At 43.5% G+C, this 275,723-nt stretch overlaps 6 protein-coding genes and 1 long non-coding RNA gene across 27 annotated transcripts; 4 read left to right on the forward strand and 3 right to left on the reverse strand.

Moving 5' to 3' along the window:
• Nucleotides 1-14,752: 14,752 nt before the first annotated feature.
• Nucleotides 14,753-24,728, reverse strand: dck (deoxycytidine kinase). 2 transcript variants are annotated; one of them, XM_021601269.2, is made up of 7 exons: nt 24,498-24,728; nt 23,994-24,109; nt 20,631-20,824; nt 17,510-17,657; nt 17,173-17,288; nt 15,814-15,913; nt 14,753-15,314 (listed from the first exon to the last, which is right to left on the reverse strand). In XM_021601269.2, the coding sequence occupies exons 1-7, from the start codon at nt 24,586-24,588 to the stop codon at nt 15,216-15,218; spliced, it is 864 nt and encodes a 287-aa protein (XP_021456944.2). In that variant the 5' UTR covers nt 24,589-24,728; the 3' UTR covers nt 14,753-15,215.
• Nucleotides 24,729-25,481: 753 nt separating this feature from the next.
• LOC110523355 (MOB kinase activator 1B) lies at nt 25,482-33,436 on the reverse strand. The gene is made up of 6 exons (XM_021601981.2): nt 33,138-33,436; nt 29,660-29,826; nt 28,804-28,897; nt 28,585-28,718; nt 28,289-28,452; nt 25,482-27,890 (listed from the first exon to the last, which is right to left on the reverse strand). The coding sequence occupies exons 1-6, from the start codon at nt 33,149-33,151 to the stop codon at nt 27,813-27,815; spliced, it is 651 nt and encodes a 216-aa protein (XP_021457656.1). The 5' UTR covers nt 33,152-33,436; the 3' UTR covers nt 25,482-27,812.
• A 4,917-nt stretch (nt 33,437-38,353) lies between these two features.
• Nucleotides 38,354-89,543, forward strand: tnpo1 (transportin 1). Of its 2 annotated transcripts, XM_036976968.1 has the most exons (25): nt 38,669-38,686; nt 38,818-38,931; nt 40,228-40,303; nt 42,986-43,135; nt 45,112-45,218; nt 59,890-60,023; nt 60,536-60,617; nt 68,887-69,009; nt 70,461-70,579; nt 71,777-71,837; nt 72,184-72,370; nt 72,537-72,689; nt 74,227-74,452; nt 75,063-75,234; nt 75,347-75,433; nt 79,421-79,528; nt 80,166-80,324; nt 80,536-80,623; nt 80,800-80,898; nt 81,001-81,096; nt 84,847-84,922; nt 86,071-86,170; nt 86,366-86,440; nt 86,573-86,712; nt 86,889-89,543. In XM_036976968.1, the coding sequence occupies exons 2-24, from the start codon at nt 38,827-38,829 to the stop codon at nt 86,678-86,680; spliced, it is 2,691 nt and encodes an 896-aa protein (XP_036832863.1). In that variant the 5' UTR covers nt 38,669-38,686; nt 38,818-38,826; the 3' UTR covers nt 86,681-86,712; nt 86,889-89,543. The 2 variants fall into 2 exon arrangements, 1 of the variants encoding a protein (XP_036832863.1); XR_005051669.1 differs by lacking the exons at nt 84,847-84,922; nt 86,573-86,712; nt 86,889-89,543 and having other exon boundaries at nt 38,354-38,686.
• A 13,149-nt stretch (nt 89,544-102,692) lies between these two features.
• Nucleotides 102,693-182,425, forward strand: LOC110523357 (F-BAR domain only protein 2). Of its 12 annotated transcripts, none has more exons than XM_036976969.1 (30): nt 102,693-102,899; nt 131,408-131,499; nt 137,358-137,432; nt 137,589-137,730; nt 138,526-138,678; nt 139,418-139,522; nt 141,185-141,283; nt 147,898-147,994; nt 153,142-153,186; nt 154,435-154,501; nt 154,782-154,806; nt 156,081-156,137; nt 156,215-156,275; nt 156,467-156,642; nt 160,123-160,147; nt 160,821-160,868; nt 161,408-161,450; nt 161,621-161,718; nt 163,885-163,965; nt 164,694-165,308; nt 165,752-165,864; nt 167,696-167,828; nt 168,168-168,254; nt 169,815-169,874; nt 170,482-170,593; nt 174,891-175,046; nt 176,124-176,256; nt 177,997-178,196; nt 178,417-178,646; nt 178,970-182,425. In XM_036976969.1, exons 1-30 carry the CDS (start codon nt 102,867-102,869, stop codon nt 178,990-178,992), a joined length of 3,384 nt encoding a protein of 1,127 aa, XP_036832864.1. In that variant the 5' UTR covers nt 102,693-102,866; the 3' UTR covers nt 178,993-182,425. The 12 variants fall into 12 exon arrangements, with proteins under 12 accessions (XP_036832864.1, XP_036832865.1, XP_036832869.1 ...); XM_036976970.1 differs by having other exon boundaries at nt 161,624-161,718; XM_036976974.1 differs by lacking the exon at nt 168,168-168,254.
• LOC110523358 lies at nt 168,334-170,430 on the reverse strand. Of its 8 annotated transcripts, none has more exons than XR_005051672.1 (5): nt 169,702-170,430; nt 169,390-169,616; nt 168,893-169,332; nt 168,732-168,854; nt 168,334-168,698 (listed from the first exon to the last, which is right to left on the reverse strand). It is a non-coding gene; the product is annotated as an uncharacterized LOC110523358 (long non-coding RNA). The 8 variants fall into 8 exon arrangements; XR_005051671.1 differs by having other exon boundaries at nt 169,390-169,635; nt 169,669-170,430; XR_005051677.1 differs by having other exon boundaries at nt 168,893-168,925; nt 168,964-169,332; nt 169,390-170,430.
• A 6,024-nt stretch (nt 182,426-188,449) lies between the features above and the next one.
• On the forward strand, nt 188,450-190,058 carry LOC110523359 (apolipoprotein A-IV). Its single transcript, XM_021601985.2, has 4 exons — nt 188,450-188,550; nt 188,634-188,689; nt 188,859-189,009; nt 189,134-190,058. Exons 2-4 carry the CDS (start codon nt 188,650-188,652, stop codon nt 189,708-189,710), a joined length of 768 nt encoding a protein of 255 aa, XP_021457660.1. The 5' UTR covers nt 188,450-188,550; nt 188,634-188,649; the 3' UTR covers nt 189,711-190,058.
• A 21,267-nt stretch (nt 190,059-211,325) lies between these two features.
• Nucleotides 211,326-240,997, forward strand: tmem174 (transmembrane protein 174). Its single transcript, XM_036976541.1, has 3 exons — nt 211,326-211,342; nt 211,618-211,988; nt 240,888-240,997. Exons 1-3 carry the CDS (start codon nt 211,326-211,328, stop codon nt 240,995-240,997), a joined length of 498 nt encoding a protein of 165 aa, XP_036832436.1.
• The last annotated feature ends 34,726 nt before the right edge of the window (nt 240,998-275,723 follow it).

The raw sequence follows: 275,723 nt of genomic DNA on the forward strand, positions 1-275,723 counted from the left end.
TGATTATCAACTAATTTCTAAGTAAATTGGTAATAACAGATTGGTTTGCAATTTAACACTGCCAGCGCCACCTTGCTCAGCCTATAAAGCTCAAAGACCCTCCAGAACAGGAAGTTAGTATAGCTCCATCTTCTAGGCATATGCTATGCACTTCAGGTAGGCTTTGCAGGGACCAACTGGGTGTGTTTCCTCAAGGATCCCACAAAACGTCCCTATGGTCCTTCATAATGGTAGCCTATTTTTTTTTGCCGTTCATAAAACATCCCAAATGACTACCAATGAAGAAATACATGTTTTTTCCCCCCTTTCTCATTCATATTGAAAAACACAAGGCATGAAAGTGAAACCAAGCTATACAAACTCATTATAGTACCCATGCAGGTCAATATATTTAAAAGGCTTTAAAAAATAATATATACAAATGATCAGGGGCGCAACTTTGGTTTTAGAAGTGGGGGGGGGGGGACATAATTATTATAATTTATTTTTTATCCAGTCAGATAAACACTTCCAACAGCCTACCGGACTGCTCGGAGGCGTCCGCATGGTCCTAAAGCACACCCGTGCCTCGTTTTGTATCACATTCCAATGATAAGACTGGGGGGGACAAAAATGCAATTTCAGAATGTGGGGGGGGACATTCCCCTGTTCCCGTCCACAGTGAACTTGCGCCCCTGAAAATCATTGACATCATTAATTACAAAACATCATCAAATACAGTGTCACTTTGTTTGACAGGTTCCACATCTCACTGGCTCCCCTCCAGGGCAAACTGTGACGGTGATCTGCTAATGTTTACAAAGTACTGAGAAACTCTTTGACCTTGATGAAAAGCACACAACAAGCTGTTAGCACATCATGAATAATGATATTAATGTGAGTGTAATTAGTGCTTCAGGTCAGTGCAAGTGTTTGATGTGGATACAATGTGGAGCAATGCTTGGATGTGTGAAAGGATGACAGTACTGCAACTGGACAGGAAGTAAAAGATTAATTCACATCAATAACCACATTTCCATCAAGTTTTTATTTGAGTAAAGTCATACCTTATTAAAAAAAAAATGTGTTCCATGGTGGAATCTTTTTGTGTCTGAAAAAATTAATTATGTGCGAAATGGCTGTGAAAACGCAGATGATATAATAACCATCATATGGAAGTAAACTTAGTGTCACGTGATGATATGGTGTGTGGTCCTCCTACTACAACTCCGGAAACCATGCAGTTTATTAGGATACAGATTAAATTATGATGAACTTCACAGGGTGGTGAAAGTGCACGGTTATGAACTTTACCATAAATATAGAGGGTCTTATTCTGGTGACATGATGATCGATGCTTGACTGCCTTTGACCAATACAAATATTCTCGCTCTTTATCCATAATAATCTAATCATGTAGACTAGCCTACTGTACCAGCATAGCCTACCTGCACTGTGTCTGTGAGCTGTTGGCTAGAGCGCACGTGTCAAAACCAGAATAGGCACATTTTCTATTTAACTAAGCAGTTTTTGTGACAAAACTATCCGTTGAATTGAACTTTAGATTTTTATTCGATACATGAAAACTTACATTTAACTTACATGTAACTTACATTACATTTTGTGCACTGTCATCACTTACCCATTTTTATCTGCAGCAAGTCCATTTGTCTCTTGGGCTCAAACTAGACATATAAATGCTCCTGTTGACTGGGCCTCCTTCAGAGCACTATGAAACAAATTTGCAGGATTGACCAGGAAATCCAAATCCGATTTATATCTAAATGCAGTCACAGAGAACCTAAACAACCATACCAAGTTCTGGAAGCTAATCAAATCAGTGTCAGGTTCTAATGTATCCTCTGACGTTCCTGACCATTTATTAATGGTGGATTCTAGTGAGTGAAGTGAAGGATAAAGCTGATATTGTATGGGGTTTTTAACAAGCACTTCTGCTGGCTCAATTTTTGATAATGGTGGGTCCCAGGCCTCTAATGTAAGCTCTGTTACAATAAACTAAGATATAGGCCCTCATGTGAACCATTTTAACTTTGAGCCTGTTTCTTATACTGAGGTCTATAAAGCACTAAAGGCAATACACACTAAAATGTATGCAGGTCCAGACAACCTGGATCCCTACCTCTTAAAGGTAACAGCTGGTATTAGTACTGAACCTGTGGCTCACATTTTCAACTTGAGCCTCTTGACCAATTCCCTACCCAGCATTTGGAAATCAGCTTATGTCCTCCCACTGCTAAAGGTTGGAGATCCCTCAGATCCTAATAACAATTGTCCTATCTCCAAACTCCCTAACCTGGCCAAAGTCTATGAATCCCTAGTGAACTCAGTTAAAAAAACTTCTTAATTGAAAAGAACATACTGAGCGGGGTTCAGTCTGGCTTTAGATCGGGGCACAGTACCACAACTGCAGCTATGGCAGTGACAAATTACATCACTAATGCACTTCATAAAAAGCAGCATTGTGCTGCTCTGTTTGTTGATTTATCAAAGGCATTTGATTCAGTTGACCATGAATTGTTGCTAGCTAGACTCAGTAACATTGGTCTCAGTGAAGGTGCAGTAAATTGGTTTAAGAACAATCTTTCTGACAGAACACAATGTGTATATGCTGACAATCACAAGTCTAGCTTTCTAGAGATTAATAGAGGTGTGCTCCAGGGTTCCATTTTATCTCCTGTGTTGTTTTCAATTTGTATTAATGATTTGGGAAATGAGATGCAACCAGCAAAGTTGCATCTATATGCATATGATACAGTCATATATTAATGTGCTCCTTCTCTGGTTATGTAATGAATACAATGGGAGACAGAGAGCTGGTTTCAAGCACAGGGCGCAGCAGGTGTTTAATTGTAAAGGACAACAGAACGAGGCAGGTAGCTGGGTCCAGGGGCAGGCAGAAGGTCATACACAGGTGGTCCAAAAAGGCAACAGTAGAGGCAGGGAAAAGGCTAGTAACATCGTCCGGGAGATCAGGCAATAGATTGATTACAGGAAATCTGATAGGCTAAAGTACAGTACAAACAGATCTACGTGTCTGAGAGTGCGAGTTGGAAGCAGGCGTTACAGGTGAAGGCTGTTGAAGAGCTCCAGTAATGCTTTTCAGTCACTGCAAGCCTTCCTTTATTGTCTACAACTGGTCTTGAATGTACAAAACATGTATGACCTTTACCAGAGCTCGTACTCAGACAGAGAAGGTTAGCATTTTCACATCTGGTGCCTTATCCATTAAAAAAGTGTCATCCTACAAATACCTTTTATATGGTTGGATGACAAGTTGTCCTTTAAAGTTCATATTGATAATCTTGTGAGGAAGCTTAAATTGAAATTGGGTTTTTACTTTCGTAATAAGGCTTGCTTCCCACTTATGGCTAGAAAGAAGCTTGTTCAGGCCACTTTTCGCGCTGTAATTGATTATGGTGACTTGTTGTATATGCATGCAGCCTCCTCTGTCTTACAGAGATTGGACTCTGCTAATCATGCATCCTTGAGCTTTATTACAAATGCCAAGTCACTCACCCACCATTGCACCTTGTACCAAATGTTTGGTTCGACCTCACTTTATATGCACATAAAGGCACATTTGTATGTGTTCATCTACAAAGCCCTTTTGGGTAAACTCCCTCTTTACCTATGTAGTCTGGTCTCCTTCACCACCAGCAGTTACCATACCCGGTCTGCTAGGTGGTTGCTACTTAATAAGGCCCCCAGGACATTTACAGTATTAGGCAAGACTGCCTTCTCATCTTGTGCAACAGAGCCAAGGAATAGTCTACAATCCATGCTGCATCTAGATATGTTAGTGCCTCTGAATGAATTTACATTTTTGATGGGAGACTGTTACAGAGGAGTGTACATGCTTATTGAGGCTGGATCATGTTGTTGAATTGTATTGTATTGTTGTATGTTTTAGTTCTGTAATGTATTGATTGTTGCTGCCTTCTTGAAAAATACTCTTGGTCTCAATGGGTTAAATAAAGGTTAAATAAATCAAACAAAATTTGTTATAATTCTACACCAAAATGTAAAATATTTCTGATTGAATGTAATAATCTAGTTAAGACATCCATAGTTAATAACAAAAAGAATGACATGTTCTTCAGTTATTATTCAGTCATTATAATGCATTTTTTTTTCTGAGTGAATACAATTGCCCTTTTTTTTCTTATTTTTAGTACATATGTATTTAAAGTCTCTTCTTGTTTTTACCTGTGTGGTTTGTTTTGCGTTAGACATGTTTGATGTAGTGATGTAAATTGTTGATTGCTGGTAATTTGTATTAAAAAAAAGCAAGTCCACTTTGAGGAAAAAAAACACTAGTTGAAGAATTCACATGTTGTTTTCTTTATGCGGATTCTAGAATGTTTGCATGAAAATCTGTCTCCAATTGAATGGAAACCAAGTTAGTGTGTGTGTCTAACTAATGGCCTTTTGTGATATCAGCCATAGCATTGGTGTTTACTCTCAACATGAAACATTAACATTAGCAGCTCTTCGGGACTAATTTCCAATGGTGAAACATGTATGTAGCCGTCTTTTGCTGTGTTCACGTACTAGTCGGTACTAGGCAATTCAGAAATGTACGACTTGCTAACTGGTTGTGGTTGTAAACGTGCCACGTTCAACCAGTTAGCAAGTCGGAAATTTCAGTTTCCTAGTACCGACTAGCACATGAACGCGGCATTTATCAACATCCCTGTACTAATAAGGAAGAGTAACGTTGAAACGTGTCACCTGTTCAGTGGCAACCCGTCATTCAGGGCAGGTTGGGCAGAGCCCCACCTGTTTTGAGCCCCACCTGTTTTGCACGTTATTTTTGCATTAATAAGTGTCACATTTCAGTTTGCAAACAATGTAAAAACAATCATTGAGTTAATAAAGCCGCATAAAAACAATTATTATTTTTTTGTTTTCTTTTGTAAGGCAGTTCTAAAATGCAGGTGTTTCAGCCTTGCTCAGTGTTCTGTCACTCATGGGGACAACATGTGACAGCAAAATCTATGGGTAGAGCTAAAAACATTAAATCCCCTTGGGTGCTGCCATATATTCATTGTTTTTCTTGGAAAACCCTTCTCATCCCTCTACCAATAACTTGACTGTAGTCAGTGATAACAGGATGTTTTTCACTACTGCCCTCCAAACAGCTTTCTTAACAAAAATACCAGCTAAATATAGTCACATCTATGTCCTTAGATGCGGGCTCCGCTAGATATGTAGTTACTACACATCCAACCAATAGTTCATTTGTCAGCAGCACGGAGTAAAAACACAAAAAAAACTCATGGTGAAACTGATGTGAGGCCTCTGATTACTTTCTAAACAAATTAATTATAGGTCAACATTCCAAGGCCTATAATAACTTATTATAAAATATTTAATAAATGTCCAATAAATCGCCCTACCACACAATTATTGTATTTTTTAGATGACTGACTGACAAATGTGATTAATAAAATATGTAATCCACTACTTTGAGTTAGAAACATAACTTTGCTATGCAGCACCTTATAAAGGGCTGGAGTGACCACACACTTTTGGCAAACCAAGAACTCCACCAAATGTAACTGCACTGAACTGCACTCAAAGCTCATCTACAGGTAACAGACAAAAGGAAATACTTGAGTAAATGAGGGATACAACGTATATTGAAAGCAGGGCTTCCACACAGGTGTGGTTCCTGAGTTAATTAAGCAATTAATACATCCCATCATGCTTATGGTCAATCAGGGTAGCCTAGTGGATAGAGCGTTGGACTAGTAACTGGAAGGTTGCAAGTTCAAATCCCCGAGCTGACAAGGTACAAATCTGTCATTCTGCCCCTGAACAGGCAGTTAACCCCCTAGGCCGTCATTGAAAATAAGAATTTGTTCTTAACTGACTTGCCTAGTTAAATAAAGGTAAAATAAATAAAAAACACATGCCCAGTTGACCATTATTTTGGCTACCATGGCTAGAAAAAGAGATCTCAGTGACTTTGAAAGAGGAGTCTCAAAAGGAGCTTAGGGGGTTTAAAGGGTTGTGTCTCTCAGTCACCATATCTCAACCCAATTGAACACTTATGGGAGATTATGGAGCAGCACCTGAGACAGCATTTTCCACCACCACCAACAAAACACCAAATTATAGAATTTCTTGTGGTAGAATGGTACTGCATCCGTCCAATACAGTTCCAGACACTTGTAGAATCTATGCCAAGACAGATTGTGATGGCCCAACACCCTATTAAGACACTATATGTTGGTGTTTCCTTGGCAGTTTGGCAGTTACCTGTAGTCGTGGACAAAGGTTTTGAGAATGAAAATTAATATTTGTGTCAAAGTCTGCTGCCTCAGTTTGTATGATGGCAATTTGCATATACTCCAAAATGTTATGAAGAGTGATCAGATGAATTTCAATTAATTGCAAAGTCCCGCTTTGCCATACAAATGAACTGAATCCCCCAAAAACATTTACACTGCATTTCAGCCCTGCCACAAAAGGACCAGCTGACATCATGTCAGTGATTCTCTCATTAACACAAGTGTGAGTGTTGACAAGGCTGGAGATCTCTCTGTCATACTGATTGAGTTTGAATAACAGACTGGAAGATTCAAAAGGAGGGTGGTGCTTGGAATCATTGTTCTTCCTCTGTCAACCATGGTGACGTGCAAGGAAACACGTGCCGTCATCATTGCTTTGCACAAAAAGGGCTTCACAGGCAAGGATATTGCTGCCAGTAAGATTGCACCTAACTCAACCATTTATCAGATCATCAAGAACTTCAAGGAGAGCGGTTTTCAATTGTTGTGAAGAAGGCTTCAGGGCGCCCAAGAAAGTCCAGCAAGCGCCAGGACCGTCTCCTAAAGTTGATTCAGCTGCAGGATCGGGGCACCACCAGTACAGAGCTTGCTCAGGAATGGCAGCAGGCAGGTGTGAGTGCATCTGCACGCACAGTGAGACGAAGACTTTTGGAGGATGGCCTGGTGTCAAGAAGGGCAGCAAAGAAGCCACTTCTCTTCAGGAAAAATATCAGGGACAGACTGATATTCTGCAAAAGGTACAGGGATTGGACTGCTGAAGACTGGGGTAAAGTCATTTTCTCTGATGAATACCCTTTCCGATTGTTTGGGGCATCCGGAAAAAACTTGTCCGGAGACTTGTCCATCAGTCCTGTGTCATGCCAACAGTAAAGCATCCTGAGACCATTCATGTGTGGGGTTGCTTCTCAGCCAAGGGAGTGGGCTCACTCACAATTTTGCCTAAGAACACAGCCATGAATAAAGAATGGTACCAACACATCCTCCGAGAGCAATTTCTCCCAATCATCCAGGAACAGTTTGGTGACAAACAATGCCTTTTCCAGCATGATGGAGATAACTAAGTGGCTCAGGAACAAAACATAGATATTTTGGGTGCATGGCCAGGAAACTCCCCAGACCTTAATCCCATTGAGAACTTGTGGTCAACCCTCAAGAGGCGGGTGGACAAACAAAAATCCACAAATTCTGACAAACTCCAAGCATTGATTACGCAAGAATGGGCTGCCATCAGCCAGGGTGTGGCCCAGAAGTTAATTGACAGCATTCCAGGGCGGATTGCAGAGGTCTTGAAAAACAAGGGTCAACACTGCAAATATTGACTCTTTGCATCAACTTCATGTACTTGTCAATAAAAGCCTTTGACTCTTATGAAATGCTTGTAATTATACTTCAGTATTCCATAGTAACATCTGACAAAAATATCTAAAGACACTGAAGCAGCAAACTTTGTGAAAATTAATGTGTGTCATTCTCCAAACTTTTGGCCACGACTGAATATTTCATGCACATGAAAGGTTTCTTACCGGTACACATTTTTCACCTGTGACGACCTATTTTATTGTGCAGATAACAGGCAGTTTGCTGCGAGGGCCCGCTTGATCAAGGCTCTTCACCGACTGTCTGATTATGAACTAATTTCCAAGTAAGTGGGTAATAACAGATTGGTTTGCAACTTAACACTGCCTGGCACCTTGCTCAGCCTATAGAGCTCACACTGACCCTCCAGACCAGGTAGTGAGTGTAGCTCTATCTTCTGGGCATGCAGTATGCTATGCACAACACTTCAGGTAGGCTTTGTAGGGACACAGGGAAGTTTTGTTTCTACTAGAATCACACAAAGCGTCCTTAGGTTCCCTCATTCTGATAGGCCTCAATTATTTTAGGCGTTCATAAAACAGCCCAAATGATTACCAATGAAGAAATACATATTTGTTCTTTTTTACACTTCTCAATCATATTCACAGCAAATTTGTAATTGTTAAAATCTCAGTGTTAAGGTAAAAAGTGTGGTTTGTCAAGTCCTTCGCCATAGCAGTCATTCTGAATGCAGGTTGTGGGTGATAAAATTCAAATGATTGAATTTCCTCTCTCTGGCTGGATTCCAATAGGAATTACTATTCGCTTCACATACCATCATATCGTGATTTTGTCACACCCTGATCTGTTTCACCTGTCTTTGTGCTTGTCTCCATCCACTCCAGGTGTCTCCCATCTTCTCCATTATCCCCAGTGTATTTATACCTGTGTTCTCCGTTTGTCTCTTGCCAGTTCATTTTGTTTCATCAAGCCTACCAGCGTTTTTCTGTGCTCCTGTCTTTCTCTAATGACTGTTTTCCTGGTTTTGACCATTCTGCCTGCCCTGAGCCTGCCTGCCATTCTGTACCTTGTCACACCAACCTGGATTACTGACCTCTGCCTGCCCTGAGCCTGCCTGCCGTTCTGTACCTTTTGGACTCTGCTCTGTATTACTGACCTCTGCATGCCCTTGACCTGCCGTTTGCCTGCCCCCTGCTTTTGTAATAAACTTTTGTTACTTCAAAACTGTCTGCATCTGGGTCTTCTACTGAGCCTTGACATATTTGCAGGTCAGATGTGGCCCATGAGCCAAGATTTTCAGACCTCAATGTTGAGGATAACTAGGCAATAATAACTAATGGCCTTATCAAATATATAATACATGTAGGAGAACTCTTGGCCATGGGTAGTGTGTGAACGCATCCAATCCCAGTGGCGGTCCATCCTGTGCCCAAAGAGAGAACCAGAGGCCGCAATGTGCATTCTCCTGTGTAGCAAAAAGATACACCTCGGCTCTCCCGAAAGTTCCCATAGCTGGTGGACAATGTCGGGTTGTAGGCGCTACTCGTCGTCTCGAGGGTCAAGGGCCTCCTCTTGACATGAGGTCCACCCCCACATTGAGGTGGCCCGGAATGTGGCGTACCATCAATGAAAGAAGACACTTGGTGAGTTCACAGCCACAGTTCCTCCACCAAGGTGTGAAGAGCAGGAGATCTCACCCCACCTTGGCGGTTCACATAAGTCACTGTGGTCTGGTTGTCTGAGCAAACCAACACATGGTGTCCTCGATGCATGGGTGCGATGTGCCGTAGCTCCAACAAAAACTTTTCTAGTTCTAGGAGGTTGATGTGGCGTTCTATTGGAGGCCACACACCTACGATTACCCGAGCTTGTCATGTTCCGCTCCATTCTGAGGACACCCAGACGCGTGAGATGAGTCACCAGTCGGGTCATGTGTACGATCGCCAGCTCTACTGATGGGGTGAGAACCAGCAGAAGGTCCATGTATGCCAGAACCCTGACTTCCTGGCGATGCAGCGGTTCTATTGCCGCCTCCACGCATTTGGAAAAGACGCGAGGTGCAAGGACGTATCTTGTGTACTCGTATGCCACTCCTTGGAAAGCAAAGCTCAGAAATTTCCTGTGATGCCGAGGCAACGGCACATGGAAGTACATGTGTCTCCAGTTGATGCTCGTGCAGAAGTCGCCCTGCTGGATATGCTCCAGAATGCGCTTTGTCGTGATCATGCAGAAAAGTCAGACTTGTTTAAGGCCCACAGATCCAGAATTGGCCTCACACCACCCTGCCTTCTTTGGCATGAGAAAATAGGGTGAGTAGTGCCCGTTGTTTCTCTGCTCTTGGGGAACTACTGTTACCGCCTCCTTCACCAGAAGCTCTGCAATTTCCTTGTTCAGACCTGTAACCTTCTCTGGTTACGTCATCACCGTTTCTACAATAAAAGGTGGAACAAAATTGAATGGCATAACCTTGCCTCAGCGTCCGATCTAACCAGGTGGGCAGAGGACAGATTTAACGCCACTCCCAATAATTATCTGAAAGCAGGAGAGCGCAAAGTCGAGGAGCGTTCAGTAGAAACAGTCTGTAGTCCTCTATGGCCCTGTCGGTCGCGGCCCATTGGACGTTGACACAGCCCATGGGGACCCCCTTGAAAGGGAAAGGATACCCTGTTACCTTTTGTGTGAACTGGAGGCGTCGGAGTGATGGTTACATCCGTAACCCAAGCGTTTGAGCCTGTCGAGAACACAGTGTGTGTGGGCCCAATGCCCATCCTTGGCATGATTGGAAGTGGAACCTGTAGTGCAGGGGCCGTATGTGGTAACAAAGACGCTGTTTTACTATACCTGGAAGGGTAATCACCATTGACCGCACTCCTGAGGGGGTCGTGGTGAGTGAGGGACAAACCCGCTCTACCCCTGCATCTGTGTGCATGAGAGGACCAGCTACAGCACTAGACGTGGAGTGAGGTAAGGATACCGGTGGTGGCAAGCCTTCTGAGCCGTAACCAAGAGAGAGGAAGGAACGTCATCATCTCTGGAAGAGCCCTCAGAACCTGAGAGTGAGTATAAAACGCTTGAGGGGACGTGCACACTGAAAAAAAAGTGTTTCCGCCGCACCTTGGAGGACAGCAGGGCGCAGCTGTGGGCCCAAGCAAACAAATCACATGTGAGTCCATGAGTTCATCTGACTCTGGGGAAGTAGATAAAGGGCCTCATTGCCAAAATTCTGAAGTATCCTTTTAAAAGAGCTTTTGGTGGTGGCTTCTTGCTCATGATATATGACGCCGTGACTGGATCAATTTGGCAGGATCGTCTTGAGACATATCTTGTCATGCAATTCCTCAGACAAATCTTCAGTCACGCTGAAGAAAGTGGGAGGCTGAGTGTAGAGACACGCTCCTATATATATAGGGGGAGCTGTACTCCCATTGGCTGGAGCGTGTGCATAATTATTTTGTCAGGCTATTGGCTGCCTAGGCAGTGGGCTAGACCACGAGCAGCAAAGCCCCACGATATAGAACAAGCTGTTAGCACATAATGAACATGGATATTAGCGTCAGTGTAATTCGTGTGCCAGGTCAGTGCAAGAGTTTGATGTGGACATGCGAGAGGATGACAGCACTGCAACTGGACAGGAAGTGCAGGACAAATTTCCATCAGTGTCTTACTAATGGCTTTTTCTGATATCAGGCATAGCATTGGTGTTTATCCTTAACATGAAACAGCTACAGTACATTAGCAGGCTTCATTTACATAAGTGAAACGTTTGTGTGTATGTGTGCGTGTCTATCTACTAATTAGGAAGACTTCCCGCTTGACAACAAACTTTAGTCACCTGTTCTCATTCTGTACAATGGATTAAAGTGAGCTAAAATAAATCAATCTCTGCCTTTTTTGTTGAGTGCTTCAACTTCTTTCTGCCTCGAATGAGTCCTTTTGGAAGTTTTTCTTGGTAAGCCCATCTCATCCCTCTACCAATAACTCGACTGTAGTCAGTGATAACAGGATGTTTTCCACTACTGCCCTCCAAACAACACAATACCAGATAAATATAGTCACATCTATGTACTTAAGACATACGGGCTCTGCTGGATTTCTAGTTATCACACATCCTTCCAATAATCCATTTGTCAGCAGTACGGGGGAAAACATGTATAAAAATCTCAGGGTGAAACTGATGTGTAAGCCTATCTGTTTACTTTCTAAACAAAGGAATTAAAGGACAACATTCCAAGGCCTATTGATAGCCTAATAATAGCTTATTATAAAATATTTAATAAATGTCCAATACATAGGCCCTACAACACATGTTTTAGATAACGATTCTTAAATGTGATTTATTAAATTGAATAAAAGTTAATACAGCACTTTTTAAAATGTTTATTATATATACATTTTATATCTCCCCCCACTCCAGATACAAACTTATACATACAAACAACAATTTACAGAGGACCACAAACAATGACTAAATCTCATCTGCCCAGACCCGCATGCTCACACCCCTATCCCTAGTGCCTGCATTATTGTTTGCCACTTGGCCTTAAATTGTACAAATTCATTTTCTCGGTTGCCCATGCTATTTCAATATTTCAATAATAAATCATTAGATTTTTTAATGATACGTTAATGATGGCAGATTGATTGATTTTCACGTTTTTAGTATGTTATTTCAAGATGAGTGATGAAAAGATAATCATCCAGCCCAAAGAGCCCCACAGTGGTGGTGTCAAGATACCAATGAAACCTAGCGGTCAAACAGGGAAATGGTTCCAATCGTTTTTCCAACATTACATTTTCCCATAAGAGGTTTCAGAAAACACGAAAAATATGGGCTGTTTCGTGTAGGCTTACCCTGGCATGACTTTTTGAAAACTATATAAATCTCTCTCAGACAAGGTGCCATATCAATATATTCGGCTCTATTTACTCTGTTTCGAAAATGCTAATTAGTATCAAAGTAGACATCACGCAAGACTACAAATACCTGCAAACTCCTGCACATCATCTCTAGCTGACATCTTTGCTAACAGGTATTGTGTCAATTTAAAACTTGCACAAGACAGTTCACAGAATTGTTAATTTAAAGAAACGTAGTTTATTTATTCATTACTACATTTAGCTAACATTAGATCGTTATAATCCAGAGATTCTTACCTTTGCCTCGATTTCCGCAGACTCGTCCAAATCATCATGGCATTTGTAGTTTTTTTATGATAGTCACATTAGCAGCTAATTAGCATTTCATTTTGGGGGGGTAAATACAGGCAAAAATATTGATAAAAGCCACCTTGTCCTAGAGATTTATAAAAACGGCACACCAGGGTAAGCCTACACAGATCACAGACCTTATTTTAAGTGTTTCAAAAAACAAAAAAAATTAAGCTAAAACAAATTCTGTCAAATGTTTGGAACCATTTTCCTGTTTGACCGCTAGGTTTTATGGGTATTATGACTCATAATGTGGTACTCTATTGAGTATCTCACTACACCCCCATATGCATGTCTTAAAATATGCACACAAGACAAATTAAAAGTACATTTACATTGTAATACTTCTGACAGCCAACTGTCTAGCTCCGCCCATAATATTTGAACTTCATAGCGTTCCCAGAAAGCATGGATTACTGAGTCATTATTAGTTTTACACTTAAGACATGACTTTGCTGTTTGCTGGAGAAGGTGTGAATTGTCTATTGTATAATACATTCTATACATTTGTTTATACTGGCTTAAGCGTTAATTTTTGTTAACTGTAATTTTGTTAGTTATGCTCGAGTTTTTGCTCGCCTGAGTAATACCTCATAAACTGCAGACCATACGATTGACCAAGAGAGTATTCGTTTATATTTTTCGTAGCTGTCTATTTACCAACACAAACCGATGCTGGCATTAAGACCACACTCAATGAGCTATATAGGGCCATCCCTGTCTCTCTGTGCCAGTTTGTCTTGCATGTTTCCAAGCCAACAAGCAAGGACTTTAAACAGGTTAACCTTCACAAGGCTGCGAGGCCAGGCCAGGATGTGTACTCAGAGGATGCGCTTACGAGCTGGCAAGTGTCTTCACTGACATTTTAAACCTTTCCCTGACCCAGTCTGTAACACCTACATGTTTCAAGCATACTACCATAGTCCCTGTGCCCAAGAATGCCAAAAACCTGTCTAAATGACTATTGCCCTGTAGCACTCACATTTGTAGAGTTCAACACCATAGTGTCCTCCAAGCTCATCACTAAGCTCAGGACCTTGGGATTAAACACCTGGACTTCCTGACAGGCCGCCCGCAGGTGGTGAGGGCAACAACACATCTGCCACGCTGACCCTCAACACGGGGGTCCCTCAAGAGTGAGTGCTTAGTTCCCTCCTGTACTCCCTGTTCACCCTCGATTGCCTGTCCTCGCACGACATTAATACCATCGTTACCTTTGCTGACGACACAACAGTACTAGACCTGTTCACCGAAGACGATGAGACAGCCTATAGGGAGTAAGTTAAGTGTTCTGGCAGTGTGGTGCCAGGACAACAACCTCTCCCTCAACGTCAGCCTGACAAAGGAGCTGATTGTGGAATATAGGAAACTGATGCCGAGTACACCCCATCCACATCGCCCTTAGATCCTCAAAAAGTTATACAGTTGCACCATTGAGAGCATCTTGACTGGCTGCATCACCGCTTGGTGCATTTAAACATTTCCTCTCTGCATTGTTGTGAAGTAAATCAATAAGCTTTTTACTGTTGTTTACGAAGCATGTGACAAATAAAATTTGATTTTAGAAAAGATCTGTGATGTTGAAAGAGGTCTCAAAGGAGCATAGGTGGTTTAAAGGTTTATGTGTGTGTGCACATCTCAGTCACCATATCTCAACCCAATTGAACATTTATGGGAGACTCTGCGATAGCGTTGTCCACCACCATCAACAAAACACCAAATTATGGAATTTCTTGTTGCAGAATTGTGTCACATCCCTCCAATACAGTTCCAGACACTTGTAGAATCTATGCCAAGGCTCATTGAAGCAGCTCTGGCGGCTTGTGGTCCAACACCCTATTAAGACGCTTTCTGTTGGTTTTTCTTTTCTTTTGCCAGTTACCTGTATATTTCATGCACACGAAAGGTTTATCTTACAAGTACACCTTTTCACCTGTGACAAACAATTTTATTTTGTAGATTATAGGATGTTTACTGAGCTTACACTGACCCTCCATATATTAGTTGAGTATAGCTCCATCTTCTGGGCATATGCTATGCACAGCACTTCAGGTAGGGTTTACAGGGACTTAGGGCCACAGGGAATTTTTTGTTTCCACAAGAATCACACAAATGCCCTTAGGTTCCCTCATACTGGCAGGCCTATTTTATTTTAGGTTTTCAATAAACCGTCCAAATGATTACCAATGATGAAATACATATCAATGTTTTCTCCCCATCTCATTCATATTGCTTAAATAACAACACCACACGCCATGAAAGTGAAACCAAGCTATACAAAATCATTATAGTACCCATGCAGTGCGATACATTTAAAATTCTTTAAAAATAATATATATACAAATAATCAAAATCATTCATTACAAAAAAGCATGTCAGGTTCCACATGTCTCCTCACATCTGCTCTCCTTCAGTGCAGGATGTGATGGTCATCAGCTGATGTTTACAAGGTACTGAGAAATTCTTTGACCTGGATGACAAGCACATAACAAGCTGTTAGCACACAATGAATATGGATTAGCGTCAATGTAATTGGTGTGTCAGGTCAGTCTAAACATTTGATGTGGACACAATATGGAGCAAAGCTTAGACGTGCGAGAGGATGACAGTACTACCACTGGACAGGAAGTGCAGGAACAATTTACCTCAATGTGTGTGTGTGTGTGTTTTACTAATGGCTTTTTTTGATATCAGTTGTAGCATCTGTGTTTACCCTCAACATTCAATGGCTACATTAGCAGCTCTTCAGGCCTCATTTCCATAAATTAAACGTTGAGTGTGTGTGTGTCTGGGTGCGTATCTTTATCAACATCCCTCTACTAATAATTTGACTGTAGTCAGTGATAACAGGATGTTTTTCACTACTACCCTCCAAACAGCATGTTTCAAAAATACCAGCTAAATATAGTCACATCTAGATACTTCTGAAAGACACTGCTGCATTAAAAATAAGTACCAATTCCCATGAAAAACAAATGGGCTGTATTCTTACCTTTTCTACCATGTCCGCACCCTTGACCTGGTCAACTTTGAAATCTTCGTTAACATCTAGCGTCAGAATGGGCACGTTATTCAAATACTTATACTCCATGCTGTGGGTCAGGGCCAAGAGGGAATGGGACATACGGTTAGTGACAACAACGCAAGACACACACACACACACACACACACTGCTTATGCAATAAACTACATCTTTTTTTACTCAGGTCAGGCTTCTTAATGGTTGTTTCCTTGTTATTTAAAGGTTATTTCCTTTAAAGCCTGGATCTGCAGTTGCTTTTCACAACAGAAGCTGCTTGTGTTGAGAGAGAGAAAATAGAGTTTGATGGAAAAACAGCGGTTTGGCCCAGCCCTACTTTATTTCTTCACTCTCACAACAAAAGCATTGGGGCAGCTTCTGTTGTGAAAAACAACTGCGGATCTGAGCCCTGATCTGCAGTTTCCCCACACACTGCTTGTGTTGTGAGAGATACATTTTTTTGTTTGAGAGAAAACATGTGGGTTTTGTCCAGCCATAGCCGCTGGACTGGGCTTGGGGAAAGGTGCGTTTTTGCACTAAATCCCACCCACTCTAATGACCTTCATTGTCCCTCATATCCCCAAGCCAGCCCAGCGGCTATGGCTGGGCCAAAACCAATGCTTTTGTTCAAACTCTCACAACACAAGCAGTGGGGAGGCTTCTGTTGTAAAAAGCAACTGAGGGTTTAAGCAGAAATGGCTTTGTAAGGGAAGACATCCATCTTTGTAAGGAAATTCATAGCTCACAATAGACCTCAGAAACAAGCCTGTTTCCTGTCTCGTCCACCTTAATCTTGTTCCCACACTTCCACCCAAATGCATGAAGTCTGGTGGACCAACACATCAAACTTGGCCTTCGCTAGCCAATAGAGATTAATTGGTTTAATCTACCAGCCAATCATGTCCCAAAGCACCTTCCCCCTAACCCTCCCCCGTACACTAGCACACCTCAAGCACAGAGCCACGACTCAGTCGTGTGATTCCCTCAAATTAAATGAGTGTGTGTGGCTCTGTGCTTTACTCACTAGATCACTCCCATAGAATTTTATGGTCACTTCGACTAAGGCCAACTTTGAGTGGTTGATATCCCAGTCTTGCATGTGATGTGCGCAATAGCCTGGATACGAGGTTACATCCATCTATAAAATGTAAAGGTTTAAGCTTTTTATTTAATGCTCCTACACACACATGCGCAGACACACATCCCTGCCTCAACCCACTCCCTTCCTCCCTCACAATACCAACACTCCCTTCCTCCCTCACAATACCATCAACACTCCCTCCCTCACAATACCACCAACAGTCCCTCCCTTCCTCCCTCCCTCCCTCTCACCACATGGTTTTGTGCTGCAGCCAGCTCTCGTGTTTGAAGTGAAGTTTCTCCAGGTACTCCAGTGGAATGCCCTGCTCCTCCTCTCTGCCTCTCCGATGCAGCCTCTCCATGCATCTCTACACACACACACACACAAGGACCAGTGTAATTACATTTTTACCACACAGGTATAAGTGTACCTTAATTTAATGTTGTTTTTTTTCTTTTTAGCATGAGGTGTATTCCAGTAGGTTAAAAAAACAATAGGCTACACTATATAATCGACTACAATGTCATTTAAATGTTTTGTACGGTAAGTTCCTGATGAACATGTAGTGAGGTCAAATTAGTTGCTGACCTCTGGTGCGGCTCGGAGGTAGATGATGCCATCCAGCTCGATGTGTTTTCCAAACTGTTTATGGAGCCAGCCATGCCAGTCCTGGTAGATGGACCACTCTGTCTCGTTCAGACACTCACTCTCATACAGGTTTGCCGCAAAGATGTACCTGGAAACAGACCCAACAACAACAAAAATGTACCTGATTTCCCGTAGAGCATGGCGCTTGCAATGTCAGGGTTGTGGGTTCGATTCCCACGGGGGACCAGTATGAAAAAGGTAAGAAAATGTATGCACTCACTACAGTAAGTTTCTCTTGATATGAGCATCTGCTAAATGACTGAAATGAAACGGACACAACAACAACAAAGCTGTTTCTGGACACAGACACAACAAAGCTGTTCCTGGACACAGACACAACAAATCTGTTTCTGGACACAGACACAACAAATCTGTTTCTGGACACAGACACAACAAAGCTGTTCCTGGACACAACAAAGCTGTTCCTGGACACAGACACAACAAATCTGTTTCTGGACACAGACACAACAAAGCTGTTCCTGGACACAGACACAACAAATCTGTTTCTGGACACAGACACAACAAAGCTGTTCCTGGACACAGACACAACAAAGCTGTTCCTGGACACAGACACAACAAAGCTGTTCCTGGACACAGACACAACAACAACAAAGCTGTTCCTGGACACAGACACAACAACAACAAAGCTGTTCCTGGACACAGACACAACAACAACAAAGCTGTTCCTGGACACAGACACAACAACAACAAAGCTGTTCCTGGACACAGACACAACAACAACAAAGCTGTTCCTGGACACAGACACAACAACAACAAATCTGTTTCTGGACACAGACACAACAAAGCTGTTCCTGGACACAGACACAACAACAACAAAGCTGTTCCTGGACACAGACACAACAACAACAAAGCTGTTCCTGGACACAGACACAACAACAACAAATCTGTTTCTGGACACAGACACAACAAAGCTGTTCCTGGACACAGACACAACAACAACAAAGCTGTTCCTGGACACAGACACAACAACAACAAAGCTGTTCCTGGACACAGACACAACAACAACAAAGCTGTTCCTGGACACAGAAACAACAACAACAAAGATGTTCCTGGACACAGACACAACAACAACAAAGCAGTTCCTGGACACAGACAACAACAACAACAAAGCTGTTCCTGGACACAGACACAACAACAACAACAAAGCTGTTCCTGGACACAGACATAACAACAACAAAGATGTTCCCTGGACACAGACACAACAACAACAAAGCTGTTCCTGGACACAGACACAACAACAACAAAGCTGTTCCTGGACACAGACACAACAACAACAACAAAGCTTTTCCTGGACACAGACATAACAACAACAAAGATGTTCCCTGGACACAGACACAACAACAACAAAGCTGTTCCTGGACACAGACACAACAACAACAAAGCTGTTCCTGGACACAGACACAACAACAACAAAGCTGTTCCTGGACACAGACACAACAACAACAAAGCTGTTCCTGGACACAGACACAACAAAGCTGTTCCTGGACACAGACACAACAACAACAAAGCTGTTCCTGGACACAGACACAACAACAACAAAGCTGTTCCTGGACACAGACACAACAACAACAAAGCTGTTCCTGGACACAGACACACCAACAAAGCTGTTCCTGGACACAGACACAACAACAACAAAGATGTCCCTGGACACAGACACGACAACAACAAAGAGGTTCCTGGACACAGACACGCCAACAACAAAGATGTTCCTGGAAACAGACAACAACAACAAAGCTGTTCCTGGACACAGACAACAACAACAAAGCTGTTCCTGGACACAGACACAACAACAACAAAGCTGTTCCTGGACACAGACACAACAACAACAAAGCTGTTCCTGGACACAGACACAACAACAACAAAGCAGTTCCTGGACACAGACAACAACAACAACAAAGCTGTTCCTGGACACAGACACAACAACAACAAAGCTGTTCCTGGACACAGACACAACAACAACAAAGCTGTTCCTGGACACAGACACAACAACAACAACAACAAAGCTGTTCCTGGACACAGACACAACAACAACAACAACAAAGCTGTTCCTGGACACAGACACAACAACAACAAAGCTGTTCCTGGACACAGACACAACAACAACAAAGCTGTTCCTGGACACAGACACAACAACAACAAAGCTGTTCCTGGACACAGACACAACAACAACAAAGCTGTTCCTGGACACAGACACAACAACAACAAAGCTGTTCCTGGACACAGACACAACAACAACAAAGCTGTTCCTGGACACAGACACAACAACAACAAAGCTGTTCCTGGACACAGACACAACAACAACAAAGCTGTTCCTGGACACAGACACAACAACAACAAAGCTGTTCCTGGACACAGACACAACAACAACAAAGCTGTTCCTGGACACAGACACAACAACAACAAAGTTGTTCCTGGACACAGACACAACAACAACAAAGCTGTTCCTGGACACAGATACAACAACAACAAATCTGTTTCTGGACACAGACACAACAAAGCTGTTCCTGGACACAGACACAACAACAACAAAGCTGTTCCTGGACACAGACACACCAACAAAGCTGTTCCTTGACACAGACACAACAAAGATGTTCCTGGACACAGACACGCCAACAACAATGAGGTTCCTGGAAAATGACAATAACAACAAAGATGTTCCTGGACACAGACACACCAACAAAGCTGTTCCTTGACACAGACACAACAACAACAAAGCTGTTCCTGGACACAGACACACCAACAAAGCTGTTCCTGGACACAGACACAACAACAACAAAGATGTCCCTGGACACAGACACGACAACAACAAAGAGGTTCCTGGACACAGACACGCCAACAACAAAGATGTTCCTGGAAACAGACAACAACAACAAAGGACAGATGAGAGTGGTGTGCTTAGAAGCAATGTTAGAGAACTATTTCCTTGGAAAACCCTATCCTTGGTATCATATCTTAGACCCTATCCTTGGCATCCAATCGAAGATGACATGTAACGTTACCAAGGTTGACTCTCCTGGTGAGATGTCCTGTTCATCCATACCTGTCACTGTAGACGGAGCGCTCGAAGAACTGCACAGGGTTCTCTGCCTCTCTGAGCTTCCCATTGGTGGATTTCATCTGGGCGCGGACCCTGCTCATGCAAGCGTAGGTCTGGAAGGTGTAGGCCCATCTCTCTGGCTTCTCATACATCATCTGCAGCACGTTACTACCACTCTTCTGGGACATGGTCAGCTCCTGGGACAAAGAGGGGAAGGTGGGTTTAATACTGTGGCTAAGAGAGATACAGTACCATTAAATGTACTGTATACCCTTGCACATCAAATAATACCAAACACAGAAATACCACAGCAGTACAGTTATAATCAAAGAGTTATCACAGATATATTGTATTGTGTGTGTGTGTATATTCTGTAGCATCGCGCTGTAGGCTAACCACTACTGAGTGAACAGAGAGTGGTGCAAGGCTCTCTGTGTGTGTGTGTGTGTGTGTGTGTTTATCACAGGTGGTTGGTGGCACTTTTATTCGGGAGAAAGGGCTTGTGGTAATGGCTGAAGCGGAATAAGTGGAAGGGTATCAAATACATTGAACAAATGGTTTCCATGTGTTGAATCCATTCCATTTGCACCGTTCCAGCAATTATTATGAGCCGTCCTACCCTCAGCAGCCTCCAGTGGTGTGTATGTGTGTGTGTGGTTGGTTAGGTGGTCCAATCTGACCACAGGATACGGAATGTGTTTCCAGTTTGGTCACTGCACACATAACTCATCATTCAAAACCTCTCTTCAATTTCGGCATGGGTGTGGTCAGTGTAGAAATTAAGTAGCAATTTCCAGTGGTGGATAAAGTACCCAATTGTCATACTTCAGTAAAAGTAAAGATACCTTAATAGATAATGACTCAAGTAAAAGAGAAAGTCACCCAGTAAAATACTACTTGAGAAAAAATCTAAAAGTATTTGGTTTTAAACATAGAATTTTGATACTTAACTATGTAATTGCTAAAATATTATACTTAAAACTATAAGTAAAAGTATAAATAATTTCAAATTCCTTATATAGCCAGATGGCACCATTTTCTAGTTTTTTATTTATTTACGAATAGGCAGTGGCACACTCCAACATAATTTACAAACGAAGCATGTGTGTTTAGCGAGTCAGCCAGATCAGAGGCAGTATGGATGACCAGGGTTGTTCTCTTGATAAGTGCATGAATTTGACAATTTTTCTGTCCTGCTAAGCATTCAAAATGCAACGAGTACTTTTAGGTGTCAGGGAAAATGTATGTAGTAAAAAGTACATAATTTTAATTAGGAATGTTGTAAAGTAAAAGTTGTCAAAAATATAAATAGTAAAGTAAAGATACCCCAAAAAACAACTTCAGAAGTACTTTAAAATATATTTTACTTAAGTACTTTACACCACTGGCATTTCTCAATGAAAACATCCAAAGGTAGCGTGTCTGATTCTAATGGTGGTGGGAGTGTTGGGGATGGGCATAGTACTTATTCACCATGTGGTGTAACAATAATGTCAGAATACCTCTTGATATTACAGTGGACAAACCCAGCTGACTATGTAGAGTGAGGAACTGAAATAGTAGGACAGACATATTTGACATGATTGAACTGAAGATTGCGGTGGGGTGATGTATGTTGGGTGGGGCAGCCAGGGTGTAGTGGTGATCAGTAGTGGTGCCCTGCCCCGTCGCCATACTCAGCTGTTCAGGGTGGGGGCCATCTTTCCCCTGGGTGTCTATTCGAACAGACAGTGCAGAGTGGAACAGATGGCAGCTGCTGTATTATTCTAAACACAGCACATACTGTACACACACACTAGCCTAGGACAGTATGTACCGTATACAGGGGGATTTAGAATACCGTAATTTTTTTTTTAAAAATACAAATTTACAATAATTGGCTGTGGGGTTGCGTGCTATGCCAACGCTTAGAACTAACTATAAGTTAAAGTTGCACCACCAATTCCTTGTTGCTAAAACTCAAATAGTTAGCCGAATTTCAGTTTATGTGACAAAATAAGATAGTATAGTGTAGAGGAATCATTGTACCATCCAAACCGCTGTGAAATATACTTTCAATAACCAATAATATTGTTGTTTCAGCTGTTTGAAGCTGGTGTACAAACCAGAGAGTAAAAGATACAAAAACTAAACTTAAGAATGGGGAGTATAGAAATAGCGCACATAGAACAGATCTACAGCTTCTTAGACTTGCTTTCAAGTAGAATAATAGGTCTATAACTCATATTTCTATGTGAATTTGATCAAGTCACCCAAAAAGTTACATATTGCCACCTTAACTATCTACGATGTGCCAAATAAATTATCTCCAGCTCAGGAATCCAGCTATGCACTTGGTTTGCTAACTTGCTAGATATGTGGCTAGCTTGCAAGATCACACTTCTAGGTTACAGCAGAGAATCTGCCCACGGTAAATAAATACATTTGGAAAGAAATAGCGCCCCTTGTATGCACTGCCGGTAATACTGTATACTCCGGTATGATACAGGAACGGTATGAAGGTATTAACATCTCGATACCCCCAACCCAAACACACACACTCACTCTCAATGCACACTGTCATACTAAGGGCAGGCATGACACAGAGCTGTCTATCATGCCACGGAGCTATCACACACACAGAAAAATATGTATCGACACAACATTTACATTTTAAATGTCCGTACACCAGGGGTAGGCAACCCTGGTTCTGGAGTGACACAGGCACTTCATTTTTTTATTTAACTGACAAAGGAAGACCACAACTGTTACATTTACTGTTGAACTGTTGAATCATTAAACTGATCAATGAGCTCAGTTGGTCAGGTGTGGTGCCTAGTTAGAACAATACCCTGCATTACCTGTGGCACTCCGGGAAGAGGTTTGCTTACCCCTGCCATACACCCTGACTAGATCCTTACTAGCAGCTGTCCCATTATGACAACATTCAGGGTTCCTCTCTGACTGGTTTCATCAGTTAATTCCTCCAGGGATTAATGTTATCTAGGTTACATTCAAAATGGCACCCTATTCCCTAAATAGTACACTACTTACAGCACTATGGGCCCTGGTCAAAAGTAGAGCACCACATAGGGAATAGGGTGCCATTTGGGACGCATAACTAATCTAATTTCTGATGAATTCCTGGTGTTTGTAACTGGATAGAACTTTAAACCACTAGGGAGAGAGCGGATAAATAACACTCTCTTCCACTTATCTATAGGTCAGAAATATTCAGCCCTGATCCAGACATGTATGCATGAGACATGCAAGTAGTGGCCAATCTTACCATCTGAAGTTGAACTATTTGCATGGGTTAGTATGTATACCGTCTGTGTGTGTTCATTAATCACAGGTCAAAAGTTCGGTCAGATAAGCATACAGTACCTCAAACTCGCTGTGTTGTGTTTGTACATTGCACCACCTGGCGATGGGTTCGGGCACTACTTCCCAGTCTTTGCTCTGCTCTTCCAGAAGGCGCACGAATGTAGATTTGCCCGCCGCTGCGGAAATGATACTGAAGTCAGTTTCCATTTCTCCGACTGCTATACAATTTCAAGTTCAACCATATCAATATCTATTTACAATCTTTAAGGACATTTCAGGTGAAAATAACTACAATATTGTGACTACATCTCTCACTAGAATAACACGGAAGCCTTGGTGCGTGACATTAAACACATTGTCATAGTCATTTTATTTTAACCTTTACTTATCCTGCGCATCAGCTAGCTAACGTTACATTATTTTATTTAATCAACGCTTAGCGACAAGGCACGCTCTACGGTTAAACGTTTTAGTTACGAGCTAGCTAGGGACAGTATAGCAATTGTATTACTTTTAGCAATCCTACATCCAAGTTAGTGACCAGTTTAAACTAGCGTTACTTACCAATGTTGCCTTCTATTGAAATTCGTTTAGTCTTGTCCATAGTGTCGTTTAAGAGACTAGGACCTGCTCTCTTCGGCGGCGTGGGGGACATATTTTTATTTGATTTTTTAGATATGTGGTCTATTTGTCTTGAACTCGAAGGTTTCGTTTCAGCTGTCTGGACTGTAGTATCTTCAATTCAGATGCAATTGGTTCAGATGGCGCGTTGTGGCTGAAACTGGCGGCAACAGCTTAGTCACACTGTAAGCAGCCTATCATGGGAGGAGGGAGTCTGTGGTAGGAGGGAGATCGCCCCACCTACTATTTTACTGTTTGTTGCACCACTGGTTATAACGACCCTATTCAACAGATATTTGATTTAACCTTTATTTAACCAGGTAGGCTAGTTGCAACTGCGACCTGGCCAAGATAAAGCATAGCAGTGTGAACAGACAACACAGAGTTACACATGGAGTAAACAAGTCAATAACACAGTAGAAAAAAAATAGTCTATATACATTGTGTGCAAAAGGCATGAGGTAGGCAAATAATTACAATTTTGCAGATTAACACTGGAGTGATAAATGATCAAATGGTCAAGTACAGGTAGAGAGATACTGGTGTGCAAAAGAGCAGAAAAATAAATATAAACAGTATGGAGATGAGGTAGGTCAATTGGGTGGGCTATTTACCGATGGGTTAGCTGCTCAGATAGCAGATGTTTGAAGTTGGTGAGGGAGATAAAAGTCTCCAACTTCAGTGATTTTTGCAATTCGTTCCAGTCACAGGCAGCAGAGAACTGGAACGAAATGAGGTGTTGGCTTTAGGGATGACCAGTGAGATACACCTGCTGGAGCAGGTTGATCAATATGATTTGATCAACACGAGCCATAAACTACATGATACTATATAGGTCTACATTCTTCTCCAGAGAAGTGAGACTCAAGACAATCAATCTCAATCTGTTTAGGCTATTTTATCTCCCACAAAATGTAGACAAAGATAATCTGGTCAAAGAACACATTTATTTCCATCATAAACAGCATTCAGTATTGTACAGTTCAGTAACTTTCATCACCCTTAGCCAATTCATATTTACAACTCAGTCATCAGAATATACTCTTACAGCAAGGGGAATATACAGACAGGGGACCAAATTTAGCATGTGATGAACAAGCATTTTCTTGTTCTCAGAGAAGCATGGCAGATGGCTTTGTTACTTTACCACCTTCTGATCAACACAATCATGTTCATTTTCTAAAGCTGTGTCAAAATAACACATTGATATAAGTAAGAAGGAAATATGACATGGTGTAAAAGGGGGAAAAGAAACAACCTCTAAAAAGAGACCTAATAACATTCTTTAATATAGACTTTCCAGCTACCAAAATATGATATCAAAGCAAAATCCTGTCATTGTTGTATTTACAGTATGGATTTCATAGCAGAAGTTAGTTGTATCTCCATATCAAATCTTCCTGAAAAGATAGTATAAAATGGCATTTAAATATATTCCATTGTACTCATGTCTTACTGCATACTATAGTAGTAGGTCTATAGTTAAGTCCTATAACAGCAACGTGTCTCTGTACCAATATCTATCACTTTAAAACACCACTACCTCTGAATAACACACACAGAAAGAAAAGCATTTGCTCCCATCTGTATGAATGGAAAATAGTAAATTGTTTATACTTTGAAGAGTGGCATGACCATTATTGCATAGTAAACATTTTCATTTTGGATTCCATCCCTTTGCAGCACAGCAATACATTACTCAACAGAACTTACAAAAAGGCATAGGAAATCACACTATTGAAAGAAGCATACGCTGATAGCACTGAATGTGCTGTTATAGTTTACTACGTGGCTCATCACTTTAGTAACATTATATGGGAAAATAATGCAACAGAGCCTAAATGACGTAGTTCAGTAGTTTCTAAAAGAGACAGCATATTTGCCGTAAAGGAAAAACATTCAGGCAAAGAGGTCAGGAAACTGTTCAAAGTGCTTCATGGCTGGTAAGAAAGGGCAAGGGAACACCCCATCTTTGTTTATAAAAGTACAGTAACTATGGTAGCCTGAGTACCAGTCTGTTTGTGCTATCATGCCAACTCTCGGTCACTGATTGTCATGCCGAACCTGTTTGACTTGACAATGACAGCAATGGAGAAGGCAAGAGCACAAACAGATCTGGGACAAGGCAATAACTATGGTGCTCTTGGCCCCAAAGACAATATTTTACTTGTATACTGTATGTGGCCCATCAAATACAGCTTTTGCCATTACTGGTATTGTAACAGTTTAAACTACTGTAGTCGTATCTAGACCTGACTTGAAAACAGACTAAAAAAAAATGACCATATGTTGAGGCAACTTAAAACATGGACCCAAACCTCAGATCTAAATTTCTCCATTCATATTAAAGATTCTCTTTTATAGCTACATAAAAGTAACACTACAATGGGAATCTCAGAAAGCCAGTGAGGGCAAATATTCCCTTTGTAGCCACGAGAATGTTGTGCACTTCTTTTGTTGTTCTGTGGGAGAGTGAGTGTGAACTAGCCTCGTACTACCATCCTGAACTCGCAAGCTTACATAAATATGTTTGCCTTCACTGACATATTTATGTAGGATCACAAGATGAGGATGGTAGTACGAGGCTAAGCATGAACCATAAATCAGGCACTTCGAAATATCAACACTGTTTGATGGATTATACCAACTCTGTTTACAGTTTATCAATGGATGTTTGATGGGTTATATATCAACTCTTGTTTGGCGAGTTATGTGAACTCTATTGGGGTTTTGGTTAGCCCACAAGCCATTTAATCCTGTCATCTTATTATACCAAGACTAGGCAATGGGGTCATTTCTTCAACCTAATGTAAGGAGTTTTGTTGCAGTTATCACCAATGTGACCAATATGCTAAAATATTTGTACAATAATTATGTGGTCCTTTATTTCTTACATAGCCTCTATGTATGAAGGTGCCAACTATAGTGGTAGGTTTTGTAGAAGCATCTGATAAATATACACCAAATAGAGGAAGCTAATAAATACCAGTGATTTCAGTTTTGGGGATCGGTCCAAATTAATGCAACCATAATGAGCACATACCAGCTCAGACAGTAGTATAGTATTCCCTCATAGTCTAACCCCATTGCCTATGACAGTGTAAGACTCTTCCTTACTTACCTGGCTTTCTTGAGAACATTTCCCCAAAGTTAGCGTATGCTGTATACACATAGCCAGTGCAGGGCAGGGTAGAAGGGACATCTGTGCAAAAATAATAGTAGACTACCATAGAGTTAAAAGGATAAGTCAGTCTGGGTTTATCGGTCCTTGGTGGTCAGTTTATCAATCAGCTCCTGGAGAGGCACCAACTCCTTCCTGTCAATCAAGTTAAACTCCTGAAAGAGACAGAGGAAGACCTGGATTAAAGCAGGCGATTGCTACAGATTGGCAATGGATACATTGTAGATTGTAAAGCACTTTGAACATCTGGAAAAGCGCTACATAAACCCAATCAAGTGTTACCATCTTTATGTCTCAGTCCTGCCGTAAAAAGGGTCATTGCCTCTAGTTCTTGGTCGCATACACTGAGGATAGCCTGGCTGCCACTGTTTGAGTCAACATCAAATGAGCTAGCTGAAGCAGATATAAAAAGACTGGGAACCAGGTATTTCCATCTTTAACTTTGAAATGTAGCCTTGCCAGAACTACACCATAACCAATAAGGGGTAGGCCTACTGCTGAAATAATAGCCTTGGGAACCAGACTACATTGATAGTGGGCTCCGGTCCAGTACCTGAACAAAGAAGATGAAGTGTTTGAAGGAGGTGTTGAGGTGGGCCTCCTCCTGCAGCTGCATCACAGAGTCAAAGTGTTGGTGGTAGATGTGGGCGTAGACCCTGAACAGGCGTTTCAGGATGGTCTTGGCCACAGACATAAAGTTCCGTCTGAACGGGACACCTTGAGTGCAAAGGTACAAAGTATATAGATTTATCAGGGTATAAAACAACTAAAGATAAATGATGGTGTCGCTTCACTGGAAATGCAATAAAGACATGGTTATGGCGAAACATGATGGACATGAACTCATACCTATCTTAGATGGAAAGAGTGTCTCATCATCGAGCTGGTCCTGCACCCAGGTCATTAGGTAATCAATGTACTTGGGAGCTGAGCATTTGATCGGTTTCTTGATGTTGGTTCCATCTGCCCAATGATACTCATATCTACACACAAAAAAAGTTACATGAATAGCAATGTATTATTATGACATAGGCAGAAATGCAAGCAAGTCCACACACCCACACTTACTTAGGCCCAGCAGACATGACAGGACAGCTCTCTTCAGTGCAGAAGTCTGTTATGGTGCCATAAAGCATGTTGATCTGGTTGAAGAAATCTACAGCTGTGGACGTAAAGAAATAACAAGGACATGTGGCATTATGAGGAGCATGTGAGCTGAGCTCCAGAGCATTTATTACCTCCAGACAACATTCATATAGAAGAAAATAAAAGTTAGTGTGGTATCTCAGATCTAGTGTATTGGCAGACATAGGGAACACAATAGCCCGCTCACACAATTATTCAGCCCTCCAGAGTCGCCTCTCCCGATTAGCAGACTACTAGAAATTAAATCTTGCTCAGTGCCCCTGATTAGCTTGAGACGCCCATGCATCCCTCTCTCAAACACACATGACCTACGATGCACATTGAAGTCAGTAGAAGAGAAAAGCTCTGAAAGTTCCACCTGTCAAACCATCATCGCCTACTATACTGAGACATGAGAAATAGCAAATTGGACGTCCTTTTGCTAATCTCACAGCAGAAACTCAGACAGCTTGTCCGCTGAATGACTGGGTTAGGTCATCAGTGTGTGCCAGAGGAAGTGAGACATCCGCTGGATGAGTCATCCGTCTTGGTGGAAAACCAGAGACAGCAAAGAAAGCACCAACAGGGGTGGACAATCATCTCTGTTTAACATTCAATGTAGTTTCTGGTCTGGAGTTTGTTAAAATTCTTCCCAGATACTAGGCCCAATTCTTCACTGGAAATTAACTCCTCAGCCTTGCAGACTGCTATTGAAAATGAGTAGAAACTTATCAGGGGATCAAGACTTGACACTATGTTAGTGGTGTTAAGGGGATAGAGAAGTGGATGTGTTCCTTACTGTTAACTGCCACCCACTCGTTTAAGTCTTCCCCATCGGGTAGCATGACAGCCATGCGCAAGTTCCCACTGCCCAGAGTCGCCTCGGCATGTTTCAGCAGCTCATACTGATGAGATCCCTCCGGGATGTTCTTCTTTGGCTTGAAGGTCTTGGACGACCGATTGCCACTGTGGGAGAAATTAGAATGGAAAGACAATGAACTGGACTAAGTGTGTGTTTGAAGTTATAAATGTCACATGCACACAAGCACGGTGAAACGCCTTTCTTGCTAGCTCCAACCCCAACAATACAGTAGTCAATAACAATGTAATACTAAAACTAACGTAAGCTAGAACAAAAATATATAACACAATATATAAAAAATAAGAACAAGATATAGTAAGCAAGCATTCTATATACAGGGTCAGTTCGAATACCATATTTACAATGTCTAGGGATACTGAATCAATAGAGGTAGAGATAGATAGATAGAGAGAGATCTATATATATATATAGATCTCTCTCTCTATATATATAGATCTCTCTCTCTCTATATATAGATCTCTCTCTCTCTCTTTCTATATAGATCTCACTCTCTATATATAGATCTCTCTCTCTATATATATATAGATCTCTCTCTCTCTCTATATATATATATAGATCTCTCTCTCTCTCTATATATATATATATAGATCTCTCTCTCTATATATATATATATATATAGATCTCTCTCTCTATATATATAGATCTCTCTCTCTATATATATAGATCTCTCTCTCTATATATATATATATAGATCTCTCTCTCTCTATATATATATATATATATAGATCTCTCTCTCTCTATATATATATATAGATCGCTCTCTCTCTCTCTATATATATAGATCTCTCTCTCTCTCTATATATATATAGATCTCTCTCTCTCTCTATATATATATAGATCTCTCTCTATATATATATATAGATCTCTCTCTATATATATATATAGATCTCTCTCTCTCTATATATATATATAGATATCTCTCTCTCTCTATATAGATCTCTCTCTCTCTATACAGATCTCTCTCTCTCTCTATATAGATCTCTCTCTCTATATATATAGATCTCTCTCTCTATATATATAGATCTCTCTCTCTATATATATAGATCTCTCTCTCTATCTATAGATCTCTCTCTCTATATATATAGATCTCTCTCTCTCTATATAGATCTCTCTCTCTCTATATAGATCTCTCTCTCTCTATATAGATCTCTCTCTCTCTATATAGATCTCTCTCTCTATATATATAGATCTCTCTCTCTATATATAGATCTCTCTCTCTCTATATATAGATCTCTCTCTCTCTCTATATAGATCTCTCTCTCTCTCTCTATATAGATCTCTCTCTCTCTCTCTCTCTCTATATAGATCTCTCTCTCTCTCTATATATATAGATCTCTCTCTCTCTCTATATATAGATCTCTCTCTCTCTCTCTATATATAGATCTCTCTCTCTCTCTCTATACAGATCTCTCTCTCTCTCTCTATACAGATCTCTCTCTCTCTCTCTATACAGATCTCTCTCTCTCTCTATATAGATCTCTCTCTCTATATATATAGATCTCTCTCTCTATATATATAGATCTCTCTCTATATATATAGATCTCTCTCTCTATCTATAGATCTCTCTCTCTATCTATAGATCTCTCTCTCTATCTATAGATCTCTCTCTCTCTCTCTATATATAGATCTCTCTCTCTCTCTCTATACAGATCTCTCTCTCTCTCTCTATACAGATCTCTCTCTCCCTCTCTATATAGATCTCTCTCTCTATATATATAGATCTCTCTCTCTATATATATAGATCTCTCTCTCTATATATATAGATCTCTCTCTCTATCTATAGATCTCTCTCTCTCTATATAGATCTCTCTCTCTCTCGCTCTCTCTATAGATCTCTCTCTCTCTCTATATATATAGATCTCTCTCTCTCTCTCTCTATATAGATCTCTCTCTCTATATAGATCTCTCTCTCTCTATATAGATCTCTCTCTCTCTATATAGATCTCTCTCTCTCTATATAGATCTCTCTCTCTCTATATAGATCTCTCTCTCTATATAGATCTCTCTCTCTCTATATATAGATCTCTCTCTCTCTCTATATATAGATCTCTCTCTCTCTCTATATATAGATCTCTCTCTCTCTCTCTATATAGATCTCTCTCTCTCTCTATATATAGATCTCTCTCTATATAGATCTCTCTCTCTCTCTATATATATAGATCTCTCTCTCTCTCTATATATAGATCTCTCTCTCTCTCTATATATATAGATCTCTCTCTCTCTATATATATATCTCTCTCATATATATATATATATATATATATATATATATATATATATATATATATATATATATATATATATATATATATATATATATATATATATATATATATATATATATATGAGAGATATATAGAGAGATATATATATATATATATATGGATAAGGTGACTAGGCATCAGGATATGATGTTTGTATGTGAGTGGGTGTGCATGTGTGTAAAGTCAGTATAAATATATGTGCATATTATGTATGTATGAGCAAATGGTTGAGTTGGTGTTTGTATGTGTGTTGGTGTGTCAGTGTGCAGCCTTGTGAGTGTTCATAGAGACTGCAAAATAAGAATAAAATACAAGGGTCAACTCAGATAGTCCGTGTAGCCATTTTGTTAGCTAACGTTACTTGTGTGTCAGGCAGGGAGATAAGGGAAGTGAAATAGGGAGTGATACAGTAGGCTACTAATTTCTTTAAAATAAAGAAATTGTTACACAATAGAAGAGCATATAATATGTTGTTCAACAAAAGCTGACCTCACACACCCTCTGAAAAAAATGCAACGGCCAAAGTAATTTTTGATAGTCAGCTAGTAACGTTAATTTGGTTAAGAATTGAACTTACTCCAGTGTTTGACAATGTTATGTCAAAGAAAAAGCACTGATTGCAAAACGTATATTTTCAGTCATAGCAAACTAGATAAGCTACGTAGCTAGCTAACAACTAAGGCCCATTTGCTTGCATGTACTGTATGTAACGTTAGTTCGCTGGTTACCGTGATGATGCCACACATTTGCTAATTATTTAGAGAGACAGTCATAGCAAATTTAGCCAACTTTATAGCAATATATAATAATAGCTAGCTATTTGTTATAACGTTAACTAGCTAGCTGAACTACTTAGATATCGTGGCATTTAACAGTACAATTCAGCGTTCGGCTACAGACCTAGCTAAGTAGATAGTTAACTACCTAGCTAGCTATCTATCTATCTATCCAACTAACTAACGTTACTGTACACTCCACATACACTCAGCTAGCTAGCATTTCCATGTTGTAGTTAGCCTAGCTATATGTGTTAGCCAGCCGTGAAAATGTTATAGGCTGTTAATGTTAACACGTTAGCTTGAAAAGGCAGGCACATTGAACAAAATAATACGTGGGAGACGAATACTCACAATAGAAAGCTCATGTTTCTCTTCTTTATAACGTTAAAGTAAAGCCTTCGTAAGACCGCGGTGTAGAGAGAGTGAAGTCAAAACAAATGCTTCCAGTGCAGTGTCAGGCTTGTCAAACTGGTCCAAATTACGGACTGTTTAAGCGGACCCTGAACTAAAACTTCGTCCTACGACTAAAATGTAGCTTTGTATCAGCGAGCTCTGCAACATCTAGCTACCTAGCCAAACTATAAAGACGACCGCCCAAAACGTTTGCTTAGCTGGATGACTGACTAGCATTACTATGAGATCTGCTAAACTGCACAGCACATTTGATTACAGCAAACTTCAACGAGCCCTACTTGGAAATTAATTCTCGCGATAGAATCCCATTCACGTTTCATAGTACTCTACTGTCACCAGCAGAGAGCAGTGAACAGACACAGTTGTTCTGTTTCTTGCCAGTATTTCATTTTTTGTACTTTTTACCCTCAATAGGTAGTTACAGTCAAATCCCATCACTGCAACTCCTGTACGGACTCAGGAGAAGCAAAGGTCGAGAGCCATGAATCCTCCGAAACACAACCCTGCCAAGCCACACTGCTACTAGATACAGTGCTCACTTAACCCGGAAGCCAGCAGCACCAATGTATCGGAGGAAACATGACTGAAGTCATCATGCATGCGCCCAACTCGCCACAAGGAGTCACTAGCGCGATGGGACAAGGATATCCCGGCTGGCCAAACCCTCCCCTAACCCAAATGACGCTTGGCCAATTGTGCACCGATTGTGCTGGTCGCAAACTCAGGTCTGTAGTGACGCCTCAAGCACTGCGATGCATTGCCTTAGACCGCTGCGCCACTCAGGAGGAGTTACAATTTTATCTTGTTCTAGACTTTTTTCTGTCATCGACATGAGGACCTTTTGAATGTTGCGTGCACACACCACTCGGATCAACCAATCTGCGCTTCGCAGCTGTTCTGAAACCAAGAAATCCCAGACTCCCTCATCTTGTTAAGAGAAGCCGGATATATTGTCCCTGTCCATTCAGCCAGCAGGGTATTCCGTCCATCGCACAGGAAGAAAGAACTCCCCGGGAGTTAAGCTAGTGGCTGTAGGTAGCCTAGTGGTTAAGAGCATTAGGCCAGTAACTGAAAGGTCGCTGGTTTGAGTCCCCAAGCTGACTAGATGAAAATCTGTTGATGTTCCCTTGAGCAAGGCACTCTGGATAAGAGTGTCTCTGCTAAATGTCAAAAGAAAGGGAGAAGGGTTTGTTTCATGATTAACAAAACATGGTGTGATAACATACATGAACTCATTTTGTTCTGGAATTCCTCACCATCAAATGCCCGACCGCATTACCTCCAGAGAGAATTTTCTTCAGTCATCATCACTGCCGTGTATATCTCCCCAAAGCCGACACCACGACAGCGCTCAAGGTACTACACTGGACTATGTGCAAACTGGAAACCGCATATTCTGAGGCCACATTTATTGTAGCTGTGGACTTTAATAAAGGAAATCGGAGGAAAACTCTACCAAAATTCTATCAACACATTTCCTGTGCTACATGCACATCAATAACTCTGGATCATTGCTACTCTCCCTTCCGGAACGGCTACAATGCCTTCCCCCGCCCTCCATTTGGCAAGTCAGATCACACTTCAATTCTGCTCCTCCCCACCTATAGGCAGAAAATTAAGAAGGAAGCTCTTGTGGTAAGGACTGTTCAATGTTAGTCTGACCAATCAGAATATATGCTTCAAGATTGTTTTGATCACACGGACTCTGAAATGTTCCGTGCCGCCTCTGAGAAAAGTGTTGACGTTTATACTGACTCAGTGACTGGGTTCATCGGGAAGTACATAGAGGATGTTGTTCCTACTGTGATGGTAAGAACTTATCCAAACCCAAAAACGTGGATAGATCGCAGCATTCGCAACCACCGCATTTAACCATGGCAAGGCGACTGGGAACATGGACATGTACAAACTGACCAGCTATGACCTCCGTAAGGCAAACGACAGTACAAGGTGGAGTCACAATTCAACGGCTCAGACACGAGACGCACACTGAATAAAAATATAAAAGCAACATGCAACAATTTTAGTTCATGTAAAGACATCAGTCAATTGAAAACAATGCATTAGGCCCTAATCTATGGATTTCACACCCACTTGGGAGCCAGATCCACCCATTGGGGAGCCAGGCCCAGCCAATCAGAATTAGTTCTTCCCCCACAAAACGTGTTTATTACAGACAGAAATACTCCTCAGCAACCCCATCCCCCTCCTCAGACGATCCCATAGGTGAAGGAGCCGGATGTGGAGGTACTGGGCTATTTAGTATGATATGTTTAGTTTTGTATGGTACGTTTTAATTTCTGTATGACCATCACCAATTTCGTATGATATGTTTCGAATTACAATTTGTTTTATATGTTATGAAATTTCAAAATGTCCAATATGTTATGAATTTGCAAATGTACAATTTGTTACGAATTTGCGGGACATATGATACATTGCTATTTTGCAAAACGTATGATATGTTACGAATTCTAACTAGGTGGCTAACTCTAGCTAGGCTAGGGGTTAGGGGTTAGGGTTAAGATTAGGAGTTAGGTTAAAGGGTTAAGGTTAGGGGAAGGGTAAGCTAACATGTTAAGTAGTTGTAAAGTAGCTAAAAAATAGTTGAAAAGTTACTAAAATGCTATAGTTGTCCATGATGAGATTCGAACTCGCTTACCCATCCACCCCGACCAACCACCCTACTTTAATTTTTACCTTAAGTAACAATCTATCTTATGTAACCATTTGAAATGTAACATATCATACTAAATGGAGTAACTCAGATTCACGTACAGAATAATACGAAATGCTCTGAGGCCAGGTTGAATTTGCATTTCGCCCCAACTGATCCACGGACGATGCAATCGCCATTGCACTGCACGCTGCCCTATCCTACCTGAACAAGGAATACCTATGTAAGAATGCTGTTTATCGAGTACAGCTCAGCCTTCAACACCATAATGCACTCCAAGCTCATCACTAAGCTCAGGGCACTGGGTCTGTATCCGTCCCTGCGCAACTGGGTACTTGAGTTCCTGACGGGCTGACCCCAAGGGGTGAAGGTAGGCAACAACACATCCACCACGCTGATCCTCAACATGGGAGACCCACAGGGGTGCGTGCACAGCCCCCTGCAGTACTCCTTGTTCTCCCATGACTTTGTGGCCAAGCAGGTCTTCAACTCAATCATCCAATTTGCTGATGACACAACAGTGGTATGCCTGATTACCAACAACGACGAGGCAGCCTACAGGGAGGAGGTGAGAGCCCTGGTAGAGTGGTGCCAGGAATAAACCTCTCCCTCAAGGTCAACTAAACGAAGGAGCTGATCGTAGACAACAGGAGACAGCAGAGATGGGGCTACAGTGGAGAGAGTCAAAAAGTGATGACGTGCAGGAGCTTGCAGGGATTTTTAGTCTTGCATGATGTCTACTTTGATGCCAATTAGCATTTTTAAATCTGTGAGTAAATAGAGCCGAACATATTTATAAAAGTCACTTTGTCCGAGAGAGATTTACATGGTTATCAAAATATCATGCCGATGTAAGTCTACACAAAACACTGCCCTTATTTGAAGTGTTTCTAAAATTCTCTATGGGGAAAATGAATGGTGGAAAAACCATTGGAACCATTTCCCTGTTTGATCGGTAGGTTTTATGGGTATTATGACACCTCCAATGTGGGGCTCTATAAGGGATCATAGCTATCACCTGGATTCACATGGGCTGCATTCCAAACACTTAAAATACACCCTATCCCCTTTTTAAATGGACCCTTGCCCGGAAATTCGTCACTCGTTCATCCCGCGATGATTGTGTTTTCTATGGGCTACAGTCAATTATGATTGCATGTCTAATTATACTAACTATATGATTATTAATAGACGCCTACTGTATGATAGCTAGCAAATTAATTAGCTAACTAACGTTAGCCTGCCTAGCTACTTCTGAAGAAGGAAAATGTTTTCTTTCTACAATTTCCAAAAGCTAATTACATAATTACTTTAAGGAGACATGTTTGTGCATTAATAACACAATTTTTTACTTTTTACATTTTTTTTTTAACTTACGTATGTTGACTCCATATTGAGGTTTTTAGTTTTGGCGGACTTTTCTTAGCGGATGTACAATCATTGCGTATTGAGTTATGGGGCGTTTCAGGCCCCAAAGTGAACATAATTGTACACTCGCAAACTCCATTAAAAACGAGGGCTGAGGGGCTTACGTTGCAAACTTCCCTTGCTTGGCTAATCATTTGAACCGACGACAAATATGGCCGCGGGGATTCCCCCAAGGGTATAGGGCTGAGGGTTTAGGGCCGAGGGCTGTCTACTTTGAGTTTGAAACGCAGCCCTGGTCAGTCTATGTCATGGAAAGAGCAGGTGTTTATAAAGTTCTATATACTCAGTATAGATGTTATCGCAGTGCAGCGAAACACTTGTATTTCTAGCTCTAAGAGTGCAGTGCAGTAATGCAGTAATACCTAACAATATAAAATAATACACACATAATCCAAAAAGTTAAAAGACATTAAGAAATAACAAAACAAGCACTGTCAGAGTATAGAATATAAATATATAAATATATATATATATATATATATATATATATATATATATATATATATATATATATATATATATATACAGTACCAGTAAAACATTTGGACACACCTACTCATTCAAAGGTTTTTATTTGTTTTTAATATTTTCTACATTGTAGAATAGTAGTGAAGACATCAAAACTATGAAATAACACATATGGAATCATGTAGTAACCAAAAATGTGTTAAACAAATCTAAATATATTTTATATTTGAGATTCTTCAAAGTAGCCACCCTTTGCCTTGATGACAGCTTTGCACACTCAAGCATTTCGGGGCACCTGCGATAACATCTGCAAATCCATGTCCGCGACCAATAAACTCTGATTTGAGAAAATTTTCAGTGACACTTCTTTAACATGTCCATCATCCTAATCATAACCATGATGACATCACAGATAGAACAAAGAGCCAGATGCTTCAAATACGGTGAGGCTTGTGTGCGGCTGCTTGGCCATTGAAACCCATTTCATGAAGCTCCTGACGAACAGTTATTTTGCTGACGTTGCTTCCCGAGTCAGTTTGTAACTCGGTAGTGAGTGTTGCAACTAAGGACAGACCATTTTTACAATTGTTTTGGGGTTTTGTGATGTAGTTTTCCACCTTTTCTGCAATTAATTTTTTTGTTGTGGTTGTAGTACAATAGGTGGCGACATGCACATTAAATGTATGCGAACACAGGAGAAGAAGAGGAAGGAACTGAGTGGGATAGAGTGGAATAGAGTGGATGACGAGCACTAGGACCTTGCAGACGTCACAGCACAGTTGGGTCTTGTAAATGCGCCATGAATCTGTATGAGTAGCTGTAAAAACGGAATGTCTCTGTGCTGACAGGCCCAAGTCTAACGTTATAAATTCAACACAGTAGCATTTGAGGAAGAAAGACTACGATATATCGGGTAGGTGACACAATAATATATGCAATTTACACTGCTTAGAAAATCTAATGGCGACTCTTCAACTGGAAAGAGGAAAACGTTCATTTACAGTGTGTGTTGACAATTGCATTATCCGTTTCATCTCATTGCAGCAAACCAAGATGGAGTGCGAGTGGAAACCAGATGAGCAAGGACTTCAGCAAATTCTACAGCTTTTGAAAGAGTCCCAGTCTCCCGATACGTCCACTCAAAGATCCGTCCAGCAAGTATCCTTTGCTCTCGGCTAAATGTAAAAGTGGTAGATTTGAGGTGTTTCTGTGGTAGCTTTTCGGTTAGCTTGGCTAACATTACACGCGGGCAGGGCTCGCACCACAATATAGTTAGCCAGCTAGCTACTTACTGTACAATGTCACAAATATGACCACAGTACATTTTCTATTGAATCAGTCACAGTATGATGGAAATGTCATAAGTGACAGCTGTTGCAATGACACCACAATCTTTACCTAATCCATAAATAATTTCAACAAATGTATTCCCTATGACAGTTTCGTATAATCTAGAATCCTTTGATTTCCTAGTAGTGTTGTTGAAATAATGTAATGTTAGCGGGTACAGTGTAACTAGCTTGCTGAGGATGTTGCTGACCCTTGGGGGCTTAAATGCCACAAAGAAACTGCAAGCCCTGTGTTTAGAGAGTCACCCAAGCCCTGTGTTTAGAGACTGGAGCCTTTCGGCCAGTCTCATCTCTCCCGTTATACAATGTGATGTTAAAAATAATGCTCAAGACAACGTTGTCATTTTGTTGTCTTGACATCTTGTTGAACCTGAGTGTAGGAAGGTGACTTTGTAGCCAGCCACAAGCGCTTGTAATGGGATAATAAATCCGATCCTCATTGTCACATTGTCATCAACACAGGTGTTACAGTATCAAGTGCATTGAAGACCTTGTTCGTTGTTGATGTTGTGTTATAACGTCTTTATAGTCGACCTACCATGTGTAGTGTTTGAGTGATGCAATATTGTCCATGTATGTCATACAGATTATAGTTCCGTCTGTCTGGTCAAGGCTTAGCGCTACTAGTCAATGTTGTTGAAATGCCAAGTGCTTCTATTTGGATATGTGCGCAAACTGCACAGCATCAGCCTGTTGGGCACCCTATGATAACTGTGACTGATTTCTGATAATCACTTATTCATGGTGTCCATTGATGGTCTCTAAAAAAACAACAACATTTTAATAAAAAGCATGAGCGGGCGCACACCCCCAAAAAGTTGGGAGAGGTGTTGACTAACGGCGAGTAAACTGTATGCAATAAGAATAGAGTCGCACACTCTGTGTACAAGCTCCCAGTAATTCATTGGGTAAACCAGCAACGTTTCGGCATCACTGTGCCGTCTTCATGTGGCAAGTGTTTGCAGGCCGTTTAACACTTATGGCTGGTCAACATCGACCTTTACAAACAAATTGTTCTTGTGAATACAGCACACACACACAGCATATCTACTTCTATGGTTTTGCACCCAATGTAGAATTGCACCTTAACCAATGTCCTCTTCAGAGATTGGAACAGCTCAACCAATACCCAGACTTCAACAACTACTTGATATTCGTGCTGACGAAGTTGAAATCAGAAGGTAGGACATTTACCCCTCCTCTCATTCTCCATGTCATATATACACCAATGCCCTGAAGCTATGTTTAATTTCAATGCATATTAGTACACAACACTACTGCAGGTTACAGTATGGCCTCTGGCAGTCAGACCGGCTAATCACGTCCACTAGCCAGCTCTCTCTGGGGGTGAGATTACACACAGGCTGACTTTCTGATCATCTAGTGACAGGGGCAACGTGACTGTCTGTTCTAGGAGTGGAGAACCCTGGCGACGAACCCCACGGCTGGTGTCTTCTGTCTTGTCACTGATGATATGGCACCACACCGCACCACTAGAATATGGGTCACTCTAATTTTAAAGTCTTATGCCTGGCGGGGCGCCACTCAAATCCTGACCTGCCTGACAGCCTGTTACTGTACTCTAGAAGTAGATGACCCAATGGTTTGGGCTGATGAGCCATTGCCTTTTAGGATGGCATTTGTTACACTGCTCTGGGTCAAGAGAGGAGCAGCGGAAATCAAATTTGAGTGTAATTTCAATCAGAACAGAGGGAGATATTGGATCAGACAGCCATGCCCATGAAGGAGAATTATCGGACAGTAAGATATCACTGGGGTGATGGGTAATGCCCATAGTTTTCTTCAGGCTCACTACCCTACACAACAATTTGCTGATTTGACCTTTGACCAAACGGAAACACTGAGTATGTTTAAATGTACAGTAATTATTATACTGATTATGACACTAGGCAGATTATGAAATAGTCATGTAAACACCTTCTTCTGCTTATCATAATCGGCGTAAGGTCAAAATCAAAGTAAGCATACGCTGATTAAAACACCAGATTTTCTGCACTATCTTTCACAGTTCCAGCTGTGTATTTGATCTGTGCATGTGCTAGAAGCAGCCAAACGAGCCTCCCTCCTTTAGCGCAGTGAAGTGAGTTTGGAACAGCTGAATGAATGCGTACTTATCACATATAAACGTTATATGTCCGTGCTCAAAATCAAATATGCTTCCCAAAAGTAACGTTGTTGCTGTTGTAGAAAATTCATTTTGATTGGTGACTTTCTGCATTTATCAGAGTGCCCATCAGGTAGCCTGATTTCAGATGGGTCCATGTAAACAGGATTATTAGGGAAATCATTCTTCTTGCAAAGCATGCAAAATGTTTTATTCAGATTATTATATTAATCTGTCTGTCCACAATAATTATGTTTATTGTGTGCATGTAACCGTACTCAATGACTCTGAGGCTATGACTTTGATTGTAGGCCTGGCATTACACAGCTGATTTCAAATCATCAAAGCTTGATGATGAGTTGGTTATTTGAATCAGCAGTGTAGTGCTAAGGAAAAAAACTAAACGTGCGCCCAGGGGGGGGCCCAGGACCGAGTTTGGGAAACTCTGAAATAGAGCAATGTTTTGTAAGGGGAATGTTTACATTTTCTTCAGCTTTGGTTCAGAGAAGTCAGTGAAAGCAATAATTTGCCATTGTCTGATTTGCTGTTGCTATCCAGATGTGCTAATGCCTTCTCAGCCTTCTGCTATGAGGTCACACTCCTACTTTTTCCTTAGCATCAACAGGAAATTAGCTACATGCTTCTCTTATTTTGGTTTAGCTGGCTGAGTGCCTCGTACTGGGTAGAGAGTATGGGAGTTTGTATGTTTTGGTTTTCTAGTAGTGTTGCAATATAACACATGGCTATACAGCAACCCCTTTCACACTTTAGTAGTATAACCTGTTTGTCTCTAATGTACTTAATAGTGTATTCAAGTAGAGGTCTGCGCAGGACTGATTTTCTTCATCCCGCTCCCGCCTGCAACTGCAGCTTTTCATACTGCACCTTGCCTGCACTTTCTGTCCAATTCCAACCCACTCTACCGCAGTCTCGCAATGTTTATTTTAGGCGTATGTGATCCAGCTCACTTGCCAGCCATGGTCCCAGAAATGTTGCACCCTATAGGCAATATGAAATGCGCAAAAATAACTTAAGAAATAGGTTAAATGATCAGAGATTCTCACGTGCCCATTTCATATTAGGCTATATCAGCCAATATGTTAGATGTAGTTTGAAGAGAGCAGAGTTGGAGAGACTTTCTCTTGAGCTATTTTTAGAGCCTATCTTATAGGAGTGGGAAGATTTTCAGACGGAGAAATATAGGTGATCAATATTTATTTCTAGGCAATGTAAACTATAACCTAATCATATTTTGGAAGTACATTTTCTTGGATAGGTAACTGCCCCGTGCTTCTCTGCCCATGCATAGTCTATAGCCTACTCTATTAAATTGAGACCACACGCCCACCTGATCTCGCAGGTATGACTGAACTTAAAGCAGCAAGAATCATAATAAAGAATCATAATGACCTGCGTCGGAATGATCTGTGTCATGATCATAATGATCTGTGTCATAATGATCTCTATTTAAGCTCCCCTCTATTTATATGCTATTCAAAAACATGTAGAAGGTAGGCCAAGTTGTGATAGATCATTCTATTAAAACTCAATTTTGGAGACATTGGAATTCGGTGTGAATTGGGAAAACTCTTCATTGGATGTTTAGGCCTAATTCAGTTATGCATTTCAGCTTAGAGCAATCATTTGCTTAATTGAAATGGAAATGATCCCTATAATCTATCACCCATTTCTCATTTTACCCCCCCCCCCCCCCCCCCCAATCTCACGCTCTCTGCAGATGAGGCGACCCGCTCTCTTAGTGGTCTGATCCTAAAGAACAATGTGAAGGCCCACTACCAGAACTTCCCCAATGGAGTGTCTGACTTCATTAAGAGCGAGTGTCTACAGAACATTGGAGACTCCTCGCCCCTCATCCGGGCCACCGCGGGTAAGTGAAGTAGCCTGCATTTGTAACAGAGTATGTTGTCTTCATTGAATTACAGCGCACTCCTCTACTAGTGATCACATCCGCGCTGGATAATTTGATCATGATAACCACATTCAGTAAGCAGAGTGTACTGTATATCTTGTTGAACAAGCCATACGGGGTCAGGTGTAGCATGGTTCCAGATCTGTTTGTGCTGTATCCTACTAGTGTATATGTTTGGCATGACAATAGGAGTGGGCAACACAGCAGATACAGATCTGTTTGTGCTGTATCCTACTAGTGTATATGTTTGGCATGACAATAGGAGTGGGCAACACAGCAGAAACAGATCTGTTTGTGCTGTATCCTACTAGTGTATATGTTTGGCATGACAATAGGAGTGGGCAACACAGCAGAAATAGATCTGTTTGTGCTGTATCCTACTAGTGTATATGTTTGGCATGACAATAGGAGTGGGCAACATAGCAGAAACAGATCTGTTTGTGCTGTATCCTACTAGTGTATATGTTTGGCATGACAATAGGAGTGGGCAACACAGCAGAAATAGATCTGTTTGTGCTGTATCCTACTAGTATATATGTTTGGCATGACAATAGGAGTGGGCAACACAGCAGAAATAGATCTGTTTGTGCTGTATCCTACTAGTGTATATGTTTGGCATGACAATAGGAGTGGGCAACACAGCAGAAACAGATCTGTTTGTGCTGTATCCTACTAGTGTATATGTTTGGCATGACAATAGGAGTGGGCAACACAGCAGATACAGATCTGTTTGTGCTGTATCCTACTAGTGTATATGTTTGGCATGACAATAGGAGTGGGCAACACAGCAGAAACAGATCTGTTTGTGCTGTATCCTACTAGTGTATATGTTTGGCATGACAATAGGAGTGGGCAACATAGCAGAAACAGATCTGTTTGTGCTGTATCCTACTAGTGTATATGTTTGGCATGACAATAGGAGTGGGCAACACAGCAGAAATAGATCTGTTTGTGCTGTATCCTACTAGTATATATGTTTGGCATGACAATAGGAGTGGGCAACACAGCAGAAATAGATCTGTTTGTGCTGTATCCTACTAGTGTATATGTTTGGCATGACAATAGGAGTGGGCAACACAGCAGAAACAGATCTGTTTGTGCTGTATCCTACTAGTGTATATGTTTGGCATGACAATAGGAGTGGGCAACACAGCAGAAATAGATCTGTGATGAGGCTAGGTCAAGAGGCAGACCAGACTAGATCAGACCAGATCAAGACAGTCTTGGTTGTTTAAATTCTACACGGTTTGCTCCTTCAATGATGCATAACAAAATCCCTTTTTCACAAGCACTTAATAATGTGATGATATCATGTTTGTATGGCTTGCCCACCTTTGATCAGGTTAGTTGAACAGGAAATTAATTGCATTGCATTTGAATTGCATTCATTACGTGTCAGTCATCTGTACCACAAGGAAAGCTGCTTTTTAGTTTTTTTTTTAGTTGAATTGCTGTCCATCAGGCTTTAGCGTGGGGTTCATTTTAAAACGTACCCTAGCATGACATATTCTGGTTATTTTTCTCCACCTTCGTAATTGACCTGAAGCCTTGTTATTCGTTCTCGCTAGTGTCTGGCTGCATGTTTTTTTCTGAAGCTTTTGATTGGCCAGCTGGCCTGTTGAGAGAGCCAATGGGGTTTGCATGGTGTCCTCCTTATCAGAGCCAGCAGGCAGCAGACGATGCCAGGGCTCTGTTGCCACAGTTACCAAACATCTGACAGGAACAAACGGGAATGTGTGAATCACATTTTATAAACTGACTCAGTGCAGGATATTGGCTCTGTCAATTCTGATGATGACACAGTGGACTTCATTGGAAAGCCTCAAACAGAGTGATGGTTTCCAAGCCAAGCTTGGAGTTTTGTTATAAGGAAGGATTGATTGGTTGTAGAATTGCTTCAAGGAGACCCGTCTCATCTCTCGCTCCTGTCCTAGGTATCCTCATCACCACCATTGCCTCCAAAGGGGAGCTGCAGAACTGGCCCGAGCTGTTGCCCAAACTCTGCCTCCTGCTGGACTCTGAGGACTACAACACCTGTGAGGTGAGGAATTAGACAAGACTAGGACAGGAGCTGCTGCGTCTGAGCTCAGCTATACATCTATACTCTGTACAGCTATACTTTATACATCTATAGTCTCTATCCCTCAAACACAACTCTGGACCTCGAAGCCTGTTCCACTGCATTTTTAAATTGTTCCCTTATAATCAGGGACTGATTTAGACATCGGACACCAGGTGTGTGCAATTAATTATCAGGTAGAACAGAAGCAGCAGGCTCCAGACCTTGTAGGATAAGCGTTGAGTATCCCTACTCTATATACAGCTATACTCTATATACAGCTATACTCTATATAGCTACAGTGCATTCGGAAAGTATTCAGACCCCTTGACTTTTTCCACATTTTGTTACGTTACAGCCTTATTCTAAAATTGAGAATTGTTTTTTCCCCTCAATCTACACACAATACCCAATAATGACAAAGCAAAAACAGGTTTTTAGAAATATCACATTGACATGACCTTTCAGACTCAGTACTTTGTTGAAGCACCTTTGGCATCGATTACAGCCTCGAGTCTTCTTGGGTATGACGCTACAAGCTTGGCACACCTGTGTTTGGGGAGTTTCTCCCATTCTTCTCTGCAGATCCTCTCAAACTCTGTCAGGTTGGATGGGAAGAGTCGCTGCGCAGCTATTTTCAGATCTCCAGAGATGTTCTATCGGGTTCTGGCTGGGCCACTCAAGGACATTGAGACTTGTCTTGAAGCTATTCCTGCATTGTCTTGGCTGTGTAATTGGGGTCCTTGTCCTGTTGGAAGGTGAACCTTTGCCCCAGTCTGAGGTTCTGAGCGCTCTTGGAGCAGGTTTTCATCAAGGATCTCTCTGTACTTTGCTCCGTTCATCTTCCCCTTGCTGAAAAACATCTCCACAGCATGATGCTGCCACCACCATGCTTCACCATAGGGATATTGCCTGGTTTCCTCTAGACGTGACGTTTGGCATTCGGACCAAGGAGTTCTATCTTGGTTTCATCACACCAGAGAATCTTGTTTCTGAGAGTCCTTAAGGTGCAAACTCCAAGCGGGCTGTCGTGTGCCTTTTACTGAGGAGTGGCTTCTGTCTGGCAACTCTACCATAAAGGCCTGATTTGGTGGTGTGCTGCAGAGATGGTTGTCCTTCTGGAAGGTTCTCCCATCTCCACAGAGGAATTCTGGAGCTATGTCAGAGTAGCCATCGGGTTCTTGGTCACCTACCTGACCAAGGCCCTTCTCACCCGATTGCTCAGTTTGGCCGGGCGGCCTCCTCTAGGAAGTCTTGGTGGTTCCAAACTTCTTCCATTTAAGAATGATGGAGGCCACTGTGTTCTTGGGGACCTTCAATGCTGTAGACAATTTTTGGTACCCTTCCCCCAGATCTGTGCTTCGACACAATCCTGTCTCAGAGCTCTACGGACAATTCCTTCAACCTCCTGGCATGGTTATTGCTCTGACATGCACTGTCAACTGTGGGACCTTTATATAGACAGGTGTGTGCCTTTCCAAATCATGTCCAATCAATAGAATTTACCACAGATGTACTCCAAGTTGTTGAAACATCTCAAGAATGATCAACAGAAACAGAATGCACCAGTTTAATTTCGAGTCTCATAGCAAAGGGTCTGAATGCTTATGTAAAAAAAAAAGTAATTTCTGTTTTTTATTTTGAATACATTTACAAAAATGTCAAAAAAGCTATTTTCGCTTTGACATTATGGGGTATTGTGTATAGATTGAGTATTCTTTTGAAAATATATATTTTAGAATAAGGATTTCCGTTTTCCGGTAAATGCCTGCTTTTGTCCCTCCCCCAAAAAATGAAAAGGTGATTTTAAACAAAATTGTTCACAGGCAAATTGTCTGGAAGGAAGAAAAAATCCATTGCAAAATAAAGCTTTTTAATCATTGATGGAAATTGCAATCGATGTGCTCCAACTTCAAAGGCAAATATAGGCTATTTCATAGGTTAATAAATCCTCAAGCTGCTTGGAAATTAGTGTTGTGTGTGTGTGTTTCTCTTTTTACTCATGCAAAGGACGTGAGTTCTTCATTAGGAACCTTAGCTAAGTGTATCCCGACTGGGCAAACTTGGCGAGGATTGTGTTGATTATTCCAGTTTCCAGCGTACCTGCCGAGAGGGGATTCTTTCTCCAAAACGTAAAGACTGCCTTAAGTTCGTCCTTGAGGAAAAAGTAAGGAGGCTGATTCGCATCGCAAGCTGCTTCAACGATTTGGACAGTTTTAACTTCCCAACAGCAGCGGCTCAGTTTGAGCAGGTCAAGGTTCAAGTAAATTAGAGGCAAATTATTGTGTTCGTCAGGCCCAATCCCAGCAGTTCTGCTGCCGCCCAAGGCAAGATCAACAGACATCTGTACATATAGTGTATGTCGACACCCTTTCAATTTATGTACTATATTTCTGCCCTGCTAGAGTTGCCCCGGTCAACTGTAAGTGCTGTTATTGTGAAGTTGAAACGTCTAGGAGCAACAACGGCTCAGTCACGAAGCGATAGGCCACACAAGCTCACAGAACGGGGCCACCGAGTGCTGAAGTACGTAGTGCTTAAAAATCGTCTGTCCACGGTTGCAACACTCACTACCGAGTTCCAAACATGCCACTGGAAGCAACGTCAGCACAAGAACTGTTCGTCGGGAGTTTCGTGAAATGGGTTTCCATGGCCGAGCAGCCGCACACAAGCCTACGATCACCATGCGCAATGCCAAGCATCGGCTGGAGTGGCGTAAAGCTCGCCACCATTGGACTCTGGAGCAGTGGAAAAGCATTCTCTGGAGTGATGAATCACCCTTCACCATCTGGCAGTCCGACGAACTAATCTGCGTTTGGCTGATGCCAGGTGAACCCTACCTGCCCCAATGCATAGTGCCAACTGTAAAGTTTGGTGGATGAGGAATAATGTTCTTGGACTGTTTTTCATGGTTTGGGCTAGGCCCCTTAGTTCCAGTAAAGGGAAATCTTAACCCTACAGCATACAAGGACATTGTAGACATGTCTGTGGTTTGTCGAGATCGATGTGGAAGAACTTGACTGGCCTGCACAGATCCCTGACCTTAACCCCATCGAACACCTTTGGGATGAATTGGAACGCCGACTGCGAGCCAGGCCTAATCGCCAAACATCAGTGGCCGACCTCACTTGTGGCTGAATGGAAGCAAGTCCCCACAGCAATGTTCCAACATCTAGTGGAAAGCCTTCCCAGAAGAGTGGAGACTGTTGTAGCAGCAAAGGGGGGACCAACTTAATTTTAATGCCCATGATTTTGAAATTAGATGTTTGATGAGCAGGTGTCAAATATACTTTTGGTCATGTAGTGTATGATTAAAGATTTGGAATGGATTGGTACAGTAATGATGTGTATTGTGCGTTTCAGTTGAGCTTATTCAGTAGCACTTGGAAACAAAACATCATTGGCAACTATTCACTTCGGAGAGTTGCCATCACCAGGCAGCCAACTGCCTATAGTAGGAAACAGAGTTATCAATAAGCCACATATATCACACATGACACAACCCCATGATAGTTCAAATTACAATAAACATAAAATATATTAACATCACCCAGTAGAACTGTGCTTTCAGAAATGCATGGTGCAGGCCTAATTTCACAGGATCATTGTAAAATACGCTTTTTAGCAAGGAACCAGCCTTAACTCATTTATTTTATTTACATGTTAGTTATATAATTTCTTAATGTTTTGGCTGCCTAGAGTGTCCTCGTTCCTCTGCTGTGGTGCTGAATCGCAGATGGAATGTGGAGTGTGGCGGGCCTGCACGGTCATGGCTAGAAGGGATCCAGCTTTTGTTAAATTAACTGATGTAGCACTCCATCACTCTCCTTGATAAAATAGCCCTTACACAGCCTGGAGGTGTCTTGGGTCATTGTCCTGTTGAAAAACAAATGACAGTCCCACTAAGCCAAAACCAGCTGTGGTAGCCATGCTGGTTAAGTGTGCCTTGAATTCTAAAGAAATCAGTGTCACCAGGAAAACACCCCCACACCATAGCACCACCACCTCCATGCTATACGGTGAGAAATACACATGCGGAGATCATCCGTTCAGCCACACCGCGTCTCACAAAGACACGGCGGTTAGAACCAAAAATTTGGACTCCAGACCAAAGGACACATGTCCACCGGTGTAATGTCCATTGCTCGTGTTTAGTGGCCCAAGCAAGTCTCTTCTTATCTCTTCTTCGTGTCCTTTAGTAGTGGGTTCTTTGCAGCAATTCGACCATGAAGGCCTTATTCATGCGGTCTCCGCTGAACAGTTGATGTTGATGTGTCTGTTACTTGAACTCTGGAGCATTTGTTTGGCCTGTAATTTCTGAGGGTGGTAACTCTAATGAACTAATACTCTGCAGCAGAGGTAACTCTGGGTCTTCCATGCCTGTGGCAGTCCTCATGAGAGCCAGTTTCAACATATCGCTTGATGGTTTTTGCGACTGTACTTGAAGAAATATTTAAAGTTGTTGAAATTTTCTGTATTTACTGACCTTCATGTCTTGAAGAAATGATTGACAGTCGTTTCTCTTTGCTTATTTGAGCTTGCCATAATATGCACTTGGTCTTTTACCAAATAGGGCTATGTTCTGTATACCACTGTATACCTTGTCACAACCCAAGTGATTTACTCAAATCCATTAAGAAGGAAAGAAATTCTACAAATTCACTTTTAAGAAGACACACCTGTTAATTTAAATGCATTCCAGGTGACTACCTCATTACGCTGGTTGAGAGAATGCCAACAGTGTGCAAAGGGTGGCTATTTTGAAGAATCTCAAATATAAAATGTATTTTGATTTGTTTAACACTTTTGGTTACCACATAATTCCATGTGTTATTCTATAATGTGGAAACAAGTTAAAATAAAGAAAAACTCTTGCATGAGTATGTGTTATAAAACTTTTGACCCGGTAATGTATTCCTCGTAAGAAGTAATGTGGTATATTGTTTGCTATAGGATTCATAGTTCTTTAACTTTTTGCAATTAATTTACCAGCTGTGAAACAAAACGGCAGAAATCTTTAAACGGCTACTGCAGCATTTATCTGACTATAAATGTGATCGTACTTGCGAGGGAAATGCTCACACTTTGGAGACCTGACCATCTTACAACGTGGCTGGTGAAATAGACATTTTACCCACCAATGCCAGAATCTACCTGCATTTGGCAGGTTGGGTGTTCCTTTTAGGCCCTGATCCCTTTTAGCCGGCCCTGGTGTTCTTAGACAGCCATGTTTTGTTATTTATTATTATTGTTATTTATTTATTTATTTATTTATTTATTTATTTATTATTGTTATTTGCCAGGTCGCAGTTGTAAATGAGAACTTGTTCTCAACTTGCCTACCTGGTTAAATAAAGGTGAAATAAATAAAACAAATTGCTAGGCCTAATTAAAAGTTAAATTAGAGAGGCCTAGATTGTATTTGAAACAGCTGTGTTTAGATATTTTATTATACTGAACAAAAATATAAATGTTACATGTAAAGTGTTGGTTTCATGAGCTGAAAAAAAGTTTTGATGGAGCGTGCAATTGGCATGGTGACTGCTGAAATGTCAACCAGAGCTGTTGCCAGAGAATTGAATGTTAATTTCTCTACCATAAGCTGCATCGTCTACCACATCGTTTTAGAGAATTTGGCAGTATGTTCACAACCACAGACCACTTGTAACCACTCCAACCCAGCACCTCCACATCTGGCTTCTTCACCTGCGGGATCGTTTTGAAACCAGCGCCTCGGACTGCTGATGAAATCGCTCATAGATCAACTGTCTCAGAGAAGCTCATCTGCGTGCTCGTTGTCCTCACCATGGTCTTGACTTGACTGCAGTTCGGCTTCGTAATTGTCTTCAGTCTGCAGATTCTCACCTTCGATGACCGCTAGCGCACTGGAGAAGTGTGCTCTTCGCGGAGGAATTTATTTAAATTGACTGATTTCCTTATGAACTGTGACTCAGTAAGACCTTAAGTTGTTGTGTTTTTGATTTTTGTTCATACAAATACTTTTTACACATTTTGTTACCTTGCAGCCTTACTCTAAAATGTATTTATGACATTTTTCCCCTCATCAATCTACACACAATACCCCATAACGACAAAGCGAAAACAAGTTGAGGCATTTTTTTTTTTTTTTAAACGGATACCTTCTTTACATAAGTATTCAGACCTTTTGCTATGCTACTAGAAATTGAGCACAGGTGGATCCTGTTTCCAGTGATCATCCTTGAGATGTTTCTACAAATTGATTGGAGTCCACCTGTAGGAAATTTGATTGGACATGATTTGGAAAAGCACAAACCAAGCCAGGAGGTCAAAGGGTTTCTTTCACAAACCAAGCCAGGAGGTCAAAGGGTTCCCATTCTTAAATGGGAGAAGTTTGGAACCACCAAGACGCTTCCTAAAGCTGGCCAAACTGAGCAATCAGGGGAGAAGGGCCTTGGTCAGAGAGGTGACCAAGAAGCTGATAGCCATTCTGACATAGCTCCAGAGTTCCTCTGTGGCGATGGGAGAACCTTCCAGAAGGAGAACCATCTGCAGCACTCCACCAATCAGGCCTTTATGGTGGAGTTACCAGACGGACGCCACTTCTCAGTAAAGGGCACATGACAGCCTGCTTGAAGCTTGCCAAAAGGCACCTAAAGACTCTCAGACCACGAGAAACGAGATTCTCTGAACTCTTTGGCCTGAATGCCAAGCGTCTGGAAGAAACCTAACACCATCCCTAAGTTGAAGCATGATAGTGGCAGCATCATGCTGTGGGGATGTTTTTCAGCGACGAAATGGGAGACTAGTCAGGCTCGAGGGAAAGATAAACGGAGCAAAGTACAGAGAGATCCTTGATGAAAACCTGCTCCAGAATGCTCAGGACCTCAGACTGGGGCGAAGGTTCAACTTCCAACAGGACAACACTAAGCACACAGTCAAGACAACGCAGGAGTGGATGTGGGACAAGTCTCGGAATGTCCTTGATTGGCCCAGCCAGAGCCTGGACTTGAACACCGATCGAACATCTCTTGAGAGGCCTGAAACTAGCTGTGCAACAACGCTCCCCATCCAACCCGACAGAGCTTGAGAGGATCTGCAGAAAGGAATGGGAGACCCTCCCTAAATACAGGAGTGCCAAGCTTGTAGTGTTATACCGAAGAAGACACGAGGCTGTAATCGCTGCCAAAGGTGCTTCAACAAAGTACTGTGTAAAGGGTCTGAACTTATGTAAATGTGATATTTCAGTTTATTTTTTAAATAAATTTGTGATAATATCCAAGAGTCTATTTTTGCTTTGTCATTATGGGGTATTGTGTGTAGATTGAGGGGGAAAAAACGATTTATTCAATTTTAGAAGGGCTAACAAAATGTGGAAAAAGTCAAGGTGTCTGAATACTTTCCGTGTGTGTGTGTGTGTGTGTGTGTGTACATAAACCAGTGAACATCACCTTGTTTCCTGACTGGCTCACACCATTTCCCAGGATACTGGCTTTCGTAACGAGCAAGACAACACATCATCAGAGTGGTGTTCTTAAGCTTTTTTAGGGGAATATTCTTAGCACTTAGTCATAACTCAGTGTTGGGTGGTTGCCCTGCTATTAGCAGTACTAATATAACACAGCTTCCTCTCAATCATTTTTAGGAGATGTCTTCTCCTAGTTGACACAGCACATCTGTGCTTAATCAATTCAACAGTCAGTCAGATTTGTGATCTTAATCAATTCGGTTGATGTGTCATGATGCCATGTTGGATGGACATTTTTAAGACCAAGTCTTACTCTTTTTGCTCTTGGTCGGTCAGCCAGCCCTCTCACAGCCCTGTCTCTACACCACGGCGGCCCAATTCTGGTCCTGGCGGGCCGAAACACTTCTGTTTTTTGTTTCCATCTGTTAGTTAATTACACTCACCTGGAGTCCAAGGTTTGAGTTAGTCCCTTATTACAAGGAGAGAATGAAAACCAGAAGTGTGTCTGCCCTCCAGGACCAGAATTGGGCAGCCCTGCTCTACACTGACAAGCCTGGAGTTATGGGTGTGTCCTAACCGAGTTGTGAGCCCAGAGAGAGGGCTATCAGGGACATCCATCATGTGGCCCTGCTGAACATGTGTGTTACATTCATAGATATTCAAGTCCGGTGAAGGGTGGGCATGTGGCTGGTGTGGAGGGGGTAAGAAATCTCCATGAAGGAATAAATGGATTGTGTTTGCATGGAGGATTGCCTATTTAAATCATATTTTTGATGGGAGTGTCATACTTTGCATGAAGCCTGGTGCTGCTCATGCAGAGTTGCATTGTGGGTAAACGCTCCCTTGTAACAGCTCCTAAAATAGCCATCCTAGAATTCTTTGGGGTGGCCCCTGACGGCTTGCCAGCAGCACTAAATATGAAGCCGCACCACAAATGAGCTGATTGATGGTGACACACACGCATACAATTATTTTGCACATACACACGGGACAGCAGTAGAGCTGGGATGATAAACTGAAAATTACCTACACCGACATTCATTTTCTGTGATTTGTTCTAAAACCATTATTTGGTCAACAGTAATAGCCTATGCGTTATGTTGATTCCTGCTATAAAAGTATCAGCCTGTCTTCGTTTTGCTGTCGGCTGCTGTGTGAGCGAGCCACTCTCACTCCCTCTCCCCACTGTGCGCATCGAGGAGGGGGAGATGCATTCTGAGAAGCACAAGCTTATGACCGTTCCCTGAAATGCAATTGTGGGAAAAATACACTTTTACAAAGCAATTACTGTTAGACTTGGGCAGTATCCAGATTTTCATATTGTCGTACTGTCCTCTCATACCAGGATTTCGCTAGTAGGAAGAGCAGAGAAAAAATGGCATCTGTACAGAACTCATCCAGAGATCTCTGACTTTTGGCAGAAAGCCATTATTAGATATCTGATGGCAAACATTTTAGTAGTGAATTGCATACAAGTGTAACTTCATCTCCTCGTGCGCCGCACACCAGAGACTCGCCGATAGATATAGAACGCTATGGACTCACCAGCTCGCTTTCTTCCGTTGTGCTATTTACAAACAGACACGTGACTGGCTCAACTGTTCTGGGGAAAAACGGGAAGCTTCGTCATTTAAAATGTGACGGGTAAATTGCAGAACGCAGGTTGACTGCAGAAGTTGCACAAGGTGACTGAAGGTAACTTAAAGTAGCTACAAATATTACAATTTATTGAAGAACTTCTAATAAATCATTTTGACGGTATTGTAAAAACCATCCTGTGGCTTTTTCCAAATAACCTGGTATACGATATTTACGGTATACCACCCAAGCCTAATTACAGTTTTTCTAGTTACAGAGGCGAGCCACAGCTTTCTGTGAGAATATCATTCATTTTTCACCTATTTAATATTGAGTTTATGGCACCGCTTTACAACCAGAGTAGGCTGTAGTATGGCTTTGATGCACGAGTGGCGCAGAGTGCGCCATTTGCAGTGAATAAGCCTGTGCATCAAGTAGCCCAGGCTAGTGTTGTCACGATACCAGAATTTTGACTTCGATACCATGTTTAATAATAATACATGGAACTTATATATGGCTTTCAAGGACCCAAGGTCACATTACAATTGAGGGGGGGGTGCTTCAGGGTAAGGACTTTTCAAAGAGGTGGGGCTTTAGGAGGGACTGAAAGATGGTGATGGACTCTGAGTCACGGATGCCTGGAGGGAGGGTGTTCCAGAGCCTACGAGCAATGTTGAAGGCCCTGTGGCCAACACTCTGGAGCTTGGACCTGGGGATGACAAGGTGGCCTGGTGTGGTGTGGTGGGTTGGTAGAGGAGAAGATCTGGCAGTTAAGATGTTGAAGGGCTCTGTAGATCAGGGGGAGGATCTTGTAATCCATGCATTGGGAGACAGGGAGCCAGCCAGTGGAGTTCAGAGGGCAGGGATGATATGTTGCAAGGACTTTGTGTGGGTGATAAGTAGTGCTGCAGAGTTTTGAACCATTTGAAGCTTATGGGGGAGCTTGAGTTGATACCGGAGAGTAGTGAGTTGCAGTAGTCAAGACTGGAGGAGATGAATGCTTGTATGAGGATTTCAGCGGCAGGATGGGAGAGGAAGGACCGAACTTTTGCAATGTTGCGGTGGTGGAAAAATGAGGATTTGACAGTCTTATGTTGTGGTCAAATGAGAGGGTGGTGTCCAGGATGACATCAAGGTTGTGTGTTTGGGGGGAGGGAGAGACAGTGGTGTCTTAGTAAGGGTAGATTTGGTGCCTATGAGGAGGAGTTCAGTTTTTATCACTGTTGAGCTTGAGGATGTTTTGTTGCATCCACGTTTTTATTGCAGAGGCAGGATTCAATGTGGGTCAGAGGTGGTTGAGGAGGGATTTGGTGCTGAGGTAGATCTGGGTGTCATCGGCATAGCAGTGGACGTCAAGGTTAAAGTGACGGAGGATGCGACCAAGTGGGAGGATGTATATGATGAAGAGTAAGGGATCCAGCACAGAGCCCTAGGGGACACCCTGTGTAACTGCAGCTGAGTCTGAGGTGTGTCCACTGAGGGAAATGTAGTGGGTCCGGTTTGTGAGGTATGATTGTAGCCAAGAGAGTGCGGTACCCTCAAGCCTGGTGAAGAGGATCTGGTGGCTCACTGTGTCAAAGACAGCCATGTATGCATTAATGAATCAATTATGCAAATATTATAATCAATTTGACTTTATTACCAAACGAACTACTTAACAACAATTGTAATAATTTTATTTGAATGGTAAATCTCTATAAACTGGGTAAATCAACATGTAGCCTAGGCCTATTCACAGTACAGGTGAAAGCATATTCATTAAGTGTGTGGATGCATTAAGAGACTGCACTCGTTTTGGCTGATTTCATGACAATCTGTTTACCTTCCATTTGTGACTTGTACTGATCAACAACATTTGCATAGAAGCACAATTTTAATAAAATATGCTGCGTCTTTAACCAGTATGAAGTCATTGACGAGGCAAGAGGGGTGCTGCCCGTCCGCCCTATTCACAACACAGTGACTCACACACTGAATATTCGCTGAGGCAATAGATCATATTTGGCTGATGGCGAGACGTGACGAAGAGAATGAATAACGTTTTTGGTTTGAAATGGCATATTATCACAAACAATGTTCTTGAGTAGAAACGTAATGTTATCTTCAGCTGTAAGATGACAAGGAATGTTAACCTACAAAGCTGGACGCTACTGGTATCTCCTTGCATTGTAACGTGTTGTAGCTTGTATGGACATTGTTCTGTGAACCGTAATGAACAGTTGCAACATTTCTACATGCCGTGCCGCATTATTCAAGTGTGTTAACTTGTGTGCACCGTGAATGGGGAGCTTTCGTGATACTGCGCAGACTCCCAGTGCATGCTAGCAACAAGAAAAACCAAACCTTTTTTCCACGTTCTAGTATCGGAAAAGTACTGATGTTTCGGTATACCATGCAACACGAGCCTAGGTCTAGCATTGGAAAGTTTTTGTTGGTCATTTAGTCTACATTTAATGATAGATTAATCAATTCGCCTACATGGCTATAGCAACTATCATATTTAGAGTTAGCAATCTAGCAAAGTGTTTTGAGTTTCCACTTCTTCAGGTGGTCAGTAATGGACTATAGCGCAGGCCAATATGCACAAAGATGTTGGCAAATTCTCTGAAGAGCCCAAAATAAATCTGATCATTCTGGATCCTATTTTGACAGGTTGCACATGCAAATATCATTCATGCATTCCCTGGATATGTTAGATGAAATAGGTAACTTTTTTAAATCATAGGCTACCGTCTCTGTTGTCTAGAGCACTGCCTGCTAATGAAAAGTTATTGTCCATTCAAATATTTTGTTTATGGGTCTATTGTTATCGAGCAAAATATTTGACCCAATGTCCGGATCGCCCAGTTCTTTTTATTCATTTCTTTGCTCGTTCATTGTTATAGCAGTAAATGGGCCAATTAATGGGCAAAATGGATTTTGGTCTTTATCGCCCAGCTCTAGACACTAGCCTCCATACAGATGTGTGGCTTAGAATCACTGTGTTCTGAAGGAAACGCACAGGGGAGCTCACACACCTACATGCATTCACATACAGTAAAGCCTAGACATACGTTATCCTTTAATTTCCTTGTTACTTTAATATCCCTCATTTACTGAAGTGTTTCCATTTATTATGGCAGTTGCATGTGTTTTTCTGTACTGTTCTCTCTCTCCTCTGTCACCCCTTTTTCTCCCCATTTCTCCTCTCCCTCTCCCCCCCTCTCTCTCTTCGGTCACCCCTTTGTAGTCTCTCTTTTCCCTCTTTTCCCCTCCCTCTATAAAAAGACAGAGTCAGGTGTGTGTGTGTGTGTGAAATTGCCTAACGCTTATAGGAAGTTGGTCGATGGCTTTATGTAGCTTTTTGCTGGAGAGCAGTTTTAACAATGGTGACTGGGCAGTTGGAAGGTGCTTGTGCGTGTACCGACCGGCTCCAGTTCTGGCTGGTGCGTGCTCATTCTGACACTGCTGTAAACTCTACAGTGTCGTGTCTGAACATGGCGTTCAAACAGAGTAAGGATGGAAGAGGAAAATTAAAAGGAATTGTTTATTTAACCCCTTTTTCTCTCAGCAGACTTGCATTCTTTTGCATAATTGTCATCCTTGCACCTCCCATTTTGACAGCAAGGCTCCTACAAGGACTGTCCAGCTTCATTGGTATGCAGTGCCTTCACTACTCTCTCTCACGCACACACTCCTGTCCCAGTCACCAGTCTATATATTTAAAGTTGTCCTCCAGCGATTAAAAATACAAAATAAATGTACTGTTAAAAAGCAATATCCCAGGGCCTCCCGAGTGGTGCAGTGGTCTAAGACACTGCAACGCAGTGCTAGCTGTGCCACTAGAGATTCTAGGTTAGAGTCCAGTCTCTGTCGCAGCCGACCACGACCGGGAGACCCAATGGGCTGTGCACAATTGGCCCAACGTCATCCGGATTAGGGGAGTGTGTGGCCTGCTCGGATGTCCTTGTCCCATTGCGCACTTACGACTCCTGTGGGGGGCCAGGCGCAGTGCACGCTGAGTCGCCAGGTGTACGGGGTTTCCTCCGACACATTAGTGTGGCTGGCTTCCGGGTTAAGTGGGTACTGTGTCAAGAAGCAGTGCGGCTTGGTTGGGTTGTGTTTCAGAGGACGCATGGCTCTCGACGTTCGCCTCTCCCGAATTCGTAAGGGAGTTGCAGCGTTGAGACAAGACTGTAACTACCAATTGGATATCACGAAATTGGGGAGAAAAAGGGCCTTTTTTTTTTATACAAAAAAAACACACACAAAAATATCCCAAGTATAAATACTGTAAAGTACACACTAAAGGGTAAAAAAAGATAGGTTTTGAGCAAAATTGTGTTTTTTAGACACAAACTTCATGCCGTGGTCTGATGGGGATTGTGATGTCATCGGCCTCGCCCCTTGCTTGGGGAATAATAGAGGTCAAAAGAGGAAAGCCCCCCCCTTTGCTTGTGGAGGATCCCTGGACCACCTATTGAGATGGGCATGTTAATGAAATCAGGTGATAAATAAAAAGGAGACTGGAGAAAGACTTTAACCTTTGTCCTACAGTCTCCATAACCTTTGCCCTACACAGTCTCCATCCCAATTGGATGTGTCCACTTCCTTGTAAACTATTGCTGACCTTGGTTTAACCTTGGTTGGAATGCTCCTCAATTGGCTCTCTCATAATGACAGAAACCTTGTATTTTCTTTAACCACACAGTCTCGTTCTCCAAGCATTCTGGCTGGAAGGAAACAGCTCCCGCCCTGGAAACGGTTTCCATGGAAACGGCCTTCAGACAGCACCACTGTCGCCGCGCTCTTTGTTGCATCTGATCAGATTCCTCTGTGTGTGTGTGATGTACGTGTGGCGGCATATTAAATGTGTGTCAGCCATCAACTCAATCTATATTTCCCTGGGAAGAGACATTCCAAGGCTGCTGCATCATTTGCCCATATAGACATATTAAGTACACATCATCAATGTCCTCTTCAGGTTTAGATAATAGCTTTTCAAGGGGCTTGTGTGTTTTTATGTATATAATTCATAGCTGTGATGTTTGCTGGTTGTGGGCGTAAGGTCATTGTGAAGTGGTAATACCTACCTTACAAGTGGAAGATTAGACACTCCTGTGGAGTAGATTTCAGTTGTCTTGCTGAGACACATGATCATATGTGACACACAGATACTTCTATCCTCTCTACTTTGGGTGTTTTGTGTGTGTTGGGTGACTGTGTGCGTGTCACACGGTGTATTACGGAACCCCTAGTGACTTTTACAGAGGAAGCTTTCTTTAATGTAGTCGTTCTAGAATTCCATCACACACACTGACAGCCTCACATGAATAAGCCTGTACTCTAGCTGTTTATGTTTTCACTGTCAAATTCACAATTTTGTCCTGCTGTTCATTTCCTAGGTGGCCAGCCTGGCCAGGTTGTGTTTCTCCTTGTGGTGTGTTAGGTACAGTATGTGGTGTGTTAGGTACAGTATGTGGTGATGAAGGCTTTCCATACCTGTTGTTTTTATAGGTTGACTCAGGGTTGATGGAGTATGACATATGGCTGATAAATGGGGGGGGGGGGGGCTTTCTGGCCCTGAAACATATTGGTTAACCCCCCTCCCCCACATCTCCCTCTCTCTCTCCCCCCTCTTTCTCTCAGGGGGCGTTTGGCGCTCTTCAGAAGATCTGTGAGGACTCAGCAGAGATCTTGGACAGTGACGTGTTGGACCGTCCGCTCAACGTTATGATCCCAAAGTTCCTGCAGTTCTTCAAACACAGCAGCCCCAAGATAAGGTACTCAATCCAAATGTATTTATAAAGCCTTTTTTTTTTTACATCAGCAGTTGTCAGAAAGTGCCTTACAGTAACCCGGCCCAGACCCCAAAAGGCAAGCAGAAACACCGTGTTAAGCAAAAGTCCCTAGAGTATGAGTGTACTGGGCCTCCCTCCCTCTCCCTGCTCACAGCTTTGCCTCTTTCGCTCACTCCCGGTGGAGCCAACACCTTGCCTCGCCTCTAATTTGTTCCAAAACAACCATAGCCAGGGGTTGTTTTCAGATCTAGCTATATTTACAGGCACTTTGATCCAAAATGTTCTCTCAGATCCCTCTTCTTATAGATGACTGTCTCTCTCTCTCTGTGTCTGTTTTTAGGCGTTATCAGTGTCTGAGATGCCAGATTGGAGACTGGGGGGTGGAAAGGGGATAGAAAGGGGAGGAACACAGACAGAGGCAGCATTGATAAGGGGGAACACATGAGATTGGGTGGTGTGAGATTGAGCTCTGTTGTCTTGTTGTGGTGTTGCAGATCTCATGCCATCGCCTGCGTCAACCAGTTCATCATCAGTAGGACTCAGGCCCTAATGCTGCACATCGACGACTTCATCGAGGCAAGTCTGACCCTGCCGTGACCTCTGCAGTCTGACCTCCCATAATCCCCAGACAGCCCTGTGACTATATAATATGCTCACAAAGTCAGACATGCCATGAACCTTCTGCAATCAAGTCATACACACACACAGCCCACCCAACTAGCCTCCGCTCTCAGTGCAGCCAGCCAGGCAGGCAGGTATATGGCCTCAGCTCTCCGTACAGTGTGTCAGTAGGTTAGGTCTGAGCCTCTACGCAGCACTACACTGCACTACCAAGAGCCAGCCCTAGCTGCAGTTCAGTACACCAACCCCAATTCCACCGATTGGATCAGGGCTGATAATCCGTTAGGACTAGATCACATTAACCACTGATGAGCTTAACTTCCAGCCAGCTGGGCCCTGGATGAGGACGGATGCATCCAGCAACCGTACAGTGACAATGACAATACAGCAAGCGGATAGGAGATAAAGAGCTATTGTTTAAAGTCCCTCTGTCACGTCTTCAGCTGTGGGGGTGAGAGAGAGGGCACTCTGCGCAGAAGGGGCACAGGTCACATGAAATCCAATTTGCATACTCTGTGTCCGTTTATTTCTGTAGGGCTTTTTAGAGCTATTTTCAATGGTGAGTTGTTTGTGATAATGGGCAGAAGGCCAGAGTTGATAGCAGGCTCTGAGATGGTCAGTAGATGACCAGAGGCTTATAGTATTCTAATTGGTACAGAAAGTCATCTGAAAGGCTAAACTGATCCGAGATCAGCAATCCTACTCTTGAGATGCAGTGTAGGACCTAGGGCTTCAGAGGTACCAAAATTCTTGCAATACATTGCATCAAACTCAAAAATCAAGACAATAACAGAAAACAGCATCACTTAATGTGCCTGACATATCTTCTGTAGTCAGACTGTTTTAGTGAAGGAGGAGCAATGCTTTTTGATTACATTATGAATAAATCTAACAGTCCTGGACACGCTTTGGGCTGCCGCACACACAGAGACCAAACTGGCACGGACACCACATGACACAGAGCATAAAATAATGAGACCAGTAAAACAGAAAACACAATTTACACAAGCCATGGTAGCCTGACACCACTATTACACTCTGACCAATAGCGACAAGTGTCACATCAAAGGTAACAGGCTTGTGGTGCTGAAAGGACAGCGACCGTAATACCTGTGCACTCCATGGTGCTGAAGGACAGACCGTTTTGGTCAAACACACAGACGTGGCTGATACACATTAGCAGTCACACACAGCGTATGTTATTTAATAATGTTAAGGAATCAGCAGCCCATTCACTCCAGTAGGCCCCATGAAATCAGAACAATACATAAGCACAACCATTTCATATCCAAAAAGAAATGAACAAACCAGCTATTACTTCCCTTTACAAATATATTTTATCACATTCATCACACTAATGGGTGATTGTAAGGTTTTTAAATGCAACAATGTTTCACAGTCATTATTTTCAAGAGATCGCTAACCGCAAGCGAGCTGCAACAAAATCTTGAAAAGGGTGATGCTAATAAATTAGCAACAACATCCACCTTGAAGTTGATAACTGCTGCTCCAGCTGTCGTCGTCGCCGTTGTCAGACTATAGACTACTACAACACAAGCTAGCTAACGTTACTAGCTTTACGCCCCGATCACACCGACAGCATCGTTGTATTTTGTTACACCAGAGGTACATTCTTTTCCAATGGAACGCTGTGCAGCATTGCGTTGCAGAGGCAGTTGGGGTGCGTTTTGTTTTCTGTGTGGCGCATACGTTGGATTTATCTAACAAATGCATAAACTTGACAGAAATAATAGCAAAAGGTGAATGTTGAAGTTTTGTTGCACATATCCAGTAACACTGTTGGATTACATAATGGAAAAAGTTTGACTGCAGAATTTATTATGCATCATTAATGCAATGATGCTGTCGGTCTGATCGAGGCGTTAGCGTGGGAAAATAACTACTGCTTACACCACTGATTATTTGCTTTTGTGCTGGTGAAGAAGCTGGATGTGGAGGTCCTGGGCTGGAGTGGTTACACGTGGTCTGTGGTTGTGAGGCCGGTTGGACACACTACCAGATTTACTACAACGACGTTGCAGGTGGCTTATGGTAGAGAAATTAACATTCAATTCTCTGGCAACAGCTCTGGTGGGCATTCCTGCAGTCGGCATGCCAATTGCACGCTGCCTCAACTTGACACATCTGTGGCATTGTGTTGTGTGACAAAACTGCACATTTTAGAGGCCTTCTATTGTTAAATCAAATTTTATTTGTCACTTGCGCCGAATACAACCTTACCATGAAATGCTTACATACAAACCCTTAACCAACAACCAACCAACAGTTGAAGAATAGAGTTAAGAAAATATTGACTAAATAAAATAAAGTATAAAATAAAAAGTAACACAATAAAGAGGCTATATACGGGGTGTTACGGTACCGAGTCAATGTGGTGGCTATATACGGGGTGTTACGGTACCGAGTCAATGTGGAGGCTATATACGGGGTGTTACGGTACCGAGTCAATGTGGTGGCTATATACGGGGTACCGGTACCGAGTCAATGTGGTGGCTATATACGGGGTACCGGTACCGAGTCAATGTGGTGGCTATATACGGGGTACCGGTACCGAGTCAATGTGGTGGCTATATACGGGGTACCGGTACCGAGTCAATGTGGTGGCTATATACGGGGTACCGGTACCGAGTCAATGTGGTGGCTATATACGGGGTGTTACGGTACCGAGTCAATGTGGTGGCTATATACGGGGTGTTACGGTACCGAGTCAATGTGGAGGCTATATACGGGGTGTTACGGTACAGAGTCAATGTGGTGGCTATATACGGGGTGTTACGGTACCGAGTCAATGTGGAGGCTATATACGGGGTACCGGTACCGAGTCAATGTGGTGGCTATATACGGGGTGTTACGGTACCGAGTCAATGTGGAGGCTATATACGGGGTGTTACGGTACCGAGTCAATGTGGTGGCTATATACGGGGTGTTACGGTACCGAGTCAATGTGGAGGCTATATACGGGGTACCGGTACCGAGTCAATGTGGTGGCTATATACGGGGTGTTACGGTACCGAGTCAATGTGGAGGCTATATACGGGGTGTTACGGTACCGAGTCAATGTGGTGGCTATATACGGGGTGTTACGGTACCGAGTCAATGTGGTGGCTATATACGGGGTGTTACGGTACCGAGTCAATGTGGAGGCTATATACGGGGTACCGGTACCGAGTCAATGTGGTGGCTATATACGGGGTGTTACGGTACCGAGTCAATGTGGAGGCTATATACGGGGTGTTACGGTACCGAGTCAATGTGGTGGCTATATACGGGGTGTTACGGTACCGAGTCAATTTGGTGGCTATATACGGGGTGTTACGGTACCGAGTCAATGTGGAGGCTATATACGGGGTGTTACGGTACCGAGTCAATGTGGTGGCTATATACGGGGTGTTACGGTACCGAGTCAATGTGGTGGCTATATACGGGGTGTTACGGTACCGAGTCAATGTGGAGGCTATATACGGGGTGTTACGGTACCGAGTCAATGTGGTGGCTATATACGGGGTGTTACGGTACCGAGTCAATGTGGTGGCTATATACGGGGTACCGGTACCGAGTCAATGTGGTGGCTATATACGGGGTGTTACGGTACCGAGTCAATGTGGTGGCTATATACGGGGTGTTACGGTACCAAGTCAATGTGGAGGCTATATACGGGGTGTTACGGTACCGAGTCAATGTGGTGGCTATATACGGGGTGTTACGGTACAGAGTCAATGTGGTGGCTATATACGGGGTACCGGTACCGAGTCAATGTGGAGGCTATATACGGGGTGTTACGGTACAGAGTCAATGTGGTGGCTATATACGGGGTACCGGTACCGAGTCAATGTGGTGGCTATATACGGGGTGTTACGGTACCGAGTCAATGTGGTGGCTATATACGGGGTACCGGTACCGAGTCAATGTGGTGGCTATATACGGGGTGTTACGGTACCGAGTCAATGTGGTGGCTATATACGGGGTGTTACGGTACCGAGTCAATGTGGTGGCTATATACGGGGTGTTACGGTACCGAGTCAATGTGGTGGCTATATACGGGGTGTTACGGTACCGAGTCAATGTGGTGGCTATATACGGGGTGTTACGGTACCGAGTCAATGTGGTGGCTATATACGGGGTACCGGTACCAAGTCAATGTGGTGGCTATATACGGGGTGTTACGGTACCGAGTCAATGTGGTGGCTATATACGGGGTGTTATGGTACAGAGTCAATGTGGTGGCTATATACGGGGTACCGGTACCGAGTCAATGTGGTGGCTATATACGGGGTACCGGTACCGAGTCAATGTGGTGGCTATATACGGGGTGTTACGGTACCGAGTCAATGTGGTGGCTATATACGGGGTACCGGTACCGAGTCAATGTGGTGGCTATATACGGGGTACCTGTACCGAGTCAATGTGGTGGCTATATACGGGGTGTTACGGTACAGAGTCAATGTGGTGGCTATATACGGGGTACCGGTACCGAGTCAATGTGGTGGCTATATACGGGGTGTTACGGTACCGAGTCAATGTGGTGGCTATATACGGGGTACTGGTACCGAGTCAATGTGGTGGCTATATACGGGGTGTTACGGTACCGAGTCAATGTGGTGGCTATATACGGGGTGTTACGGTACCGAGTCAATGTGGTGGCTATATACGGGGTACCGGTACCGAGTCAATGTGGAGGCTATATACGGGGTGTTACGGTACAGAGTCAATGTGGTGGCTATATACGGGGTACCGGTACCGAGTCAATGTGGAGGCTATATACGGGGTGTTACGGTACAGAGTCAATGTGGTGGCTATATACGGGGTACCGGTACCGAGTCAATGTGGTGGCTATATACGGGGTGTTACGGTACCGAGTCAATGTGGTGGCTATATACGGGGTACCGGTACCGAGTCAATGTGGTGGCTATATACGGGGTGTTACGGTACCGAGTCAATGTGGTGGCTATATACGGGGTGTTACGGTACCGAGTCAATGTGGTGGCTATATACGGGGTGTTACGGTACCGAGTCAATGTGGTGGCTATATACGGGGTGTTACGGTACCGAGTCAATGTGGTGGCTATATACGGGGTGTTACGGTACCGAGTCAATGTGGTGGCTATATACGGGGTGTTACGGTACCGAGTCAATGTGGTGGCTATATACGGGGTGTTACGGTACCGAGTCAATGTGGTGGCTATATACGGGGTGTTACGGTACCGAGTCAATGTGGTGGCTATATACGGGGTGTTACGGTACCGAGTCAATGTGGTGGCTATATACGGGGTACCGGTACCGAGTCAATGTGGAGGCTATATACGGGGTGTTACGGTACCGAGTCAATGTGGTGGCTATATACGGGGTGTTACGGTACCGAGTCAATGTGGTGGCTATATACGGGGTGTTACGGTACAGAGTCAATGTGGTGGCTATATACGAGGTACCGGTACCGAGTCAATGTGGAGGCTATATACGGGGTGTTACGGTACCGAGTCAATGTGGTGGCTATATACGGGGTGTTACGGTACCGAGTCAATGTGGTGGCTATATACGGGGTGTTACGGTACCGAGTCAATGTGGTGGCTATATACGGGGTGTTACGGTACAGAGTCAATGTGGTGGCTATATACGGGGTACCGGTACCGAGTCAATGTGGTGGCTATATACGGGGTGTTACGGTACCGAGTCAATGTGGTGGCTATATACGGGGTGTTACGGTACCGAGTCAATGTGGTGGCTATATACGGGGTGTTACGGTACCGAGTCAATGTGGTGGCTATATACGGGGTGTTACGGTACCGAGTCAATGTGGTGGCTATATACGGGGTGTTACGGTACCGAGTCAATGTGGTGGCTATATACGGGGTGTTACGGTACCGAGTCAATGTGGTGGCTATATACGGGGTACCGGTACCGAGTCAATGTGGAGGCTATATACGGGGTGTTACGGTACCGAGTCAATGTGGTGGCTATATACGGGGTGTTACGGTACAGAGTCAATGTGGTGGCTATATACGAGGTACCGGTACCGAGTCAATGTGGAGGCTATATACGGGGTGTTACGGTACAGAGTCAATGTGGTGGCTGTATACGGGGTACCGGTACCGAGTCAATGTGGTGGCTATATACGGGGTACCGGTACCGAGTCAATGTGGTGGCTATATACGGGGTGTTACGGTACCGAGTCAATGTGGTGGCTATAAACGGGGTGTTACGGTACCGAGTCAATGTGGTGGCTATATACGGGGTGTTACGGTACCGAGTCAATGTGGTGGCTATATACGGGGTGTTACAGTACCGAGTCAATGTGGTGGCTATATACGGGGTACCGGTACCGAGTCAATGTGGTGGCTATATACGGGGTGTTACAGTACCGAGTCAATGTGGTGGCTATATACGGGGTACCGGTACCGAGTCAATGTGGTGGCTATATACGGGGTGTTACGGTACCGAGTCAATGTGGTGGCTATATACGGGGTACCGGTACCGAGTCAATGTGGTGGCTATATACGGGGTGTTACGGTACCGAGTCAATGTGGTGGCTATATACGGGATGTTACGGTACCGAGTCAATGTGGTGGCTATATACGGGGTGTTACGGTACCGAGTCAATGTGGTGGCTATATACGGGGTGTTACGGTACCGAGTCAATGTGGTGGCTATATACGGGGTACCGGTACCGAGTCAATGTGGAGGCTATATACGGGGTGTTACGGTACCGAGTCAATGTGGTGGCTATATACGGGGTGTTACGGTACCGAGTCAATGTGGTGGCTATATACGGGGTGTTACGGTACAGAGTCAATGTGGTGGCTATATACGAGGTACCGGTACCGAGTCAATGTGGAGGCTATATACGGGGTGTTACGGTACAGAGTCAATGTGGTGGCTGTATACGGGGTACCGGTACCGAGTCAATGTGGTGGCTATATACGGGGTACCGGTACCGAGTCAATTTGGTGGCTATATACGGGGTGTTACGGTACCGAGTCAATGTGGTGGCTATATACGGGGTGTTATGGTACCGAGTCAATGTGGTGGCTATATACGGGGTGTTACGGTACCGAGTCAATGTGGTGGCTATATACGGGGTGTTACAGTACCGAGTCAATGTGGTGGCTATATACGGGGTACCGGTACCGAGTCAATGTGGTGGCTATATACGGGGTGTTACAGTACCGAGTCAATGTGGTGGCTATATACGGGGTACCGGTACCGAGTCAATGTGGTGGCTATATACGGGGTGTTACGGTACCGAGTCAATGTGGTGGCTATATACAGGGTACCGGTACCGAGTCAATGTGTGGGGGTACAGGTTAGTCGAGGTAATTTGTACATGTAGGTAGGGGGTAAAGTGACTATGCATAGATTAACAGCGTTCCCAGCACAAGTTGCGCCTGTGTAATGATCATGCTGTTTAATCAGCTCCTTGATATTCCACACCAGACAGATGGATCAACTATCTTGGCAAAGGAGAACAAATGTATGCACAAAATTTAAGAGAAATAAGCTTTTTGTGCATATGGAACATTTCTGGGATCTTTTATTTCAGCTCATGAAACATGGGACCAACATTTTACATGTTGCATTTCTATTTTTGTTCAGTATATATCATTTAATAATAAATAAAAACATGTTTTTATTTATTAGCCTAGTGGTTATAAGTATGTAGGCATATGATGTGAAATAGGCCTCATGAAATCATTGTCAAAGGCACAAGAGATACTGTTGCATGTAGATCTAGATTATTTACAGATGGATTATATAGAAATATCATAAAATTATTTTAAGAAGTCCAAAGCAATTGCATGTGGTGCAGGAACCACTGACACTAACTCTTAACTGGTTAGGACATCTCATGAGGTGTCTTAAATATCTGTCCACTAGGTGGGACTCTTATGACCAAAGAGGCTTCATGCAAAGCTTTTATTTTTACCCTTAAGAGTAGGAGTAAAATGTCTATATTCTCACCACTTATGAACAATTGTATATTCCGAGACCCTCTATGGTTACAGGTCCTGGTCAGAACTCATGACATATGAAGACATTCTGGTCTCCTTTCCTTGGCTCTGTGTCAACTACTTACAATAAAAAGCCAATGTCTGCTATCCTTCATTAGTAATGCAATGTCAAAAAACACAGGATGCATCTTCAAGTAATGAAAGTTGGGACTAGTATGTGTGCTTGTGTTTTGATGTTTGACCCTCCTCCCTCCCTGTAGAACCTGTTTGCCCTGGCGACTGATGAGGAGCCAGAGGTGAGGAAGAACGTTTGCAGAGCTCTGGTCATGCTGCTGGAAGTCCGCATGGACCGTCTCCTACCGCACATGCACAACATCATAGAGGTGAGAATGGGACTGGGGAACTGGGGCGGAGGACTTGGGCTTGTATTCTGTAATGCCTAGTGTACACTACAGGACTTTCAAAATCCTAACATCACTGAGCCTCTCACATTGAACAACTGTCTTTCCTGTATTTGTTTTGTGTTGCCAACATAGTGTTGCACAAGCTAACCATCTGGCACAGACGTGTCACACATAATACGATTCTTCACTTGGTCGTGAGGGTTCTCTATACCAAACAATGATGTGATACGATTTTACGTAGCTACGAGCTGTGGCTCAAAGCAGCCTCATAAAGGTTCAGTTAGACATTCACGCTTGCCATACAGAGTTGAAAGATCTAGCCAATGTTTTGAATTGAATAACATTGCTTGTGAACTTCAGAGCTGTAACGATTTGACACTTTGGTTAAAGGCAAGTACAATACACATACTAGTAGTAGTCATAGCTCCTGCTCCAGAGTCTACACATTCTGGGTGATGTGATACGTCAGCATCTCACTGGCTTCTTCTCTGGCCAGCTCTCATTGGCTATTGCTGATCACGTTCTGAAAACTTGTCGTTGCACATCTCACACGAGCATTGCCGATTTTGTGCTGATAAAATCAAACATGCTTGAAAATATCGTGACATCTGGGACTGCTCAAAGATCGAGCGGTAGCCCGTAGATTGCATCTCTGACCCGCTCACATTAAAAAAGTGTCGGTAACCGCAACGACATGGGTATTTTGTTTACGATCTCAAAAACTTGTCTGGGACAGCTAAACCACGGCCAAAATGGTGTAGTGTACACACAGTTTAAGCTGCAGGGCGGGAGGTGTAGGGGGAGCGAATTAAGTTGCAAGGGAGGCAGAGAGGGAGTGAGGGACAGATATAGAGAGGAAAGGAGGGAGGAAAACAAACTAATGTAATGGATTCCTCTTGGTCTCATCAAATCAGCTCAAGATGCCACCTTGGCCAAAAGCTTTAATTCTCCAGACAGGTTCATCTGAAAGCTTTAGTTCTCCAGACAGGTTCATCTGAAAGCTTTAATTCTCCAGACAGGTTCATCTGAAAGCTTTAGTTCTCCAGACAGGTTAATCTGAAAGCTTTAATTCTCCAGACAGGTTCATCTGAAAGCTTTAGTTCTCCAGACAGGTTCATCTGAAAGCTTTAGTTCTCCAGACAGGTTCATCTGAAAGCTTTAGTTCTCCAGACAGGTTCATCTGAAAGCTTTAATTCTCCAGACAGGTTCATCTGAAAGCTTTAATTCTCCAGACAGGTTCATCTGAGAGCTTTAGTTCTCCAGACAGGTTCATCTGAGAGCTTTAATTCTCCAGACAGGTTCATCCATAATCTGTCATGTGATTGTGGTGCCCAGCTCCTGGCCTTGAAATGAATCCTGAATATTGATTGAGGTAGTGAATTACAAATATAATGCTAATAGTACTACATTTCCCATGGTCCTCTCCTCAGTACATGCTGCAGAGGACTCAGGACCAGGATGAGAACGTGGCTCTGGAGGCCTGTGAGTTCTGGCTGACACTGGCTGAACAGCCTGTCTGTAAGGATGTGCTGTGTAACCACCTCTCCAAGTGAGTAACACACATACAAAAGCTGTCATTCTAGGCCTCCCCCCGGTGTACTGTCCTCATCCTGTTACCCTGGCTGTTGATCAGAGCCATAGCTGTTAGAGCTCATCTGTGACACAATGGTGACACTGCTGACATTAATGTTGCCTGTCCCGTCTCCTCTCCTGTCCCCTGCTTCCTCTCTACCAACCCCCTCCATGCTCCCTCTCTACCAACCCCCTCCATGCTCCCTCTCTACCAACCCCCGCCATGCCCCCTCTCCCCCATCCCCTCCATGCTCCCTCTCTACCAACCCCCTCCATGCTCCCTCTCTACCAACCCCCTCCATGCTCCCTCTCTACCAACCCCCGCCATGCCCCCTCTCCCCCATCCCCTCCATGCTCCCTCTCTACCAACCCCCTCCATGCACCCTCTCCCCATGCTCCCTCTCCCCCATCCCCTCCATGCTCCCTCTCTACCAACCCCCTCCATGCTCCCTCTCCCCCACCCCTCCATGCTCCCTCTCACCCACCCCCTCCATGCTCCCTCTCCTCCATCCCCTCCATGCTCCCTCTCCTTCATCCCCTCCATGCTCCCTCTCCTCCATCCACTCCATGCTCCCTCTCCTCCATCCACTCCATGCTCCCTCTCCTCCATCCACTCAATGCTCCCTCTCCCCATGCTCCCTCTCCTCCATCCCCTCCATGCTCCCTCTCTACCAACCCCCTCCATGCTCCCTCTCCCCATGCTCCTCTCCCCCATCCCCTCCATGCTCCCTCTCCCCTATCCCCTCCATGCTCCCTCTCCCCCATCCCCTCCATGCTCCCTCTCCCCCATCCCCTCCATGCTCCCTCTCCCCCATCCCCTCCATGCTCCCTCTCCCCCATCCCCTCCATGCTCCCTCTCCCCCATCCCCTCCATGCTCCCTCTCCCCCATCCCCTCCATGCTCCCTCTCCCCCATCCCCTCCATGCTCCCTCTCCCCCATCCCCTCCATGCTCCCTCTCCCCCATCCCCTCCATGCTCCCTCTCCCCCATCCCCTCCATGCTCCCTCTCCCCCATCCCCTCCATGCTCCCTCTCTACCCATCCCCTCCATGCTCCCTCTCTACCCATCCCCTCCATGCTCCCTCTCTACCCATCCCCTCCATGCTCCCTCTCTACCCATCCCCTCCATGCTCCCTCTCCCCCATCCCCCACCTGTCGATCCCTGTCTGTTCCAGGCTGATTCCAGTGCTCGTCAACGGGATGAAGTACTCCGAGATCGACATCATTCTGCTCAAGGTCAGTCTGCTCTGAGTGTGAGCCAGGAAATTGATCTATGGCTTGCTGCTGGACTGCACCTTGTGGTAATGTACTGGACACATCACACCTTAGCCCTGGGTCTCAACCCTGGCTGTGTGTAGGTCCTGTCATGGGCCTGTCACTATGGTTACAATTAAATTCATATTTCTACATACATAAATATGTATGTGTCTCTGTCTGCTGTTAAGATAGTCTGATAGGTGAACTGACGGCTACCTAGCTACAGGCCTGAAGGCAGCTCACTGTCTTAAAGTAGTATCAATAGTTAGAATTGCATACCTTTGTGTGTGTACCCTTACAAGTGTGGAACTGTGTGTGTGGTCAGGGTGATGTGGACGAGGATGATGATGAGGCCATCCCTGACAACGAGCAGGATATCAGGCCCAGGTTCCACCGCTCCCGTACCGTTGCCCAGCAGCACGAGGGCGACCGCGATGGCATCGAGGACGATGACGACGATGATGATGATGATGACCTGGACGATGATGACACCATCTCTGACTGGAATCTCCGTGAGTGGACTTCTGATTATCTGGTTTTCTTGCTTTGTCTCGCTTACTCTTTTTTTCTCTGTCTCCCTCCCTCTCGCGCTCGCTCCCTCTCGTGCCATCGGTTTTGTTGAACTTTTTGTGTCTGTGTACCTCTGTTTATTAACGCGTTCCCTCTCACTGTCTCCAGGGAAGTGTTCAGCAGCAGCGTTGGACGTGTTGGCTAACGTGTTCAGAGATGACCTGCTCCTCCCCATCCTGCCTCTCCTCAAAGAGCTCCTCTTCCACCCAGAGTGGGTCATCAAGGAGTCTGGTATACTGGTCCTGGGGGCCATCGCTGAGGGTAAGGACTAGCAGAGACTGGTATACTGGTCCTGGGGACCATCACTGAGGGTAAGGACTAGCAGAGACTGGTATACTGGTCCTGGGGGCTATCGCTGAGGGTAAGGACTAGCAGAGACTGGTATACTGGTCCTGGGTGCCATCGCTGAGGGTAAGGACTAGCAGAGACTGGTATACTGGTCCTGGGGGCCATCGGTGAGGGTAAGGACTAGCAGAGACTGGTATACTGGTCCTGGGGGCCATCGCTGAGGGTAAGGACTAGCAGAGACTGGTATACTGGTCCTGGGGGCTATCGCTGAGGGTAAGGACTAGCAGAGACTGGTATACTGGTCCTGGGGGCCATCGCTGAGGGTAAGGACTAGCAGAGACTGGTATACTGGTCCTGGGGGCCATCACTGAGGGTAAGGACTAGCAGATACTGGTATACTGGTCCTGGGGGCTATCGCTGAGGGTAAGGACTAGCAGAGACTGGTAAACTGGTCCTGGGGGCCATCGCTGAGAGTAAGGACTAGCAGAAACTGGTATACTGGTCCTGGGGGCCATCAGTGAGGGTAAGGACTAGCAGAGACTGGTATACTGGTCCTGGGGGCCATCACTGAGGGTAAGGACTAGCAGATACTGGTATACTGGTCCTGGGGGCTATCGCTGAGGGTAAGGACTAGCAGAGACTGGTATACTGGTCCTGGGTGCCATCGCTGAGGGTAAGGACTAGCAGAGACTGGTATACTGGTCCTGGGGGCCATCGGTGAGGGTAAGGACTAGCAGAGACTGGTATACTGGTCCTGGGGGCCATCGCTGAGGGTAAGGACTAGCAGAGACTGGTATACTGGTCCTGGGGGCTATCGCTGAGGGTAAGGACTAGCAGAGACTGGTATACTGGTCCTGGGGGCCATCGCTGAGGGTAAGGACTAGCAGAGACTGGTATACTGGTCCTGGGGGCCATCACTGAGGGTAAGGACTAGCAGATACTGGTATACTGGTCCTGGGGGCTATCGCTGAGGGTAAGGACTAGCAGAGACTGGTATACTGGTCCTGGGGGCCATCGCTGAGGGTAAGGACTAGCAGAAACTGGTATACTGGTCCTGGGGGCCATCAGTGAGGGTAACGACTAGCAGAGACTGGTATACTGGTCCTGGGGGCCATCGCTGAGGGTAAGGACTAGCAGAGACTGGTATACTGGTCCCGGGGGCCATCGCTGAGGGTAAGGACTAGCAGAGACTGGTATACTGGTCCTGGGGGCCATCGCTGAGGGTAAGGACTAGCAGAGACTGGTATACTGGTCCTGGGGGCCATCGCTGAGGGTAAGGACTAGCAGAGACTGGGAGGGGGAGGAAGTGATAGACTATACAGTGGTGAAAGAGAATGTACAGTGTGTTTATCCACTTGTGTGGGTCAGGAAGTTGCATAATTCTAGCTATCAGGGGTATTCTACCATGCAACCTGAACGAAGGACTAAACAAGACTATCTCTCCACCATTTTCACCGCTGATCTTAAAGCCAGTGGAACCCAGTAGTCTAACCCCATGTCATTTTCCCAGGTTGTATGCAGGGTATGATCCCCTACCTGCCAGAGCTCATCCCCCACCTGGTGCAGTGTCTGAGTGATGAGAAGGCCCTGGTGCGCTCCATCACCTGCTGGACCCTGAGTCGATATGCCCACTGGGTGGTCAGCCAGCCTCCTGACACTTATCTGAAGCCACTGATGACTGAGCTCCTCAAACGCATCCTGGACTCCAACAAGAGGGTGCAGGAGGCTGCCTGCAGGTGAGTCAGCATGTGGTCAGCTGTTGGTAGCTGTGGTTCTGTTTGACCAGATGTCTGATTTATTTGTAAATATTCAGTAATTTTAAAGCTGGGGACGACAGTCCTGGGAGTTGAAGTAAAGATGATGATCATTGTGACGATCAGTTGATACAATCAAAAGTTTTTGAACCACAGTTCAAAAAGAACAGCTTGACTGAAAAGTGGTGTTCTAAACAACCTTTTATTTCTCTCACCCCTCTCAAAGTGGTGTTCTAAACAACCTTTTATTTCTCTCACCCCTCTCTCTCTCTCCCCTCTCTTTCTCTCTCCCCTCTCTTTCTCTCTCCCCTCTACCTCTCTCACCCCTCTCTCCCCTCTCTTTCTCTCTCCCCTCTACCTCTCTCACCCCTCTCTCTCCCCTCTCTTTCTCTCTCCCCTCTACCTCCCTCACCCCTCTCTCTCCTGCCTTATCCCCCTCCTCTCTCCCCCTCTCTTTCTCTCTCCCCTCTACCTCCCTCACCCCTCTCTCTCCTGCCTTATCCCCCTCCTCTCTCCCCCTCTCTTTCTCTCTCCCCTCTACCTCCCTCACCCCTCTCTCTCCTTTCTCTGTTTCCACTATCTCTCCCCCCAGTGCCTTTGCCACTCTGGAAGAGGAGGCGTGTACAGAGTTGGTTCCCTACCTGGCCTACATCCTGGACACTCTGGTGTTTGCCTTCAACAAGTACCAACACAAGAACCTGCTTATACTGTACGATGCTATAGGGACGCTCGCTGACTCCGTTGGACACCACCTCAACAAGCCGGTACACACACACACACCTTTCAGCTGTGTGTTTAGTTGTTGTCGTCTAATGTGGGCTTTACTGTAAGTGTTTAGTTGTGATGTCTAATGTGGGCTTTACTGTATGTGTTTAGGAGTACATTCAGATGCTGATGCCTCCACTGATAGCAAAGTGGAACCAGCTGAAGGACGAAGACAAGGATCTGTTCCCTTTACTAGAGGTGAGCCTCACTGTCCTCTAATAATGTTCCCTTTACTAGAGGTGAGCCTCACTGTCCTCTGATAATGTTCCCTTTACTAGAGGTGAGCCTCACTGTCCTCTAATAACGTTCCCTTTACTAGAGGTGAGCCTCATTGTCCTCTAATAAGGTTCCCTTTACTAGAGATGGGCCTCACTGTCCTCTAATAAGGTTCCCTTTACTAGAGGTGAGCCTCACTGTCTAATAATGTTCCCTTTACTAGAGGTGAGCCTCACTGTCCTCTAATAATGTTCCCTTTACTAGAGGTGAGCCTCACTGTCTAATAATGTTCCCTTTACTAGAGGTGAGCCTCACTGTCTAATAATGTTCCCTTTACTAGAGGTGAGCCTCACTGTCTAATAATGTTCCCTTTACTAGAGGTGAGCCTCACTGTCCTCTAATAATGTTCCCTTTACTAGAGGTGAGCCTCATTGTCCTCTAATAATGTTCCCTTTACTAGATGTGGGCCTCACTGTCCTCTAATAATGTTCCCTTTACTAGAGGTGAGCCTCACTGTCTAATAATGTTCCCTTTACTAGAGGTGAGCCTCACTGTCTAATAATGTTCCCTTTACTTGAGGTGATCCTCACTGTCCTCTAATAATGTTCCCTTTACTAGAGGTGAGCCTCACTGTCTAATAATGTTCCCTTTACTAGAGGTGAGCCTCACTGTCTAATAATGTTCCCTTTACTAGAGGTGAACCTCACTGTCTAATAATGTTACCTTTACTAGAGGTGAGCCTCATTGTCTAATAATGTTCCCTTTACTAGAGGTGAGCCTCACTGTCCTCTAATAAGGTTCCCTTTACTAGATGTGGGCCTCACTGTCCTCTAATAATGTTCCCTTTACTAGAGGTGAGCCTCACTGTCTAATAATGTTCCCTTTACTAGAGGTGAGCCTCACTGTCTAATAATGTTCCCTTTACTTGAGGTGGGCCTCACTGTCTAATAATGTTCCCTTTACTAGAGGTGAGCCTCACTGTCTAATAATGTTCCCTTTACTAGAGGTGGGCCTCATTGTCTAATAATGTTCCCTTTACTTGAGGTGGGCCTCATTGTCTAATAATGTTCCCTTTACTAGAGGTGAGCCTCACTGTCCTCTAATAATGTTCCCTTTACTAGAGGTGAGCCTCATTGTCCTCTAATAATGTTCCCTTTACTAGAGGTGAGCCTCACTGTCCTCTAATAATGTTCCCTTTACTAGAGGTGAGCCTCACTGTCCTCTAATAATGTTCCCTTTACTAGAGGTGAGCCTCATTGTCCTCTAATAATGTTCCCTTTACTAGAGGTGAGCCTCACTGTCCTCTAATAATGTTCCCTTTACTAGAGGTGAGCCTCATTGTCTAATAATGTTCCCTTTACTAGAGGTGAGCCTCACTGTCCTCTAATAATGTTCCCTTTACTAGAGGTGAGCCTCACTGTCCTCTCACACCAAGACACAATTGTCCAGGGTAGTTTTCTACACTTCAGCTAAAACATGCTCACTCTGTTAAACTTCTTGACGCTACCCATCCCATTAGCGGGATCATTTTCGTCAGCAACCGCTGAATAGCATAGCGCCACAGTCAAATAATATTACTAAAAAATATTCATATTCATGAAATCACAAGTGCAATATTGCAAAACACAGTTTAGCCTTTTGTTAATCCACCTGTTGGCTCAGATTTAGAAATGATGCTTTACAGCGAAAGTAATCCAAGCGTTTGTAAATTTATCGATAGCATAACATTATGTACACTAAGCATTAACTAGGTCACGAAAATAAGAAAAGCAATCAAATTAATCGTTTACCTTTGATCTTCGGATGTTTTCACTCACGAGACTCCCAGTTACACAACAAATGTTCCTTTTGTTCCATAAAGATCATTTTTATACCCAAAATACCTCCGTTTGTTTGTCGTGTTATGTTCAGAAATCCACAGGAAAGAGCAGTCACGACAACGCAGACAAAAATTCCAAATAGTATCCATAATGTCCACAGAAACATGTCAAACATTTTTTATAATCAATCCTCAGGTTGTTTTTAAAATATATATTTGCTAATATATCAACCCGGGTGTATAGGTTTTTCAGATAAACTTTTTTGGAGAAACTCTAGTGCAAAACTCACTCTGAGAGCCCCCACCTATCCACTTACACAATGTGATCTTTCACGCTTATTTTTCTAAATAAAAGCCTGAAACTATGTGTAACGACTGTTGACACCTCAGGGAAGCCATAGAAAAAGGAATCTGGTTGATATCCCTTTAAATGGAGGATATGAATAGGAACAGAGAGGTTTCAAAATAAGAGGCACTTCCTGATTGGATTTTCCTCGGGTTTTCGCCTGCAATATCAGTTCTGTTATACTCAGATGGGTATGTTTTTTAGCCAAAAACGAAAATACTGCCCCCTACACGTAAAAGGTTAAACAATTTACTAAAATGTAAAAGTTACTACCTTTAACCTCTCCTGGCCAACATCCAGTGAGATTGCAGAGCGCCAAATTCAAATACAGAAATACTCATTATAAAAATTCAGAAAAGATACAACTAATTTACATAGGTTTAAAGATTAATTTCTTGTGAATCCAACCACGGTATCAGATTTCAAAACTGCTTTACGGCGAAAGCATACCTTACGATTATTTGAGGACATAGCCCAGCAGACAAATAATTTACAAACAGTAACCAGCCAAGTAGAAGAGTTACACAAGTCAGAAATAGAGAGAAAATTAATCACTTACCTTTGATGATCTTCATATGTTTGCACTCAGAAGACATTCATTTATTCAATAAATGTTCCTTTTGTTCAATAAAGTCTCTATTTATATCTGAAAACCTCTGTTTTGTTTGCGCAATTTCTTCAGTAATCCACAGGCTCAAACGCAGTCACAACAGGCAGACAAAAAATCCAAATTGAATCCGTAAAGTTCATAGAAACATGTCAAATAATGTTTATATTCAATCGTCAGGTTGTTTTTAGCCGAAATAATCAATAATATTTCAACCGGACAATAACGTCGTCAATATAAAAGGTAAACAAGAAAGGCACTCTCGGCCTCGTAGTGGTCTAGAGCACTGCATCGCAGCACTAGCTGCGCCACCAGAGACTCTGGGTTCGCGCCCAGGCTCTGTCGCATCCGGCCGCGTCCGTTAGGTCCGTGGGGCAACGCACAATTGGCCTACCGTCGTCCGGGTTAGGGAGGGTTTGGCCGGTAGGGATATCCTTGTCTCATCGCGCACCAGCGCCTCCTGTGGCGGGCCAGGCGCTGTACGCGCTAGCCAAGGTGTCCAGGTACACGGTGTTTCCGCCGACACATTGGTGCGGCTGGCTTCCGGGTTGGAGGCGCTCTGTGTTAAGAAGCAGTGCGGCTTGGTTGGGTTGTGTATCGGAGGACGCATGGCTTTCAACCTTTGTCTCTCCCGAGCCCGTACGGGAGTTGTAGCGATGAGACAAGATAGTAATTACTAACAATTGGATACCACGAAATTGGGGAGAAAAGTGGGTAAAAAAAAAGAAGATGAAAGGCACTCTCTCGGTCGCTCGCATGAAAAAGCTCTGTGACCCGGCAGGGTCCACTCATTCAGACTGCTCTTACTCCCTCATTTTTCAGAATACAAGCCTGAAACTATTTCTAAAGACGGTGACATCTAGTGGAAGGCATTGGAACTGCAATTTGAGTCCTAAGTCAATGGATACTGTAATGGCATTGAATAGAAAACTTCTTCCTGAATGGAAGGTTTTCGCCTGCCAAATCAGTTCTGTTATACTCAGATATTATTTTAACAGTTTTGGAAACTTTAGAGTATTCTATCCAAATCTACTAATTATATGCATATCCTATCTTCTGGGCCTGAGTAGAAGGCAGGTTAATTTGGGCATGCTTTTCATGCCCAAATTATTTCTTCCTCTTTTATCCTCTCTCTTGTCACATCACCTTCTCTCTTCTCTGAATCCCCCCATCTCTTGCTCTCCCTCCATCTCTCAGTGCCTGTCGTCAGTAGCCACATCTCTCCAGAGTGGTTTCCTGCCCTACTGTGAGCCTGTGTACCAGCGCTGTGTCAACCTGGTGCAGAAGACCCTCGCTCAGGCCATGGTGAGACACACACGTCCGTTGTTGTGTGAGGGACACAGGGGTGTGTGAGACACTGTTGCGTGAGGGACACAGGGATCTGTGAGACACTGTTGTGTGAGGGACATGGGTGTGTGTGAGTGACACGGGGGGGGGGGGGTGTGAGAGACTGTTGCGTTAGGGACACAGGGGTGTGAGACACTTGCGTGAGGGACACGGGGGTGTGAGACACTGTTGTGTGAGGGACACGGGGGTGTGAGACACTGTTGTGTGAGAGACACGGGGGTGTGAGACAGTGTTGCGTGAGGGAGCATTTGTTTAGTGCTTGCTTTCTTGCCTGTAAACATCATCTTGTTTGTGCCAGCTGGCTGTGTGAGTTGGCACTGAACACACCATAGAGAAGGGTTTTGGCACAGATAGTGTGTGTATGAGAACATTTGGGGATTATCTGCTCGCGGTTGGATTTCGTGCTTGCGGAATGTGGAATCTAATTATTTCAAATAACTATGTTCCCAAATCTAATCCACACTCTCTCCTCTTTCCATCACCCTCTGTCACACTACCTCCCCTCTCTCTCTTCCTCTACCATATATTCTATCATCTGTCTCCCTTGCTTACTGCCCCCTTTTCCTGTCTCCCTCCCCTCTGTCTCTCCATCCAGCTCCACCAGTCCCAGCCAGACCAGTACGAGGCTCCTGATAAGGACTTTATGATTGTGGCTCTGGACCTGCTCAGTGGACTGGCCGAGGGGTTGGGCGGCAACATCGAGCAGTTGGTTGCCCGTAGCAACATCCTCACGCTCATGTACCAGTGCATGCAGGTAACCAACCAGTGACCTCAGTGTTACAGATCAACCAACCAACCCGTGATCTTGCAGTGTTACAGATCAATCAACCAACCAGTGATCTCAGTGTTACAGTTCAACCAGTGACCTCAGTGTTACAGATCAACTAACCCTGACATACTTAATCTCTCAGGTCCGTGAGTCATGACTAATATCTCGCTCTCTCTGTCCTCTCTATCTCCCTTAGGACAAAATGCCTGAGGTGCGGCAGAGCTCCTTTGCTCTGCTGGGTGACCTGACTAAAGCTTGTTTCCAGCATGTAAAGCCATGCATCGGTACGTACTCTATTCTCTTACACCAGACTGGCAGTAACACACAGCCTGATACTCTATTCTCTTACACCAGACTGGCAGTAACAAACCGGCTGATATACAAGATGTGTGTAGTGGTCTGAATGTCAGGTTATCAGTTACCAATGATTTAAGCTTCTATCTCTTTCTCTTCTGTGCAGCTGATTTCATGCCTATACTAGGCACTAATCTGAACCCAGAGTTGATATCAGTGTGCAACAATGCAACGTGGGCAATCGGAGAGATATCTATACAAATGGGTGAGTGTCTGGAAATTGTCAGAAAGAGGTCACACATACCAGCTTGGATACATTCTCATGAATGTGTGTGTTACACCTCCCTTCTCCTTCCCCTCTCCCCAGGGGCTGAGATGCAGCCCTATGTGACCATGGTGCTGCACCAGCTGGTTGAGATCATCAACAGGCCCAACACCCCAAAGACCCTGCTGGAGAACACAGGTACCACCACAAGGTGGCGCTGCAGGCTGTGCTGAACCTGCCATCCACACAGGGAGACGTTACACAGCACAGTCAGTCAGGGCCACTCTGGGTGCGCCCCAATGAAATCTCCTTTCTCCCGAAGTGTGCACTCGTTCAATTCCCTTCATGGATTTGAAGGGAAATTACTGGTATATGAAAACTCCTCGTTGCCCATGCCAACACCAATCCAATGCTTTTAAATATCTGGGGAGTAGTGAACGAGTGCAGACTTCAGGAAGAAGGAGAAGTTATTGGGACACCCTCTGACTGGAGCGGAGGCCATTAATCTCCATCTGAAAGCCTCCCCATGCTCTGGGCCTTACAGGTTTTGCCGGTTTCAACCAAACATCCCAACTATTTGGACCCAATGATCTATGGCTTAGAGGCTGTGTTTATGGGCTGTTGGATCCCTGCTGAAAGAAATTAAATGTGGCTGAGGTGGAAAGAGGGAAAGAAAGGAGGGGAGAAAGAGTGACAGATTAAGTATTTGTTCCTCATGGAGTAAGAATCTGGGGAAATGCCAAAACCGAGCAAACCCTGTAAGTGTACAGTCTTGGCATTATTAACTGAAATGGATTGATTCTGTTGCACCGTTGGTTGTCAGATTTTTCTAGCTTTATTTCCCTTGAAGTGAAGTTGAAGTGTTGAGCAGCATCAATAGGTGACCATAAGGTCTTAACTGAGACAGTGGAGTGTATAGCTAAATGCTTCAAGAGTTTTCATACGGTTAATTTGACAAACTGAATGTTTACTGAACACTCTGATGATGATGATCATCAATAATAATAATAATAACTAGTCGTCTTTGCTGACTGAGGAAAGAGCTAATCCCATCCTAAACATTTTTTGGGGTGTTGAGAGAAATGTTATAGCGCCTATACTTATCAAACAAACCTTCGGTTACACTCTGCTTTTATTTAGATGCTCTAGTCGAATTGGAAACCGTATTTGGGTGATCCAAAATGGCCGCCGACTTGAAACTAGAACCCAAACTGAGCCAAAATGAGGGTGAAGTGTAACCTGCTTAACTAACCCCCCTACACCCCCCCAGTAAAACTAGGGAATTTGTAGATGTTGTTCCTGTTTGTTTGTCAGTTTATTTATTTGTTGTTTTTAGTTAGTTTCTTTTAAATGTGAATGCATATCTGCCAATATATGTTGAATGTTTAGTTAAAGGATGGCAAACGTTTAATGCAGGATAGGTGATGGATTGATGGAGCCATAGGGCTATGCTGTTCAGCTCAGTCCACTACCATTCTATTTTAGTATGATAAATCAAAACATAATCAACTTGGTTTCCTTTGGGTTGTTTCATACAAGAACTCTCCTAATCTTCATTTTCAGCTAACCTCAAAACATTCAGAAAATGTATTCATTTTGATTCTCTTATAACTCACCAATTTGATCCTTCAAAGCACTTTAAAACACACATACAGTATAAAGTCACATCAACACTATTGAGGTGGATGGGGTTTGAGGCCATATACAGTGCCTTCAGAAAGTATTCACACCCCTTGAGTTTTCCACATTTTGTTGTGTTACAGCCTGCATTTAAAATATATTTTTTTGGTCACTGGTGTACATGCAATTACCCCTTAGTTATGTTTTTCGAAATGTTTACAAATGAATTACAAATGTTAAGCTGAAATGTCTTGATTCAATAACTAATAAACCCCTTTGTCATGGCAAGCCTAAGTTCAGGAGTAAAAATGTGCACAAGTCACATAATAAGTTGCAATAATAGTGTTTAACATGGTTTTTGAATGACTACCTCATCTCTGTACCACACACATACAATTATCAGTAAGGTCCCTCAGTTGAGCAGTGATTTTCAAACACAGATTCAACCATAAAGATCAGGGAGGTTTTCCAATGGCTCGCAAAGAAGGACACCCATTAGTTGATGGGTAAAAAAAAAAAGCTTATATTGAATATCCTTTTGAGCATGGTCAAGTTATTATTACACTTTGGATGGTCAATAAACCAAGTCACTACAAAGATGCAGGCGTCCTTCCCAACTCAGTTGCCGGAGAGGAAGGACACCGCTCATGGATTTCACCATGAGGCCAATGGTGACTTTAAAACATTTACAGAGTTTAATGGCTGTGATAGGACAAAACAGATGATGCCTCAACAACATTGTAGTTATTACACAATACTAACCTAATTGACAGTGAAAATAATACAAATATTCCAAAACATGCATCCTGTTTGCAACAAGGCACTACATTACAGTACAACGTGCAAATCCAATACAACACATTACTCAATACCACTCTCCATATTTTCAAGCATAGTTGCTGCATCGTGTTATGGGTATGCTTGTAATTGTTAGGGACTGGGGAGTTTTTCAGGATAAAAAAATTAGTGGAATGAAGCTAAGCACAGGTGGAAATCCTGGAGTAAATCTGGTTCAGTCTGCTTTCCACCAGACACTGGGAGATGAATTCACCTTTCAGCAGGACAAGAACCTAAAACACAATTCCAAATCTACACTGGAGTTGCTTATCAAGAAGACACTGAATGTTCCTGAGTGGCCGAGTTAGTTTTGACTTTGAAAAATCTATGGCAAGACCTGCAAATGTTTGTCTAGCAATGATCAACAACCAACTTGATAAAGTTTGACACATTTTTTAAAGGATAATGGGCAAATGTTGCACAATCCAGGTGTGGAAAGCTCTTACCCAGACTTACCCAGAAAGACTCACAGCTGTAATCGCTGCCAAAGGTGCTTCTAGTATTGACTCAGGAGTGTGAATTCTTATGTAAATTCAATATTTCTGTATTTAATTTTCAATACATTTGTAAACATAAAAATAAATAACTTTTTAATTTTGTCGTTATGAGGTATTGTGTGTAGATGGGTGAGGAAAAACAAACAATTGAATACATTTTTGAATACAGGCTGTAACACAACAAATGTGAAAGTCAAAGGGTATGAGTACTTTCTGAAGGCACTGTATAGCTATAACCCCTCCCCTCCATCCTCATTTGCAGCTAATCAGCCTATCCTGCACTGAACTTTATTTCTAATGAGCCTATCATCTGCTTTCTGCATGTCTCATTGGACTGTTCATAAATGCCTGTTTCTTAATGAGAATGTTGCATAGTTTTGTGTCTCTTAAACGTAGGTCCTCCTCTCTGTCTCCTCATAAGAACCTGCTGTACTGGATACTAGTCTCCTCCCATGTAGTTGGTCATTTCTTTACAACCAAAAAAAGAAGAAACGTTTTTCTGTTTCTTATGGAAAGATGAACCTTTTTGTGAGTTTAAGGGAGAAACCTCTGAAAGCTCAATTCCCAGCTGCCAACTTTGAGAAGAATAAGAACCCTGTAAACATTCCATACTGGCATTTGGCTAACTAATGACTTTACACTTTAAAGTTAGACGAAGAACATTTCCTTTAACATTTTGGAAAGAGGAGTTTGTCGTAAGAGAACAGAGGCCATTTCAACATTGATATTTCTGACGTCCGAGCAGGCATGTTGCTGCTTGATTGATATTGTGTTGTCAAAGTGTTCTCCCTTAAACGAGGTGTTTGTTTTTAGTGCCATACTAGCCTACACGGGGCAGTAATAATCAACACTAGTGAATTCTTCTGTTTATTATCATACATGGATTCTGTTGATTTATGTTTCTGAGTTGTTTGTTTTTTCTTTATTTTTTCTCCTCATTGCTCATGTCTTGGTTGGCGTTTGGTGGTGTATAACCGTGATTGCGTTACCTTAGCAATAACAATTGGTCGTCTTGGTTACGTTTGTCCTCAAGAGGTGGCACCCATGCTACAGCAGTTTATAAGACCCTGGTGTGTATTATTCAATCTTTTATTTAATTCATATTCCTATCCTCTTTCCTCTTTCTCCATGTCTGTCTCTTCCTGTCTCTCTCTTCTTCCCTGTCTCTGTCTTTCTCTCTTCCTCCCTCTCTTTCTTTCTGAAATAAGTATTTTCTGTTTCTCCTGAATCAGTCCGTAATCATTGCCAACCATGTGACTAATCCAGTCCTCTTTTAGGTCCTCTGTCTGTGATGTATTTTGCTTCAGTAGCACCTTCATGTATTTTATACATTACTGGTTTATTTATTTTACAGTTTGTCATTGTTAATTGTCGCTAACTACTAATTAGTGCATGGGATTCGACTGTCACATGCCTGCTGGTTCAGAAAGGGAAAACAAAAGGCTTCCCTAAAATTCCCAAAGCATTCCACAAAAACTTTCCCAAAGCATTCTCAGAGCACCCCCCCCCCCGTCCACTAGTCATCCAGCTGCATGTTCCTATCCCAGAATTCCTCAACTTCCTTTAAGAAAAAAGTTAATATAAAAAGATTTAGCATTTATAATGTGCTATAGTAAAGGTTAACCTAAATGCCATATGGGCCAAAGTTAAGTTATTTTAAAAGTAATAAAACCGTTTTTAGTGACTTACTCGTAAGTGTATAGTTAATTGCTTTAACACAATGTTTCAGAAGGACCGGTTTGTTTGATGTGCATGCACCAGTCTGATACTGTTTTAAATTATCTGAGAGAAATCATTTTCTCCCCACGAGAATATTTTGTACCTTCCGAAGTAGTCTTTGGTGAAAGTAGTTCTGATAATATCAAATCTTCTAAAGGTCTAAAATAAATGATTTTAGATTGAATTCACAAGTATGAAATAAAAATGGCAAGTTGTATTTTTTTAATATACTATAGGCTATTTTTCTTTTTTTAGTTGCCATACATACCTTGAGGCAATAGATGTAGTATTGTTATATTTTGGAAGGTATTCTATTTATCCATAGTGGAATTTATTGTGTTAACAGGTAATATGATATACCTATGCAAGTTCAATTACATTATTGAATACAGTCAATGGTCATTTCAGAGTGCTGTAAGGGTATTGAATTGTAATGCTATGCAGTGCTTTAAGGCAGCCCCTCTGGCCTGGTGTAAAACGTGGCTGTTCCTGTTGACAGGTGCACCTCTCTAAGGAACATAAGAGACAATGAGGAAAAAGACTCAGCGTTCCGAGGCATCTGCACTATGATCAGTGTCAACCCTGGAGGAGTGGTACAGGTGAGGCCCCCAGGCATTGCTGCCCTCTAGAGTATAACATAGGAACTGCACTTCTCTTCTTCTCATGGCCCCATCAGTTGAGGACTATGAAAAATACAGGAACTGCATTACTGGTTATATGGCCCCATTAGTGAGTGATGTTTGCAGAGAAACTCTTGTTGTCTCAAGGCAGACCTTTACTCTCATTTTCTCCAGGACTTTATATTTTTCTGTGATGCAGTGGCCTCGTGGGTAAATCCAAAGGATGATCTGCGAGACATGTTCGGCAAGGTAAAAACTGATAACTCTGCCACGTAGTCTTGTAGACTCGAGGCCCGATCTGTGTAAGGGGAAGGAGTGAATATCCTGATCCACAATGTGTGCATGCGTGGCTTTGTGCTAATTGTTGTCTGATATTTTCAGATCCTCCATGGGTTCAAGAATCAGGTGGGCGAGGATAACTGGAGGCGTTTCTCAGACCAGTTCCCACTGCCTCTGAAGGAACGGCTGGCGGCCTTCTACGGGGTGTAATGCTTTCCATAGGAACATACCTGTTCAAGGGGGTACTTTGCACATTCATGGTCAAATCTAATTATAGAGCCGAGAGATCCTATCCAAGGCACTTTAGTGTCTGTTTGTTAGCCACCTTATTTGAGCAAAATGATAAGCAAGCGAAATTAGGAAGGTTTATTCCTAATTTTGCTTACTTAATAATATTGGTCTCACTCTGTGTTTCCAGGTCATTCACTATGGGAGACGACTGACGGGGAACCTCTTATACCCAGGGAACATGTTACCCTTTACTGGGGGTAGGGTCTGCCAGCTGGGGAGGGAGGGGGGTGCGGACCGGGACCCTCCTCAACCTTCTTGACGGGCGGGGTGGGAGGGAGGTGTTAGCCAGCAGAGGCAGTCAACGCCCCCCAAGCAACAGGCGAGGGGGACACGGGGGAACCAGCAGGCTAACTTAATCAAGGGAGGAAACATTTATTTAATCATTTCAACATCTCATTCAGAAATGAAAAGACATTGTCAGCGTAGCCATTTTTGTTTTCTCTTTTTATTTTATTTTTCATTCGAGCTCTCCAGCGACTCTACTACTGAGTGGACATTTGAATCAAAATGCAGGAAAAAAACCAATGCAAAACTTTGTAAATGCTTCTGTCGTTTAGTTGTGGTAAAATCATGGCTTTATACTTACCGGGGGGGGGGGGGGGGGGGTAGTGCTGATTGAGGGTCCTATTTCAGTTAAGAGCTTTTAAATCTATTCGTATCGACCGGAAAGTGCCACTCAGAGATAAGTGTAGGGGGAGGGAGTGTAGAACTAGAGAGAATGATACCGACCATAGAATTGATATGGGGGTGGTTATAAAATAGCGTAGTGGGCATAGAAATGACATTAAAAGTCTCAAAGAAAACAACATAGCAGCTGTCCTCAACTGCCAGGACAGCTGCTAGCCAAGCAACCACAACAGAGGTAATAGACTAAAGAAAATGCTGATATTATCGTATTTATCTAACCAGCTATTTTTTTTGGGGGGGGGGGGGGGGGGGGACGACACTGCCTTTGCATATCTTCGAATAACAATAGCCTGTCTTTTATTGTAGTCATCAATCAAAACAATTGCGTTGAGTTAATGAAAGAAAAATTGGTAGTGGCATATTTAAAGTAATAGAGTAATAAACAGTATTTTTATGGCAGGTCAGAAGCTGTGTTGAATAAACCATTATGTCAAACACGTCAGACAGAAAGAGTGCATATGATTCTATATTTGTTGTGGTTGAAAGTGACTTGTCTTAAAAACAGGAAAATAACTAAGTAGCATGCTTACATCAAAGTGGGAAGTGGGTAAGGGGGGTGTACATCAGTAGAGTGATCTGTGTGTTGCATCATCAGATAGTTGTGGTATTTCTTGCATAGCCTTGTGATAAGGTTTCTTAAACAAACATGTACTTTGTCCTTTTTCAGTTTTCTGTCCGCCCACCACCCCCTATGTTTACCAGAGCTTTTCCAGTCAGTGTCTAGCATGAACTGGGTTTACATACATACAATATAGAAACAAACAAGTCTGATATTGATATTCTCATCTAGTTGAATCCATATACTGTAGCAGGGTTTTGGTTGTGATTCTAAAAAGAGACCTTGAACACTGCTACATACATGTTAAAACTCTGAGGTAAACTCTCAGGCTGCCTCTGTCCTGTGGTGTGGAAGTGACGCGTTCTGTGTGCATGGATGTTTTACTAGCTGCCATAATATCAGCTTTCCTGACCCCATATTGTTTTAAATATCAAATTCTGTCTTTCTCACATTTGTGAAAACAGTACTTGGGCTCGATTGTGGCAACGTAAGACTATATTGTTTAACAGTGTCAAAGGGACGGGGGTATGGAAACAGCATACAGGGCTTTAGCTGAAAATGTTCACCCTTTTGTTATTAGGACTGTAACACAAGTCCTCCTGTCTTGATAGTGTGTCTGTCTGTGACCTTTGTTGGTTGTCAATCCAAAACTCAACAGTAAGCAATTGTAAAAAAAAAGAAAAGAAAAAAAAAAGAAAAAAAAGTTTTATGTACTGTGGTTTTTTTATTATTGTTGTTGGTTTGCTTTTTTTTGTGAAAAGCATGATCTTTGAGGATGATTGTAATGACTGTTTTGAATGCAAGGTATTCGAATGCTTGATTCCTTGCATGTTGGTGGTCCTTTTACATCCCAAACTAGACAGGGGGAGGTGCATTTCAATTGAACTAAAAAGTTAAGGAAATTCTTATTTCTTCACTACCCCATTTCGCTGACATACAATATCAGACTTTTATTTTGAAAGTTCAACTTTTATCTCATACATACCTGCAGGACGATTTTCCCCTTAACATATAACCCACGTGCACATGTATTGTTTGTTTTCTTGTTAAATACTGTGAAGTTAGAACTTAAAGAAAAAAATATGTTTTTTGTTCCTTTTTGTTTTGGTGTGTTATTCTTTTGGCTCCGTAAAGTGCAAAAGTCTTGAGGTTGTTGATTGCCTGAATGTATCCCATGGTGGGTGGGAATACAGTTTTATGCCCAGCCAACCAATCAGATTCACTCTGCAGGTCAGAGTAATTGTTGCAGTATTTTGTCTGCCTCGCAGGGCATATTAAAAGCACTTGTTCAGACAGAAATGTATTCTGCATACTGTAGTAGACTCACACAATCACGTACTGATATAGTATTTGTTTACTGGAGACTTATACCACTAAACACCTCATGTATTACTTCACTGAGTATTCAATATTGTGTAGTCCTTTTCTTTCTGTGTGTGTGTGTGTATATATATATATCACACACACACACGTGTGTGTATATACATATATATACACACGTATATATGTATATATATATATATATGTATATACATGTGTGTATGTATATATATGTACAGTGCCTTGCGAAAGTATTCGGCCCCCTTGAACTTTGCGACCTTTTGCCACATTTCAGGCTTCAAACATAAAGATATAAAACTGTATTTATTTGTGAATAATCAACAACAAGTGGGACACAATCATGAAGTGGAACGACATTTATTGGATATTTCAAACTTTTTTAACAAATCAAAAACTGAAAAATTGGGCGTGCAAAATTATTCAGCCCCCTTAAGTTAATACTTTGTAGCGCCACCTTTTGCTGCGATTACAGCTGTACGTCGCTTGGGGTATGTCTCTATCAGTTTTGCACATCGAGAGACTGAATTTTTTTCCCATTCCTCCTTGCAAAACAGCTCGAGCTCAGTGAGGTTGGATGGAGAGCATTTGTGAACAGCAGTTTTCAGTTCTTTCCACAGATTCTCGATTGGATTCAGGTCTGGACTTTGACTTGGCCATTCTAACACCTGGATATGTTTATTTTTGAACCATTCCATTGTAGATTTTGCTTTATGTTTTGGATCATTGTCTTGTTGGAAGACAAATCTCCGTCCCAGTCTCAGGTCTTTTGCAGACTCCATCAGGTTTTCTTCCAGAATGGTCCTGTATTTGGCTCCATCCATCTTCCCATCAATTTTAACCATCTTCCCTGTCCCTGCTGAAGAAAAGCAGGCCCAAACCATGATGCTGCCACCACCATGTTTGACAGTGGGGATGGTGTGTTCAGGATGATGAGCTGTGTTGCTTTTACGCCAAACATAACGTTTTGCATTGTTGCCAAAAAGTTTAATTTTGGTTTCATCTGACCAGAGCACCTTCTTCCACATGTTTGGTGTGTCTCCCAGGTGGCTTGTGGCAAACTTTAAACTACACTTTTTATGGATATCTTTAAGAAATGGCTTTCTTCTTGCCACTCTTCCATAAAGGCCAGATTTGTGCAATATACGACTGATTGTTGTCCTATGGACAGAGTCTCCCACCTCTGGGAGCTGTAGATCTCTGCAGTTCATCCAGAGTGATCATGTGCCTCTTGGCTGCATCTCTGATCAATCTTCTCCTTGTATGAGCTGAAAGTTTAGAGGGATGGCCAGGTCTTGGTAGATTTGCAGTGGTCTGATACTCCTTCCATTTCAATATTATCGCTTGCACAGTGCTCCTTGGGATGTTTAAAGCTTGGGAAATCTTTTTGTATCCAAATCCGGCTTTAAACTTCTTCACAACAGTATCTCGGACCTGCCTGGTGTGTTCCTTGTTCTTCATGATGCTCTCTGCGCTTTTAACGGACCTCTGAGACTATCACAGTGCAGGTGCATTTATACGAAGACTTGATTACACACAGGTGGATTGTATTTATCATCATTAGTCATTTAGGTCAACATTGGATCATTCAGAGATCCTCACTGAACTTCTGGAGAGAGTTTGCTGCACTGAAAGTAAAGGGGATGAATAATTTTGCACGCCCAATTTTTCAGTTTTTGATTTGTTAAAAAAGTTTGAAATATCCAATAAATGTCGTTCCACTTCATGATTGTGTCCCACTTGTTGTTGATTCTTCACAAAAAAATACAGTTTTATATCTTTATGTTTGAAGCCTGAAATGTGGCAAAAGGTCGCAAAGTTCAAGGGGGCCGAATACTTTCGCAAGGCACTGTATATACATATGTGTATATATATGTGTATGTACACATGCATGTACACACACATATATATATATATATATATATATATATATATATATATATATATATATATATATATATATATATATATATATATATATATATATATATATATATATATATATATATATATATATGTATGTATGTATGTATGTATGTGTACATACACCAACACAGTTGAAGTCGGAAGTTTACATACACCTTAGCCAACTACATTTAAATTCAGTTTTTCACAATTCCTGACATTTAATCCGAGTAAAAAATCCCTGTCTTAAGTTAGTTAGGATCACCATTTTATTTTAATAAAGTGAAATGTCAGAATAATAATAGAGTGATTTATTTCAGCTTTTATTTCTTTCATCACATTCCCATTGGGTCAGAAGTTTACATACACTCAATTAGTATTTGGTAGAATTGCCTTTGAATTGTTTAACTTGGGTTAAACTTTTAGGGTAGCCTTCCACAAGCTTCCCACAATAAGTTGGGGGAATTGTGTCCCATTCCTCCTGACAGAGCTGGTGTAACTAAGTCAGGTTTGTTGGCCTCCATGCTTGCACATGCTTTTTCAGTTCTGCCCATAAATATTATTTTGGATTGAGGTCAGGGCTTTGTGATGGCCACTCCAATACCTTGACTTTGTTGTCCTTAAGCCAGTACGCTTGTGGTCGTTGTCCATTTGGAAGACCCATTTGCGACCAAGCTTTAACTTCCTGACTGATGTCTTGAGATGTTGCTTCAATATATCCACCTAATTTTCCTCCTCATGATGCCATCTATTTTGTGAAGTGCACCAGTCCCTCCTGCAGCAAAGCACCCCACAACATGATGCTGCCACCCACGTGCTTCACCGTTGGGATGATGTTCTTTGGCTTGCAAGCCTCCCCCTTTTTCCTCCAAACATAATGATGGTCATTATGGCCAAAAAGTTATATTTTTGTTTGATCAAACCAGAGGACATTTCTCCAAAAAGTATGATCTTTGTCCCCATGTTCAGTTCAAACTCTAGTCTGGCTTTTTTATGGCAGTTTTGCAGCATTGGCTTCTTCCTTGCTGAGCGGCCTTCAGGTTATGTTGATTATAGGACTAGTTTTTACTGTGGATATACATTTACATTTTGCACCCGTTTCCTCCAGCATCTTCACAAGGTCCTTTGCTGCTGTCTGGGATTGATTTGCACTTATCGCACCAAAGTACCTTCATCTCTAGGAGACAGAACGTGTCTCCTTCCTGAGCGGTATGATGCAGCCATCATATGCAGGTGTTTATACTTGCGTACTATTGTTCGTACAGATGAACGTGGTACCTTCAGGCGTTTGGAAATTGCACCCAAGGATGAACCAGACTTGTGGAGGTCTACAATTTTTTTTTCTGAGGTCTTGGCTGATTTCTTTTGATTTTCCCATGATGTCAAGCAAAGAGGCACTGAGTTTGAAGGTAGGCCTTGAAATACATCCACAGGTACACCTCCAATTGAATCAAATTATGTCAATTAGCCTATCAGATGCTTCTGAAGCCATGACATTTTCTGGAATTTTCCAAGCTGTTTAAAGGCAGAGTCAACTTAGTGTATGTAAACTTCTGACCCACTGGAATTGTGATACAATGGAATTATAAGTGAAATAATCTGTCTGTAAACAATTGTTGGAAAAATGACTTGTCATGCACAAAGTAGGTGTCCTAACCGACTTGCCAAAGCTATAGTTTGTGAACAAGAAATTTGTGGAGTGGTTGAAAAACAAGTTTTAATGACTCCAACCTAAGTGTATGGAAACTTCCAACTTCAAGTGTGTGTTTGACCTGTTTTTAAAGATAAGATTCCCAATATCTTAAATTCTCTAAAAGATAATTGGTGTGAACTAAGCCTGGAGATGAAATACTGCAGATGCTCATGTATTGCCACAAAACCTTTCCAAAGCCAACAATCTTTAACTTAGATGAATAGGTAATTAAAATAAAATATATTTAAGTCTCCTTGAATCTTTATTGTACGGTATATTTATTTTAAAAAATTAATTGGATGGTTGTGTTGAACATAATTAGACATTTTCACACTTGTAACAACAAAAACATGGGGTATTTCAAGTTAGCCTGGATCCAAACTGAATGGCTCTTTTTTTTTCACCGGGCTAATATCAAGTAGCACAAAAAGACGGAATGGGATATATGGAGGCGCCTGTTTCTGTAGTTCTTGTTTTTGTGCCACACCTTTGTCATGGAGTGGACATTACTTTGTCTTTGTCACATTCCAGCTGTTTGGCATGTCAAAAATTGGAGGTCGCATGGCTTGATTGGTTCTGTCCTACTGCGATTTATCACACTGAATTAAAAACAACAAAAACATATAGGGCCTGTTTCCCAGACACATTTTAAACCTAGTGCTAAGCTTAATTTGTGTCCAGGAAACCGTCCCAAGAAAATATGAAAAGAAAAATACATAGAACAATCACTGTTTGTGTGCCGTCTTAATGACATAGCCGCTGCTATAATGTGTAGCTTCTGTACTTGAATATTTGTTTGTAGTAACCTCAGAAGGTCTGTGTTTACCGTTATTGTTTTCCAAATGTATGCCTTTTTCCATCTCCCTTTACCGATAAGAGGTTATTAAGCCTGCGCTAACCCTAAACTACAGAGGATGTTCCTGTCAATGGGTGTTCAGTTCACTAATGTTTGATATGTGTGCTAACTCACAATAAGGCACTGAGATGTACACACACCCAGGGTCAGTGTGAAATAATAATTGTAACTAGGTAAGCTCATGCATTCAAATTTAGCTACAATTTGGAGGAATACGAATATACAATTGGGAAGAGGTAACTTGCACATAATGAATGCAACTGTGGCAAAGTGATTGTAAGACATGTCTAGATAGTTAATGTAATATGTACATGATGCCTTGATGATAACTGAATGATTTAGCTGGGGATTCGTAATGGCTGGTAATTTTCAATAATGAAAAAAGACCTTGCACATTAGGCCAAACGTAAATATGCTCATGGCGTCTTACAGCTATGTTTGCGTTTTTGAAGTCTTTAATTTTGAAGAACAGGGGGGGGAAATCTTTAAAAAATCATAGTCTATTAGAATGTCTCTAAAGAGCGACTGCCCCTAAAAGCAACTTCTCGTTTTGAAAACAGCTATTTTGGCATCTATGAGTCAAACATTTATTCTAATCAAAATTTACTACAAGGTGTAATTAGGATAATTTTGGTCATAAAGTCAGTCTCATCCATAACAGATTTGCGAGATGATGGTGAAAAAAGTGTCATGGATTGAAGGGTCCCATAAATTCATTAGGTTTGGGTTTTTTCAATCCTGCAGCAGACAGCACCCAAGTAATCATAATTTCGCAGCACAGCTGCACTGACCCTATCGTAATGCCCATGGTCCATTTGGTTTGACCTTTGACATCCCTATGAGGCTAGTTAGGATACATCAGTAAATTACACAATGTAAATCAGAAAATATTTTAAAAGGTCAATAGCTTCACATCTCAATTACTTAACCTCAAATGACTATAAATGGTAGAAATTCATATACAAATATAAAAAACATTTAATGAGACAACTAAAAATGTGGAACAATAAAATATTTTCCCATTTACATTGTAATTTATTGGTGGTCACTAAATAGCCCCAGAGATGGGCTATCCATTGTCAAACCAACTTTGCCAGGGTCACACACTAGCCTGCTGAAGCTAATTGGAGAAAGAAGTTGGCTAGTGCTAGCTAGCCTAGGTGACTTCAAGACACACGACCTGGTTAGGCTGTTTCAAGTTATCTAACAGAGTGAATGTACAAATGCTTGCCACATGCGAACACCCACGAGACATCCACATTAAACCACCCCCTCCAAGACTACTCTTTTGGCTTCAGTCATGGCCGCTGCATTTCTTAATGACCAAAACAAAAAATTAGGCCAAATCAGGAATTTCAGCCCCCCTTTAAAGAACACCTGTAACAATAGCCTGTGACTTTCATTTAGCCATAAGAAAAAAACTTTACAAGGATTTCTCCAAGTCTGCCTTCACCCGTTTTTGCTGAATAATGTGAGAGAAACTTCTTCTTTTTGAAATAGTGAATATGGTTTAAATTGTTTTTATAAACTGCTGAATTTTAAGGTTAAATAATAAGAATAATTTAGGGGGCCACCAAATATTTTGGATCATGTGAAGAATCTTTATTGTATTGTAGTGATTTTGTAATGATATTTGTATAAAGATGTGATGGATGTGAATGGTAATCACTGCTTGGATCTGTACATTGTTGAGAATAAATTGTTTACAAAAATCTGGGACTGCTGTTTTCTGTTACTGTGTGTTACATTTTTAAATGCACTTTAAATAAAGTTTGATGTGATCTGTCTAATGGTTTTTAGCCTGATAATATCAGGTCGGATAGACCAGAGTTAATGACCCCCATTGGCCACATACTTTCATCCACCACTCACAACATATTTAGTAGTGACAAAGATGGCCAAGGTGGCTGTGTAGATGACTGAGTCATGATTTTAGTGTAATGTCCCTGTGGAAGATCATTTTGCAACCTTGAAGTGTTCATGAGATCAACATTGTCAGGGAAATATCTCGGCCTCATACTCTTATCAAAGTTTATTGGACACATACACAGATTTGCAGATATCACAGGTTCAGCGAAATTCTTGTTTCAACAGTGCAGTAATACCTAGCAGAACAAGACAATACACACATAAAACAAAAAAATGTATTAAATATCTTGATCATAAGGAAGTGGCAGCCAGGATGGATGCCCTCTGTTATCAAATTTGATCTGGCACATGTTTTGTGAGCAACCAGTGTGAATTGGGGCGGCAGGGTAACCTAGTGGTTAGAGTGTTGGACTAGTAACCGAAAGGTTGCAAGTTCAAATCCCCGAGCTGACAAGGTAAAAATCTGTTGTTCTACCCCTGAACAGGCAGTTAACCCACTGGTCCTAGGCCGTCATTGAAAATAATAATTTGTTCTTAACTGACTTGCCTAGTAAAATATAAAAAATTAACAGTGAAATGCTTATTTACAGGCTGTTCCCAACAATACAGAGAAAAGAAAATGGTGAAATCATACAAAAGTAAAACCTGTAATAATAAAAAAGTAATAGATACACAATGAGTAGCGATATACAAGGGTCACCATGCGCAACATAGCTTCAGCGTGTAAATCAGCTAGAAAGATGTGTCGGCATCGAGTAATTGTCTCTGGCCCCCTCCCAGTTAGGGGGAGTGATGAGCTCTACAGCAGTCTCACAACTCAATCGCTGGTTGAAAACTGGTTTCTGCCCCTCCCAAAAGATAGAATTTGTAGATAATTGGCCTTCTTTCTGGGACTCACCCACAAACAGGACCAAGCCTGGCCTCCTGAGGAGTGACGGACTCCATCCTAGCTGGAGGGGTGCTCTCTCCTCTAGCTCCACAATGAAATAGGGTGCAGGCCAGGCATCAGGCTGTTAGCCAGCCTGACAGCTTAGTGGGATCTGCCACTAGCTCAGTTATCCCCATTGAGACCGTGTCTGTGCCTCGACCTAGGTTGGGCAAAACTAAACATGGCGGTGTTCGCCTTAGCAATCTCCCTAGGATAAAGACCTCCATTCCTGCCATTATTGAAAGAGATCGTGATACCTCTCATCTCAAAATAGGGCTACTTAATGTTACATCCCTCACTTCAAAGGCAGTTATAGTCAATGAACAATCTTGATGTGATTGGCCTGACTGAAACATGGCTTAAGCCTGATGAATTTACTGTGTTAAATGAGGCCTCACATCCTGGTTACACTAGTGACCATATCCATATTCCCCAAAGGCGGAGGTGTTGCTAACATTTACGATAGCAAATTTCAATTTACAAAAAAAAAATGACGTTTTCGTCTTTTGAGCTTCTAGTCATGAAATCTATGCAGCCTACTCAATCGCTTTTTATAGCTACTGTTTACAGGCCTCCTGGGCCATATACAGCGTTCCTCACTGAGTTCCCTGAATTCCTATCGGACCTTGTAGTCATGGCAGATAATATTATAATTTTTGGTGATTTTAATATTCACATGTAAAAGTCCACAGACCCACTCCAAAAGGCTTTCGGAGACATCATCGACTCAGTGGGTTTTGTCCAACATGTCTCTGGACCTACTCACTGTCACAGTCATACTGTGGACCTAGTTTTGTCCCATGGATTGTGGATCTTAATGTTTTCCCTCATAATCCTGGACTATCGGACCACCATTTTATTACGTTTGCAATCGCAACAAATAATCTGCTCAGACCCCAACCAAGGAGCATCAAAAGTCGTGCTATAAATTCTCAGACAACACAAAGATTCCTTGATGCCCTTCCAGACTCCCTCTGCCTACCCAAGGACGGGTAGGCAGACCATTCCATAAAAATTGAGCTCTATAGGAGAGAGCCCTGCCTCCAGCTGTTTGCTTAGAAATTCTAGGGACAATTAGGAGGCCTGCGTCTTGGGACCGTAGCGTACGTGTAGGTATGTACGGCAGGACCAAATCAGAGAGATAGGTAGGAGCAAGCCCATGTAATGCTTTGTAGGTTAGCAGTAAAACCTTGAAATCAGCCCTTAGGGAGGCTAGCACTGGAGTAATATGATCCAATTTTTTGGTTCTAGTCAGGATTGTAGCAGCCGTATTTAGCACTAACTGAAGTTTATTTAGTGCTTTATCCGGGTAGCCGGAAAGTAGAGCATTGCAGTAGTCTAACCTAGAAGTGACAAAAGCATGGATTAATTTTTCTGCGTCATTTTTGGACAGAGAGATTCAGATTTTTGCAAAAGATGGAAAAAAGCTGTCCTTGAAACAGTCTTGATATGTTCTTCAAAAGAGAGATCAGGGTCCAGAGTAACGCCGAGGTCCTTCACAGTTTTATTTGAGACGACTGTACAACCATTAAGATTAATTGTCAGATTCAACAGAAGATCTCTTTGTTTCTTAGGACCTAGAACAAGCATCTCTGTTTTGTCCGAGTTTAAAAGTAGAACGTTTGCAGCCATCCACTTCCTTATGTCTGAAACACATGCTTCTAGCGAGGGCAATTTTGGGGCTTCACCATGTTTCATTGAAATGTACAGCTGTGTGTCATCCGCATAGCAGTGAAAGTTAACATTATGTTTTCGAATGACATCCCCAAGAGGTAAAATATATAGTGAAAACAATAGTGGTCCTAAAACGGAACCTTGAGGAACACCGAAATTTACAGTTGATTTGTCAGAGGACAAACCATTCACAGAGACAAACTGATATCTTTCCGACAGATAAGATCTAAACCAGGCCAGAACTTGTCCGTGTAGACCAATTTGGGTTTCCAATTTCTCCAAAAGAATGTGGTGATCGATGGTATCAAAAGCAGCACTAAGGTCTAGGAGCACGAGGACAGATGCAGAGCCTCGGTCTGATGCCATTAAAAGGTAATTTACCACCTTCACAAGTGCAGTCTCAGTGCTATGATGGGGTCTAAAACCAGACAGAAGCATTTCGTATACATTGTTTGTCTTCAGACGCAGACTCTGTCTCAACCTTTAAGTCTTTACTGAAGACTCATCTCTTCAGTGGGTCATATGATTGAGTGTAGTCTGGCCCAGGAGTGTGAAGGTGAACGGAAAGGCTCTGGAGCAACGAACCACCTTTGCTGTCTCGGGCATGGCCGGTTCCCCTCTCTCCACTGGGATTCTATGCCTCTAACCTTATTACAGAGTCACTGGCTTACTGGTGCTCTTTCATGCCGTCCCTAGGAGGGGTGCGTCACTTGAGTGGGTTGAGTCACTGACGTGATCTTCCTGTCTGGGTTGGCGCCCGCCCTTGGGTTGTGCCGTGGCGGAGATCTTTGTGGGTTATACTCGGCCTTGTCTCAGGATGTTAAGTTGGTGGTTGAAGATATCCCTCTAGTGGTGTGGGGGCTGTGCTTTGGCAAAGTGGGTGGGGTTATATTCTTCCTGTTTGGCCCTGTCCGGGGGTATCATCGGATGGGGCCACAGTGTCTCCTGACCCCTCCTGTCTCAGCCTCCAGTATTTATGCTGCAGTAGTTGATGTGTCGGGGGGCTAGAGTTAGTTTGCTATATCTGGTGTACTTCTACTGTCTTATCTGGTGTCCTGTGTGAATTTAAGTATGCTCTCTCTAATTATCTCTTTCTTTCTCTCTCTCGGAGGATCTGAGCCCTAGGACCATGCCTCAGGACTACCTGGCATGATGACTCCTTGCTGTCCCCAGTCCACCTGGCTGTGCTGCTGCTCCAGTTTCAACTGTTCTGCCTGCAGCTATGGAACCCTGACCTGTTCACTGGACGTGCTACCTGTCCCAGACCTGCTGTTTTCAACTCCCTAGAGACAGCAGGAGCGGTAGAGATACTATTAATGATCGGCTATGAAAAGCCAACTGACATTTACTCCTGAGGTGCTGACTTGCTGCACCCTTGACAACTACTGTGATTATTATTATTTGACCATGCTGGTCATTTATGAACATTTGAACATATTGGCCATGTTCTGTTATATTCTCCACCCGGCACAGCCAGAAGAGGACTGGCCACCCCTCATAGCCTGGTTCCTCTCTAGGTTTCTTCTTAGGTTTTGGCCTTTCTAGGGAGTTTTTCCTAGCCACCGTGCTTCTACACCTGCATTGCTTGCTGTTTGGGGTTTTAGGCTGGGTTTCTGTACAAAACTTTGAGATATCAGCTGATGTAAGAGGGGCTATATAAATACATTTGATTTGATTTACCCATAGTCAATGTGCAGGGGTTTGAGGTAATTGAGGTAGATACAGAATATACCATTTGTATTAGCCCCATGTGCCGAATACAACAGTGAAATGCTTACTTATGAGCTGCTAACCAACAATGCAATTGAACAAAAATACAGATAAGAAATAAAAGTAACAAGTAATTAAAGAGCAGCAGTAAAATAACAATAGCGAGACTATATACAGGGGGGTACCGGTTAGTTGAAGTAATATGTACATGTAGGTAGAGTTTTTAAAGTGACTATGCATGGATAACAACAAAGAGTAGCAGCAGTGTAAAATAGAGGGGGGGGGGGGGGCAATTGATTAGATGTTCAGGAGTCTTATGGCTTGGGGTAGAAGCTGTTTAGAAGCCTCTTGGACCTAGACGTGGCGCTCCGGTACGCTTGCCGTGCAGCAAGCAGAGAGAACAGTCTATGACTAGGGTGGCTGGAGTCTGACCATTTTTATGGCCTTCCTCTGACACCGCCTGGTATAGAGGTCCTGGATGGCAGGAAGCTTGGCCTCAGTGATGTACTGGGCCGTTCACACTACCCTCTGTAATGCCTTGCGGTCGGAGGCAGAGCAGTTGCCATACCAGGCAGTGATGGAACCAGTCTCGATGGTGCAGCTATAGAACCTTTTGAGGATCTGACGACCCATACCAAATCTTTTCAGTCTCCTGAGGGGGAATAGGTTTTGTCGTACCCTCTTCAAGACTGTCTTGGTGTGCTTGGACCATGTTAGTTTGTTGGTGATGTGGACACCAAGGATCTTGAAGCTCTCAACCTGCTCCTCTACAGCCCCATCGATGAGAATGGGGGCGTGCTCGGTCCTCTTTTTCCTGTAGTCCACAATCATCTCAGTATGTACATATAACTACGAATAAAGTGACAGATGGTAAATTGTAGCAGCAGTGTATGGGATGAGTCAAAGTTTGTGCAAAAAGGGTCAATGCAGATTGTCCGGGAAGCTATTTAATAAACTATTTAGCATTCTTATGGTTTGGGTGTAGAAGCTGTTTGGCCCCAGTGACGTACTTGGCCATACGCACTATCCTCTGCAGCTACTTGCGGTCAGATGCCAGGCAGTTGCCATTCCAAGCAGTCAACATCAACGTCATTTGGCAGACACACTTATCCAGAGCGACTTAGAGGAGCAATTAGGGTTAATTGCCTTGCTCAAGGGCACATTGACAGATTTGTCACCTTTCCTTTACTGGCCCAATGCTCTTAACCGCTAGTCTACCTGCCTCCCAGAAGATGCTCTCAATGGTGCGGCAGTAGATATTTTTGAGGGTCTGATGGCCCATGCCAAATCTTTTCAGCCTCCAGAGATGGAAGAGGTGTGCTCGACCCTCCGTTTCTTTTTCCATGATCCTTTGTCTTGTTGACGTTGACAACAACCTCGCCCTCAATGTCAACAAGACAAATCAAATTTTATTTGTCACATTCACCTTACCGTGAAATGCTTACTTACAACCCCTTAACCAACAATGCAGTTCAAGAAAGAGTTTAAAAAAATATTTACTAAATAAACTAAAGTTAAAATAGTAAAATACAAATTAAAAAGTAACACAAAAATAACGAGGCTATATACAGGGGGTACCGGTACCGAGTCAATGTGCAAGGGTACAGGTTAGTTGAGTTATTTTGTACATGTACTGTAGGTAGGGGAAATAAATAACTGTAGAAGCAACATTATGTACAAAATAAGTTACAAACAATGTGAAAAAACAAACAAAATAGCACAGTTGGTTAGGAATCCATAAAACGGCAGCCATCACCTCCAGCACCATTATACAAAGGAGCTGATCATGGAGAAAGAAACAGAGGGTCGAGCCTGCCTCTTCCATCTCTGGAGGTTGAAAAGATTTGGCATGGGCTCTCAGTTCCTCAAACAGTTCTACTGCTATAGGCTGTCTCATTGTTGTTGGTGATCAGGCCTACCACTGTCCTGTCGTCAGCAAACTTAATGATGGTGCTGGAGTCGTGCACGGCCACGCAGTCGTGGGTGAACAGGGAGTACAGACGGGGACACCCCTGAGGGGCCACCGTGTTACGGGTCAGTGTGGCAGATGTGTTGTTGCCTGCCCTCACCAGCTGGGGGAGTCCCGTCAGGAAGTCCAGGAACCAGTTGCATTGGGAGGTGTCCAGTCCCAGGGTCCTTACCTTAGTGATGGACTTGGAGGGCACTATAGTGTTGAACGCTGAGCTGTAGTCAATGAACAGCATTCTCACGTAGGTGTTCCTTTTGTCCAAGTGGGTAAGTGCAATAGAGATTGCGTCATCTGTGGATCTGTTGGGGCGGTGTGCAAATTTGAGTAGGTCCAGGGATATCTGTGATGATGATGTTTATATGAGCCATGACTAGCCGTTCAAAGCATTTCATGGCTACAGATGTGAGTGCTACGGAGTGATAGTCATTTAGACGGTTACCATGGCTATTTTGCGCACAGGGACTATGGTGGTCTGCTTGAAACATAGGTATTACAGAGAGAGGTTGAAAATGCGAAGACACTTAGAATAAAAATACTTTTATTTTATATGTTAGTATAGCCAGGAAACCTTTCCTACCTTGGCTGACATTAATCACGGTGATTTAGAACGTTTAAATAATTATAGAACCAGTCTAGAATATCACTGCAGACCAGTCATTTCCCCAGTTCCTTTTTTGTTCCCGCTATGGGTGGCGCTGTTTCCTTGTCTCTGGATTTTGGAGAAGACGAAAGGCAACTGAATTGAATCTATCTGAAGGAGGTGGAGTCTGAGGTGGGGAGGGAGAAGAAAGAGTGAGGGAAAAGGAGAAAAAAAGGAGAAAAAGCACACAACAGAAAAGGGGAGGACATCGGTGCAATTGCGTGAATATTGGTTGAATTACATTGAAGAAAATAGTTGCAGAGAGGAAGAAACCAAGATGATAACGCCCTACTTCCTACAGAATTTCTGGGTAGGTTCTGCTTTTGTTTATTTTCTTTAGCCGGGTTAGTAGGCTAAATTGTTTAGCTCAAATCCCCTATCAGTCCCGCAAGTGGATGTGACAACCGGACATTGAGACCTATTCCACAATTCGCTTAAACCCGATTCATGTGGGATATTGCTGGTGAAATAGAAGTATCTGGGTCAACACAATGTGTTAACCCATTGCCCAGCTACTTTTCTCGGCGAATATTATTTTGCCCCCTGGATTGGGCCTCTGTGAATGCCATTTTACACGAGTGCTGAATTGAATCCACCCCTCGTCCGGTCAATTGGTTGAATGGCTGTCACGGAGTGTCTTGAAATGTTTATGTATTTTTTTCCGTGGAACCCATTGGGGGTTTGTAGTTGTCATTCATAATCTCTACGTGTCAATTTCTTCCGTAATGAAGTTTTAGTGAGAGTCCAGACGTTTTAGCAAGTGTGAGGGGGGGGTTTATGCTAGTTGATTGTAACAGTGTTGCAACATTTGCCAGAATAAGAATGGCTACTTGTATTCAGCAACCCAACAGCAGACTAAAAACTATGGGTGACAGGGTTTTCAGTTGTGTGGCTCCTTCCAGTTACTGTCGGGGCTGCTGTCTCTGGCCTCGTTGGAAGCACAGCCTGTGGCACAGCTAAAGACTGAGCTGTTCAGAAAACTTTTAAGGCCATATGCTAATTATGTTCTCTGTCAGATCTTGTTGTGTGCTCTTGTTTTTTGGGGGATTATTTTTAGTATTATTATAATATTTGTTTTTTTTTGGGCGTGAGAAGCGATTTTCAAATTAAATGTAGTATTGTTATTATGTAGACATTTTACTGTAACAATGTTGCAGTTTGCGTTACTGTGGAATGTCAGAACAATCAGAATGCATTCTCTCTTAGTGATCAGTTCTTTGTGGCTAAATTGTGAATGAACCTAGTTCCACTTAATTGATTATGTCATATGAAGATCTTTCCCATAATGTTATTTTGCATGTCAAGTGACATGGTTTAATTAGTCACTTGTTAAAATGTAACCGCATTCTAAATGTTACTGAATTACTAATTTACTCCCACTTTCGAGGCTTACTAGATAAGTAGTTGAAAGGATAGGCCTATTTTCCTTTACTACAACGCTATCTGTGTTCAAGATATTATGATATACAACTGTGTAAATTCAGTCTCTGGGTATTCTATTTTACACCATGGGTCAACCATTTGCCAGATAACTTAAAATCTTGAATCCATATGTTAACTACTATTTGGTATTATAATGACTGCTTAGGCCCTAGGTGTGTACTAGGTGTGCTGCAGCCACCTGCTGCTTTATTGACAGCCTAGTCTTTATTACAATGGACTTTGACAGGTTCTGATTCATGACAAATTTACATCACATACATATACAGTAGGCCTACCATAACATGACGTTTCCCTGACTGAAGGACACAGACAGAAAAGCAGACAGATGGATGGACGGACAGACAGTGCATGTCGGCAGGTAGCCTAGTAGTTGAGTGTTGGACTAGTAACCGAAAGGTTGCAAGATCAAATCCCCGAGCTGACAAGGTAAAAATCTGTCGTTCTGCCCCTGAACTGGCAGTTAACCCACTGTTCCTAGGCCGTCATTGAAAATAATAATTTGTTCTTAACTGACTTGCCTAGATAAATAAAGGTTAAATAGAAAGAAATGTCATGGTGTGTAATCACAGGTGGTTGTTCTTGCATTCCACAGATGTTATCTTGAGATCATACGGAAGTGGCAGCCATGTCATGCCAGTGTTAATGCCCTCTGTTATGTTTCATAACAATCATAACAGTCAGTCAGCTGGACTAACCAGACCCAGAAATGAGGTCCAGCTGAGGTGGAACTGTACAGTGGAGAGGAAGGAGGCCCAAAGTATGGGACACAGCACTGTGATTAGTCTGTGGTACAGTAAGCTATGACTGTAGTTGATCACTATCAATAAGGCTTAATTCATGACAATAGAACTAGGCCTAATCTCGATGAAGATAATGTAGACACAAACCACTGACTTCATGAAGACCTTTTTAAATATATTTATTTATGTATTAGAGGAACCGGTATATGATACAAGAAAATTATTTTCAGAGAGAAGAGGAGAGCACAAGGTGTATTTTTACTCCTTACCAAGTTACAGTACATGGAAAGGAAGGAGGAAGAGTTCTAACTGTTATTAGCCTAATGTGTAATAGCCTACTACACTGACTGTAGGCTACACAACTGATTGATCACTATCAAGTTTCTTAAGACAGTTGCCCTTATCTTGATGTAGATAAAACAAATATATATATATATATATTTAGGCTAAATAAATGCCACTGACTTGTTGAAGACCTCTTCTGAAATATATTTGTACTGGACTAGGGAAACCGGTATATGATAGGAGGAAATTAAGTGAAGACAGAAAGCCACAAGGTGTGTTTTTACTCTGACACATCACAAGCACTCTGATGTTCTCAAGTTTATGTTCTCAGGGAGAAAGGATTTGATCATGTCTGGTCACACAATCAAAATAAAAGTCCAGCCTTGATCTCTTCAGAAAACATTAGGCCTAAGCTTGAATGTCTGTGTGTTCTGGTTAGTTGTATTTGTTTACTCTTGAAAGGCTAAAGGTCACAGATGTCTACTATATAATTTAGCCACAGCTAGCCAGTAAAATATAGGGCCTCTTTACCTAGTTTACTGAAATAAGCTCTGTGTCCAGAGAAACGCCTCTGTTAGTTCATTTTTTTTAATGAAGACTGACTGCACATTAATATAGTGCCTACCTCTTGTATAGTTCATCTAATTTAATAAGAGTGGTATCGTTGCAAAGCTTAAGCCATCTAAGTAAAAAGGGAGAGAAGATGTGATGTAGTGCATGTACTGTATCTTGAAGGCTGAGAGAGACTAAGAGCCCTGCTATCCTCTCATCTCTCAACCTACCCTCTGTGCTTAGATACAAGCCCCAAGATCACAGTGGAAGCAGAGATCAGCTGTGTGGTTAAGATGCAGGACGCACACACCCTCTCATATACACATTTTACTGAATTTCAAATGTGGACACGGCAGCATCTCTTCCCTCAGCTAAATAGTAACGTAGAGCTGTCATGGTACAACAGGATGCGTGAGATAATTAGTTCTAGAATTTTGTAAAGCCCATATACTCTTCGTTCCAGTAACATGGATGGACCCAGAACTTAATTGAGCATCTGACCAATTACACAATACTTTAGTTTTGGGTTAACCTATATTACCCTCAGCTGAACAAACAATTGTTTTAGGAATGAAGGAACACGGTCTCTGTGTGTTGCATCACTTGCTGTGTCACTGCTATGCTTCCCCTTCAATGGATGTGTTACCCACACACAGCAAGGACCTGTGTTTTAATCTGTTACCTCTTTCTATTCTGATTTGTAATCTTTTCTCTATATTCCCAGAAGGTTGGGTTGAGAGAGCACTACAGTGTTGTGTGTAGGCAGGGCCTGTGTGTGTGGTGAACTGTCTGTCCCCCTCAGTGTTTCATGGGAAAATAAGATGGCAGTGTGATAAGCAAATAGAGCGAAGAAGTCCAGCATCCCGGAGTCGCCTCTTCACTGTTGACATTGAGACTGGTGTTTTGCGGGTACTATTTAATGAAGCTAGCTGCCAGTTGATGACTTGTGAGGCGTCTGTTTCTCAAACTAGACGCTCTAATGTACTTGTCCTCTTGCTCAGTTGTGCACCGGGGCCTCCCACTCCTCTTTCTATTCTGGTTAGAGCCAGTATTCTTTGTTCTGTGAAGGGAGTAGTACACAGCTTTGAACGAGATCTTCAGTTTCTTGGCAATTTCTCGCATGGAATAGCCTTCATTTCTCAGAACAAGCATAGACTGATGATTTTCAGAAGAAAGTTATTTGTTTCTTGCCATTTTGAGCCTGTAATTGAACCCACAAATGCTGATGCTCCAGATACTCAACTAGTCTAAAGAAGACCATTTTTATTGCTTCTTTAATCAAATAAGAAAAACCTCCTTCACTCATGCTGCCAAACACCCTCGTAAAACTGACTATCCTACTGATCCTTGACTTCGGCGATGTCATTTACAAAATAGCCTCCAACACTCTACTCAGAAAATTGGATGCAGTCTATCACAGTGCCATCCGTTTTGTCACCAAACCCCATATAATACCCACCACTGCGACCTATATGCTCTCGTTGGCTGGTCCTTGCTACATATTCGTCGCCATACCCACTGGCTCCAGGTCATCTATAAGTCTTTGCTAGGTAAAGCGCCACCGTATCTCAGCTCACTGGTCACCATAGCAACACCCACCCGTAGCACGCGCTCCAGCAGGTATATTTCACTGGTCATCCCCAAAGCCAACACCTCCTTTGTCCGCCTTTCCTTCCAGTTCTCTGCTGCCAATGACTGGAACGAATCGCAAAAATCACTGAAGTTGGAGATTTATATCTCCCTCTCTAACTTTAAACAACAGCTGTCAGAGCAGCTTACCGATCGCCGCAGCTGTACACAGCCCTTTTGTTTTGTTTGTTTTTCTGCTCTTTTGCACACCAGTATTTCTACTTGCACATCCTCATCTGCACGTACAGTTGAAATCGAGAGTTTACATACACTTAGGTTAGAGTCATTCAAAAAAAATTCAACCACTCCACAAATTTCTTGTTCACAAACTATAGTTTTGGCAATCGGTTAGGACATCTACTTTGTGCATGACACAAGTAATGTTTCCAACAATTGTTTACAGACAGATTATTTCACTTCCAGTGAATTGTATCACAATTCCAGTGGGTCAGAAGTTTATATACACTAAGTTGACTCTGCCTTTAAACAGCTTGGACAATTCCAGAAAATGATGTCATGGCTTTAGAAGCTTCTGATAGGCTAATTGACATAATTTGATTCAATTGGAGGTGTACCTGTGGATGTACAGTGCCTTGCGAAAGTATTCGGCCCCCTTGAACTTTGCGACCTTTTTCCACATTTCAGGCTTCAAACATAAAGATATAAAACTGTATTTTTTTTGTGAAGAATCAACAACAAGTGGGACACAATCATGAAGTGGAACGACATTTATTGGATATTTCAAACTTTTTTTAACAAATCAAAAACTGACAAAATTGGGCGTGCAAAATTATTCAGCCCCTTTACTTTCAGTGCAGCAAACTCTCTCCAGAAGTTCAGTGAGGATCTCTGAATGATCCAATGTTGACCTAAATGACTAATGATGATAAATACAATCCACCTGTGTGTAATCAAGTCTCCGTATAAATGCACCTGCACTGTGATAGTCTCAGAGGTCCGTTAAAAGCGCAGAGAGCATCATGAAGAACAAGGAACACACCAGGCAGGTCCGAGATACTGTTGTGAAGAAGTTTAAAGCCGGATTTGGATACAAAAATATTTCCCAAGCTTTAAACATCCCAAGGAGCACTGTGCAAGCGATAATATTGAAATGGAAGGAGTATCAGACCACTGCAAATCTACCAAGACCTGGCCATCCCTCTAAACTTTCAGCTCATACAAGGAGAAGACTGATCAGAGATGCAGCCAAGAGGCCCATGATCACTCTGGATGAACTGCAGAGATCTACAGCTGAGGTGGGAGACTCTGTCCATAGGACAACAATCAGTCGTATACTGCACAAATCTGGCCTTTATGGAAAAGTGGCAAGAAGAAAGCCATTTCTTAAAGATATCCATAAAAAGTGTAGTTTAAAGTTTGCCACAAGCCACCTGGGAGACACACCAAACATGTGAAAGAAGGTGCTCTGGTTAGATGAAACCAAAATTGAACTTTTTGGCAACAATGCAAGACGTTATGTTTGGCGTAAAAGCAACACAGCTCATCATCCTGAAAACACCATCCCCACTGTCAAACATGGTGGTGGCAGCATCATCAGGTTTGGGCCTGCTTTTCTTCAGCAGGGACAGGGAAGATGGTTAAAATTGATGGGAAGATGGATGGAGCCAAATACAGGACCATTCTGGAAGAAAACCTGATGGAGTCTGCAAAAGACCTGAGACTGGGACGGAGATTTGTCTTCCAACAAGACAATGATCCAAAACATAAAGCAAAATCTACAATGGAATGGTTCAAAAATAAACATATCCAGGTGTTAGAATGGCCAAGTCAAAGTCCAGACCTTTATCCAATCGAGAATCTGTGGAAAGAACTGAGAACTGCTGTTCACAAATGCTCTCCATTCAACCTCACTGAGCTCGAGCTGTTTTGCAAGGAGGAATGGGAAAAAAATTCAGTCTCTCGATGTGCAAAACTGATAGAGACATACCCCAAGCGACGTACAGCTGTAATCGCAGCAAAAGGTGGCGCTACAAAGTATTAACTTAAGGGGGCTGAATAATTTTGCACGCCCAATTTTTCCGTTTTTGATTTGTTAAAAAAGTTTGAAATATCCAATAAATGTTGTTCCACTTCATGATTGTGTCCCACTTGTTGATTATTCACAAAAAAAATACAGTTTTATATCTTTATGTTTGAAGCCTGAAATGTGGCAAAAGGTCGCAAAGTTCAAGGGGGCCGAATACTTTCGCAAGGCACTGTATTTCAAGGCCTACCTTCAAACTCAGTGCCTCTGCTTGATATCATGGGAAAATCAAAAGAAATCAGCCAAGACCTCAGAAAAAAATAGTAGACCTCCAGAAGTCTGATTCATCATTTTGGGGCAATTTCCAAACGCCTGAAGGTACCATGTTCATCTGTACAAACAATAGTACGCAAGTATAAACACCATGGGACCACGCAGCTGTCATACCATTCAGGAAGGAGACGCATTCTGTCTCCTAGAGATGAACGTACTTTGGTGCGAAAAGTGCAAATCAATCCCAGAACAACAGCAAAGGACCATGTGAAAATGCTGTAAGAAACAGGTACAAAGTATCCATATCCACAGTAAAATGAGTCCTATATTGACATAACCTGAAAGGCCGCTCGGCAAGGAAGAGGTCACTGCTCCAAAACTGCCATTAAAAAGCCAGACTACGGTCTGAACTGCAAAAGGGGACAAAGATTGTACTTTTTGGAGAAATGTCCTCTGGTCTGATGAAACAAAAGTAGAACTGTTTGGCCACCATGGCCATCGTTATGTTTGGAGGAAAAAGGGGTAGGCTTGCAAGCTGAGGGGGGGTGGCTGCGTCATGTTGTGGGGGTGCAATGCTGCAGGAGGGACTGGTGCACTTCACAAAATAGATGGCATCAAGAGAAAAGAAAATTATGTGGATATATTGAAGCAACATCTCAAGACATCAGTCAGAAATTTTAAAGCTTGGTCGCAAATGCGTCTTCCAAATAGACAATGACACCAAGCGTACTTCCAAAGTTGTGGCAAAATGTCTCAAGGACAACAAAATCAAGGTATTGGAGTGGCCATCACAAAGACCTGACCTGAATCCAAAATAAAATTTGTGGGCAGAACTGAAAAAGCATGTGTGAGCAAGGAGGCCTACAAACCTGACTCAGTTACACCAGGTCTGTCAGGAGGAATGGGCCAAAATTCACCCAACTTATTGTGGGAAGCTTGTGGAAGGATACCCTAAAAGTTTGACCCAAGTTAAACAATGTAAAGGCAACACACTCAATTATTATTTGGTAGCATGTAAACTTCTGACCCACTGGGAATGTGATGGAAGAAATAAAAGCTGAAATAAATCATTCTCTCTATACTGACATTTCACATTTTTTAAATAAAGTGGTGATCCTAACTGACTTAGAACAGAAATTTTACTAGGATTAAATGTCAGGAAAAGCTGCATTTAAATGTATTTGGCTAAGGTGTATGTACATTTCCTACATCAACTGTATATCACTCCAGTGTAAATTGCTAAATTATAATTACTTCGCCACTATTGGCGTATTTATTGCCTTACCTCCTTCACTTGCACACACTGTATATAGATTGTTCTATTGTGTTATTGACTACGTTTGTTTATTCCATGTGTAACTCTGTTGTTTTTTCCGTACTGGTTTGCTTTATCTTGGCCAGGTCGCAGTTGTAAATGTGAACTTGTTCTCAACTGGCCTACCTGGTGAAATAAAAAAATAAATACAAATATTGGTCACATACACATGGTTAGCAGATGTTAATGCGCGTGTAGCGAAATGCTTGTGCTTCTAGTTCCGACAGTGCAGTAATATCTAACAAGTAATCTAACAATTTCACAACAACTACCTTACACACACACACACAAATGTAAAGGGATGAATAAGAATATGTACATATAAATATATGAATGAGTGATGGCCGAACGGCATAGGCAAGATGCAGTAGATGGTATAGAATACAGTATATACATATGAGATGAGTAAATGTAGGTTATGTAATCATTATATAAGGTGGCATTGTTTAAAGTGACTAGTGATACATTTATTACATCCAATTATTAAACTGGCTTGAGATTTGAGTCAGTATGTTGGCAGCAGCCACTCAATGTTAGCGATGGCTGTTTAACAGTCCTGGAGGGCAGGTAGTTTGCCCCCGGTGATGCTTTGTGCAGACCTCACTACTAGAGGTCGGCCGATTATGATTTTTCAACACCGATACCGATTTATTGGAGGACCAAAAAAAGTTGATACCGATTAATCTGACAATTATGTATTTTTTAAATTTTTTTAAATGTATTTATTTGTAATAATGACAATTACAACAATACTGAATGAACACTTATTTTAATGTAATACATCAATAAAATCAATTTAGCCTCAAATAAATAATGAAACATGTTGAATTAGCTATAAATAATGCAAAAACAAAGTGTTGGAGAAGTAAAAGTGCAATATGTGCCATGTAAAAAAGCTAACGTTTGAGTTCTTTGCTCAGAACATGAGAACATATGAAAGTTGGTGGTTCCTTTTAACATGAGATATTCCAAGATAAGAGGTTTTAGGTTGTAGTTAACTTAAAGTATAGAGGGCAGCATTTCCACTTGGATAAATAGCGTGCCCAATTTCAACTTCCTGCTACTCATGCCAAGAATATAAGATATGCATATTACTCATAGATTTCGATTGAAAACACTCTGAAGTTTCTAAAACTGTTTGAATCATGTCTGTGAGTATAACAGAACTCATGTAACAGGCAAAACCCCGAGGACTAACCGTTCAGAATTGTTGTTGTTGTTGAGGTGTCTGTCTGTTCAGTGAGTTCTCATTGGGAAACGATATTTCTTATGAACTTGTTTTCAGTTCCTACCGCTTCCACTGGATGTCACCAGTCTTTGGAATTTGGTTGAGGTTATTCCTTTGTGCAAGGAAGAAGTAGGGCCAACTAGGAACTGCGTAACACTGAGAGTTGCACAAGACTTGAAAAGTAGCTTGGTTTCTTGTCTTCCTGTATTGAACACAGATAGACCCGTCTTCAATTTGATCGATTTATTAACGTTTAAAAATACCTAAAGTAGTTTTAAATGTTTTGGCAATGTTTTAAATATTTTGTAGTGACGTTGCGCAGTTTTTTTTTCTGGATCAAACGCGCCAAATAAATTGACATTTTGGATATATATGGATGGAATTAATCGAACAAAAAGACCAATTGTGATGTTTATGGGACATATTGGAGTGCCAACAAAAGAAGCTCATCAAAGGTAAGCCATGTTTTATATTTTATTTCTGCGTTGTGTAGCGCCTGCAAGGTTGAAAAATGCTACCCTCTTTGTTTACTGTTGTGCTATCATCAGATAATAGCTTCTTATGCTTTCGCCGAAAAGCCTTTTTAAAATCTGACACGTTGGCTGGATTCACAACGAGTGTAGCTTTAATTTAGTATCTTACATGTGTGATTTAATGAAAGCTCTGCATTTTCCCTGGCTTTTGGCCAAGTGGGACGCAAGCATCCCCTAACCTATAAACAACAGCCACACTCGAAGCAGCGTTACCCATCGCTCCACAAAAGCCGCGGCCCTTGCAGAGCAAGGGGAATAACTACTCCAAGTCTCAAAGCGAGTGACGTTTGAAACGCTATTAGCGCACACCCAGCTAACTAGCTAGCCATTTCACGTCGGTTACACCAGCCATTAGGCTGATAGGCCTGAAGTCATAAACAGCGCTGTGCTTGCGAAGAGCTGCTTGCAAAACGCATGAAAGTGCTGTTTGAATGAATGCTTCCGAGCCTGCTGCTGCCTACCATCGCTCAGTCAGACTGCTCTATCAAATCATAGACTTAATTATAACATAATAACACACAGAAATATGAGCCTTTGGTCATTAATATGGTCAAATCCGGAAACTATCGTCTCAAACAAAACATGTATTTTTTCAGTGAAATACGGAACCGTTCTGTATTTTATCTAACGGGTGGCATCCCTAAGTCTAAATATTCTTGTGACATTGCACAACATTCTTAACAACTTAACATATGTCATAATTATGTAAAATTCGGGCAAATTAGTTCGCAATGAGCAAAGGCAGCCCAAACTGTTGCATATACCCTGACTCTGCGTGCAATGAACGCAGGAGAAATTACACAATTTCACCTGGTTAATATTTCCTGCTAACCTGGATTTCTTTTAGCTAAATATGCAGGTTTAAAAATATATACTTCTGTGTATTGATTTTAAGAAAGGCATTGGTGTTTATGTTTAGGTACATTCGTCCAACGATTGTGCTTTTTTCGCAAATGCATTTTTGTTAAATCATCCCCCAGCATTGCATCGATTTATATGCAATGCAGGACACGCTAGATAAACTTGTAATATCATCATCCATGTGTAGGTATAACTAGTGATTTATGATTGATAGATTTTTTTTTTTTATATAAGAAGTTTAATGCTAGCTAGCAACTTACCTTGGCTTCTACTGCATTTGTGTAACAGGCAGGCTCCTCGTGGAGTACAATGAGAGGCAGGTGGTTAGAGCGTTGGACTAGTTAACTGTAAGGTTGCAAGATTGTATCTTCCGAGCTGACAAGGTGAAAATCTGTCATTCTGCCTCTGATCAAGGCAGTTAACCCACCGTTCCTAGGCATTCATTGAAAATAAGAATGTGCTCATAACTGACACTCTAGTTAAATAAAGGTATACAATTGCTGCACAAAAATACCGATTTCCGATTGTTATGAATAATTGGGGCCGATTTCAAGTTATTGGCCATTCCGATTAATTGGTCGACCTCTACTCACTACCCTCTAAGAGATTCCTGCGGTTGTGGGCGGAGCAGTTGCCGTACCAGGTGGTGATACAGCCTGACAGGATGCTCTCAATTGTGCATCTGTAAAAGTTTGAGTGTTTTCTGTGACAAGCCAAATTTCTTCAGTATCTTGAGGTTCAAGAGGCGCTATTGCGCCATCTTCACCACGCTGTCTGTGTGGGTGGACCATTTCAGTTTATCAGTGATGTATATGCCGAGGAACTTTACACCGTCTCCACTACTGTCCCGTCGATGTGGATAGTCCACGATCATCTCCTTTGTTTTGTTGACATTGAGTGAGGTTATTTTCCTGACACCACACTCCGAGGGCCCTCACCTCCTCCCTGTAGGCTGTCTTGTCGTTGTTGGTGATCAAGCCTACCACTGTAGTGTCGTCTGCAATCTTGATGATTGAGTTGGAGGCGTGCATGGCCACGCAGTCATGGGTGATCAGGGAGTACAGGAGAGGGCTGAGAACGCACCCTTGTGGGGCCCCAGAGTTGATGATCAGCGGGGTGGAGATGTTGTTTCCTACCCTCACCACCTGGGGGCGGCCCGTCAGGAAGTCCAGGACCCAGTTGCACAGGGCGTGGTCGAGACTCAGGGTCCTATGGTGTTAAATGCTGAGCTGTAGTCAATGAACAGCATTCTTACATAGGTATTCCTCTTGTCCAGATGGGTTAGGGCAGTGTGATTGCATCGTCTGTGGACCTATTGGGGCAGTAAGCAAATTGGAGTGGGTCTAGGGTGTCAGGTAGGGTGGAGGTGATCTGGTCCTTGACTAGTCTCTCAAAGCACTTCATGATGACAGAAGTGAGTGCTACGGGGTGATAGTTGTTTAGCTCAGTTACCTTAGCTTTCTTGAGGACAGGAACAATGGTGGCCCTCTTGAAGCATGTGGGCACACCAGACTGGGACAGGGATTGATTGAATGTCTGTAAACACACCAGCCAGCTGGTCTGCACATGCTCTGAGGACGCAGCTTGGGATGCCGCCTGGGCCAGCAGCCTTGCGAGGGTTAACACGTTTTAAGTGTTTTACTCACGTTGTCCACGGTGAAGTAGAGCCCACAGGTTTTCGTAGCGGGCCGTGTCAGTGGCACTATATTGTCCTGAAAGTGAGCAAAGAAGTTGTTTTAATTTGTCTGGGAGCTCCCGGGTGGCGCAGTGGTTAAGGGCGCTGTACTGCAGCGCCAGCTGTGCCATCAGAGTCCCTGGGTTCGCGCCCAGGCTCTGTCGTAACCGGCCGCGACCGCACAATTGGCCTAGCGTCGTCCGGGTTAGGGAGGGATTGGTCGGTAGGGATCTCCTTGTCTCATCGCGCACCAGCGACTCTGTTGTTATGATTGCACCACGAGTCGTTAATCATAAGGCATACAGAGAGATGATTGTTTCTGGCAGCGCGATGCGGGATGAAACTGGGTGGCTTTATGGATTCTGATAACATATCCCGAGTGAGCCATGTTTCTGTGAAACAAAGAATGTAACGATCTCTCTGGAAGATAACCCTTGCTCGAATTTCGTCTACCTTGTTGTCAAGAGACTGGACATTGGCGAGTAGTATTCTCGGGAGCGGTGAGCGGTGAGACGGAGCCTGACGAGAAGACCACTCCGTCTGCCCCTTCTGTGGCGCCGTTGTTTTGGGTTGCCTACTGGGATCAGATCTATTGTCCTGGGTGGTGGTCCGAACAGAGGATCCGCTTAGGGAAAGTCGAATTCCTGCTCATAATTTTGGTAAGTTGACGTTGCTCTTATATCCAATAGTTCTTCCTGGCTGTATGTAATAATACTTAAGATTTCCTGGGGTAACAATGTAAGAAATAATACATTAAAAAAAACTAAATACTGCATAGTTTCCTGAAGCGAGGCGACCATCTCTGTCGACGCCAACAGTTTTCAGCTGTGCTAACATAATTGCAAAAGGGCTTTCTAATGATCAATTATCCTTTTAAAATGATAAAATTGGATTAGCTAACACGACGTGCCATTGGAACACCAGAGTGATGGTTTCTGATAATGGGCCTCTGTACGCCTATGTAGATATTCCATTTTAACAAATCAGCTGTTTCCAGCTAAAATAGTCATTTACAACATTAACAATGTCTACAATGTACTTCTGATCAATTTAATGTTATTTTAATAGACAAAAAAATATGCTTTTCTTTCAAAAACAATGATATTTCTAAGTGACCCCAATGTTTTGAATGGTAATGTAAATGCAACATGCGTTAACAGAGTTACAGTTCATATAAGGAAATCTGTCAATTGAAATTAATTCATTAGACCTTAATCTATGGATTTGACATTACTGGGAATACAGATATGCATCTGTTGGTCACAAATACCTTTAAAAAAAAAAGTAGGAACGTGGATCAGAAAACCAGTCAGTATCTGGTGTGACCACCATTTGCCTCATGCAGCTCAACACATCCCCTTCGCATAGAGTTGATCAGACTGTTGATTGTGGCCTGTGGAATGTTGTCCCATTCCTTCAATGGCTGTGCGAAGTTGCTGGATATTGGTGTGAACTGGAACACATGTCGAACACGTCAACCCAGAGCATCCCAAACATGCTCAATGTGTGACATGTCTGGTAAGTATGTAGGCCATGGAAGAACTGGGACATTTTCAGCTTCCAGGAATTGTGTACAGATCCTTGCGACATGGGGCCGTCCATTATCATGCTGAAACATGAGGTGATGGCGGCGGATTAATGGGTCTCAGGACCTCTTCACGGTATGTCTGTGCATTCAAATTGCCATTGATAAAATGCAATTGTGTTTGTTGTCAGTAGCTTATGCCTGCGCATACCCTGACCCCACTACCACCATGTGGCACTCTGTTCACGACATTGAAGTTTCCTAAAATGAGGCTGGAGGCGGCTTATGGTAGAGAAATGAACATTCAATTCTCTCGCAACCGGTGGACATTCCTGCAGTCAGCATGCCAATTGCATGCTCCCTCAACTTGAGACCATCTGTGGCATTGTGTTGAGACAAAACTGCACATTTTAGAGTAACCTTTTTATAGTCCCCAGCATAAGCTGCACCTGTGTAAGGATCATGCTGTTTAATCAGCTTTTTGATAATCCGTCCACCTGACAGGTGTGGCATTTCTTGGCAAAGAAGAAATGCTCACAAACAGGGATGTATACACATTTGTGGCTAAAACTTGAGAGAAATAAGCTCTTTGTGTGTTGGGGAAATTTCTGGGATCTTTTATTTCAGCTCATGAAACATGGGACAAATACTTTAAATGTTGTGTTATTATATTTTTGTTCAGTGTATTAGAGACACACACACACACACACACACACACAAACAAGGCATAGCTACAGTACCATAGCCTCTGCCCTCTTCCTCCCTGTAAAGAGCCACTGTCCAAATAATAAGGGCTGCCTTTGTTTGTCTTGCCTTTTATTTGTTCTCCTCCACTGAGCATGGACTATGTGGTCATCACAAAATATCATGGCAGACATCGGATAGGATAGCTCCTCTCTCTCCATGCTACTGTATTCGACACATGACAAATAAAATGTGATTTAATCTCTAACTCTGTAGAAAGGAATAGCATGTTTTTGTTTTGGGTTGTAGCCATGAGGTTGAGTTGTGAGGTCAACCGACATGGGGCCTAGCCATGTGAGAGGAGAGCTGGAGGAATCTCTTCACTCTCCCCTGGCATCTGTGGTTGGGAGGTTTAGGTCAACATTGAGTTGGGTAACTTGGGTTACATGGGAAAGGCTACTTTCGGAGTTGAGTCAATTGATATTTTACCTCGTAAGGTCAATAACTAGCCAGAGTTTCTACTGGTCAGGTCACGTTGTTAAGGAAGCTCCTGGCCCAAGACAATTGTATCTGGGAGCACCTTGGAAAATCAGCTATTCATCTAATGACAGAATGGTTGATTTATGGGGGTGTTGTTGAGACGGTGTTAAAATATATAAGCCTAGAATGGAAGGAGCTACATGATCATGTTGTGAATAGAGTACAACGAGGAGGAGGCCTCGCCCATAGACCAGCCTTCTGTTTCAGACAGGGGGGTTAGCTCAGTTTGTTCACAATGCCTGTAGGAGAAGTAGAGATGTCCTGTTTTTGTAGTGTGGCTAGATGGTAGTTGTACTTGCCATGATTATTGTATATGCGTAATAATGTTAATATGCCTCGCAGACATTCTGTCATCACACGACCATCGGCAGGCAGACATTCTGTCATCACACGACCATCGGCAGGCAGACATTCTGTCATCACACGACCATCGGCAGGCAGACATTCTGTCATCACACGACCATCGGCAGGCAGACATTCTGACAGTGTTATAAAGGCGTCTTGGTTTACACATGTTGTGAAAAGAGCCGAAGTTGTTAAACAATTTGTATGTTGATGTAGTGCCCATCACTTACTAATGTTTAAACCTCTGTGTTGAGAAGTTGTGTTTTTACTGCTGTCCCAGACACGTTTTTGTCTACTCAACGCTTGTTTCTGACCAGGTTAAAGACTCAATCTGAGGGCTTCTAATCTCATTTTTGAGCAGTCCCAGTTGTTTTCAAACAGGTTTGATTTTATTGACACAATCTGCAATGCTCTTGTGTGAGATGTGCAATGACAAGTTTTCAGAACGTGATCAGCAATAGCCAATGAGAGCTGGCCAGAGAAGAAGCCAGTGAGATGCTGACGTATCACATCACCCAGAATGTGTAGACTCTGGAGAAGGAGCTATGACTACTACTAGTATTGTATTGTACTTGCCTTTAACCAAAGTGTCAAATCGTTACAGCTCTGAAGTTCACAAGCAATGTTATCCAATTCAAAACATTGGCTAGATCTTTCAACTCTGTATGGCAAGCGTGAATGTCTAACTGAACCTTTATGAGGCTGCTTTGAGCCACAGCTCGTAGCTACGTTAAATCGTATCACATCATTGTTTGGTATAGAGAACCCTCACGACCAAGTGAAGAATCGTATTATGTGTGACACGTCTGTGGCAGATGGTTAGCTTGCGCAACACTATGTTGGCAACACAAAACAACTACAGGAAAGACAGTTGTTCAATGTGAGAGGCTCAGTGATGTTAGGATTTTGAAAGTCCTGCAGTGTATACTGGGCTTTTCTGCCACCACAGAAACTGACCCTGGGCTTGTTCTAACATGAGCACCTGCGAATCTAAGGCCATGCTTGTGCTGCTGTTGTGGGAGTGGTAGCGAAGCAGCCTTTAATTTGCATGAAATTAACATATATTAATATGAGCAATTCCATGTTAACAGAATTACGCTTTGACTCAGCTTTTTCACTTTAAAATGTATACCAAACAAAAGCCATTGATTTCATATAGGGCTGTCCCCTACGTAAAAAATAATTGGTCAACTAAAAGTCGTCTGTTCTTTCTTCGACTAACTTCCTAACAACCAAACAATCGATCAGTTGACTAATTGCAGTCAGCCCTAATTTCAAAGTTTAATTATATGCTCAAGGACTACCTTTAACAATTTCCACAGAAAAATGTACTATAACTCATTTAGTGGAAGAACTGTGCAGATGCAAACTTTGGAAACGGAATTACGTCAATCTCTCACGTTTTTAGGTGACCACATTTTCCAAAAACTCAGCTCTGAATTAAGATTCAAAGATGTCTTTAAAAGAACGGGGTGTCTGCTATGACATGGCACCTTGTGTTTTGAAAAAAAATCTGTTTTGGTTATTAAACTAGGCCTGCAGGAAGTGAAGTGGATTTAAACCTGGTAACAGAATTACATCATGGGTCTGTGATCTGTACAACACAGAAATGCATAATTATGGATATGAATGTCATTTCTCTTAATGTTTTAATACGTTTGGACATCACATTGCAGCACAGTAGAGTGTGGTACAATACAGAACAATATACTGTACTATACTATATTTGCCTATACTGTACTGTACTCTAATGTGCTCGGCATACTGTACTGTGCTATCCAAACTTGTGAAACGTGTTTATGATGGGTTCAGATTTGGTCCAGTCCGGTCCATCTGTAGACATTAACATCAAGGGTGGACTGACCAAATTTCAATGACTTTTCAATGTCCATGGATGTTAATAAATGGAAGGAGAAGGCTCATGGGTAGGTGTCAGTAAGAACTGGGAGAGGCTGTCCAGACTGTTTTAAGACAGGAAGAGGGGAAGAACATGTTATGAGCTGAACACTATGCCAGTGGAAGGGAAGACAGTAGCAAGTCACCCAACTGGTTTGTGACTTCCCATAGTAGCCAATTCAGTTGCAGTAATTCCGTAACTGATTTGGTAACATAATTACGAGTTTTAATTACGTAATTCGTAAACAGTAATATCACTATAACTAATTGGTAGGTCTACCATTACTTGTTACTTCTGTGAACTTTCAATATCCTCACTTCTCACGAGGGAGAGACATTCAAAAATAACTTCAAGATATGTGGGGTTTAGGTAAAGAGAAACAATTTCTCCAAAACGAATATGTGTTGATATTAGTTGACATGGGTCTTTACGTCAACATTATTTTGTTGTGATGTATTTCAGATACCGTAAGACTTTAATGTAGATGTTTTCTAATTTCCTAAAAATAAAGACTAATGACTTTCATTTTAAACCCAATTTGATGTGCTCCTATGAACCTCACGTGTTGGTGCTCATGGGTCCTTTTTAAAAAGTTTATTTTTTTTCCATTTCTCCCCAATTTCATTATATCCAATTCTCTTGGCGGAATCGGGAGAGGCGAAGGTTGAGAGCCATGCATCCTCCAAAACATGACCTGCCAAGCTTCACTGCTTCTTGACACACTGCTTGCTTAGCCAGCCGCACCAGTGTGTCGGAGGAAACACTGTCCAACTGACAACCAAGTCAGCTTGCAGGCGCCCGGCACGCCACAAGGAGTCACTACGATGAGACAAGGAAATCCCGGCCGGCCAAACCCTCCCCTAACCCGGACGTTGCTGGGTCAATTGCGATACAGGTGGCATTCTGTCCCTGCTCTTCCAAAGAGAAAGTTTTGCATTTTTTTTTGTTCACTGCAGCAATAGAGCGGTGTTTGAACAAGGGCTTTGTACATTTTGTACAGACAAGGATGTTTTCCCATATCCTTCACTTGGTCAGTGTGGGACTGTCCACCTGGGTTTCAAGTACCGTTTGTCAACTGCTCTAAGGCTTCTTTTGGGTTCGTCACTGAATCACTTTCCACTACTGAAGAATCTCTGATCTGATGTTATCTGATCTAAATGTACACAAAAACAAGAATGCTCCTGGCCAAGCTCTAGCCTAGCGAGAGCGAAGAGAACCGGAGATTGCATTCTTGGCCTCTTATGGGGCAATATTTATTTACACAGTGATGGGCATTGATGATTCAGGGAGTTTCCAAGGACTGTAGCGCTATTTATTTTCATGTGAAAAATAAACCATGTTTTGTTTTTCCACATCTTACAAATCAAATCATGAAATTTGGATGAAGATTTATCTTCTGTTCTGCTGGCTAATGTGCTCATTAGTCTGGTTGCTATTGCTAATTTTCTCTTATATTTTAGTTTGTCTGAGTTTCAAAGCTACCCTTTTCTGGTCCGGGGCTATAGTTCTGCTCTATGCACAGCAATTTCCTGTTTTCCTTTGTTTTCCTTTGTTTTCACTTGTTTTCACTTGCCAAATCCATTTTATTCGCCATTGTGTACATTTCATGCTTGGCTCAAATGGTTGCTGCTATTGATGCTATTTGATGCTATTTCCCATAAATCAAATTTTGCATCATTTTTCGACCTAAAGCAAACGGAACAATTAACACAATGTTAGTGTTGCTCAGACAGATAATTGCTATTACCAGAGAGAAAAGCCACAGGCCACCTCTTGTTAACTAAAGCATGTTTTGTGACTGGAATTAGTGTAATCATCAGAGTTCAGTTCTGTACTGTCTCTCTCACAAGGCATTGCCAAACCACTGTACCACCAGGTTTGGTACATACATAGGCGTGCACACACACAGTAGGTAGAGAAAAGGTATACTGTAGCGTTATTGCAGTAGGAGGGGAAAGTGGAATAGACCAGTTCTAATCCCATCCATTTACATAAGCAGCAATTCATCCATAAAGTAATAACTTCCACAGGATATGGAAAGTTGTAGTCTTATTGCTGACTACATGTGGTTATATTGGCATAGAATGGATGCCTCTTATTGGCATAGAACCCTGGCATAGAATGGCCTCTTTTCACAGGACATGGAGCAGCGTGGTGGTTGTTCCTCCCAGCCTTCAGTTAGATTTAGGATTCTGTCATATACCTTAGTGTTGTGGACAGAGTGGTAGGACATTTTGATACACTACCGTTCAAAAGTTTAGGGTCACTTAGAAATGTCCTTGTTTTCCATGACAACATACATGAAATGAGTTACAAAATGAATAGTAAATATAGTCAAGATGTTGACAAGGTTATAAATAATGAGTTTTAATTGAAATATTAATTGTGTCCTTCAAACTTTCCTTTTGTCAAAGAATCCTCCATTTGCAGCAATTACAGCCTTGCAGACGTTTTGGCATTCTAGTTGTCAATTTGTTGAGGTAATCTGAAGAAATTTCACCCCATGCTTCCTGAAGCACCTCCCACAAGTTGGACTTGCTTGATGGGTACTTCTTACCTACCATACGGTCAAGCTGCTCCCACAAAAGGGTTGAGATCCGGTGACTGTGCTGGCCACTCCATTATAGACTGAATACCAGCTGACTGCATCTTCCCTAAATAGCTCTTGCACAGTTTGGAGCTGTGCTTTGGTTCGTTGTCCTGTTGTAGGAAGAAATTGGCTCCAATTAAGCGCCGTCCACAGGGTATGGCATTGCAAAATGGAGTGATAGCCTTCCTTCTTCAAGATCCCTTTTACCTTGTACAAACCTCCCACTTTACCACCACCAAAGAAACCCCCAGGCCATCACATTGCCTCCACCATGCTTGACAGATGGAGTCAGGCGCACCTCCAGCATCTTTTAATTTTTTCTGCGTCTCACGAATTATCTTCTTTGTGATCCTAACACCTCCAACTTAGATTTGTCTGTCCAAAACACTTTTTTCCAATCTTCCTCTGTCCAGTGTCTTTGTTCTTTTGGTCATCTTAATAATTTTATTTTTATTGCCCAAATAGAGCGAATAAGCAAATAGAGCGAAGAAGGCCAGCATCCCGGAGTCGCCTCTTCACTGTTGATGTTGAGACTGGCGTTTTGCGCATACTATTTAATGAAGCTGCCAGTTGAGGACTTGTGAGGCATCGGTTTCTCAAACTAGACACTGTAATGTACTTGTCCTCTTGCTCAGTCCCACTCTGCTTTCTATTCTGGTTAGAGCCAGTTTGTGCTGTTCTGGGAAGGGAGTAGTACACAGCATTGTACCAGATCTTCAGATTCTTGGCAATTTATGGCATGGAATCGGTGTGTTGGGTCATTGTCCTGTTGAAAAACAAATGATATGCTGGTTAAGTGTGCCTTGAATTTGAAATAAATCACAGACCATGTCACCAGCAAAGCACCCCAAGACCATCGCAACTCCTCCTCCATGCTTCACTGTGGGAACCACATGTGGAGATCATCCGTTCACCTTCTCTGCGTCTGAAGCATTTATTTGGGCTGCAATTTCTGAGGCTGGTAACTTTAATGAACTTATCCTCTGCAGTAGAGGTAACTCTGGGTCTTCCTTTCCTGTAGCGGTCCTCATGAGAGCCAGTTTCATCATAGCCCTTGAGGGTTTTTGCGACTGCACTGGAAGAAACTTTCAAAGTTCTTGAAATTTTCCAATTGACTGACCTTCATGTCTTAAAGTAATGATCGACAATATGGACTTGTTTTTTTTACCAAATAGGGCTATCATCTGTATACCATCCCTACCTTGTCACAACACAACTGATTGGCTCAAACGCATTAAGGAAAGAAATTCCACAAATTAACGTTTAACAAGGCACACCTGTTAATTGAAATGCATTCCAGGTGACTCAGGTAGCTGAAGAACTTCAGCATATGTGATAGCTTTTTTAGTTATCCCTAGCTACTGTTTAATTGTTTGAATCCGCATTCATGAAGTTAGTTGAGAATGCCAAGAGTGTGCAATGCTGTCATCAAGGCAAAGGGTTTCTACTTTGAAGAATCTAAAATATATTTTGCTTTATTTAACACTACCATATGTGTAATTTCATTTATGTTTTCACTATTATTCTACAATGTATAAAATATTAAAAATAAAGAGAAACCTTTGAATAGGTGTGTGCAAACTCTTGACTGGTACTGTGTATTTCCACATTGTGGTTGGAATAATATTGTGAAAATGATGATAATGCCCTTTTAGTGTAAGAGTTGTTTTAAAAGACCACCTGAAATGTCAGTTTATTTTGTTGGGATGGAGTTTTGGCCTGCATGGTGACATCAACATATATTGGTTAATTGTCCAATAAGAGTTCCTAACCTCTCTGTCAATATCAGTTTTCTCCTCCCCACTAAGACCACTCCCAGACAGCCCTAGCTAAATTCTTTGCTAAGAAGCTATTTTTGACCATTTTAATTGAAAACAATCACAGTAAGATACTCAATTGTTACATATAAGTAGCATAAAAATAGCATGATGTTGTATTGTGGTATAAAAATAGCATGATGTTGTATTGTCAGTAGTGAGCGATTAACATTTTGACTCCAAGTGATCTTGACTCAAAGGTTGGTGACCACTGCTCTAGAGATATTAAATCCAGAACTATGTGGGACACTGGGTTGAAGGAACTTGTAGTTTTCATTAAGCAAATATTCAACAGTTCAGCGCAGACATGTGGTTATCAACTGTAATGATCATCGATTGCACGTGTTCTTTCCGGCTCCGACCACTAAGGTACAGCATAAGGCTCAGACAGAGACAGATACCTAACATTGTGGGCATAAAAGTGTAAGGTACACTCAGACCGCATGAGAGAGCAATGTACACAACGATGAGAGGGATAGAGACAGTCTGAAAGTATGCCTTATCTACTTTAAAGAAGTAGTAAAATGATTTCGTCAGACAGCTCTGCAGAATACTTAGGCAGGCTGGCTAAATAGGATGAATAAAGACCACACAGTATGGGGAGCACAAAGATAACATTAGATTGGCTGGCTGGCTGCTACTGCCTGCTCAGTGATGAGGCGATGGCTTTAAGAAATGAAACATATTTTTTATTTGATAACTTTAAGTAATGTACACAACTGAAATGTTTGGTAATTTCCTATTTTTCTCTTGATGTCTACCCAATGTGGACCTGACAGAGACAATGGAATATTTCCACTGTTTTTGGCTTTGTAATTTCGTTAAAAAAGCTAAAATAATTTTAATATCACTTCATAATGCATTTAATGTAAAACATTTTTTACCGAAATCGGAAACTTTATTATTTTGTACTAAGGGCCGACTTCAAAAAGCTCACCACTATGTACTGTGGTATACAACTGGCATGCTGTTGTACTGTGGTTGTATTGTGGTATAAAAGTAGCATGTTGTTGTATTGTGGTATAAAAGTAGCATGTTGTTGTATTGTGGTATAAAAGTAGCATGTTGTTGTATTGTGGTATAAAAGTAGCATGTTGTTGTGGTATAAAAGTAGCATGTTGTTGTACTGTGGCAGTTGCTAATCATCAACACAACTTAAATAGGCCAATTGATTCTATTTGGGTAAATGAGCACAGTCATTCAGATTCCCATGTAAAATAGCCTTTTAAGTGACTAAAATATCACCCAAAATATTTTGAGGATAGAAATCCTACATTTAAAAAAAATAACTAACAGAAAGTTTGAAAAGTCTGGCTGAGTGGGCGGGGAGCTTATATTCATGAGCACGCCTTGACTGACCGCTCTTTAAAAAGGTCTATGTTAAGAAACTTGGATGCAGTAAAGTCATCTCAAGCTAATTTGGTGATACACAAAGCAACTCAAACAGCAAGGAAATGGCATCAATGATGTCATTTCTTTTTTATACATACTCTTGTGATGCGGTTCACAGCAGCACTGAGGGATGTGTTGAAATGACAACTGCGTCAGAGTTTTGAACGACACTTTCCCTCCCTTTTGTTCCATGCTGGCTGAAGTCCTAGCTAGCCAATAACTAGCTAACACCAGACACAGATGAAGTCCTAGCTAGCCAATAACTAGCTAACACCAGACACAGATGAAGTCCTAGCTAGCCAATAACTAGCTAACACCAGACACAGATGAAGACCTAGCTAGCCAATAACTAGCTAACACCAGACACAGATGAAGACCTAGCTAGCCAATAACTAGCTAACACCAGACACAGATGAAGACCTAGCTAGCCAATAACTAGCTAACACCAGACACAGATGAAGACCTAGCTAGCCAGTAACTAGCTAACACCAGACACAGATGAAAGGGGAAACATATGTGTGTTTGCCAGAGATAAATAGTGTAAACTTTTAATTATATTTGCTGACACCCTACAGTCAAATTTCGGCACCCGTCAAGTAGCTATCTAGCTATATAAATCACGCCCCTCTGCAAACAAGCCTTCTCAGATGTTGGTTACAAGGCGGTACTTATTTAAATTGGGTCAGATAATATCATGTTACCAATAATTTCTTAATCTGAGTTAGGGTGACATCACCCTATTTCTTTAGTAATCCCGCCTCCTGAATCCAAGTGTTTGACATGGGAGAAGGGACCAATAACTTCTGTGATTAAACTTGATCAATGCAGAAACAGGTCATTTAAATCCTTATACAAACTTCTTGCCACTAACATAATGTTTTATGCCCCATTTCACACACACTCTCTCACTCTCACACTCACTCTCTCACTCACTCTCTCACTCACTCACTCACTCACTCACTCACTCACTCACTCACTCACTCACTCACTCACTCACTCACTCACCCACTCTTTCTCACACACACACAGAGCTCGGTCACAGGTTCAGGAATGGTTAAATCACAACATTCACTTAAAATGAACCTTACAAATAGCAGTGTTGTGTGATCTGGAAAGCCATAGTCAGTCAATAAATTATATAATAATACTCGTAGGAAAGGTTTTCATCTTTAGCTCACAATCTGTGGATACAAATGTATGTAAAACAGCACAGTTGAAATATGGCACCAAACGAGATAGGTCTCTGGTGATGGGCTGAGGGTGGTCTCTGGTGATGGGCTGAGGGTGGGATTAAAGAGTTTATATTCAGTCATGTATTATTATGTGATTTCATTATATAAAATCATCATAAAAGTATGAAAGTATGTATGGAATATGTAAAATGTATACACAACCATTCCAAAGTTTGGAGTCACTTAGAAATTCCCTTGTTTTTGAAAGAAAATCACTTTTTTTTTTGTTCAATAAAATAACATCAAATTGATCAGAACTACATTGTAGACATTGTTAATGTTGTATGTGACTACTGTAACTGGAAACGGCTGATTTTTAAAAATAAAATAAAAAAATGGAATATCTAAATAGGTGTACAGAGGCCCATTATCAGCAACCATCACTCCCGTGTTCCAATGGCACCTTGTGTTAGCTAATCCAAGTTTATCATTTTAAAAGGCTAATTGATCATAGAAAACCCTTTTGCAATTATGTTAGCACAGCTGAAAACTGTTGTGCTGGTTTTAAAGAAGCAATACAACTGGCCTTCTGTAGACTAGTTGAGTATCTGGAGCATCAGCATTTGTGGGTTCGATTACAGGCTCAAAATGGCTAGAAACAATTTAAGCCTGTAATCGAACCCACTTTGGTTATCATACTTTGATCTGGTTTCAACCAAATTTCATCAAAAACATAATTTTGACTGTTCATGACCTTTAAGTTACCGCTCCCTCTCTCTCTCCGGCTATCTCTCTCTCCGGCTCCCTCTCTCTCGACTTCCGCTCTCGTTTTCTCTCTCTCTCAGCTCTCTCGGTTCTTGGGAAGCTTTGAGCTCTTTCAATTGGACATTGTGAGCATCTCTCGTCTCACTCCACAGAGGAGTGGATTGATATGCTCGCCCAACCCCTCCACATGTTATCTCTCACTGGGGTGGAGGGCACTGCATTCTTAAACAGGCCACTCACTGCCAGGCCAAGAGTAATGACTGACTGGTCTTGAATTTCACAATGTGTGGTTAGAATATTAATCACTTGGTCAATGAATCTCCAAAGGGTGCATTTCAAGTCAAGAGCCATGTGGCACTTCTAGTACCACTCACTTCTTTATACTGTTCCCTTTTCAACTCTGAGTAGTGATATAACACAGCATGGTTGGTTTTCAGACTCAAAACCACGAAAGCTGTTGTCTTGTATAGAATGTGTCTTTATCTGTTCTTCACAAGTTGCTATGGGGCATTGTACTGGTGGGGTGGAAAAAGCCACAACGCCCAGACCTGTTTCCTGCCTTTTTTATTTTTTTATTTAGCTTTTGTATTGAATTTATTTTATATTGCTGCATTCCAAAAGCACAGAATATTAGCCCTTCCTGTTTGGAGTTGTATTTTGTCTCAGACTCTCTGTCTCTATTCCTCTGTCTGTTTCTCTCACTCCGTCTCTCACTCTCTGCAGCTTCCCTGGTATCTAGTTATTGCAGTCAGTGACTGAGGTCTGTGACAGCCATGGTCTGTACAGTAGTTAGCAGACGGGACAGAATTTGCAGCTGTTAGCCTAGGATAGCCTATGTGATGCATGCTGTGTGAGTCATGTGCTAAAGCTTATGTCACACTATTGATTATAGCCACAGAGTTGAGGCATGGGCTGTGTCTGAAATAGAACCCTATTCCCTATAGTGCAATAGTTTTTGGCAGAGCACTGTGCGGCCCTGGTCAAAAGTAGTGCACTATATAGGGAATAGAGTGCCATTTGGTATTTTTAATTTCGACACAGTCTGGACTGTTTTCTAAATAACCACACTCTGTAATAGGAAGTCTATTCTATACCATTACTGTTCTGTCTGGCTGCAGGAAATGACTTTTCTGCTTTTCCTCTTTCTCTAATTATTTTTTCTTTGCCCTGCAAATATCTATCGTAATTTGCACCAGGCTGTAGGTTCGTTTGGCGTGACCCTCCCCTGACCCCTGACCTCTTGGATGAACCCATGTGTTAAATGAGCACAGCGGGGTGTGATGATGTTGTATGGTACCGATACAAATTGCTGACTGTGGAAGCGACCAGGAAGTGGCTGTGTGGCAGTCACGGGTTGGTTCAGTTGACATGGTGAACCACAGCGTCCTGCCAGGGTTTTGTCCCTTTATTCATCCCGTTGCTATTGTGTATCAAAGCTAGTTTTGTAGGATGTAGCAGTCAGTCATTTGTACTGAAGTTATCATAGTACAGTAATACATTGATTGTTTAATAATACAGTAATAACTATTGATTGTGTTTCATAGTACAGTAATAACTATGGATTGTGTTTCATAGTACAGTAATAACTATGGATTGTGTTTCATAGTACAGTAATAACTATGGATTGTGTAATTTATTCATGTAAGAGGAACATTTGGTATTTGTTGGCTTGTGATCTCTGTTTCCAGGGCCACATGCTAAAGAGGAAGTCAAAGGTTGAGTAGTTGTGGAATTAGTTTCCTGAGTTTCCCTTGAGTAGGCCTGATAAACCAGGTTGGAACCAGGTCAGTTACTATGCGCTTGCTCATTTCTTCCCCCTGTTGGACATACCTAGGCTCTGCCACAGGGCAGCCCTTTGCTGCTGGAGGAAGTAGCCTCTAGGTATCAGCATGCTTCAGTTGGGCTGGAACTTGGCTAGGCCAACCAAACGAGTGTGCTCGTATACACCCTTAAAATACCTTTGCTTGAAAAACGAGAATAGTACTGTTTGTCCATTTTGGGATGCTGTAGCCAGTATACATTTACTCAAAATAATCAGAATTAATCAAATATAACAAGAAATCTCTCATTAATTTTGGCGTTTTTACAGATGAGTTCTTAGGCGTGCAATTTTACATCTAAGATTTGGTGCAGTATTTCTCAATGAAAAAACTGTGCATGAAAACAAATCGGGCTTGTGTGCCCGGACAGCAGAAGTCCAAAACGAACAAAAACGTCACAAAATGTCGTCATAATATATGCAAAAATTCTTCTGAACTGTTTCTGGTGGGAAGCATGCGGACACCTAAACTGATCTTAGGTCAGTTTTGTGTTTGACCTCAATGTGTAGGAGTCAGATCAGGGCACTGTAAGGTATTCCTCAAACAACCTTTGAACTTCCCTAACGCATAGCCTACGATTCAAACAGAGAGCCTGAGGTCAGGAAAACGAGTCTGAGTACCAGTCTGTTTAGCTATCATTCCACTCCTGGCCATTCCTGTCATATTAAACAACTTTGGCATGACAAGGAGAACAAGGAGTGGAATGTGTGCTAAAGAGACTGGTACAGAAAAGCTGCTGTTTGTATTGTGGTTTGGTAAAGTTTGTGTATTTTGGCTCTGAAGTTTGTTGTGTATGTTGTCTCAGTGAAGTTAATATTTCTAAGGAAGGAGGTGAAGAGTAACAATCTAGTCTCAGTTCCAGTTTCTGTAGAACTAGGACAAGGAGGGATGTGGAACTCAACTCGAGATGAGCTCAACAGTTGAAGAGAAGCAACCTCTGGGAAGGGGCCAGAGGACTTAGGCAGGCTTGACAATACCAGTAATAGGAACAGACTGAGTTCCTGCCTAGCAACAGAGAACGAATGTTTATCTTGGACATGCAAGGAGGTGACTGCCTAGTCAGAAGGTATAAATATGTGCTTGTATGTTGTGCTTGCAGCTGAGGCACCCAGTGGGTTGAATAAACTTGGTTTGGGTTTTTACTTAGGTTCTGAACAAACAAACACTAGCCAAACTTCAGACAGTTTTACACATGTCCATGGCATATGAATTATTGAGTGGTGGGTGGTGTATGCATTTTGTTTAACCCACTGTTGCAACTGGACACCAATCCAGAGTAGTGATGGTTACTGCCACACAAACACACAGAATAGTGGTCTATAGTCAGTACTGTCACAATCTACACAGTCTCTGACTGTTGAAGACCCATCTTCAACCTGCTCCATTAATGTTATTCAGGACATTCTGAGTTGTATAGGGATTGTAGAACTGTTCCAGGGAGCATAGAACCATATAGAGACCGTTGAAACCGTTTTAGGTAGCATAAAACCACATAGGGACCACAGAGAGCATAGAACCGTACATGGATTGTTAGAACCATTGTAGGGACCATAGAAACGTATAGGGAGCATTGTAGAACCTAAACACTATGGCCAGGATGACTATGGTGGACCAGTCGAGGCTGTTGGCGATGCAGACCTTGAGGAGGCTCATAGTGGAGAAGGCCAGGGCAGTAAAGCATGAAGGAAACACTTTCATCCTCGACCGGTTTTTCAGTTGACTAGGCTAATCATCTCTTCTTTTTTCCCCTCAGGGTGAAAAAAACAATGGATTTGATGTTCTCTACCACAACATGAAGCATGGTCAAATCTCCTCCAAGGAACTTACGGAGTTCATCAGAGAAAGGTAAGTTGTTGGTAGCCTGGATCTGTTTGTGCTGTGTCATGTGCTAACAATTATGTTTGTAACCAGGCAATGCCATTTGGTGTTTCCTTAGTTAAACCTCCACTCACCCTTGTTTTGAGGGTTCCGTTTAACCCAACGCTGTTCTCATCATAGAGGTGAATTCGAGACTTACTTTAAAAGTTACTCAACACCAATTTTTCTGGTTAACCTAAAAGTTGACCTTCCATTAAAGGTCATGCACAGTCAAATTGGGTCAGGTGTGGAGGATGCCAGCTGATGGTACAATCGATAAAGTGACACATGCTGGCTCATTGGTAAAGCCCAATGTGAAAATGCCTTGCTTCCCCTTCTGTCAAACCACCACACTTCACAGTAGGGATGGTATTGGCCAGGTAAAGACCAGTGCCTGGTTTCCACCAGTCGTGACCCTTGACATTCAGGCCAAAGAGTTCAATCTTGGTTTCATCAGACCAGAGAATCTTGTTTCTCATGGTCTGAGAGTACTTTAGGTGCCTTTTGGCAAACTCCAAGCGGGCTGTCATGTGCCTTTTACTGTGGAGTGGCTTCCGTCTGGCCACTCTACCATAAAGGTCTGATTGGTAGAGTGCTGCAGAGATGGTTGTCTTCTGGAAGATTCTCCCATCTACACAGAGGAACTCTGGACCTCTGTCCGAGTGACTGTCGGGTTGTTGGTCACCTCCCTGATCAAGGCCCTTCTCACCCGATTGCTCAGTGTGGCCCGAGTGGCCAGTGCTAGGAAGAGTCTTGGTGGTTCCAGACTTCCATTTAGGAATGATGGAGGTCACTTTGTCCTTGGGGACTTCAATGCTGCATAAGTGTTTTGGTAACCTTTTGACACAATCCTGTCTATGGAGCTCTATGGAGAATTCCTTTGATCTCATGGCTTGGTTTTTGCCGTGACATGCATTGTCAACTGTGGGACCTTATATAGACAGGTGTGTTGCTTTCCAAATCATGTCCAATCAATTGAATTTTACCACAGGTAGACTCCAATGAAGTTGTAGAAACATCTCAAGGATGATCAATGGAAACAGGATGCACCTGAGCTCAATGTCTAGTCTCATAGCAAAGGGTGTGAATACTTATGTTAGTAAGGTATTTCTGTTTATTTTCTACACTTTTTGTTGCTTTGTCTTTATGGGGTTTTGAATGTAGATTGAGGCATTTTTTAAAATGTTATTTCACAATTTTAGAGTAAGGTTGTAATGTAGCTAATGTGAAGGTCTGAATACTTTCCAAATTCACTCCACAGTATAAAGGGAATCCTTATTTGCCTACCAATCAATGGTCTCCCACGGCATAGGGGTTGGCTCACTGTCTTCCATGCCGATAAGTGTTGCCAATTTAGTCACCTTGTCGCTATATTAAGAACGTTTTCAGACCGCTCCAGTTACTTTTATTGTTTAGTGACAAATTCTACTTTTCAGGCTGCCTTTGGGGAGTTTTGCCACCTAAAGTTTCTGTGATTTTAATAGCATTTAGCAACTTTTCCCACTCAATTCTGCTGCAAATGAGAGTGGGAGTGGGAGAAGTCACAGCAACGGCGCACACACAGGCAGAGAAGCACAAGTCGAGGGGTGTAAGGCGGATGAGGGGGCGAAAATGCTATATATCTCTCTGTGTTTTGAGGATACAGTATCTGGTCTGTAACTGATTGATTGATCTGTTTTGCTCTTCTCAGCTGTATAACTTAGCAAGCTAGTTACAGTAGCACTCACAGCTAGAATTGAAGATAGCTAAGCTAACTAGCACTCCCAGCACACCCAGATTTGAAGACAGGAAGGCTACATCCAGACATAGTATGTGCTTATCAAATCACCAGTTGGCAACCCATCCCTTATGGGATTAATTAACACATAACAAACATTACAATAATTCACTATGGTAATTGAGTGTTAAAATTCTGAATCATGATGTTAAATTTGATACATTTGTCGATCTCTTTTTTTTTTTTTTATGATTTCTTTTTTAACCTTTATTTAACTAGGCAAGTCAGTTAAGAACAAATTCGTATTTACAATGACGGCCTACCAAAAGGCAAAAGACCTCCTGCGGGGACGGGGGCTCTCCAGCCATAGACCGGGAATCAGGTTCATGCTGAACGGCCTACAAGTAAACACAGGAGTATGTGACGGGGCAATTATGAGCGTGTCAATCAGAGATCATTATAATATTGCACATTTAACATGCTGATAGAAATTAGGTAAAACTGATGAGTTTCCCTGCATTAAAGTCCCCGGCCACTAGGAGCGCCCCCTCTGGATGAGCGTTTTCCTGTTTGCTTATGGCGGAATAAAGCTCATTGAGTGCGGTCTGCGGTGGTAGAAAAAATATAGATGTAAACTCTCTTGGTCAATAGTGCGGTCTACAGCTTATTATGAGAGACACTACCTCAGGTGAGGTAAAACCTTGAGATTTCCTAAGATTTCGTGCACCTGCTGTTTACAAATATGCATATGCCACCGCCCCTTGTCTTACCAGAGGCCACTGTTCTATCCTGCCGAAAAATCTTAAAACCAGCCAGCTGTATGTTAATCATGTCGTTGTTCAGCCACGACTCATAGAAACATAAGATACAGTTTTTTAATGTCCCGTTGGTAGGATATACATGCTCGTAGTTCATCTATTTTATTATCGAGTGATTGTACGTTGTCTAATAGGACCGATGGTAAGAGTAGATTACCCACTCGGCGATGGATCCTTACAAGGCACCTGGACCCTCGTCCACGATATCGCTGTCTTTTCCTCCTGCAAATGATGGGGTTGAGGGCCTTGTCAGGTGTCTGGAGCAAATCTTTCCCGTCAGACTCGTTGAAGAAGAATTCCTCCAGTACGGGGTGAGTTATCGCTGCCCTGATATCAAGAAGCAATGTTTGGTCATAAGACCAGAGAGAGACATTATATACAAAATAAGTTACAAATAACACAAAAAAACATGCACAATTGATTATGGGATCGTAAAACGGCAGCCATCTCCTTCGCCGCAATTATTATACCAGGAGCCAACAGTTTGATTAATCCAACCTAAGGAAATCCTGTCCTCTTTCAGCCCTTCTTAACAGAGAGAATTAACTGTGGAACGAGCATGTGGTGTAGCCTACTCTCCCAGGCTTAGGCCTGATTAGCACACCTGAACACTCCATAGACTGTAAAACTCCTTGGCAGTAGACTGCATACCTGTAGCCTCTCAGCCATAATAAGGAGCTTAATCATACCTCCTTTAGAATTCCTCTCACGCCTTGATGTCTTTCATTGTGTTTGAGGTCTATTTTTGTAACCTCGTCTGCTCAAGGTCTCCTGTTGGAATTCAGGATGGGCTGGCCCACACAAAAATGTGCTCATCACTCAAACAGACACTGCATTTACCACACTATGCTTTGCCACAGACTGTAAATATTAGGCTACCACACAAACAGTAACGTTTCCACAGCTTGCAGTTTGCTTTGACACTGTGGGTAAGGAAGCTCCTGTTAGTGGAGGCGTAGACTTGTCCTATAGCGTATTTTTTTCCAGTCTGTGGTGTAGATGGGTCACAGGTAGCTTACTAGCTTACATCTCAGGGTTAGGCCTATATCGTTACTGTTCGCTGTAACTGACACTCAACTTGCACACCTACCTACCCATCAGAGGCGCAGCGGTCTAACGCACTGCATCTCAGTGCTAGAGGCGTCACTACAGACCTGGTTCGATTCCAGGCTGTATCACAACAGGCCGTGATTGGGAGTCCCATAGGGCAGTGCACCATTGGCCTAGCGGTTGCCGGGGTTGGCCATCATTGTAATTAATAATTTGTTCTTAACTAACTTGCCAAGTTAAATAAATGTTCAATAAAATGTAAAAAATCTGAATCTCTGTTCCCATGGTTTTCTGTGTCCCTTTTGAGGAAGTCTCTCATACCGCAGAAACGTTGCATTGTGGCTCCCTCTGGTGGCCAGAAACGGACCATGCACCTACAGTACTGTACCATGTGTTTTATATAGGCCTAATGTAACACACAGCCAATATTCGTCCTGCAGGCAGTTGTTCACTAGCATCTATATAAGTCAAATAGAAATAGATTTGAGCTGCGTTTCGTCTGTAACGTTGAATCTGTGAGTGTTTTGAGTGTGAAGCGGAGCAGGCAGGTCTGTGTTAGTTAGGAGAGGAGAGCTGTCTCGGCCCAGAGTGTATTTACACACTTGGAGAGCTTTTACTCTCTGGAGTTATGGCTGTGTGTGTGTGTGTGTGTGTGTGTGTGTGTGTTCAGGGGGAGAAGCCTATTGGCCGAATGAACCACGTCACCTGTTCATAAATGTGCATATACCAATGCGAATCCTTATTTGCCTTTAGTTGTGGTTTTGGGAACTGGACGATGTAATTTTCCTGTGATGAGGGTGTTACAAATGATGATGACAAACCATGGTAACTTGCCATGGTAACCTGTCAAGAAGAACTTATACAAACCTTTGGTAGAGTTCCGCTGCATCTACACTGATATCAGTTAGTAAAGTGAGCTAGAACCCATGTGTACATGTAAGTTACACTGATAGAACCCATGTGTACATGTAAGTTACACTGATAGAACCCATGTGTACATGTAAGTTACACTGATAGAACCCATGTGTACATGTAAGTTACACTGATAGAACCCATGTGTACATGTAAGTTACACTGATATCAGTTAGTAAAGTGAGATAGAACCCATGTGTACATGTAAGTTACACTGATATCAGTTAGTAAAGTGAGATAGAACCCATGTGTACATGTAAGTTACACTGATAGAACCCATGTGTACATGTAAGTTACACTGATAGAACCCATGTGTACATGTAAGTTACACTGATAGAACCCATGTGTACATGTAAGTTACACTGATAGAACCCATGTGTACATGTAAGTTACACTGATAGAACCCATGTGTACATGTAAGTTACACTGATAGAACCCATGTGTACATGTAAGTTACACTGATATCAGTTAGTAAAGTGAGATTGTGCGTTCATTCTGTATTTGATTGTGCTTGTGCCTCCCTGTGAATGCGTGAGTGTGTGTGCTTGCCCCTGGTTGTCCCTGCCTGACCCTCCTGTGGTGACCTGACTGACTGCAGTGGGAGGTTAAGTAAATCATATGCATTATTCAGGCCTCCACTAAAACAGTGTTTTAAGATTTTACTTCTGTCACTTCCATGCAGGAGAATGTGGGGATGACGAGGGATGGGATGGCGAGGGATGACGAGTGATGGGATGGCGAGGGATGACGAGTGATGGGATGGCGAGGGATGACGAGTGATGGGATGACGAGGGATGACGAGTGATGGGATGACGAGTGATGGGATGACGAGTGATGGGATGACGGGGGATGGGATGACGAGGGATGGGATGACGAGGGATGGGATGACGAGGGATGGGATGACGAGGGATGGGATGACAAGGGATGGGAAGGAATCTCTTCTCTGTGCTTCGACATTACACTAAATGGGAGACCTTGATGAACAGAGCTCTCCACTTGGTTGGGCTTTGCTTTGACTAATACTCAAACGTTTATGTTCCAAGTGTTTGTGAGTGTTCAGTGGGTGTGGAGTTGTCTTGGGCCTTGACTTACATGTATAGTACTTGTTGTAAACACTCAATGGAACCCCTTCCAACCGGTAGATGATTTGAGGGTTTTAGTGCTGTGTTGATGGATTTATTATGGTTGACCTGATTCACTAGAGGAAAGTTGAATCACAAATGTCCCTCGTCAAAAGTAGTGTGCTATATAGAGAATAGGGTGTCATTTGGAATGCATAATGAATGAGGTTACTGATTCAATAGGTAAAAATTATTAAGGTAATGACGTTCTGTGCTTTGACCCTCTAGGGCTACCATAGAAGAGGTCTATGCCAGGTCAATGACCAAACTTGCCAAGTCAGCTGGCAACTTCTCTCAGCTCGGGTAAGACACACACACACACACACACACACACACGCTCGTGCGTCAGGTGAAAAGAGAAGTTTGTGTCCCATATCAACCCTCCCTATTTAATGATAAGACCAGTCTTCACAGAATGAATGATCTACTGATCTCCAGTTAATAAAGTCTGTGCTGCAGGACGTTTGCCCCGGTGTGGGATGTGTTTAAGACGTCCACAGAGAAGCTGGCCAGCTGCCACCTGGAGCTGGTGAGGAAGCTACAGGAGCTTATCAAAGACGTGCAGAAGTACGTGGATGACCAGGCCAAGGCCCACAAAAAGGTGCGGGACGGAGAACCAGACACCACACATCACATTGTTTCCTTATAACAAGCCCCACAAACAGCCCGGCAGGCAGAATCACACAACACAACACGCCACTTTGTTCCTGTAGGCATTACATTTGACATTTGAGTTATTTAGCAGATCCTCTTATCCAGAGCGACTTACAAGAGCCATTAGGGTTAAGTACCTCGCTCAATGGCACATCGACAGATTTTTCACCGTCAGCTCGGGGATTCCAACCAGCGTCATTTTGGTTACTGGCCAAACACTCTTAACCACTAGGTTACCTGCTGCATCAACTAGTCTGTCCTTGCTGGTGTCTGTGCTCTGCCTGTGTAGGCTGCTGCTAGTGATAACCTATATATATACCCTCTGGAGCTCAATAAAGTAGACTTCTTTCAGTCACTGCTATGGGGAAGAGTTTCTGTAGAGTGATTCTACTGATGGATTCTGGCGAGAATGTGTGTGTTCTCTATCCTGCCTGCAGTAACCAGCGGAGCCTCACCTCCTATGGCATGTATGTGTCAGCAGGTCTAACTAACCAAACACTACCTGGGAATTAGAGTTGGGTTTGAGCTTTCAGCATAACAAAAAACGCTTCCACACAACACTGTCTCACTCACTCACACTTACACACACACACACACACACCTACACACAGCTAAGCTACTTTCTACCATTATAATGATCTTTGCTTCCATTTAGTGGTTTTAAATCATGGGCTTTTCATACAAGGACAGTAAAATGAATGTGTTTGTTTCAATGGTTGCTGTCTTCCTCTGTCCTACTCAGACCAAGGAGGAGGTGGCGTCCACACTGGAATCAGTCCAGACCATACAGACCACCGGAGTAGCCTTACAGAAGTCCAAGGAGAATTACAACGCCAAAACTGTGGAGCAGGAGAGACTCCGCAAGGAGGGAGCAACACAGAGAGATGTGGACAAGGTACTGTACACTAGACTAAACTACACTAGGAGAGAGCAACACAGAGAGATGTGGACAAGGTACTGTACACTAGACTAAACTACACTAGGAGAGAGCAACACAGAGAGATGTGGACAAGGTACTGTACACTAGACTAAACTACACTAGGAGAGAGCAACACAGAGAGATGTGGACAAGGTACTGTACACTAGACTAAACTACACTAGGAGAGAGCAACACAGAGAGATGTGGACAAGGTACTGTACACTAAACTACACTAGGAGAGAGCAACACAGAGATGTGGACAAGGTACTGTACACTAGACTAAACTACACTAGGAGAGAGCAACACAGAGATGTGGACAAGGTACTGTACACTAGACTAAACTACACTAGGAGAGAGCAACACAGAGAGATGTGGACAAGGTACTGTACACTAGACTAAACTACACTAGGAGAGAGCAACACAGAGAGATGTGAGGTGGGAGATCACAGGTACAGCTGTAGATGACCTATCACTATCCCGTTCTCTATCTCCATATCTTACCACCCATATCACCTGTCTGTCATTACGTAGATGAGTAGTAGTACTTCATGCCAGAATAAATGTATATTTTTTCCTCAATCTGTTTCTGAATCACATGGGTGTCTGCTCGGGTGAGATCTGGTGCTCCATAGAGGACTGTGTGACTGAGGCTGATGGTGACACGTGAAAACAGATGGCCATTTTCCTGTTGTCTGTCTGTCTCTGATCTCTGCAGGCTGGAGTGAAGGCCAAGAAAGCCACGGAAACCTACAAGGGCTTTGTGGAAAAATATGCCACAGCCAAGTCCGAGTTTGAACAGAAGATGGCTGAAACTGCACAGGTGTGGGTTTGTGTGTTGGTATTCCATCCACTTTCTAGTACCACAGGACAATGTGTTTCTGTGTTGGTATTCCATCCACTTTCTAGTACCACAGGACAATGTGTTTCTGTGTTGGTATTCCATCCACTTTCTAGTACCACAGGACAATGTGTTTCTGTGTTGGTATTCCATCCACTTTCTAGTACCACAGGACAATGTGTTTCTGTGTTGGTATTCCATCCACTTTCTAGTACCACAGGACAATGTGTTTCTGTGTTGGTATTCCATCCACTTTCTAGTACCACAGGACAATGTGTTTCTGTGTTGGTATTCCATCCACTTTCTAGTACCACAGGACAATGTGTTTCTAGCTTTGTGTGCATGTTTTAAGGCTCTTGTGTGTGCGTGTTTACTGCTCAGTATTCCATGCTGTGTGTGTTCTGTGCTCGGCATCGTCTCAGCTTGTGTTATTTCCTCACCAACGGAATCATTGTGGAAAACTCTGATTGGAACCATCTGAACGACTGATTAGATAAACTCTAAATGCAAATCAGACAACAGAATTTGACCGTTCGTATCCTGCACTGTAGCGAGCCACACGGACAAACTGGTTTGAGTTAGGATTTTCTGTTTTCCCCCAGAGACAACAGCAGTCTATGGCTCCTCTCAAATTCAGCATATGTGAACATGAGTTTTAAACATGGCACGGGTGCACGTGTCTTCTGTGAAATCACTTGTGTGTGTTTCAAGTTTGTGTATTGGCCTGGCGGTTGGCCTGGCGGTTGGCCTGGCGGTTGGCCGGGCGGTTGGCCTGGCGGTTGGCCTGGCGGTTGGCTGATGTGAATGTTGGGGTTTACGCAAGTGTGCTCGCCTGTGAATGTACTCTGTGTGTCTCGTGTTTGAGTGTGTACACTAGCTGTGGTAGTGTTTGTTGGAGCAATCATGGATGTTTGTGTGTAAGAGATTGCCTATATCCGTGTGTGTGTGTGTGTTTATGCAGTCAGTCACACTCCTCTTCCTCTCTATCCACGCTGTGATTTTCCAGCTTGTGATTATTTATAGTCCTTCTCCTTGGTTTACCCAAAACTCTCCCCAGCCAAGGCCAGCCTTGGATGGGAGTAAACATCATCGTTTAGAGCCCAGACACACACACACAGACCGCTCCAGAGCCCAGAGATGAGCCCTGTTCTGTGTATCTCATGGCTGGCCCACCCTGGATAATTAGCACCTTGTGCTGCAGTGGGATCTGTGTGCTGGTGTGCCTTCGTTTCTAGACCACCCAAATAGAGACGACACACAGGAAGGAAGTGGTTAGGGCACAAAGGAGAAGTTTTTCTCTTTTAGGGAAATGTATACATGTGTTTTTATCAATCCAAGACGGATCTTTCCGCCCAGTGTTTCTCCTACATCGGACACGGTGCACATGTTCTGTTGTACACATTGGACTCTCTGAAATCCTTCCCCATGATAGAGCCCAGAGGTTTCCTGGCCTGACCAGAAACTCTTTGTCCTGGTTCAATAGATGACAGCTTATGTCCAGAGTTGTTCCTGATCAGCTCAGGGAAAACTCCAGGTCCTAAGTCTACTACTGGCATATTTGTTTTGCTCTGGTTAATGTCTCCTCAGGGGAAATGGATTATGTGCTGCATATGTACTCCTGTATGTTTTCTCTCTGTGTTCCAGAAGTTTCAGGACATCGAGGAGAGCCACATCGTCCACATGAAGGATATAATTCAGTCATACACACAGTCTGTTGACGAGACGCACGTTCAGATCGGAGAGGTGAGTCGGCACACACACACTGCACGAATGCACACGCAGACGCTCACACACGCGCACACACACACTGCACGAATGCACACGCAGACGCTCACACACGCACACACACACTGCACGAATGCACACGCAGACGCGCACACACACACACACACACACACACACACACACACACACACACACACACACACACACACACTGCACGAATGCACACACAGACGCTCACACACTGCACGAATGCACACGCAGACGCTCACACGCGCACGCACACACACACACACATGGGGTGGGGCGTGTGTCCTGTCCCAGTGCTCAGTGGGTTCACTGTGTGTCAGATGAATTAGTGTAGTCTTTGATCACTCTAATAGTTTCACTGAGAACCAGGAAGCCTTCCATTCAGCCGTTTATAGCAACCAATTAAAAACTGATCAAAACTCCCTCTCGACCAATCGAAAACACCTTCAACATACAATCAGAGGCACAGCATGCCAACTGACTAGGCATCTCGCTCTGTGTGGATATGTTACTGGACTTTACTATGTTCTGCTGTACATAACTCACTGATCATTACAATGTTCATCTTCCCACTTCCATCATTATATTATCACTTTTTTTTTTTTTTTTTACATCTTCAGTATATATAGATATTGTTCTCTCATAGATATTGTTCTGTTACAAATATTCTAGATGTTCTAGATGTTTTACTACATGACAGAATAGACAATGAAAAAGAAACTCTGCTCCACTGTGTGTAGTTGCTGCTGCAGTCCCAGCAGTGTCCACAGGGGGAGCCACAGCCCCACTCTCTGCTCTAAAGCTCCAGTGTTACCATGCATCTGAACAGGAGAAAGACCTCACTGCCTGTCTCTGTCTCAAATGGTACCCTATTTCCTACAATATGCCCTGGTTTTGACCAGGACCCATAGGGCTCTCTATAGGGAATAGGGTTCCATTTGGGACGCATCCTATGGTTTAGTGTTAGCCTGGCTGGGCTTTAGTAAAATAGAGCCTAAAGGTGGGTGAGTGCTCTCCCAAACAGCTGGCAAAGTGTGCGCAGGAAGCCCACGTAGTGATGAATACCCTTTTAAACCAGGCTGTGTGAGCAAGCGAGCACCATGCCAAGTAGTAGGGAGGGAGGGGTTACACTGCTTCATCAGTTAGACCACAGACACGCAAACTCGGCCCATGCACACACACCGTACACCTAATGTACCAGCACTATAGACTAACAAATATACACACTGTCAATGTACTGTACACACTCCGACATTGCACTGTACACACACTGTCACTTAAAATAATCCATATTGTCCAAGCACATCAACACACTTACATCTGTCTATCCATATCAAATCAAATTTGATTTGTCACATGTACTGAATACAACAGGTAGACCTTACAATACAAATAGTCTGGGTAGCCATATGATTAGCTGTTCAGGAGTCTTATAAGTTGGGGGTAGAAGCTGTTTAGAAGCCTCTTGGATCTAGACTTGGCACTCTGGTACCGCTTACCGTGCGTTAGCAGAGAGAACAATCTATGGCTAGGATGGTTGGAGTCTTTGACAATTTTTAGGGCCTTCATCTGACACCTCCTGGTATAGAGGTCCTGAATGGCAGGAAGCTTGGACCCAGTGATGTACTGGGCCGTACGCACTACCCTCTGTAGTTCCTTGCGGTCAGAGGCCGAGCAGTTCCCATACCAGGCAGTGATGCAACCCGTCAGGATGCTCTCGATGGTGCAGCTGTAAAACCTTTTGAGGATCTGAGGACCCATGCCAAATCTTTTCAGTCTCCTGAGGGAGAATAGGTTTTGTCATGCCCTCTTCACGACTGTCTTGGTGTGCTTGGACCATGTTAGTTTGTTGGTGATGTGGACGCCAAGGAACTTAAAGCTCTCAACCTGCTCCACTACAGCCTCGTCGATGAGAATGGATGCGTGCTCGGTCCTCCTTTTCCTGTAGTCCGCAATCATCTCCTTTGTCTTGATCACGTTGAGGGAGAGGTTGTTCTTGCACCATACTGTCATGTCTCTGACCTCCAACTTATAGGCTGTTTCATCGCTGTCGGTGATCAGGCCTACCACTGTTGGGTCATCAGCAAACTTAATGATGGCGTTGGAGTTGTGCCTGGCCGTGCAGTCATGAGTCAACAGGAAGTACAGGGGGTACAGAGGGGACTGAGCACTCACCTCTGAGGGGCCCCAGTGTTGAGGATCAGCGTGAAGGATGTGTTGTTAGCTACCCTTACCACCTGAGGTGTTGTCCCAGGGTCCTTAGCTTAATGATGAGCTTGGAGGGTACTGTGGTGTTGAACGCTGAGCTGTAGTCAATGAATAGCATTCTCACATAGGTGTTCCTTTTGTTCAGGTGGGAAAGGGCAGTGTTGAGTGCAATAGAGATTGCATCATCTGTAATTTAGCTCGTCTGGTAGGCTCGTGTCACTGGGCATCTCTCGGCTGTGCTTCCCTTTGTAGTCTGTAATAGTTTGCACACCCTGCCACATCCGACGAGCGTCGAAGCCGTGTAGTACGATTCGATCTTAGTCCTGTATTGACACTGCCTGTTTGTTTCATCGGGGGACATACCAGGATTTCTTATAAGCTTCTGGGTTAGTCCTGCTCCTTGAAAGCGGCAGTTCTACCCTTTAGCTCAGTGCGAATGTTGCCTGTAATCCATGGCTTCTGGTTTGGGTATGTACGTACAGTCACTGTGGGGAAGACGTCATCGATGCACTTATTGATGAAGCCAGTGACTGATGTGGCGTACTCGTCAATGCCATCGGAAGAATCCCGGACCATGTTCCAGTCTGTGATAGAAAAACAGTCCTGTAGTTTAGCATCTGCTTCGTCTGACCACTTTTTTATAGCCCGAGTCACTGATACTTCCTGCTTTAATTGTTGCTTGTAAGCAGGAATCAGGAGGAGAGAATTATGGTCAGATTTGCCAAATGGAGGGCGAGGAAGAGCTTTGTACATGTCTCTGTGTGCAGTAAAGGTGGTCTAGAATTGTTTTCCCTCTGGTTGCACATTAACATGCTGATAGAAATTAGGTAAAACTGATTTAAGTTTCCCTGCATTAAAGTCCTCAGCCACTAGGAGCGACACCTCTGGATGAGCGTTTTCCTGTTTTTTTTAATTATTTTTTTATTTCACCTTTATTTAACCAGGTAGGCAAGTTGAGAACAAGTTCTCATTTACAATTGCGACCTGGCCAAGATAAAGCAAAGCAGTTCGACACATACAACGACACAGAGTTACACATGGAGTAAAACAAACATACAGTCAATAATACAGTATAAACAAGTCTATATACAATGATACTATATATAGTATATACAATGTTTGCTTATGGCGGAATACAGCTCATTGAGTGTGGTCTTAGTGCCAGCATCTGACTGTGGTGGTATGTAGACAGCTACGAAAAATACAGATGAAAACTCTCTAGGTAGATAGTGTGGTCTACAGCTTATCATGAGATACTCTACCTCCTGCGAGCAAAACCGTCAAACTGTCTATTCAAACACACACACACACACACATAGATACATTATCCGGCCAGGCAAACACACTGTTTGGCTATTGGGCATTGAAGTGTAGTTTTATGTTAAGCTGGGACTGAGGATGGGCCTGGGGCTGGGTTTAGGTCTGGGTCTAAACAGTGGCTTGGCAGTCTGCATGGCTCTGCCGTTATCTAGTTAGCCTAGCTCTCTTCTCTCTTGTGTTCTTTCTGCTCTAGTCTGGACATGAATGGAAACCACTAAAGACCACAGCATGAGGGAGGAGAGGACATTTAGGGAGAGAGACCTGCGTGGGAGTGAGGGAAGAGAACAGGAGGTATAGAGAGACTGCGTTGGGAGACGGGAGGAAGGCGGGAAAAGAGAGCGAAGGGAGAAAGATGAGGGAAGACTGGGGGGGAGAGAGGGGAGGAAGAGGAGAGGGGGGTGACGGGAGGAAGAGGAGAGGGGGGTGACGGGAGGAAGAGGAGAGGGGGGTGACGGGAGGAAGAGGAGAGGGGGATGACGGGAGGGGGATGACGGGAGGAAGAGGAGAGGGGGATGACGGGAGGAAGAGGGGAGGGGGATGACGGGAGGAAGAGGGGAGGGGGATGACGGGAGGAAGAGGGGAGGGGGATGACGGGAGGAAGAGGGGAGGGGGATGACGGGAGGAAGAGGGGAGGGGGATGACGGGAGGCAGAGGGGAGGGGGATGACGGGAGGCAGAGGGGAGGGGGATGACGGGAGGCAGAGGGGAGGGGGATGACGTGAGGCAGAGGGGGATGACGGGAGGGGGATGACGGGAGGCAGAGGGGAGGGGGAAGACGGGAGCAGGGGGTGGAGAGGGGGGAAAGAGGAGGAACAGGAGGGAGGAGGTATGAAAGGGGTGGCGAGAGGTATGAGAGGGGTGGGGAGAGGTATGAGAGGTGGTGGAGAGGGGGATGAGCGAGGGATGAGCGAGGTAGGGAAAGAGGTGGGGGGGTAGAGGTGGGGGAGGAACAGGAGAGGGGGGAAAGAGGTGGGGGAGGGGGAGGAACAGGAGAGGGGGGGAAGAGGTGGGGGAGGAACAGGAGAGGGAGGAAGAACAGGAGAGGGGGGAAAGAGGTGGGGGAGGAGGAGGAACAGGAGAGGGGGGAAAGAGGTGGGGGAGGAGGAGGAACAGGAGAGGGGGGAAAGAGGTGGGGGAGGAGGAGGAACAGGAGAGGGGGGAAAGAGGTGGGGGAGGAGGAGGAACAGGAGAGGGGGGAAAGAGGTGGGGGGGAAGAGGAGCAGGTGGTGGAGAGAGGGAAAGTAAAGAGACTGCATGTAGCCAAGAGAGGTTATCTAAATGCATTCTCCTCTGAGAGGAGTATGTGGTTGTCTTTAGCTCAGCTGGTGAGGCATGGTACTTGCAACGCCAGGATAGTGGGTTTGATTCCTGGGACCACCCTTAGTGCAGAATGTGGATCAAAACATCTTCTAAATGACATATATTATTATATTATATTAATTTATATTAGAATGTATATAATTTATTAACTGAAAGTAATATTATTATTATTATTATTCTGGTTTAAAATCTTTACGACAATATGCCTGCATGCTGTGCAGAGTCACTGCAGGTTGTGTGTGTGTGTGTGTTTGTGCATCTGTAAAAAATCACTGCGGGTTGGAGCAGTTGTGTGTGTCTGGGTGTGCGTGAGACACGCAGGCAGGTGTGTCTGTCTGGGTGTGTGTGAGACACGCAGGCAGGTGTGTCTGTCTGGGTGTGTGTGAGACATGCAGGCAGGTGATGACATCACAGCACGTTCCCTCATGGCAGCAGGATGCAGCAAGCGGCTGGCTGGCTGCAGCCACTGACAGATTGCGTGTGCTGGAGTGAGCATTCTACCTTGCCACGGCAGCCCACGCCCAACCCCCCACCCCCATCCCCCCGCGAGGCGTAGGGGGCTAATGCACCTTGCCTTGCTGGAGGGGTCGGGGGAGCTGCCACAGTGTGTTTTTATGATAGTGAGTGGACATACTGTAAACACAACAGCGTATCACGCACATCTGAATCGTTTGGCGAGATGGCACAGCCAGTCGGTCCCTGTTTGTCATCTATCTGGACCCTCTCCCCCGACAGACACACACTCACACTCTGACACACACGCCACTAACATCCAAAGTAAACAAACACCATCCTTCCCATGATAGCACCCAGAGGGCATCAGGAGACCGCTCTGTCCACAACAATAAAACCATACCATTATGTAAGCCAGTCTCCACAGGCCTTAGAGACACATTGTACAGAGAATAGTTTTAAACGAGAGATAATTAACTGTTGGGTAGTCCAGTCCTTTAGAGGGAGAATTGTAGTAAAGTAGTCTAGTCCTTTAGGGGCTCCTGAGTGGCGCAGTGGTCTAAGGCACTGCATCTCAGTGCTAGAGGCATCACTACAGACCCTGGTTTGATTCCAGGCAGTATCACAACCGGCTGTGATTGGGAGTCCCATAGGGTGGCGCACAATTGGCCCAGCGTCGTCCGGGTTTGGCCGGGGTAGGCCGTCATTGTAAATAAGAATTTGTTCTTAAGTGAAAAGCACAAAGCCATATTGCATTTGTCAGTCCTCCTGAGTATTCTAAAAACGAGGCACCCAGAGAGCAGTCCCCAAGGACATGAGCTGTCACTCTCACAAGCTATCACACACACAGCAGACACACACACACCCACACACACACACTGCGCCATGTTTTAATCACAGAAGTACCTCCCAGTGGTCCTACCACATTGTGATTCCTCAATGGACTCAATGACTGTCCAGCAGCTCAGCTCAGCCCAGCAGCTCAGCCCAGCCCAGTGACTGTCAGACCAGCCCACAGCACCAGAGAGAAGGGAGAGGGCCCTAGGCGCACCAGTTAAAGTGTGTCTGAATCCAAGTGTCTGCCACTCTGCCATCAGTTCTTCTTTCTTTAATGTAGGCTAATCCATTCTGATGCCTCACTGTACTGATGCCAGACCTGGGTCAAATACGTCAGAATGCTTGAGCTGCACTTGATTTACAGCAGTTTGCCCTGTACAATGGAACCAATGGAATCGTCCCAAAAGTGCAACCCCAAGTTAAACGAAGCGCACCTCATGACCCTGTGAGTTTGTTGTCCCTCTGCAGGTCCGTATAGAGTTTGAGAGGAACATGGAGAACACCTCTGTTGAGGGCTTGATACAGAAACTGTCTGACAGTAAAGGAACGGGCAAAGAGAGACCAGGTAAGATTCCCCATACGCAGACACACCTGCCATGATAGGCAAATCACGTCTACAGATCAATGTATTACACATATGCTAGTGTGTATGACTGGTGAAGCACTTCAGTGGTTAGTGGCAACTTATGTAATTGTAAATCACATTGTAGGATTTTTTATGAATTTTTTTGCAATAAGTATTTGGTCAATAACAAAAGTTTATCTCAATACTTTGTTATATACCCTTTGTTGGCAATGACAGAGGTCAAACGTTTTCAGTCTTCACAAGGTTTTCACACACTGTTGCTGGTATTTTGGCCCATTCCTCCATGCAGATCTCCTCTAGAGCAGTGATGTTTTGGAGCAGTTGCTGGGCAACACGGACTTTCAACTCCCTCCAAAGATTTTCTATGGGGTTGAGATCTGGAGACTAGCTAGGCCACTCCAGGACCTTGAAATGCTTCTTACAAAGCCACTCCTTTGTTGCCTGGGCGGTGTGTTTGGGATCATTGTCATGCCGAAAGACCCAGCCACGTTTCATCTTCAATGCCCTTGCTGATGGAAGGAGGTTTTCAAAATCTCACGATACATGGCCCCATTCATTCTTTCCTTTACACGGATCAGTCGTCCTGGTCCCTTTGCAGAAAAACAGCCCCAAAGCATGATGTTTCCACCGCCATGCTTCACAGTAGGTATGGTGTTCTTTGGATGCAACTCAGCATTCTTTGTCCTCCAAACATGACGAGTTGCGTTTTTACCAAAAAGTTATATTTTGGTTTCATCTGACCATATGACATTCTCCCAATCTTCTTCTGGATGATCCAGATGCTCTCTAGCAAACTTCAGACGGGCCTGGACATGTACTGGCTTAAGCAGGGGGACACGTCTGGCACTGCAGGATTTGAGTCCCTGGCGGCGTAGTGTGTTACTGATGGTAGGCTTTGTTACTTTGGTCCCAGCTCTCTGCAGGTCATTCACTAGGTCCCCCTGTGTGGTTCTGGGATTTTTGCTCACCGTTCTTGTGATCATTTTGCGTGGAGCCCCAGATCGAGGGAGATTATCAGTGGTCTTATATGTCTTTCATTTCCTAATAATTGCTCCCACAGTTGATTTCTTCAAACCAAGCTGCTTACCTATTGCAGATTCAGTCTTCCCAGCCTGGTGCAGGTCTACAATTTTGTTTCTGGTGTGCTTTGACAGCTCTTTGGTCTTGGCCATAGTGGAGTTTGGAGTGTGACTGAGGTTGTGGACAGGTAAGTTACAGGTCTGTGAGAGCCAGAAGTCTTGCTTGTTTGTAGGTGACCAAATACTTATTTTCCACCATAATTTGCAAATAAATGTATAAAAAATACTACAATGTGATTTTCTAGATTTTTTGGTAATTTTGTCTGTCATAGTTGAAGTGTACCAATGATGAAAAGTACAGGCCTCTCTCATCTTGTTAAGTGGGAGAACTTGCACAATTGGTGGCTGACTAAATACTTTTTTGCCCCACTGTACCTACTCCCTCAATATGCCTGAATCTGACCCTGTATCAGTGGTTACTTAGGGTAACTTTCTTTAAAGTGACTTCTTGTCTTTAAGATGGGGACAGGCCTATAAGAGAGATTTAGCCAATGAGAGAGCAGTAACAAAAGGTGGTAGAAGGCCATCAGACTCAGTAGCTGTAATCTGCTGTAAAGGTAGGCAGGTCAGGCCGGACATTCCAGTTAGCATGTGACACCATGCAGGCCAGTACAGGGTCAGGGTGGCTTTGCTATACGCACGCACATGCATACACACACACGCGCATGCATACACACACACGCATACACACTCCCGCGCATGCATACACACACACACGCGCATGCATACACACGCATACACACTCACGTGCATACACACACACGCATACACACACAAACACACTCTTTGCTGTGTTTAGGCTACAGACTGAACTAAGCAGCCAGAAGCGAGCTCTTTTGGGGATGAAGAGCTCAACAGTGACTGTGTAAACTATGACATGCTACGGTAAGCAAGGGAAATCTTACAATATATATAGTGTTTTCCATTGTGGCTTTCCCTGGGGCTCGCACCCCATCACATCAGGTAGGCGACACAAAGGGGTGTGTTTGTGTGTATACAAACGGTGACCCCTGACCCCTGTGTCCAGATGGGGCGTCTGAACAGCGCCGGCCTTCATTTGTTTTGACAGCAGAATTAATTGAGGGCTGAAAGCAGTTGTAGAATTCCTCCCCGTATCAAGCTGTTCATTAGAGATCTCACCGCGGCCTAGGCCATGTCATAACAATAACCTGCCTGTCCCTTGATGAAATAGCTGAACGGATGGCCGATCCTGTGCCTTTAGAGAGAGAGAGGTTGAATAAACTTTCTACCACAGAAACAGTCTCAAAGTGACACGCTGCTAGGCAGGGGGGTTCGTAGTGTTCACTGATATCCAGCTGAGCTGTCAACTGGCAGCGAGCCAGACACGCAAACCCCTTCGTTCCTCTTCCTCCCTCTTTCCCGCTCTGAGCTCCATGTGAAGCATATGCAATTTAAAAAGCCATCCTCCGCTCATGCGTGACTGCATGCTTCCCTCACAGAGAGAAGAATGAGATAAAATAACCTCTACATAAACAGTCATCTGTCTGTTTATGAAATGTTTAAACAGATCCTAATGCCAACTGTGCAGGTTTAGGTAAGATTGGCATGTCTGGTGTAGGTTTTCTGCTGTAGTCAGTGTGTGTAAATATTGTCAGATGTAGGATGCTGTCAGCGAAAGGTTCCTGCCCTGTGCTTACATTTTTGTTGCCCGTTTTGGTCAGTCTTCATGTGGAGGAGCCTAAGTATGGTCTTCAGACATTATTACTCAAATATGTTTATTATTATTGTTTTAGAATTGGTGATTATGGGGATTTAGCAACACCAGCAACTGCTGACTACTGTAGGAGGTTATGGTTCCCTCTTCACTTAGTTAACTATACCTGCTTGTTGTCAATGCTGTGTGGATTAGGGATGGCGCAGTGGGCAGGTCTCTCTCTCGCTCGATCTCTTTCTCTCTCGTGAACTAGTTATTTGATGAGCGTGGAATTCTTTTTTAATTGGAACGGAACACGCACACACAAACAGCAGTCACATCAGTGTGTGTTCGCCGGCGGTGAAAAGCTAACCAGAGAGGGCCTGATATTGCACAGTAGAGTAGATTGGTGTACTTTATCGACGTCACTTTGTGTACTTTTTCGACGTCACTTGGCGTGATGCGTGCCTCTCGTGACTTATCGCTTCCCTGAGCTTCTCCAAGCGCTGCGCATGTCAAACGATGCATTTTGCCCACAACTGACATTCTCTGGGGAAGACTGCATCGAACTGCTGTTGCCATATACACTGCACTAATATATCATTAGCTTTGTTTTTTCAGGTCAAGACATTTTAGTGCCAAGGAAATAAAATCTTGCCCGAGGCTGGCCTACACTCTCTTCTCTCCCTCCATGGTCTGCCATGGAGGGAGACGTCGTGCCCTGGTCGTGTCCTGGTCGTGCCCTGGTCGTGTCCTGGTCGTGTCGTGTCCTGGTCGTGTCCTGGTCGTGTCGTGCCCTGGTCGTGCCCTGGTCATGTCCTGGTCGTGCATTAGCTTTTAAGAAGATAAACGCTCAAAAGGGAACTTGGAACAGATCTGTGTTGTGATGAAGAGGCTGTGTATTCACAGAACCCCTAGCTTTCTATATCAACAGACAGAATAAATAACGTAGTTAACAAAATAATATTAATTCCATGTATTATAGACGATACCACTCTAACCGTGTATTCAGAGGAATGTATTTATTACTCATTGATTATTCATCTATTTTTATGTTTTCACTTAAAACAAAGTAAAAGTCCTAATTTCCCACTCATCGTCTTACTATCTCTTTTCTAACCGTTGACTCTAAAATCATATGGGGTCCATTGATTGACACGTATATTTTCCGGTGCTTTTTCAGTAGCGTGTTTGTATATGTGTGTGTGTGTGTTTGCGTGTGTGTGTGTGTGTTTGCGTGTGTGTGATAATGCATATCCGACCTTGTGAAAACCCCTCGTTAATGTGTTCTCCAGACGCTCTCGAAGCGAGGCATTCCAAGTGCAAGAGCTCGGAGGTAAATATGTAGAATTGATGAACATTAAATTAAGCATGATCTTTGTTGTTTTTCTTTAGGTTCTTTCTCAATTTCTATATAAATAATTGCTGTTGTTCTTGTGAAAATCAGCGTCTGGTTCGGCTCCAGATTAGACCAAGGGCATTCCTCCCAGCAGATTTGGCAATTTCTTGTTTTTAAAACATAGCCTAGTGTATGGGTTTAGTGTAGCCTAGTGTGTGTGTGTTTTTACTCAGTGTGTGTTTACTCAGTGTAGTGTAGCCTAGTGTGTGTGTGGCCTTATGAGCCATTCTGTGTGTACTGAAGGGCAGGTCAGGTCAGTGGGTTCTGTCTGTCCACCTTAGTTGATTGGTTGTTTTAGAGCGGTTTGGTCTCTGTTGTGCAGGTTTACAGTAGGCCTATGTAGAACTTAAATTCTGTCTCTGAGATCTGTGTCCGTCCATGAGAAAGTGTATGTGAGAGAGAGGAATAGTTTGTGTGTGGAACATGCTGTAGTGTGTGTGTGTGTGAGTGAGAGAGAGAGGAAGTGACTGAGGAATAGTTTGTGTGTGGAACATGCTGTAGTGTGTGTGTGTGTGAGGAAGTGACTGAGGAATAGTTTGTGTGTGGAACATGCTGTAGTGTCTGTGTGTGAGAAAGGAAGTGACTGAGGAATAGTTTGTGTGTGGAACATGCTGTAGTGTGTGTGTGTGAGAGAGAGAGAGAGGAAGTGAATGAGGAATAGTTTGTGTGAGGAACATGCTGTAGTGTGTGTGTGGAACATGCTGTTGTGTGTGTGTGCTACACTACACTACAGTGTATCTTGTGTGCTGTAGTATTTTCCCCTGGTTCAGGATAGAGTCACATCTTGCTGATGGCTACCAGACACTGTGTTGACTCTGCCATTGACCATGTCTGCCCTCTGGGTTCAGCAGAGACCACTTAGTTTAACATGTGTGTGTGCCAAGCTGGACCCTCTGTTCCTGCCAAGTCGTGTGTGTGTGATAGGTTGTGTGTGTGCGATGCGTTTAGGGCACTGCCAGCAAATGAACCTAAATTAGGTTTTCTGTATTATCAGGTCCTATTGAGTTTGAAGAATGCAACACTGCCATCGCCACTGAAGGTAAGTCACACACACACACACACACACCGCGCTTGTGCACTTATTTTCTATAGTTTATTCTCTCCTCAATGGAAAAAAACAGACCAACAGAAAACAGTGTGAAATTTCATAAAAGTCGGACTTGATATTTTTCACACCTAAATGTGTGGGAACATTTTAAGTCTAAACGTTTTAAGTTGTCTGGCCACTTCTCCAGCTCTGCTGCAGAACATCTAAAGAAGTCTAAATGTTTTAAGTTGTCTGGCCACTTCTCCAGCTCTGCTGCAGAACATCTAAAGAAGTCTAAACGTTTTAAGTTGTCTGGCCACTTCTCCAGCTCTGCTGCAGAACATCTAAAGAAGTCTAAACGTTTTAAGTTGTCTGGCCACTTCTCCAGCTCTGCTGCAGAACATCTAAAGAAGTCTAAACGTTTTAAGTTGTCTGGCCACTTCTCCAGCTCTGCTGCAGAACATCTAAAGAAGTCTAAATGTTTTAAGTTGTCTGTCCACTTCTCCAGCTCTGCTGCAGAACATCTAAAGAAGTCTAAATGTTTTAAGTTGTCTGGCCACTTCTCCAGCTCTGCTGCAGAACATCTAAAGAAGTCTAAATGTTTTAAGTTGTCTGGCCACTTCTCCATCTCTGCTGCAGAACATCTAAAGAAGTCTAAATGTTTTAAGTTGTCTGTCCACTTCTCCAGCTCTGCTGCAGAACATCTAAAGAAGTCTAAATGTTTTAAGTTGTCTGGCCACTTCTCCAGCTCTGCTGCAGAAGATCTAAAGAAGTCTAAATGTTTTAAGTTGTCTGGCCACTTCTCCAGCTCTGCTGCAGAAGATCTAAAGAAGTCTAAACGTTTTAAGTTGTCTGGCCACTTCTCCAGCTCTGCTGCAGAACATCTAAAGAAGTCTAAATGTTTTAAGTTGTCTGGCCACTTCTCCAGCTCTGCTGCAGAACATCTAAAGAAGTCTAAATGTTTTAAGTTGTCTGGCCACTTCTCCAGCTCTGCTGCAGAAGATCTAAAGAAGTCTAAACGTTTTAAGTTGTCTGGCCACTTCTCCAGCTCTGCTGCAGAACATCTAAAGAAGTCTAAATGTTTTAAGTTGTCTGGCCACTTCTCCAGCTCTGCTGCAGAACATCTAAAGAAGTAAAAGTGTTTCATAAAGGGATTTGATTTATCCGATTTTCTTTTTGGTTTGGAGTTGTCATATTTGTCTAATAAAATTGAAGAAATCTATCAGACATTTCTCACATACTTCTCTGGTGTGTTACTAGGAGCCAAACCCAGAAAGAGGAAAACATTTGCCATCCGCCGGAAAGACAACAAGGACACAGACTCGACGTTAGTAGCTTCTACTTTTAAACTTGATTTATAAAGGACGTATAAGTAGTTTATAAACTGTCCATTTTAATGATTTACTTTCCACTGCCTGGAACTCATTTAAGATGGCTTAATGAACAGTCTCTAAATTCTGTTTCAAATCATCTAAGATTAGTATAAATCATGTTTAGTTTTATTAGGGTTGTCTTGATGATAAATATTAATTCTGCATCATTGGCCTGAATTCAGAGAATATTAAATTAGTCTGAAATGAAACGTTGTTTCTTTTGGTGGGTCTCAGGGAGTCGACAGAAGTTGAACCTGCTGTGAGTATATTTCCAGTTACATTTATTTGAATCATATTAATTTAATACTATAATGTGAATCCCAATTTTATTGGGAATTACTTTGTAATATTATGCAATAGTATTGCAATTATTATTCTCAAGTACAAGTAAAACAGTATGATAGCTAAACTGCCATGTTTCCTTTCTCTCTCTCTCTCTCTCTGTTTTTCTCTCTCTCTGTCTCTGTTTCTCTGTCTGTTTCTCTGTCTCTGTTTCTCTGTCTGTTTCTCTGTCTGTTTCTCTGTCTGTTTCTCTGTCTGTTTCTCTGTCTGTTTCTCTGTCTGTTTCTCTGTCTGTTTCTCTGTCTGTTTCTCTGTCTGTTTCTCTGTCTGTTTCTCTCTCTCTCTGTTTCTCTGTCTGTTTCTCTCTCTCTATCTCTCTCTCTCTCTGTTTCTCTCTCTGTCTGTTTCTCCGTCTGTTTCTCTGTCTGTTTCTCTGTCTGTTTCTCTGTCTGTTTCTCTGTCTGTTTCTCTGTCTGTTTCTCTGTCTGTTTCTCTGTCTGTTTCTCTGTCTGTTTCTCTGTCTGTTTCTCTGTCTGTTTCTCTGTCTGTTTCTCTGTCTGTTTCTCTGTCTGTTTCTCTGTCTGTTTCTCTGTCTGTTTCTCTGTCTGTTTCTCTGTCTGTCTGTCTGTCTCGGTCTCTGTCTGTCTGTCTCGGTCTCTGTCTGTCTGTCTCGGTCTCTGTCTGTCTGTCTCGGTCTCTGTCTGTCTCGGTGTGTCTCGGTCTCTCTGTGTCTTTCTGTCTGTCTCGGTCTCTCTGTGTCTTTCTGTCTGTCTCGGTCTCTCTGTGTCTTTCTGTCTGTCTCGGTCTCTCTGTGTCTTTCTGTCTGTCTCGGTCTCTCTGTGTGTCTGTCTCGGTCTCTGTGTGTCTGTCTCGGTCTCTGTGTGTCTGTCTCGGTCTCTCTGTGTGTCTGTCTCGGTCTCTCTGTGTGTCTGTCTCGGTCTCTCTGTGTGTCTGTCTCGGTCTCTTTGTGTGTCTGTCTCGGTCTCTTTGTGTGTCTGTCTCGGTCTCTCTGTGTGTCTGTCTCTGTCTCTCTGTGTGTCTGTCTGTCTCTCTGTGTGTCTGTCTGTCTCTCTGTGTGTCTGTCTGTCTCTCTGTGTGTCTGTCTGTCTCTCTGTGTGTCTGTCTGTCTCTCTGTGTGTCTGTCTGTCTCTCTGTGTCTCTACTCTCTCTCTGTGTGTGTCTCTCTGTGTGTCTCTACTCTCTCTCTGTGTCTCTCTCTCTGTGTCTCTCTGTGTCTCCTCTGGGCTGTAGAACAATACCAATGGAGTTCCTCCTGGATACTATGGCACCATAGACTTCCAAAACGCTGTGAGTCTCACACACACAGCAGGAAATGCTTAAGTGCATTACTAAGTGATGCATTACTGTTGTTGTGTTTGTTCTAGAATGTCCCCACGGTTGATGAAGATGGCTTCTGCATCAGACCGGAAGACCGCAACCAAAATGATATCCTTCCTCAATACTCACACTTTAACACTGTTAACCTTCCAACACTGTCTTCAAACTCTTCTTATCATTCCTTCATCTGCTGGGGTTGTGATGTCCTCTGTTGGCCTTGTTACCATATTGCCATACTGTATAGCCACTAATCTGGCATGGTGTTATAATCAGTTCTGCTTCCTTAATCCGTGATCCACATGCCAAAGAGAACTCGTTCTATTCGTCGAGTGACTCGGAGGACGAGGATGAACCCAGGAAGTTCCGTGTGGAAATCAAGCCGGTGGCGCCCAACAACAGGACGCAACAAAGCCGAGCCACCATCGACCAACTCAAGGCCTCCATTGGAAACATCAGCCTATCGCCACCAACCTCGGTACTTCAACTCCGTACGACTTAATTTGATAGAAACCTGTTGCTCCACAATTCTGTCAGATTGCCAGAGATTCCAAGCACACATTGGAGAGTAGACCAGACACACAAACTATCTGATCAATATAACAATCAATACTTCCTCACCTCCCACCTTGGTGGAGGAGTCCTTCACACTTGTATATTGGATACACACTTGGATAAGGTTCAAATCCTGTATCCTACAACATTAATATAGAAAGTTGCATAAACATCACTACCACAGAAATACATCTGTAAGCATGTAGAAAGAGATCAACGTTCTGATGTATTCTGTCTCTAAAGATGTTTCCTCCGTACACTTCAGCTACACCCATTCACTAACCTTAGTCTACTCTCTCTCTCTCTGTTTGTCTGAGCGGCAGTTCCCCGTCAGTCTGTCTGTCCCTTCTCCTCTCTAACACTAGAGGGCAATAGTACATTGAATTTCCACTGTAAGGTCTGGGAATGGGTACTTGGTCATAAAGCCCTCTACCAGAATCATTAGACGGTATCATACATATTTGAACGTCATTTTTGCCTTATTCTGTTCTTTTGCCTGTTTGAACCATTGTCTCAACTGTCTAAGATGAGTCACTGTGGACAGTAGGAGTGAGTGAGCTCATTCAGAAGGTTCAGTTGGGAGTTTTTCTTTAAAGATTGAAATCTCCATGCATGAGTCATAATTCAAACATCATTTTGTATTTGTTTTTCTGTGTTTGACCGGTAGGGTAAAAATGTATCACAAATAGTCTTCGGTTTTGGTCACTTGTTTTCTCTCTTGCTGTACTTGAACACAACGGTTGGCGCAGGTGGAATGGCCTTGTCTCTAGGTTCTGAACCGTCTGCTGTACAACTAGTTGCATGGTGTTACAGTAGAGTCAGTAGTCACACCCCAGTTCACCCTGCTGTCACGTAATGGGATGAGATGGCATGCAGAGCCTGTCAGAGCTCCAGCACGCAGAGCCTGGCCTGACCTTTAGGCCTGGAGTTGACCTCTCCATTCAACTTTGACTGACTGACTGGCCGTATCATCTCTAAAATCTCTGAGCCGCGCTCTCTGTCTGCCTGCTCAGGGTGGAAATAGCGCCTGCCGTTAAACTTTAAAACAGTAGTGTGTGTGAACAGTCCGTGTGCTGCTTCAGGAGGTGGTTGTGTGAGCTCCCCCATTTCAGCTAGAGGAGTCCTACCACTCTAAAGGACTGTCACGGAATCTCTTTCTTTATCTTTTTCTCATTGACCTGCTCTCCCCCTCGGTCTACCATGCTCTCTCTATCTCTCTATTGGTATTTACTCTTGTTTTATTAGGGCATTTTGCTGCTGGGTTTGGACATTACTTGTATGTGATTCTTTATGGGGTTAGTCGACCATTACATTATGGAGAATTTCTTTGTTATTTTTGAAGGATTAAGAAGTTTCTTGAGGAAAAACATTCTCTGGCTTTTCCAAGGCCTGAAATTCGGATTTGGTTCATTACAAATGAGTTTTTTCTCGACAGCAGGACTTAACATTTCAAATATTTTCTCAGTCCAACGACAAACAGCAGCAACCTCTACTGTTTCTTCTGTTTGGACTTTCACCTAAGTACCGGAATATTCCCTCCGTTTTAGTTTATTGCTCCCTCCTTCAAATCTTAAGTATTTTATTTCCACCTTAATATTGACAGAAATGTTCTGCGCTAAATGTTCTCTAGTTAAAAAATCTAGGCGATAATGAACGTTGCATCAATTTCTTGCCATTTTGTCTTTCTCCTTATCAGTTCCCTCCTGTGCTGTTTGTTCCTTTATTGAAACAGCAGTGGAAGCCGGAATGGTTTATGTGTGACTGTGTGTGGCGATCTGTAGTGTGTGTGTGTGTGTGTGTGTGTGGAGATCTGTAGTGTGTGTGTGTGTGTGTGTGTGGCAATCTGTAGTGTGTGTGTGTGGAGATCTGTAGTGTGACTGTGTGTGTGGCGGGTTACAGCCGTAATTGAACCCATTTGTTGCTTAGTGCCTGTGGGACTAAACCCAGGCCTCACAGCACCACGGCGCTTTGACGCTTCAGCTGCCTCCCTCTAAACCCCTTCTGTTCCTCTCCTCCTTCTTTCTCCCTCTCCTTTTTCAGTGTGTCAATAAAGGCTTTATTGGAATTGATGGTCTTAGTTTCCATTGGGTCACACAGAAGTACATCAGATCTTCTGTTGGTTGCCTCTGTTAGTGTTTGAATATCTCTCTCCCTCTCCTCTCTCCTCTCTCGCTCATACCTGATTGATGGCAGTGCGGGGTTAGATACTGTGTCCTGTCTGTTCTGTGCAGCTGCATTTTTCACCCTAGGTTTAATGTCTGGTATGTGTCTGAGAAGCTTAATCCTGTGATTTACTGTCTCTTTAAAATTGATGTGGAAAAAGCCTCTCCTCAGGGAATAGTTAATAATACGCTTTTCAACATTTCCATGTATCAATTCTATTTTAGTTCGGGACAGTTTTTTGGAATCGTGAGTTCCGTACCCCACCTGATAAATGTAGCCTGTATTGTGAGTACCGTACCCCACCTGATAAATGTAGCCTGTATTGTGAGTACCGTACCCCACCTGATAAATGTAGCCTGTATTGTGAGTACCGTACCCCACCTGATAAATGTAGCCTGTATTGTGAGTACCGTACCCCACCTGATAAATATAGCCTGTATTGTGAGTACCGTACCCCACCTGATAAATATAGCCTGTATTGTGAGTACCGTACCCCACCTGATAAATATAGCCTGTATTGTGAGTTCCGTACCCCACCTGATAAATATCGCCTGTATTGTGAGTACCGTACCCCACCTGATAAATATCGCCTGTATTGTGAGTACCGTACCCCACCTGATAAATATCGCCTATATTGAGAGTACCGTACCCCACCTGATAAATATCGCCTGTATTGTGAGTACCGTACCCCACCTGATAAATATCGTCTGTATTGTGAGTACCGTACCCCACCTGATAAATATTGCCTGTATTGTGAGTACCGTACCCCACCTGATAAATATTGCCTGTATTGTGAGTACCGTACCTCACCTGATAAATATCGCCTGTATTGTGCATATCTCTGTTTTTAGAAAGTGTTATTCAGGAAGTAAGTTATTACACAAGTGTTGATTCTGAAAGAGTAACACATTGAGGAATGTTGAGCTGTCATCTTAAATAGGTGTAGTTCGAGATACTGTGTACAGGCAGAAGTGAATTGACCCTACACTACTGAAGATTGGTTCCATCTAGGACCTATGCCAAATCACCTACTGTCTGTTATAATAAAGGCATCCAAGTACTGACAAGAACATTCCAGATACAACCATGTTTTACATACATTTACTTCAAATGTACTTTTCTCTGATATTCATTTTGTCTTTGTACAGTAAAGTATGTTTTGGGATTGTGGAGGATGAGGGCTGAAGTTCTGTGTGTCTTATCCTATTTGTAGTTAATTAATGTGTGTTTATATTCTCAGGGTCAGATGCGAAGGAACCAATCCAGTGAGTATTTTATTTGACACCCCCTCCCCCACCTCTCCTCCTCCTCTGTTTGATGGCTGCGACCATTTCTGACTTTTTAACTTAATTTTTCTTGCCTCAGGTCATTCTTAAAGAAAATAAAAAATCTTAGCAACCTCGCCAAAACCAACATATCCCCAGCTAAAGTAAACTTAGTTAGTTTTTTATATGTGTGTATTTGAGAGGGGACTCCTGTTCCTCCTCTAAGCTATGAGTAAGATTGATTGCTTAATTGCTTGTTTTTATTTTGCATGTCAGAAATTATATTTTTCCTCCTGAGTTTTTGGCTACAATTTGTATATTTTGCTGTGTTTGATTTTCTGCTCGAACAAATGAATTAGTTGTCTATAAAGGAATGCAACAAGTCACGGAACTGTCTCAAACTGTGAACTACTAGTGGATGTTAGCAAGTAAACCATGAAGAAATAAATATATCACAAATATATTAAGTAGCATTATACACAGTTTAAATAACATCACTTTATTATCCTTTGATATTCATATTACCATCATATCAAGTTATAGTTTTAAAGTATTTTATCAATTTGATAGAGCTAATACTGATAATGCAACTTTTTGATAGAGTTTAAGGCTGATACTATGTATATTTGGTAGAGTTAAGAGATTCATAGCCATGTGTTTTAAACATGCTCAGGGCTGTCAGGAATGCATTCCCACTCAGCGATAGGCTCTCAGGTGCTAGGTGAGTACTATACGTACCTCTCTAGTCAGTCTGCCCCCCCCCCAAACCACCACCACACCCACCAAACATGCCATGCCAAGTAGACCTCCACACCCCCACCTCAGCTCCCTGTGGTTAATACTGTACTCTACAGCTAAAGCTAACACAAACGAACATGCTAGCTAATAAAGCAGTGCTTAAAAACAATGATCTTCAGCATTTAACAAAGCTTTTCTAACACTATCTGTTTGCCACAGTCGCAAGGAGCTACGTAGTTTAATGTAGATCTGAAAATAAAATGGGTTATATTTGGGACCAATCGAGGAATGTCTTGCTGGGTGGGGAACCTCTGCTACTGTACAAATAACACATTAACACACTAGTGTGAGCCACACAGAGAGCACTGCAGCCCTATCCTGTAGCATGTGCTCTCTTGCTCCCTACAGTGTGTGTTTAAACGCCTGTCTGGGTGGTGGGGGGGTATGGGACAGGATGTTCCCTCCACCTATGTAACCTTGCTGAGGTTAAGGTTGTTATTTGTATGTTCTCTTCTCAACCAGGTGATGAGTTGGGAAAGGCCAGGATGTCAACATATTTCAATGAGTAAGTACAGGATAAAGATTCTCCTAACTATTACAGATACAAATTGGCTCAGAAACACTTGATACACACACTTGATTGCCCTACTCTCACTGTTTAGTAATTGCTCTCATTTCCACATCACTTTCTCCCCCTTTCTCTATCCATCCCTCCTCTCTCTCTCGCTCTCTCAGCAGTAGACCTGCTCTCAATAATGACCTTCTCTCACTGGATCCGTTCTGTCCCGCCCCCACCCTAAGAGGCTCCTCCTCCTCAGTGTCCTCATCAACAGGTAAGCCCCGCCCTTCAAGCGTAACAGAGTGTTTCAATGTATTCCTATGGGTGGCTGGGTGAGGTCGGTGCCGACCATGATGGGGTTCTGTCTGGATAATGAACTCTCTTTATAAATGGCTTTGGTTTTCGCTATTACCACAAACTACTACTGATACAGACATGACCCCACATAGTTAAATAAAGGTTAAATTATATTCAAATTGTAAAAAGCTCCACTTGTAGGCCAGGTAGTCCCCTGCACAGCTCAACAACAGTAGTAAGCTCATACTGTACACATTGACAAGAAAATAAATGGTATTTTATTACATTGAGACACTCACTAATGTCTATTTTATCTGTGGGAATATTTTGGAACAGATTTCCTAAATCAAACCCATTTTTTGCAGAATTCATGGTAATTTTACTGTTTACTTTATTTTTGCGGGCTGGTTTTGGATGCTCACTCCCAACCTAAACGGAACGTGTGTGTCTGTGTCACTGAACATGTTTTGTTTGTGTGTTTATTGTTGATATGACTTTCTAATAGGTCATGTAACCTGTAACCTTTTTGCTTATTTTTTTGCAAGTTTGACATCAAGTGTCGTGTGGGTTTTGCCCATTTACTTTATTTTATTTACAGTTTATTTTATTTACAGTTTTGTTATTTGTTATTTATGTCTTTTAAGCTTTGTTCTTTTATTTGATGAAGAATTATTGTTACAGTTTGATTAGTATGCATTTGGCTGTGTGTGTGTGTGGGGGGGGGCTTTATTTGCATTTGGCTGTGTGTGGGGGGGGGGGGGGTTTATTTGCATTTGGCTGTGTGTGTGGGGGGGGCTTTATTTGCATTTGGCTGTGTGTGTATGTGGGGGGGGGGGGCTTTATTTGCATTTGGCTGTGTGTGTGTGAGGGGGGGGGCTTTATTTGCATTTGGCTGTGTGTGGGGGGGGGGGCTTTATTTGCATTTGGCTGTGTGTGTGTGGGGGGGGGCTTTATTTGCATTTGGCTGTGTGTGTGTGGGGGGGGGGCTTTATTTGCATTTGGCTGTGTGTGTGTGGGGGGGGGGCTTTATTTGCATTTGGCTGTGTGTGTGGGGGGGGGGGCTTTATTTGCATTTGGCTGTGTGTGTGTGTGGGGGGGGGGCTTTATTTGCATTTGGCTGTGTGTGTATGTGGGGGGGGGGCTTTATTTGCATTTGGCTGTGTGTGTGAGGGGGGGGGGCTTTATTTGCATTTGGCTGTGTGTGGGGGGGGGGGCTTTATTTGCATTTGGCTGTGTGTGTGTGGGGGGGGGCTTTATTTGCATTTGGCTGTGTGTGTGTGGGGGGGGGCTTTATTTGCATTTGGCTGTGTGTGTGTGGGGGGGGGCTTTATTTGCATTTGGCTGTGTGTGTGGGGGGGGGGGGCTTTATTTGCATTTGGCTGTGTGTGTGTGTGGGGGGGGGGGCTTTATTTGCATTTGGCTGTGTGTGTGTGTGGGGGGGGGGGGGCTTTATTTGCATTTGGCTGTGTGTGTGGGGGGGGGGCTTTATTTGCATTTGTAAGTACACGTGTGTTTAGTTTATTTTCATTTCCTTTACATCCCTCTTTCTCTCGTTCACACTGTCCTGCCTCTCACTCCAGTACAGATATGTGAGAAGATGGTTTCAGTGCCAAGGGTTATGTAGTGTGGAGTCTCTGTGTGTGACTGACTGACTGACTGTGTGTTGAAATAGTTACGTTAGCACTGACCCATTGCCTGGGTTAATCGTAATCCACAGTTAATTGGCACCTAGTTTGGGTCAGAGGGTTGGCGATAAGGCCTATTGGCATGTATGTTGTCAAACACTATCTCGTTATTGTCAAAAGTTCCTCCTTAAAAGCCAAAAAATCAGTGTAAAGTCCTCTGGTTAGGATACTGTGATGACTCTTAAGTCCTTTAAAGACCTGTTTAAGCTCTCTGTAAAATACAGGCATTACCAGCCATTAATACACACATACAACACATTCATCTGGCCCTGACTGAACTGCAAACATGCATCTGCTTTGGAGTCAGTCATTTGGCAAGCCTGAAAGAGATGATTAGGCTCTAGTTTTATGTGATTATGTAGGGCTTTCTGACTTTGTTCTTTTGCAGGTAGTTATTTTAGCCTATCTCTGTGTGTTAACCCTCCTTTCTCCCCCTTTCCCCCCGCCTCCTCCTCCAGACATCGACTCTCTTTTCCTCTCCATTCCTCTATGTCCTCTACACATTAATGAGTCCCCTGTGTTTCTGCCAGGGGAGGCAGGTAAAAATGTTTGCCCTAGCTGCACCCATTTACACCAGTGTTTTCTGTGCGGTTGCGCTGTACTGAATCAGTGTCCAACTATCTAACCTCCGTTACAAAAAGCCTTAACATTGCATCCAATGTCTTATTCAGTTGCTTGTTGGTGTTTGGTGATTATTTTACTCCAATCCACTCTTTTATTGTAGGATTTCAGTGATGGACTGTTAGTTGTAGTTGTGTATACTTTGTTCAACCAATCCAATGAGGAAGATGGATAACTGAATTAGTGTTGGATTGAGAGCCCTGCCTAGATAAGCTGAGAGCGCTGTGTGGCTCTGCGTGTCTGCGTGGTGTGAGGACCTAACACTCCAAGTCAGAGTAGCTGATATCCTCTCAACCAGCTGTAATCCTCTAACACTATTTATTACCAGTTAAGACTGAAACATGCCAGGCATTCATTCCTGTCACAGCCCGACACTCGCATTGCCTAATGTTGCTCAGAGATTGCATAGGATTGCAGTTCACAGTGAACTATGCCTACACCTGGCTGTTCTATAGATGGAAACTATAGTTTCATTATAGTAGATGGGCATCCCCAAGCCTTGTTCTTTGAGTGAAGAAAAAAAAAATACTAGTTTGTTCAGTATAATGCAACAAAAATCATTATATGACGTAGGAATGTAAAGATGTTTGCATGAGTATCTTTGTAAATGTTAGCTAGTATGGTTCCTCCTTACTCTGTGGTATAGGTTCATCACTCTGCCCTGCCCTGGACTATCATGTGCCATCAACAGATGAGGGGGTGTTACAGCAGGAGTTCTCCTCTCCCCCACTGGCAGACGGCCTGCAGCAGGCCAAAGGAGAGGTCGCCCCTCTACCTTCCTCCACCACCACTACTACCACCACCACCTTCTCTCCATGGAACTCACCAGCTGACCCCTTTCTGGCCCTGAAGCCCATCCCAGCCCGGGCCCAGAGGACCCCCATCACCCGGCAGGATGAGCCCATAGAACCAACCCCAGGCCCAGACCCAACCAGCGTGCCTCAGGGAGAGAACCAGTCTGCCTTTACCAGGTCCCAGAGCCAGTGGATCGACGTCAACCACGACTTTGTGCCAGTCCGACGCCAGCAGAGCTGCTGTCCGGGTACAGGTCCGGTCAACCGCGACCGGACCCAGTCTAACCCTCCTACCGGCAGGCCTCAGTCTTGCCGGTCCATCTGTTTCTTCTCTGATGACCCCGCTGATCCCTATAATAAGATGGTGCTGAGCAGTGGGGTTGTGGAGGTCAGCACCTCCTCTGTCCCTGAGGTCTTTTCAGCACTGACAGTGGGGGTGGCAGCAGCAGCTAGCCAAGCACACAATGGTAACCTCTAGCATGGCATAAACTAGTAGTGTCAAGTTCTGCCTTTGCCATTTTTCTCTTTTGTACTACTTTTTAAAACCATTTTTTTCAGTTTCCAGCTTTTATAACTATTATTTTATTTCAACCTTATTTACAATATGTTTGGTTGTATAATGTATTTTTTATTTAATGTGTGTTTTTGTTTTGAGGGGCATATGCTTGTCTGCCTTTAGAGAATTGTTAACACAGTTTTGTGAGTGATCGGAATTTTGTTCTGTATTTTATGTTTCAGAATTTGTGCATGTCTTGACTTCTGTGTTGATGAGTGATGTTTAAAAAGTAAAAAATGCACGGAACCTGTTAAGAATTGTATCAGAAGTATATTACATATAGTGCAGCATGTTTTACCTCATCATACCCTGGATTCTTAGTCCTTTCCTTTTTGTCTCCCCTCCTCCCTGCAGTGCCTGCCCTGGCCAGACCCACTACCCCTCAAACTGGGGCCATGGTGGCTCCTCCACGACCCTCTTCCAGACCCAAACTACCCACAGGAAAACTCACAGGAATCAATGAAATTGTGAGTACCCTCCCAGTATCAATCTCAATTCAGAGTACCTGCCCAGCGTCAATCTCAATTCAGAGTACCTGCCCAGCGTCAATCTCAATTCAGAGTACCTGCCCAGCGTCAATCTCAATTCAGAGTACCTGCCCAGCGTCAATCTCCACCGAGAGTACCTGCCCAGCGTCAATCTCCACCGAGAGTACCTGCCCAGCGTCAATCTCCACCGAGAGTACCTGCCCAGCGTCAATCTCCACCGAGAGTACCTGACCATCGTCAATCTCCACCGAGAGTACCTACCTGCCCATCGTCAATCTCCACCGAGAGTACCTACCTGCCCATCGTCAATCTCCACCGAGAGTACCTACCTGCCCATCGTCAATCTCCACCGAGAGTACCTGCCCAGCGTCAATCTCCACCGAGAGTACCTGCCCAGCGTCAATCTCCACCGAGAGTACCTGCCCAGCGTCAATCTCCACCGAGAGTACCTGACCATCGTCAATCTCCACCGAGAGTACCTACCTGCCCATCGTCAATCTCCACCGAGAGTACCTACCTGCCCATCGTCAATCTCCACCGAGAGTACCTACCTGCCCATCGTCAATCTCCACCGAGAGTACCTACCTGCCCATCGTCAATCTCCACCGAGAGTACCTACCTGCCCATCGTCAATCTCCACCGAGAGTACCTACCTGCCCATCGTCAATCTCCACCGAGAGTACCTACCTGCCCATCGTCAATCTCCACCGAGAGTACCTACCTGCCCATCGTCAATCTCCACCGAGAGTACCTACCTGCCCATCGTCAATCTCCACCGAGATTACCTACCTGCCCATCGTCAATCTCCACCGAGAGTACCTACCTGCCCATCGTCAATCTCCACCGAGAGTACCTACCTGCCCATCGTCAATCTCCACCGAGAGTACCTACCTGCCCATCGTCAATCTCCACCGAGAGTACCTACCTGCCCATCGTCAATCTCCACCGAGAGTACCTACCTGCCCATCGTCAATCTCCACCGAGAGTACCTACCTGCCCATCGTCAATCTCCACCGAGAGTACCTACCTGCCCATCGTCAATCTCCACCGAGAGTACCTACCTGCCCATCGTCAATCTCCACCGAGAGTACCTACCTGCCCATCGTCAATCTCCACCGAGATTACCTACCTGCCCATCGTCAATCTCCACCGAGAGTACCTACCTGCCCATCGTCAATCTCCACCGAGAGTACCTACCTGCCCATCGTCAATCTCCACCGAGAGTACCTACCTGCCCATCGTCAATCTCCACCGAGAGTACCTGCCCAGCGTCAATCTCCACCGAGAGTACCTGCCCAGCGTCAATCTCCACCGAGAGTACCTACCTGCCCATCGTCAATCTCCACCGAGAGTACCTACCTGCCCAGCGTCAATCTCCACCGAGAGTACCTACCTGCCCAGCGTCAATCTCCACCGAGAGTACCTACCTGCCCATCGTCAATCTCCACCGAGAGTACCTACCTGCCCATCGTCAATCTCCACCGAGAGTACCTACCTGCCCATCGTCAATCTCCACCGAGAGTACCTACCTGCCCATCGTCAATCTCCACGAGAGTACCTACCTGCCCATCGTCAATCTCCACCGAGAGTACCTGCCAACTATCTGATAGAGAATCTGCAGTATCTTCACTAGACTTAGAGAACCTAAACTGTGGGCATCAGAGTATTGATTTGTGGAACCATTCTCTATTGATTCATGATAATGGACTACATTTATTTTTTTGCTCTTGTTATTTACACTGTATGGGGTTAATTAGTGGAATCCATTACCATTGGTTGATTTCTGGGTTTGTGCTGTCCAACCAACCAGGTGCAGCCGTTCAGCCCGACCAAGATGTTGTCCAACGCCAGTCCTCCTCCGGCTGCTCCCCTGGCCCGGGCAGAGAGCTCCTCCTCCCTGTCCTCTACCGCCTCTCTCAGTGCCTCCAACACACCCACAGTGGGTAAGGATTAAGGACATAACCAAGCTCCATCACCTCCTCTCTCTATGGTCATCTCTTCACTTCTCCTCTTTTACAGTCTTCTTCTCTCCATTCCCCTCTTCTCCTTTCACCCCGTCTCCCTCAATTCATATTTCTTTACTACTTCCTCTCATCCCTCTTCTCCCTTGTATTCCCTTTCCTCTCCTCCTTCCTCTTTTATATAGTCCCTCTCCTCCCTCTCGTATTTCCTTTCCTCTCCTCCCTTATATATTTCCTCCCCTCTCACCTAACCTAAACCCACTTCTTGTCTTTAAACCTTATTGGGTTTCTCTCCTTCTCTCACTCCCCTCCTCCTCACAGGGCCTGAGCGTATCTTCCGTCCCTCCCTCTCCTCTCCGGAACCAGAGTTCCTCCTTTCTCCCTGTCCTCTGTTTCTCCTCAGCCAAAGTGAGTCTCCTCTCTTCCTCCTTCTCCCTCTTCTGCAGTGGTTCCTAACCAGGGGTACTAGGACCTGGGGGTACTTGGTCTATCCACAGGGGTACTAGGACCTGGGGGTACTTGGTCTATCCACAGGGGTACTAGGACCCCTGGGGGTACTAGGTCTATCCACATGGGTACTAGGACACCTGGGGGTACTAGGGCTATCCACAGGGGTAATAGGACCCCTCGGGGTACTAGGTCTATCCACATGGGTACTAGGACACCTGGGGGTACTAGGTCTATCCACAGGGGTAATAGGACCATCTCACCTGCCCAGTACCATCTCACCTGCCCAGTACCATCAATCTCACCTCATCTCACCTGCCCAGTACCATCAATCTCACCTCATCTCACCTGCCCAGTACCATCTCACCTGCCCAGTACCATCTCACCTGCCCAGTACCATCTCACCTGCCCAGTACCATCAATCTCACCTCATCTCACCTGCCCAGTACCATCTCACCTGCCCAGTACCATCAATCTCACCTCATCTCACCTGCCCAGTACCATCTCACCTGCCCAGTACCATCTCACCTGCCCAGTACCATCAATCTCACCTCATCTCACCTGCCCAGTACCATCTCACCTGCCCAGTACCATCTCACCTGCCCAGTACCATCAATCTCACCTCATCTCACCTGCCCAGTACCATCTCACCTGCCCAGTACCATCTCACCTGCCCAGTACCATCAATCTCACCTCATCTCACCTGCCCAGTACCATCAATCTCACCTCATCTCACCTGCCCAGTACCATCTCACCTGCCCAGTACCATCTCACCTGCCCAGTACCATCAATCTCACCTCATCTCACCTGCCCAGTACCATCAATCTCACCTCATCTCACCTGCCCAGTACCATCTCACCTGCCCAGTACCATCTCACCTGCCCAGTACCATCAATCTCACCTCATCTCACCTGCCCAGTACCATCTCACCTGCCCAGTACCATCTCACCTGCCCAGTACCATCTCACCTGCCCAGTACCATCTCACCTGCCCAGTACCATCTCACCTGCCCAGTACCATCAATCTCACCTCATCTCACCTGCCCAGTACCATCTCACCTGCCCAGTACCATCTCACCTGCCCAGTACCATCTCACCTGCCCAGTACCATCAATCTCACCTCATCTCACCTGCCCAGTACCATCTCACCTGCCCAGTACCATCTCACCTGCCCAGTACCATCAATCTCACCTCATCTCACCTGCCCAGTACCATCTCACCTGCCCAGTACCATCAATCTCACCTCATCTCACCTGCCCAGTACCATCAATCTCACCTCATCTCACCTGCCCAGTACCATCTCACCTGCCCAGTACCATCTCACCTGCCCAGTACCATCTCACCTGCCCAGTACCATCAATCTCACCTCATCTCACCTGCCCAGTACCATCAATCTCACCTCATCTCACCTGCCCAGTACCATCAATCTCACCTCATCTCACCTGCCCAGTACCATCAATCTCACTGCTTTCTGTGACTTTTTGGTTTCTTTCCTATTTTTCTTTCGTTGGGCCTTTTAAAGAGGATGATGGTTTCATCGGGAAGCTGCCCACCTTTGAGAAGTGCTGTGAAACGCCTGCAGGTAGGGCGTGTGGTCAATCAGCCCGGACACGCGCCTATTTGTGACACACTAACAACGGCCACTCGGATTTGCTGTGTGCTCGCCAATGTCTGCCTGCTCATGAAAAATATATCTTGTTAAAGTGTCTCTGTCAGCGTAATCAACATAATAACGAGTTCAGCATGGTCGTGTTCTGTTCAATAACAAATAACAAGTTGGAAGGTAGGAAGTTCATTCCAGTATTTAACGTTCTTACTCAAAGATCCCTAACAGTTATTCATTCAAGTGATGAATGGTAACCTGACTTAGTAATACCTCCTCTTTTATTCAAACAAAATGTAATTCCTAGACAGGTTTGATTATTTTTGCATGTAATGCCTTGGATATTTTGAAATGGAATTGTTCCTAATTTTCTTCGTAATGACTGACCTTATTTGGTAACTTAACTGTGTGATGCTTTTGATGTTGAATTTATGTACTCTTCAGTAATAATAACAGTACACTCATTCCATCTCGTTTGGTCTTACTCTCTCTTCCTCTCAACCTGTCCCGCTCCCTCTTTACCTCCCTCTCTCTCTACCTCACTCCATTTCACCCCCCCCCCCCCCTCATTCTCTCCCACTCTCAGGGACGTCTCGCGGTCCCAGCCCAGTGACCCTGGCGTCCCAGGATGCCTTGCCCATTGCTGTGGCCTTCACAGAGTCTGTTAATGCCTACTTCAAAGGAGCTGATCCCGCTAAGTGAGTCTCACATGACCACGTACAGCTCAGAGAGCTGGCCCCAGCCTGGGTCTGACACACTGCACGCAAGCCAACATACACCTCACACGTACAGTACCAGTCAACATTTTGGACACACCTACTCATTCAAGGTTTTTTTTCTTTTTTTCTTCCTGTTTTATACATTGTAGAATAATAGTGAAGATGTCAAAACCATTAAATAACACATATGGTATCATGTGGTAGCCAAAAAAGTGTTAAACTAATAAAAATATATTTGAGATTCTTCAGAGTAGCCACCTTTTGCCTTGATGACAGCTTTGCACACTCTTGGCATTCTCTCAACCAGCTTCACCTGGAATGTTTTTCTAACAGTCTTGAAGGAGTTCCCACATATGCTGAGCACTTGTTGGCTGCTTTTCCTTCACTCTGCATTCCAACTCATCCCAAACCATATCAATTGGGTTGAGGTTGGTGATTGTGGAGGCCAGGTCATCTGATGCAGCATTCTATCACTCTCCTTCTTGGTCAAATAGCCCTTACACAGCCTGGAGGTGTGTGTTTGGTCATTGTCCTGTTGAAAAACAAATTAACTAAGCTCAAACCAGATGGGATGGTGTGTGCCTTGAATGATGTGTGCCTTGGGATGATTAAGTGTGCCTTGAATTCTAAATAAATCACAGACAGTGTCACCAGCAATGCACCATCACACCTCCTTCTCCATGCTTCACGGTGGGAACCACACGTGCGGTTGGAACCACGTGATTTCTTTGCAGCAATTCGACCATGAAGGCCTGATTCCTGCAGTCTCCTCTGAACAGTTGATGATGAGATGTGTCTGTTACTTGAACTCTGTGAAGCATTTATTTGGGCTGCAATCTGAGACTGGTAACTAATGAACTTATACTCTGCAGCAGAGGTAACTCTGGGTCTTCCTTACCTGTGGCGGTCCTCATTAGAGCCAGTTTCATCATAGCGCTTGATGGTTGTTGCGACTGCATTGACTGACCTTCATGTCTTAAAGTAATGGACTGGCATTTCGATTTTCTTATTTGAGCTGTTCTTGCCATAATATGGACTTGGTCTTCTACTAAATAGGGCTAAATTCCACAAATTAACTTTTAACAAGGCAGGGTTGATTACTTTTTTGGTTACTACATGATTTCATATGTGTTATTTCATAGTGTTGATGTCTTCACTATTATTCTACAATGTAGAAAATAGTAAGAAATAAAGAAAAACACAGGAATGAGGTGGTGTGTCCAAACCTTTGACTGGTACTGTAAACACACATACCACTACACACACACCGTGAACAGCCATTGGGGCATACACTGGGCATATACTAGAAACACCTTCCTAATATTGAGTTGCACCCCCTTTTTCCCTCAGAACAGCCTCAATTTGTCAGGGCATGGACTCCTGTCTCCTATTCCTGTCAAGCATTCCACAGGGATGCTGGCCCATGTGACTCCAGTAATTCTGACAGTTGTGTCAAGTTGGCTGGATGTCCTTTGGGTGGTGGACCATTCTTGATACATACGGGAATCTTGAGTGTGTTGCAGTTATTGACACACTCAAACCGGTTCGCCTGGCACCTACTACTATACCCCATTCAGGCACCTAAATCTTTTGTCTTGCCTATTCACCCTCTGAATGGCACACACATACAATCCATGTTTCAATGGATTAAAAGGCTTAAAAATCCTTCTTTAGGCCTCCCGAGTGGCGCAGCGATCAAAGGTGTCATTACAGACCTGGGTTCGATCCCGGGGTCTATCACAACAATAAGGCATCATAGTATTCACCTGGTCAGTCTGTCATGGAAAGAGCAGTTCTTAATGTTTTGTAAACTCATACTGCATACTGGTATTCAACTCGTCCATACACATAATATGTTTCACAAATAATTACACAGGCTAAACTTTGCTCCATATTTCACACTTATCTTACCCAAGCCTGACGAGCCGCTGGCCCTCTCTGTCTCTCGGTCTCTCTGTGTGTGTGTGTGTGTGTGTCAGGGTTTCCGTTAGGAAAATGTGGTGCTGGACATTTAACCGGCAGCATTTTAATTTACCAGACATTTAAGAAATGTACTGGACCCATGTGCATTGGCTGAGTAACCTGATTAGGACGTCCCCCCCACAGGACTCAGAATGACAGAAATCACATTTACTTTATGGTATTTCATCTTAACACAACATGCAACTCAACGATGGAATGGTTTGCGTCCTCCTTACTGATTTCCAAAGCGCAGTTTGAAGATGTAAGAATAACTGTCCACATATACTTTTCCTCAGCCAACAAGATGAGTAGCGAACAGCAAAATCACTGCCCTATGTCAATCTACTATCCCCCGTAGTAAAAACGTTGACATATCCTATTGGTCATCTTGCCATTCTGTGTGAGAAAATATATATTTATAAGTGCAGCAATGTGCACAATGCAGTAGACTACGCGCACATGTGAGCGGTTTCATGAGATGAAAATATCTGAGAAATTTAGAGAGAGGGAGAGATCTAAAGACTAGCATGGGTTACGAATATGACTAGGATTGTGCCTTTGGCTACTGGCCAATTAAATACATTTGATTTGAAAAGCAATAGAATGTGAGAGAAATAGGCTACTGGTTTCAATGGCACATGGAAGTCTTTATAAAAGAATTGCCTGCGTGTTTGGTGGGATTTTTGCTAGGCTATTTTGAAGCAAGGTAAGAAATTCCACGTAATATGTAGTAAAATGTTCAAGTTTAAAGTAATTAAAGCATATGTTTTCAAAATGCATACTACCTCCAGCTCATTGAAAAGTGGTGTGTGATGCGCTGAAGCCTGCCTAGTTGCCTATGCACTTGAATGGGAAGTACACTTAAATGACCAGAAAAAAAAAAAAATAGTAGCTCTTTTTAATCGTGGCCATTGTTTTTAACACGCAATTGCATTTAGAATTGCTACTCAATTATTGGGCTTATAAAAGTTTCACTCCAGCAGCAACAGACAGCTGTTTGATGAGCTGTAGCAGCTCTCGTGCTACATCGTATTTCAATCAATTAATAGGCTGAAATGCCCCTTTTTTCTTTTCTCCCTGACAATTGGCTGGCGCCAATTTGATTTGTTTCATTTTATATTTGGGGGGTCAAAATCCATCTATTAGCGGTTAGCGGAAACCCTGGTGTGTTCATGTGTGTGTCTGCCTGTGTGGAATGTTTTAGATTTTGGTAGGCCGACACCATTCTTTCAGAGTGGATAACCCACACGGGGTAGATTATAGTCTGGGGCAGAGAAAACATACACCCCTTTATTGGTTAACTGCTGTTAAATTGCTGCTGTGCAAAAGGCTTATTTTTGCAGGGATTAGCGAAGGGAACATTTCATAAGCATTGCAGCAGACACACAGGGCAGGGTTACAGCTTGCACATGGACCACACTGCAGCAGACACACAGGGCAGGGTTACAGCTTGCACATGGACCACACTGCAGCAGACACACAGGGCAGGGTTACAGCTTGCACATGGACCACACTGCAGCAGACACACAGGGCAGGGTTACAGCTTGCACATGGACCACACTGCAGCAGACACACAGGGCAGGGTTACAGCTTGCACATGGACCACACTGCAGCAGACACACAGGGCAGGGTTACAGCTTGCACATGGACCACACTGCAGCAGACACACAGGGCAGGGTTACAGCTTGCACATGGACCACACTGCAGCAGACACACAGGGCAGGGTTACAGCTTGCACATGGACCACACTGCAGCAGACACACAGGGCAGGGTTACAGCTTGCACATGGACCACACTGCAGCAGACACACAGGGCAGGGTTACAGCTTGCCATGGACCACACTGCAGCGGACACACAGGGCAGGGTTACAGCTTGCACATGGACCACACTGCAGCAGACACACAGGGCAGGGTTACAGCTTGCACATGGACCACACTGCAGCAGACTGGGATGGACTTAGACCAGTTGGGCTTGTTTAGATCTGGACTAAGGTAGCCTTGGACTCGGTCTAATTTAGACTTTGGGCTCTATTTAATAGATGTAAAGGTCATTTCCGATTTGAGCCGATAATGATTTAATAGAGCTCTTGGACTGAGTTGAACTGGCTCTAATTTAGACTTGGACTGAGTTCTATCTGGATTTATATCACTGGACTAACTAAAACTGAGACTGTGTGAACTGCTTCAGGCTATAGCACTCTGTGGTAGACTGGACTAGTGGACAGAGGTTTAAAAACCCTTTGGGTGCTGCTGTGCCCCGGCATAGGGAATGTCACGTTTAACCCTTAATGTGCTGTCACTCCTTTACTCTATAGGTGCATAGTGAAGATCACAGGTGACATGACCCTGTCCTTCCCCATGGGTATCATCAAGGTGTTCACCAGTAACCCCTCCCCTGCTATGCTCACCTTCAAACTGAAGAACACCTCCAAGCTGGAGCAGATCCTCCCCAACCAGACACTACTGTTCAGGTGAGTGGAGAAATTCAAATGTTCAAATAATGTTTTATTCACAGTTGAATGGTTAAACACTCAGACAATGTTTGAATTAACCTGATGGATGTGTAGTTACCATACAGGTGTGTAGGACCACAGAGAAACATTCAGCCAATGATTAGTACTTATTCTATATCAGTAAAGACCGTGTGTGTGTGTGTGTGTGTGTGTGTAGAACCTAAGGAAGTCAAACACTGTTTGAAAACCAAACTGGAGCATGTCAGTCTATCAGGGAGCCAGCCAGTAGGGAGAGATGGGATGAGAGGGACAGAACGGAGGGTGGGGGGGGATTTCATCAGTCATAAAGCTATCATTTTCCTGACAGGGAACTATTTTCCACCATTCCTCCTCAGACATTAGTTTCATAACAAGAGTGTTGCATCAACTTTAAACAAGCTATCACCTCATTCCCCACACGCTATCACCTCATTCCCCACACGCTATCACCTCATTCCCCACACGCTATCACCTCATTCCCCACACGCTATCACCTCATTCCACACACGCTATCACCTCATTCCCCACACGCTATCACCTCATTCCCCACACGCTATCACCTCATTCCACACACGCTATCACCTCATTCCACACACGCTATCACCTCATTCCACACACGCTATCACCTCATTCCCCACACGCTATCACCTCATTCCCCACACGCTATCACCTCATTCCACACACGCTATCATCTCTCAGTTAAAGCTTCTTGTTGTGTTTTCTCTGGGATATCCAGCATGTATCTTGCCATATCCATCTGTATTAGCAGTGAATTGTCAGTGTGAAAGTTTGAGACGTCCACCTAAGTTAGACTCTCTTTGAAGAATGGATTCCTTTTCTTCCCTCTTTTCTTTCTCTCCTTCTTGTTCTGCTTTCTCTGGGTAACCCTGAAACCACATAGCTGGACTAATTGAATCAAATTGAATTCATGATTTAATAGCTGGGTGGCAATAAAAGGGCAATTCTTTCTGAACTATTGGAGCTCTGTACACACACAGAGCCACCAAGCAGAGCAATGAATAATTGAGTCATCGTTTTCCCATGTGTGTGATCCAGTGATCCCTCGCAAAGTGATGCTCATACCAAGGACTTTTGGTTCAACATGCAAGCTCTCACATCGTACCTCAAGAAAGCCTCAGAGCAGAACCCTGCTGCATCCTACTACAACGTTGACATCCTCAAATACCAGGTTGGTCCCAGACTAAACGAAACCATCGTTAGTATACTGTGACCCCTATACCATACACTCACTCTTGTAGTAATAACGCAAAAGTCCAAAAGTAAAATGTTTTTTGACTCCAAATATGACACACTTATTACCATCATTTTGAATTTGTGAATGTATTTAATGTATTGTGAATGTATTAATTGTTTTTGGTATCACATCTTCCTTTCAATCATATTGTCATGTTGGTATGAATGATTTGGGAGACAGGCACAGGAATGTGTAATAGTTTTTTTTTTATTTCTTACCCAAATTACGGCGTGCCGTGTAAAGGCACGGGGACGATGACCAAACAAACACCGTACAAAACACAGGGTAGGAACCCTAACAAACACCATATAAAACACAGGGTAGGAACCCAAACAAACACCATACAAAACACAGGGTAGAAACCCAAACAAACACCGTACAAAACACATGGTAGAACCCAAACAAACACCGTACAAAACACAGGGTAGGAACCCAAACAAACACCATACAAAACACATGGTAGAACCCAAACAAACACCGTACAAAACACATGGTAGAACCCAAACAAACACCATACAAAACACAGGGTAGGAACCCTAACAAACACCATACAAAACACAGGGTAGGAACCCAAACAAACACCATACAAAACACAGGGTAGAAACCCAAACAAACACCGTACAAAACACATGGTAGAACCCAAACAAACACCGTACAAAACACATGGTAGAACCCAAACAAACACCATACAAAACACAGGGTAGGAACCCTAACAAACACCATACAAAACACAGGGTAGGAACCCAAACAAACACCATACAAAACACAGGGTAGAAACCCAAACAAACACCGTACAAAACACATGGTAGAACCCAAACAAACACCGTACAAAACACAGGGTAGGAACCCAAACAAACACCATACAAAACACAGGGTAGGAACCCAAACAAACACCGTACAAAACACAGGGTAGGAACACAAACAAACACCATACAAAACACAGGGTAGGAACCCAAACAAACACCGTACAAAACACAGGGTTGAAACCCAAACAAACACTGTACAAAACACAGGGTAGGAACCCAAACAAACACTGTACAAAACACAGGGTAGGACCCAAACAAACACCATACAAAACACAGGGTAGGAACCCAAACAAACACCATACAAAACACAGGGTAGGAACCCAAACAAACACCGTACAAAACACAGGGTAGAAACCCAAACAAACACCGTACAAAACACATGGTAGAACCCAAACAAACACCGTACAAAACACAGGGTAGGAACCCAAACAAACACTGTACAAAACACAGGGTAGGAACCCAAACAAACACTGTACAAAACACAGGGTAGGAACCCAAACAAACACTGTACAAAACACAGGGTAGGAACCCAAACAAACACTGTACAAAACACAGGGTAGAAACCCAAACAAAAGAGCGAGGAGTACCTCAAATAAATAACACAAGCGCACAATGATTAACACACGGGACGAGACCCCTAATTATCTGCGCAATCCACAATGGCATGAAATCCACAGCACAAGTACTCACATGAACCAACGGACATTGTAACAATAATCGACAGCACAATGGTAAACCAAGGTCACACTATACAATTACTAATCACTGGGAATAGGGGCCAGGTGGTAATGAAAGTTCCGGAGGGATCCGTGACACATAATATTTGCCATTTACCCTCTGACCTCATGCTGTGTCCCTGTGTGTGCAGGTGTCCTCTAAAGGAATCGCATCGACCCCTCTGAACCTGGCAGTGTACTGGAAGTGTGACCCCGCCACCACTGACCTGAGGCTGGACTACCACTACAACCCAGAGTCCATGCTCTGTCCCGGCACTCTCTCCAACGTACAGGTCCTAGTGCATGTAGATGGAGGGGTCACCAACATGCAGTCCCTGCCTAATGCTATCTGGTGAGAGAAACAACCAGAGAACATGTGGACATCAGTACTTTTTAGTTATTGATGCTTTGAATGATTGATTGACTCGTATTGACTGATTGATATGTATATTTCCATTACAAAAGTAGTGATAGTGTATCTATGATTTACATGTCTATGCGACAGAGAGTGGTAGTACAACTACTTGTGTAAGCTACATATTCACAAGTCTTCTTTTGTCTCTTTCCACCAGGAACTCAGAGCTGAACAAGTTTCTCTGGAAGCTGAACGATATCTCTGAGAAGTCTGATAATGAGGGCTCGGGGTCTCTGAGGGCTAAGTTTGAGCTCTCCGACGGCCCGTCCACCCCAACCACCCTGGCTGTGCAGTTTATGAGTGAGGGGAGCACGCTGTCTGGGGTGGACATAGAGCTGTTGGGAACCGGGTACAGACTGTCCCTCAACAAGAAGAGGTTTGCCACAGGTGCGTATAGGACCAAAACCTAGACACAAAATCTGACAACTGATGAAGGCTTGTGCAGCTGAAACATATGGGTGCAGGAATGAAGCAGAGCAGTATAAACTGTGAATGGGGTTTCTTTTTCCCTACTCGCCACACAATCTTTTGTTACCTAGGTAGACGTGATGAGCTACAGATAATACATATGAACTTGTCACCTGTTGTTTCAATGTTCATGTTGTGGCTTGAGGTGAAAATACTTTTCCCTTTTGGTTAGTCAAATGTGAATGATGTGGTCTGTATTGTTGTCTAACCTGAGTGGTCCATGTTTGTGTTCCTTCTCCTAGGTCGTTACATGGCAGACTGTTGAGGGCATACCGTCCTGGACCCCCAAGCACAACGACTTTATAGAACATTTATTTTCAATATTTGAGTCCTTTTTGTCTTATTTATTAAAGGGGAGGTGGAGACTGGAGAGGTGCAGCAAACACACCAGGTTTTATGTGACGCATCCAAACACTTTGCATTATGTCCCAATGTACCCTGTCTGTCTCGAGCAGAGATCTCCTCAGTACAGTAAAGCAGCGCTGAGTATTGAACACTGTTTGAAAAGAAGAAGAATACATGAAATAAAAAATTAAGTTGAGCTGTCAGGAAATGGAAATGTATAGATGTTGAGAAGTGTAATGCTTTCTGATCAATTCAGACTTTTATAAAGTCAGGACCGTAGTGTTTCGTTATGTAACAATGTATGGATTATATATAAATACATATTATATACAAAAAAAAATGTACAAATGAAAACAATCTGCACTAACAATCTAAAAATATATTTGTTCTCTCCTTTGTAAATTGTGTATGTATTCCACTGAAGCTCTTGTAGTAACAAAGATTCTGGGTAAAACAGTGAGAAAAGAGAAGAAAGAGGAGAGGAAATGCCACACTATCCTCCCTCATCCCGCTCTCCTTCTCTTCTCAATTGCAAGTACGATCACTGAGTATTTTACTTTGTGAGACTCAAGTCGTGTTTTTTTCTGATTTACCTTTATTTCCTGGGTTATTTTTATTCTGATCATGTGCAATGAAGAAATGAAGGTATAAGCTGTGTTTTTTTTTTTTTTTTTTACTAAACAGATTCTCTAAAATGTTATCATGGCACAACATTAATCGGTTGTCCTGTCGCTTCTGACAACTGGTAATAACAAAAGGTCAGCTCTCTTTCAAAAGCAAAAAAACTCAACTTAACTGACCTCAGTGCCTCTTTCTTTCTGTGGATAAATTGATTGAAAACGTAGCTACTTTTCTCTAAGCCCTTTTGTATGTTCAAAAGGCACCGCTAACAAAAAGAAAAAACACCAACCTTGTGCAAGTTGTTGTTTTATAATCTTGTTTTTGGATGTTGAAGGGAAAATGCGTCCAGTTTCTACACCAGTCAATCCAAAAGGCATCTGTCTTCCAGAAACTGCTGATCCAGTGGACTCACTGTCTCAGTTCTGTGTCTTTGCTATGATGTTGTCTTTTCTACTGGGGTATTTTTTCTATATTTGATCCGATAGTGATTTTTGTTCCCAAACCGCCTTCGGTCTATTTGAGAGCACTGGACAGCCTACTAGCCGAGCATCTTTATCACAATCTAGCCAAATCAATTCTAGAAATGCCTTAAGAATATATACCTTGTCATCTTTTGATAATGGTAATAAGATGCTATCCAGTTGTGATAGGCTACATTTCTGCCGTGTTTGCCTGTGAGGAGAGAGACAGACAACAGTTTTTGGTGCTGACTCGATTTCATACAGAGAGGTTCATTCTTGCCTTGTATACCAATGGAGGACCAGTATCTAGAAGGGCTACATATCCTAGATGGAGAGATGCCTACACCTTATGTAGCAGTTCTATCAATATCACTAACGTGTGTTTTTGACAACCTTTTCCAATGCCTTCTCCCCAAAACCACAGTTTTGATAGTATAGATAATGATCACTGTACTGTATTTTCATTACAAACATTGATATGGGCACACCAGTAACACTGTGATTGTGGACTGTTAGTGTTCCATCATGTATGTGGCCATCTGAACACTGTATGCTTGTAAACTGCTGGCCCATATCCACAAAGCGTCTCCGAGTAATAGTGCTGATCTAGGATCTGGCCATATAATACGATCAATTATGAACTAAAAGACAACTGATCCTATATCGGCACTCTTACACTGAGACGCTTTGTGGATAACAGACCCTGGTATTTGGTACAGTTGATACTGTTAACGTTCTCGCTGCTTCTGAAATGGCACCCTATGCCCTACAATATATAGCGCAATACTTTTGATCAGTAGTAGTGCACTATGGAATAGGATGCCTTTAAAGAGGCACTATTTGTAGATATGGTTAATCGCATCGCTTACTAGTAAACGTGATCTGACCAAACCTCAATATATAACTTTTCAGCACAACAAAACACCTAGTCCATGTGGCCAGTCTTCTAGAACTATGAGAGAACACCTAGTTCATGTGACCAGTCTTCTAGAACTATGAGAAAGTACCTAGTCCATGTGGCCAGTCTTCTAGAACTATGAGAAAGCACCTAGACCATGTGGCCAGTCTTCTAGAACTATGAGAAAGCACCTAGTCCATGTGGCCAGTCTTCTAGAACTATGAGAGAACACCTAGACCATGTGGCCAGTCTTCTAGAACTATGAGAAAGCACCTAGTCCATGTGGCCAGTCTTCTAGAACTATGAGAGAACACCTAGACCATGTGGCCAGTCTTCTAGAACTATGAGAAAGCACCTAGACCATGTGGCCAGTCTTCTAGAACTATGAGAAAGCACCTAGACCATGTGGCCAGTCTTCTAGAACTATGAGAGAACACCTAGACCATGTGGCCAGTCTTCTAGAACTATGAGAAAGCACCTAGTCCATGTGGCCAGTCTTCTACGACTATGAGAAAGCACCTAGTCCATGTGGCCAGTCTTCTACGACTATGAGAAATGTGATTATTGTTTAACAATGTTGATCGAGATGTATTTGTGAAGTCAATGTCTAAAATAGGATTTATTTTGTATACAGTACAATAAGTCAGAATTGTGTTTTGTAAGGCATGGATTAATCATCACGGTTTGAATTATTGGTCCTGTTTTATTTGTATGTATAAGGTTTTTAAGGATGATATTTGTTGAAGATACAGTTTAAGACTCCACCTTCAGTAGAATTGTAGAGGCAAATACTAACTTTATTTGAATGAGGGGTAAAATTATACACAAATAATATTTTCCAGAACACTTTTTATATGGCCCAACCAAATAATGTGTGACTATCCGAATGGAGTTGGAGTTTACTAAACTAAAGCGTTATCATGGAAATCCAACGTAGCATGTAAGGAACGTTTTAAAGAGAGGAACAGCGTATCAAAATCAGATTTTTTTTAATTTTTATGGAGTTCTCCTTAAAATATCATATCAACAGCGCCGGCTACTCTCGATCCACCCACTAAGATCAGAGAAACCCCCACGCAGAAACTGAATATATATGCAAAGTATATTTAGCGAGCTGGTTCTTGCTGTCTCTGCATAGCATCCAGTGATTCTTTTTTTTTTCTTTCTTGGAGCTTGTCATTATGATTTTTGTTTGTTTATATGTCTATGTCAAAAGGAGAGTTTAGTTTAATTTCTCATCAAATGTACATTTTTACAAATATCTCAGCCACTTTGTTTTTTCTGTTCACTTTATGATCCATCTCAATGTGCCTGTATTAAATGTATAATATATGATTATATACCTATATATAAAAATGACTACTTAAAATTGTCTCCTGTATGTTTTTCTGTCCAGTTTGTTTTTTCTTACTGTGTACCTGTGTGAATCATTTAGATTCTGGATCCTAGATTCTAGGATCATTGCTTCTATTAAATCATGATATAATATTGTCAAGGGGAGATCATTCAGATATCATGGTCTTGTCTAATAATTTTCAGACATGAACCCTATGTCAACTAAAGTTCTTGGCTCCATATTTAGGCCACTATGTACAAGAACGATCTGTAAGGGACACACTTGCATAGCGTTGCATTTTAAACGATAGAGGTCAATTTCTGGGTCGGATTCTCGAGTTAGGCATGATTTTGTTTGGGGACTGCAACAAGCTCAAGCTCTGAAGGGAAACCCGAGTGTGCGTGCCGAGGCTGAGGAGACTTTGTCACAGTACTATGAACCCTATGTTACAGCAGTGCCGTTTTGCTTCAATAACAAACCCAAGTGGAGAGTTTTACCTATTGACCTCCCAGAGATCTCATTAAATTCAACTGACTGGCTTTTGCCTCTACTCTCCTGGCTCTGCTTCATTCAGCACCACAGAGGTCTATGCGAACTCCTTCAGAGTTAAGTCAACAAATGACAGGTTATGCTTAGGATGACTATATTCTCTTGAGTTGTGTAATTTTTTGCATGGGGGGAAAGGACTTGGTGTGGAGTAAATAGGAGATCCTGGTAGACTCACTGCTCATATGAACGTTCCTGGCTGAGGTTGTTTTTCTTCAGGGAGGCTGCGTTGGCCTTCTGAGACTGACACATCACAATAATTTAATATGAACACACTGGTACACCTTTAGCCTCATTTATACAGATAAAATGTGTTCAATCTTGAGACATAATTGGGATTGAATATTCAATATACTGGTACAGTGTGTACTGTATGCATTGCTTCATTTTCCTCAATGTCTGACCATTTTGTAGAATTATGTTCCATACGGCCACTGTCTGTACAGCACTGTCTTTTATTCAAGATATATCATTCTGAACATTTCATAACGAGGGCATCGAAGCTATTTCACACGTGATGTAGTGTATAACCAGTGGTGAGGGAGAGGATGTGTCGCGGGAGACTAGACGAGAGCGTCAGGCTTTGAGGCTGAGGTAATGGCGTGTGTGTGCTGGCACTACATCTCCTTGTGCGTATTTACACAGCCGGTCATGCCTTATGTCACAGCTACTCCACTTCCAGACCACCTTGCTAATTGAAATAAAGCTTCTCTGAGCCACCCTGTCAGTCCACAAGCACATGTGAACCATCAGTGTGTTCACTTCCCTCTCTCCCTGTCCACCTCACTCAGACCTCTGGCTGTGGCGTGTGTGTGATCTGGGCATGGGCTCTGTGTGTGTGTGTGCACACATTCAACTCTACTTTTTTGTGGAGCTGTGTGGCTAATCCACTGACAGCATTGATCTGGATGATCAGAGGATCTGGAGTCTATTGAGAGGGTCTAAGAAGGTGGTGTTGGTTGAGAAAATATATTTCAGTTATAGATTGAAAGATGATAGTGTATTCTTAGACTATACTCATGAAGGTCTGTGAATCTGGTATGGATTAAGAGGGTCTGTGTCTGTAGTATTTAAGGATCTGTGTCTGGTATAGATTGAGGTTCAGTGTAGTAAGTGTTCTGGACTTGTTTAGCACCCCCTAGAGGCAGTTTAAGTACAGCAGCTAGAATTGACCTGTTTGTGTCATGTGACAGGAAGCCGTTTCAGAAGAAGTAATGTGTGAGATTTGCAGGTGTGACAGAGTAGTAATGTGCAATGTGTGTAAGTACATTTGTTTATTAACACATGTTTCTATTTCTCCCTATGGACAACTAGCTTAGCAATATCAAGCATACAGTTGCATTCTAGTAACTTTATTTTATTTTTGACTCTAGATTGAGTACTCTTATTGCTCATTTTGTACATTTATTGCAGTTATAGTGGAAGACATTCTGTGCTCTATACTACTGTAACTGAAAACATGTACTTTTGTGTTTGTTGCAGTTTCAGACTGTGATTCAAGTAAACTTCCAAAACGGCACCATGCTTCTCACAGATTATTATTATTTAAATGAATGTTTATCTAACTGGATAAGGGCTACTGTACATTTAGCGAGCCCAATATAGTAAGACTTGTATGCCTCCACTCCTATAGAAATCAGAAAGGAGAAATTAAAACGGTAATACTTTGTCAAAATCAGGCAATACTAGCCAACCATGAATTACTTTACCCTCCTCACATCCCTTTGCAAGACGTTGGCAACTTGCCAGTCAGAGCTCCAGTGGAAGAGGTCCTGGTACAGCCCCAGGAGAGGGTGGAGGAGATGTTAGCTGTCAACAACCAGAGCATCAACAGAACTTTCAAAAGTATATCCCCCCCCCCCCAGCAGATTATGTTGAAAAATGTGTCTTAAACAGAACCGAACAAAGCGGGGAGGGACCTACCTGAATTTGTTCAATAGAAACTTTAATTTTCATTGCAAAACGCAACTGTTTGGACTACTGATTACACCTCGGGTTCAGGTGGCAGTATGCCCACAAACTATTTCCACACGACATTGACCTCTACATTGCATCGCTGACCTCGTGCCACAGCGGGCTTCTGTGATGATGGTCCCCATGGTTGTGCATCACACAAACAAACAAATACAACAGCCACAACTAATATATCACAACTCCATAATATAGCCATATTCGCAAGCTGACCACAAAACACTCACAAACATAATTTTTGCTTCTGAGTTGGTTATATTCTGAATTGTGTTAATTTGTGAGTTACTCCACCCACTTGTTAGGAGTGGAACGGCCCTGTGGCATTTAGATAAACTCTACTCTCAGGGGAGAGCACAGAAATAGATTGTGTAGAATTCCACATTATAGTGTGGCACCATTAAAGTAAGCAACCACTTATTTGGATTTCTCATACATTCTATTTCTATGGATGATATCTCTGAGCCTTTGTTTATTTTTATTTTTGTCTCCGCTGAGAGGAATCAAGAATCAATTGATTTGATTGAGTTGGAAAATCTCTTGAACTGAAAAAATGCAGGGACAACTTATTTGATCATTTGGTTCCATAAATTACATTTGGCAATAGGGGAGGGATTCTTTTTAATATTAAGGCTGAGTGCAACAATTCAGCCTTATCCAACTAGGCCTAAGTGTAGCTGTGTAAGGAAAATACAATCCCTTCTCCCAAGATTATCTCTACTGGGTCATCCAAAGACAAGTGGGGGTCTAAGTTCTTGTCAGACTGACCCACAAGGTAAAGTAACAATATTTGTCTCATTGCCTGAGACATTCAAATGAATGTACATATTTGGGGTAAACATACTGTACCAGTCAAAGTTGGGACACACCTACTGATTCAAAGTTTTCTTTATGTTTACTATGTTCTACATTGTAGAATAATAGTGGAGACATCAACACTATGAAATGACACATATGGAATCATGTAGTAACCAAAAAAGTATTAAACAAATCAAAATATATTTTATATACTTCAAAGTAGCCACCCACAGCTTTGCACATTCTTGGCATTCTCTCAACTAGCTTCACCTGGAATGCTTTTCTAACAGTCTTGAAGGAGTTCCAATGTATGCCGAGCACTTGCTGGCTGCTTTTTCTTCACTCTGTGGTCCAACTCATCCCAAACCATCTCAATTGGGTTGAGGTCAGGTGATTGTGGAGGCCAGGTCATCTGATGCAGCACTCCATCACTCTCCTTCTTAGTAAAATAGCCCTTACACAGCATGGAGGTGTGTGTGGGTCATTGTCCTGTTGAAAAACAAATGATAGTACCACTAAGCGCAAACCAGATGGGATGGCGTATCGCTGCAGAATGCTGTGGTAGTCATGCTGGCTAAGTGTGCCTTGAATTCTAAATAAATCACAGACAGTGTCACCAGTTAATCACCTCCACATCATCATACCTCCTCCTCCATGCCTCACGAAGGGAACCACACATGCAGAGATCCTCTGTTCACCTACTCTGTGTCTCACAAAGACACGGCGGTTGGAACCAAAAATCTGAAATTTGGATTCATCAGACCAAAGGACAGATTTCCACCAGTCTAATGTCCATTGCTCGTGTTTCTTGGGCCAAGCAAGTCTCTTCTTATTGGTGTCCTTTAGTAGTGCTTTCTTTGCAGCTATTTGACCATGAAGGCCTGATTCACAGTCTCCTCTGAACAGTTGATGTTGAGATGTGTCTGTAAACTTGAACTCTGTGAAGCATTTATTTGGGCTGAAATTTCTGAGGCTGGGAACTCTAATGAACTTATCCTCTGCAGCAGAGGTAACTCTGGGTCTTCCTTTCCTGTGGTGGTCCTCATGAGCGCCAGTTTCATCATAGCGCTTGATGTTTTTTTGCGACTGCACTTGAATAAACTTTCAAAGTTCTTGAAATTTTCCGCATTGACTTACCTTCATGTCTTAAAGTAATGATGGACTGTAATTTCTCTTTGCTTATTGGAGCTGTTCTTGCCATAATATGGACTTGGTCTTTTACCAAATAGGGCTATATTCTGTATACCACCACTACCTTGTCAAAACACAACTGATTGGCTCAAACGCATTTTAACAAGGCACAACTGTTAATTGAAATGCATTACCTCATGAAGCTGGTGGAGTAAATGCCAAGAGTGTGCAAAGCTGTCATGTAAATATAAAATATGTTTATATGTTTAACACTTTTTTGGTTACTATGTGATTCCAGTGATTCCAGTATGTGTTATTTCATAGTTTTGATGTCTTCACTATTATTCTACATTGTGGAAAATAGTAAAAATAAAGAAAAACCCTTGAATGAGTAGGTGTATCCAAACCTTTGACTGGTACTGTACATTGGACATGTATTTTGGAATAAACCTCTTTATTATGTCCTTGTCTAGAGATTAGAGTACATTTTAAAACATGAAGCAACTTTATGTGACATACCACTGACTACAAGAGGACGTCGGCCCTACATACATAATTAACCTGATTTATATTGTCTCTTATATGATATAACAATATGAAAGTTCAGAGTCTACTGAGTCATCAGTGCGTCACCCATACGTATACTGAGTATACAAAACATTAGGAACACCTTACTAATATTGAGTTTCACCCCTTTCTGCCCTCAGAATAACCTCAATTTATCAGGGCATGGAATCTACATTGTGTGGAAAGCGTTCCACAGGGATGCTGGCCCATGTTGACTCCCATGCTTCCCACAGTTGTTTCAAGTTGGCTGGATGTCCTTTGGGTGGTGGATCCTTCTTGATACACACGGGAAACTGTTGAGCGTGAAACACCCAGCAGTATTTCAGTTCTTGACACACTCAAACCAGTGCAACTGGCACCCAACTGGCACCTACTACTATACCACGTTCAAAGGCACTTAAATCTTTTGTCTTGCCCATTCACCTTCTGAATGGCACACATACACAATCCATGTCTCAATGGATTAAAAAGGATTACAAATCCTTCTTCAGCCTGTCTTCTCCTCTTCATCTACACTGATGGAAGTGGATCTATCAAGTGACATCAATAAGGGATCATTCTGTAGCTTTCACCTGATTCACCTGGTTAGTCTATGTCATGGAAAGAGCAGGTGTCCTTTCATTACTAACCCTCATTACGTACTTGAAATACAAATAAGTGAATAATAATCAGCTTTCCCCAATCATCAACTAATTCTTGAGCCATTTGATCACTCTAGATGAAGTAAGTCTATGCAGAATAACATTATCATTACATGACATCTCTATGATGGCCCATACTGGCCTTTTCTGATGGCTACTTCATTGAGGATAAATGTACGTTCTATGACTGTGATATGTTTATCCCACCTCTTAAGATGAATGCACTAACTAACTGTAAGTCACTCTGAGTAAAGGAATCTGCTAAATGACTTAAATGTAAATGTAAAATATATGGTGTCAGCATGATCACTTGGTCCCCATAACGTGTCCCCAGAGTACTGAGGTTATGATGTGGCAGTAGGAGTGACAGGAGGACATACAACAGGGCACTCAGTCCTGGACTTTGTTCTTCACTCCAACTCACAGCCCCCTATATATACTCCCAGCCCTGACACCTGCAGTACACACACACTACCAGACACAAGGACAAGACACAAGCTATCTTAAACAGGTAAGTCACTAGCTGACTCTAGTCACATAGGCTACAGTATATCATGAATGATAAACTGACTTAAATATTTTCTCCATGAACAGCCTATATAGCCTGGTCATGAAGGTCCTCGTGGTGCTTGCGCTTGCTGTTTTCACTGGTGAGTGGAGAAGAAGTTTTTCAATACATAGTCTTTTATTTTTACAGGACTAAAGTAGAAAATGAATCATGTTACATACACTCTAGTGTTATATTAATGACAGGTGCAAACGTTTCATCTCAAACACCGTCTAGACTGTAAATAAAATGATCCACGGTCTCTCCTACAGGCTGCGATGCCAATGTTCTGTGGCAGGACCAGTCTAAGCAACAGCTGGACATTGTGAAAGACGCATTCTGGGACTATGTTGCCAAGGCAACACTCACGGCTGACGATGCCCTGCAGAAGATCAGACAGTCAGAGGTGGCACACGAAGTCAAGTAAGTCTCAATATGTAGAAAATAACACAATATAATAGAGTTTGAAACCTACTCAACCAACTACCTGTTTGTTCACCTGAATGACTTGGCTTCTGTATTGACCTTTCTCTCGCTGTTTCCATAGCACCATGATCACAGAGAGTGCTGATGCTGTGAGCCAGTACACTGTGGCCATGCGTGGTCAGGTGACTCCTCTGACTCAGGACCTGCTGGCCAAGCTTTCCCAGGAGGCTGAGCAGCTGAAGGCTCGTCTGGAGAAAGACCTGAGCGCCTTGACAGCCAAGCTGCAGCCCTACTCTGACGAGCTGAACGCGGACCTCCAGAGGCAGCTTGAGGAGATGAAGAGGGACGTGACCACCTACGCAGAGGCCCTGGACTCCGACGCGCTGAAGGCCTCTCTGCTCCAGAAGAGTGAGGAGCTGAAGGGAAGCCTGGAGAAGAGTGTGCAGCAGCTGCAGGCCCAGCTGGGCCCCTACACTGAGGAGCTGAAGCAGAAAATGGACCAGAACCTGGAGGAGTTCCAGAGGAGCATGATTCCTCTGACCCAAAGCTTCCAGACCCAGCTGACCCAGAGAACCCAGGAGGTCCAGCAGAACCTGGCCCCCTATGGAGAGAAGCTGACGAAGCTGGACCCATTAGCCCAGGACCTGAAGGCCCAACTGGCTGTTCTCTGGGACTCCTTCACCAAGAAGATCCAGTAATCGGACTGATTATACTTGGTCTCCTAGTCATTTTCCATCAAAGTCCAAAAGGGGCAATATGTAAATGTACTGGTACATACCACTACTGGGTTGTTTCACTGTATCAGTTATGGGACTCTCCATCTCCTGACCAATATCGACATGTGACTCAGGACTGTATTACAGTATTAACGAAGATGTTAGAAAATAAATGTAGGATTCTATCAACAATAGATTATTCACATCTGGTGTTGTTCTCTTGAGAAAGGTCTCAATTTCTCCAAGCAAACTTTCTCATATCTCAGCATATTTATTTATTTATTGTCGGTATTATGTGTGATTTCAATAAATGAAACTCAAGAATCTGAATGTTTTTCATTTCATCAATTGAAACAATTAATTCAGTCAATGTAGGCTACTGTCAACTATGAGTAGAGAATTGAAGCAATAAGACACAAAAGCAATTCTCTCCATGTTTTGTAAGAAATGGCATGTATCATTTTGCCAATATAAAGTGCATTCGGAAAGTCTTCAGACCCCTTGACGTTTTCCACATGTTTGTTACGTTACAGCCTCTAAAATAGATTTTTAAACATTTAAACTACGCAATCTACACACAATACCCCATCATGACAAAGTGAAAACAGGTTTTTAGATATTTTTGCTAATTTATTCAAAGTAAAAAATAGAAATACTCTATTCAGACCCTTTGCTATGAGACTCGAAATTGATCTCAGTTGCATCCTGTTTCCATTGATTATCCTTGAGATGTTTCCTCTTGATTTGAGTACACCTTTGGTAAATTAAATTGATTGGAATTCAACATGATTTGGAAAGGCCCCACAGTTGACAGTGCATGTCAGAGCAAAAACCAAGCCATGAGGTTGAAGGAATTGTCTGTAGTGCTTCGAGACAGGATTGTGTCGAGGCACAGATCTGGGGAAGGGTACCAAAAAATGTCTGCAGCATTGCAAATCCCCAAGAAAAATCCCAAATCCCCTCCATCATTCTTAAATGGAATAAGTTTGGAACCACCAAGACTCTTCCTAGAGCTGGCTGCCCAGCCAAACTGAGCAATTGGGGTAGAATGGCCTTGGTCAGGGAGGTGGCCAAGAACCCCATGGTGAATCTGAAAGAGCTCTAGAGTTCCTCTGTGGAAATGGGAGAAACTTCTAGAAGGACAACCATCTCTGCAGCACTCCACCAATCAGGCCTTTATGGTAGTGGCCAGACGGAAGCCACTCCTCAGTAAACAGCCCGCTTGGAGTTTGCCAAAAGGTACCTAAAGACTCTGACTTGATGAAATCAAGATAGAACTCTTTGGCCTGAATGCCAAGTGTCACGTCTGGAGGAAACCTGTGACCATCCCTACAGTGAAGCATAGTGGTGGCAGCATCATGCTGTGTGGATGTTTGTCAGCGTCAGGGACTGGGAGACTAGTCAGGATCGAGGCAAAGATGAACGGAGCAAAATACAGAGAGATTCTTGATGAAGTCCTGCTCCAGAGCACTCAGGACCTCAGACTGGGGCGGAGGTTCACCTTCCAACAGGACAATGACCCTAAGCACACAGCCAAGACAATACAGGACTGGCTTCTTTGACACTTCTCTGACACTTGTCTGTTTTCTCAATGCCATTCAAATCCGTTTTGAAAAATGGTGCACGTTTAAGTTTGTTCCACCTGTGCGAGTCTGACCACAAGTCAGAGACCACTATGATGACACACCAAATGTGTTTGATGAATAGTTTTTGTAGGCTACAGTCCAAGCTATGTCTCAAGATGATCCATCTTGAATAAACGCTTGGAGGTGAGGAGGACAGCAGTGGTGTCGTCTACGGCGATATGGATATCACTTATTATTGATCTACATAGCGCATTGATGTGAATCACACTGCTGCTCTCTCATTTAGCTATCTGCACCTTACGGATTGTGGTTGTTGTGGATGGCTGTTCACACATCTAAATGTGTATTTGAACCCAATAATGGTTGAATTCAAGAAGTTTAAGTTGCCTATCAATCATTGTTTTTCAAACCAGTGGACAGCCAGTGAATTATGTGCTCTTGCAACAGCTGCATAGTGCGGATCCCAGCCTATGGAATAAAAGTGGGGCTTTTATTGCTCAATCTAATTCATGCTGATACATTTTTTTTTATCCATAGGCCTAATGGAGACATGCTCAAACTCCTACACTTTTGATAGACTTAAAGGGGCAATCTGTAGTTGCTACATAGATTTTTGGATTTATAAATTATAAGTATTAATGTAAGGATAACATTTAATCGTACTCTTATATTTAGTAGGAAGCGTTGGGTTAGAAGAAGCCTACATAACCAACCCATAAAGTTAAATTCAACATCCATATATGGCCAGCTATGTAAACTTTAACATTGATTTATTCTGCAATAGTTAGTTCAATTGGTAACATACATTTTTGTCTTCTTCTAATGCCTCTTAAGGGGAAAGTAATCTTAAAAAGTAACTGAATGTAATCAGATTACGTTACTGACTTTGGGTAATCCAAAGGTTACGTTACTGATTACAATTTTGGACAGTTAACTGTAACGGATTACATTAGCATAAGTATATAAATAACTTTTTTTCTTTGTCATTATGGGCTATTGTGTGTAGATTGATGAGGGGGAAAAAACAATTAAATCCATTTTAGAATAAGGCTGTAACGTAACAAAGTGGAAAAAGTCAAGGGGTCTGAATACTTTCCAAAGGCACTGTATACAGTTGAAGCCGGAAGTTTACATACACCTCAGCCAAATACATTTAAACTCAGTTTTTCACAATACCTGACATTTAATCAGAGTAAAAATATCCTGTTTTAGGTCAATTAGGATCACCACTTTATTTTAAGAATGTGAAATGTCAGAATAATAGTAGAGAGAATGATTTATTTCAGCATTTATTTATTTCATCACATTCCCAGTGGGTCAGAAGTTTACATACACTCAATTAGTATTTGGTAGCATTGCCTTTAAATTGTTTAATTTGGGTCAAACATTTCGGGTAGCCTTCAACAAGCTTCCCACAATAAGCTGAGTGAATTTTGGCCCATTCCTCCTGACAGAGCTGGTGTAACTGAGTCAGGTTTGTAGGCCTCCTTGCTCACACACGCTTTTTCAGTTCTGCACACAAATTTTCTTTAGGATTGAGGTCAGGGCTTTGTGATGGCCACTCCAATACCTTGACTTTGTGTTCCTTAAGCCATTTTGCTACAACTTTGGAAGTATGCTTGGGGTCATTGTTAATTTGGAAGACCCATTTGCGACCAAGCTTTAACTTCCTGACTGATGTCTTGAGATGTTGCTTCAATATATCCACATAATTTAATTTTCTCATGATGCCATCTATTTTGTGAAGTGCACCAGTCCCACCTGCAGCAAAGCACCCCCACAACATGAAGCTGCCACTCCCGTGCTTCACAGTTGGGATGGTGTACTTTGGCTTGCAAGCCTACCCCTTTTTCCTAAAAAAATGACGATGGACATTTCTCCAAAAAGTACGATGTTTGTCCCCATGTGTAGTTAAAACCGTAGTCTGGCTTTTTAATGGCGGTTTTGGAGCAGTGGCTTCTTCCTTGCTGAGAGGCCTTTCAGGTTATGTCGATATAGGACTCGTTTTACTGTTTTAAATGATGTAAACGCTTTAGAAGCTTCCGATAGGCTAATTGACATAATTTTAGTCAATTGGAGGTGTACCTGTGGATGTATTTCAAGGCCTGTTTCCTCCAGCATCTTCACAAGGTCCTTTGCTGTTGTTCTGGGTTTGATTTGCACTTTTCTCACCAAATGATGTTCATCCTGAGTGGTATGAAGGCCCGCGTGGTCTCATGGTGTTTATACTTGCGTACTATTGTTTGCACAGATGAACGTGGTACCTTCAGGCATTTGGAAATTGTCCCCAAGGATGAAGGATGAACCAGACTTGTTGAAGTCCACACTTTTTTTTCTGAGGTCTTGGCTGATTTCTTTTGATTTTCCCATGATGTCAAGCAAAGTGGCACTGAGTTTGAACGTAGGCCTTGAAATACATCCACAGGTACACCTCCAATTGACTCAAATTATGTCAATTAGCCTATCGGAAGCTTCTAAAGCGTTTACATCATTTTCTGGTATTTTCCAAGCTGTTTAAAGACACAGTCAACTTAGTGTATGTAAACTTCTGATCCACTGGAATTGTGATACAGTAAGTGAAAGTGAAATAATATGTCTGTAAACAATTGTTGGAAAAATGACTTGTGTCATTCACAAAGTAGATGTCCTAACCGACTTGCCAGAACTTTAGTTTGTTAACAAGACATTTGTAGAGTGGTTGAAAAACTAGTTTTAATGACTCCATCGAAATACAGTGCATTCGGAAAGTATTCAGACCTCTTCCCCTTTTCCACATATTGCTACGTTACGGCCTTATTCTAAAATGGATTAAAATATTTTGTTTTTGAGATTCTTCAAAGTAGCCACCCTTTGCCTTGATGACATCTTTGCACACTCTTGGCATTCTCTCAACCAGCTTCATGAGGAATGCATTTCAAATAACAGATGTGCCTTGCTAAAAGTTCATTTGTTGGATATCTTTCTTTCTTCATGTGTTTGAGCCAATCAGTTGTGTTGTGACAAGGTAGAGGTGGTATACAGAAGATAGCCCTATTTGGTAAAAGACCAAGTCCATATTATGACAAGAACAGCTCAAATAAGCAAAGAGAATCGACAGTCCATCATTACTTGAAGACATGAAGGTCAGTCAATCCGGAAATTGCAGCCATCATGCTTTATGATGGAACTGGCTCTCCTGAGGACCGCCACAAGAAATTAAGACCCAAAATTACCTCTGGGGCAGAGGATAAGTTCATTAGGGGCTCCCGAGGGGCACAGCGGTCTAAGCCACTCCATCTCAGTGCTAGAGGCATCACTACAGACCCTGGTTCGATTCTAGGCTGTATCACAACCGGCACTGATTGGGAGTCCCATAGGGCGGCACACAATTGGCCCAGCGTCGTCTGGGTTAGGGTTTGGCTGAGGTAGGCCGTCATTGTAAATAAGAATTTGTTCATAACTGACTTGCTTAGTTAAATAAAGGTTAACAAACAAAAAAAATGGGTTATCAACCTCAGAAATTGCAGGCCAAATAAATGCTTCACAGAGTTCAAGTAACAGACACATCTCAACATCAACTGTTCAGAGGAGACTGTGTGAATCAGGCCTTCATGGTCAAATTTCTGCAAAGAAAGCACCACCAAAGGACACCAATAATAAGAAGAGACTTGCTTGGCCCAAGAAACACGAGCAGTGGATTGGTGGCAATCTTTCCTTTGGTCTGATGAGTTCAAATTTCAGATTTTTGCTTCCAACCGCAGTGTCTTTGAGACGCAGAGTAGTTGAATGGATGTTCTCCACATGTGTGGTTCCCACTGTGAAGCATGGAAGAAGAGGTGTGATGGTGATGGCTTTGCTGGTGACACTGTCTGTGATTTAGAATTCAAGGCACACTTAACCAGCATGGCTACCACAGCATTCTGCAGCAATACGCCATTGCATCTGGTTTGCTCTTTGTGGGATTATCATTTGTTTTTCAACAGGACAATGACCCAAAACACACTTCCAGGTTGTGTAAGGGCTATTTGACCAAGAAGAGTGATGGAGTGCTGCATCAGATGACCTGTCCTCCACAATCACCCGACCTCCACCCAATTGATATGGTTTGGGATGAGTTGGACCGCAGAGTGAAGGAAAAGCAGCCAACAAGTGCTCAGCATATGTGGGAACTCCTTCAAGACAGTTGGAAAAGCATTCCTCATGAAGCTGGTTGAGAGAATGCCAAGAGTGTGCAAAGCTATCATCAAGGCAAAGGGAGGCTATTTTGAAGAATCTCAAATATAAAATATATTTCGATTTGTTTAACAATTTTTTGGTTACTACATGATGTGTAATTTCATAGTTTTGATGTCTTCACTATTATCCTACAAGGAAGAAAATAGTAACAATTAAGAAAAACCCTTGAATGAGTAGGTGTGTCCAAACCTTTGACTGGGACTATATGCAAATGTGATATCTCTGTTTTGTAATTGATTATTTTTTCTTCTTTTTTTTCTCCAAAAACCGGTTTTTACTTTGACATTGTGCGCTATTGTGTGTAGATTGATGAGGGGGAAAAACAATTTTATCCTTTTTTGAGCAAGGCTGTAACGTAACAAAATGTGGAAATAGTCAAGGGGTCTGAATACTTTCCGAATGCACTGTATATATCCACTGTCCAATCTCATCACCACATTGTCCTCAAACTCTGACCCATCATGTTTATTTGATTTATTATTTTAGTCCTAAAGATAACATTTTTATTTACATATCTTTGTTTCACCTTTCTATAATTCTATAATTTAAGAACATATTATTTAGGAAATTTTTAGGAAATTCCAAAAAAGTAACTGAATGTAATCAGATTACGTTACTGACTTTGGGTAATCCAAAGGTTACGTTACTGATTACAATTTTGGACAGTTAACTGTAACGGATTACATTAGCATAAGTATATAAATAACTTTTTTTCTTTGTCATTATGGGCTATTGTGTGTAGATTGATGAGGGGGAAAAAACAATTAAATCCATTTTAGAATAAGGCTGTAACGTAACAAAGTGGAAAAAGTCAAGGGGTCTGAATACTTTCCAAAGGCACTGTATACAGTTGAAGCCGGAAGTTTACATACACCTCAGCCAAATACATTTAAACTCAGTTTTTCACAATACCTGACATTTAATCAGAGTAAAAATATCCTGTTTTAGGTCAATTAGGATCACCACTTTATTTTAAGAATGTGAAATGTCAGAATAATAGTAGAGAGAATGATTTATTTCAGCATTTATTTATTTCATCACATTCCCAGTGGGTCAGAAGTTTACATACACTCAATTAGTATTTGGTAGCATTGCCTTTAAATTGTTTAATTTGGGTCAAACATTTCGGGTAGCCTTCAACAAGCTTCCCACAATAAGCTGAGTGAATTTTGGCCCATTCCTCCTGACAGAGCTGGTGTAACTGAGTCAGGTTTGTAGGCCTCCTTGCTCACACACGCTTTTTCAGTTCTGCACACAAATTTTCTTTAGGATTGAGGTCAGGGCTTTGTGATGGCCACTCCAATACCTTGACTTTGTGTTCCTTAAGCCATTTTGCTACAACTTTGGAAGTATGCTTGGGGTCATTGTTAATTTGGAAGACCCATTTGCGACCAAGCTTTAACTTCCTGACTGATGTCTTGAGATGTTGCTTCAATATATCCACATAATTTAATTTTCTCATGATGCCATCTATTTTGTGAAGTGCACCAGTCCCACCTGCAGCAAAGCACCCCCACAACATGAAGCTGCCACTCCCGTGCTTCACAGTTGGGATGGTGTACTTTGGCTTGCAAGCCTACCCCTTTTTCCTAAAAAAATGACGATGGACATTTCTCCAAAAAGTACGATGTTTGTCCCCATGTGTAGTTAAAACCGTAGTCTGGCTTTTTAATGGCGGTTTTGGAGCAGTGGCTTCTTCCTTGCTGAGAGGCCTTTCAGGTTATGTCGATATAGGACTCGTTTTACTGTTTTAAATGATGTAAACGCTTTAGAAGCTTCCGATAGGCTAATTGACATAATTTTAGTCAATTGGAGGTGTACCTGTGGATGTATTTCAAGGCCTGTTTCCTCCAGCATCTTCACAAGGTCCTTTGCTGTTGTTCTGGGTTTGATTTGCACTTTTCTCACCAAATGATGTTCATCCTGAGTGGTATGAAGGCCCGCGTGGTCTCATGGTGTTTATACTTGCGTACTATTGTTTGCACAGATGAACGTGGTACCTTCAGGCATTTGGAAATTGTCCCCAAGGATGAAGGATGAACCAGACTTGTTGAAGTCCACACTTTTTTTTCTGAGGTCTTGGCTGATTTCTTTTGATTTTCCCATGATGTCAAGCAAAGTGGCACTGAGTTTGAACGTAGGCCTTGAAATACATCCACAGGTACACCTCCAATTGACTCAAATTATGTCAATTAGCCTATCGGAAGCTTCTAAAGCGTTTACATCATTTTCTGGTATTTTCCAAGCTGTTTAAAGACACAGTCAACTTAGTGTATGTAAACTTCTGATCCACTGGAATTGTGATACAGTAAGTGAAAGTGAAATAATATGTCTGTAAACAATTGTTGGAAAAATGACTTGTGTCATTCACAAAGTAGATGTCCTAACCGACTTGCCAGAACTTTAGTTTGTTAACAAGACATTTGTAGAGTGGTTGAAAAACTAGTTTTAATGACTCCATCGAAATACAGTGCATTCGGAAAGTATTCAGACCTCTTCCCCTTTTCCACATATTGCTACGTTACGGCCTTATTCTAAAATGGATTAAAATATTTTGTTTTTGAGATTCTTCAAAGTAGCCACCCTTTGCCTTGATGACATCTTTGCACACTCTTGGCATTCTCTCAACCAGCTTCATGAGGAATGCATTTCAAATAACAGATGTGCCTTGCTAAAAGTTCATTTGTTGGATATCTTTCTTTCTTCATGTGTTTGAGCCAATCAGTTGTGTTGTGACAAGGTAGAGGTGGTATACAGAAGATAGCCCTATTTGGTAAAAGACCAAGTCCATATTATGACAAGAACAGCTCAAATAAGCAAAGAGAATCGACAGTCCATCATTACTTGAAGACATGAAGGTCAGTCAATCCGGAAATTGCAGCCATCATGCTTTATGATGGAACTGGCTCTCCTGAGGACCGCCACAAGAAATTAAGACCCAAAATTACCTCTGGGGCAGAGGATAAGTTCATTAGGGGCTCCCGAGGGGCACAGCGGTCTAAGCCACTCCATCTCAGTGCTAGAGGCATCACTACAGACCCTGGTTCGATTCTAGGCTGTATCACAACCGGCACTGATTGGGAGTCCCATAGGGCGGCACACAATTGGCCCAGCGTCGTCTGGGTTAGGGTTTGGCTGAGGTAGGCCGTCATTGTAAATAAGAATTTGTTCATAACTGACTTGCTTAGTTAAATAAAGGTTAACAAACAAAAAAAATGGGTTATCAACCTCAGAAATTGCAGGCCAAATAAATGCTTCACAGAGTTCAAGTAACAGACACATCTCAACATCAACTGTTCAGAGGAGACTGTGTGAATCAGGCCTTCATGGTCAAATTTCTGCAAAGAAAGCACCACCAAAGGACACCAATAATAAGAAGAGACTTGCTTGGCCCAAGAAACACGAGCAGTGGATTGGTGGCAATCTTTCCTTTGGTCTGATGAGTTCAAATTTCAGATTTTTGCTTCCAACCGCAGTGTCTTTGAGACGCAGAGTAGTTGAATGGATGTTCTCCACATGTGTGGTTCCCACTGTGAAGCATGGAAGAAGAGGTGTGATGGTGATGGCTTTGCTGGTGACACTGTCTGTGATTTAGAATTCAAGGCACACTTAACCAGCATGGCTACCACAGCATTCTGCAGCAATACGCCATTGCATCTGGTTTGCTCTTTGTGGGATTATCATTTGTTTTTCAACAGGACAATGACCCAAAACACACTTCCAGGTTGTGTAAGGGCTATTTGACCAAGAAGAGTGATGGAGTGCTGCATCAGATGACCTGTCCTCCACAATCACCCGACCTCCACCCAATTGATATGGTTTGGGATGAGTTGGACCGCAGAGTGAAGGAAAAGCAGCCAACAAGTGCTCAGCATATGTGGGAACTCCTTCAAGACAGTTGGAAAAGCATTCCTCATGAAGCTGGTTGAGAGAATGCCAAGAGTGTGCAAAGCTATCATCAAGGCAAAGGGAGGCTATTTTGAAGAATCTCAAATATAAAATATATTTCGATTTGTGTAACAATTTTTTGGTTACTACATGATGTGTAATTTCATAGTTTTGATGTCTTCACTATTATCCTACAAGGAAGAAAATAGTAACAATTAAGAAAAACCCTTGAATGAGTAGGTGTGTCCAAACCTTTGACTGGGACTATATGCAAATGTGATATCTCTGTTTTGTAATTGATTATTTTTTCTTCTTTTTTTTCTCCAAAAACCGGTTTTTACTTTGACATTGTGCGCTATTGTGTGTAGATTGATGAGGGGGAAAAACAATTTAATCCTTTTTTGAGCAAGGCTGTAACGTAACAAAATGTGGAAATAGTCAAGGGGTCTGAATACTTTCCGAATGCACTGTATATATCCACTGTCCAATCTCATCACCACATTGTCCTCAAACTCTGACCCATCATGTTTATTTGATTTATTATTTTAGTCCTAAAGATAACATTTTTATTTACATATCTTTGTTTCACCTTTCTATAATTCTATAATTTAAGAACATATTATTTAGGAAATGTGATACTTTGAAAACCAACAACAACAATTAACTTCTGTGTTTCTGGTGTAGATTGAGAGGGTCTGGGCCTCAGATGGAGCAGTTGGCCTTTGCTGGCTGCCGTCTCTCTCACACACACACACATAGGCACACACACACATACACACACACACACACATACACACACACACACAGACAAAGTCATGTTTGTCCGGAGGCCCTGAGGAGCCATAGACATGCTTTATTTTACAAGCCATGGGACGAGAGCCACATCAGTAACATTTATGGGCAGTTTGTAATTGATGTGCTTTTTTGATCTCTCAGTCGAACACGAGGAAAACCATCTGAACAAACAGGGATGGTGTAAGTTTATTACATTAATATGGATTCCTCTCCTCCTTCGCTCAGCTCTAAAGCCCAGAAGACCTCAACTCAGAGCCTGAAGCAGTCAGCTTTACATCCAGGGGAATGATCTTGCATCATATTTTCCTTTGGAAGAGTAGCACAAGCCTTATGTACATCTCAAATGGCATCCTATTCCCCATGTAGTGCACTACTTTAGACCAGAGCCTAAAAGTTTCTGGTCAAAGGTAGTGCACTATAATAGGGAATAGGATGCCATTTGAGACACATAGTCTGAACTATTCATCCCCCTTCATGATAATAGGAACATATGAACAGGTTTCAGGACCTTTCTTTCCAATGAGACATAGAACATTTATCTCTCTAGCTACTATTCAGTGGCAATTTCAATTTCACGATGCAGTCACTGACTCAAATACTTTGGCGCATGAAGAAAGAATTTCATAACCAGTTGTGTCTTCTCAATTGGTATTCTATTCTGCATTTGTGTATTCCACAATAGACACACACATATGTACGCACACACATACCCTCCCTTAATCTTTGGCTTCTGAGCTTTCATTGTGATGTCACAGTGTCATTTGTCACTTCCTCTGGTAATGACTGCATAATCAGATTTAATTAGAGGGTCTCCCCTCTGGCCCTGAGTGTGTGTGTGTGTGTGTGTGTGTGTGTGTGTGTGTGTGTGTGTGTGTGTGTGTGTGTGTGTGTGTGTGTGTGTGTGTGTGTGTGTGTGTGCGCGCGCGCATGCGTTCGTGTGTGTGTGTGCCGCTCAAACAAACCAGTAGACTGAAGGGTTCGTTCCCCCGGTCTTGCTTCGATTCTGTGCATGAAGGCTGGCCCAATCCATTTAGAGGCTGGAAGTGATACAATTGGCCATCTGCCAAGGGGAATTAATCTGGGCTCTCTGATTGGCTTGCTTTCGAAGCCGGCAGCTGTAGAGGCAGAAGCCTCTCTCTCCATCCAACAACCCCCCGAACAACCCCACTTCTGTTTGTATCTCTCGTTCTCTCCTCCACTCCTCTTCTCCTCTCCCCTTCCTCCTCTCCCCTTGTATTTTTAGGCTGGAAGAGATAATTCACCCAAACTACAAAATGACACATTGGTTTTCTTACCCTGTAAGCAGTCTGTACAAGATATGACTGCAATCCATGTTTTGGTTTAGCTTCCCTGGCTAGAAGTGGCTAGCACTGTTTCCAAATCTTATTTAAGTCACGAGACCCATGTTAGCATTTTGGTGAGCTTCACAATAGATTTGAGATACTTTTGGATGATAATATCCATCCCATGACTTGAATGGGATTCGTGCCACAAAGGCTAAAATGTTAGCCAGTGAATTTAATTTAATTACATGTTTTCTTTAACCTTTATTTAACTAGACAAGTTAGTTAAGAACAAATTCTTATTTACAATGACGGCCTACACCGGCCAAACCCTGCACTAACCCGGACAACGCTGGGCCAAAGCATGGAAACTAAACCAACGCATGGATTGCTGTCATACCTCGTCCATAGACTTCTTACAGGGTGAACTATCCCTTTAAGGGCTGTAGATAAGGTCGGGCTTGAGGTCAAACAGTGGATTGAGACAGTTATGTCTATTATTTCCTTCTTTCTTTTATTTGGGTGGGGGGTAGGGGGGTACTCTTCAAATCATATTAAACAAACCAGGACTTCTGCATTATGTAACAGATCTAATAACTGTCTTCAACATTGTCACCTATTGCCATCCTTGCTGTTAAGGGAAACACTGATGTGTTGAGATGTAGTGTGTTGAGATGTAGTGTGTTAAGGGAAACACTGGTGTGTTGAGATGTAGTGTGTTAGGGGAAACACCGGTGTGTTGAGATGTAGTGTGTTGAGATGCAGTGTGTTAGGGGAAACACCGGTGTGTTGAGATGTAGTGTGTTAGGGGAAACACCGGTGTGTTGAGATGTAGTGTGTTAGGGGAAACACCGGTGTGTTGAGATGTAGTGTGTTAGGGGAAACACCGGTGTGTTGAGATGTAGTGTGTTAGGGGAAACACTGGTGTGTTGAGATGTAGTGTGTTAGGGGAAACACCGGTGTGTTGAGATGTAGTGGGTTAGGGGAAACACTGGTGTGTTGAGATGTAGTGTGTTAGGGGAAACACTGGTGTGTTGAGATGTAGTGTGTTAGGGGAAACACTGGTGTGTTGAGATGCAGTGTGTTAGGGGAAACACTGGTGTGTTGAGATGCAGTGTGTTAGGGGAAACACTGGTGTGTTGAGATGTAGTGTGTTAGGGGAAACACTGGTGTGTTGAGATGTAGTGTGTTAGGGGAAACACCGGTGTGTTGAGATGTAGTGTGTTAGGGAAACACTGGTGTGTTGAGATGTAGTGTGTTAGGGGAAACACCGGTGTGTTGAGATGTAGTGTGTTGAGATGTAGTGTGTTAGGGGAAACACCGGTGTGTTGAGATGTAGTGTGTTAGGGGAAACACCGGTGTGTTGAGATGTAGTGTGTTGAGATGTAGTGTGTTAGGGGAAACACTGGTGTGTTGAGATGTAGTGTGTTGAGATGTAGTGTGTTAGGGGAAACACTGGTGTGTTGAGATGTAGTGTGTTAGGGGAAACACTGGTGTGTTGAGATGTAGTGTGTTGAGATGTAGTGTGTTAGGGGAAACACCGGTGTGTTGAGATGTAGTGTGTTAGGGGAAACACTGGTGTGTTGAGATGTAGTGTGTTGAGATGCAGTGTGTTAGGGGAAACACCGGTGTGTTGAGATGTAGTGTGTTAGGGGAAACACTGGTGTGTTGAGATGTAGTGTGTTAGGGGAAACACCGGTGTGTTGAGATGTAGTGTGTTAGGGGAAACACTGGTGTGTTGAGATGTAGTGTGTTGAGATGCAGTGTGTTAGGGGAAACACTGGTGTGTTGAGATGCAGTGTGTTAGGGGAAACACTGGTGTGTTGAGATGCAGTGTGTTAGGGGAAACACCGGTGGGTTGAGATGCAGTGTGTTAGGGGAAACACTGGTGTGTTGAGATGTAGTGCGTTAGGGGAAACACCGGTGTGTTGAGATGTAGTGTGTTAGGGGAAACACCGGTGTGTTGAGATGTAGTGTGTTAGGGGAAACACTGGTGTGTTGAGATGCAGTGTGTTAGGGGAAACACTGGTGTGTTGAGATGCAGTGTGTTAGGGGAAACACCGGTGTGTTGAGATGCAGTGTGTTAGGGGAAACACTGGTGTGTTGAGATGCAGTGTGTTAGGGGAAACACCGGTGTGTTGAGATGCAGTGTGTTGAGATGCAGTGTGTTAGGGGAAACACCGGTGTGTTGAGATGTAGTGTGTTGAGATGCAGTGTGTTAGGGGAAACACCGGTGTGTTGAGATGTAGTGTGTTAGGGGAAACACTGGTGTGTTGATATGTAGTGTGTTAGGGGAAACACTGGTGTGTTGAGATGTAGTGTGTTAGGGGAAACACTGGTGTGTTGAGATACAGTGTGTTAGGGGTAACACCGGTGTGTTGAGATGCAGTGTGTTAGGGGAAACACTGGTGTGTTGAGATGTAGTGTGTTGAGATGCAGTGTGTTAGGGGAAACACCGGTGTGTTGAGATGCAGTGTGTTAGGGGAAACACTGGTGTGTTGAGATGCAGTTTGTTAGGGGAAACACCGGTGTGTTGAGATGCATTGTGTTAGGGGAAACACTGGTGTGTTGAGATGCAGTGTGTTAGGGGAAACACCGGTGTGTTGAGATGTACTGTGTTAGGGGAAACACCGGTGTGTTGAGATGCAGTGTGTTGAGATGCAGTGTGTTAGGGGAAACACTGGTGTGTTGAGATGCAGTGTGATGAAATGCAGTGTGTTAGGGGAAACACTGGTGTGTTGAGATGCAGTGTGTTGAGATGCAGTGTGTTAGGGGAATCACCGGTGTGTTGAGATGTAGTGTGTTAGGGGAAACACTGGTGTGTTGAGATGTAGTGTGTTTGGGGAAACACCGGTGTGTTGAGATGTAGTGTGTTAGGGGAAACACTGGTGTGTTGAGATGTAGTGTGTTTGGGGAAACACCGGTGTGTTGAGATGTAGTGTGTTAGGGGAAACACTGGTGTGTTGAGATGTAGTGTGTTAGGGGAAACACTGGTGTGTTGAGATGCAGTGTGTTGTGATGCAGTGTGTTAGGGGAAACACTGGTGTGTTGAGATGCAGTGTGTTAGGGGAAACACTGGTGTGTTGAGATGCAGTGTGTTAGGGGAAACACTGGTGTGTTGAGATGCAGTGTGTTTGGGGAAACACTGGTGTGTTGAGATGTAGTGTGTTAGGGGAAACACTGGTGTGTTGAGATGTAGTGTGTTAGGGGAAACACTGGTGTGTTGAGATGCAGTGTGTTGTGATGCAGTGTGTTAGGGGAAACACTGGTGTGTTGAGATGCAGTGTGTTAGGGGAAACACTGGTGTGTTGAGATGCAGTGTGTTAGGGGAAACACTGGTGTGTTGAGATGCAGTGTGTTAGGAGAAACACTGGTGTGTTGAGATGCAGTGTGTTAGGGGAAACACTGGTGTATTGAGATGCAGTGTGTTAGGAGAAACACTGGTGTGTTGAGATGCAGTGTGTTAGGGGAAACACTGGTGTGTTGAGATGCAGTGTGTTAGGGGAAACACTGGTGTGTTGAGATGCAGTGTGTTGAGATGCAGTGTGTTAGGGGAAACACTGGTGTGATGAGATGCAGTGTGTTAGGGGAAACACTGGTGTGTTGAGATGCAGTGTGTTAGGGGAAACACTGGTGTGTTGAGATGCAGTGTGTTAGGGGAAACACTGGTGTGTTGAGATGCAGTGTGTTAGGAGAAACACTGGTGTGTTGAGATGCAGTGTGTTAGGGGAAACACTGGTGTGTTGAGATGTAGTGTGTTAGGGGAAACACCGGTGTGTTGAGATGTAGTGTGTTAGGGGAAACACTGGTGTGTTGAGATGCAGTGTGTTGTGATGCAGTGTGTTAGGGGAAACACTGGTGTGTTGAGATGCAGTGTGTTAGGGGAAACACTGGTGTGTTGAGATGCAGTGTGTTAGGGGAAACACCGGCGTGTTGAGATCTAGTGTGTTAGGGGAAACACTGGTGTGTTGAGATGTAGTGTGTTAGGGGACACACTGGTGTGTTGAGATGCAGTGTGATGAGATGCTGTGTGTTAGGGGAAACACTGGTGTGTTGAGATGCAGTGTGATGAGATGCAGTGTGTTAAGGGAAACACTGGTGTGTTGAGATGCAGTGAGCAGACCTGTAGAGTTCTGTGTTCAAGGACGGCGCTCCACTCTAAGGGAGTGAACGTTATTTATAATAAGAGTTACATGGAGAACATCAGGACTCTCTGAATTGAAAATATATTTTACCTAAGCCCTTGAAAAAAACATTACATGGCAACGCAGGGCTGCGGGCCAGAAGGTTGTGGGTTTGCAGACCAACGTGAGCAAGAGTAGGGGTGGAAAGATGTCCTTTATAGTAAAAGCATTGCATGAATCTATCATCGTATTCTATATTCTTATTTTATAAGCATTTCATGCAATTCTACATAATTGTACATATTAGCAGAATATTATTTTTACTGAAATTACAGGTTAGTCTTATCATATTTCTCCAATTCCAAATCATCGTGTTTTGTTTGCAACAAAACTGTCCCTGTTTGCAGGAATCTGAGCATGGTACTATGAAAAGTTAGGTACACCTTTCCACCCCAGACAGAGTAAGCCCACTGACACAGAAAAATGTACAGTATACTTTAACTGCTGGCTACTGTTCTTCCATGTCTTAATCTAATGAGAGAAGGTCACACGTGTTCACCCTTAAAGCTGTCTGGGTTAAACTTCTTCTACTGTACAGAAAGTGAGTAGCTTAATCAATTGATAATGACAGAATTAGATTACTTCCCAAGCAAAGTAAATGTTTTGTCTCCTCTGCTACAGAAAGTTGTAGCTCAACCTCTGAATGTCAAAGAAATTAAACAATGATATCCTATACGCATCAGAATCCCGCCTTTAATGGATATTTAACAGCTTGTTTCTAGCATAAAGCATTGCAGACCAAAGCACTGTTATAAATCACTTTATTGAATTGGATCTGTTTTATTTTAAGCTAGCAAGGGGTAGGCCTGTGCTTTTTGCCATTTTCTTTAATAAAAAGTAGGCCTATCACATACCCTTTTACACCCCCTCAATTTGAGTCTTGGTTTTAATGTAACAGTCCTTCACTGACATGGAGGTAGGCTATATAAAGAGTGCATGGTGGGTGGAGGAATTGTACAGCCATTGGTTAAGCAGCACATAGAACCGTTTTGGATGAGCAAGTGCAGAGCAGGCCGGGGCTCAGGGTTGGAATATCCATTGCAGTGTGTAATGTAGGCTAGTTAAATTTACACCATCCCAGCAGCTATCTTAGAAATATAACTTTGCTCTATGCTTCTCCGAGCATGCACTTCATAGCCTATAGGCTATGGATCATTTGATTGAGACCACACTAAATAGCTTATATTGCGCACCCAGCAGAGAATTAGAGATGAGGGGATGCATCGGCACACATCGATATGTAGCCTAATAATCAACTCATTCTAAAACTCTGAGAAATATAGAAATGTTCTCAATTACAAATGACATGACCCTCCCCTGGACTAGATAAACAAAATACTAACCCCTCCCCTTGACTGAAATTGGAACAACATGACCCTCGCCCATTTCCCGCCAGGTAGCCATTATGTAAATGTCAATCCATCCCTAAAGACAGGCTAAACTCTGTCCTCTCTAAAGGCAGGCTAAACTCTGTCCTCTCTAAAGGCAGGCTAAACTCTGTCCTCTCTAAAGGCAGGCTAAACTCCCCCTGATCAGCTCTAGAGAGAGAATGAGTGAGTGGACCTTCCATGCCTGGTTAACAGAGGCACGTCACAGATTATTTGTCATGAGTCTGTGTGCATGTGTGTGAGCGTGTGTGTACGTGCGTGTGTGCATATGTGTGTGTGTGTCGGGGGAAGGGGTGGTTTGACAGAGAAACAATCACATCTTAAGTCTCATAGTGCTTGTGGGTCTCCTCCCCATGGGTCAGGTCTAGGCTCTCTGCACTCCTTTGTACGCCCTAGCACCCTCTGACCTCACAGACAAACAGCACAGCAACGACTGACCTGTTCCTCTAGTCTAGCCCCTCCTTGTGTGCTTACAGGGGTCTGAAGGGAGACTTTAATGTAAAAATAAAACAAGGACTGACTCAGTCATTAGAATTGTGGGTTGGGAACATTCAAGGTATTATACTGTACATTGGGTATTATAGTAGGGAGGTGTTTAGTGGGTGCGGTTAATATAGGAAGTGGATGGTAAAAGCAGGGTGTGTTGGTGAATCAGAACAGTGCTCCATGGTCAGACACCACTCCCCCTCCGTCCATTTGTCAGTCTAGCCTAGCGTGCAGATACATACTGTGTGCTGCTGAACATGAGAAAGAAGGAGAGGGATATAGGAGAGGGGGGGGGGGGGGGGGGTATAGTGGAGATAGAGAGTTATAAACCTCCAGAATATTTGTCTCTATTTAATTACAGATTGTAATACTAGTCTAGTATGCCTTTACTCTATTATTTTTTTCACAGATGGTGCAGATTTAGGGAAAGTGGGAAGTGAAGCAAGAACACAGTGAATCGATTTGAACTCACTGGCTCCAGAGAGGAGAGGAAATGTTCTGATTATAAATATTTGGACTTTTTCTTAATTGAAAGAATGTGCAGAACTCCTATTCTGAGGGGTTCTTTTAAACACTCTGTGTTCATCTGGATTGTTTCTATAGTCATCAGCCCCTGCATTCATTAGTGTCTGCAGTTGTAAAAACCCAACCACATTCAATTTACTGCAGGGCAGAATACACACACACACACACACACACACACACACACACACACACACACACACACACACACACACACACACACACACACACACACACACACACACACACACACACACACACACACACACACACACACACACGCACACACACACACACAGACATGAATGATAACACACACAGAGAGGTGATCCACCGTCCTTGACTGTTGACAATGTTGAGTGGTTTAGAGTTGGTGTTTTCTCTATAAGGTCCTTTTGTTTTGTTGGGCCATAAGTCACGCCTGGCCTGTGTGAGTGATGATGAGGCTGCTCTTCGCGCTTCGATCAGTCGCCTGGCCAGTTACACACTGTCTGAGCCTAATGCGCTTTTACGATCCCCGGGGAGGGGAGCAGACTGCTCAGAAATTCAACTGAAAAACATGTTTGCATGTCAATGTGTTTGCATTGGGTATGAATAATCCAGGAGGATAGGTGTTTTTACCACGGTGCAGACACATGACTGACTGATCTGCAGATGCAGACGTACTGCTCTCTCTGCTGGAGCCTATGGAGAAAGAGACACTCTGGTTTAGTAGTCTGATCAAATCAAATCATTTGTAATTTTTTCACATGCGCCGAATACAACGGGTATAGACTTAACCATGAAATGCTTGCTTACAAGCCCTTCCCAGTGATGCAGAGTTAAAAATAATAATACAAATAAAAATAGTAGCACAAGGGATAAAATCCATATGAATGGAGCTATATATTCCAGTACCAGATCAATGTGCAGAAGTAGGAGGTGCTTGAGGTAGATACACTACATGACCAAAAGTATGTGGACACCTGCTTGTCGAAAATCTAATTCCACAATCATGGAGTTGGTCCCCTCTTTGCTATTATAACAGCCCTTCTAGGGAGGTTTTCCACTAGATGTTGGAAAATTTCTGCGGGGACAGGAAAGTGTCTTCCCCAAACTGTTGCCACAAAGCAAGAAGCACAGAATCGTCTAGAATGTCATTGTATGCTGTAGCATTAATATTTCCCTTCACTGGAACTAAAGGGCCCGAACCATGAAAAACAGCCCCAGACTATTATTCCTCCTCCACCAAACTACAGTTGGCGGATTGGGGCAGGTAGCATTCTCCTGGCATTCGCCAAACCCAGATCATCCGTCAGACTGCCAGATGGTGAAAGGGTTTCCACTGCTCCAGAGTCCAATGGCGGCGAGCTTTACATCACTTCAGCACTCGGCGGTCCCATTCGGTGAGCTTGTGTGGCTAACACTTCGTGGCTGAGCCATTGTTGTTCCTAGACGTTTCCACTTCACCATAACAGCACTTACAGTTGACCAGGGCAGCTCTAGCAGGGCTGAAATTTGACGAACTGACTTGTTAGACATCCTATGACGGTGCCACGTTGAAAGTCACTGAGCTTTTCAGTAAGGCCATTCTACTGCCAATGTTTGTCAATGGAGATTGCATGGCTGTGTGCTCGATTTTATACACCTGTCAGCAACGGGTGTTGCTTAAATAGCCGAATCCTCTCATTTGAATGGGTGTCCACATACTTGTGTATATATATTGTATGTACATTAAGGCAGGGTGAAGTGACCAGGCATCAGGATAGATAGAGTCAAATAAAGAAGAGAGTAGCAGCAGCAGCAGATGGTGAGTGTAAAAGTGTGTGTGTGTTTGTGTTTGTGTTGTGTCGGTATGCGCATGTTTGTGTATGTGTGTTTGTGTTGTCGGTATGCGCATGTTTGTGTATGTGTGTTTATGTTGTGTCGGTATGCGCATGTTTGTGTATGTGTGTTTGTGTTGTCGGTATGCGCATGTTTGTGTATGTGTGTTTATGTTGTGTCGGTATGCGCGTGTGTATGTGTGTTTGTGTTGTCGGTATGATGCAGTAGCAAGGCCTTGGTTATTTAGTAGGGCTTTGCTAGAGTATTACTTGGGTATGGGTTTGGTATCTTTTTCATCCCTAGATTTTTGTTAATGAAACAGTACATTCAATAAATAAACTTCCCTTTTTACAAACATGAAAATCACAATAAGTCATTTCCATTCATGTAACACAGTAGAGTGTTTTCTCTGTACTTTTCCGTCACACTTTTCACTGTGTGATTCCATTTCTCACAGTTCCAGAACAGAGCCGTCATCTTGCCTTGGTGAGCCGCCTCTCCTCTGGCACCTTGGGTTAAGTGGTTAGGAGGCTGTCTGTTAAGAGTTAGGAGCTGTAGGGCTGTAGCAGGCAGCCTGCGTGTTTAATGCTGGTTTTTACCCAGCTCTCAGCTCGTTACCCATTTCCCGGGGACACGTATTGCGTGATGCCTGTGTTTTTAAAGCCCCTCCACTTCACATGCTACACTGATTGTTCAACTATTGCAGTATGGGGCTGACAGTGATAAGTTATGTATAACAGTGCGGTTCCAGACACGACCGTGTGAAATTATACTTGACAAGGTGGATTGCGGCTCGCGTTCCATGGTCTGTGCGTGCAGGAGGATACCTCCCTTTCTACTTCTACTTCTTCTCCCTCCCTCTCCCCTTCTCTCTCTCTCTCCCTCACTCTCTCCTCTCCTTCCCTTTCTCCTTCTCTCCCTCCCTCCCTCTCTCCTTCTCCTACCTCCTTCTCTCCTTCTCTCCCTCTCCTCCTTCTTCTCCCTCCCTCTCTCTTTCTCTCCCTCCCTGTCTCCTTCTCTCCCTCCCTTTATCTTAAACCTTGAACACTCCTGTGTGGTCAAACGCAACACTCCTCTCTCGAAATCTCCGTGCCTTGTCGTTCTCTCTTGGGTATTGAGATGTGGCTAACAACCGACTCAAATATTCATTCCAAACCCGTCGATTGGGTTTGCTTTTATCTCTGTCAATGAAATATGAGTTGTAGTCCAATTAGAATGGTTGAACTAACACAGCAACTTCCATAACAAGCACAGCGGGAGCTATGTGAGGTCATGAACTTAAAGAAGCCAAGTTGTGATCGTGCTTTCTGAACCTCCATTATAGCCTACTGTGTCTGCAGGTTGTTATTATTGTTTGACCTTGTGTAATAACTCTTGATGGGTTAGGAGGACTTAATTAATCATTCAGATCACTGAAGCTGTCCAAATAGGCTGGCAGTATATTAAAATGTTGAGTCATGAATGGTCAGGAGATAACACTTCTGTCTGCTCTGTACTGTACAGGTCCAAACTCACATGGTTTTGAGGGGTTAAACTTGTGAACAGACACACAAACCAACAATAATGCGAGAAAACATACACTTGAGAAACAAAATCCAAGAGTGTATATTAACCAACAACCTGCCACAGAACCTGTGGTGGAGACATGGTGGTAACTGGCACTAACGTTACGACCACCTTTACGACCATCTCAGAATGTGGTACCTATCCCTCTCAGACCCATCCCTCCTCTGAGCCAGCCAGACAGCCACATGTCGGTCCGGGGCTACCCTAATGTTCTCGGGGATATTCCTGGGTCTGGTGGGCATGACTTTCACAGACATGGGCTGGCTCAAGTATAGTGTCAGCTGCAGCTTCAAGTGGACCCAGCTGCTCAGCCCCATTCTGCTCTCTGTAGGAGGCACCTTCATCCTAATCAGCATCTGTAAGTTCAGGATGCTCTCCTGCCGGGCATGTAAGCAGAGCGATTATGACAAAGACCTGTCTGAGTCGCTGAAGATCCCAGGGTCTGGCCAATCATTTGTGTTCAACGGGATCAATCAGCCAATCATGTTCCACGGAGCTACGGTGGGGCAGGATATCCCGGCGCCGTACGGATCAGTGACAGGAAGTGAATCTAGCCAATGGGTTACAGCCAATGGGGTTTCCAGAAACTTGCCACCTCAATACTGCAGAAAACACCCCAGACATAGCAGGTAGGCAGATATGAATGAAAGTACAGACCAGGGTAGGCCTGTTTCAAAGTGTATTTGTTTTCTTTTTCAACCTGGACTCAGGGGTAGACGTAACATAGTAAACTGAAATTCGGGACAGTCAAATTAATACGATAGGTTACGTTTGGTATGGCATGTATTCATTTGTGGATATCTAGCATCCATTTGGTATGATATGTTCCGAATAAAAATATGTATGATACGTTACGAAATACAATTCGTATGATATTTTATGAATTGCAATTTATAAAATATGTTATGAATTTGCAATATGTATGGTATATTTCGAATACCTGTTTTTGTGGCTAACGTCAGCTAAGTGGCTAACGCTAGCTAGGCTAGGTATTAAGGTTAGGCTTAAGGTTAGTGTTAGGTTAGGTTTTGGAGTTAGGTTAAAGGGTTAAGGTTATGTCTTTTCAATACTTTGAGTGCTTGATTGGGCCTGTCTAGAGTGCCACATGGGCAGGGTTTGTTGGCATGAATGGGACTATTCCACTGGTTCCATCGCACCAGGCAATCACAGTGTTTGGAATATTTGTCTGTGTGACTCTTTAACCTGCAAGACTGCACAAGGCACTTAGGTGGATGATAATGCATAGATAACAAGTTAATGTTTGTTGGGAGTCCTAGAGAACAGAACGATATGGAATAGTTCACAGCCTGTTGACAGTGGAATATACTGTGGAATAATGGTTTGGTTGTCAAGCTTGAACCAATTGACTCTCACCTGTTCTCTCCTTACTATACTGTCCTTTGAGGATAGGGTCCTATTGTATTGAACTACAGTCAATAGAGGAAGATCACATGGATCCCATTACTCTAAAGTGAGTGTGTTATATGCCATTATCTAGCTATACTGAACAAAAATAGAAACAACATTTAATGTTGGTCCCATGTTTCATGAGCTGAAATAAAAGATCCCAGAAATGTTCCATACACACAAAAAGCGTATTTCTCCTGAATTTTGCACACACATTTTCATCCATGTTAGTGAGCATTTCTCCATTGCCAAGTAAATCCATCCATCTGACAGGTGTGGCATATCAAGAAGCGGATTGAATAGCATGATCATTACGCAGGTGCATCTTTTGCTGAGGACAATAAAAGGGCACTCTAAAATGTGCGGTTTTGTCACACAACACAGATGTCCCAATTTAACTAGGCAAGTCAGTTAAGAACAAATTCTTATTTACAATGACGACCTACCCCAGTCAAACCTAGACGCCGCTGGGCCAATTCTGCACCGCCCAATGGGAGCCCAATGGGACTACCAATCACGGTTGGATGTGATACAGCCTGGATTTGAACCTGGGACTGTAGTGACACCTCTTGCACTGAGATGCAGTCCATTAGACCACTGCACCACTCTGGAATGGCCACTGCAGGAATATCCATCAGAACTGTTGCCAGAGAATTTAATGTTAATTTCTAAACTATAAGCCACCTCCAACATCCTTTTATAGACCTGCATACTCACCAGACATGTCACCCATTGAGCATGTTAGGGATGCTCTGGATCAGCGCCTATGACAGTGTGTTCCAGTTCCCACCAGTATCCAGCAACTTCACACAGCCATTGAAGAGGAGTGGGCCACAGGCCACATTCAACAGCCAGATAAACTCTATGTGAAGGAGATGAGTTGCGCTGCATGAGGCAAATGGTGGTCACACCAGATACTGTATGGTTTTCTGATCAATGTCCCCTCTTTTATTTAAAGATATCTGTAACCAACAGATGCACATCTCTTTCCCCAATCATGTGAAATCCATAGATTAGGGCCTAATGAATTCATTTCAACTGACAGATTTCCTAATATGAACAGTAACTCAGTAACATCTTTGCTACATGTTGCGTTTATATTTTTGTTCAGTGTATATGGTCTAACACTTACTCTGCATTATATCAATGAAGTCAGGTTCACAAAAGTGGAAAATTCATTTGGGTTTACTTCACAGTAGAACAAAAACTTTTCCTATAACCCCTCCTGTTTCCTATAACATATGTCCTTTAACATTTTTGACAGGCTAGTAGTGAGGATGGAGCACCCAAACGATGGAAAAGGATCTGAGGAGGAAAACAGTTCTACCGAGCCTTGATCACCTCCCTCAGCCCACAGAACCATTTACCCCTCTCTAACTGACATTTTAGGGTAACAGTATGACAGCTCAACCTGATGCTTCCTACCACTACCGTAAAACAACAACAGAAACAGTTTCCCCCATAATGCCGGCTACTGCTTTGGAGTTTCATGAGACGCTTTTACTATGAAAAATCTGGGCATATAGTTGAGTAAATTCTGATTGGTAGGCCTACATGCCGCGTGCACATACATTTGAGTTGATGCGCATCCACCTGAGTTGACGCGGTCTTGCTTGACTATGGCCATTTGAATAAAATAATATGAATCCAAAGCAAATCAAATCAAATTTTATTTGTCACATACACATGGTTAGCAGATGTTAATGTGAGTGTAGCGAAATGCTTGTGCTTCTAGTTCGGAGAATGCAGTAATATCTAACAAGTAATCTATCCTAACAATTTCACAACAACTACCTTATACACAAAAGTGTAAAAGAATGAATAAGAATACAGTGCCTTGCGAAAGTATTCGGCCCCCTTGAACTTTGCGACCTTTTGCCACATTTCAGGCTTCAAACATAAAGATATAAAACTGTATTTTTTTGTGAAGAATCAACAACAAGTGGGACACAATCATGAAGTGGAACGACATTTATTGGATATTTCAAACTTTTTTAACAAATCAAAAACTGAAAAATTGGGCATGCAAAATTATTCAGCCCCTTTACTTTCAGTGCAGCAAACTCTCTCCAGAAGTTCAGTGAGGATCTCTGAATGATCCAATGTTGACCTAAATGACTAATGATGATAAATACAATCCACCTGTGTGTAATCAAGTCTCCGTATAAATGCACCTGCACTGTGATAGTCTCAGAGGTCCATCAAAAGCGCAGAGAGCATCATGAAGAACAAGGAACACACCAGGCAGGTCCGAGATACTGTTGTGAAGAAGTTTAAAGCCGGATTTGGATACAAAAAGATTTCCCAAGCTTTAAACATCCCAAGGAGCACTGTGCAAGCGATAATATTGAAATGGAAGGAGTATCAGACCACTGCAAATCTACTAAGACCTGGCCGTCCCTCTAAACTTTCAGCTCATACAAGGAGAAGACTGATCAGAGATGCAGCCAAGAGGCCCATGATCACTCTGGATGAACTGCAGAGATCTACAGCTGAGGTGGGAGACTCTGTCCATAGGACAACAATCAGTTGTATATTGCATAAATCTGGCCTTTATGGAAGAGTGGCAAGAAGAAAGCCATTTCTTAAAGATATCCATAAAAAGTGTTGTTTAAAGTTTGCCACAAGCCACCTGGGAGACACACCAAACATGTGGAAGAAGGTGCTCTGGTCAGATGAAACCAAAATTGAACTTTTTGGCAACAATGCAAAACGTTATGTTTGGCGTAAAAGCAACACAGCTTAACACACCATCCCCACTGTCAAACATGGTGGTGGCAGCATCATGGTTTGGGCCTGCTTTTCTTCAGCAGGGACAGGGAAGATGGTTAAAATTGATGGGAAGATGGATGGAGCCAAATACAGGACCATTCTGGAAGAAAACCTGATGGAGTCTGCAAAAGACCTGAGACTGGGACGGAGATTTGTCTTCCAACAAGACAATGATCCAAAACATAAAGCAAAATCTACAATGGAATGGTTCAAAAATAAACATATCCAGGTGTTAGAATGGCCAAGTCCAGACCTGAATCCAATCGAGAATCCAATCGAGAATCTGTGGAAAGAACTGAAAACTGCTGTTCACAAATGCTCTCCATCCAACCTCACTGAGCTCGAGCTGTTTTGCAAGGAGGAATGGGAAAAAATGTCAGTCTCTCGATGTGCAAAACTGATAGAGACATACCCCAAGCGACTTACAGCTGTAATCGCAGCAAAAGGTGGCGCTACAAAGTATTAACTTAAGGGGCTGAATAATTTTGCACGCCCAATTTTTCAGTTTTTGATTTGTTAAAAAAGTTTGAAATATCCAATAAATGTCTTTCCACTTCATGATTGTGTCCCACTTGTTGTTGATTCTTCACAAAAAAATAGTTTTATATCTTTATGTTTGAAGCCTGAAATGTGGCAAAAGGTCGCAAAGTTCAAGGGGGCCGAATACTTTCGCAAGGCACTGTAGGTATTCCTCTTGTCCAGATGGGTTAGGGCAGTGTGCAGTGTGATTGCGTCGTCTGTGGACCTATTAAGTAAGCAGATTGGAGTGGGTCTAGGGTGTCAGGTAGAGTGGAGGTGATATGGTCCTTGACGAGTCTCTCAAAGCAATTCATGATGGCGGAAGTGAGTGCGACGAGGCGGTTGTCATTTAGCTCATTTCTATTTTTATTTATTTATTTCACCTTTATTTAACCAGGTAGGCGAGTTGAGAACAAGTTCTCACTTGCAACTGCGACCTGGCCAAGATAAAGCAAAGCAGTTTGACACATACAACAACACAGAGTTACACATGGAATAAACAAAACATAGTCAATAATACAGCAGAACAAAAGAAAACAAAAGTCTACATACAGTGAGTGCAAATGAGGTAAGGTAAGATTAGGGAGTTAAGGCAATAAATAGGCCATGGTGGCGAAGTAATTACAATACAGCAATTTAAACACTGGAATGGTAGATGTGCAGAAGATGAATGTGCAAGTACTGAGATACTGGGGTGCAAAGGAGCAAGATAAATAAATAAATACTCTATGGGGATGAGGTAGGTAGATAGATGGGCTGTTTACAGATGGGCTATGTACATGTGCAGTAATCTGTGAGCTGCTCTGACAGCTGGTGCTTAAAGCTAGTGAGGGAGATATGAGTCTCCAGCTTCAGAGATTTTTGCAGTTCGTTCCAGTCATTGGCAGCAGAGAACTGGAAGGAAAGATGACCAAAGGAGGAATTGGCTTTGGGGGTGACCAGTGAGATATACCTGCTGGAGCGCATGCTACGAGTGGGTGCTGCTATAGTGACCAGTGAGCCGAGATAAGGCGGGGCTTTACCTAGCAGAGACTTGTAGATAACCTGTAGCCAGTAGGATTGGCGATGAGTATGAAGCGAGGGCCAACCAACAAGAGCGTACAGGTCGCAATGGTGGGTAGTGTATGGGGCTTTGGTGACAAAACGGATGGCACTGTGATAGATTGCATCCAGTTTGTTGAGTAAAGTGTTGGAGGCTATTTTATAGATAACATCACCAAAGTCGAGGATCGGTAGGATGGTCAGTTTTACGAGGGTATGTTTGGCAGCATGAGTGAAGGATGCTTTGTTGCGATATAGGAAACCGATTCTAGATTTAATTTGGGATTGGAGATGCTTAATGTGAGTCTGGAAGGAGAGTTTACAGTCTAACCAGACACCTTGGTATTTGTAGATGTCCACGTATTCTAAGTCAGAGCCGTCCAGAGTAGTGATGCTGGACGGGTTAGCAGGTACGGGCAGGGATCGGTTGAATAGCATGCATTTAGTTTTCCCTGCGTTTAAGAGCAGTTGGAGGCCACGGAAAGAGAGTTGTATGGCACTGAAGCTCGTCTGGGGTTTAGTTAACACAGTCTCCAAAGAGGGGCCAGAAGTATACAGAATGGTGTTGTCTGCGTAGAAGTGTACCAGAGAATCACCAGCAGCAAGAGCAACGTCATTGATGTATACAGAGAAGAGAGTCAGCCCGAGGATTGAACCCTGTGGCACCCCCATAGAGACTGCCAGAGGTCCGAACAACAGGCCCTCCGATTTGACACACTGAACTCTATCAGAGAAGTAGTTGGTAAACCAGGCGAGGCAATAATTTGAGAAACCAAGGCTGTCGAGTCTGCCAATAAGAATGTGGTGATTGACAGAGTCGAAAGCCTTGGCCAGGTCAATGAATACGGCTGCACAGTAATGTCTTTTATCGATGGCGGTTATGATGTCGTTTAGGACTTTGAGCATGGCTGAGGTGCACCCATGACCAGCTCTGAAACCAGATTGCATAGTGGAGAAGGTACGGTGGGATTCGAAATGGTCGGTAATCTGTTTGTTAACTTGGCTTTCGAAGACCTTAGAATGACAGGGTAGACTAGATATAGGGGTGGCAGGGTAGCCTAGTGGACTAGGTTGCAAGTTCAAACCCCGGAGTTGACAACCTGTCGTTCTGCCCCTGAACTGTTCCTGGAATCTCAGACGATACAAAAGAGAGATTGAACAGGCTAGTAATAGGGGTTGCAACAATTTTGGCAGCTCATTTTAGAAAGACAGGGTCCAGATTGTCTGGCCCGGCTGATATGTCTGGGTCCAGATTTTGCAGCTCTTTCAGAACATCAGCTATCTGGATTTGGGTAAAGGAGAAATGGTGGGGGCTTTGGCGGGTTGCTTTGGAGGGTGCCGGGCAGTTGACCGGGGTAGGGGTAGCCAGGTGGAATGCATGGCCAGCTGTAGAGAAATGCTTATTTGAAATTCTCAATTATAGTGGATTTATCAGTGGTGACAGTGTTCCCTAGCCTCAGAGCAGTAGGCAGCTGGGAGGAGGTGCTCTTATTCTCCATGGATTCTCTCTTATTCTCCAGTGTCCCAGAACTTTTTTGAGTTAGTACTACAGGATGCAAACTTCTGTTTGAAAAAGCTAGCCTTAGCTTTCCTAACTGCCTGTGTATATTTGTTCCTAACTTCCCTGAAAAGTTGCGTATCACGGGGGCTATTCGATACTAATGCAGAACGCCACAGGATGTTTTTGTGCTGGTCAAAGGCAGGGAGTGAACCAAGGACTATATCTATTCTTAGTTCTAAATTTTTTGAATGGGGCATGCCTTACCTTTCTTGAGAACAGGAACGATGGTGGCCCTCTTGAAGCATGTGGGAATAGCAGACTTGGATAAGGATTGATTGAATATGTCCGTAAACACACCAGCCAGCTGGTCTGCGCATGCTCTGAGGACGCGGCCGGCGATGCCGTCTGGGCCTGCAGCCTTGCGAGGGTTAACACGTTTAAATGTTTTACTTATGTTGGCTGCAGTGAAGGAGAGCCCGCAGGTTTTGGTAGCAGGCTGTGTCAGTGGCACTGTATTGTCCTCAAAGCGAGCAAGAAGTTGTTTCGTTTGTCTGGGAGCAAGACATCCTGGTCCGCGACGGGGCTGGTTTTCCTTTTGTAGTCCGTGATTGACTGTAGACCCTGCCACATACCTCTCGTGTCTGAGCCGTTGAATTGCGTCTCTACTTTGTCTCTATACTGACGCTTAGCTTGTTTGATTGCCTTGCGGAGGGAATAGATACACTGTTTGTATTCGGCCATGTTTCCGGTCACAATTGCCCTGATTAAAAGCAGTGGTTTGAGCTTTTAGTTTTGAGCGAATGCTGCCATCAATTCACGGTTTCTGGTTGGAGAATGTTTTAATAGACGCTGTGGGTACAATATCACCGATGCACTTTCTAATAAACTCCCTCACCGAATCAACGTATTCATCAATATTGTTATTCGACGCGATGCGGAACATATCCCAGTCCACGTGATCGAAGCAATCTTGAAGCGTGGAATCCGATTGGTTGGACCAGCGTTGAACAGACCTGAGCACGGGTGCTTCCTGTTTAAGTTTCAGTCTATAGGCCGGGAGCAGCAAAATGCAAAAAAGAGTCGTGTAGACTGTTTGAGGCTGTGTATCTTCTGATGGTATATGTCTTTGATGGCATATTAAATCAGGGGCACAACTTTGGTTTTGGAAGTGGAGGGGACTTTTTTTTTTCTCCAGTCGGATAAACACTCCAAACAGCCTACCCAACCACTCGGAAGCGTCCGCATGGTCCTTAAGCACACCGTTGACTCGTTTTGTATCACATTCCAATGTAAATGTGGGGGGGACATGTCCCCCGTCCCCAGTGGAAGTTGCACCCCTGTATGAAATTCCCGCAGCCAACAGTGGGACAAAAACTAGTTGGAACTGATAATATAATTATTTAATAAAACTCAATAAAAAAACAGTTTAGTATCTATTTTCATGAATCTTGCCATGGAAGCAGCTCTGCAGAGTGGTCACTAGCTGGCACAGCCACAAAGTCAAACTATTTTAAACCTAACCCTAACCTTAACCCTGACCTTAAATTAAGACCAAAAATCTTTTTGTATGAATATTTACGATATATGCCATTTTGATTTGTAGCTGGCCCATCTAGCGGAAATTGTTCAATAAATGACAATAAACGTCAACCTGCAACAAAAAAAGAAGACCCTGGGATTCAATAAAATTCACCAATACACACATTTTCCAAGCGCTTTCTATTTCGCCCAGGTCCCAGCTCTCCCTCCTTAGAGTAGTATAGGTAACTGATCCCATCCAGTAGCTTTTTGAAAGTGGTCTGGCGCCCGGTGGCTGTTTATTTTACTTGAGGGCCTGAGTGGAACACAAACTCCACGTTGTTGGCTATGTTCCTCTAGTCTAGGATCTGTAACCTTCTCTTTAGAGGGATAACTAATTTGAACGTGCCCACTGTCAGACGCGAGCGTTTGTCTCGAGCCCCGAGCCTTGAGCCTCGGGTGAGTCAGTGCCCTCATATGAGATCAGGGCGTAGCCGGTTAAATGCAAGTGTTGCTTAACCACATGGGGGCGGAAAACACTGAGGGAATCAATATAGCCTCTGTCTGTCTGTCTGTCTGTCTGTCTGTCTGTCTGTCTGTCTGTCTCTAGGTCAGGTCAGACAAGTCTGGTATCAGACGGCAGGGCAACTCTGACTACTGGCTGGCTGGTGGAAATACTGCTGCTGCTACTACTACTACTACTACAAATAATAATACATTTAACATTTAGTTACATTAAACTTTTAGCCTTCTAAAGAAATATCAAGTCAAACAATTAGAAAAATGCAACCAAAATATCAGCTAAATAAAATACATGCATTGTTTCCATAGAAAGAAATATAGTCCTCATCTGAGACATCAACGATAGATTTCACCAACGTCAGCTGTTCATCTGTGTCTTTATGATATTTTTGTTTGTAGGCTACCACATGTAAATTGCACCCCTGTTACATCTGAATAACAAATACATTTAGGCTGAAAGTTCAATTATGTCCAGTATGTTCAGTTAATCATATTGTTAATAATTTAAATGAGAAATAAAGATCATGCCACTGAGGTGTTTTGGAACATTGCCCAAATAAGTAATTACTCTAATTCTCATCAACACATTTCGACGAGTACATTTTACGTACCAACATGTGTTTCATACAAAATAGCCCGCTACGCTCACGTTGAATAATATTAGGCAACTCCAGCCATAGCGTGCCCCATTAAAACTTTAACACGAAAATAAATAAAAATCATGAATAATAAAAATCCTGAAAAAGATTATAGTCTGACAACTCAATCTCACTCTCTCAAAAAACATTTATCTTTTATTCCATTATGATGAATCGGCACTTTTCTCGTGCGTCCAGTTTGGAAATGTAGTTTATCTTATTTGAAGTGCAATTTATTGGGAATTACTCAAAATTAAATGTGTCTCCAAGTGTAGACGTACATTTGGTAATTACGTCCCTACTTTGATTAAAAAATTTAAAAAAAAACATAAATCTATGCGGTCGAACAATGTATTAGTTTAAAGAAAGTTTGGGGGTTTAATATAAGCTCTGTAGGTGTACTAGTCTATTGTTGTAAAAAAACATCACAAATTGTAGGCTTAATCCAAATATAAGTGAGCAGCACCCATCATTAAATAAATCTATAATAGCCCCAACTGCATTCTGTTGCCAATAGGAACCTTTCATTCTAACACGGGAAATGCCATGTTGGTTGCATGTAATGCCAGCTATGCCATGACAACAATGGCGCTCATGCAGTATACTGTATATAGGCCTATCCACAGCCTTCTATTTGGCTCAGGACCTATTTACTAATGCGTTCGGAATAGGCTACTGGCAACTACACATCGCGTTACACTAAAGACGATTTACCCCTACTGTTAATACGCACAGGTGTGGATCTGTGCGTGGAAACCTCATGTGGCCTGTCAAATTAAAATGAGTTTTATTCACACTCCAGGCTGTTATTTAAAGACCAGAGGATTGAGAAGACAAGTGAGTCAGGCTATACTCGTTTTGGCAAGCATGCACCCCTAATTCAGTTGGCTTTAGCTTTGTGTGTTATAATGACTGCACAAATAGCACTTTCTGACTGCTTTTGAACCTTAAAGCGTTGAACCACAAAATCCCCCAAATTGAGATAGCCCTATATGGTTCCCACAAAAATAAGAGTTGACAAGTGCAAATTCTTTATTTCGAAAACAGTTTAAAACTGTGTGCAAAGTGGTGATTTTTGTCTTTGTAGATGTATTAACCCCAGCTCAATGTGACTTCCATTAATTTTACTGCACAGTAAAATGCGGGTGGCCGACAAGGCTCATTATTTTACAGCTTCGTAGCATTTGCGCTGTTTTATGAAAGCATTACGGAACACGTCAATCGTTTAAACAACTCTGAAATGAAAGAGGGCAAGAAAAGTGCACAGAACCGTTCACCACAAATCTCCTGAGGACTTCCGTATCGACAGGCGAGGAATGAGAAGGTAATGGTTAGGTATGTTCTAAGCATATAGGGTGAGCTACATGGGGCACAAGTGACTAACTCAAAGCAGACAACTTTTAAATCATAAACATCTGATTGTAATATCCAAGACCTGCTCAATTGCAGTTGTGATATCACTTTCAACGGGAATATAAGTAGGCCTGCTGTAGCTGGTAAACTGCTCCTATCAGCTATTACCACCACCATTGATAATAATATGATTCTTATTATTAATAATAATAATACTTGTATTTGATTATTAGATAATAGTTTCAGATGGAAGGAGTGACTTCTTTCTTATTTTCTACAGATAGGTTTGTAATTTATTAAGTGTATTGCAAAAGTTTTAAATCAGTAAAGTATTTAACACATGCATGAGTTAGCATGAGTTAAACTTATAACAACCCAGTCTGACTAATGTAGGCTTGACATGTTGCCTGAATACCTTAGGCCAGAGATTGGCATCTTCACTGAAGCACATGGACAGCATAACTGGTACATATAAATGGGAGTAAAGACCTATCTGAGTTACCGTAGGGCCCCATTTAAAAGTCACACAGTTATACTTTTATCCTAGGTGTATCTAAGGACATTAGATCCACCAAGTATAAAAGTGTGTGTGTGTGCGTGTGTGCGTGTGTGTGTGTGTGTGTGTGTGTGTGTGTGTGTGTGTGTGTGTGTGTGTGTGTGTGTGGATATATGGACAGGATTATTGAATGTTTGTGTGTGTATGTATACATTATGTATGTGCGAAATGTGTTTTTATGTAAATGCACACAAGCACATGCACACACAGACACCATTTCATTAAAATCACATTGCAGAGAGCACAGAGTTGCCATCATGCCATTGTTAGTAATTACTTGTGTTTGATTTGTCACAGGCTAAGGCAGATCTGACATTTGACAGTTATATTTCAGTCTCTTGGTCCCTCTGGACTATTTTTAGCTGCTGAAAGTTCCTGATGCTATATCAAAGTTAACCACGACCACAGTCCTAGTGGTGGGCTAGGGCCAGCTCTGTGTGTGAGGTGCTACGTAACTCAACGTAACTACAGGGCATGGGGACGGGGGACAAATGGATTCCATGTTTGCAGGAAAACACGCTGGAGGCACAGGAAAACTTTGTTGTTTATGAAGAACACGTGAAACCAATCAAATGTGAATTATCTTCCTGTTGTTCCAGCTTTTGTCGTTTGTAGTTTTCAGTCCGTTTGCCAGGAGTGTCGCCACCCAGCAAGCAGATCTGGGTCTGTGTATGGATGGAGAGAGTATTGTACACACATACCGGTAGACATGCACACAGACCTACGCACAAACAAAAACTCACACACGTACGCACTCACAAAGACACGTGCAAAACAAACACATAGGTTACACACAGAGACACAGACACACACAGACACACAGACACACACACACACACACACACACACACACACACACACACACACACACACACACACACACACACACACACACACACACACACACACACACACACACACACACACACACACACACACACACACACACACTTCCCAAACTGTTTGTACGAGGAGCATCCGACAGTAAAGCTCAAGGGGATCTGATAAATAGTCAGCCCACAGGAAATGATTTGCAGGCCTGCTCAGCATAATAAGCTATTTACATACGCTTTCTCATATGGTGCTGGGCTACAGACCATACAGACCATACACACACACACACACACACACGCACGCACGCACGCACACACACACACACACACACACACACACAGATGCCAAGACTGCTTGCGTAACATATCTCTCTCTCACACACACTACAGATACTCTCGGACCACATGTACACACTCAAACACGTACAAACACGCACACACACATACAATCTAGACCACTTTATGGGTCCGGACCTGTTAGTGTACGGGTCGGGTCTAGGTCTAGTTCTCCTTGGATCCATTCGGGTTCGTGTCTGATTGTTCTCCGGTCCGTTCAGGTCCGGGTCAACTTTTTTGACCCGTGAAGACCTATAGTACAAACACTCATTTACCTAATCATCACATCAGGCAGGTCTGCTGTGATACAAGTCAGTACTCGAAGTCCATTCATGTCTGAGGACATCAGGAGATGATGTGGAAACTGGCCACTAGGGGCAACAGTGAGCGCTGTAACCTTCAAGTAGGTTTTGGTTTTGTGTTGTGGACATGGATAGTGGATGGGTGGAAGCATCTGCCTCTGATTCCAAAGGATGCAAGCTGAAATCCAGCGATAGAAAGTTGTTTTTGAGATGTTTGTTTTAAGCCTATCCAAACCTTAACCCTTACCTTAAACATTCAGAGTTAATCCCAAACCTTAACCCCTACTTTAAACATTCAGAGTTAATCCCAAACCTTAACCCCTACCTTAAACATTCAGAGTTAATCCCAAACCTTAACCCTTACCTTAAACATTCAGAGTTCATCCCAAACCTTAACCCCTACCTTAAACATTCAGAGTTCATCCCAAACCTTAACCCTTACCTTAAACATTCAGAGTTCATCCCAAACCTTAACCCTTACCTTAAACATTCAGAGTTCATCCCAAACCTTAACCCTTACCTTAAACATTCAGAGTTAATCCCAAACCTTAACCCTTACCTTAAACATTCAGAGTTCATCCCAAACCTTAACCCCTACCTTAAACATTCAGAGTTCATCCCAAACCTTAACCCTTACCTTAAACATTCAGAGTTAATCCCAAACCTTAACCCTTACCTTAAACATTCAGAGTTCATCCCAAACCTTAACCCCTACCTTAAACATTCAGAGTTCATCCCAAACCTTAACCCTTACCTTAAACATTCAGAGTTAATCCCAAACTTTAACCCTTACCTTAAACATTCAGAGTTAATCCCAAACCTTAACCCCTACCTTAAACATTCAGAGTTCATGCCTAAACTTAATCTTAAACACTTTAACATTTGACGTTTGATAAACATGGATGAATGTCTAATTCTGGCGTGAGACTGTGAGAGCTGGTTGATGACATAGGGAATTTCACATCACTTGAGGGCTAGCTGATGGGGGCTAGTATGACAGTAGAATGGGACTGTTGAGATGAATGTATGGTTATCCATGGCAAACCCATCAGCAGTAGTCAGATCATTTTGCTCTCCCATTCACTCAGGCAGTGAGCCCTGAGAAAACCATTGCCTGGGAGAGAGTCAGAAGGCAGGAGGCAGGAGTTCTCTCTGGAGCATATTACAGTGCTCCTCTTCACATCTTTTACTGCCTGAGGATGAGGATTGGGCCAGACTCAACATGTGTCCCAAATGGCACCCTATTCCCTATTTAGTGCAATATGTTTTCCATAGGGTTCTGGTCAAAAGGAGTGCACTATAAGGTAATAGAGTGTCATTTGTCCCTAGCTCAGTCTCATCCACAGAGTAGAGACTGGTGTAGACTGATATGGTAATGAGTAGGCCTATATGTGTTCCATACTGTATATGGCTGTGTAGGAGTCCATGTCATTTGTTCCCATGTATAACATGTGATGTACTGTATGTCTATGGTTTGTGTATTCACTGTTTTCTTTGTTATTCGGAGTTTGTTGTTAGGGGTTTCCACTTTTATTTGCATGTGATGTGTGGTAAATATATGTACATTATTATGTTGTTGTACCTATGTATTTTTGTGGGATTTTATTTGGCATTACTGTTATTTCAGTAAGTGTATTACCCTTTTCTCTGGTTAGATCAATGCCAGATGCACTGTAGATGAAATGAAATGGAAAAGTAGCTACGTTTGATGAGATGTCTGTTCATGCAGTATGTTTTACATACTCTATGCCATATATGACAGATTTTCCCAGTGCAAGAATTACCCAAAATGATCATGTATCAAAAGTGCATACAATAGGCTGAACTAACTTGATTGATCTGTGTGGCTGTAAGGCAGGGATCCCCACTGAAGGCCCGCAGGTGGTTTATTTGGCCCCCCATGCTTTCTGAGATTGAAAAAAAAAAAAGTATTTATTTATTTATTATTGGAACTAAAAGACGATAAAAACACCAAGAAATCAGCTCCAAGTGATTTTAATTTAAGAAATCTGTGACCCAAGTATTCTCACACATATAAAGAGACGTGATCGTATACAAAGGTAAGCAAGGTTTCAAAAACATTATATCTACGATTTGTAATTATGTTATGGCCCCTCCACAATCCGCTCAAGAAAAAATAGCCTTGCAGCTGAATCTAGTTGATGATCCCTGCTGTAAGGTATAGAGGGGGCTAGTTGTAGGGTATTAGTGAGTTTCTCAATGGGGATGTAAATCTTCTGGCAGGACTATGGTCTCATCAGAATATATCTGACTGAGAATTCAGATGATTAAAATCTCTCTCTCTCTCGCTCAAATCAAATTGTATTTATCACATGCTTTGTAAACAACAGGTGTAGACTAATAGTGAAATGCCTACTTACGGGCTTTCTCAACAATGCAGAGAGAGAAGAAGGAGAAATAATCGAAAAATAAAACGTAATAATAATTTTAAAAAATATATATACAATGAGCAATGAAAACTTGACTATATACACGGGGTACCAGTACAGAGTCAATGTGCAGGGGTACGAAGTGTTGTCGTGCTCTCTTCATGACTGTGTTGGTGTGTGTGGACCGTGATAGATCCTTAGTGATGTGGACACCGAGGAACTTGAAGCTCTCGATCCGCTCCACTACAGCCCCGTTGATGTGAATGGGGGCGTGCTTGGCTTGCTGACGTTGATGGAGAGGTTTTTGTCCTGGCACCACACTGCCAGGTCACTGACCTCCTCCCTATAGGCCGTCTCATCATAATCGGTGATCAGACCTACCACTGTTGTGTCGTCGGTAAACTTAATGGTGGTTTTGGAGTCGTGCGCGGCCATGCAGTCGTGTGTGAACAGGGAGTACAGGAGGGGACTAAGAATGCACCCCTGAGGGGCCCCCGTGTTGAGGGTCAGCGTGGTGGATGTGTTGTTGCCTACCCTCACCACCTCGGGGCGTCCTGTCAGGAAGTCCAGGATCCAGTTGCAGAGGGAGGTGTTCTGTTCCACGGTCCTTAGCTTAGTGATGAGCTTGGAGGGAACTACGGTGTTGAACGCTGAACTGTAGTCATTGAACAGCATACTCATGTAGGTGTTCCTTTTGTCCAGGTGGGAAAGGTCTGTGTGGAGTGCAATAGAGATTGTTTCATTTGTGGATCTGTTTGGACAGTATGTGAATTGGAGTTGGCCCAGAGTGTCTGGGATGATGGTGTTGATGTGAGCTATGACCAGCTTTTCAAAGCATTTCATGGCTACAAATGTAAGTGCTAAGGGCGTTAGTCATTTAGACAGGTTACCTTGGCGTTCTTGTGTCCAAACACGAGTTTTGAAGTTCTCCCCACCACCTCCCCACTGCTTCTCTCTGCTGAAATCTCTCCCCATCCCCTCCTCTACCTCCCCTCCTCTACTTCCCCTCCTCTACTTCCCCTCCTCTACCTCCCCTCCTCTACCTCCCCTCCTCTACCTCCCCTCCTCTACCTCCCATTCTCTACCTCCCCTCCACCTCCCCACTGCTTCTCTCTGCTGAAATCTCTCCCCATCCCCTCCTCTACCTCCCCTCCTCTACTTCCCCTCCTCTACTTCCCCTCCTCTACTTCCCCTCCTCTACCTCCCCACTGCTTCTCTCTGCTGAAATGTCTCCCCATCCCCTCCTCTACCTCCCCTCCTCTACCTCCCCTCCACTCCACCTCCCCACTGCTGAAATCTCTCCCCTCCTCTACCTCCCCTCCTCTACTTCCCCTCCTCTACCTCCCATTCTCTAGCCCCCCTCCTCTACCTCCCCTCCTCTACCTCCCCTCCTCTACCTCCCATTCTCTAGCCCCCCTCCTCTACCTCCCCTCCTCTACCTCCCCTCCTCTACCTCCCATTCTCTAGCCCCCCTCCTCTACCTCCCCTCCTCTACTTCCCCTCCTCTACCTCCCATTCTCTAGCCCCCCTCCTCTACCTCCCCTCCTCTACCTCCCATTCTCTAGCCCCCCTCCTCTACCTCCCCTCCTCTACCTCCCCTCCCTCACCCCCCCCCTCTCTCTCTCTCTCTCTCTCTGTCTCTCTCTCTCTCTCTCTCTGTCTCTCTCTCTCTGTCTCTCTCTCTCTCTCTCTCTCTCGCACGCACGCACACACACACACACACACACACAGCATGGTCCAAACAGCATGGTGTAAGACTGGTCTCAAACTCCCAACCATCAAATTATGACCCTTTCATGAACTGCACTTTTAAGTCACATTCCAAATGAATTTAACTTAAAGCCAGACTGAATCAATGAGATGAGTGTGGAACACATAGAACATAAAACTTTTATAGCTGGTTGTGTGTAGCTATCTTAGGCCACCTGCACACTAATCACTGATGGGATAATTGGGATGTAAGTTGAGGTGACATCCTAACACCTGTATGCCCTCTTAGACCTTAAAGAGTCACTCTTAGACCTTTAATCATGAACACTGCTTAGTCAAATCAATGGGCATAAGGCAATCAGTAACACTATCTTTAAAAAAAACGATGTACTCAAGAAACTGTTTTTAAAAGACCATTTAGAGATACTTTATTAGACTTGTGAAAACTGGAATAATCAGTTAACAGATCATGAAATCACTATTGGGATGTAGTGACAATTAGGTTTCACAGTAGTTTAAAAGCTTTGAGAGAGTCCTACTTTTCTAGCCTTGCGACGTCCAACAGCATCAGTCATCAGTCCCCATGCCGTTTCCTCCCCTCCCTGTAGGTAAATACAACAGTAAGTATTACTTTTCACGCTCACAGAAATTGGGATTGAGGAGAAAAGTAAACATGGGAGATTTTGGGAGCAGGCTTATTTTGGAAAAGTAATCCTGTGTTTGCATTAATATTTTCCCTCTGGGAAAATTTCTGTCATTGTCAATTTGCTAGGGCATGCTGCCAATATTATGTCAATTTACCGTTCTAGAGGTATTTATGACTTTATTGAATTAGAGCAGAATATCAGTGGTGGGTCGACATGTGGGGGGTGGAGGGCCGCGGGGAGGGGCGGAAAATCCGGAGTTATTTTTGTTTCAAATGTGTATCTGTTCACATATGGTCCTTGTTTTGGCCTATATACTGGAACTCTCAGCAGTGACCCCTAACCTGCCTCCCCAGAGCGACATGATTTTGGCTGCCTCATTCTGAGTTCAGTTTGACCCACCGACCCCCAGGAGCTGAAGGGTCACCGCCAAGGAGCAGCAAATTAACCCAATGCGTCAACCCTGGCATGACACCATGTTCAGCAGCTCTCTATCATTCCGTTTTTGCGGATGGTTTCAAATCCCCACTCTCCTGCTAGTTTATGATGCGTATCCAACCTTCCCCCTCCTCAACCTCCCCTCCACCTCCCCACTACTTCTCTCTGCTGAAATCTCTCCCCTCCTCAACCTCCCCACTACTTCTCTCTGCTGAAATCTCTCCCCTCAACCTCCCCACTACTTCTCTCTGCTGAAATCTCTCCCCTCCTCAACCTCCCCTCCTCAACCTCCCTCCACCTCCCCACTGCTTCTCTCTGCTGAAATCTCTCCCCTCCTCAACCTCCCCTCCTCAACCTCCCCTCCACCTCCCAACTGCTTCTCTCTGCTGAAATCTCTCCCCTCCTCAACCTCCCCTCCTCAACCTCCCTCCACCTCCCCACTGCTTCTCTCTGCTGAAATCTCTCCCCTCCTCAACCTCCCCTCCACCTCCCCACTGCTTCTCTCTGCTGAAATCTCTCCCCTCCTCTACCTCCCCTCCACCTCCCCACTACTTCTCTCTGCTGAAATCTCTCCCCTCCTCAACCTCCCCTCCTCTACCTCCCCTCCACCTCCCCACTGCTTCTCTCTGCTGAAATCTCTCCCCTCCTCAACCTCCCCTCCACCTCCCCACTACTTCTCTCTGCTGAAATCTCTCCCCTCCTCTACCTCCCCTCCTCTACCTCCCCTCCACCTCCCCACTACTTCTCTCTGCTGAAATCTCTCCCCTCCTCTACCTCCCCTCCTCTACCTCCCCTCCACCTCCCCACTGCTTCTCTCTGCTGAAATCTCTCCCCTCCTCTACCTCCCCTCCACCTCCCCACTACTTCTCTCTGCTGAAATCTCTCCCCTCCTCTACCTCCCCTCCACCTCCCCACTACTTCTCTCTGCTGAAATCTCTCCCCTCCTCTACCTCCCCTCCACCTCCCCACTACTTCTCTCTGCTGAAATCTCTCCCCTCCTCTACCTCCCCTCCACCTCCCCACTACTTCTCTCTGCTGAAATCTCTCCCCTCCTCTACCTCCCCTCCACCTCCCCACTACTTCTCTCTGCTGAAATCTCTCCCCTCCTCAACCTCCCCACTGCTTCTCTCTGCTGAAATCTCTCCCCTCCTCTACCTCCCCTCCTCTACCTCCCCTCCACCTCCCCACTACTTCTCTCTGCTGAAATCTTTCCCCTCCTCTACCTCCCCTCCACCTCCCCACTACTTCTCTCTGCTGAAATCTCTCCCCTCCTCTACCTCCCCTCCACCTCCCCACTACTTCTCTCTGCTGAAATCTCTCCCCTCCTCTACCTCCCCTCCACCTCCCCACTACTTCTCTCTGCTGAAATCTCTCCCCTCCTCTACCTCCCCTCCACCTCCCCACTACTTCTCTCTGCTGAAATCTCTCCCCTCCTCAACCTCCCCACTGCTTCTCTCTGCTGAAATCTCTCCCCTCCTCTACCTCCCCTCCACCTCCCCACTACTTCTCTCTGCTGAAATCTCTCCCCTCCTCAACCTCCCCACTACTTCTCTCTGCTGAAATCTCTCCCCTCCTCAACCTCCCCACTGCTTCTCTCTGCTGAAATCTCTCCCCTCCTCAACCTCCCCACTACTTCTCTCTGCTAAAATCTCTCCCCTCCTCAACCTCCCCTCCACCACAGAGATTTCAGCAGAGAGAAGCAGTGGGGAACTGCTTCTCTCTGCTGAAATCTCTCCCCTTTGTAAAACGCTCTCCGTATAATTTCTTTCTCACTTCCTTACCTCTCTCTTTTTCTCACTTCCTTACCTCTCTCTTTTTCTCACTTTCTTACCTCTCTCTTTTTCTCTTGAGCTTCTTTTCTTCCCTCCCTCACCCTCTCTCTCTTTCTCACTTCCTTACTTCTCTCTTTTTCTCTTGAGCTTCTCTTCTTCCCTCCCTCACCCTCACCCTCTCTCTTTTTCTCTTGAGCTTCTCTTCTTCCCTCCCTCACCCTCACCCTCTCTCTCTTTCTCACTTCCTTACCTCTATCTTTTTCTCTTGAGCTTCTCTTCTTCCCTCCCTCACCCTCTCTCTCTTTCTCACTTCCTTACCTCTCTCTTTTTCTCTTGAGCTTCTCTTCTTCCCTCCCTCACCCTCACCCTCTCTCTCTTTCTCACTTCCTTACCTCTCTCTTTTTCTCTTGAGCTTCTCTTCTTCCCTCCCTCACCCTCTCTCTCTTTCTCACTTCCTTACCTCTCTCTTTTTCTCTTGAGCTTCTCTTCTTCCCTCCCTCACCCTCACACTCTCTCTCTTTCTCACTTCCTTACCTCTCTCTTTTTCTCTTGAGCTTCTCTTCTTCCCTCCCTCACCCTCTCTCTCTTTCTTACTTCCTTACTTCTCTCTTTTTCTCTTGAGCTTCTCTTCTTCCCTCCCTCACCCTCACCCTCTCTCTCTTTCTCACTTCCTTACCTCTCTCTTTTTCTCTTGAGCTTCTCTTCTTCCCTCCCTCACCCTCTCTCTCTTTCTCACTTCCTTACCTCTCTCTTTTTCTCTTGAGCTTCTCTTCTTCCCTCCCTCATCCTCTCTCTCTTTCTCACTTCCTTACCTCTCTCTTTTTCTCTTGAGCTTCTCTTCTTCCCTCCCTCACCCTCACCCTCTCTCTCTTTCTCACTTCCTTACCTCTCTCTTTTTCTCTTGAGCTTCTCTTCTTCCCTCCCTCACCCTCACCCTCTCTCTCTTTCTCACTTCCTTACCTCTCTCTTTTTCTCTTGAGCTTCTCTTCTTCCCTCCCTCACCCTCACCCTCTCTCTCTTTCTCACTTCCTTACCTCTCTCTTTTTCTCTTGAGCTTCTCTTCTTCCCTCCCTCACCCTCACCCTCTCTCTCTTTCTCACTTCCTTACCTCTCTCTTTTTCTCTTGAGCTTCTCTTCTTCCCTCCCTCACCCTCTCTCTCTTTCTCACTTCCTTACCTCTCTCTTTTTCTCTTGAGCTTCTCTTCTTCCCTCCCTCACCCTCACCCTCTCTCTCTTTCTTGCTCTCTTTTTCTTTACTCTTCCTTCGTGGTTAAAGACATTCCAGTTCAGCTGTCATGAATTATGTTCGCCTGCCCAGCTGTCCAAACAGGGGGGTGTCCTTTTCATTCCACCTCACATATTACCAAAAGAGAAGAAGGGAGAAGAAGGGGGATGGAGGGAGGAGGGGGGATGAAGGGAGGGAGAGGAGGGCTTCAACACTCGTGTTTGGACACAAGCAATTATCTCTAATTATTGTTTTTCTTTTCAGTTTCCCTGTCCCGATGGAGGTCCGACCAAACGAACATGCAATAATCCGCCCCAGTCGTCCAGGCTCAGCGGGCCCCAGAGCTGCAGCCCTCGGTCCTGGGACTCCATGGCCTTTCATCTCAATGTGAGTCTAGAGTTGATTCAAATGCGGCGCGATGGGTGAATTAACCCCCAAGACCCAGCTTTCAATGGGCTCAGCTAAGAGATTATACGTGTTGATGGCAGGCTTTTATATGCACTGGGCTTTCAAAAGAAACTTCAGCTGTTAATTCAAGGCACCACAGTCGTGACCCTCCACCTCCTCTACATCTTCCATTTCTTGTGACCTTCTACTAGCTTTGTGTTTTTCTAGACTCCCATCTTTTTCTCTGCACTGTCAGAAGGAAAGTATTAGATGTGATGGATCTATGTTTGAGCTGAGAACTTCCTTATGGGGCTCATATGGGCCGTCCCAGTCCCAGAAGTTTCACTGACTATTGAGTTATCCTAAAAATGTGAATGCTCCAAATTACCGTGAGAGGTTCTGACCTGTATTCAACCAGAGGTTATGTTCAGTCACATTACATTTAGTCATTTTGTAAAGTTAATTTGTTCCCTTCGTCAATGTGATGATGCTAGACAGGACTGAAGAGATGTGTGGATGGTTTCATGTGTTGAACTACACACACACACACACACACGCACACACACACACACACACACGCACACACACACACACAGCTACACACACGCACACACGCACGCACACACGCACACACACACACACACACACACACACACACACACACACACACACACACACACACACACACACACACACACACACACACACACACACCACATGTTAAGTCTCTTTGGTACTTTCCATTAGTGGATGTCAGACAGTGAGAGAAAGTCATTGCTGATGAGTACAGGGATATTCATTGAGACTGGGTGAGAGATTGTAATTGATTTGAGGGACTTTTTCATCTTTGGTGGTCCCGGGCGGGGAAAACTGCCTCTAAAGCATGGAGAGGAAAACACCAAGCCGGCAGTTCAGTTCTCACAGACTTGTTCAAGATGTTGCATGGAAACGAAGAGATATTTTGGCACAACAAAAAGCTATGGCATCAAACGTCTCGTACGGCCCACAGTCAGTCGATATGAAAGAGAGGGATGAGAGGAGAAGAAAGGAGGAGAAAACAAATGAATAGTGGATGAATGAAATATAGAACCCTGAGACTCACTCTAGACACAGAATCCATCAGTTAATGAAATGAGGGATAAAACACATCCGGCCCTATGCCACCATTATCACAGTGTTGCAGAATTATCAGTCAACATGGTGGCCATCCCAGCCCGTTCTCTATTGGTCTGCCTAACACTTGTGCTCCAATCAAGAAGTACAGTAATTCTATTAGGTTATGTGATTAGGAAGAAATGTTCCTCCCTCTCTGGCCCCTCACCATCGAAGAACTGCTCCCTGTAGCGTCTGATCATACCTCTTAATTCTGCTCTGCTGCATGGCGATTCAGGTTGATTGCACATCGTTTATCCAAGTAATTTCTATACATACCATGAAAGCGTGGGCCACCAACCAAAACATAAACAAAGGAATAATAGGTTGTGTAAATACCTCATTAAGGTATTTACAAGCCATATTCTTCCAAATCAATTGGGGTATTTTATTTAATTAATTGAAATGAATGGACACCTCACCGACTGTGGCTTTAAAAAAGGACTAAAAACCATTCAATATGAGTTGGCCAGGGGGATGTTGGCTTTGTGAGGAGGTCTGCGTCTGACAACCTCAGAATCATAACTGGGTCTTATTATATGAGGTCTGTAAATGTAATGTAGCATTAATTAGACCACCAAGGCAAGCCCTCTGGAGCCTTCCCCTCATTCAATATAGAATATTCACACATGTATGACCACTATATATGCTTCATTTGGCATGTGATCATTTTGTCTCTGTGAAAGTCATCTATATGATAGAAACCACTATGGCTGGTTTCATTGAGTTATGAGCTTTCCATGGGGTTGATGGATTAAGACCTAATTCCTCTCATCTCTCGCTCTCTCTCCTCTCCCTGCATCTCTCTCTCTCTCCTCTCCCTGCATCTCCCTCTCTCTCCTCTCCCTGCATCTCTCTCTCTCTCCTCTCCCTGCATATCTCTCTCTCTCCTCTCCCTGCATCTCTCTCTCTCTCCTCTCCCTGCATCTCCCTCTCTCTCCTCTCCCTGCATCTCTCTCTCTCTCTCCTCTCCCTGCATCTCCCTCTCTCTCTCCTCTCCCTGCATCTCTCTCTCTCCTCTCCTTCTCTCTCTCCTCTCCCTGCATCTCCCTCTCTCTCTCCTCTCCCTGCATCTCCTTCTCTCTCTCCTCTCCCTGCATCTCCCTCTCTCTCTCCTCTCCCTGCATCTCCCTCTCTCTCTCCTCTCCCTGCATCTCCCTCTCTCTCTCCTCTCCCTGCATCTCTCTCTCTCCTCTCCCTGCATCTCTCTCTCTCTCCTCTCCCTGCATCTCTCTCTCTCGTCTCCCAACATCTCTCTCTCTCCTCTCCCTGCATCTCCCTCTCTCTCTCCTCTCCCTGCATCTCTCTCTCTCTCCTCTCCCTGCATCTCTCTCTCTCTCCTCTCCCTGCATCTCCCTCTCTCTCGCTCTCTCTCCTCTCCCTGCATCTCCCTCTCTCTCCTCTCTCCCTGCATCTCCCTCTCTCTCTCCTCTCTCCTCTCCCTGCATCTCCATCTCCCTCCCTCTCTCTCTCTTCTCTCCCTCCCTCCCTCTCTCTCTCTCTTTCCTCTCCCTCTCTCTCTCTCCTCTCCCTGCATCTCCCTCTCTCCCTCTCTCTCTCTCCCTGCATCTCACTCTCTCTCGCTCTCTCTCCTCTCCCTGCATCTCCCTCTCTCTCTCCTTTCTCCCTGCATCTCCCTCTCTCTCTCCTCTCTCCTCTCCCTGCATCTCCATCTCCCTCCCTCTCTCTCTTCTCTCCCTCCATCTCCATCTCCCTCCCTCTCTCTCTTCTCTCCCTCCCTCTCTCTCTCTTTCCTCTCCCTCATTTTCTCACCTCTCCCTCTCTCTCTCTCTCCTCTCCCTGTATCTCCCTCTCTCTCTCTCTCTCCCTGTATATCTCTCTCTCTCTTCTCCCTGCATCTCTCTCTCTATTCTCTTCCTGCATCTCTCTCTCTCCTCTCCCTGCATCTCTCTCTCTCTCTCCTCTCCCTGCATCTCTCTCTCTCTCGCTGTCTCTCTCCCTGCATCTACCTCTCTCTCACTGTCTTTCTCCCTCTCTCTTTCTCTCTCTCGCTGTCTCTCTTTCTCTCTCTCAGCCTCCTTCGTTGTGTGGTCACTTCTGACATGGCATTCATTAAGAGGACTGAAGACAACTCTGAAAATAGGTCTGATCTCCAGAAAGAAAATATCTCCTCTCAAAAATGTGTGTTATTTTCAGACAACATGCAGGTACAGTAAAGGATTAAAGACAAACTGCCATGCTTATTCCAGCAGAAAAGTGTCAAGTCTGAAGTAGCCTATTCACAATGACAAACCTAGCCATCTAGGAGAAGGACATACCTTTAAGGCATAATGATAAACTCCCAGCAGTACCATCGTCTTGAGTGTTGCTGATGGACCCTAGAAAAAGTCTCTGGCTTGTCCTGCACTGTCAGAGATCCCCTTATCCCACCTTAACAGCAAATCTGAAAACGAACTGAAACTAAACTGAATTTCAAACTAATAGAAATAAAAACGAATAGAAAATCACAAAACTATAATAACCTTGACGCACACACACACACACACACACACACACACGCACGCACACACACGCACATACCACCCCTCACTCAATCCCCTTGTCTGATACAACCCTTTGTCCTCCCTCCACAGTGGAGACATTGCATGGCAGCCAAATCCCCATTGTCCAGCCCCAATCTGTGTGTGTAATCTCGCTTGTCAAAGAGAATCTACTGCGATTAGCCTCAGTAAATTACCAGGGATGATCTGTGTGTCTGTCTGTCCCAGCCCATCCAACCACTCTCCAGCTTCCTCACAAGCACCACCACCCACACCACAGCCTCCGACCCTCAACCTCCAACTCCATCAACACAGGTCTGGCTCCTGACATTGTATTACACAAGGATTACACCAGTAACAAGATGGTTGTGGTCTCTAAATCCACGTCATTGTGTCACGATCGTCGTATTGTGTAGACCAAAGCGCAGCGTGGTGTGAATGCATGATTTTAATGAAAGACGAAAAAACACGAAGTTAACTAACTAACTAACTAACGAACTAACTAACTAACTAACTAACTAACTAACTAACTAACTAACTAACTAACTAACTAACTAACTAACTAACTAACTAACTAACTAACTAACTAACTAACTAACTAACTAACTAACTAACTAACTAACTAACTAACTAACTAACTAACTAACTAACTAACTAACCACTGTGCTAACATGCAACATAACATAGACAATAACCCACGAACCCAAACTGGAAAATGGCAACCTAAATAGGTTCCCCAATCAGAGACAACGATAAACAGCTGCCTCTGATTGGGAACCAATCCAGGCCACCATAGACTTACAATATGCCTAGACTAGACACACACACCTAGACATCACCCTAGATGAGACAGAAACACACATACCACCCTCGTCACACCCTGACCTAACCAAAATATATAAAGAAAACAAAGAATACTCAGGTCCGGGCGTGACACATTGTCAATGTGTTTTTACAAGAAACAACGAGAGTCACCCAACATTAATCCAGTAGATGCCTGAAGGCAGTTCTTCTATGGCTGTTTTATACAGCCATGTTGTAATGGACTCACGGATCTGAAGGAGACCTTTCTGCTGTATATATGTTTATTTAGCTGTGGGATTGCAATTTTGGGATATTGCAGAGTAATTCTAGAATAACTCAAATGTGATGCCATATGAACATAACTTTGTTGGACGCCGCTAAAGACCAAACAGTCTGGTTAACCAGAGAAACACAATGGAACAGACGAGTCAGGCAAACATCTGTCATGAATGACTTCCTGTATTGGTCAGCACATTTTTTACATGGATTTTGCACTTGGTTTGCAAAATAACACACAAAAGAATCATAAAAGAAGTATGTATTCATGTTTCGTTTCTGTTGTTGAGGGAGCCTGCATTGTGTGATAGGGGCTTGACATGGGAGAATTGGCTTGACATTGTGAACTAGTGTGAACCAATTTGAGCTGAAATGAACCGAAATGGTATTACAAAGTGTTTTTTTTATGAAGACTTGCTGGCCCTCCACACAGCTCTACTAACCACATCCTTAATTCATGTACATATTGGGTAAGGAAAGTGCGATTATGGGCAGACTTCTGACTTCATACGTCTACTCGTGATATTATGGACGAGACAGTATCACTGGTTAGATGGGTAGTGGGGGAATGTTCTTCAGCAGAGCAGAGAAATAAAAGAATGAAAAATAAGTAATTGAGTTACACCGTGGGCCTTGTGTATAATCTCAGGATCACCCATCCATAACACGTGTTGGACAAACTCAAGATCTTGTGATGGGGTGTAATATCTAGCAGATGGGCCAGGTCTGCAGGGGAGAGGAGGGGAGAGGGCGAGGGAGGGCAGATTTGTGTGTGCCCTACGGGCCCTGATCAAAAGTAGTGCTCTATATAGGGAATAGGGTGCCAATTGGGTTGCAGGCCCCAGAATGGGGTCCTCTATGGTGCTTCTGGCTGGTCAACAGGCCCTTCCTCTGGCCCATTAACCACCTGGGCCTGGTGTGTTTTGTCAGCTTTGCTCCTCAAGGCTTAGGTTTCATTTAGCTTCCTTTGTTCTTTGAAATCAGGCACACACGTTTGTGAGCTCACACACACATACCCACAATGCTTCTCTCACAAACAACCACACACATAATAGGCTACTCACCAGTTTCCCTTTCGCTCCAGCTCTCTCTGTCCCTGCCTTTCACTCCAGCTCTCTCTGTCCCTGCCTTTCACTCCAGCTCTCTCTGTCCCTGCCGTTCGCTCCAGCTCTCTCTGTCCCTGCCGTTCGCTCCAGCTCTCTCTGTCCCTGCCGTTCGCTCCAGCTCTCTCTGTCCCTGCCGTTCACTCCAGCTCTCTCTGTCCCTGCCGTTCACTCCAGCTCTCTCTGTCCCTGCCTTTCACTCCAGCTCTCTCTGTCCCTGCCGTTCGCTCCAGCTCTCTCTGTCCCTGCCGTTCGCTCCAGCTCTCTCTGTCCCTGCCGTTCACTCCAGCTCTCTCTGTCCCTGCCGTTCGCTCCAGCTCTCTCTGTCCCTGCCTTTCACTCCAGCTCTCTCTGTCCCTGCCGTTCACTCCAGCTCTCTCTGTCCCTGCCTTTCACTCCAGCTCTCTCTGTCCCTGCCTTTCACTCCAGCTCTCTCTCTCCCTGCGTTGGAAACAGACAAATCTAGAATTAATAGGTGCTCTAAATTGTCTCCCACACACACCATTCATATCCATACACATTTTATTTTCCCCAATGAAACTCACCGCTAAGACATTTAACATGAAGTAGAGCTTGCAGTGGCTAAAGCAGAGAATCTGAGAAGTCAACTGTGTCCCTTCAGAACTACCCACAGTGACCAGAGAGTCAATCTCTATCAGAGCCCACTTGTAAAACAAGGGGCCATCGTCCACCGTCCTGTAACATAAATGACTGAATAATCTTGACATAAGGGATGCATCTCATTAGTCTAAAAGTCTAAAGCAACTACCTTTCCTCTTTTCAATTTCATTAGTCCATTCTTCATTCAAAATAACTGGAATAGTGAAAGCATATTCACAAAAGGCACCCGCTATATTGTATATTCAGCTAAGTGCAGAGTGCCGACAGTATAACCAGGATGGGAAACAGCCATCCTGAGCCAGGGAAACAGCCAACCCTAACCAGGGAAACAGCCATCCTGAGCCAGGGAAACAGCCATCCTGAACCAGGGAAACAGCCATCCTGAACCAGGGAAACAGCCATCCTGAGCCAGGGACACAGCCATCCTGAGCCAGGGAAACAAGGGAAACACCCATCCTGAGCCAGGGAAACAGCCATCCTGAGCCAGGGAAACAGCCATCCTGAGCCAGGGAAACAGCCGTTTCGACTTCCGCCGAGGTCAGTCCCTCTCCTTGTACGGGCGGCGTTCGGCGGTCGACGTCACTGGTCTTCTGGCCATCGCCAGGGAAACTGTCACGACTTCCGCCGAGGTCGGTCCCTCTCCTTGTACGGGCGGCGTTCGGCGGTCGACTTCACCGGTCTTCTCGCCATCGCTGATCCATCTTTCATTTTCCATTGGTTTTGTCTTTATTTTCTACACAACTGGTTTTCATTATCCAATTACATGTTCATGTATTTAACCCTCTGTTTCCCCACTGTTTGTTGTGCGTGAATATTTCTATGTTCAGTTCGGTTTATGATGGCTGTGTTCACCCGTGCGTTATATTTACCGTTGATATTTTGGTCAAGTGTATTTGTTTACCTTGTGCCTTTAGTTTTTGATTAAAGTACGTTGCTCACTCATTTTTCTCTCCTGCGCCTGACTTCATGCACCAGCTACACTCACCTTGTGACAGAATCACGCACCCAAACCATATGGGGTCAGCAGGAGCAGACAACTCCGGATTAGGGGTCGAGGAGCGCGTCCAGCAGCATGCGGCCATGTTACAACATCTCGGCGTCACCATGTATCGCGTCCTGCAGAATCTGGACCGCGGGGAGAGAAGAGGAGTTCCTCCAGTGCCTCCACCATCACCAACAAGGACACCACTACTTCACCCCTCCTTCACCCGGTCCCAGTGGGATTCAGCTGATGGGACTGATGATGGGACTGCTGCGGGATGTCAGGGGTTCCTACTCCAGCTGGAGCTCTACCTAGCAACCGTCCACCCGGCTCCTTGGGGCCATGAGAGTGTGTCCGTCCTCGTCTCCTGTCTCTCAGGGAAAGCCCTGGAGTGGGCCAACGCCTTATGGGAGGAAGGAGGAAATCAATTCGAAGATTTCACCCGCTTCCGGGCAGATTTCGACCACCCGCCTAAGGGTAGAGCGGCGGGTGAACGGCTCGTCCAACTTAGGCAGGGGACGAGGAGCGCACAGGAGTTCTCTCTGGACATTTGGACCCTGGCCACCAGCGCTGGATGGAACGACAGGGCCCTGATCGATCACTACCGTTGTAGTTTGAGCGAGGACGTCCGACAAGAGTTGGCCTGCAGGGACACTACTCTCACCTTTGACCAGCTGGTGGACATGTCCATCCGGTTGGATAACCTGCTGGCTACACGCGGACGTCCAGATCAGGGTCTGTCGATTTCATCCCCCAGCACCACAGCTCCTACGCCCATGGATCTGGGAGGTGCTGCACTTAGGGCGATTGGAGGAGGGGCCGGTCCATGCACCATCTGTGGCCGCAGGGGGCACACTGCTGGTCGGTGCAGGAGAGGTTCCTCTGGGAGTCAAGGCAGCAGGCAGGGCACTCTTGTGTCAGCCCAGGTGAGTCGGCACCAGGCTCACCCAGAGCCCTCTGTTGCACATATGTTTGTGTATATTAATTTTCCTGAGTTTTCCCCGCATTCCCAGCATAAGGCGCTCGTAGATTCAGGCACAGCTGGGAACTTTATTGACAGATCGGATGGCAAGCCCATAGTTTAGGGATCCCTACTGTTCCAGTGGGTATGCCCTTCCCAGTTCACTCCCTAGATAGTCGACCATTGGGGTCTGGGCTAATTAGGGAGGCCACCGCTCCACTGGGCAGAAGAAGAAGGATGGAGATCTGCGCCAGTGTATTGACTATCGAGGCATCAACCAGATCACGGTGAGGTACAGTTACCCCCTACCTCTCATAGCCAGTGCGATTGAGTCAATGCACGGGGCGCGCTTCTTCACAAAATTGGATTTCAGGAGCTCTTACAAACTGGTGCGTATCCGGGAGGGGGACGAGTGGAAGACGGCATTTAGTACCACCGCAGAGCACTATGAGTACCTCGTCATGCCGTACGGGTTGATGAATGCTCCATCACTCTTCCAGGCCTTTGTAGATGAGATTTTCCGGGACCTGCACGGGCAGGGTGTAGTGGTGTATATCGAAGAAATTCGGATATACTCCACTACACGCGCCGAGCATGTGTCCCTGGTGCGCAGGGTGCTTGGTCGACTGTTGGAGCATGACCTGTACGTCAAGGCTAAGAAATGTCTGTTTTTCCAACAGTCCGTCTCCTTCCTAGGGTACCGCATTTCCACTTCAGGGGTGGAGATGGAGAGTGACCGCATTTCAGCCGTGCGTAATTGGCCGACTCCCACCACGGTAAAGGAAGTGCAACGGTTTCTAGGGTTTGCCAACTACTACCAGAGATTTATCCGGGGCTTTGGTCAGGTAGCAGCTTCCTCACTGCTGAAGGGTGCGTTTGCAGTGGTCAGCAGAGGTGGACAGGGCAGTGGTCAGCTGAGGGGTCTGTTTACTTCGGCTCCCGTGTTGGCTCATCCGGATCCCTCTTTGGCGTTCATGGTGGAGGTGGACTCGTCCGAGGCTGGGATAGGAGCTGTGCTCTCTCAGCGCTCAGATACGCCATCAAAGCTCCGCCTCTGTGCCTTCTTTTCGAAGAAGCTCAGCCCAGCGGAGCGAAACTATGACGGACCAGGTCTGGCTCTCAACCCGAAACCTGCCCCTCCGCCTGCCCTGCCGGACGCTGGGCCCGCGGTTTGTGGGACCATTCAAAGTCCTGGGGAGACGAGGTATGTTACAGGTTACAGATTCCCCCCGATTATCGTATTAACCCCTCGTTCCATGTGTCTTTCCTCAGGCCGGTGGTGGCTGGTCCACTCCAGGAGTCTGAGGTGCAGAGGAAACAGCCATCCTGAGCCAGGGAAGGAGCCGTTCTGAGCCAGGGAAACAGCCAAAGTCAACTTGTAAAAAAGAATCCCAGGACGGAGGCTTAATCCAAACAGTATGGACGCATGGGTGAATATGCCACACTCAGGCTAGCAATGCATCATTCAAGGATGACAATATAAATTAACCTGTCAGCAAGTGTAAGGCTCAATTTTCTGTCGGTTTTCTGCTGCTTTTTCATTTTTCATGTGCTAAAGAAACCTTTAAAGAAACATGTCCTTTTAATTAAGGGACATTCTTTGAAGTGCAGTGTTTCTTGTGGATGGCTACAGTAGTAGCAGTAGCAGTAGTAGTAGTAGTAGCAGTAGTAGTAGTAGTAGCAGTAGTAGTAGTAGTAGCAGTAGTAGTAGTAGCAGTAGCAGTAGTAACAGCAGTAGTAGCAGTAATAGTAGCAGTAGACGTAGTAGTAGCAGTAATAACAGTAGTAACAGTAGTAGTAGCAGCAGTAGTAGTAGTAGCAGTAATAGTAGCAGTAGCAGCAGCAGTAGCAGTAGTAGTAGTAGTTGTAGTAGTAACAGTAGTAGTAGCAGTAGTAACAGTAGTAGTAGGAGTAGTAGCAGTAGTAGCAGTAGTAATAGTAGCAGTAGTAGTAGTAGCAAAAGTAGTAGTAACAGTAGTAGTAGTAGTAGTAGCAGCAGTAGTGACAGTTGTAGTAGTAACACTGGGAGTAACAGTAGTAGTAACAGTAGTAGTAGCAGTAGTAGCAAAAGTAATAGCAACAGCAGTAGCAGCAGCAGTAGTAGCAGTAATAGTAACAGTAGTAGCAGTAGTAGTAACAGTAGCAGCAGTAGTAGTAGCAGTAATAGTAACAGTAGTAGTAGCAGTAGCAAACGTAATAGCAACAGCAGTAGCAGCAGTAGTAGTAGCAGTAGTAGTAACAGTAGTAGTAGCAGTAGTAACAGTAGTAGTAGCAGTAGTAGCAGTAATACTAATAGTAGCAGTGGTAGTAGTAGCAGTATCAGTAGCAGTAGTAATAGTAGTAGTAGTATCAGTAGTAGTAGTAACAGTAGTAGTAACAGTAGTAGTAGTAGTAGTAACGGTAGTAGTAGCAGTAGTAGCAAAAGTAGTAATAACAGTAGTAGTAGCAGTAGTATTAGCAGTAGTAGTAACAGTAGTAGTAGTGGTAGTAGTAGCAGTACTAGTAGTAGCAAAAGTAGTAGTAACAGTAGTAGTAGTATTAGTAGTACTAACAGTGGTAACAACAGTAGTAGTAGCAAAAGTAGTAGCAAAAGTAGTAGTAACAGTAGTAGTAACAGTAGTAGTAGCAGTAACAAAAGTAGTAGTAACAATAGTAGTAGCAGTAGTAGTAGTAGTAGTAACAGTAGTAGTAGCAGTAGTAGCAGAAGTAGTAGTAACAGTAGTAGTAGCAGAAGCAGTAGCAGTAATACTAATAGTAGCAGTGGTAGTAGTAGCAGTAGTAGTAACAGTAGTAGTAACGGTAGTAGTAGCAGTAGTAGCAAAAGTAGTAATAACTGTAGTAGTAGCAGTAGTATTGGCATGTGTTGGAGCAGTAGTAGTATCAGTAGTAGTAGTGGTAGTAGTAGCAGTACTAGTAGTAGTTGTAGTAGCAAAAGTAGTAGTAACAGTAGTAGTAGTATTAGTAGTACTAACAGTGGTAACAACAGTAGTAGTAGCAAAAGTAGTAGCAAAAGTAGTAGTAACAGTAGTAGTAACACTAGTAGTAGAAGTAGTTGTAGTAGCAGTAATAGTAGTAGTAGCAGTAGTAGTAGCAAAAGTACTAGTAGTAACAGTAGTAGTAGCAGTAGTAGCAGTACTAGTAGTAACAGGAGTAGTAGTAGTAGTAGTAGTAGTAACAGTAGTAGTAACAGTAGCAGTAGTAGTACTAGTAGTAACAGTGGCAATAGTAGTAGTAGCAGTAGCAGTAGTAGTAGTAGAAGCATCAAAAGTAGTAGTAACACTAGCAGTAACAGTAGTAGCAGTAGCAGTAGCAGTAGTAGTAATAGTAGTAGTAGTGGTAACAGTAGCAGTAGTAGTAGTCGTAGTAGCAAAGGTTGTAGTAACAGTAGTAGTAGCAGTAGCAGCAGTAGTAGTATTAGTAGTGGTAGCAGTACTCTTAGTAACAGTAGCAGTAGTAGCAGTAGCAGTAGCAGTAGTAGTAGTAGTAGTAGTAGTAGCAAAAGTAGTAGTAACAATAGTAGTAACAGTAGTGGTTGTAGTAGTAGCAGTTGCAGTAGTAGTAGTAATATTAGTAGTAGTATCAGTACTAGTAGTAACAGTAGCATTAGTACTAGTAGTAACAGTAGCAGTAGCAGTAGTAGTAGTAGTAAAAGTAGCAGTAGTAGTAGTAGTAGTAAAAGTAGTAGTAGTAACAGTAGTAGTAACAGTAGTAGTAGTAACAGTAGCAGTAGCAGCAGTAGTAGTAGTAGTAGCAGTACTAGTAGCAGTAATAGTAGTATCAGTAGTAGTAGTAGTATCAATAGTAGTAGTAGCAGTAGTAGTAATAGCAGTAGCAGTAGTAGTAACAGTACCAGCAGTAGTAGTAGTAGTAGCAGTAGCAGTAGCAGCAGTAGTAGTAGTAAAAGTAGTAGTAGTAACAGTAGTAATAACAGTACTAGTAACAGTAGTAGTAGTAGCAGTAGTAGTAGCAGTAGTAGTAGTAGCAGTAGTAGTAGTAGTAGTAGTAGCAAAAGTAGTAGTAACAATAGTAGTAACAGTAGTGGTTGTAGTAGTAGCAGTTGCAGTAGTAGTAGTAATATTAGTAGTAGTATCAGTACTAGTAGTAACAGTAGCATTAGTACTAGTAGTAACAGTAGCAGTAGCAGTAGTAGTAGTAGTAAAAGTAGTAGTAGTAACAGTAGTAATAACAGTACTAGTAACAGTAGTAGTAGTAGTAGTAGCAGTAGCAGTAGTAGTAGTAGTAGTAAAAGTAGTAGTAGTAACAGTAGTAGTAACAGTAGTAGTAGTAACAGTAGCAGTAGCAGTAGCAGCAGTAGTAGTAGTAGTAGCAGTACTAGTAGCAGTAATAGTAGTATCAGTAGTAGTAGTATCAGTAGTAGTAGTAGCAGTAGTAGTAATAGCAGTAGCAGTAGTAGTAACAGTACCAGCAGTAGTAGTAGTAGTAGCAGTAGCAGTAGCAGCAGTAGTAGTAGTAGTAGTAGCAGTACTAGTAGCAGTAGTAGTCGTATCAGTAGTAGTAGTAGTATCAGTAGTAGTAGTAGTAGTAGTAGTAGTAGTAGTAGTAGTAGTAGTAGTAGCAGTAGTAGTATCAGTAGTAGTAGTAGTAGTAGTAGTAGTAGTAACAGTACCAGCAGTAGTAGTAGCAGTAGCAGTAGCAGCAGTAGTAGTAGTAGTAGCAGTACTAGTAGCAGTAGTAGTCGTATCAGTAGTAGTAGTATCAGTAGTAGTAGTAGTAGTAGTAGTAGTAGTAGTAGCAGTAGTTGTAGTAGTAGTAACAGTAGTAGTAGTAACAGTAGCAGTAGCAGCAGTAGTAGTAGTAGTAGCAGTACTAGTAGCAGTAATAGTAGTATCAGTAGTAGTAGTATCAGTAGTAGTAGTAGCAGTAGTAGTAATAGCAGTAGCAGTAGTAGTAACAGTACCAGCAGTAGTAGTAGTAGTAGCAGTAGCAGTAGCAGCAGTAGTAGTAGTAGTAGCAGTACTAGTAGCAGTAGTAGTCGTATCAGTAGTAGTAGTATCAGTAGTAGTAGTAGTAGTAGTAGCAGTAGCAGTAGCAGCAGTAGTAGTAGTAGTAGCAGTACTAGTAGCAGTAGTAGTCGTATCAGTAGTATTAGTATCAGTAGTAGTAGTAGTAGTAGTAGTAGTAGTAGCAGTAGTAGTATCAGCAGCAGCAGTAGTAATATCAGTAGCAGTAGTAGTAACAGTAGGGGCATACTGTATTGTGGTGAGAGGGAGTTGGAATAACAGCCTGTGAGCAGTTTAACTAATACATTGATTTGATTGATCTAACGTAACTGGTGTATACATGGTTGTTATGCATGGTCTGCTGTGTGTGTGTGTAAGTGTGCATGTGTGTGCGAGCCCATTTGTGTGAGTTCAATTTAAGAACGTGTACAAAATATTAGGAACATGACATAGACGGACCAGGTGAATCCAGGTGAAAGCGCTGATTCCTTATTGATGTCACCTGTTAAATCCACTTCAATCGGTGTACATGAAGGTGAGGAGACGGGTTAAAGAAGGATTTTTATGCCTTGAGACAATTGAGACATGTATTGTGTGTGTGCCATTCAGAGGGTGACTGGGCAAGACCAAATATTTAAGTGTCTTTTAAACGGGGTATGGTAGCAGGTGCCAGGCGCACTGGTTTGTGTCAAGAACTGCAACGCTGCTGGGTGTTTCACGCTCAACCGTTTTCCGTATGTATCAAGAATGGGCCAACCACCCAAAGGACATCCAGCCAACTTGACACAACTGTGGGAAACATTGGAGTCAACATTGGCCAGCATCCCTGTGGAACGCTTTCAACACCTAGTAGAGTCCATGCCCTGACCAATTGCGGTTGTTCTGAGGGCAAAAGGGGGTACAACTAATATTAGGAAGGTGTTCCTAATGTTTTGTACACTCAGTGTGTATTCATCTCATCAAGTTCATCTCTGCAGGGTAATACCGTACTTTTGGTACAGAGATCATAATACCATTAGGATTTTTTCCCCGAATGGATGTTCTCCCTAGTATGCATGATTTAGTGTTTTCAACTCAGTTCATTTCACTTGTTAAGTCCCCTTCTCTCTGCCAAAATGAAGAACAATTTGCACTGACATTACAACTGACCTCGTCTTTGTACGTGTGTGGTGGGCTAAAAGGGATGATTGCTCTGGGCTTCTCTGCTAAAGAGAACTGTGTGGAGGATGAAAGACCTAGTGTCTGTAGTTAGAAGTAGAGGACCACACTCGAAGGCTCTACAGCCCCAACCCTAATATCTGTCTGCGCTTTCTACACGATTCCCATAACATCTTATTAGGAAGCTAATTGTGTTGGGAGCTTCTGCAGATTAGGCTGTGAGTGTATGAGACTCCATAAACTGTGGTTACTTAGGTCTTAAGGTAACATCTTGAATTTAAGTGTGCATTTGTGGGCAACCGGGATGATTTGATTTGAACTTAAATGATCCACCAGAGACAATCCTTTCTTCTCATACTGCCATGACGATTGGTGAGTCAATTTTGAAAAATTTTGAAATGATTAGGGATCTGGTATGGAAAACATTCTCCATGCTCTACCACCTGAGCCACAATTAGAAACTTGACCACTATCTGTGAACACGAGGCCAGGTGAAAGTACAAGGAAACAGCTCCAGCTACTGTCGACTTAAACCTTCAGGTGTTGGATGGTTTTGTCATCATTCATGGCCCAAAATGAATGCACTCACAGCCAGCTAGTCCCTGCTGAAAGCCACTGCTATCAGATGTAAGGGTACAAACCACAGAACGCTAGGAGAAGTGAGGACCATGTGGGTCATGGCAAGGCGGACCACCTATGAGTGCCTCCCTGCCTGCCTCCCCCTGCCTACCTGCCTGCCTCCCCCTGTCTCCCTGCCTGCCTCACCCAGCCTCTCCCTGCCTACCTCCCCCTGCCTCTCCCTGCCTGCCTCCCTGCCTGCCTCACCCTGCCTCTCCCTGCCTGTCTCCCTGCCTGCCTCACCCTGCCTCTCCCTGCCTGTCTCCCCCTGCCTCTCCCTGCCTACCTGCCTACCTGCCTGCCTCCCCCTGTCTCCTTGCCTGCCTCCCCCTGCCTCTCCCTGCCTGCCTCCCCCTGCCTCTCCCTGCCTACCTCCCCCTGCCTCTCCCTGCGTGCCTCCCTGAATGCCTCCCCTGCCTCCCTGCCTACCTCCCCATGCCTCTCATTGCCTGCCTGCCTGCCTGCCTGCCTGCCTGCCTGCCTGTCGTTGGAGATGCAGCAGAAACAATGGTGTAGGAGCATTGGGGGTGGTGGTGGGGGGGGGGGGGGGGGGGGGGGGGGGGGGGGGGGGGTGTAAATGAGGACAGTCTCACTTGACTCTCAGTGACTCAGTGCAAGAACATGTTATCTTTGCCTAGACGCGGAATAGACTTAAACAAGTAAAGGCTTAAAGCCACATTACAGAGAAGGCACCAGGTCTAGGCAAAGATAACATGTTCTTCCACTGAGAGTCACTGAGGGGTTTCAGCCATGTGCTGTCGGAATGTATGTTGGTCCGTAGTGATATGGGAGGAAGAAGTGGGAGGAAGAAGTGAATCAAACATTTGAGACAATAATTATTGAACAACGAAAAATGGGAAAGACATGTTTAGGGTTTAATTGTTGTTATTTCTTACATGTTTTTGTTGTAAATATTATAACATTATTTATCAAATTGTACAAGGTCTGAATTAATTGTGTAACATTCTTATTTTGTAAACCACTATTAGATTTGGCTTTAAGATAATAGATCCAGATATGAGTGCTATGTGTGGTATCCCAGTACCACATAAAGCCGTGATTGAATATTTGTTGTGATTGAATGTTTCAAATAATCAGAATGTTTCGCAAATGTTTCTTTGATTAACATGCCACTTATTCCATTTGTTATTCTCGGTTGACAACCGTAACGGTTTGTAAATGCAGACCATAAACTCTGACACCCTCACCCTGTCGCTTTCAACGACATAAGAAAAATAGTTTTGTTAAAAACGTTGAAACCCAAAGCCAAAGTATTCGACTGGGATGTTTAGGTTAAGTAATCCCCTGGGTTAATAAACTAAACAAAGGTAAACCGTGCAAAATGGCCGCAATGAAAGCCAGGCTAAGTAAACGAAGTAGAGTTTACAAGAATAATTTAAAGGGGGAAAATCCGTGAAAGTTTAATCCGAAACAGGTGAGGGATGTGTTTTTCTACCAATGAAGAGGTTCCAAGAAGAATTCATGGCAAATAAAAGAGTTTAAAAATCACATCATACACTTACATTTAAAATATCTGTGAGACCAATTGTTCTATGGCCAATCAACATGTACCACCTTGAAAAATGTAGCTATTGTTTTCTCCTTCATGTTCATCTTATCTATCTTAGGGAGATTATTCATGGGGTCAATTGAAATGTTGTCTTCTTTTTAGGTGAGTTATTAGATGTGTATTTCTCCCCTTCTCATGTTCAGTGTGGAAAGAACCAACGCTTGCACGTGGACACACTCCAGTGAAAACACGAAGCCCAAAAACAACAAAATGGTTTCTTTTAAACTTCTTCAAACCCAAATCTTCCAATAAAAGCTGAACAAACATACCCTGCCACTTGCAAGCAGAACGGCTGCTGTCCGGTGAGTTTCACAGAAAAAGGCCTTGCTTTCAAAAGGGAGGCTTATGGGCCTAATGAAAACTACACCTTAACTGAAATAATAAAATGCACACCACCCAAACACTGGGATGGCTCATCCAGCTCTACCATTGGTTGTTTTCTCTGGGGCTGAGGTTGGTTGATCACTTTCACTCTCTGTAGATCCCTTGCTTTCAAAAAACACCTAAAAGTGAATTGAAAACTAAAGCATTTTCATTAGTAGTCCCAATGTTTTGCAGCCCTGCTATTCTTTGAAGGGATCAACAGTAGGAAATGGATTGAAAGGATATGGAATTCTACTGTATGGCCTGCAATAAACAGCACCTCTCAGGAATCCAGCGTAGGCCTCCAAACTCCAACAATAACCCTGGGAACACACTCAAGGACATGAGAAAAGAGTTTTGGGATCTGCAGCTCAGCGGCCAGGCAGGCCGGGCGAAACACTAAACATCTATCTATCTTTCAGACGCTCCTGGGGAAGACAAAGCTGGCCTAACAGTGCTATGAAAAGGGTGGCCTGTGAATAGTTACTATTCAATTTGTATTTGGTTCCCTGCTGGTCGTGGAGCCGAGATCAGAGCAGAAAGTGAAAACACATGGGCAGGGTCAGCCGGATCAGAGGACCACCACACACACACAGGCAGAGGGAAGGAACAAGCCAATGGGAACTTGTGTGAAGAAATGAATTGAATAAACAGAGTCTGCAATCGCCTGCACCCTATTATCCTATAATTGACACTGCATGGGAGCATGGAGACGTCGGCTATTAGGGGAGCGGCCCATAGGTTTCCACTGAAAAGTGGCGTTCCACGCCTCACGCCAATCAAAGGCCGTGGGCGTTATAGTCGGAGATAAGTTCTGAATTCTTTCGAGCCTAATGTGTTTATTTTAAATATCCAAGGGAAATTATTACATCAGCAGCAAGTGATGTCTTAGGATACGGCCCTCAGCTTTGAAGTTTCCAGCAGCGAAATACGTCTTTAATTACATAATAACTTTGAAATTGTATTTGAACAATAAATGGTTCTGGATTAAACAAGGAAGTATGAGAGTAGGTTAAAGAATTGGTCATACCTTAACAAAACAAATCAGAGGAGGGAACGAGAGAGAGAGAGAGAGAGAGAGAGAGAGAGAGAGAGAATGCACAGCCCGGCTTGAGCAAATAGCTTTGTATGAATAATTAGACTGCTGCTTTTGGCACAGTTTTTGCCATCGCCTTTCCCTCCCTCCCTCCCTCTCTCTCTCTCTCTCTCTCTCTCTCTCTCTCTCTCTCTCTCTCTCTCTCTGCCTTGATGAACGGCAGCTCACATATTACACCTCATTTTAATTAACACTTTGTGAACTGAACTCCTCCTCTCACCTCCCTCCATCCCTCCATATCTTCATCCATCCACTCCAACCTTCTAACAGAAGTAAGCCAATGAGCTCCTCCGTTCCATATCAGGGGAAACATTTCTCCCAGTCCTAGTTTCTGGTTGGTTGGTTGGTCGAGGTCCTAGCTGTTGGCAGAAATGTCCATAAATGTCCAGAAGGATCCTGCAGCCGATGCCCGGGCATTTTCACTCAAATGTAACAGAGTACAATGAAGAGGCCATTCATCTAGCTAACTCCCTGAAGCGCTGCCAAGCTGTAGTATCATGAGCCACAATACAGGATGCAGCTCTGGTACCGGTGCTGTTGCTGGTACTGGTGCTGTTACGCAATAATAAGGTGCAGCAGCGTATGACTGAAAGACACAGATCTGACATCATTGTTTATAGAGAAAAACACTCCTGCTTTGATTAAGGGCTGAAATCCCGTTAACAGGATTAATATGACAACAGCCAGTGAAAGTGCAGAGCGCCAAATTCAAACAGAAATCTCATAATTAAAATTCCTCAAACATACATGTATCTTATACCATTTTAAAGGTAATCTTGTTGTTAATCCCACCACAGTGTCCGATTTCAAATAGGCTTTACAGCGAAAGCACCACAAACGGTTATGTTAGGTCACCGCCAAGTCACAGAAAAATTCATCAATTTTTCCAGCCAAAGAGAGGAGTCACAAAAAGCACAAATAGAGATATAATGAATCACTAACCTTTGATGATCTTCATCAGATGATACTCATAGGAATTCATGTTACACAATACATGTATGTTTTGTTCGATAAAGTGCACATTTATATAAAAAATTCTCAGTATACAGTGGTGCGTTATGTTCACTAGTTCCAAAAATATCCGGTGATATTGCAGAGAGCCACATCAGTTTACAGAAATACTCATTATAAATGTTGATGAAAATACAAGTGTTAGACATGGAAATATAGATAAACTTCTCCTTAATGCAACCGCTGTATCAGATTTCAAAAAAGCTTTACGGAAAAAGCAAACCATGCAATAATCTGAGAACGGCGCTCAGAAAACAAATAGATATATCCGCCATGTTGGAGTCAACAGAAATCAGAAATAACATTATAAATATTCACTTACCTTTGATGATCTTCATCAGAATGCACATTAAATATTTGATTTGTTCGATAATGTCCATCATTTATATCCAAATAGCCACTTTTGTTAGCGCGTTTAGTAAACAAATCCAAATTCACGAAGCGCGTTCACTAGTTGCAGACGAAATGTCAAAAAGTTCCGTTACTGTCCGTAGAAACATGTCAAACGATGTATGGAATCAATCTTTAGGATGTTTTTAACATAAATCTTCAATAATATTCCAACCGGAGAATTCCTTTGTCTTCAGAAAAGCAAAGGAGCGCGAGCTACCTCTCATGTGAAATGCGCGTGACCAGCTCGTGACTGCTGGCAGACCTCTGACTCAATCTTCTCTCATTCTCTCCCCCTTCACAGTAGAATCCTCAAACAAGTTTCTAAAGACGGTTGACATCTAGTGGAAGCCTTAGGAAGTGCAACATAACCAATATCCCACTGTGTATTCAATAGGGGCTGAGTTGAAAATCGACCAACCTCAGATTTCCCACTTCCTGTTTGGATTTCTTCTCAGGTTTTTGCCTGCCATATGAGTTCTGTTATACTCACAGACATCATTCAAACAGTTTTAGAAACTTCAGTGTTTTCCGTCCAATACTAATAATAATATGCATATATTAGCAACTGGGACTGAGGAGCAGGCAGTTTATTCTGGGCACCTTTTCATCCAAGCTACTCAATACTGCCCCTGCAGCCATAAGACGTTTTTAACACTCCTGCTTTTATTACAGAGAGAAATAGATCATTGTGTACTGAACTACATGGCTCTGGATCAGAAGTCCAGTGCTGCCTGCTACTACAGTTGTGTCTATAAATTGCGGGACTGAAGAACCAGTATCAACACACTTTCTGGGGGACATTTATTGGACTTCTGCTCAATGAGATTTCACAACCCCATATGATAAAACTTACTCAGTCGCTTAGTGACATACAGTATGTGACTGTCATTGTTCATTCTGCCTTCAAAGGCTAGATTGTTTAAAAGCATTTCCATGGCTGTCTGAAAGCATACACCCAAGCACAGTTATTTGGCCTAACCAGCTTTATTACTATAGAAGGATGTCGTTGAACAGTATTTGAAAGATAGTGTCAAAACTTTAACACGTGAAGGCAGTCTTCCTGTATGGAACAGGGCTTTCTCCACCTGCCCCCGTCGCCTGGTAGGGAAACTAAGCCTACCTTACCCCAGTGATTTCGAGGCTATAGCTAATTGAAGTCAGTGCCGTCCCACTTTAGAACAGATCAGATAACAAAGGTATCTGATGTGTTTGGGTTGATGGGCAGCACTGATGTAGGTTAGCTAGCCATCCTCTAAATCTAAGCCTGCTCCCAACTTGCACCCTATCCCCTACATAGTGCACTAATTTTGACCGGGCCCATAGGGAATACGGTGCCATTTGGGACAGCCTAAGTCTCATCTGTGCTTATTTACTCAACAACTGGGCAAATACCCAAAGCCCTTCTGCATTAAGGCTCCGTTTTAAACATTTAGAAATGACGGGACCGCTGTGTTTATGCCTCCATCCTACCTCACATCTGTGGTTAATATGATGTTGTAGACTTAGAGAGGAACAAGGGCCCGATCTCTTGTTATGACAGGAAGATATTTTGAACTTTTGGGAGGATTGATACTGTTTGCTTTCCCGTGCGGGCTGACAGGGCGCTCGGTGCTCCCCTCAAAACGGCTCTGGGGACCCTGTGGGTTTTCACAGTTTTATGGAGAATCTATGACTGAATTGGGTAGAACGAGTCCAATAGGAGAAGACATTGTTTTCATATTCATCTATCATTTACATTATCCACTGGGGATACGTACAATCTCTTGATTTTTTTCTCTCAGTCTCTCTCTCTCTCTCCCCTTCTTCCTTTTCTCTCTGTCACTGAAACATCTTCCCGAATTATTCCTTGCCTGAGGAGTCATCTGGAGTTCACAGGAAGCCTTATATTGGCCCCCGATGCGAGCACATTTGTCACCATTCATAATTCTAATTATGTTAATAATTTTGGCTCTTTTAAGGCATTTAAAATCTTCATGTGGATTGTTTTACCGTCCACGAGTAAGTGAAGTCATTTCAGAATAGTATCAATGCATCTAAAACTGACAGGAGTCTGTTCACTCAACTATTTAAAAATCTTAGGACTTCACCTTATTATAGTATTCATTTTGACTCATTAAATGGATAGAAAAGCAACAATCTATTAGAAAGGATATAATAAATTATAAACACTGAAAATATAGTTTTTCTAACATTTGAAATGAAATAACTATTTTTACTGAAACTGACATTTTTTCATTTTTATGAGTAAGTGCTGGCTCTCATTTGAGGTCACACACTTTCCATACATCTCATTTAGAATGATTCTGTGGGGAGAAGGGGAGTTTGCCTGGGGAGCAACAGTAAAACAGCCAACGCTTTTGGCAAGAGAATTTCATGGAGGAAAACACAGAGAACCCCACACACACACACAGCCTCAGCCAGGTCACCTGCGATACAAGTCAGTATTTGATGTCCCTCCATGTGTGACATTGGGATATGATGTGGAAACCGGCCACTAGGAGCAACAGTGAGCGCTGTTACCTTCAAGTAGGTGGGCTTTTGTTCAGGTGTTGTGGACGGGGACAGCAGCTTGGCGTAAGTATCTGCCTCTGGTGGCAAGTGTTGCATGTTTGAATCGAGCAATAGAAAGTTGGTTTTGAGATTTTAGTTTTAAGTCTATCCCAAACCTTAACCATTCAGAGTTCATGCCTACACTTAATCTTAAACAATTATAGATTTAATGTTTGGAACAACTTTGATTTAATGTTTGGAACAACTTTGATTTAATGTTTGGAACAACTTTGATTTAATGTTTGGAACAAATTTGATTTAATGTTTGGAACAACTTTGATTTAATGTTTGGAACAAATTTGACTTTTGAGAAACATGGATGAATGTCTAATTCTGACGTGAATCTGTGAGAGCTGGTTGCACAGCCTAGTGCCACACACAGTCAAACATGCCCCCCCCCCCACACACACACACACATATTCATACATGCACACACACCTACACACACGCACACAAACACTAGTGCCACACAGGCAGTCCTGGCACACAGTAATGAATACGTCTTTGTCCCATTAAGCCTAATGTGAATGAAGCTTTTATTTGGCCAACACTGGAGAAAACATATTGGTATTATGTATGTATTTCTATGGATCACATATGTAAAGTATTACCCGTTGAGAAATTATAGTAGTGGGTGGTTTGGAAAGAACGAGTTTTCAGTTGGAATTACTGAAATGTCACAATGAAAAGGTCTTTATATTTTCCCTTCAAAATTGTCCTAGTTTAATGTGTGGGCTTTGGTACATACTGTAGTTTAGACCAGGCTTGGTCATAATATTTTTGCTCTGTTTCATCAGGGTTATTGCAATCTGTGGATTGGAACAACGTTTTAACAAAAGGGAAAGTGTGTAATGAAGATATCAAACCATCACTCTCACAATCCTTAGGAGTTGAGCACACATTAGTTTGATCGTTTCAACTGTGTTTCACCCTTCCCAGAATACTACCAGGACTATATGCAGTATAACTATAGTGCCTTTGAAAAGTATTCACACCCCTTGACTTTTTCTGCATTTTGTTGTGTTACAGCCTGAAATGTATGCTTGTCATCGGCAAGTGTCTTGTGGTGTCTACTGATTCTCTTGTTCCTAGTAGTGTCTTGTGGTGTCTACTGGTTCTCTTGTTCCTAGTAGTGTCTTGTGGTGTCTACTGGTTCTCTTGTTCCTAGTAGTGTCTTGTGGTGTCTACTGGTTCTCTTGTTCCTAGTAGTGTCTTGTGGTGTCTACTGGTTATCTTGTTCCTAGTAGTGTCTTGTGGTGTCTACTGGTTATCTTGTTCCTAGTAGTGTCTTGTGGTGTCTACTGGTTCTCTTGTTGCTGGTAGTGTCTTGTGGTGTCTACTGGTTCTCTTGTTCCTAGTAGTGTCTTGTGGTGTCTACTGGTTCTCTTGTTCCTAGTAGTGTCTACTGGTTATCTTGTTCCTAGTAGTGTCTACTGGTTCTATTGTTCCTAGTAGTGTCTTGTGGTGTCTACTGGTTCTCTTGTTGCTGCTAGTGTCTTGTGGTGTCTACTGGTTCTCTTGTTCCTAGTAGTGTCTTGTGGTGTCTACTGGTTATCTTGTTCCTAGTAGTGTCTTGTGGTGTCTACTGGTTCTCTTGTTCCTGGTAGTGTCTTGTGGTGTCTACTGGTTATCTTGTTCCTAGTAGTGTCTTGTGGTGTCTACTGGTTCTCTTGTTCCTAGTAGTGTCTTGTGGTGTCTACTGGTTCTCTTGTTCCTAGTAGTGTCTTGTGGTGTCTACTGGTTATCTTGTTCCTAGTAGTGTCTTGTGGTGTCTACTGGTTCTCTTGTTCCTAGTAGTGTCTTGTGGTGTCTACTGGTTCTCTTGTTCCTAGTAGTGTCTTGTGGTGGACTAGGAGCTTTCTTAAGATAATAAGACACGGTATACAGCTGTAAGCACAGGCAAAATCCTAGAGAAAAATTTGGTTCAGTCTGCTTTCCAACAGACACTAGGTGACGAAGTCACCTTTCAGCAGGACAATAACCTAAAACACAAGGCCAAATCTACACTGGAGTTGCTAACCAAGAAGACAGTGAATGTTCCTGAGTGGCCTACTTACAGTTCTGACTTAAATCAGCTTGAAAATCTATGGCAAGGCTTGAAAATGGCTGTGTAGCAATGATCAACAATCAACTTGACAGAGCTTTGTACAATCCAGGTGCGCAAAGCTCTTAGAGACCCAAAAAGACTCATAGATGTAATCGCTGACAAAGGTGCTTCTAAGAAGTATTGACTCAGAGGTGTGATTACTTATATGAATTGGATATTTATGTATTTAATTTTAAATACATTTGTAAGAATGTCTTGTTTTCACTTTGTTATTATGGTGTGTAGATGGATGAGAGAAAACTAAGTATTTATTCCATTTTGAATTCAGGTTGCAACACATCAAAACGTGGAATAAGTTAAGGGGTATGAATACTTTCTGAAGGCACTGTATGTAGTAAGAAACCAGGGAAGGAGCCTACTCAAATACTAGGGTTTCACTTTACATTAAGATATACTTCTGTATAAAGGGTTTATAAGTAGTTTATATACTATTAACTATACATGTGCATTTTATAAATATTTATTAAGTAATAACAGAAAATAGGCTATACCTTATAGTTTTACCATTTTAAATACATTGATTAAAACAACAAAATACAAGGCTAGAAAACTCCCTGGCAGGAAAGCATCTGTATGTGACTAGACCATCGCAGAGGGATGGTGACATACTGCATTGCTCACATCCTCATACTGTTATAGTGATGGAATGACAGACAGACACCCCCCTCTGTGATGGTCTAGTCATATACAGATGCTTTCCTGCCAAAGACCATAGAGATACAATCTAATACTGTGTTCTATTCCATTCTGTGTCACAGACACTACTCTGGATCACAGTCACCTCACATGGGAAGAGCCAGCACAGCACAGCTGGGCCACAACATAAATAATGGTGCTGTCTTGTGTGACTGTGTGTGTGTCTGTGTGTGTTTGTTTTCTGTGACTATGGGAGTTACCGTACATGCTGGTGTGGACGGGTGTAAATGTGACGGCAGCAGACAGACAGACTGTGTGGTTCGGTGTGGTTTTTCTGCTGTGTGTGGTCCTCTGTGTGGTTGGATACAGGCAGCAGACCAATGATGCAGCCTATTGTTGTCAACACATGGACACTGACGTAGGAAACAAATTCTATTTTTATTTAAAAGATATCCTGGCATTTTGCACCTATAGTATAGATGGCCAATTAAATATTAACTCATTCAATTATTTATTTATTTTATATTTAAAAATACATATGAGCAACTTTACATGGAAACCTGTTTTTGTTTACAGTAGTATGTGTGGATGAGAGTGTTAATGTGAGATTTATGATACGGTAAACTGTACACCATCCTACTGTTGATCCTTTCTTTAGAGACAGACTTTCTGACACAGTCACTTCAGGGTGTGTGGGATATTCATTAGAACATTTTACGACACACTAAAAATTAATACAAATGTTGCCACCCGTCCATACTGACAGTTGGTCCATCCTCTTGGATCCTGTGTGTGCGCGTGTGTGCGTGCGTGCGTGTGTGCGTGTGTGTGCGTGTGCGTGTGTGTGTGTGTGTGTGTGTGTGTGTGTGTGAGATCTATGGATTCAAATAAAGTATTTACAATGTTTGTGTGCTATGTGTGCCATCCTAAAAGCTTCCATTCTATCCTTCTTCATGTGATGTCTATGAACATCACATGTTGCTCGGTCCTAAATCAATTGTGGCACTTACACACACACACACACACACACATGTTCATCATCACAGAGGGGGGTGTCTGTCTGTCATTCCATCACACACACACATATTATATTTGGATTTGTTTGACACCTTTTGGGTTACTACATGACTCCATATGTGTTATTTCATAGTTTTGATGCCGTCACTATTATTCTACAATGTAGAAAATAGTAAAAAATAAAGAAAAACCCTTGAATGAGTAGGTGTGTCCAAACCTTTGACTTGTACTGAATAAGAATGAATGGTGTGACGTCATCGATGGCTTTGTCCATTTATACATACAATCTATGGTTTCACTGCAGTGTTTCACTGGATAACTTCTGTAGATATGCAACAATGCTGAACCGTCCATAAACAACCGCCTCCTCCTGAACTGACCTCAAACTTTCTTTCTCTTTCTTTCACTCACACCATGTCTAACTGTCTTTTCTCCTTACATTCAGAGTACCATGGATCTACAGTTGAAGTCGAAAGTTTACATTCACTTAGGTTGGAGTCATTAAAACTAATTTTCAACCACTCCACAAATTTCTTGTTAACAAATTATAGTTTTGGCAAGTCTACTTTGTGCATGACACAAGTAATTTTTCCAACAATTGTTTACAAACAGATTATTTCACTTATAATTAACTGTATCTCAATTCCAGTAAGTCAGAAGTTTACATATACTAAGTTGACTGTGCCTTTAAACAGCTTGGAAAATACCAGAAAAGCTTCTGATAGGCTAATTGACATCATTTGAGTCAATTGGAGGTGTACCTGTGGATGTATTTCAAGGCCTACCTTCAAACTCAGTGACTCTTTGCTTGACATCATGGGAAAATCTAAATAAATCAGCCAAGACCTCTGAATTTTTTCTTTAGACCTCCACAAGTTTGGTTCATCCTTTGGGAGCAATTTCCAAACGCCTGAAGGGACCATGTTCATCTGGTACGCAAGTATAAACACCATGGGACCACACAGCCATCATACCGCTCAGGAAGGAGACGTGTTCTTTGGTGCGAAAAGTGCAAATCAACCCCAGAACAACAGCAAAGGACCTTGTGAAGATGCTGGAGGAAACAGGTACAAAAGTATCTATATCCACAGTAAAACGAGTCCTATATCGACATAACCTGAAAGGCCTCTCAGCAAGGAAGAAGCCACTGCTCCAAAACCGCTATTAAAAAGCCAGACTACGGTTTGCAACTGCACATGGGGACAAAGATCGTACTTTTTGGAGAAATGTCCTCTGGTCTGATGAAACAGAACTGTTTGGCCATAATGACCAGGAGGAAGAAGGGGTAGGCTTGCAAGCCGATGAACACCATCCGAACCATGAAGCACGGGGGTGGCAACATCATGTTGTGGGGTGCTTTGCTACAGGAGGGGCCGGTGCACTTCACCAAAAACATGGCATCATGAGGAGAGAAAATTATGTGGATATATTGAAGCAAATTTGTGGGCAGAACTGAAAAAGCGTGTGCGAGCAAGGAGGCCTACAAACCTGACTCAATAACACCAGCTCTGTCAGTAGGAATGGGCCAAAATTCCCCCAACTTATTGTGGGAAGCTTGTGGAAGGCTACCCGAAACGTTTGACCCAAATTAAACAATGTAAAGGCAACGCTACCAAATACTAATTGAGTGTATGTAAACTTCTGACCCACTGGGAATGTGATGAAAGAAATAAAAGCTGAAATAAATCATTCCCTCTACTATTATTCTGACATTTCAAAATTCTTAAAATAAAGTGGTGATCTTAACTGACCTAAAACAGGATGTTTTTACTAGGATTAGATGTCAGGAATTGTGAAAAACTGAGTTTAAATGTATTTGGGTAAGGTGTATGTAAACTTCTGACTTACAACTCTAAAAAACAAAATTAAACAGCAAAAGTAGCCTGACTTTCACACTAGCAGTGACTACATACTCTATAAACTACCTTCACACTAGCAGTGACTACATACTCTATAAACTACCTTCACACTAGCAGTGACTATATACTCTATAAACTACCTTCACACTAGCAGTGACTACATACTCTATAAACTACCTTCACACTAGCAGTGACTACATACTCTATAAACTACCTTCACACTAGCAGTGACTACATACTCTATAAACTACCTTCACACTAGCAGTGACTACATACTCTATAAACTACCTTCACACTAGCAGTGACTACATACTCTATAAACTACCTTCACACTAGCAGTGACTACATACTCTATAAACTACCTTCACACTAGCAGTGACTACATACTCTATAAACTACCTTCACACTAGCAGTGACTACATACTCTATAAACTACCTTCACACTAGCAGTGACTACATACTCTATAAACTACCTTCACACTAGCAGTGACTACATACTCTATAAACTACCTTCACACTAGCAGTGACTACATACTCTATAAACTACCTTCACACTAGCAGTGACTACATACTCTATAAACTACCTTCACACTAGCAGTGACTACATACTCTATAAACTCCCTTCACACTAGCAGTGACTACATACTCTATAAACTACCTTCACACTAGCAGTGACTACATACTCTATAAACTACCTTCACACTAGCAGTGACTACATACTCTATAAACTACCTTCACACTAGCAGTGACTACATACTCTATAAACTACCTTCACACTAGCAGTGACTACATACTCTATAAACTACCTTCACACTAGCAGTGACTACATACTCTATAAACTACCTTCACACTAGCAGTGACTACATACTCTATAAACTACCTTCACACTAGCAGTGACTACATACTCTATAAACTACCTTCACACTAGCAGTGACTACATACTCTATAAACTACCTTCACACTAGCAGTGACTACATACTCTATAAACTACCTTCACACTAGCAGTGACTACATACTCTATAAACTACCTTCACACTAGCAGTGACTACATACTCTATAAACTACCTTCACACTAGCAGTGACTACATACTCTATAAACTACCTTCACACTAGCAGTGACTATATACTCTATAAACTACCTTCACACTAGCAGTGACTACATACTCTATAAACTACCTTCACACTAGCAGTGACTACATACTCTATAAACTACCTTCACACTAGCAGTGACTACATACTCTATAAACTACCTTCACACTAACAGTGACTACATACTCTATAAACTACCTTCACACTAGCAGTGACTACATACTCTATAAACTACCTTCACACTAGCAGTGACTATATACTCTATAAACTACCTTCACACTAGCAGTGACTACATACTCTATAAACTACCTTCACACTAGCAGTGACTACATACTCTATAAACTACCTTCACACTAGCAGTGACTACATACTCTATAAACTACCTTCACACTAGCAGTGACTACATACTCTATAAACTACCTTCACACTAGCAGTGACTATATACTCTATAAACTACCTTCACACTAGCAGTGACTACATACTCTATAAACTACCTTCACACTAGCAGTGACTACATACTCTATAAACTACCTTCACACTAGCAGTGACTACATACTCTATAAACTACCTTCACACTAGCAGTGACTACATACTCTATAAACTACCTTCACACTAGCAGTGACTACATACTCTATAAACTACCTTCACACTAGCAGTGACTACATACTCTATAAACTACCTTCACACTAGCAGTGACTACATACTCTATAAACTACCTTCACACTAGCAGTGACTACATACTCTATAAACTACCTTCACACTAGCAGTGACTACATACTCTATAAACTCCCTTCACACTAGCAGTGACTATATACTCCACAAACTCAGAGCTCTGAATAGGCCAACATAAACCCTAGGCCTCTGGAAGACTTGCAGATAGAACTAGTAGTGATGATGGAATGCATTGGGTCTTTGTTTCCAGAGACTCCACTGGAAGTTTCCTGTTGGATGTTGGACACTAACCAATGAGCTTTACTCTCTCTCTCTCTCTCTCTCTCTCTCTCTCTCTCTCTCTCTCTCTCTATCTCTCTCTCTCTCTCTCTCTCTCTCTCTCTCAATGTGCTATGTAATGCTTCCAAACTCAAAGCATGCTCAGAAAGACTGTCTGTCCCAGGCTGCCTACATTTCATTACTTTTGATTAGTTTTTATAGTATCAACTTGTGTGGTGAACATGAATGCAGTTCTCAGTGCAGTGCCTTCCTCCTTCCTCTTCCCTCCCTCCTCACCCTTACCTCCCTCCTTCCTCGTTGCTCTTCCCTCCCTCCTCACCCTTCCCTCCCTCCTCACCCCTCCCTTCCTCCTTCCTCTTCCCTCCCTCCTTCCTCCTCCCTCCTGACCTCTCCCTCCTTCCTCCTCCCTCCTGACCTCTCCCTCCTTCCTCCTCCCTCCTGACCTCTCCCTCCTTCCTAGACTATGACTCTTTTCAATTCAGCTCTATTGAATTCCGGTTCTGGTGTAAGGAAACGTAAAACAATGTCAGAAATACATAGAATCTACACTGAGTTTACAAAACGTGCTCTTTCCATGACATATTGATGTCACTTGTGAAATCCACCTCAATCAGTGTAGATGAAGAGGAGGAGACAGGTTAAAGAAGGAATTTTAAACCTTGAGACAATTGAGACATGTATTGTGTATGCGTGCCATTCAGCGAGTGAAAGGGAAAGACAAAAAATGTATGTGACTAGGGGGCCTCCCGAATAACACAGGGGTCTAAGGCACTACTTAGCAGTACTAGCTGTGCCACTAGAGATCCTGGTTCGAGTCCAGGCTCTATCGCAGACGGACTTGACCAGGAGACCCATGGGGCGGCGCACAAATGGCCCACTGTCGTCCGGGTTAGGGGAGGGTTTGGCCGGCAGGGATGTTCTTGTCTCATCGTACGCTAGTGATGGTGGGCTGGGCGCACTGCATGCTGACGCGATTACCAGGTGCACAATGTTTGCTCTGACACATTAGTGTGGCTGGATTCCGGGTTAAGTGGGCATTGTGTCAAGAAGCAGTGCGGCTTGGTTGGGTTGTGTTGCAGAGGACGCACGGCTCTCGACCTTCGCCTCTCCCGAGTCAGTACGGGAGTTGCAGCAATGAGACAAGACTGTAACTACCAATTGGATACCACGAAATTGGGGAGAAAAAGGGGTAAAAAAATATGTATATGAATTAAAAAGATAATAATAATGTAATTGAATGTGACTACTGTAGGCACACCAGTTTGAGTCAAGAACTGCAACACTGCTAGGTTTTTCACGCTAAACAGTTTGCTGTGTGGGGGTGCAACTCAATATTAGGAAGTTGTTCCTTTTGTTTGGTATACTCAGTGTACAACCAAATAAAATATGTTTTGAGCATCCGCCTTGGGAATATATGGGGGTGGGTTCCAATCCTGGATATAAAACCAACTTCCTTCCAAGGACTTTCCTAAGGTATTATCTGTGTTGATATCATTCCAGCTGAGACTGAGATCTCTCTCTCCCTCCTCACTCACATGCTGTACCATATGTAATGGGAAAAACCACAACTTAGGACCCCTATCAGTGGGGTATAATTTTTCTAAATTGTTCTTAAACCCACATAATGTCGAACGCTTGTATAAATTAAACCAGAACCAGATTTTCTGGGCTTTTGGAGCTGTTCCCCCCCAAAGCCCCTAATGATCATGTATGTGGAAGCGAGAGAGAGACGTAGAGAGCGGAAGAGTGGGGAAGCCCTTATCCTGTATCCCACCCACCTCCACCATGTAATATACTGGCAGGAGTTATTTGCTCTGACTCTATAGGAGGCCTCTATCCATGAAGACCTCACATTAAGACAGGGGTCTTGTTTGGGGTCCCACCCTGTTTAGTGTTCTCTCTCTCTCTCTTTCTCTCTCTCTCTCTCTCTCTCTCTCTCTTTTGCTCTCTCTTTTGCTCTCTCTCTCCTAATGAGAGGGTTATGGTGTGGCGGGGTTAGAGACATGGCTGCTCTGAGCCAACGCGGCCCTCTGCACCCGGACTAAAGGAGGGATGGTGGTCTGGTTTCCCCCCTTCACCAGATCCAGAGAGTGACAGGGCTCATAGGCTGTTAGAACAGGGTCTCTTACCAGGCTTTAGATGGGAGGATAATCCTGCTCTGACAAGTGCCAGTGGGCAGGGCTCTGATCATCATTGGTCACTGGTCATTCAAATCCCTACTTAATCACAACACAGGGCTTGCACGGTCAATGCACTTGCCACAAGCACTGCCATGGTCTATTGGACTATTGGACTGTGTGTGTGTGTGTGTGTGTGTGTGTGTGTGTGTGTGTGTGTGTGTGTGTGTGTGTGTGTGTGTGTGTGTGTGTGTGTGTGTGTGTGTGTGGGTGTGTGTGTGTGTGTGTGTGTGTGTGGGTGTGTGTGTGTGTGTGTGTGTGTGTGTGTGTGTGTGTGTGTGTGTGTGTGTGTGTGTGTGTGTGTGTGTGTGTGTGTGTGTGTGTGTGTGTGTGTGTGTGTGTGTGTGTGTGTGTGTGTGGGTGTGTGTGTGTGTGTGGGTTTGTGTGTGTGTGTGTGTGTGCTTGTGTTGGGACAAAGGAATGCTTGAGGACAACAGGTTGCCTTTTAATAGTTGGCTCTAGGTTGACAACAGGCCAAAACACCAGAGAGGCCAAAACACCAGAGAGTTCAAAACACCAGATAGTTCAAAACACCAGATAGTTCAAAACACCAGATAGTTCAAAACACCAGATAGTTCAAAACACCAGAGAGGCCAAAACACCAGATAGTTCAAAACACCAGATAGTTCAAAACACCAGATAGTTCAAAACACCAGAGAGTTCAAAACACCAGATAGTTCAAAACACCAGAGAGTTCAAAACACCAGATAGTTCAAAACACCAGATAGTTCAAAACACCAGATAGTTCAAAACACCAGATAGTTCAAAACACCAGATAGTTCAAAACACCAGATAGTTCAAAACACCAGAGAGTTCAAAACACCAGATAGTTCAAAACACCAGATAGTTCAAAACACCAGATAGTTCAAAACACCAGATAGTTCAAAACACCAGAGAGGCCAAAACACCAGAGAGGCCATTACACCAGAGAGGCCAAAACACCAGAGAGGCCAAAACACCAGAGAGGCCATTACACCAGAGAGGCCAAAACACCAGAGAGGCCATTACACCAGAGAGGCCAAAACACCAGAGAGGCCAATACACCAGAGAGGCCAAAACACCAGAGAGGCCAAAACACCAGAGAGGCCAAAACACCAGAGAGGCCATTACACCAGAGAGGCCAAAACACCAGAGAGGCCATTACACCAGAGAGGCCAAAACACCAGAGAGGCCAAAACACCAGAGAGGCCAAAACACCAGAGAGGCCAAAACACCAGAGAGGCCATTACACCAGAGAGGCCATTACACCAGAGAGGCCATTACACCAGAGAGGCCAAAACACCAGAGAGGCCAAAACACCAGAGAGGCCATTACACCAGAGAGGCCATTACACCAGAGAGGCCATTACACCAGAGAGGCCAAAACACCAGAGAGGCCAAAACACCAGAGAGGCCAAAACACCAGAGAGGCCAAAACACCAGAGAGGCCATTACACCAGAGAGGCCATTACACCAGAGAGGCCAATACACCAGAGAGGCCATTACACCAGAGAGGCCAATACACCAGAGAGGCCAAAACACCAGAGAGGCCATTACACCAGAGAGGCCAAAACACCAGAGAGGCCAAAACACCAGAGAGGCCATTACACCAGAGAGGCCAAAACACCTGAGAGTTCAAAACACCAGAGAGGCCAATACACCAGAGAGGCCAAAACACCAGAGAGGCCATTACACCAGAGAGGCCAATACACCAGAGAGGCCAAAACACCAGAGAGGCCAATACACCAGAGAGGCCATTACACCAGAGAGGCCATTACACCAGAGAGGCCAATACACCAGAGAGGCCAAAACACCAGAGAGGCCATTACACCAGAGAGGCCAAAACACCAGAGAGGCCAATACACCAGAGAGGCCATTACACCAGAGAGGCCATTACACCAGAGAGGCCAATACACCAGAGAGGCCAATACACCAGAGAGGCCAATACACCAGAGAGGCCAATACACCAGAGAGGCCATTACACCAGAGAGGCCAAAACACCAAAGAGGCCATTACACCAGAGAGGCCAATACACCAGAGAGGCCATTACACCAGAGAGGCCAAAACACCAGAGAGGCCAAAACACCAGAGAGGCCATTACACCAGAGAGGCCAATACACCAGAGAGGCCATTACACCAGAGAGGCCATTACACCAGAGAGGCCAAAACACCAGAGAGGCCATTACACCAGAGAGGACAAAACACCAGAGAGGCCAAAACACCAGAGAGGCCAAAACACCAGAGAGGCCAAAACACCAGAGAGGCCAATACACCAGAGAGGCCATTACACCAGAGAGGCCATTACACCAGAGAGGCCAATACACCAGAGAGGCCAATACACCAGAGAGGCCAATACACCAGAGAGGCCAATACACCAGAGAGGCCATTACACCAGAGAGGCCAAAACACCAGAGAGGCCATTACACCAGAGAGGCCATTACACCAGAGAGGCCAATACCCCAGAGAGGCCAATACACCAGAGAGGCCATTACACCAGAGAGGCCAAAACACCAGAGAGGCCATTACACCAGAGAGGCCATTACACCAGAGAGGCCATTACACCAGAGAGGCCAAAACACCAGAGAGGCCAATACACCAGAGAGGCCATTACACCAGAGAGGCCATTACACCAGAGAGGCCATTACACCAGAGAGGCCATTACACCAGAGAGGCCATTACACCAGAGAGGCCATTACACCAGAGAGGCCATTACACCAGAGAGTTCAAAACACCAGAGAGGCCAAAACACCAGAGAGGCCAATACACCAGAGAGGCCAAAACACCAGAGAGGCCAATACACCAGAGAGGCCATTACACCAGAGAGGCCATTACACCAGAGAGGCCATTACACCAGAGAGGCCATTACACCAGAGAGGCCAAAACACCAGAGAGGCCATTACACCAGAGAGGCCAAAACACCAGAGAGGCCAATACACCAGAGAGGCCATTACACCAGAGAGGCCATTACACCAGAGAGGCCATTACACCAGAGAGGCCATTACACCAGAGAGGCCATTACACCAGAGAGTTCAAAACACCAGAGAGGCCAATACACCAGAGAGGCCATTACACCAGAGAGGCCAAAACACCAGAGAGGCCATTACACCAGAGAGGCCAAAACACCAGAGAGGCCATTACACCAGAGAGTTCAAAACACCAGAGAGGCCAATACACCAGAGAGGCCAATACACCAGAGAGGCCATTACACCAGAGAGGCCATTACACCAGAGAGGCCAAAACACCAGAGAGGCCAAAACACCAGAGAGGCCATTACACCAGAGAGGCCAAAACACCTGAGAGTTCAAAACACCAGAGAGGCCATTACACCAGAGAGGCCATTACACCAGAGAGGCCAAAACACCTGAGAGTTCAAAACACCAGAGAGGCCATTACACCAGAGAGGCCAATACACCAGAGAGGCCATTACACCAGAGAGGCCAATACACCAGAGAGGCCATTACACCAGAGAGGCCATTACACCAGAGAGGCCATTACACCAGAGAGGCCAAAACACCAGAGAGGCCAATACACCAGAGAGGCCATTACACCAGAGAGGCCATTACACCAGAGAGGCCATTACACCAGAGAGGCCAAAACACCAGAGAGGCCATTACACCAGAGAGGCCAAAACACCAGAGAGGCCAAAACACCAGAGAGGCCATTACACCAGAGAGGCCAAAACACCAGAGAGGCCAAAACACCAGAGAGGCCATTACACCAGAGAGGCCAAAACACCAGAGAGGCCAATACACCAGAGAGGCCAAAACACCAGAGAGGCCAAAACACCAGAGAGACCATTACACCAGAGAGGCCATTACACCAGAGAGGACAAAACACCAGAGAGGCCAAAACACCTGAGAGGCCAATACACCAGAGAGGCCATTACACCAGAGAGGCCAAAACACCAGAGAGGCCATTACACCAGAGAGGCCATTACACCAGAGAGGACAAAACACCAGAGAGGCCAAAACACCAGAGAGGCCATTACACCAGAGAGGCCAAAACACCAGAGAGGCCATTACACCAGAGAGGCCATTACACCAGAGAGGCCATTACACCAGAGAGGCCAAAACACCAGAGAGGCCAAAACACCAGAGAGGCCAATACACCAGAGAGGCCATTACACCAGAGAGGCCAAAACACCAGAGAGGCCATTACACCAGAGAGGCCATTACACCAGAGTGGACAAAACACCAGAGAGGCCAAAACACCAGAGAGGCCATTACACCAGAGAGGCCATTACACCAGAGAGGCCATTACACCAGAGAGGCCAAAACACCAGAGAGGCCAATACACCAGAGAGGCCATTACACCAGAGAGGCCATTACACCAGAGAGGCCAAAACACCAGAGAGGCCAATACACCAGAGAGGCCAATACACCAGAGAGGCCAAAACACCAGAGAGGCCAAAACACCAGAGAGGCCAATACACCAGAGAGGCCAAAACACCAGAGAGGCCATTACACCAGAGAGGCCAAAACACCAGAGAGGCCATTACACCAGAGAGGCCATTACACCAGAGAGGCCATTACACCAGAGAGGCCAAAACACCAGAGAGGCCAAAACACCAGAGAGGCCAATACACCAGAGAGGCCATTACACCAGAGAGGCCATTACACCAGAGAGGCCATTACACCAGAGAGGCCAAAACACCAGAGAGGCCATTACACCAGAGAGGCCAATACACCAGAGAGGCCATTACACCAGAGAGGCCAAAACACCAGAGAGGCCATTACACCAGGGAGGCCAATACAATGTGTGTGGTAGGAGATTTTCAGTTCTTCAAATAGACAAGAATAACTGACAAGTATGATTTAATAGGCTACACATCTCAATTTAATAAGGATAATCTAATATTTCTATACTAGAACGATAATGGGAAATATGAGAGAGAAATCTGTCCAGCTGACACCATCACACTAAGAAATGTAAGTCTCTCCTGCCCAGCCAACTCCTCACCCTGGAAAATGCTATTTTCTTCTCCACCACATTTCCCACAAAAGTTTCAGTGAAACAGAGAGCAGCAGACGAGCTCCCATCCTGTGTGTTCCATATCATTCCTTTTTAGGCTACAGATGTTAGCCTGTACCAACAACAATGCCTGTGCACCATACGTTGCTCCGATGGCGTAGGGAGGGCGGGAAGTCTGTTGTTTTCCGCATGGTATGGATGATTGGAACTGGGAGGATCCACCGCAGGAAATTCGCATACAAGTTAAAAACACATTTTTCTGGCAGAGTAAATCTTGAGCTCGCTAATTACGCTGTGGCGGTTGGCGAAGGGAATCGACGGGTAAGGGTAGAGCAGGCAAGCTTGCTCCTGGTAGGAGAATAGGCCTAAATGTTCACGTTAGGTTGCTCCTCCCATGCTTTAGTTTTGGTGCGTCCTTGACCTGTCCCAAAGAGAGCGTGCCAAAGTAATCAGAGAAATTGTAAGCCAGGACAAAACAAATGTAGTCAGTGTCACCAGTCACTAAGTAAAAGTCCATCCATAATATATTGATGATCCATTTTACAGTATGAATCCCACAGGTTCTCTAGAGGAAACACAAGCTCAAAGAGGTCGCCAAGGTGAATAGGAACCTGTTGTATAGGCTACCCTGTCAACTACTGAAGAATACTACAGTTTAATTGGCCTGTGGTTATTAATCAATTGTACTTGCATTTCTGGCGTGATTATAGGGTCTACAGTCCTTACAAATCCTATCATTAGGCAGGGTTTTATCTCTCTTACTGAGTTTATGTGATAGCTTTCTGTCATGAGCACATACCCCTAATATGAGATAGCATTTGTGAAACCAGTTTCCTTCAGAGGGGAAGTGGGTTGCTGGGTGCGGTGCAGTCCTCAGATCCTTTGCAGTGGCTGAAGTGGATCTATTGAAAGTTATAGTGCCTAACTCAGGAGCCTTATTAGATGGGCTGTTTTCATGCTGTGTTGTGCACTAGAGCATCTCTTTGTGAGCCTGCTGCAGAGTATAAAATCAAGACTGAGAAACTAGAGAGACCAAGAGTCCTTCAAGACTTTTCTAAGTGTGCCTGTGTGTGTGTCCCACTCCACTCCAGCCGTACTGCTCCTCTCCACCCTCTTCATATCAACAGGGCTACACAACACACCCTGTTTGCAGAAGAGAATGCGTTCATTTCCTATTGTAATGCGAAACATGCTTGAGCGCCCCTCCACCACACCACTCCACCCTGCCCCACTCCATTCCTTCCATCCACACCCCTTGTCAAGGCAGCTAGACAATTAACACCATATTAGATCTTTTCAAGTACTTGTCATTTCATAAGTGAGGGCTTTTTTTTCTGCATTTCTTTTTTTTACTAAATGAAATGGGAGAAACCCACAGACCCTCGAGAGCCACTTGGTAAAGATGGGAAACAGATATTAACCCCGCGAGTGACGGTTCTTTAATGAGGCCTCCGAACCCTCAACCGTCACCACCACTGTGGGGACCACACACACTGACACCTGCGCTTTCTAAAGACATACACACACACACCCACCCACACACACACACACACATACTCACTCCTGGAGCCTCATGCACTTCACACATACATACACACACGCAAGCACACACACACACACACACACACACACACAGGAAACAATGGCAAGTACTTTCATACCTTGGGAAATTAAAGAACAAAAACATGAATCAATATAGAAAATACATATTATAGGTTTGTATAGGCTTTATTCAGACATTATACTTCAGTTTTCATTCAGACACCCTCCACATCTAGAGAAGCCAGCTGAGGCCTGGTCCGAGAGGACAGAAGAGCTAAGATTGTCTAATTAGCCGCTGGTTACCTGGTAACCAGTATGGGTTATATATGGGTTATAGACACATTCTGGAAAATACACTGAGTGTTCAAATCATTAGGAACACATTCCTAATATTGGGTTGCACAGTGTCACACTTTCGACACCTTGTAGAGTCCATGCCCCGATGAGTTGAGGCTGTTCTGAGGGCAAAAAGGGGTATAACTTGCACCCCCTTTTGCCTCAATTATTCGGGACATTGATTCTACACAGTGTCGAAAGCTGACCCATGGTGGCTAACCGGTGGTGGCTACAAGCTGGCTACGCGGTGTCGGATGCTGGCCCAATGCTTTCCACAGTTGTGTCCAGTTGGCTGGATGTCCTTTGGGTGGTGGACCATTATTGATACACACTGGAAACGGTTGAGCGTGACACACTCAAACCGGTGCGCCTGGCACCTACTACCATACCCCGTTCAAAGGCACTTAAATATTTGGTCTTGCTCAGTCACCCTCTGAATGGCACACACACATACATGTCACAATTGTCTCAAGGCTTAAAAATCATTCTTTAACCAGTCTCCCCCCTTTCATCTACACCAGGGTCTCCCAAACTCAGTCCCTGGGACACCAAGGGGTGCAGGTTTTGGCTTTTACCCTAACACTACACAGCTGATTCAAATAATCAACTGATCATCAAGCTTTGATCATTTGAATCAGCTGTGTAATGTTTGGACAAAAAACAAAATGTGCACCCCTTGGGACTGAGTTTGGGAAACGCTGATCTACACTGATTGAACAGGATTTAAAAAGTGACATTAATAAGGGATCATGGTTTTGACCTGGATTCACCTGGTCCGTCTATGTCATGGAAAGAGCAGGTGTTCCTAATGTTTTGTACACTCAGTGTAGATAGAAAGGAGAATGGGTAAGTACCCACTAAAAGCTAGCATGTGTACAGTATGTTTAAGAAATCCACATTCACCCTGTCCCGGGATACAGTACAGAACTCCTGGAAACAAGATGCGGTCCAGCGAAATTCCGACAGCTTTTCTTTTCGGTATTCAAGACGTGAAAACATTACCGACAAGACGTGAAAACATTACCGCATCGGATGCTTTCAGGAAGTAGGACAGAAGGAGAAAAAAACAAGTGAAAGAGGAAACCATCTGGGTTGTATATGGTCAGGGAACACTGCTATTCCTTGATCTATGTTTGATCACAGCAAGGCAAAACTTCTCTGTTCTTTGTTCATTTTATGAATTGTCAACAATAGGCTTGTTTAGGGTGACCTCTCCTTTTATGGACTGACACCCTCTTTCACTGTTTAGCATGACCTCTTATCCCCCATTTTCAAGACATGTATTTTCCTGGTTTCAATCTACAGTAGAAGGGTACGATGCCAAAAGTTTCCAAATACAACTTTACTCCCTGTTCTGCTGCCAGGACAACAACCTCTCCCTCAACATCAGCAACACAAAGGAAAAGGAGGGCCGAGCCAGCCCCCACTCACATCGACGAGGCTGTAGTGGAGCGGGTCGAGAGCTTCAAGTTCCTCTGTGTCCACATCACTAAGAACATCACTAAGAACATCAGTAAGAACTATCATGGTCCAAACACACCAACACAGTCGTGAAGAAGTCTCTTCCCAGGGCCTCCCGGGTGGCGCAGTGGTTAAGGGCGCTGTACTGCAGCACCAGCTGTGCCACCAGAGACTCTGTGGCGGGCCGGGCGCAGTGCGCACTAACCAAGGTTGCCAGGTGCACGGTGTTTCCTCCAACACATTGGTGCGGCTGGCTTCCGGGTTGGATGGCGCTGTGTTAAGAAGCAGTGCGGCTTGGTTGGGTTGTGTATCGGAGGACGCATGACTTTCAACCTTCGTCTCTCCCGAGCCCGTACGGGAGTTGTAGCGATGAGACAAGATAGTAGCTACTAAAACAATTGGATACCACCAAATTGGGGAGAAAAGGGGGTCAAATTTAAAAATAAAAAAAGAAGTCTCTTCCCTCAAGATTTGGCATGGGCCCTCATGGGCATCCAACCGTAAGGCGCTAGGGTAATGCGTATGGCCCATCACTTGGGCTGTCCTCTCTGCCATCCAGGGACCTCTATACCAGGCGATGACAGAAGAAATCCCTAAAAATTGTCAAAGACTTCAGTCACCTAAGTCATAGACTGTTCTCTCTGCCACCACACAGCAAGCGGAGACCAAAAGACTCCTGAACAGCTTCTACTCCCAAGCCATAAGACTGCAGAACACTTCATCAAATGGCTACCCAGAATATTTGCATTGACTCTCTTGCACCGGCTCTATGCACACTCATTGGAAGCACACACTCACACATTCTACACTGACACTCAAACACACACACACTACATAGGTTCACAAACACAAAACACACACGCATGCATATTGACGCCACACACAAACTCACACTCTTCACATAGGCTGCCGTTGCTCTGTTTATTATCTATCCTGATTGCCTTTCCACTTTTTTACCTACCTAAATGTACATATTATCTCAATTACCTCGTACCCCGGCACATTGACTCGGTACCGGTACTCCTTGTATATAGCCTCGATATTGCTATTTTATTGTGTTACTATTTCCTTTTAATTTTGTATGAATTGTTCTTACTTTTTAACTCTGTATTTTTGGGAATGAGCTCGTAAGTAAGCATTTCACCCTAAAGTCTACTGCTGTTGTCTACACTCTGCAGGCCTGCCCAATTTTCAAGGCGATTTGCAAACTTGAGAAACGGTGTGAATGATTGTAGTCCTCTTCACTCTGCTGATAATAATTATTTTCCACTGGGGGTGAAAGTGATACAAATGGTGGAAAAAACATAATTACAAACCACACATTCTATCTACTTTACCCCAGAGCACACATTCTACCTACTTTACCCCAGAGCACACATTCTACCTACTTTACCCCAGAGCACACATTCTACCTACTTTACCCCAGAGCACACATTATACCTACTTTACCCCAGAGCACACATTTTACCTACTTTACCCCAGACCACACATTCTACCTACTTTACCCCAGACCACACATTCTACCTACTTTACCCCAAACCACACCCCCAAACCACACATTCTATCTACTTTACCCCAAACCACACATTCTAGCTACTTTACCCCAGAGCACACATTCTACCTACTTTACCCCAGAGCACACATTCTACCTACTTTACCCCAAACCACACATTCTACCTACTTTACCCCAAACCACACCCCCAAACCACACATTCTATCTACTTTACCCCAAACCTCACATTCTACCTACTTTACCCCAAACCACACATTCTACCTACTTTACCCCAAACCACACATTCTACCTACTTTACCCCAAACCACACATTCTACCTACTTTACCCCAAACCACACATTCTACCTACTTTACCCCAAACCACACATTCTACCTACTTTACTTTACTCCATATTACACATTAATCATATTGGGATTGCATTTGAAAATAAAAGCAACACAGAGGTCATGTTGATCCCTCCTCGCGCGCCTCTAAAACACCCACGCACTCGCTCACACATACAAACACACACATACCTGCTAAACATGCAGTTAACCCACTGTTCCTAGGCCGTCATTGAAAATAAGAATTTAACTGACTTGGCTGCAGGGTTCTCATCATGATAGAGTGTGTCTATGTTTCCATAATGAAATTGACCTCAGAGGGGAAGCCCACCTG

Source organism: Oncorhynchus mykiss, chromosome 5 (assembly GCF_013265735.2).
Source record: "Oncorhynchus mykiss isolate Arlee chromosome 5, USDA_OmykA_1.1, whole genome shotgun sequence".
Classification (NCBI taxonomy): Eukaryota; Metazoa; Chordata; class Actinopteri; order Salmoniformes; family Salmonidae; genus Oncorhynchus; species Oncorhynchus mykiss.

What these genes read in the sequence shown, in the direction of transcription:
- LOC110523357 (XM_036976969.1), top strand. Translation starts at nt 102,867, where the DNA reads ATGATAACGCCCTACTTCCTACAGAATTTCTGG. An exon ending in GATAGGCTCTCAGGTGCTAG is followed by an intron (nt 160,869 to 161,407) that starts GTGAGTACTATA and finishes CTTCTCAACCAG; the next exon opens with GTGATGAGTTGGGAAAGGCC. An exon ending in GTTTCTGCCAGGGGAGGCAG is followed by an intron (nt 163,966 to 164,693) that starts GTAAAAATGTTT and finishes TCTGTGGTATAG; the next exon opens with GTTCATCACTCTGCCCTGCC.
- LOC110523355 (XM_021601981.2), bottom strand. An exon ending in ACTCTTTCCATCTAAGATAG is followed by an intron (nt 28,453 to 28,584) that starts GTATGAGTTCAT and finishes TTTGCACTCAAG; the next exon opens with GTGTCCCGTTCAGACGGAAC. An exon ending in ACTTCATCTTCTTTGTTCAG is followed by an intron (nt 27,891 to 28,288) that starts GTACTGGACCGG and finishes TGTCTCTTTCAG; the next exon opens with GAGTTTAACTTGATTGACAG.
- tmem174 (XM_036976541.1), top strand. An exon ending in GTACGGATCAGTGACAGGAA is followed by an intron (nt 211,989 to 240,887) that starts GTGAATCTAGCC and finishes CGCGTCCTGCAG; the next exon opens with AATCTGGACCGCGGGGAGAG.
- tnpo1 (XM_036976968.1), top strand. Translation starts at nt 38,827, where the DNA reads ATGGAGTGCGAGTGGAAACCAGATGAGCAAGGACTTCAGCAAATTCTA. An exon ending in CTCAAAGATCCGTCCAGCAA is followed by an intron (nt 38,932 to 40,227) that starts GTATCCTTTGCT and finishes TGTCCTCTTCAG; the next exon opens with AGATTGGAACAGCTCAACCA. An exon ending in TCATGTACCAGTGCATGCAG is followed by an intron (nt 80,325 to 80,535) that starts GTAACCAACCAG and finishes TATCTCCCTTAG; the next exon opens with GACAAAATGCCTGAGGTGCG.
- dck (XM_021601269.2), bottom strand. Translation starts at nt 24,588, where the DNA reads ATGTCCCCCACGCCGCCGAAGAGAGCAGGTCCTAGTCTCTTAAACGAC. An exon ending in CGCTCCGTCTACAGTGACAG is followed by an intron (nt 17,658 to 20,630) that starts GTATGGATGAAC and finishes GTCTGTTTCCAG; the next exon opens with GTACATCTTTGCGGCAAACC. An exon ending in GTGCGGACATGGTAGAAAAG is followed by an intron (nt 15,315 to 15,813) that starts GTAAGAATACAG and finishes GTGTGCTAACAG; the next exon opens with CTTGTTATGTGCTTGTCATC.
- LOC110523359 (XM_021601985.2), top strand. Translation starts at nt 188,650, where the DNA reads ATGAAGGTCCTCGTGGTGCTTGCGCTTGCTGTTTTCACTG. An exon ending in TGCGCTTGCTGTTTTCACTG is followed by an intron (nt 188,690 to 188,858) that starts GTGAGTGGAGAA and finishes TCTCTCCTACAG; the next exon opens with GCTGCGATGCCAATGTTCTG. An exon ending in GAGGTGGCACACGAAGTCAA is followed by an intron (nt 189,010 to 189,133) that starts GTAAGTCTCAAT and finishes CTGTTTCCATAG; the next exon opens with CACCATGATCACAGAGAGTG.